The sequence below is a fragment of the Perna viridis genome, chromosome 12, assembly GCF_037379345.1.
Source record: "Perna viridis isolate PV_CMFRI_1.1 ecotype Kerala chromosome 12, ASM3737934v1, whole genome shotgun sequence".
Taxonomy (NCBI): domain Eukaryota; kingdom Metazoa; phylum Mollusca; class Bivalvia; order Mytilida; family Mytilidae; genus Perna; species Perna viridis.
In genome coordinates, this window is record NC_142456.1 from 3,757,179 (window position 1) to 4,045,536 (window position 288,358).

The 288,358-nt window shown below is 33.0% G+C and overlaps 13 protein-coding genes and 2 long non-coding RNA genes across 30 annotated transcripts; 8 read left to right on the plus strand and 7 right to left on the minus strand.

The window, feature by feature from the left end:
• Positions 1 to 13,960: 13,960 nt before the first annotated feature.
• On the minus strand, positions 13,961 to 34,011 carry LOC148600902 (sulfotransferase 1B1-like). Of its 2 annotated transcripts, XM_088554910.1 has the most exons (7): positions 33,837 to 34,011; positions 23,433 to 23,512; positions 18,458 to 18,633; positions 16,414 to 16,740; positions 15,928 to 16,031; positions 15,318 to 15,486; positions 13,961 to 14,166 (listed from the first exon to the last, which is right to left on the minus strand). In XM_088554910.1, exons 1-7 carry the CDS (start codon positions 33,906 to 33,908, stop codon positions 14,057 to 14,059), a joined length of 1,038 nt encoding a protein of 345 aa, XP_088411036.1. In that variant the 5' UTR covers positions 33,909 to 34,011; the 3' UTR covers positions 13,961 to 14,056. The 2 variants fall into 2 exon arrangements, with proteins under 2 accessions (XP_088411036.1, XP_088411038.1); XM_088554912.1 differs by lacking the exons at positions 23,433 to 23,512; positions 33,837 to 34,011 and adding an exon at positions 23,315 to 23,406.
• LOC148600903 (uncharacterized) lies at positions 28,073 to 31,871 on the plus strand. Of its 2 annotated transcripts, none has more exons than XR_015917016.1 (3): positions 28,073 to 28,324; positions 28,728 to 29,438; positions 31,509 to 31,871. It is a non-coding gene; the product is annotated as an uncharacterized LOC148600903 (long non-coding RNA). The 2 variants fall into 2 exon arrangements; XR_015917017.1 differs by having other exon boundaries at positions 28,075 to 28,313.
• Positions 34,012 to 38,245: 4,234 nt separating the features above from the next.
• LOC148600904 (G protein-coupled receptor dmsr-1-like) lies at positions 38,246 to 100,891 on the minus strand. Of its 7 annotated transcripts, none has more exons than XM_088554909.1 (2): positions 100,752 to 100,891; positions 38,246 to 39,483 (listed from the first exon to the last, which is right to left on the minus strand). In XM_088554909.1, the coding sequence occupies exon 2, from the start codon at positions 39,437 to 39,439 to the stop codon at positions 38,363 to 38,365; it is 1,077 nt and encodes a 358-aa protein (XP_088411035.1). In that variant the 5' UTR covers positions 39,440 to 39,483; positions 100,752 to 100,891; the 3' UTR covers positions 38,246 to 38,362. The 7 variants fall into 7 exon arrangements, with proteins under 7 accessions (XP_088411035.1, XP_088411030.1, XP_088411034.1 ...); XM_088554904.1 differs by lacking the exon at positions 100,752 to 100,891 and adding an exon at positions 87,895 to 88,040; XM_088554908.1 differs by lacking the exon at positions 100,752 to 100,891 and adding an exon at positions 72,361 to 72,432.
• LOC148600905 (uncharacterized) lies at positions 66,778 to 68,328 on the plus strand. The gene is made up of 2 exons (XR_015917018.1): positions 66,778 to 66,916; positions 68,156 to 68,328. It is a non-coding gene; the product is annotated as an uncharacterized LOC148600905 (long non-coding RNA).
• Positions 100,892 to 115,365: 14,474 nt separating the features above from the next.
• On the plus strand, positions 115,366 to 125,307 carry LOC148600906 (uncharacterized). Its single transcript, XM_088554686.1, has 12 exons — positions 115,366 to 115,509; positions 116,075 to 116,286; positions 117,844 to 118,051; positions 118,488 to 118,655; positions 119,201 to 119,385; positions 119,786 to 119,945; positions 120,373 to 120,484; positions 122,379 to 122,529; positions 122,811 to 122,967; positions 124,061 to 124,226; positions 124,597 to 124,787; positions 125,170 to 125,307. The coding sequence occupies exons 2-12, from the start codon at positions 116,089 to 116,091 to the stop codon at positions 125,205 to 125,207; spliced, it is 1,734 nt and encodes a 577-aa protein (XP_088410812.1). The 5' UTR covers positions 115,366 to 115,509; positions 116,075 to 116,088; the 3' UTR covers positions 125,208 to 125,307.
• Positions 125,308 to 126,311: 1,004 nt separating this feature from the next.
• On the plus strand, positions 126,312 to 141,422 carry LOC148600907 (uncharacterized). Of its 2 annotated transcripts, none has more exons than XM_088554687.1 (12): positions 126,312 to 126,463; positions 130,556 to 130,755; positions 131,392 to 131,596; positions 133,551 to 133,718; positions 134,449 to 134,633; positions 135,539 to 135,698; positions 137,705 to 137,816; positions 138,337 to 138,487; positions 139,185 to 139,341; positions 139,823 to 139,988; positions 140,513 to 140,703; positions 141,338 to 141,422. In XM_088554687.1, the coding sequence occupies exons 2-12, from the start codon at positions 130,570 to 130,572 to the stop codon at positions 141,376 to 141,378; spliced, it is 1,722 nt and encodes a 573-aa protein (XP_088410813.1). In that variant the 5' UTR covers positions 126,312 to 126,463; positions 130,556 to 130,569; the 3' UTR covers positions 141,379 to 141,422. The 2 variants fall into 2 exon arrangements, with proteins under 2 accessions (XP_088410813.1, XP_088410814.1); XM_088554688.1 differs by having other exon boundaries at positions 126,341 to 126,467.
• A 2,384-nt stretch (positions 141,423 to 143,806) lies between these two features.
• On the minus strand, positions 143,807 to 152,931 carry LOC148600908 (uncharacterized). Its single transcript, XM_088556007.1, has 12 exons — positions 152,820 to 152,931; positions 151,615 to 151,805; positions 150,175 to 150,379; positions 149,553 to 149,723; positions 148,794 to 148,978; positions 147,771 to 147,930; positions 147,150 to 147,261; positions 146,323 to 146,473; positions 145,419 to 145,575; positions 144,894 to 145,059; positions 144,350 to 144,540; positions 143,807 to 143,962 (listed from the first exon to the last, which is right to left on the minus strand). The coding sequence occupies exons 2-12, from the start codon at positions 151,801 to 151,803 to the stop codon at positions 143,922 to 143,924; spliced, it is 1,728 nt and encodes a 575-aa protein (XP_088412133.1). The 5' UTR covers positions 151,804 to 151,805; positions 152,820 to 152,931; the 3' UTR covers positions 143,807 to 143,921.
• A 1,480-nt stretch (positions 152,932 to 154,411) lies between these two features.
• LOC148600909 (uncharacterized) lies at positions 154,412 to 168,805 on the plus strand. 6 transcript variants are annotated; one of them, XM_088555768.1, is made up of 19 exons: positions 154,412 to 154,578; positions 155,026 to 155,102; positions 155,466 to 155,584; positions 156,738 to 156,827; positions 157,395 to 157,535; positions 158,065 to 158,183; positions 158,699 to 158,799; positions 159,578 to 159,642; positions 160,800 to 160,915; positions 161,373 to 161,497; positions 162,335 to 162,427; positions 162,946 to 163,172; positions 163,496 to 163,591; positions 164,235 to 164,363; positions 165,825 to 165,968; positions 166,442 to 166,526; positions 167,383 to 167,486; positions 168,052 to 168,208; positions 168,713 to 168,805. In XM_088555768.1, exons 1-19 carry the CDS (start codon positions 154,448 to 154,450, stop codon positions 168,775 to 168,777), a joined length of 2,184 nt encoding a protein of 727 aa, XP_088411894.1. In that variant the 5' UTR covers positions 154,412 to 154,447; the 3' UTR covers positions 168,778 to 168,805. The 6 variants fall into 6 exon arrangements, 5 of the variants coding, with proteins under 5 accessions (XP_088411894.1, XP_088411895.1, XP_088411897.1 ...); XM_088555769.1 differs by having other exon boundaries at positions 162,946 to 163,118; XR_015917181.1 differs by lacking the exon at positions 167,383 to 167,486.
• A 3,569-nt stretch (positions 168,806 to 172,374) lies between these two features.
• Positions 172,375 to 179,058, plus strand: LOC148600910 (uncharacterized). The gene is made up of 4 exons (XM_088556305.1): positions 172,375 to 172,456; positions 174,151 to 174,260; positions 176,366 to 176,522; positions 178,589 to 179,058. The coding sequence occupies exons 1-4, from the start codon at positions 172,375 to 172,377 to the stop codon at positions 179,023 to 179,025; spliced, it is 786 nt and encodes a 261-aa protein (XP_088412431.1). The 3' UTR covers positions 179,026 to 179,058.
• A 49-nt stretch (positions 179,059 to 179,107) lies between these two features.
• On the minus strand, positions 179,108 to 186,847 carry LOC148600911 (uncharacterized). The gene is made up of 7 exons (XM_088556306.1): positions 186,832 to 186,847; positions 186,106 to 186,162; positions 184,421 to 184,539; positions 182,696 to 182,801; positions 180,548 to 180,651; positions 179,912 to 180,109; positions 179,108 to 179,119 (listed from the first exon to the last, which is right to left on the minus strand). The coding sequence occupies exons 1-7, from the start codon at positions 186,845 to 186,847 to the stop codon at positions 179,108 to 179,110; spliced, it is 612 nt and encodes a 203-aa protein (XP_088412432.1).
• A 1,126-nt stretch (positions 186,848 to 187,973) lies between these two features.
• On the plus strand, positions 187,974 to 191,303 carry LOC148600912 (alpha-galactosidase MYORG-like). Its single transcript, XM_088555995.1, has 2 exons — positions 187,974 to 188,105; positions 188,881 to 191,303. Exon 2 carries the CDS (start codon positions 188,886 to 188,888, stop codon positions 190,902 to 190,904), a length of 2,019 nt encoding a protein of 672 aa, XP_088412121.1. The 5' UTR covers positions 187,974 to 188,105; positions 188,881 to 188,885; the 3' UTR covers positions 190,905 to 191,303.
• A 21,141-nt stretch (positions 191,304 to 212,444) lies between these two features.
• Positions 212,445 to 218,458, minus strand: LOC148600913 (uncharacterized). 2 transcript variants are annotated; one of them, XM_088556422.1, is made up of 2 exons: positions 217,099 to 218,458; positions 212,445 to 212,871 (listed from the first exon to the last, which is right to left on the minus strand). In XM_088556422.1, the coding sequence occupies exons 1-2, from the start codon at positions 218,101 to 218,103 to the stop codon at positions 212,860 to 212,862; spliced, it is 1,017 nt and encodes a 338-aa protein (XP_088412548.1). In that variant the 5' UTR covers positions 218,104 to 218,458; the 3' UTR covers positions 212,445 to 212,859. The 2 variants fall into 2 exon arrangements, with proteins under 2 accessions (XP_088412548.1, XP_088412549.1); XM_088556423.1 differs by having other exon boundaries at positions 212,445 to 212,875; positions 217,103 to 218,454.
• Positions 218,459 to 222,793: 4,335 nt separating this feature from the next.
• LOC148600914 (UPF0488 protein CG14286-like) lies at positions 222,794 to 233,540 on the minus strand. Its single transcript, XM_088554621.1, has 4 exons — positions 233,381 to 233,540; positions 232,031 to 232,127; positions 228,610 to 228,744; positions 222,794 to 223,201 (listed from the first exon to the last, which is right to left on the minus strand). The coding sequence occupies exons 1-4, from the start codon at positions 233,435 to 233,437 to the stop codon at positions 222,810 to 222,812; spliced, it is 681 nt and encodes a 226-aa protein (XP_088410747.1). The 5' UTR covers positions 233,438 to 233,540; the 3' UTR covers positions 222,794 to 222,809.
• Positions 233,541 to 233,705: 165 nt separating this feature from the next.
• LOC148600915 (uncharacterized) lies at positions 233,706 to 256,499 on the plus strand. The gene is made up of 12 exons (XM_088554620.1): positions 233,706 to 233,882; positions 234,854 to 235,346; positions 237,189 to 237,325; positions 237,815 to 237,878; positions 240,128 to 240,366; positions 240,712 to 240,892; positions 241,987 to 242,158; positions 243,168 to 243,268; positions 243,546 to 243,613; positions 244,093 to 244,293; positions 246,700 to 246,799; positions 250,922 to 256,499. Exons 1-12 carry the CDS (start codon positions 233,859 to 233,861, stop codon positions 253,069 to 253,071), a joined length of 3,930 nt encoding a protein of 1,309 aa, XP_088410746.1. The 5' UTR covers positions 233,706 to 233,858; the 3' UTR covers positions 253,072 to 256,499.
• Positions 256,500 to 269,958: 13,459 nt separating this feature from the next.
• On the minus strand, positions 269,959 to 273,315 carry LOC148600916 (uncharacterized). The gene is made up of 4 exons (XM_088555398.1): positions 273,134 to 273,315; positions 272,793 to 272,888; positions 271,808 to 271,895; positions 269,959 to 271,203 (listed from the first exon to the last, which is right to left on the minus strand). Exons 1-4 carry the CDS (start codon positions 273,245 to 273,247, stop codon positions 270,065 to 270,067), a joined length of 1,437 nt encoding a protein of 478 aa, XP_088411524.1. The 5' UTR covers positions 273,248 to 273,315; the 3' UTR covers positions 269,959 to 270,064.
• Positions 273,316 to 288,358: the final 15,043 nt, after the last annotated feature.

A 288,358-nucleotide genomic window follows, 5' to 3' on the forward strand; every position in this document is an offset into this window, starting at 1 on the left:
ATGCGTGTCAAACTGAATATGTAGATAGACAGACAGATAGATAATTCTATTTTTAAGCGCAGCTTTGCATATATAAAAATAATATCGTATTCATACATAGTCATGACACTAAATATATCTGTTTATTTTTACCAAGCAGCCTTTAGAGGCTTATTATGCAGTATCATTTGATTACAGTTGTAACATATAAATTTGAGGTCTTTTCTAACTTTCAATTTTGAGGCTAAAATTATTCATTCTGTCGATACATAAATGTGTTTTGTTCTTAATCGAATATAACTAGGAGTTTTGAAAAGTAGTCAAGATATGTAATGTAGGTTACAGACCACCTATTCAACCAATGAGCATTTGGAACGTAAGCAAAAATAGTCCTACGCAGAAATTACTCCTGTTCCTCATAGTGCTGTGAAAAAAGTTCTCATCTTATTTAAAAAACATTAAACAGTTTCTGAAAGGAAAAACATTTCTGTACATTTTATATGTGGATTTTGCTTCTTGTGATGTGCAGCCTAATCTCCATAATGGTTTCTAAATATACCCCTATCTTGTGACAACATTGCGATTTCCCATGCTATTAAAAGACCCTTCACTTCCGGTGACCAGTACTGCACTGCAAGTCTGCTAACCCCACATGCCATTCTGAGGATTGTGAGCTGACATATGTAGAATCATGCTGATATATAGTCCTCTGCAGGTTAAAGTTAAGGTAAAGTCCAGAGAAGCCATTGAATATTGTGAAATTAGCATAGAAGCCTATGGGAAGTGGAATTAGTGGTTTCTAGCCTTAAGCTGAAGCCATTGCAAAATGAAAAGTTTCTTGGAATAGCTTTAAACTACTTGAGATTTTGTAAACTTTGCCATGAGAGGAATACACTACAAAAATCCTTCAAAATATTCATTTTTTTAAGTTATAGTTCCAAATTATGGAAAATTGGTCTTTTTGGCTGATTTTTATGTCCTATCTTGTAAAAAATGTAGAAAATTTAGTAAAAATATCAAATATTAAACTTTGAGGGCTACATTTACCTCAATATGGTGGTAATCAGCACTTGAAATCAAGTTTCTTGTAGATTTGAGCAAAAATTTGGTTAGAAATGAGAAAAAAACTCACTTTCATTACTGTGGTTAAGGATATATAAGCATTTTCTTATGGCAACATGGAAAATCCATTTTTGAGTACTTTTTTTGCTTTAGGTGCCCTTTACTGGTCATGTTGTAATGTGAAAACACTGTATTTACAAATTTAAAGCCAAATATATCACCTTTTGTGAAAATTTAAAGATTTAGGGTTTTTGACATGTGATCAAGAAAAAGAGGGAGGCATGTCAGACATAAATTTTAAAAAAATAGACCAATTTTTCGGAAAATGATTACTTTTAAAGGCTATCTCTTTATTAATATTGTTAAAAAACAAGTCATGATTGATTTGTTTTATTTGAAAAGTCAGAAAAAGTTCTTTGCAAATATTTAATGCATTTAAGTATGGTAGAATATTATCACTTTTTTGCTTGCGCAACTTGGTTACCCTATATTTAAAAATCAAATATTTAAAAAAGTGCTTGTCACATTTCACTGAAACTTTGCAAATGCATTCAGTATGTGTATAGGAAAATACTTGTATAGTTACTTATTTTTTCTAAGACAGAAAGTGACTCTTTAGGTTACAGACCACCAATTCAACCAATGAGCATTTGGAACGTAAGCAAAAATAGTCCTACGCAGAAATTACTCCTGTTCCTCATAGTGCTGTGAAAAAAGTTCTCATCTTATTTAAAAAAATTAAACAGTTTCTGAAAGGAAAAACATTTCTGTACATTTTATAAGTGCATTTTGCTTCTTGTGATGTGAAGCCTAATCTCCATAACGGTTTCTAAAGATACCCCTATCTTGTGAAAACACTGGGATTTCCCATGCTATTTATAGACCCTTCACTTCCGGTGACCAGTACTGCACTGCAAGTCTGCTAACCCCATATGCCATTCTGAGGATTGTGAGCTGACATTTGTAGAATCATGCTGATATATAGTCCTCTGCAGGTTAAAGTTAAGGTAAAGTCCAGAGAAGCCATTGAATATTGTGAAATTAGCATAGAAGCCTATGGGAAGTGGAATTAGTGGTTTCTAGCCTATATCACCATAAGGAAAAGTTGAAAATAAGAGTTATCTTTCTTTGCCTTAAATAGAAGTTTGACTGTTCGAATAAGATAAAGTGTAAATTAAACTTGAACAAAATTTGAAAAAGAATAAATAATAAATGAGGTTATTCACTTGATTTAGGAATAATATATCAAGGATCTTGATCAAGGATATCATTGATATGCAAGCATGCACTCTATAGATGAACATATAGTACTCATAATTAAAAAAAATATACGCGAGTTTAAAGTTCACCAAATTCTAATGCATGCAAATGTGCGTCAAGTTTGATTACGATAGAAGTGAAATGAAAGAGTATCATGATATTATCTGTAGACAATCATGTTTTTGTTCTATCAAGACTATAGTAGTATTTTGATGAGTTAATTACTCTTAGTACTTTTTCACCAAAAGGAAAAGTTGAAAATCGGAGTTATCTTTCTTGCATTAAATAAGATTTGATTGAGATAATGTAAATAAACTTGAGACAAGTTTGAAGGAATAAATTCAGTAAAAAAAAAAAACTCCCATTGCTTCCAATGCAAACCCATATTTTAAGTGATGCCCCATGTGAATAAACCTTTAGAAATCAAGCAATTTTATGTATCACTCTTTAAGGTTTATAAGCCAAGTTGTCTTTCGCAACTTTCAAAACATAGGGTCATTTCCATGGCTTGTTCATAGAATGTGAAAATGTGCTAAATTTTGACCCTAGCCCCCACCACTGTTTAAGGTGCTGTGAAAATACAATGAACAGCAATATAAGGAACTGACATATTCTGAAGTGGAAAAATGAAATATCTCAAATTATATTAAATTGAAAAAATATTATTAAATCCCATGGACACTGGTCTTCTCTTCACGACAGATTGTCCTAAATAATTACTATATTCACTTAATTTGAGAATAATATTTACACTTGAATGTGTCACTTTATACATTATAATTCAAACAAAAATAAAATTAAGATAAATTAAATTCTGCACCTGGAAATATGGTTTGGAGTAAAATTAAATAATTCTTCAGCTAAGAACACAATGTTTAGTGGAATGGTACAGTGACAAAATGTACAATTACATGTTATGAAACAATAATGTTGTAGATTTATAGATATTAGGACTGTTTATACAAGACTGGATCGTTTGTTAAAAGCTGAGATAAGGTAGTTTGCTACATCACAGGCTACATCTGGCGATGTTAACAGTATTTCAAACAGTTCATCCATGTCACGTTCATCTGAATTAATGTTAAGTATTGATCATTACATGTTTCTCCCTGCGGTAGGTTGACCATAGCAAAAAGAAAGTGCATTTCATCCTCAACTTCTCCATTTGAACAGGTCTTACAGAGTCTTTCTTGTCGGGGTTTACTGCGACATCTTCCTGTCTCTACTTCTATTGGGAAAGTTTCAAGATTTTATTTAGAAAAGCTCAGGCACAGTGTGCAACATGAGCAAACAAACGTTACAACATATCAAACATACAAAGACAAAGACAAAGTGACATATATATATGGAAGAAAAGTATTAAGTTTTGAGATGGTAGAGCGTTGTTTTAATGACATATTTTGCTATATTGTTTTGTTCCTGGGAAAAGTCATCTTTTAGCTTAATGTATATATATCCTAAGTTTTGGCATTGCAGCAACGTCAGTTTTCCATTTCAGTGAAAATATTCTTAGGAGTTTTTCCTTTACAATATTTAGAAAGACTTTTTCACTTATGCCAAGAGTGCTTTCCACATAGTGTTCTGACAAGTCACATTCAAATTCAGTTAAAGTGCCCCAACAGGTACGGAAAAACGGCCAAACATTTTAAACACAGAAAACAATTCAATTTTTTAAAATTTCAGAAACAAAGTTTCAATTGCAAGAAAACGCATTAGATAGCTCTTGATAAGTTGATTTATGTCCTGTACGAAATTTTGAACATGCCCTGTGTATTTTGGTAGTGAATTACGTTACTTCTGGACACCCATGTTGAATAAAAAAAGTTTCATTATACAATTATTCAAAACTGCGCTTCAAATGATATCATTCGATGGATAAATAATAAATTCACAACACGAAACAAGTTCAGAAATTGTTATCTTTTGTTTTTAGATACTATATGTTTTATAACATTTAGTCATAAAATAATAAAACAAAATGAAATTGAAAACAAGTTTCCTTTATTATTCTTTGGAAACATAATTAGCAAATACGAAGGCCAATTTAGCAACCTATTTCCATTAATACATCTTTAAGGTGACACATAGAAAACAATTGTGCATTTAAATCCAATTGGAATGTTTATAATTAGCTTAACGTGAATGACCGACTTTGTAACGTAATTCACTTATAATAGTGTAATATATAATCCATGGCCTTCTCATGCTTTAATAGGAACACATAACACAAAATTGGAAGGTCAAACACGAAAAACAACTACACAATGTTTTGGGTAGTAATATTTAAACAAATCATATCTGTTAAGTTTGTTATTTTTATATACGCCACATGAAGAAATATAGAAGTCTTTCGTGGCATGTAAGGAAATGATAATGGTACAATTGGTTTGATCAATTGTTTAACATATTATAACAAATATTTCTGGTATACTTTCAATGCATAAGATATTTGATCAACGAGTAATCTTCTAGCAGAAATAATTATAATTTCAAAATTAAAATGTAACGTAATTCACAGAAACAACTTTTAGCTGATATTGTAATATTGTAACTAAGATAATACATACAAAGTAACAAAAGTAAATGAGCAACTCGGACTCCAATAAATACTGGGAGCATGGACCATGTGTTCCGGTAGGGTAAGCGGCCTCTTTTATTCTAGAAACATCCGCCGAGCTGCTCATAAAATGTCAATTCCAGGGTAGACGAAAGAGGAAGGGAAAACTATAATACGTTGAACAAATCAGTTTTCATGGTGCAGATGGGTACACTGTAACGATCCATGAGTGCATGATGACGGCTGTAAAACTTCTATAGTGATGACTTCAATTTTGTAGCAACATAACCCTGTTCCAGAAGCCTAACTGTAAGAAGTCAGGTGCGATACAAAGTCTACGTAGTTACGGCAAGCTCTGGCATAACGTATGGATGTGAAAACTCCATACGCAGGTGCTGAAGGGATGTTGCCACAGATGAATGGAAAGTTGACAATTCTGAATGAAAAGTCATCACGTTTGTCGTAAAGTTTGGTCAATAGTTTTCATTTACAATCGATCTCTACGTGTAGGTCAAGATATGAGGCTGACTTTACAGTGTCTGTGGTATCCTTTATCTCAAGTTCTTTGGGGTAGATGTATCAAATCCCCGAAACTAGGATTGTTTAAAGATAATACGTCTTCTATTAAGCTGAGAAATTAAAATTGATCGTTCATATATGCTTAAAGGTGCATTATCAAGTACTTAAATGATGCTTTATTTCAATATATATTCCTTGTTTTCAAGTGATCTAAATAATCAAAAACAAAAAAATAATTTATCTATATGAGTTCAGCTTATATATCGTTTTTGTGCTTACTTAAATTATTGCAATGATTTAATCATTTTTGAATGGCTTTTGCTTTTTGAAAGGTATTTCTATCTTTGTTTAGCATTAATTTAATGTTTCTCACGACAAGTTGTCATGTAAAAACATTTTCTGTAATCAAAATAGAGTTTATGAACAGGTGAATTATGTTACAATGTTGTGAATTACATTACACCGTAATATATACCAATGCTTGGTTTATATATCATACATAGCAATATTCTATTGTCATAACATCTTACCAATAATGTATTCTCCGTTTCTAAGTTAAATTAAACTGAAAATTAATAATATCTAAATAATTCCACTTAACAGAAATTAAGGACACCTACGACTAAAGGGAATGTTTACATCAGGAACGCCTTTACAATTGTTCCCGCGTCACAACTTCCTATCTAAAGATGCCCATATGATAGGCGATGTCACTGATAATGTTTATGGTTAATTTGTTCAGGGAACAGTGTTTTTTATCCGTTTAAAAGAAATTACCGTAGAGTAATTTACTGTAACGTAATTCATGGACTTGTACTTTACCAAGGATTTGAAAAATATGTAGCATCTAAAAAATCTCGTTAAGAGTCATTTATGACTGACATTAGTGTGTGTATAATTAAGAATATGGAAAGTTTGCTACTACCATTAACAGATGCAAGAGACACCGTAACGTAATTCACAATAAATTGCACATTTGGAAAAACAGATAAAAATCATGTATTTTTCAATAAAAGTATTATCCTTTACGTGTGAATCATTCATTTTCTCATTGTTTATTTTATGGTATTTTTTCCTCATATAGTCTTACCTTATGTGTCAGTTACATTTTTATTACAGCTCCGGGAAAATTGTAACGTAATTCACTGTGTTTCATGGGATATCCGTATTTTGTGGAAAAAATTTAAATCGTTTACGATGTAAAAATAACTGTTAAAATTGTGTTTTCTAGCCCCCCTTTTTCCCTATAAAACTTATTGGGCGTTCTTCATTTGGAGTATTTTATATTTTTCTATGTATTTTTTAGGTGAACCTTAATTTGTGACATAGGGTTTTTGTCGATTGAGTCTTAGATATTTGTCGTTTTTTGTTGACTGAACCGGATCAGTGCCCCGTAAAATATGTTTTTACAATCTGGCATAACCCTAATAGTTCTATATCAGGAAAAACTTTTTGTCTTTGTTTTTTTGTGGCGATTCTGTTTGTCCCATGAAAAGATCTTTTTCTGAATTTTACTCTCAGGCATTTTGATAAATCTCAGCCATAATCGTACCGTGTTCAATTGACGTCTGAGTTTCGTATCCAACCAGCCAGTTTCTCCAGAAAGATATGGAAGTGGTGCCCTTTTACCAACTCCTAGAAAAGTTCTTATTGCCCTAAATTGTATTTTGTCGTAAAAACCATAGCTTTTGTACCCCCATACTATGAAGAGATCCTCTTTCGAAGCATTTCTGAAATAGTTTCAATATAAGTTCCTTTATTCTTTCACATTTCAAGATTTCATACAGAAAATTATCTATTGGTGTAGCTTGGTTAGGTATTGTTGATTTAAGAACTCTATTAAGTTCCTCTATACTTATTTATGTGTTAAATACTGAATCAGCTTGATCAACAGTTAGATTTTGTCTCATGTTATCATCAGTCTCTGTTGTCCATTTGATCCTCCCACTTTTAGGAGCTTACGAGTATTTTCCATGAAAGCATCATTAGCTTCGTTTAGTTGTGTTTTGTCTTTGAATAATTCTGAGAAGTCATCTTTCCAGTGGCTCATTATAGTTTCATGTTCATATGAAGTTATTCCGTTCTCCAATTTTACAAAGTCTATTGCTTGCTTTTCAGTTTTTGGGCCCAATTAATCTATTTCCTCCCAGAATTTCTTGGGATTTTCTGTTTTAAGTTGTGTAATGTAGTCTCTATGATCTTTTCTACTTGACGTACCCTTCTATCAAACTGTTTGCTTTTCTCATCGAATCTTTGTTACTGCCCTTTCACTGTAAAAATAGAGATTAATTTTTCTTTACATTTTGCCATAATTCTGTAAGCTCATTGTTCCACCAGTGTTTCTTGTTGCGTCTACTGTTTTTTTCTGATTGATTTGTTGGTTCTTACTTTATATTTACTTCTATAAAGTTTTGAGCAAGAGCAGGGAGTGAAACCCATATTCACACATGAAACTAGAAGGAGTGATTATCTACGCAATTTCTATTTTTGCAAGGCTCGACATTGTGTCCCTCAACATTCTTCTGCCCCGTGCAGGTCCGGGTGTTAAAAGAATAGGTCTGCAGCAGCGCTAAGCTTGTCGTATAAGGCGACTAAATAGTGCTCAGAACCCTAGCCGGGGGCTAGGGCGCTCTGCTCACAGAGCAACTGGGATGTGTGCCCCAGGTGGTGGAATGGGGTTCCCCTGGCTTCTTACATGCTGGGGTTGTCAGGCTATAATACGGAAAACCTGACCGCAAACCATAGTGGTGCACCGTGTTGGGAAAGATGCCACGTTCCTCGCACGTTAAAGAACCCTACTGTGGTATTCTCCCGGAGTAGGAACCATAGAGCTCCGCCACAAGAGGCTAAATTGCCCGACCCTACCCACCTCTCCCTATTTCCAGTGGCAATCAAAATTTGTCGACCCCATTGTCCTTGTGTCCCATTCCTTTTCATTTCATCGTCTGAATATAGCTGAAATATTGCTGCTCGGACGTTAAACCCCAACAAACAAACAAAAAAAATCAACATTCTTCTTAATACTACAATGTACATTCGATGAGCTAAAAGTCTTCAACCAATTCTGATGCATCGATTAACATGAAAAATACGATTTTTTATTGAAAAAAGGTTTGGTAAAGCCTATTTCCTCAAATCAGGATTTAAACTAACATTTTTGTCAAATTTAGAAGAAAGAAAAGATCGTCTCAAAAACCTTGACTTGGGAGGATATAAGCATCTTGACCAGGAGCTTTGAAACACAGCAGTTGTGAAGATGGTTTTGTACAGTTGCCTTGAGTTGCATGGTCTACATATGTATATACACGTATATAAACGATATTCACTGTTTATTAGCACATGCTATACATGTATTGTTGTGTCGTAGATGTTACAAAGAAAATTCCGCATCTGTGTCCCTGCTGATCTTTCTTTTTCACTGGTTTACACATCAATGGTTTTCATTCACAGAACAAAATCTTCAAAATATGATTACAAGGAATAGGGGGAGTATAAAAATGGACAAATTGATACCTATTTTAAAGTAGCATTTGTTTTTGCTAAGTATTCTGTCAGCTTGAAGGAACTATTTTCAAATAACCTTTTCAATTCGATCATCGTGAGAGCAGTGGACATTTTAGCGCCGCCACCATGTAACTTTTTTTAGCGTCTTTCCCGATATTTAGTGCCGTTACCTGTCTGATTTTTACCTTTATACTATTGATCTTGTACCATAGGTCTTATAATCTACCCATACATGTACATGCATGATGAAAAAAGTCATCCGGACGTCTATCTTATCAAAGACAAAATAATACCAGCTACATAAAGCTGAGAATCATCCATCTCCCTGCTCCATAATCGAATAATCAATAATCAAAAATAAACATTTTACATATTATATATGATTGAAAATAAATAATAAAACTTTATATATATATTGTATACTGTATTTACGGGTGCTAAAAAGTTAAATGCATATTTCACATGGTGCTAAAAAGGGTAAACAATCTGGCGCTAAATGTCCACTTCGTCGGCGCTATAATGTTATTACAGTATGGTGATAGGTATAAAAGGAACATTTATTGTTCTCTTATTTATGACAGGAAGTGTATATTAAATTAACATATTAAAATCCTTGTTTATGGGATAATTTGTATATATTTCATTAAGATGTAGAGCAAAGAGGCCATCATTGTTTAACTTAATTGTATGTTAAAGGCAATAACACAATACCGTATCCCAACAAAGTCATTATATTCTTGTCGAGAAGACGTTTACACTCTAAAAGAGAATTTTCAGTAAAAATAACGTGTTGTGACTCGTCTCTTTTGACCTTATTTCAGTGGTCGTGTCGCTATGGTAACATCCAAACGTCAATCAGTTGAACAGAAGTTGAACAACCGTGACATGTTTTATTGCAATGATGGAACCAAAGTTGACCCCAGCGAAACAAGAGAAAAAATGTGAATGTCACGAATGATGACTAAAATATACTCATTAATATATAGCTCACCTAGCCAAAAGCCATGTGAGCTGTTGCCATCATTTGGCGTCCGTCGTCGTTACAAATTTTCAAAACTCTTCACCTTTGACACTACTTGACCAATCGGAACCAAACTACAGTCTGAAATTCAGACAATACACAGAACACTTAATATGTCTATACACCCTGATTCCAGTAAGTTTGAGGGTGTCTGGTATTATGTGTCTGGTGAATGGATTAGTATTGGGGAAGACCACAGCTGGTAAAAGATACTGTTGGACAACATCAAAAAGAGACCCTAAAAATAAACTAGAACTTGAATAGACACTTCATTTCTTGAATGTAAGTGAATGCTATCTTGTATGTTACATGTATCTTCCAAACACTCTCTAAGTGTTGTTTTTTTTTCTTTTCTGTATCTTCCCTTTACATGATTTCCATATTTATTACAACTTTGATAAGACTAGATAGTAAAAAAAGTCTATTGCATTAACATTTAAATGGATTTTTTTGTTTATGAAAAAAATACCATTTTTTATATAAATCTTGTAGTTTTTAAGTAATTGTTTGGTTTTTCTTTCTTTTTCTTTAAATGACGAACTTGTTTCTTCCAAAAGCCCGACTTAACCAAAGGGAAAGAGTAATCAAGGGAACCAAGGTTATAGCCGTCAATTTACCGTTTTATGGTTTCAGATGAACACGAGATTGTTCCAATTTAGTTATTAAGACATCGTTTTGCATAAAAGATTCTTCTGTATTATTATGCAGTAAATGAAATTTTGTACTTAACCAAATTACATACACTTAATTTTTTACATGAATGACATAATACATGTATAGCAAAAATTGTTAAGAATAATATTCAATGTAAGACATATAGTTTAGTAGGTAGATCTTCGGATAATTTTTAACTAAAGTAGTAGAAAATTTACAGGGTGCAAACGCTGACCATTGAAGCAAAGAAGAATATATTTTCATTACGTAAGAAAACAATATTAGACCTGGATATAGAACTGCTAATATATTCAGTTTCAGTTTATCTTTGGCCAAATGTGGCTGTGGTTATTCAACGTTTAATTACAGGCGCGGATCCCAGGACTGGCGTGCCGGGCGTACTCCCCCGCCAAATCGGTAAGGAAAAAAAATTCACCACAAGTTTCACCCCATAATATTTTTGCTTGGCTTTGCATGGTATTTAATTCAATTAACGCCCCCCCCAACTAAACTGAAATCCTGGATCCGCCCCTCAATTAATATTAGATTACGATTCCTTAGTAAAAAATATATACAAGTATACCAGATATCAAAAAGAATACAGAAATTCTGGTGAATATTGTTTTTGTCATGTAATGAGCAAATATTCAATGAATTCCTGAATATGAAAATGAGAACTACTAATATTTCTTTCAGTATTAATACATACGAGACAAAGCAAGAAAAGAGGGATATCATGTGTACTGGTAATGAAATTTTAATTTTAGAAAAAAAATTTCAACTAAACCCAACAGACGAGAGTATGACGAAATTAGAGGAAAAAAGAAACGAGCAGGTAGATTATTGATGACATTGTCTTAGATCTAAATCTCAGAACGTGTAGAAATGCTCGAAGTACTTTTGTACATTAGAAAAAAATTGTTGTCGTAATCAGTCTCTAAGCTCTTTGATGAGCATATTTGTACTGCTTCGGATATATGAAGTGCGCAGACATATACAACAAAGAACATAAAATAACCAAAATAATATGTACAAAGTAACAAAAGTAAATGAACAACTCGGACTTCACTTAAAACTCCTCTGCTTTCTAGAAACACCCGCTGAGTTGCTCATAAAAAGTCGTCTTGAACAAACATTGAACAAATCAGTCTTCATGGTGCATATGGATACACCGTAACAACCCACGAGTTCATAATGACGACCATAAGGGTGCACTATACAGTTACATTACGGCGCACTGTTTCGCACACCAAGTTATCCCGGTCAAATTTTGCAAAACTTAAAATTAAAAGTTGAAATTTGATGGATATATTGTTTAAAAGTAGTTAAGCATTTAAACATAGACAGATGTAATATATGTAATGGTAAACAGGTGTAATTTAAAGAATGGTATCCGGAACGTTTCCGTCCCCTGCCGTATTAGGTTCTCTCTTCAGCATCAGATGGCTGACTTTCAAAATACCTTATCTCGCACGAACCTTTGGAACTAAAATTGTGAGAGAATGAATCGAAAAGGGTTTTATCATTTTTACCCTTTTTCCAACTACTCCATGCATTCTTTCATCTTGGGGTAGTGTCTAAGTGCCTGATATTTTATAGTACATAGTAATTGGCTGTTATTTTTGGAAAGGCACCCCTGATTTGTACTAAAACTCAGTAATATTTTTTTCACTATGTTACCATGGCTACTGGACTTTATAACAATAATCACTAAATTACTTATGACTTGAACCTCCACACACCAAGAATTTCAAAAATATGTACTTTTGTATGACAAAACACTAGAAATTTCTGTGCGGACTGCCTCAAAACAGCTTTATTTCAACAAAATTGATACCAAATATTCAGAAATGACCTAACTGTATTGTACTACCTGAAGATATATACTGTAATATAGAGAGAAAAGTGAGACGCTTATTCCTTCCGGTTTCTTTATGATTGTACTTCTCTATCTTCGTTTTGTTTACTATGTACTTGTTCAGTGACTTTACAAGTCTATGCCTTCTAATCATTTTTCATTTTCATAAACATGAGTAGTTAAATGTCGCTTCAGGATTTTTTGTATGTTGTCTACCAGCATGTGTATGGATGTCTTAACTTAGTACTGATGAACGTGTCCGGCTGAAGCCCATCCGCATGCACATAGTATAATTTATGGTTAGTGCTTTTTCGTTTAAAATAAGTTGTATATTAGTCTCAATCTATCAAGTCTGTTTGGAGTTTAGTACAACCTTTAGGATTTTTTAAAATTTACAAAATTATTGAAAGACAGCAAACTTTGGTATTATTTTGGAAGTGGGATGGGCTTTCGAACTCAAATAACATATAAATCGTCTCAGAATGTGACGACTCTATTCGCTACACTGCTCCATCGGATCAAATTGATACAGGGAAGATATGTAAACGTATAGAAAGGTCTGAAAAATTCCCAACGATGGTAGAACTGTCGAATTTGCTATGCAAATTTTTGGTCGTTCCCTCCGCGGGACTCGAACTTGTACCGCTGTGACATCTATGGCAACACCGCCTGCACAAAGTCCAGCGCCCTAGACCACTCGGCCAGCTAGGCTATAGTGTAGCGAATAGAGTCGTCACATTCTGAGACGTTGTATAATATTGATTTGTTGTGACATGTATCATTAATTTGATCCTCTATCCTACATAATAATATCTAAATGAACTGTCCCGTACTATCATACATCATGTACTAAGTTACAGCCCTAGATTAATTCTACGAGGAGGAATGACCCGGCCAGCGAAAGCTATATTTTATATAGCCTAGCTGGCCGAGTGGTCTAAGGCGCTGGACTTTGTGCAGGCGGTGTTGCCATAGATGTCACAGCGGTACAAGTTCGAGTCCCGCGGAGGGAACGACAAAAAATTTGCATAGCAAATTCGACAGTTCTACCATCGTTGGGAATTTTTCAGACCTTTCTATATATACATGCGGAACGAGTGGCAAGAAAATTATTTCCTCGTAATGAATACTAAAAGTTGGACTGACTTGTAGCATGTATAACCCAGAATCAGATATAATTGTGAAGGAATCCATCCATATGAAACCCCTGTAAGAAAAATCAGCTAAGCACAAAATCCCGAGTTTGACCTTGAAATCAAAGTTCAAAACCAAAGGTCACCAGCCATGTACCACCATGCCTTATACCAAAATGCATATACAAAGACAAAAAAAACTGTCATCCCCTACACGAAACTATAAATTTGAACCTGAGGTCAAAGTTCACCAACAATCCTTTTGCACTGATCTACCGTAAGCTAAATACCATACTCTACATTTTAAGACAAAAAGAATACAGCCTGGACTCGATTTGTAAAGGACAAACAAACTGATCACTATAGGGCGTCCGCCACTTTTTGTTGCGAGACCCTAATAAGAAAATCATCAATTCAGTGTCAATGTGTTTATCCTAAACAGATGGTAAAAAGTTTTTCTCTATCTATTGCATAAGAACGATGAAATCTGGGACTGTTTGTAAGTAGGTCTATTCATATGTCCATGATACATTCACTCCTTGCATTTCTTTCTTGTAGATCTCATCAAACTGTTCATTCTGAGCAACTGTGAACCATGTCTTCCAGTCACCAATCTGGCCTGTAAGATAAACACAGATCGTGAATATTTTGCTTTGTACAATTATGTTAACATTCGATGTTGGCCCGAGTAAGACTAAGTATCAATCCTTCTTCTCATGTTATGAGCTAATTTCATCCACACAAATAATCGCATCCTTCACTACGTCTCTCTACGCTAGCTTACGATCTCAGATACCCAGGCTGTCCAAATTTTCATAAATCACGAGCACTACTCAATACGAATCCCTAAAAGCTCTTTCCAGTAAATTGTACGTAAAATGTACATAAAGGGTGGAGTAAAGTAGGAGTATGGGTGACAAAAAGTGGAGTAATGTAGGAGTACAGGTGAGAAAGTACGGGGTAAAGTAAGAGTATGGGTGCAAAAGGGTGGGGTAAAGCATGAGTATGGGTGAGAAAGGGTGGGGTAAAGTAGAAGTATGGTTGAGAAAGGGTGGGGTAAAGTAGGAGTACGTGTGAGAAACGGTGGGGTGAAGTAGGAGTATGGATGAGAAAAGGTGGGGTAAAGTAGAAGTATGGATGCTTAAAGGGGGAGTAAAGTACGATTATGGGTGAGAAAGGGTGGGGTAAAGTAGAAGTATAGATGAGAAAGGGTGGATAAAGTAGAAGTATGGGTTAGAATTTGTGGGGTTAAGTAGGGGTATAGGTGAGAAAGGGTGGAGTAAAGTAGGAGTATGGGTGAGAAAGGGTGGGGTAAAGTAGAAGTATGGATGCTAAAAGGTGGGGTACAGTATGAGTATGTGTCCAAAAGGGCGGGGTAAAGTAGAAGTACAGGTAATAAAGTGTGGGGTTAAGTAGAAATATGGATGAGATAATATTTCAACACAGGAGATTGGTAATAGGCTTATTTTTACTTTTTTCGTTTCCTTTCGTTACGGGTTTTGTTGTATTATCTTTAGGGCTGATCTCTTAAATCTTCACTTTACTGCCACTGAAATTCATGTGCGAATGACTAAATGTAGCTTGTCATTTTATTTATATTCTATGAAATTTATGCTAAGAAACAACTTACAAATAGTTTCAAAACAACGAAAGGATCATCCTATGAAGTGTAAAATTGAGTACAGATTCTAGAATGAATGTGTCAGAATAGACGGACCACTGAACGGGATTGGAAGGTCCCTTAGGAATCATCTATAACAATAAACTCACCTTTTCTAAATAAGGTGGATTCAAAATTCTTTGCATATTCAGCTGTACCATCTAACTTGTGGGTTTTCAATTTGCTAAAGCTGCATTTGTCAGCTATTTCACTTACAAAGTCGTCATTGTAAGGCACGTCTAGAAACTTGGCTAGTTTTGCAATTTCTTTCTCTGGCGTCTGAAACAAAAAATGAATTAAAGAGATAGTTATTTGCTAAGTACAAGTGTGTGGTTTGCAGTGGAAAAATTTCTTTATTTCATGTACGTGTAAATACATTAGTACATGAAAATGCATTTTATTCAAATAAATACATATACATGTTGCAAACAGGGGAGATAAAGACATTATGAAAAAAGACTGATCAAACAAAAAATGACTCGCGTTTGCAGGAATGGGTTCAAAAGGAATGAACCATCCGTACGTTCATTACAGCTGGAAAAAATACACGAAACTTCATTATTGCTAATTGTACCCCAAAAACAAAGACATGTAATCTAAACAAATTTGCTTACATCTCAATAACCTTTAACCCGTTCTAGGGTTGAGCTAAGTGAATATCATAAGAGAACATTATAAAAAAAAACTGTTGAAAACATTATATGGTTATGTTGTGCTTACAAGTTTCAGATCTTCAAAGAACACCATGGTAACAAAGTCTGGATAGTTTTCTACGGCTGCAATCATTTCTCTTGTCCAGTTAAACCAGCCAGTCATGAATTGATCTGTATTGTAATAAAATCTTATTACATTGATATTAAACATGATACAGAGAATCTACCGACCAACTGAATTTTATTTTATGGATATAGTTATATTCAAACAAAGGGAGGTAACTCGAATTACCTAAAGTTGTTTATTTAAAAGCAATCACATTGTACAACATGTTTTTAAAATACAACGCATTTGAAACAAAATGTTTCGTTATTTTAAAACTAATGTTTTTTCGTAAATCCCTAAACTAGGATAGGGGAAAATAAACTTGTAGAGAACTGTACCCATTTGCGTATTGTTTTGATCAAGCCTTGAAAAGGCTTATGACCTTAAGACCATTCAACCTCTCCAGGAGCTCGAGGTACCTAGTGCTAAAAATTAGATTTTTCATGCCTTTTAGAACCATTTCGTCCCAATACTGTTCCCATGAGTAATTTTCAGGCGTGCCAACCATCTTCTTGAAGAAGTTGTACTGAGATACATGCCGATCCTTTGGATTCCTATTTACAATGATTACTTTAGCCTTCTTCTTCAGGTGAGCTGATGGTAGGAATTGGAATGGTAGATGAGTGTGAAGAATGCGTCTCCTTGTCTCATTCTCTAGGATATTTAAATCGTTCATGGTATCGACGTGGATATCATCTAATGCAAGGTTTCTACTGTTGTATGCTGTAGTTTGGTCCACCAGCATGTTGACAATCTCATGAGCCCAGTGAGTACCTAAAATTACTCTAATGTTATACTAATGTATATAGTCCATAGGTCATCATGCCAGAGGCAGGGACGGATCCAGGATTTTATGATGGGGACGCGTAATTACGAGAATCAATATGACATATTAAATGAATGATAAATGGCCATATTCAATTTAATATTTAGCACATTACGATAGTTCTTTGTTTTTTTAAATGCGGGGGGGGGGGGGTACTGCAATTACGCCCTTACCTGGACCCGCCCTGTGAGGAGCGAGAACTCAAATCCCGAGAAAATTTTCAACAGTTTAGTGTATAAAATATGAAATCTTCAACTGTATTTAAAAGGGAGATCAAATCAAAGTAATGATATTCTCTTTAATGCTTTATGGCACCCAGGACTCATTAGCTTTGTAATACAAATTTATCTAAATTAAAGCTGTCTCAGACTGGTGTAACAAATTCAGTCTACTTAGGTGTTCATTCCATTCAAGTGATGCATGCATTTTTTTTTAATATTGTAGTTTAAATAACACGCGTTGATACGATTTAGTAAGGAAGAAGCGTTTCACAGTTGTGTCGCTCAAATTTTTGTCGGATGTTCTGCTGCGGCAATGATACACGTATACACATACAAGAAAATGTACGAACTTTTACAAAATATTGCCCACTATTTTGTCTTATAACAAGAGGCTTCCACGTTATCCTGTCCCTAGCAGCTACCGACATTAGTCAAAGGCTACCGCTCAAAGCATACCCTGCTTTTATAAAGTGTATACTTCAGAAAAAGTGAACAACTAGACCACGACAAACAGACCTATAATTCTTTCGTTAGTACGGGAAGGCAATCAATTGAATGCTCGATAGAACAAAACTTAGTGTGTTTTCATTACGAACACTTTGCCATCGTGGAAAATTTAGTCACAGGGAGGGTACCTATTCATTTCATTTAAAATCGGATCACTGGACTAATATAATTTATGCAAATTTCCGCAGCTTTTTTGAAAACCAATAACCTTAGCCAATAACTAGCATCATTCAGATTTACCCACACAGTAAATTAAAATTTTGAAAGTCCTTTCAAAATAGTGAACTTATGCCTGTATATAGCGCTCAATTTAATACCTATTAACCCGACATATCATTATCAGGCCACTATCGGTCAAGTACATGATGTTCTATAATCAAGGTACCTGAAAGGTTGAATTATTTACAAGTTAAACGTTCACCTTACTTATCTTACCAGAGTCAAGGACAGTGGTGCACGATGACAGATAATGAATTTATAACATACTGGACGATCCATCAACGAATAGAATGGAAAAGTTCACGTTTTTACGTTTTTCGACAACTCGTTCACAGGGAGAAAGTGGTTATTGTATGCAATGGCGCGTTGCGTTCGCAACACCTTTGATTCAATTCAAAATATTTGTTTTAATCAGATAAATTTCAAGCAATGGTCACAAAAGCTAGTGCCTTGATAAATTTTCTTCTAAGTCCATAGGTCCTTCAATTCCAGCTTATCATCATTTGCCTGGGTCGTCTTCGGACATTGATCACAATTCTGTAAACTCAGTCTTTAATAGTCGTAGACAGACACTGACAGGTACCATGTGGACTTTTAATACTTTACACATATATCTCGTAGTCTTTACATTAAAAAATAGACTATTAAAGAACTTTTTCCACCGATTGCAGTAAAACACATGCAATAATTCGCTACGTATTCCAGTGACTGAAAGTACCTGATTTCTGTACTGTAACAAGGAAAATATCATCTTCTCTTGACTTGAAATCTTTTAATTCATCGAAATATTGCTGCGCATCTTCTCTCCAGCGGGGCCAGGGGAACAGAGTCCATTGTTTAAATGGGATGGGTGGATATGAAGGGACTTGGTTCGCTTTGTCAGGCCATACCCGCCTTTAACAAAAATTAGAATTAGTATGCATGCACCTAAAAGAAAAAAGAAAATGAAAGAAACAGATTAGTCAACATTTAACACACTATTTACAACACAAGCTACATAAGGTTAATATGGTGCTACCATTCGATTTTTATTAGAAAAGAAAGGATCAAACTTGAGTTTTAAGTGACATTGAACATGTTTGCTTTTTCTTTTGTATTTCTTGTTTCTTTTTTTGCCATTACTAATGCAACCTTACTGTTTTTTTTTTCAATTTCTTGCTCTTTCCTGTCGTGCAGCACTAAGAATTAGACATAGTTACACCTATTGTGTCCAGATTTCATTTTCTAAATTTTCTTCTACAGTACACAGGCAAAAATGCCGAACATGCGCACGTGAGTGCATGTGTGGCATTTTTACACTAGTACAGAATCTGTTCCAGTATTTCTAATTCAAATTTGACCCTATCTCCTCATTGGAATCGAATTGCCTTTTCATTACACAATGTATACGATATAGAATAAATACATTTACAAGCATATAATTAAGGAATAAAGTGGGCATTAAAAAGTACTTTTAACCAGTTGCGTAAAATATGCATATATACAATTATCCGTTGAATACGAAACGGAAAGAGCCAAGAAAATCAATAACTGGACAAATACAGGCTAACAGGCTACAGACAGTCAGTCCAAAACAGAACCAACACAAAAAGAATTAAATTTGTCTTGTTAGACCATTCTCGATACGAATTTCTCACTCAGTGATTTCTATTATACATATTTTTGAACAAAACATCTGTAACTTGGAAATTCTAGCAGTATTTGTTCACTGCGATATCAAAGTTTCTATCTTGTACAACTGGCTAAAAATCGTGTCACTTTTTAATATCGGTCCCATATTACGTCTTAGACAAGTCGTATTGGGCCTCGGTATTGTCTCCACACAATACAGCTAGTCCTGACACAAAACGACTGTCTTTGGACATAATAATGGGCCAATATGAAAACAAAAACATTCCATGACTTTATAGTATTATACACAAATAATACATTTCACACTGCGTGAATATGACACACATATAACGAGAATAGATACATGTATGTATATGTCAAAGAGACAACAACCCCATCTTGATGAAAATGTCAGTCCATATGTATATTCCTTTACAAATGTATTATTGTGTAAGAACACTATCGGTATACACGTGAAAAAAAATATAAACGTGTAGGAAAATACATAACTGAATATACAATGTACGCACAATTAACCAACCATACTACAAGGAGTACTCACATTTTATTCAAATATTAAGTATAGAAATTAAAACAAATATTTGTAAGAATGAGACAAAATGGAAAAGAAATGAAACATGCATGTCAAATACCCGAAAATTAATTAAGTTAATCCCACTTCTGACGCTTCGGTATTTTTTGACGATATTATCTGTCCTTAAAATGTTTATTCGCAGTGCAAATTACAATTATATTATAACTTATTTTTTAATGACTTGGAAAACTGTGTCCATATTTCTTGATTTTGATAGTAAAAACAGCCAAATTACACCCAATAAAGCGGTGGAGTATTTTATACTACGTTTCGCCCAATGCCCGATTCTTACAGAGACTGACACATAGAAGCCACGATAAAGCACACAATACACCGTACAACCTTTCCCAAGCGTTAAGGTTCCTCTTAAGTCGTAACTTATAGGACGATTTTGCCGAAATGTTTCCATTCGTAGTTTTTATTTTGCCTGAATTGTAGTTCTGAAACTTTGAGTATCGCATGAGGTGACGGATGAATGACAGCGGTATATGCCATGACACAGGGGTATGAATGTGTGTATTGTAAGTAAAGGTAGAAATTATCATATAGAGGCTAACATGGTTAAAGGTAAACGAAATTACAAGTAGGTATTATTTTACAGTAAAACATATTAAATTTATTAGACAATAATATACATATACCTTTCTTAGGTCAGCGAAAATAAATATATAAAACACAACAACACACGAACTTTGTACCGAATACGATTGTAGATACGCGTGGTTCGACAGTAGCGGATGAAAAATAGTCGGAAAAGTGGGACGGCACCGATTGGCATAAGAGGGGCTGCTCTAGTGGTTTCCAGTTTTTACATTAACCAACTCATATTTTCAAACGCTTTTATGCGAAAAGCTGGCATTTTTACCATTATAAATGCTATAATTATTCAGTTCAGTGGGTCAGACTTTAAATGGAAAATACAGAATAATGAACATCTAGCACTTAGACTTAATGACTTAGTAAGTTGCATTTCCTGAAAGGAGCTTTACAGAGGCATTCAACCTTGAAGAACAAGTCTTACAATTTCTTTGGTGAACATTTTGGTTTAAATCTATTCATACAAAAGCCCTGGTTAAAATTCTTTTCTATAAAAAGTCGGTCATGGTCACGAAATTCAAGAATTACAAGAAATTAAACAATGGATTTTTTCTCATCTAAAATCTATTCCCATATTTCAATTGTTCTGATTGGTTAATATAACAATCAACCCATAACTACTTTATAAACGTCCTGAGTCAACTGTAGAAATCAGGAATTATACAATCAATAATTGCAATAAGTATAAAACCATACAATAATCAGGCATGACTTTCTAATATTTGAAGGGTCAGAGCCTGCACTGGTGTATTCAGGGTAAGGTCTGGGGAATGGAACCTTCCCCTCCCATTTGATTAGAATCTGTTGACAATTTCATACAAAATTCATGCAAACATTAACAAATAACCTCGGACCCCCATTTCAAAATCTCAGGATCCACCCTGGCCTGCATGCAGCTGCTGTACACAAAATTGTCCATAGCGTTTCAGCATTCGTGGTTTCAAAAGGTAGTCACAAGACGATCACAGTTCCTTTAGAGATAATGAATTCGGCGTGCTCAAGTAATGATCATGTACCATATTCGCCCGACCCTTACATCGAGAGATATTTAAATCTACATGTTTCGTCACCAGGGAAACTAAAGTAATGGTGGTGATCATCTTCTTACCGCGTGCTCTAAAAGATAAATGAACTGATCTTTCACATTGTATGAATTTCTTAATCTGTAACAAATATGACAGTATTTAAAATCCAAGCCATGTTAAATTCAGGTGCCGGAAATGAATCGCAGGTTACAACCTATTGGATTCATTAAGAATATATGATGGAAAGGGGACGTGTTAAATTAATATTACAAAAGTCTATAAATATTTAGGTCTATCAATTACAAAGCAGATGTCAAACTGCACGACAGCATTTTTAAATATAAACTTATATTACGTACATTACACAATACATGTAAACTGCAAATCAAACAATCAATTTTAAGTCAAAACCCTACTATAAATGTTTTCACTCCTAAGTTCTAGTCCAAAACCCCACACTCTACAACTCCCTCCATAAAATAAACTATACCAACTACGACGACCTTTTAAACAAAGTAAGACTTTATTTTACAAATAATTATGTAGGTTAATATGAATAGGCCTCGAAAATGACACTTGTTCGAATTCTGGGACGTGTGGAAAATTACATTGCGGAAGTGGATGAAGATAAAATGATATGAATGTGACGAAACAGTTTTAAATGATGGTAATAATACCTCAAGGTAGACAGAAATGACTTTAAAAGAGACAAATTAGAACTACAAATGATACATGTATACTGTCATCGCTATATAAGGGAGACGAGTTATGCGGAAAAGGTATCATTTGCCTGTCCGAAACTTTTTAAATTATTGCATGAAAGTGAAGGACATGCATCTTTAAATTTAAAGAGAATGAAATAATCGTAATAGAACACTACATGTGCTACACATGTATTAGTAAAATTTTCGATTACATTTCTGTGCAGTAGACCTTAGTCAGGATTTCTTGTTTTATTCCCATAGTACAAAATGCATTTTTTTTGTTCTTGAGCAATTAGCGACCTCTACTTGCGAAATATACTTGGTTTGTTTTTATCTTTGTGCATTTATTTATATATTAATATATAGGTTTGTTTGTTGGGGTTTAACGTCCGAGTAGCAATACTTCAGCTATATTCAGACGATGAACATGAAATTGATGATAAAATGAACATGAAATGATAATGAAATGAAAAAGGGATGGGACACAAGGACAATGGGGTCGACAAATTTTGATTGCCACTGGAAATAGGGAGAGGTGGGTAGGGTCGGGCAATTTAGCCTCCTGTGGCGGAGCCGTATGGTTCCTACTCGGAGAGAATACCACAGTAGGGTTCTTTAACGTGCAAGGAACGTTGTATCTTTTCCAACACGGTGCACCACTAAGGTTTGCGGTCGGGTTTTCCGTATTATAGCCAGACAACCCCAGCATGTAACACACCAGGGGTACCCCATTCCACCACCTAGGGCACACATCCCAGTTGCTCTGTGGGCAGAGCGCCCTGGCCCCCGGCTAGGGTTCTGAGCACTATGTAGTCGCTTTTTACGACAAGCTTAGCGCTGCTGCAGACCTATTCTTTTAACACCAGGACCTGCACGGGGATTAAAAACTATATATAGGTAAAACAAACCAAGTATAAATAAAAAGCAAAAATAAAAACTAAATAAATAGAAAAAAAAAGAATAAATGGTTATGACCATCCGTGTTGCGAAACGTAATCGAAAATTTTATCTACAAGGATTACTATATGAGTAAGTTTCCTTACGCTTCCATTGCAACTCTGCTAAGTCTCCCTCGTGTCCAAAGCGACCAACACAATGTAGTCAGACGTCTGTAGTTTCGTATGCGAATGAATAATGATCACCAATTGTTAGAACTCTTACCTGTTAAAATTACTATTTCCATTGGCGCCATTTGTGGCACCGTTTGTCCCGTTCATACCGTTTTTGGAGTCCTCTTGGATCTGCAATGGAAATGAGTTGACAATATCACAACTACCTATTGTAAAATAGCCTCTTGTTTGGCTGAACTCGAACTTTTTTAACCTATGCGACTAGTACATGTTTTGAACGCTTGTCGTTTTGTTTTGATGTTACTTGTCAAAATATAGCAGCTATTGATGTAATATTTTAAACAGTTTGGACAAAAATAAAAAATGGCGGTTAGAGGGGACTAAGTCCTAATAACATTTATCAGTACGAGTTTAACCTTTGATCTTAGTACGGAGAGCTTGTAATCAAAAATAAAACATTCAAATTTGCGATACTGTAGCTGTCACGTAGTCTCAATAATTAGTTTAAACATATTTATTCAAGTAAATAAGCACAAGCAAATAGTGTATACACATTTACATACAAACTCATGGTAGGATTCGGAAAGAAGCTAGTTAGCTTATACAAAGTTACGTGTCCTTTAGAGTAAATTGCAAGAATATTCTTATAAATAAGATGCATGTGGAATCATTTTCATAATCGACTAGTAAATAAGACAAACGAATAGAAAAACAAAAATGGAATTACAAAATTAGTGTAGAGATGCAGTACATGGAAGTCAAGCATTTATAAACCTTTTACTTTTGATAATAAACTTCTGAACTTTAAGAAAAACTTCTACATTTTGTTCAGCATTTAGAATATTTGAGCCATACAATACATTTACAGTAATATGTCCATCAAGTGCCATAGAAAATATGATTTCATTTCGTAATAAAGTATATTTGGCACCAAAGAGCAAAAAATGGGGGAAAAATGGTTACGACTGAACAGATGTTCGTTGAGAGAAGCACTATTCATTCGCAGTCCGGCATGTAATATTTGCCCTAGTCGTGTACCAATAAAGTAAAGATTCGGGCATTTTATCAAATGTTCCTTAATCTTATTTCTAAAAATGTTGGTGGAACTAGAACTCCTGGTATTCTGAGGAAGTTTGTTCCACAGTTTAACTGTTGCTGGCAGAAAGTATTCAAAATAGAAGTAAGTTCTCGTGCAAATTTCTAAATATTTTGTGATTGTCTAGTATAATGTCCATGCAAGGAATCAACCGAGTTTGGATATAATGATTGCAAATACTCTGGATTTTCCTTGTTGATAATCTTATATAATAATACGAGTCTATGTTTTTCCCATCCCGTTTCCTTATAAAATTTATTGATAGATGTTACTTTGGTCCCTCCCGTCACAATTCGTAATAATAATTATTTTTAACACCACATCCGTACGCAGTCGGGAAGATAATGGCCATAAGATTCAGGAGATACTTCTGGGACGTTGCAGGTACTTGATCACAATTAATTCCCCATGACTTTTCGTTGTATATAGTTCTTTTTTTTTTAGTGTGTCTCTTCCTGATACTTTTTCTTTGCTGTCATAAACTTTAATGCTTAGTATTTACTACAGACATGTACAGCATGGATAAAATTTACAAGGGATTTTTTTCATTCGGTAATTTTATGTAGAAGTTGTGATTTGGTCCGATGGAAGAAGGTCAAAATTTAGGACATTTGGCAGTGATCACTTTTCATGTCTATGGGGTCTCCGAAGCAAAGTAGCTAAAAATAAAATATGTTGGTCAATTTTTCTGGCACTCTTGTAGGAATCTGCTTTTATACATGTTTCCAATTTGGTAAAGTTTCACTGAGTTTGAAGCTGTGGACTTTTTTCTATATGTCAAGATAGGTCTGTTGAAATTCACTACGAAATTTATTGTGTCCTCGTACCTTGCAGAGGTAGTAAGACGCAAAATAGCTCCAATAGAAGTTGCTCAAAAACGAGTTTACTTACGGATTCAGCTGCTAATAATTACCACAGAGAGTTATATTTTCACATTTACTGATCCGGTAAGACAATTTCTTTCCTAAATTTGGTATAAATGTCAGAATCTGGGTGAAAAGTTTTTCAAGACAACAAAGGAATCACAAATACAGAGAACAATAGATTGGTATAGTAACGGCATAGTGTCGGCATAGTAAAGGTAAACAATGGCTTCTGAAAACAGCAATACGCAAATAAAAGATGATAAAAATCAACCTAAAGATCTTACATCAAATGAAATGTTCAAGCAAATTATGACAAAACTCTCTTCTCTTGATAACAGATGCAGAAGATCGAAAATGAAGTCAACAAAATAGGAGAAATAAAACAAAAGTATCAGCAGTTATTCAGTGCGCAGATCATACAGAACGTGAAATAACAGATGTCAAAACAAACAATAAAATGCTAGAAAACAATCTGGAAAAACTCGGCGAAGTTTTTGATACGGTAGTGGACCAATGCTCAGCCAATAACGGAAATATACGGCAAATTATCCAGAAAGTTGACAACTTAGAGTCAATGTCCAACAATGTTAAATGCGAGTGTGAGAATAGATTGGTAGAATTACAAGAAAGTATTACCGATTTAAGATGCAGAAGCATGAAGAATAACCTTATTTTCTCTGGTATAAGGTACAACCCAAAATGAGAACTGCGAAGCCCTTCTACACTGATTTCCTTTACAGAGAACTCAATATACCTTACAGAGTATCGCTTGGCCATTGTAATGCAGTTATATGCATATACAAGTAAATTTCTATATATTAGTTGATATTTCTTAAAATTTTAATTATTTCAATTTCCCTTATTTTTTCGTTTTTATTTTTCAATAATTTTCATCTGATTTTTATAAGTTCAGTTTAAGGATAAAATTAGGACAAGAAAAGAAGAATTATTTTGTATAAGGTTACATATTATTATTCAATTCCAATTTAGATTTTAATTTATTTTTCACTTAGGAAAAGACATGTTTGCAAGTGTCCAAACAACGAATATAGATAAAAGTTATACAGTTTGTAAGATTATGTCACACACTTGAAATTATCTTTGAGAAAAAAATGTCTTTCTTTGTTCAAAACATAATCCGGACGGTTTATACCCACTTGTCCTACATTTGTAAAAAACATACATCCCACTTGTCCTGCAAAATTATTGTGACTAATTAGATAATTATGTTCTTATAAAGTGTTGGTAGTGTTATAGTCTTTTCCATTAATTGGCAATAAATCTGTATCTAAAGTACAACAAAAAAGGCAAAATGATATTCAATAATTAAAAAAAAAATGTATTAACCAATGTACAAAAAAAAATAATGTATAATAATTTATCTTTTTTATTTAAAAAACTTACTATATATATCAAAATAAAAAAAAATATTACATAAATAAATGTTATAAGATATTACATATATATGATCAAAAGTTCTAAAAAATATAAATAAATTAAAAGAAAATGTTGCTAACTTATTTACTTAATCATCATAACTTATTGAATCTTATAATCATCATAATTAAGCACATCTTCAAGTAAGTTGTCATTATAATGAGCTTGGTATATCACTTGAGCTTAATTCTCTTAAGTTGGGTAATAGTTGAAAATTATTTTAATATTCTAAATGAGCTTGGCCTTTCTCATTCATATTAGTAAGTAATGTTCAAATGATTATCTTATTAGCATGGCTTTGAATACTGTTCAGTATATGTATATAAGCATAGAGAAAATAGGAAAATTCATCAGTCAAAATGGCTAATGCTCAGTTAAACGTTGTTATATTTATGTACGAAATAAAATATTGAGATATATTTTGCGTAATTTTTTGGAACCTACATGTTTACAAAGAAAAAAAATAGCATTATAATGGGAACTCCATACAAAACGTAAACCAAAATGCAAAATATATAAATGAAAGTTTTTGACTTTTATTTATATATTTTACAGACTTTACCTTTCGAATGTGGCTATCTTTTCATACAATTTAAAACAGACTATAGATAGCTCCCTTTGATCTTTTGTTGTGATAAACAAGCAATTAACAGGTAATTAATAACTACGTACCTCCCACTTGTCCTACAAATTTTCACCTGTATTTTACCTGTAATTAACAAATGCAAGACAAGTGGGATGACACCATCCCGACACTGGTCAGACAATAGACCACTTTAACAATCAAGTTTATCGCTTTCGGCTCATAAGCAGGATTAATGCCTAAAAACATAAATTTAAGTAATTGACAGCGAATTAGGGTGGTACCCGAAAAGGGGGGCCTAAACCTGATTGGTCAACTAATTCAGGAAATCGATCCAGCAGTCACCCCTCCCAAATATCGGAAAAAGAAGTTTGCGTCACTTTGACTGCTGAGTTTGAAGAAGAAACATCATAATACATATTTTAACCTGAATTATATTTTGACCAACAGGATTGTTAAAATGTCTATTTGTTATATTTTATAGTCCTTGAGAATATGCATACATTGTATGCTCGTGATGATAAAGTTCTTCATTCGCATTATTAATATTTTTTTTATATTTTATTTTTGTGTTCAAAATAAGTTTTATCTATTTTGAACTTAGAACGATTTAAATCCACAGACCGATTTAAATCCACATAATGAGAATTTGCGTATGCGTAGAATATTTTTCATTTTAGAAAGCCGATTGATATGGAATATGAAATTAGTGGCAATAAGAACGATTGATAATAAATGAATGAGTTAGAAAAATAAGTGGAATAAATGTCATGATATCAATAGTACATACGTTAATAAAATACCAGGTTAAATATGCTTTAATAATCCGGAAACAATTTATAGTCAAGTCCGTATTTGATCTTGTAATTAAAATGACAATAGAAAACAACAAAAATATGTACACGCAAGTTTTCGCTTTTTTGATCTAGAAAGTTATTTATTTCTTTACAAATGATGCATTTTATAATTGAAGTTGTGCCGCTTGGAAAGGTAAATAATAAGTAAGTTGTTTAAGCTATTTTTATAGGGTGTATAGGTTTTATTTTGGTCAAATCCAAGTTTGTATAAATTCTATTTTTAGCTGACCTGCACCGGTACATGTTCTATCCATGTGATTGAAGATTTGCTATTTTCCCCAGTCAATTATAATAACTTCATTTTATTTCATAGGTAAAGTTCTTTTTAGAAAAGAGGTTTTAATAATGTGAATTATCTCCCTTGTTTGTGGAATAAACTTGAGTGAATTATATAAGTCGATTACTGCCTAGGTTTACTTTTATTTGATATGATTATTATTGAATCGAATATTTGTGTTGTATATTATTTGTGACTTTGACTGCTGGGTTTGAAGAAGAAACATCGTAATAAATATTTTAACCAGAATTATTATATTTTGACCAACAGCCTTACCCTAGATACAGAGTTTATATATTTTCGGAGAGACACATACACTAACGGCATAACACTATATACACAGGTATGGGAAACCAGGATTAAATGGAGCAAGGGCGATTGCCGCTAGGTTTATTTATACGAGAGAACTTGAACATGTGCTGAACAATGCTACAAATCTTAGGGGCAAACCGTACGGAATTAGTGAACAGTTCCCTGTTGAAATAGAACGCAAGAGGAAAGAGTTATATCCCATAATGTAAGCGGCAAATTGAGATGGTAAAACTGCAAAAGTTGTTAGAGATAAGCTATTCATTAATGGACGACTGCGTTCCTCAGATGAGAGAGACGGTGCGAATACACAGTACAGAAATGCGTTCATCAATGAACACGAGATTTCCACCTTCACCACCACAATCTTACAAATGTAATCAAGCCTATTCAAGTGATAGCCAGGGCCAAGCTGAGGAATTGAATTCAACCCAGCATTAGAACGTGTCGAGAATTCACCAAACACGATTAAATGCCAATACCATACCTTTAACTAAATCACTAACGTTTTATGTATAAACTGCTGTGGACTAAAAAGCAAAATTGACACACCTGAATTTATAGAATTGGTTAATGAGAATGATGTATGTCGCTTTGTTGAATCAAAAACTGATGATCTTGAGGAAATATCAATTCTAGGTTACAAATTTGAAATGAAAAATAGAAAAAAAGGTTAGTAAAGTTAGATCAAGGGGCTTATGTATAGCATATCATGAAAATTTAAAAAAATACATTGAAACAATCCACACTGATAGTAAATTTATATTATGGTGTAAAATTTCAAATTTAATCTGCAAAAATGAAGAAATTTTATTAGGAGTTGTTTATATCCCACCGGAATATACATCTTACTCTTCTGCAGACGCAGCAAGTGAGATTGAAAATGAATAATGAATACATGAGGTTAGGCGAAAAATTTGACAAGGTGTTACTTTTGGGGAATTTTAATGCAAGAACTGCAGAAGAAAAGGACTTATATCTTCAACGAAAATGAAAGTACTGAGTTAACAGATTTTATAAACGTAAATGATATTTATTTCTTGGAAATGGCAAATTTTCCACAAAAAAGAAATAACAAAGATAAAATGAAAAACAGATTCGGTAATCAGTTGCTAGACTTCTACAAAGGTAATAATTTATTTATAATAAGCAGCAGATCAAAAAGCGACAAAGAAGGCAAACTAAGTTGTCGCAACGCAAGTGTGGTTGATTATTGTATATGTAACTCAGGATTTCTAAAATACTTATCAGATTTTCGAGTAATGGATTTCTCATGTTTATACTCAGATGTCCATTCCCCTCTAATTGTAACTATTCATGGAGCTGATCCAGCAGCGAACAATACAAATTCAAGTTTTGGGATAACACAGCGTGAGAAAATAAATAAATGGAATAAAGACAAAGCACAAGAGTATAAGACTAATATAGAGTGAATAATTTAATTTCTGAAATAAATAATACTAACCCAGAAAATTTGACACAAAATATCCTAAATTCAATACTCGAAAAGATAGGAAATATCTATCTGAACAGCGCAAAGAAAACTTTCGGAACAAAACTTCCTTGAGAAAATCACAAAAAATCTTCTCGTGCTAATGCTACTAGCAAGACTCATAAACCATGGTACGATATAGAATGTGAAAACAAACAATATATATTTAGAAAACTTATATAATAGGAATAGGAATAGGAATAAATATAAATCTGCTTTTCATAATAATCTTGCAAAAACAGCCGAAAAGGACTATAAAAAGACATTAAAGAAAGCACAAACTAGGTATCAAAGAGAGCTCAAGGAGAAAATGAAAACACTAAGAACGCATGATACTAAAGCATACTGGAAAATACTTAACAAAGGTATGTCTAATAAGCAACCGGAAATAGACTTCCAAACTTTAGTAGATTTCTTTAAAAATCTTAATAACACAGAAAATAACGAAACAGGAAATTTTGATACAGCTAATAATGTAAATCTGGAAGTAAAGGATACATTGAATAGTCCAATTACAGCAGATGAAATCTTAAAATGCACCAGAAATTTAAAGAATGATAAAGCTTGCTCAAATGAGCAAATTATTAATGAATATATCAAATCAACAATAGATAGTTTTATTGTTTTATATGAAAAGCTTTTTAACTTAGATTTAAATCAGGAAAAATTCCTGATACATGGCTGGAAGGAATCATAATACCATTCTACAAGAATAAAAGAGATAAATCTAATCCCAATTAGTTGTCTTGGTAAATTATTCACATCTATCTTAAAGTAGGCTAAATAAGTTCTATGAAGAAACTCAAATGATAAAAGAAAATCAATGCGGCTTCCGCAAAGGATATTCAACTGTTGATTGTACTTTTATAATACATTCTTTTTTTGAAATACTGAAATTTAAGAGAAAGAAATTGTTCGTTGATTTTGAAAAAGCGTTCGACACAGTGCGCTGAAATGTTTGTGGTATAAAATGACACTGAGTAATGTTACTGGTTATATATATAATATAGTATATAATGTGTATCAAAACATTAAAACATGTAAATCATATAATGGAGCTATTTCCGACTTCTTTCCTCGTGAAAATGGAGTCAGACAAGGCGAGAACTTGTTAACCTTTTTATTTTCATTGTTTCTAAATGATTTAGATTTTTTATGTCAAGAAAATATTACTGGTCTTAGTAGTATAAGTGCGGAGTTTGAGAATAGGCTAAATACTTATCTAAACCTTTTTATCATTCTATATGCAGATGACCCAGTCATTATGGCGGAATCAGCCCATGATTTGCAATCAGCGCTGAACAAGTTTTATGACTATTGTAATACATGGCAGCTTAAGGTGAATGTACAGAAAACGAAAATAGTATTTTTTTCTAAGGGAAGATTACAACGTAACATACATTCTTTTTTATATAACAATACAGAGGTTGAAACAGTAAAAGAATTCAATTACTGAGGAACATATCTGTCGAGAACAGGAAGTTTTAGGTCTGGCAAAATGTATATTGTACAAAAATCAACAAATGCCATGTACAACGTCTTGAGAAAAGGAAGGAAACAAAATTTGTCAATTGAATGTCAATTAGATCTTTTCAATAAATTAGTAAAACCAATTTTATTGTACTGATGTGAGGTCTGGGGTTTTGAAAATAATGATTTATTAGAAAGGGTTCAGTTAAAATGTTGTAAATTACTTCTAGGTTTAAAACAAACAACACCTACTTCAGTCATATATAGCGAACTAGGTTTGTATCCATTGAATATAGACATTAAAGTTAGAATGATATCATACTGGGCAAAAATACTTAAGGGAAAACAGAATAAATTATGTTATGATGTATATAAATTATTACTTAATATGAGAGTCGAAAATAAGGAAATATCCCAGTGGATGAATCAATTGTAAAATATTCTCAACGAATGTGGCCTTAAGTACAGTTGGATAAATCAAGTATTCCCTTCCGAAGAATGGATAAAACTGACTGTCAGAACTATATTGCAAGATCAATATAAACAGACTTGGCATTCAAACATTTAAAATTGCCCGAGAACTATAAATTATCGCATCTTTAAAACTAATCACGCCTTTGAAAATTATTTTAATACTCTGTAAGAAAAAGACTTGTTGGTTTTTAGTAAGTTTAGAATGATAAATCATAAGCTCCCAATTGAATGCTGTCGGTGGAAAAATATACCAAGAGAAAGCAGAATTTGTACTTTATGCAATGAAAATGCAATAGGGGATGAGTATCATTATATAATGGAATGTAAATATTTTGCAGCAAAAAGGAGAGAATACATTGACAGAAGATTTTTCAATAACTGTAATACATTGAAGTTTAAAGAATTAATGGATGTGAGAAAAAAATCAAAGTTAAAAAAAACTTTGCTCTTTTATCAGAATTGTCAACAAAAAGGTGAATTCTCTGGACTAACATAGCCATACATATCTTCTCAATGTATTGTCTGGTTACTTAATTGTATAATTGTACTTTTATCTGTTTTCTTTTATTGTTCTTGACTGTTCTTTGTTTATGTGTTGCTTACCTCTGTCATACAATTTTATATGTAATGACTGTATACCATTGTTTCAACAATGGTTTATCAGAATAAAGTATACATAAAAGTCAGAAGGTAAGTAACTGGAGGAGAGGTAACGAAACCTGTTTTTCATATTTTTACAGTTAGATAACAGTTTTGAACCATTTTTTAATTGTTAAGTTTTCATGTTTAACTGTAATTATTTTTTAAGTATTATTAACCTTTTTAGTGGTGTATAAGCAAAGCATGGCATTTACAAAATTGTACGAACATTTGTACCATGTACAGTGTACTTGTGTGTGTCGAGCGTAATCACATAATACAATAGGACTGGACAACCTAACGCCATCAATACAAATACTTTCACCGGATATGTTACATGTATCACACAGCACGAGTTACGAACACATATTTTGTAGCGCAACCATAAAATAGAAGATAAGGTAGCGTAATTATATCAATATATTGCAAATAAGCATCGATATTGATTTTACCATATTGCAGAACGATTTACCACAGGAGCTTGCTCCCAACCCGACAAGTTTCTATATACTAGTCGCTGCATATAGTAGCCCACGTTGATTCTCGGCAACCGTTTCACGTGAGAATTTTCTGGTAATCTAATATTTAATTATCTTATAATCTCTACTTTGTAAATCATTTATATAAGATAATTTAGACAATAATTCACCAGACTTTTCTTAATAATGACAACTAAAAAGGGGTAAGAAATTCTATTTGAAGTGAAGCTTCTATGTGAAACCATTGATATATAATATACATCGATACATCTATGGTGAAATATTTCAAAATAATATGTCCTCTTGAACTTCATTTAATCGTGAAAAATGGAAACAGAAATCAATTACATAATAAAAAAAAACCAACAAACATTTAAACAAGCCAAAAAAATACAACACTGAACAAAAAAAACAAAATTGGGAAAATGGGAAGACAAAAAATATTTTATACGACGAAAGAAAAAAAGAACTAGGTTACAATATACTAAGTTATTAATTTACAATATCATAACATACCTTTTGTTTTTTCTTCTCAATTGTATCATCGGCTCCATTTTGTAATTGACGCTTGGAAGGGCTGGTAGCCATGGTGAGATTTCCTGGATAAATTCTCTTAATGATCAAATCTATTGCACAGATATCGCAAAAAAATGATTAGCTCCTAACAGCGTCTATTATCGATATTAAAAATACACAGACAGCTTATCCACACACTTTTTTCTAAGCTTTGAAAAGCACGTGTGAATACGACTCAGTGGAAATATACTGAACCGGTTACTTGAACTTGTACACAATACTGGACATACTTGTACACAATACTGGACATCGATTGGTCATTAAAAAGCAATAGGAATATCCCGGGGGGATATGTGTGTGTTTCTATACTTAAATATTTAAATGAAACAGCGCATTACCAACCATGTTAGTCCGAAATTGGTTTTGAGGCTATTTTTGGCGAACATGCTTTCTAAGCATTGTAGGTCGTTTTAAAGACTTAAGTAAGCGAAAAAATACTAGTGTATATGTGTGTCATTGCATGTTAACAGTGTGTTTTATTTGTGTAAATTTAATTTTGTTAATATTTTTTGGCTACATATAAATCTGTCTGCCCATCTGTCCGTCTGTCCGTCACGCAAAATGTTCGCGCTTAATTAAGCTGCACGTCAGTATATATGGAATGAAAAGACCATAGTTTACATGTAAAGGTTTCGTTATTGTTTTTTGTTTTTCATATTTCTCACCAGCAAGTGTACCGACTTGGGTATTAGTGCATTTCTTGACTTATTCTAGGTAATTTGGCAGTCAATTTAATATACGGGCAGGAAATTTCATTAATGAGGCTTGTTTTCCAGTAATATAGCCATTAAGTCACTTCTGTGTTCAAGATAGGGCGTCCTAGTTTCACCGACACCGGGTATTCTTAGAGTATATGGCCTAACGACCTAAATAGTTACTTTGACAAAAATATCGTTGCCAGTTCATAGATGTAACTCGAAAGAGCTACAATGTATCTTGTAGGATAGAAAAAATCTTTACATTGATAAAAATATAGCATTTGTTTTTGAGGACACAAACGTGAACCAAAACCCAGTCTTAGAAAAAAAATATTATGCCATGTGTTGTTGTAGCATTTTATGTGTCTTTTCAACTTTGTATTTAGATGATTGACAAAACTGATGCCAAGCGGTTTGTATACGAGTACTTTGCGTTGGAATTTCTTAGAATAGAACGCTGTCACGTTCAAGCACAATAGCTATCATGCAACTACGATATTCCCAGTACCGTGTTTGAATCGAGTCCGAACCTACAGCAGTGTACATCAACACTCTACCAAGAATGAGGTCCACAGATAAAGAAAAGAATCTAGATAACCTACAAACAAAATTATTCTGTACCAAGTTAAGGAGAAGCACACATCTGTGTACATCCATTACGCCCTCCCTTTTAATTGCGCTTGCAATATTTATAGTCATAACAGTAAAGATAGATTGAATTCTCTTTATTATTAAGAATAAAAGAAAAGAGAAAAGGGGGTACTTTGACTTTTTTCGTATAAAAAGTAATGTGTAAGTCCGTTGGGTGCGAATATTTCAATTACGTCATTGGCAGATCCTAGGTTGACATTGCTGCTACCGTAGCGTACTTCTAGAAGTCTGCGGAAAAGAATTCTAAATAAAATAGTGGACTCGAGTAGACGACACACTCAACTAAGGAACAACAGTTTTTTTTCGCAGAAAGTACTTTTTATCGAGAAACAATCGAGTAGCGACAGACAAATATCGATTCTTGTAACTGGAGACAAGTTCTATATATATTTACAAACGAAATGATGAAATCTCTCAAGTTAAAGTTATCTTTCCATATGGCTCACATCCATAAAGTGCTTCAGAGTAACAAAGTCGTTTTTATTAATTTGGAACAAACGATCGTGTTTATTGTGGTATGGAAACCAAGATGTATAATTGACGCTGCCGTCGAGCGGAGATAGTTTAACCATTCTTTCTATTGTCTTAAATGGTGTACATGATGTATAAAGACAAACCAACATGAAGAGCTGATTTGGCGCATTCAATTATTTCTTTATATAAGTAAATTGGTGTTGAAACCCTTTGTTGGCCGAATTGTAGTATCTTACTTTTCATCGGTGAGAAGTTAAATCCCCATAGATGACTGTAATTTTATCATATCTACGTAATGTTACATTAAGAAATAATCTGTCATGTGGTACACACTAAATAACATGCGTAGCAGGTTATTTTCAAGAGTGCAACACAGGCATTGAGGTTATTAAATAGACCAAAAAAAGAGAAAAAAAACAAAAAACAAAGACTAAAAATAAAAAAAAACAAAACAAAACAAAACAAAAACTATAAACACAAAAAAAAACTCAAGTTATTCCTTATAACTTTAATTTTAGTATCAAAATTCAACGACTAAACCATTGAAAAAGGTTGATGACGTCACAGTCATATACACAATTCGGTCTATGAGATTATGTACAATTTTTTTTATTCAATCAGAAAATGTGTTACTTCTGAAAAAATGGTACAATATAAAACACATGGCTTCTGAGGATTTTGTATTGAGGTGGTCTTTTTTATTACAAATATTATTGCTTCGATGTAATATGGATTTTAAATTTTATTCAACTGCCTTTTTGCTATCGAATATATCATCTAAAAAAATAAAATAAAAAAAGCAAATAAATAAATGAATAATAAATAAGTTACATCTATAGCACGATCTAAAAACGAAAAATACAGTTGTCAACATGCGAATATGCTACATGTACAACAATACAGAGATAATAGACCCTTTTGTGCTAACGATAAGGTAGTCAATGAGCATGCGTAGAGCATACTCCATAAACACTTCCGCGAGGAAAATTCTTTTGTTCTACCCAAGCCCTACCGCGCGGAAGTGTATATTGAGCATGCCCACCAACTTACCACTAAAGGGTCTATTGTGACAATCATGTTAAAATTATAAAACATAGCATTTCGAAAAGCCCGATGTTTACAAAGACGAAGGTTAAAGGGTTAAAATTAAAAGTCTTGCCTAATAATTACACAGGTGCGGTATGAAAGGTGAAAAAATGTGGGTGATATTGATCGGATAAAATGACCTTTAACTAGGACATTTTCTTCTCGTGAAGGAAATGTACAAGTCGTATTTAAAATCAGTCCAGGTGAAACACTTACAACAAATGAATGTACCGCTTGAACTGGTTTTCAAAGAAGCAAACGTCATCTATTAAATTATCCCATCGTTGGTACTTTCCGTAAAACATGTTTCTTTTAAGCTCAATCCACATTTAATCAGATTATTTTCATAAAATTATAAGAAAAGTGGTCCGAGTCTTCTTTTTAATTCATTTAAACTAATTTTATCTACATTTAAGAATATAATTAAATGACTTTTGCGTTCGTTTTTTTTTCGTAACTGCAGTTAGTCGGAATGTTGTTAACGACAATTGTATACTAACTCCCGTCACACTCTCAAGCGAGGGAAATAAACGTGAAAAGATACGAGTCAAGTACAACAGTTATAGATAGTAAATGGAGGACGGTGATAATCAAGAACCACTAATTAGTAGCTTTTGTTACTTTTTCAACAAATGCAACTAATTTGCAACCTTTACAAACAAAGCAAAGGTGTCTTCAAAACTATCCCCATTTGCCAATTACAGGATTTCACCAATTGTGATAAACAGTAAGTTAGAAATTGCAAATGGTAACACCTTATTATGTAAGTGAAAACATTTTATCAAGTTTCCTCAAAGGCTCAGACGGATACCTCCTAGATACATTTAATGCACATAGTTGCTCTTTTTCCAAGGTGGCGTATATTGTACCGGAAATTTATTGCACCAGAACTAGGTTAAACCATGATTATTCCCGAATTGCTATCTTTATTTTATGAGTATGTCACCGGGCGGTCTACATGCGTTGTAGTTGGTAGTAGATTTGAATATTAATACATTTTTAGCCGAATCGTATTAGGCTAGCTGATACCAAGCGGTATAGGATGATATCTTTGGTGGCGACGACATTATAATGTTCTTTCGTTAACAACTACATGTAAATAGGCTGGGAAACTAACACAAAACAATATTTTACTAATATAATTGAAGTAAATCATGTTTTTGTTTATAAAAAATGATTTGAAAAACGAAGCATCTTCCTCGACCAGGGGAGCTAGCGTATAAAACAAAAGGTGTCTTGAAAGAATATTGAAATCAAAAGGCGACGAGTACTAAACCTACTGTGAATGTAAGATGTGTAAGTTTCAGATTATAATCCTCCCCGAGCTAATTTCCATCTCATCTCGATTTCGCATACAGATGAAGTACCGCTTAATCATTGTCATGATAAGCAAACATGTACAGTGCGTTGTAAAACAGTTCATGAAACAACAACATTTGATCGTATTCAAAATCTATATTTTATCACTAAAATCAATAAGACTTACAAATGAACATTTAATAACAAATAATGATATTTTCATAGTTTAAATGGGGAAAGGGGAATAACTCTGATATGTTAAACGTTATTAACATCAGTGAACAAAGTCTTGTTGAATGAATGGGTTAAACTTAATTTATCTAATTTCTTGAACTTAGCCTTTTTCCTCAAATACATTTGTAAAAAACGGGAACGAAATTGTTGGCTCATCGAGCAGTACAACACAAAGTTTATGGCATTGTTTACCAATGCTATAAAATCCATTAAGTCACCTAACGGCGTATATACAGTATTATAAAAGTCTTTAACAGTGGCACTTAAGAATATCAAAATTCCCTGCGGGAATTCTGTAAGCAAAAACAAAATTAGCACAACAAGAAGCATACGGGTTGTTTTAGTCTGTCGAATTTCCCGTTTCGTACCTAGCCCATGTGCAGACAATCGGTGGCGCCGATGTTTTCCTTTTATGGCTAAATTGTAAAGAAGAGACCCACCAAATATTACCATTAGCACACAAGGAATTATTTTGGCAACTGTGGAATAAACGAGAACATTTACTAACACTATTGTGTCCGTCTCATTTGTTGCAAGTTTCAGGTCCTTCAAAACATAAAGTGTCTTGTTGTTCGGCATTTCGACCGCCTCTATCTTGTTTGTCAGATAGTTCGGAATCAGAAATACAGCTGACAAAATATAAACAGTAATTATCACAGTTTTAGCCTGTTTCATATTCCGTCGTTTAACAATAGGACCCGAGGCAGTAGTACGAAGTTGTAGAAAGCGGAACACGGCAATAGCAACTCCTAGCCAAATAGATATTGTATGGGTTGTAGCGGCAAGATTGACTAAAATTAACATGTAGGCAGTCCAGCCTTTCGTAAATTTTTCTGGCTCCTGTGACATAGGATCATAAACACAGTAAAAGTGGACTGCAAAAGGTATATACGGCACCATTGTAAGAATATCTGAAACGGCAAGCCAGGTCAGCATCATATTGGTTGGACTGCGCATGTCGTTCCGTGATAAAATAGTTATATTGAATATGTTCGTGCAAACCCCGAACGTACATACAATGAGACTTGCGTATCCATGGATACCAGTAAACCATGTTGCAAACTGGAACAAAATAGAGCTATGGTCGTCTGTCGAATTCATACTTTATTCTTTGTTCTGTTTATCCATGGCAATAAGATAGTGACCTGAAATGAAAATGAAATGAATCTCATAATTATACTAGTATCACGGTACACTTTATACTACACATGTAAAATCAAATGAGAGTTACAATACAAAAATACATCGATCTCACAGGTATTAAAAGATACGAGCACACACACACACACACACACACACATGTGTGTGTTAAAAAAACGTGACATTAAGATGCATATGAACGTTACTTTCGTTTTCCTGTGGATATGAAAAGTGGATTAACTAAATACGAACTGAAAGTTGTTTGACATTACAGTATCTGAATCCTTTACTTAAATGAAACCAGTAATTCGACACACGTTACGTTAATCTCCAAAGGATGGTAGATATAAGAGTTTGTAATTATACCCCTCTAATACAAGACTACTGATGTATTTTGAAAGAGCCAAGTTTACTTATTTGGATATCAGATCCAAATAAAGAAAACGGCACCTTCATTCAAGATACATACAGATGACACTTACATTGAAGATACATTCAGAAAACAAAATATTTTCTAAATCATGATTGAAGTGTTACATCTTGACTGTAAAGTTCAAGAGTAAAATTTGACTAAAGTCTGAATTTCGTAGACGATACTGACAAAACATTGACAATGTATTCATGGAATTTACCTCTAAGGAGAGTACATGTACGTGGATATATTCTTAAAAACAATCTAAACGCCAATTCAGATCTTCGGTCAACGAAGTTAAAAACCAGTCTAGCGGTCAGTCAGTATAGTAGTACACGTGTAACAACACCTCAAAAGAAAGATCTCAGAGTTGGAAAAAATGAAACCTTATTAGAGCAACACGTGTAACTAAACACGTGTGATGGTATGTCTGAGACCCAATTAAATCCTCGAAGCTTGGAAGCAATAGGACTGTGCTTATAAAAAGACATGGAATAGGACCCAATAACAACGGACCTCATGGTATAATATATGATTTCAATTAGCTACGAGACAAAGCAGTAGACATTCCAATATTAAAACAACGTTTGCACTTCTGGGAGAGGTAAAATTCTAATAATAAGTCGCTAAATACGGCGTAGAATGACAATAACATTACACGTTAATTCGTATTATACTGCGTCACACATCAGAGTGAATTTGTGTTTATTGCAAACAATCTGTCGCGATTTATAAAGTACGAAAGCGTTTTTTACTGACATCCTTTTTGTCCATTTATTGGCTTTGTTTTGGAGTTATATTGCGTTTTTGTGTGATTTTTGTCTCGATTAGAAAGACGAATGTATATTTATAAATAATTAATACAGAGCACTTTCCAATGTATACACTTTCAACAACTCTTATTTAATCCTAAACTATATCTAGAAAGCTGTACGTTTTTGTTTTCTTTTCAGGAAACATCAAGTGATAAATTACTGCACGTTGATAGCCATTCTAGCCTTTTAAAATGGCACTTCTTACCTTACACGTGCATACAACATACACTCATAAAACTCGCACCCTCTTTAAATAAAAAAAAGTATAGGATAGAAGGGTCTGATAAAGAGAACCATTAATAAAGTCAAACTCCTAACTACAAAATTACTGAAAATAAGTCTACTGAAAAATACACATGTAACCTGAATTACAAAAATATCTCCCTTCCAAAACTTCCGCATGGACATTGGGAACTTGATACTGCGCGCTCACACACGAGCTGAATGCATATGACAGGATATAGTTAATGTATCTATCTTTACAGTGAAATCGTAATTTTCAAATCTTTAGCCGGTAAAAAATCCCCAATACGCATGTGTGACATGTTTTGATATCGTCTTTGATACATACTGTTATTTTTCTATTACAAAAAATAAGATTACGTATGAAAGAGTAATCAAGGGAACCAAGGTTATAGGAGATGATAAAACTTAAAAATGTCAGACATGCGCAGTAGGGCTGCTCATGTGTTCAATAAAATAATGAAAATCACGAATTTAATGCAAAAAATAGTAAAAAGCTATATATTCTGTCCCTAATGGCCTGTGCTCGCATTTGTTAAAAATTTTGACTAAGTCAGCACGCTTTCAGGGTCGAGTATAATATATTTAATAAATTAGATTATCTTTATCAACATTTGTGAAAATCATGCAATTATTTAAAAATAATAATAAAATGAAATTCATTATCACGCAAAATGATGTTACAGTAGCTAACAGACAAACAAGCATGAGGAATGATGTTCAACGTATATCATTTGCACTTCCGGAAGAAGTAAAAGCACTAATTATCTCCCTTAACAAAAATAAATAAATGTCAATCAGATACCTCATTTTCTTTAGATTATTCAGTGTTATGTGATTTAGTGCAGAATACTTTGTATTGCAGTCGGCACATTTCCCGTCTGGGGCATTCTAAGGAAGTTGGACCATCAATAGCCATATTGTTTCTAAATGGTCATGTACAAGGCCTTTTACGTCTCTTTTTCTATTGCTATATGGATAAGAAGAGTGGGTAGTCGAGACACTTTCACAAGTGGACAGAAATAGAAAATCCGATTAGTCAGCTTTTGTCCATTAATTGTTCTATTCATAATCAGACAGACTAATGTGTCTTTTTGTATTGTATCAATTGTTGGTTAAATAGGTGAAATATATCTTCTAATAAAATGTGAAAATCTAGCTTAAATGATATATTTTTCACATGTTCCGATGAACAATAAAAGGAGTAGACACTGATTTTTTATCAAAAACAAAACAAAACAAAAACAAAACAAAACAAAACAAAACAAAACAAAAAAAAAAACCAAAAAAAAAACAAAAAAAAAAAAAAAAAACAAACAAAATAACAAAAAAAAAAAAAAAAAGGAAAATTTGAGTACAAGTTTTACTCGCTGGTCCGGATTTAGACAGAACTCTGACGACATGGTTCGGTAGTAAAGTATTGCCGCAAGGGTGACACGATGTTCCATCAAGACTGAGATGATTTGAATAAACGACGCTGCAAATGTGACAAAGAGTTCCGTCAAAACTGGGGTGAATAAACGACGCTGGTTCTGTTAAATGAACCTGACTAGATATTCATATTACTTCCTTATATTTCAGTATGATGTCTAATTGTTCACATATTTGCCTATCATAACCTTCAATTCAGAATCACGCATACCATCTGACAAAAAAGATGTCTGATAGTTTATGCATTAAAGATCCGACAAATTACCGTATCCCGGACATGCCATGATTAGCCAAAATAAAACGCGTTGTTGAACACTCTAGATGTTATTATTTAAAAAAAGATTATTCCGGGAAAAAGATATGGTAACACTGACAAATAATTAAAGTTTTGCTTTTTGGAATAATAAAAAGTTAGCAACGTCTGCGCTGCAACTTGAAACAAAGAATATTGAAAACAAACGGTGTTTTCTGATGTACTTCCCGTATCAGCGTGTGTCAGACAACAGAGTTATCAATGTTTGTTTCCTCTTTAATTCCTACTACCAATATATAATTAACTGTCAAGGTCATGATTATTTTGTATTGGCTCCGTGACCGATTCATCATCTTCATACTTCCACTGGGGCTTTTTATTATATTGCAGTTTTTTGCTATCTATAAAATTTTCTATGAATATTTAAGCAACAATTAATATAATAACACAATGATTGATGAGCGAGATTAGCCAACATTACTGCGCAGCAACGGAAGTCGTTCCGTGTAATCTCCAAGCGACATTTACTACATGCGGATTAAGATTTTTGTCTTGATTTCATGTTAAATGAGTTTCAATCAAATTCAAATTTGCCAGAGTTAGATAATGCCTTTGTCATTTATTTTTATTTTCTATGGTACTCAAAGAAACTGCGCGGGGCATGATTATTCATTTAGATTTCATTTTGATACGAGCAGAACGACTAGTAAACACGATATGAAACTAGGAGAATCAATAAAATTCTAATTTAGAGATTGCAAGTTTTATTAAAGTTGAAATTAATTGGGTATGTAGGGATTTTTCATTTACTTTTGTTTCAATTATAGAGTTATAACATGTCATTATGACATAATTACAGTTCTAAAAGCGTGCTAAATGTTTGAACTTAATTTTTATAAAGAGGCGTTCATTCGATGTGGCGATATGTTAAGGCACACATCTTGTATTTGGAACATTGTGGTTCGCAACAGTACGTGGTCTAAACTAACCAAACCGCCCTTCCAATATTTTTTGGTTTAACAAAGAATGAAACCTGTCCATAACGAACTTGAATAATCTGAAAACCTGTCTAATCCAGTTATTTTTTTTATTAAGGTCCCTTTGTATCAAGTTAAATGTATTTCAAATTTTGGTAAAACGAACACCTGTCTAATCCAAACCAGTCTTAAAGTCCTAGTGCTGTTCCAGTTCTACAGGTTTAACTTTATATTGTGTGAGATGTCAGAAGTCAATATCAGAGGTTGCAATATGACTAGTAAAACCAAGATGAAACTTTTTTATGATAGGAGTAAGTTTGTCACATTAGATCATTTTCTGCACGATGCAATAATTTTACATGCTTATTTTAAGGATGGGAGACCTTATGAAATGTAGACAACTGCGCTAAAGCACTTAACTCGCTTTGTATCCCATTATTCTGAAAAAAAAGATTGTAAGATACTAGTAGCAATTAGGAACGAAAGTGAGTGTCACTTCATCAAGCTCAATATTACATGTTACAGTACTGCCTACATCCCCCCTAAAGTAACAAAACATTTTTGAGTTGTAGGAAATTACAACGGACAGGCTGTGTCCTTACCATAATGCAGTCAAAATATAATCCTTTCTTAAATTAGAAAATTTGCAAAATCGGAAGAAAAAACAAAAGAATAATACACAAAAAGGACCATTTGTGTATGCCTTGGGTGTATCGTTATATGTATGTAGGGAATTTTTTTCTAATGCATGCACTTCAGAATTTACAAATGTCGCGTACATATTAACAATGCTTGAAATTGGCAGTATTTCATTACCCTGTGTAAATCTGGATACCTTAAGCTAGCATAGTCTATCTTACGGCGCCGTGACTAGGTAAATGAGCCACAAAATTTTAAATTTAAAGTTGTCGGTTTGTGCCCAGTAGGCATGCCAATGAAGTCTAGTATATCTCCTAACAATTCAGAAACATTTCTGATAGATACCAATGTTGACATTGAAACAATCCTTTATATCAAAAGTAGTACTTCTAATTCCCTTGGGACAAATGGTAAATAAGTCAGCGCTTGCCGATTACATGTTCGTGAAATGTCAATCCTCATACGACAAAACTCAACATGAAGATAGTAAATTAAATAAGTTTAGCCTACACGAAAGCTGAGTAAAGGACAATACATTTGTAACTTTATTTTAATCAAAAGTAACTTTGATTGAAGTCAGGGAGTCTTCAAGATGGAAAATAATCATCAGCTTAAAATAAAAATACAAAGTAAATAATAAAATAATGATTAATATAACAAAACATGTAAGAACCGAAAAATACAGAGATAATGAAATCACAGTGCCTCCCTCAAACTACGACTAAAGTCACGAGTAAGGTACATCAGAAGAGGAACAGTATTACCCGCGTTTTTTTTTCATGTTACTTTGTTTTAATTTTCGATTGACTTCACATACATTTGAAAATAACGTAAATATACCAAACTTTACCTTAGATAACTGAAGATGTTTTTGATCACTGGTTTAAGTGCATTATCCATTTGTGGTCTTGTTAAAATACATCATTAGAAAGATTTTTAGTATACATGTATAAATAAAGCTTATTAACAATGAATATAGGACACTCAACTTTTATTGTCGGTATCTTACTTATAGTTCCCCAAATGGATAAACATTCCTTATTGTGTTTATTATAAACAAAGTCTACAAAATCATCATTACAAACATATTCTTGATTGATGAAAACCATGTTCCAATAATTTATTATTTGATTTTTTGTTATGTGACGACTCGATTCGCTACACTGCTCCATCGGATCAAAGTGATACAGGGAAGATAATGTAAGTATAGAAGGGTCAAACTTGCGAAGCCAATCTGGTCGTTCTTTCAGTGGGACTCGAACTCGTATCGCAGTGACATCTATGTCAACACCGCCTGCACGAAGTTCAAAGCCCTAGACCACTCGGCCGGCTAGGCTATAAAATATAGCTTTCGCTGGAGGGTCATTCCTCCTCGTAGGATTAATCTGGGATTGTAACTTAAAATAACCTCAAAATTTGATGAATTAACACTATGTTAAAGGATAGTAGGCTATCATTTTAGTTTTTGTTTTTAATTTTAAAGATGGGTTGCTTGTAAAATATTTATATATCACATGAAATGTTTAAGTATTGTATCGAACATCAAGTATTTGACTACTTTAATCGATTATTTTATTTAAAATGTATCGTCACTGCATAAAAATTTCTTCATTTTATTGTAGTATCATAAAAGGTTTATTTAAACATTGTATATAAAAACCCTTCACGGAAAACAAACACTCGAAGTATCATTTCAAATCTGTGAGGTAAAATAAATGGTATATTCGTTATATCTTATTATAAAAACCTAAAACAGAATAATGTTTTAACTAATGCAGAATATGATAACATTTGAAACACTTACTGTAATTTACCCCTCTACAGTTACCAAATGATTCTACCGTGAAGTATGCTCAGGTTTTATACCTCCTTTTAAATTTACGACTTGTTTCTTAAAAGGTCTCATGTTTGTACCTTATCCCACTTATAAACTAAATGTGTAAATGTTCCATTGGTAAAGTCACATCAAAATACATGTAGAAAACGTACAGCTTTTCAATAGATATATCGACACCAAACTTATTAAGAGAGTTTAAACAAAGTGATCAATATTTTTTAAACCCCACATACAATGGACACTAGCATTGTAAACTTTGTGAAAAAAAAACCCGTTGTTTTAACACCCGCATACATAGAGAAGATAAAGGTTAAGATAGGAACTGTACGTTTTATTATAGAGACATGGTAGTATACCATTAGTATTTGTCAAAAAAGCAGTTTGAAATGATACTATCAACATATGACACAAGATAACCAACTAACTATTGGACTTCTTGATAAGTGCGAGGTCTCCAGGTTCCTAGGACACTTACCGTGCCGGTGCACCCGGTCCATGCACCCAGTTTTTAGTGGAGTCCGAGTTGCTCATATACTTTTGTTACGTTGAATGTATTAGTTACTTTATATTCTTTGTTGTGTTTGTTTGTTTTCCATGTCTGGTCTTTGTCCCTGGGTTATATTCTTTTGATTTCCACTAGAATCTTGGTTCCCTTGATTACTCTTTCACGTGATATTGTTTATGTTAAACGTTTTGGTTACGTAATTTTCGTTGTATCAAATTAAATATTTCAAGAAAACAACTGACGCTAACACTTTAAAATGTCAGCGTACTATAATTATATGCAACGAGAATGGATATGGTGAATATATCAAAAATACAACACCTCTGGGATGAAAAATGTCAGCTCTAGACTACACATGGGTCTTCAATGACGACAAAGAATCGAAACCCTCACACCACAGGGCAGTCTGCAGCTGGTCTCTAAACAACATTATACACAGGTACAGCGGGCAAATGATATATACAGGCAAAATTATTTCACGTGATTTTCACACGATTTCACCCGAAATGAGCAAATAATCATTGTGACAGAGTTCACTTGAAATTCGTGAGAATCGAGCCTTCATGTGAAATTCACACGACTTGTTCGCATGCAATTCATGTTTTAATCACGTTAATTTCATGTGAAGTTCACATGAATTTGGCGTGAAGCTCGATTAACATGAAATTCACGTGAAAAATATCTGCCTGTGCATATAGTATAATTTCTTCTGAAGTCGTACCTTGATAAACATTTATTCAAAGGATAGCTACACTATTGGTAATGTGTATAGTGATCAAATGAGGACTTCAATTATTTATATAACCTAAATGCATATTCGTTTAAAGCTTCTGAATGAATACATGGATGGAGTAATTACATATAGATGCATTACTGGACGGATTACATAACTCAGAGGTACTTCTTGCGGAAAATATACAGCAGATCAGTGTTATATGTCACACACAGGCGTGGGTTCATAGGAGCATACCTGGCTTACGCACACCCTTTAAATAAAAGAAATGCATGAAATGTTTCATGTTTAATAATCCAACCCCTAAACAGTTTGATTAAATCCCTTTCCTGTAAATCCTTATTCACCATTGACACATATGAATTTTTATAATACGCTTAAAAAATAACGATATTTCAAAAATATTTTGAAAAGTTATTATATTTCGACGTTTCATATTTCTTGAACTAACTTTAGGTATGGATTTTATAACAACGTACACTAAAATAATGGTAATTGTTTGAATGTAAAGATCTAGTGCATTAAAGTTATAACTTGTTAGGCGTTCTTTTTCTTGTTAAACAATATAATTGTATCAATAAATAGAAAATAATCAAGTTCAAAACAAAATGACATGTAAAAAATATTGATTAACAGAAAATTGTTTATTCTTTAACGATGTCGAACGAGAGGCTATTTAGTTAAACAATGAATCAAAAAATAAGAAAGACTGAAGCGATGTCGTAAGAATTAAATTCAATTAGCAAGAAAAGAACAAAGCAGACCGAGAAAGAAAACAACTATCATATACAGAAACTGAAAATTTGAAAAAAAAGAAAAGAAATGAAAACATGGACAACCAGTAGACACGTGCTAGATGCAGCAAAATATATAATGTCTGACACTTGATTGATACCATTGTTTTCGATATTGCTTTCGGACTGTGTTTACAAGGTTTCGGAGCTCCGCGTCAGGTTCCAAAATTATGCTGTACTGCATTATCTTTGAATAATGCCAATACGTTCAAAATTTCAAACGCACACTTTTTTCCAAGTCTTTTGTGAAATTTTAGGTCATGAAATGCTTAAAACTACATATAGTTGATTGTAAAAGTAGCTTTAAAACTAAGAAAGTGGTAGGAAGAAATCTGTCTTTTGAAGTATATTTGCTATCGCGGCAGATAACAACAGATGTTATATAGTTTATCATTTCAAAAAAAAAAAAAAATCGTTAATGTGTTTTTCAATTTCCACAAACTCTCTTATTGCACCTTGACCGAAATTTTAAGACAGAAAAGTGCCAACGACCATAAAATAACATTATAAAAGGTCAGAAAAGTTAGAATAGTCGTTAGTGAATGAGAATGTTCCAATTAACTTTTAAACAAGAAAACGATTCAATTAAAAACTGTTCATTGCTCTCTCGGGCACATGCCTTCTGCTTTTGTATGACTTTCCATTAGATGAATTCGATTAAAATACAATGAGCTGTTTGTTCGAATTGCATTGAATTACATGCGTGTTTTGAAACGGGTTAGTAGAAATGGATCTTTGTTATGTGAGCATTTCCTGGCACATCTATTTTATTGTCATAAAATTCAGACAGGATGTGATTCATGCATGTAAAAAAAAAACTGCCAACTTTGTTCTTATTAGGGAAGAGTAACAAACCACATAACCTTTATTAGTTTGTCAATCGATTGTTTTCATATTGCAATAAACTCATAAAATTAGTTATTTAAGAGTTATCGTTCATACTTAAGTTGATTTTAGTGTAAATCTGTATACAAAAAGAACTGTAGTTATGTAGAACGAGGATAAGTAAAACGAGCCTGCTTGCAAATGAAATAAAGAAGGAAGAGTAATGTGGTATGGATACGATATAAAACACAGATGAAGATTGAGCGCTCTAATAGTCATAAAATTGGTTTTAGGAATTAATGATATGAACGGAGCTTCAGCGACGTCCTACATATATAGAATGTTATAGGACGCTTATCCTACCGGTGCACCTTGTCCATGCTCTCAATTTTTAATGGAGTCTTAGTTGTTCATTTGCTTTTCTTACTTTGTATGTATGATTTTAGTTATTTTATGTTCTTTGTTGTGTATGTCTGTTTTCCATGTCTGGTCTTTGTCCCTTGATTAAATTGTTTTGATTACCGCTATAAAATTGGTTCCCTTGATTACTCTTAGACCAGAACTACGAATGGCTAAAAAACATTCAGACTTAAGTGACAAAATTTGTCGACACGCAAGTAGACAATCGCGCAAGTGTGGATGCGCTGTTTTGTCTTTTAATACTACATTGAGATCCGTCCACCATAGACATGATCTAAAATCATTAATAATATAATAAGAAAAAATGTAGGTTAACGAATGCAGACAACTGTGGAACCTATTGAAATCAATAAGGATCAATGCAAATAAGAGAAGTGTTTCCAATCCTTACAATTTGATGGACGTCAAAGAATGTCTCTGAAATACTTTGATCGACGAATTCATGAAATATATTATAAATTAGGTTGATTGCACTAATTATTGCTAATCATCTCTTTATCAGTGTTAAAACAATAGTTCAAAGAAAAAGTTTTCCGTGATCTCGCTGCTACAGTATATTTTCCATATTTTCAGTAGCTGTTGCCGGTAGAAACAAAATCCATTTGAACAAAATTTACATAAATTTACTCTATGTATTCAAATAGAGAATTATTATGTTACTTTGATAATACAACGCTTCTTTATTCATTTATTCGTTCACATAAGTAATTGTTGCCTGTCTTTTTCATTTTTAGATTTTTTTAACCATTTTAATTTTTTTCTTTAATGTTGTCTTCATTGTCTTGATTGAGACAATGACGTCTACTTTCATGTCTTCTAAACATTCAGTTCTACCTGTCTTTTTAATAAAAAAACAATTAACTCAGGTTTCAGATGTATACATCGATATGATCGAAGCTTGTGTCATTCCGTAATCAAATGAATACATCAAATAATTAAGTAATTACAATAGTTAAGAGAAAAATGTGTTTTCGGCATTGGAAAAAATCTAGGATCTTACATAATTCGGTAAGTTACAATACTGTAGAAGCCTTGAATTACGGCAATTCTTCCCAACAAAAAAAAAAAAAAAAAAAAAAAAAAGATGCACTGAGATGAACTCAGGTTACACATTTATATATTGATAACGGAGAGAGCCTATGTGATTGAAACTTGTGTCATTCCGTACTCAAATGAATATTTCAGCATTGTGAATTTAATCTAATAATAACAATAATTTTGAGAGAAAAGGTGTTTTCAGCATCGTAAATATTATTGATTACTAGGATCTTACGTAACTCGGAAAGCTATGGTGCGAATGTGACTTGTTTTACAGCGATTCTTCCAAATAAGTTCTGAGACATGCATGACCTACAGACATTTCTCGACATTTAAAGTATATGGTATAATACACCATCGAAAATTAACTTACCAAATTAAAAACTAAAATAGCAAACATGTGCTCCAGTCACATGAGAAATAGCATCAAAAGAAGCCGCTGCGAGCTTAACACCTATGGAATGTACAGAATTTTTTACTTAGTTTCTGGTGATATATCCGGTCGGGGCTTGTTTTACCCGGTATCACTTTAAAAATTCCAAAACGTGTCTTGGATTGTATGTTTGTAAAATCTGCCAAATAAACTTGATTTATTTTCAAATGTTTGCCATTAACAGACAAGAAATTTAGAGCTTTGAACTTTTCAAGTAGTTGTTGTTCAATATCTTTAAATGGAGACAGCCAATTCTGTCTGAACTGTTCCTTTTACAAATAGATTCCTTATCAATAAAAAAATGGCGTAATCTGATATTGCTGATACATGTACTTACTTTTTGTTTATTACTTATAGTATTACCATGTATAAAACGTCAATATTTGACCAATTGTCCAAATAATCGTATTTGGTGAGTTGTTTTTTGTAGTTCTTTATGCGTGTTATAACCAGTAATACCTTTGGATTCCATCTTTGATGCTCTGAATGCTTAACGTGACAGATAGTCACCATGTATGATGTTGTGCCTTTTAAAACTTGAAATAGCAAAACGCTCATCGGTCTTATGAAATAAACATTTCGTTCGTTGTCAACTAATATAAAAAAAATTCTTCAGACGTCTTTGATATTTGTATGTTTTTTTTTAAAATATGAAACTTATCTCGCATACCATCTCGACCCGGATAAAATCACCAATAAACAATGATTGATGTCTACGAACAAGAGCGGAATTCATGAATAAACACTCGCATAAATGTATTCATTACCAGGAACTGTCTTTTGCAATTCTATATTCAAACAGAAATTTAAATCTTCTTTGCAAAATAAATGCATCTGACACAAATACATCGAAAGAAATATTGCATATTTCAGGAAGTGTATGGAATGTTCGAAACTACAAAAAAATTATGACATCTTAGTTTTCAATGAATCAGGTTTGACTTTTAACAATACGGACACATACATTACGTTTGTAAAGAAGTTGAAACTTGTTTAAGGATGTTTCATAAAAATCTTGGTAAAACCTGATGTTTCAAAAATACAGTATAAAGATACCGCTTTCATGTCAAATGATATTAATTTATATGAAAAATATTTTATTTCACCATCTAGAATATAATGTATATACACGTGCGTTTTTGGTAACGCCCGTAGTATGTCTTGACCGAGTGTCTTGTTAAAGATACCCAGTACAAAACAACTTAAAGGTACCTTGATAGGATACAAAAATAAATAAATAAATGGAATAATATAAATTAAGACGTTAGAACTTTATTTGGGCGCATGGATTAGAATGAATTATCCTCATTAAGAGTATGTTTTTATGAAAACTGAACAATTTTATACTGAACATTTTCATTGGGGTTTTCGATTGTTGAAGTGGAACGTTCATTGGGGTTACCGACTTCTGCAGTCGAACGTTCATTGTGTTTTTGGATTGATTAAGCTGAACGTTCATTGTAGTTTTCGATCGTTGAAGTGGAACGTTCATTTGGATTTTCGATTTTTGAAGTTGAGCGTTGCAAAGACTGACAGGTTGATTCCGAATGTTAATGTGCTATCGCATAAGTAACTTCCACAAAAAGGCATATCAGTCAAAGAAGACATTTAATTTTGTCTTCTAATCTTATCAGTCATCATATTCTTTTTCCAAGTGTTGTGTTCTTGACGACGTGACGACGAAATATCCACTCATTGGTATGACCCATCCGGGGATGACATGCCACTTTCTTTCGCACTTGATGGAAGCTCTATTCTAATAGACCGTAGATATGCCCTTACAATGTCTTTTTTTAGTTTTAGGTTTGGAACAGTTACATGGTAGCAGGCTATTATTTAGGAAATGATATTTACGTTTTAAATTATCAATGAAAAAAAGAACTTCCGCCGGATATTGTATTGCAGTAGCAGGTGTTTGTAAAATTGAATTAAATGTGCTTATGGCATGTGGCAGTTACATGTTGTATTAAATGTAAATGCTAAGAGTATAGTATTCTTGTGAAAATGGTTTCATATAACGAATAATTGATTATAGAAATTAAACGAAATCCCAGATGCATTGGTAAACTTACCATAATAAATTGATTTCAAACATATAGACAACGCTTTACAACTCTTCTTTATTGCATGAAAATCGAACAAATAATTGATATTTTCAAATGTCATGTATCCTATATATAAAATATGTACCTAATATATGTATAAATTATACAATGATGTTATATTTTAGCCTTTAGATTGATCAATCAGCTACTAGATAGCGCTACCCTGTGTCTGAATATGTCTATTAAAGTGCAGTGTATAGTGATTTTTCTGTTATCCATTTTTGTTTTGTTGTATACTTTAGTAACTTATAAAACTTATAAAACTTATAAAAATATCTATTTCATAACACCAATGCATCCTTTTTGAACGTTAAATGTTAGTTTTTGATTTACTGCAATGGTTAAAGATAAATATATTAAATAGAAAGTATTGAAATTCAATGAGAGAGGGAGAAAACTCTTTCATTTCATGCAGAGTTTTCTCAGGAAAGTGTAAACTCATTTTCTGAGCGATAAGTTATCGATTTTAAAAACCTTTGTACTGTGGGACATTTATATGATATAAACATTATATTGGAACAAAAAAACTGTCGTTGAGTGCGACAAAATTTACTACGTGTCATCCATGTCATATAAACTGCCTGATTTCTAAATTGGCAGTCTCTTAAAGTCTTCACGAAAGTCATTCAAATATGAACAATTACTATAGTACAAATATTCCCAATTCACGAATCGTGCAGCCTATGACACCGAGTAGATTCACAGTTCCCAGCAAGTCCTTATCAGTTCAAAAACAATTGTGTGAGTACAAAGCAGAAATACTCAGATTAAATACAAAAAGAAAATCGTTGAGGTGTTAAAACTGAATTAACACACGACTATTTAAGTACAGAGTCATAAAAAAATTCCTTTTCTGTCTATGTCTAAAGAGATATATGGTAAAAAAACAACACCACCGAGCAAATCCTGTCATTTCATACTACATCTGCTTATGTATTTTTGTGTTACACTATAACGTCCTTTTTCAGATCTATACATCTATAAAATAAAATCGTGAATCAACCAAATGAAGAATGACAACTCTTGCAATGTGCCAATTTCATATACAACTTATAACTTTTATTGTACGATCGAATGACAGACTAAACCTGGCTATGTGATCTGTAACTGTTTCTTATTGAGAAATAAAATTGAACTTGGTAAAATATTGATATAGATGAATGACCTCTTGTCTTATGCTATAACGAATTCTAGTTATGATATTTTCTTCTCTAATACCATACATATTTTAGCTGTGAGTAACAATATAAATGTGTTGAAAGACAACGATAATCTGAGGAACATGGTAGACGGATGTAGCTGTAAAAAGTCTAAATATTTGTGATTTCCTTTACAAAATAAATGAAATAATTTAACCAAATTAATAATGGTAATGGTGTGATCTTAGAACGCAGAAAACAGCATGCAAAAGATTGATTAACGTGTAACTCAACATAATTTTCGTATGCACGATACATTAACTGCAAGTTTTTTTGAGAAGCCAGCAGAATTCGAAAATAAGAAACATGCATATCAAAAATCCAATCTGACAATATAACTTCACTCTATGTAACAAGACCATCGTCTAATATCGATACTACTGGATTTGCTCAGAACAAAATAAAAAAACAATGTTAGAAAAGACCATCGTTTAATATCGATACTACTGGATTTGCTCAGAACAAAACAAAAAACAATGTTAGAAAAATGATTTTTTTGACAGAGTTATCTGCCCTTGAAATGTTCATTTTCTATGCATTTCAAGAAAATTGTATTTCAGTTCATTTCAATGATATGGGAAATATCGTTCTTTTCAATTTTTCTGATGGTGCAAATAGTCAAATTAAAATTTCAAAATGGTGACTTTTTTCATTCCATGTTTCACCCATGCATTGATTCAAAACACATTCTACACGGATGTTAATTATAGTCTAATAAAGCCAAATATAAATGAGTTTAAAATTTTCAGCATGAAATTGATCACTTTTTACTAAAACCATTTATTATCAATGTTCCTATGAATAGTACAAGTTTTATACAGTAAAACGTGTTGATTCTCCCTTTGAAACATTATGAAAACAAAATTGTCTACTAATGCACACATACCTGGAAGAACATTAAAATGATTGTATTCACCTATTCTCTACTATATAAGTGACAAATTAAAAGCATGAAAAAAACTAGTAGTACATTAACCCTTTAGGCATCTAAGGAAAGAGTAATCAAGGGAACCAAGGTTATAGCGGTAATCAAAAGAATGAAATCCAGGGACGAAGGCCAGACATGGAAAACAGACATACACAACAAAGAACATAAAGTAACAAAATCATACATTCAATGTAACAAAAGCAAATGAGGAACTCGGACTCCACTAAAAACAGGAAACATGGACCAGGTGCACCGGTAGGGTAAGCGTCCTCTGCTTTTCTAGAAACACCCGCCGAGTTGCTCATAAAAAGTCAAGTCCGGGGTAGACAAATGAGGAAAGGAAGACTATAACCCGTTGAATAAATAAGTTTCCATGGTGCAGATGGATACACCATAACGATCCACGAGTTCATGATGGCGACCATAAAACTTCTGTAGTGATGACTTCAATTTTGTAGCAACATAACACTGTTCCAGAAGTCTACTTGTTAGAAGTCTAGCGCGATAATAAAAATCTGCGTAGTTTCGGCAAGCTCTGGCATAACGATATGAACACTCCATACGCAGGTGCTGAAGGGATGTTGCCACAGATGAAAGCAAAGTTGACAATTCTGAATGAAAAGTCCTCACGTTTGTCGTAAAGTTTGGTCAATAGTTTTCCCTTACCATCGATTTCTTATAGTAGGTCAAGATATGAGGCTGACCTTACAGTGTCTGTAGTATCCTTTATCTCAAGTTCGTTGGGGTAGATGCGATGTATCAAATCCCCGAACTTAGGATTGTTTACATATAATACGTCATCAATATAGCGGAAACTGAGATTTAAAGATCTAGCTAAACGATATTCTCTCTTTTGGATTAGATTAGCTATAAACTCAGCCACATAAGGAATAGGTCAGCAAGTAGATGAGCACAATTTGTTCCCATTGGAATGCCGACCGTTTGATGAAAAACACGCCCGCCACACTGGGCAAATATGTTGTCGATTAAAAATTCCAGCATTTTGTAAACACCTTCCTCTGTATATTTAGAAGATGATTTGGAATTATTTCTCACAAAGTATGTGGAATCTCTACCAAGAACTATATATTTGTATCTAGGTGTACCATCTTTTTTGGAAAAACAACGATGTATAATGTTTTTAGTTGGGATTTTAACTGAGTATGGGGAATAGAAGTATACAGTGTTGAAAAAACATAGGTCTTAATGCTATTATATTCAGATAATAGTCTTGAAATGATTGTCTCCAAAGACCTTTCAAATTTTTCATGATCCACATTGAATTAATACCACTACGGGAGTAACAAGATTGTGGTAGGACTGCCGGCCCTTTTTGACAGTTGTGAGTATAAAAGTTAAAATGACCCACCGAAGCATGACTGTAAACTGGTAACAAAAATAAGTAAGTGTTAAGCTTTTTACCAACCTTCTACAGTTGTTTCTTTATAATTCATTTCTTGTTTGAAAGATTGATTCAAGTGAAAAAGTGTAATAAAACAATAAACATAAGTGAAAGGAATTATTTAGAATATAAATAAAACTTTTCACAGATATTTCTTTCATTTCATTCAGCTTTACCAAAAGGAACAATCAATAAGTTAAATGATTTTTTTTTCAAAATGGACATTGACTTAAATGAACTATAGGTCCAAAGATACCGTTTTTATAGTCAATTACAAATCAAAATGCTATATTATAGTGTAACTATACTATATTTGTATTCAGATCAGTATTTGGAGAAAACAATACATATATCTTCCACTTCAAAGAACCAAACCAAGAACGACAACTCAGGCGAAGTAAGAAATTAGTATACACTCTATTCATCTTAATCTTTTATCTCAAAAGTGTAATAACCTTATGGCAAACTGAGAGTGGTTATGTGGAAATAAATATAAATTTGGAGTGTTGCATGCAAGAATCACATCCTTTCTTAATTTTATAAAATGTAATCAAGGGATCCAAGACAGGAAAACAGACAAACAGAAGAAAGAACATAAATTAACTAAAATAACACATACAAAGTAACAAAAGTAAATGAGCAACTCGGACTCCACTAAAAACTGGGAGCATGAAACAGGTGCACCAGTACGGTAAGCGTCCTCTGCCTTTTTTAGAAACATCCGCCTAGTTGCTCATAAAAAGTCAAGTCCCGGGTAGACGAAAGAGGAAAGGAACTCTAAGTAAAGTTGTCTACATGTCTACCATTTGATGCTTTGCATCGCCATCAAACATCGTTCACACGATTGTAATAACATAACACAACAGTGCGTAAAATTGCCAGACATTAAATTTAACGAGTAATATGATCCTACGTTAGTTGCTTGTATGAATAAAATAATCTACGAATACAATACAATGAATGAAACAAACGATTTAAAAAAAAATATTTGTAGATTTGATGCGTCACTATGATAATCTGTTTATCATGTTTACCAAGTAAAAGTTAAATCAATACGGTTCTGGGAGAATTAAACAAAAATAAAATGACAGCTTAATGGTTTGAATTCTGTCTTTAAAACGAAATTAATAAATTTATTAAAGGCTATTGATTTTATCAAAATCTTGTCATATTTAATGTAATAATGGTATTCTTTAATGTAACATCTTTAGAACGACTTTTATTGATGTATCATACATATATACGAATATATTAATCCATATATAATAAAGTAGAATGCTTATAGTCATCCATATATATAAACGTCTAAATATGTTTAACATCACCAGAAGATGGTAAAATTTAAATTGAATATTTCGGATAACAGATATCCTTCCTCAGCATAAAACTCATAAAACTATATGAGCATAAAACTCACAAAGTTCAAGATCAAAACAGATTCAGAAGCTGAATAGCGTGCGCTGTGGGTGATTGTACCTTTATCAAAGGCTCAAATAAGCAACTGATGAGGAGCCTGAATGAAAATAACAAAGAGGGTCTTTTTATCAAAGTTACAATTAACTGTGGAAAACAATTTAAAAAAATAAAAAGTCAAAATATAGTAGTACGGCGTATTGATGTATAGCAAGTAGTGCTGTACCAGCCTTAGATCCAAGACCTTAAAACGTATTATTTTTTTATTCTATATTTTTAAGTCTTTCTTCTAAAATCATTTTTTAAATCGTTTTTTTTAATGCAATTTCAAGCACTGGTGTCCAGGCTTTAATATGTACATTGTCCTGGTAATGGAACATAAACTCTATTTTACTGTCTGTTTCGAGTTTAGTTTTTAATCGATTAGCTCAAACCTACCGAACATGATCTTTTTTTTCAAACAGTGACTCAGTAAAATCATTATATAAATATTAACTAATGTAGTAGTCTCTATAAATATAAGGCGGAAAGTGACACTTGCATGTCAAAAACCCACATAATTCAATTTGATTTCTAGTTCAGAAACAGTTACAGATCAAACAACTAGTTCTACTTTGTTAGTTAGATGTTGCACTTTAAAAATAAATAGTTTAGAGATTGTAACAAAATAGGAAGTTTGCAAGACTTTTCATTTCTGATTTGTTGTTGATCTAAGAGTGATATGAATGAAATGGTTACACCACAATACGATATGTATGTAGCAAAGTACTAATTACATGTAAGATATGGCGTACGTAGACCGATTGTCTAAATTGTATAAGGCGTCCCTAATGTCTTATTGATTAGTTTCTTACATAACTGCATACTATGTAATGGTTTGTACGACATAAGAAACATGTTGGTTCATTTATTAATTATAGCACAAAAAATGTTCATTTCTGACCATCGAAATGGTATAATTATTTCTTTGTAATTTTTTATACCGATATGGATGTGAAAAAAGGTATAAAACTGAATTGACAAATGATGTTCAGTTGTTCAAAACGATGAATACTAAATGTCTGAAAGATTGTACAGTTTAACGGAACAATAACCTACAGTTCACTTAATAACCTACTTTATTATTTGTTTTTCTTAATTTTTCAGAACAATAATCAATATATTCCGAAAGACAATTTACAACAACTTTTAAAAACGTATAAACCTGACAAATTTAGAATGATCTTGATAGCAGCAGAATTGCAGAGAAGTCCTACATTTACAACGGTTAAACTGATATGATAAGACATAACTACAAGATGGCGATAAAAATGGAATATTCTGCCAATGCATTGTGACAGCGGAAAAGGTGAGGGGTACAATGAGTTTTTGCCAACATACTCCTCTGATATCATGACTCCACAACAGATTATGTACAAATTGGATGAAGAATCGATCTCCGAGACTACTTGGGAATATAAACATATGTTTCGTCGGGAACGTTCAAGTTTCACCTGTCTAACACGATTGTTTTGAAATTATAACAAAAGCTTCATAGCACTTTGTATTATATAAAAAGATATTTACTTTATACAGCAAATCCTGTCTCAACCGAACATATATCGGATTTTATTCGTTTTAGACATTTGTTTGGTGTACAAAGGTTCAAAATACATTTAAACTGGTTCCAAGAGACTTTAAAAATATCTGGTTTAGGCAGATTTACTGTATTAATGGTTTAATATAAGTTTATATTATACCACCTACTTGATACCCAAATAAATTGAGAATATAACCACACGTGTAAACATAAGTCTAATTTAAATAATATACAGTGCCATACACACATTTAAAATCACGGAAAAGCCGACAACAATATGCTAAAGGATAAATCAGAGGGAAACTTGACAATTAATTTAGGAGGAAATGGAATCAAAGCATGTAAATAAATAGTAAAGACAACTTTCCAGGAAACCGAAAACCAAAACAAATTAAAACTTTACATAATCTGTTTCATTGATGAAGTGAGACAGTCTTATTTGCAAAAAACTTAATTCTAAGGAATTTTTAGCACCTGATATTTAATTCTTCATTATTAAGCCTAGGACAAATTCCTCTAGGTATTTTATTGTAGCAGCAGGTGTTTGTGATATAGAAATAATCATGCTTATGTCTTGTGACTACTAAATTTTGTATTAAGAATTAAAATTCCGACACGGCCTCAAGTAGAGTTTATTCAAGATATAGACAAACTCACCGACCGAAGGATCGTTTTGGTCTACATGAGCTTAATGTTTAAGTTTGAGTAGTCCTTTCTGTATTTAGATCTGTATTTGTTTTTGAGAAAATAATACATTCATCTCCAACTAAAACGAACCAAAGATCAAGAACGATTATTCTTGCAGAGACCAATTCCATACACAATCTATATAATTATTTTTTATCTCAGACTTGAAACAAGCGAAAGACAAATTAGGCCTGATTATGTTGTCAGTTACTGTTTATGATTTCAAAATACAAGTATATTCAGTGGGTTTTCGTTTCGACACGCCCGAATTGCATCCTGTGTGATTTTCATATGGACTATACTCCAAGTCACCTCAGATTGTTTGCGGTTTTTTGCGTTTATTTTTGTAATTACTCGACGGTTCCTTTCAAAAACTTGCCATTTCATTCATGTCGTTCTGTACTACGATTCCCTTACAATTATTTTTCGTTCTTACCTCCGAGATTGAAAAAATTCAAAATTTATTTTTCCTACGAGAATTTTGCATTGAATGTATTGTTTATCCGCCATCTTGTTTCTATGGACATTTTTAAATGTTCCCTATTATCTCACAATTGAAGAGCTGAAATAACATGATTTCCCGCCATATTTCTGGTTCCCTGCTAATGTATTACTTTATGTGGTAAGACTCTTCTTAAGTACCAGTTGTAGCATTTTCATTCGGAACTTATGGTTTTGTCTTTTACTAAAGGTAAAGAGCAGAAATATGGCGGGAAATCATGGTATTTCAGCTCTTCAATTGTGAGATAATAGGGAACATTTAAAAATGTCCATAGAAACAAGATGGCGGATAAACAATACATTCAATGCAAAATTCTCGTAGGAAAAATAAATTTTGAATTTTTTCAATCTCGGAGGTAAGAACGAAAAATAATTGTAAGGGAATCGTAGTACAGAACGACATGAATAAAATGGCAAGTTTTTGAAAGGAACCGTCGAGTAATTACAAAAATAAACGCAAAAAACCGCAAACAATCTGAGGTGACGTGGACTATAGTACTTAAATGAAAATGCTAAAGTATAGTATTCATATAAAAATGGTATCATAAAACGTAAAATTGATTACAGAAATTAAAGGAAATCCATGAAGTATTTCAAAACTTACTAAACTTAATTGATTTCAAACATATACAGAACGTTTTACAACTCTTCTTTCTCGCAAAACATACGAACAATTCATTGATATTTTCAAATGGCATGTCACGTATTTTATATATTAAATGACCTAATACGTGTATATATTGTATACATTATACAATTATATCATACCATTAACCTTAGATGGATCAATCATCACTTTTGTGTTACCTAAAGCTTATATCTGAAAATACCGATTGAAATGCTATACATAGTGATATTTCATAGCTTGGTAATCCCCTTATCGAATCATTAAAAAAGTATTTTGTCTGGTTATATATTTTGATAACTTGAAGTCTAGCGAAAGTCATGCAAATAGTTGGGTACAAATGTTTAAATACAAGCCCACAGCGATCATGAATCGTGCATCTGTCAAACCCAAGTAGCATAAAAGAGTAATCAAGGGAACCAGGGTTATAGCGGTAATCAAAAGAATGTAATCCAGGGACAAAGACCAGACATGGAAAACAGACATACACAACAAAGAATATAAAGTAACTAAAATCATACATACAAAGTAACAAAAGCAAATGAACAACTCGGACCCCACTAAAAACTGGGAGCATGGACAAGGTGCACCGGTAGGGTAAGCGTCTTCTGCTTAGCAAGCCCTTACCACTTCCTGAACTAACATTCTCAACATGTACATAAACCTTACTTCACAAAACAATAATATGAGTACAAATACTCAAATAAAAGAAATGTGCTGTCTCGGTAAAATTGAATAACCAAACGATTTGCTATTTAAGTACCAATTTATGTGAAATTCCAGCACTGTCAATGGCTCATATGATGCATGGAGCAGAAAAAAACACCGAACAAACGATGTTTTTCAGACTTCATTAGCATATTTGTTTTATACGTGAGGTGGTACATTCTGTTTTCAGATCTATATTGTAATCGCGAATCAACCAAATCAAGAAAGATAATTCTTGCAAGGTGCCAATTTCACATACATAATCTATACACCATTAATTACAAAAGTACCACATCCGATCTATAAATAAAGACTGATATTAGGTCTGTACCTGATTCTGAAGGAGCTATAACAGTAAACTTGGTGACATTTCGACATACTTGTCCTGTGTGGTGGACATGGTTTTCAACAAACGATCGGCATTCCAATGGGAACAAATTGTGATCATCTACTTGCTGACCTATTCCGTTCCATTTATGTGGCTGAGTTTATAGCTTATCTAATCCGAAAGACAGAATATCGTTTAGCTAGATCCTTTAAGCTCAGTTTCCGCTATATAGATGACGTATTATCTTTAAACAATCCTAAGTTCGGGGATTTGGTACATAGTATCTACATAGAAGAACTTGATAATAAGGATACTACAGACACTGTAAAGTCAGCCTCATATTTTGACCTACACTAGCTTCTAGAACAGGGTTATGTTGCTACAAGATTGAAGTCATCACTACAGAAGTTTTATGGTCGTCATCATGAACTCGTGTATCGCTATGGTGTATCCATCAGCACCATGAAAACCGATTTATTCAAAGGAACATGGTTTTCCTTTCTTCGTTTGTCTACCCCGGACTTTTTATGAGCAACTCGGTGGGTGTTTCTAGAAAAGCAGAGGACGCTTACCCTACCGGTGCACTTGGTCCATGCTTCCAGTTTTGAGTGGAGTCCGAGTTCCTCATTTGCTTTTGTTACTTTGTATGTATGATTTTAGTTACTTTGTGTTCTTTGTTGTGTATGTCTGTTTTCCATGTCTGGTCTTTGTCCCTGGATTACTTTCTTTTGATTACCGCTATAACCTTGGTTCCCTTGATTACTCTTAGAAATCGATGGTAAGAGAAAACTGTTGAACAAACTTTACGACAAACGTGATGACTTTTCTTTCAGAATTGTCAACTTTCTTTTCATCTGTGGCAACATCCCTTCAGTACCTGCGTATGGAGTATTCATGTCACAACTCAAACGCTATGCCAGAGCTTGCCGAAACTACGCAGACTTTTTGTATCGCGCTAGACTTCTAACAAGTAGGCTTCTGGTGCAGGGTTATGTTGCTACAAAATTGAAGTCATCACTACAGAAGTTTTGAAGCCGCCATCATGAATTCGTGGATCATTATGGTGTATCCATCTGCCATGAAAACTGATTTGTTCAACGCCATGAAAACTGATTTGTCCATCTACGCCATGAAAACTGCTTTGTTCAACGGGTCATAGTTTTCCTTTCCTCTTTCGACTACCGGGACATTACTTTTTATGAACAACTCGGCGGGTGTTTCTAGAAAAGCAGAGGATGCTTACCCTACCGGTGCACCTAGTCTATGCTCCCAGTTTTTATTGGAGTCCGAGTTGCTCAGTTGCTTTTGTTACTTTGTATGTATGTTTTTAGTTACATTATGTTCTTTGTTGTGTATGTCTGTTTTCCAGTTCTGGTCTTTGTCCATGGATTACTTTCTTTTGATTACTGCAGAAACCTTGGTTACCTCGGTTACTCTTTGACATGCATAAATAGCACCATGTCCTTATGTAGAGTGACTGCTACTTCAAATAGTTTAAATCTATTTATATTCTACTATATTCTATGAGGTACAGCATGAATTTTTTTAAAGATAAAAACATTCTTAATAAGATGTTAGACGGATGTAGTTTTAACAAATCTAAATATGTTTTTTCCCTTTTATTCACAATCAACAAAATAAAATAAGTTATTAAACTAAATTAATAAATAAATGTTTGGATCATGCAATATGTTAATGTATATAGTATGCAAAAGATTGATTAAGATTTGTCAGTGCTTTAAATCCTCCTTATTTTTGTCAGGTATGCACGCTACATTGATATCTTAATCACACAAATGTCTTACTAACCACTTTTAATGTTTTCATTACATTTTAAAAACGTAATTGTCACAGTTTCACGGTGAATCCCAGGACATATCCACATTTTACCATTATGCTTACTCACAAAATGGAGGGAAATTACTTACACATGTAAACGATGATTATATACTTTTAAAGAATATTATAGATATGATTTTAAAAGAACACATACATGTACTCATCTTATCTTGACTTCTCTCGATAAACATACACATCGATTATGCACTTACAATGCATAGATCTAGGTCATGTGTGTTTTAGTAATACATAGTCACGTGAACCAGAAGTAGTAAGACCTAAATGGTTTCTCAAAGGGCATGTCAACAATGCAAAAGTTATTTTATACGAATATTGATTTAGTCTAATACAGTCTAACATAAAGGAGTTTAAAATTTTCAGTATTGAGTTGATCACCTTTCACTAAATATATACTTACATGTGCGAAATGTAAAACATAACAATCCTTTTCGTATCAATATTACAAGTTTTTATACTGTAAAACGAGTTGAATTGTCTTTTTATAGACATTTTCTCACAGTTATGAAAAACAACTTGTCTACAAAAGTGATGCACACATACAAGGAAGAAAAATCATTGTATTCATTTATTCACTATTGAAGTATCTAAGTTTTGCATGTAGAGGACGTATTTTAATCTAACTAAGGCTTAGTTAAGATAAAAGTGTAGACTGAAAAGTAAGAAAAAAAAAATAGTTTGGAGACTGGATGTAGTACACCACTACAATTGGAGTACATGTAGTCCGCGGACGAGTAAGAGAAATCAAGGGAATCAAAATTCTAGAGGAAATCAAAGCAGGGACAAAGACCAGACATGAAAAACAGACACACACACAACAACGAACATAAAATAAAAAAAAATATTACATATAACGGAACAAAAGTAAATGAGCAACTCAGACTCCACTAAAAACTGGGAGCGTGGAACAGGTGCACCGATAGGGTAAGCGTCCTCTGCTTTTCTAAATACACCCGCGAGTTGCTCATAAAAAGTCCCGGGTATACGAAAAAGGAAACGATAACTATGACAATTTGATCAAACCAGCTTTCATGGTGCAGATGGATACACGGTAATGATCCAAGAGTTCTTGATGACGGCTATAAAACTTCTGCAGTGATGACTTCATTTTTGTACAAAAATAAACCTGTTTCTGAAGCCTAATTGGAAGATGTCTAACGCGATACAAAAAACGTCTGCGTAGTTACAGCAAGCGGTGGCATAACAAATGAGCTGTGAAATGAAAACTTCATATGCAGGTGCTTAAGGGATGTTACAACAGATAAAAGAAAAGTTGACAATCGGAATGAAAAGTGATCGCGTTGAACGATAATACATCATTTATAGCGGAAACTGAGATTAAAGGATCTAGCTAAACGATGTTCCTTCTTTTGGATCAGATCAACTGTAAAGTCAGCTGCACAAGAGTGAAGGTATAGGTCAACGAGTACAGGAACACAATTTGTTCCCAATGGAATGCCGACCGTTGGTTGAAAAATACAAAACAAAACATTAAAAGTACACTGTTCTGTTTTCATCAAAGAATACGGCACACACTTGACTCCAAAGTTTTGCAAGTAAATCTAGTGCATTTTAAGAGGATCTCCACGAAAAAATCAGGCAGATCCTATGATATGGTTGACACACTGTATATTGTATCCAACTGAATTTTTTGTTTCAATGGAATGTTTATATCATAAGTATGTCAAATAGTAAAAAGATTTTTTTCAAAGCGACAATGGAAGGTTTGATTTTTACGGTCCCTTTCAAAACAAGAACTTTTTGCCCAACAATAAAGAGTTATCTCCCTTTTTCCAATGAATGTCAATTCTTTATCCGTTGGAATTAGAGAAAAACCAACATTCCAGTCTGAAAGGGATACATTTGTGATATGAAATGGATGAAAACTTTAAAAAAAATTGTCATATGTAACTCACTCTCTGGGTTTTTGCATGGACAACCTCTTAAGCATTTAGTTTTATCTAGATCCACTCTTTTTTCTACTTCTGAACCAGAGCACTAAATTAAATGCAAACATATGTAAAATTTCGATAATGTCTGATCTTTATAAAGATTGCTACTAAAGTACAGATATGTCTACCATTTAGTGCTTTGCTTTGTCATGCAACATCGTTCACACGATTATAATTTCATAATTCAAAAGTGCACAAGAATGCCAGACATCAAATCTAACCTAGCTCTATGTTCCTACGTTAGTTGCTTGCATGAATGAAATAATTTACGAGTACAATAGAAGAAAAAAACCAAACGATTATTTTAAAAGTATTTGTAGATTTGCCGCGTCATGTGTGATAATATGTTTACCAAGCTTTTGCATAGAACAAGGTAAATCAATACTATTACTCTTTATCAAAATCTTGTATCCAAAATTCAATGAAATAATTATCTAATTCAATGTACAACTTTACAGGCAGAAACCTACCCGAGTTAAGTTATCTCCCATTTCATTGTGATTTTCGTCTGCCGGGAAGGAAATGGCTCCAATAGGTCGTTGTTGGTTCTGACACGGAAAATGGTCGGATGTAAACGACATTCACTTGTTGATGATATTTATGACTGGCGGAAAGTGTTTTCTAAATGTATGGTGAACAGGAAACGACAAGTGTAGATCGTGCCGTTTGCTTAACAGATTTGTAGAACGATGATGTTTTTGGACGGATATGTTGTGAAAAATTCTTATATTGGTGGTAAACTGTGGTGCCCTGACGATATTTCTTGGATTAAAATTGGATTATGCGTTTTAATTTCATGGTAAGTATTTCTAGTTTCCTAGGAAATAAAAATTATTTTCCTCCGAAGTCGAATAGAAGTAATCCCCTTAAACTTAAAAATTTACCGTTGAAGACACAACACACGTTCATTGTTAAAACTAAGAGGGTCAAAGGTTGTTATGTAGAACGTACATGTACTGTCATGTAGCTTCATTCTCGATTTCAATCATCGTACGGCAATCGTATCGATCTTAAAATCATTCACGATTAGAGTAGAATATAATAATAGCTAATGCACTATTCTTATATACTCATAAGATGACAAGTTACGATTTTACCATTTTTTTGGAATAGGTTCTTTATTATGCTAAGACCAGATCAACTATAAAGTCAGCTGCACAAGAGTGAAGGTATAGGTCAGCGAGTACAGGAACAAAATTTGTTCCCAATGGAATGCCGACCGTTGGTTGAAAAATACAAAACAAAACATCAAAAGTACACTGTTCTGTTTTCATCAAAGAATACGGCACACACTTGTCTCCAAAGTTTTGCAAGTAAATCTAGTGCATTTTATGAGGATCTCCATGAAAGAATCAGGCAGATCCTATGATATGGTCGACACACTGTAAATTTTATCCAACTGAATTTTTTGTTTCAATGGAATGTTTATATCATAAGTATGTCAAATAGTAAAAAGATTTTTTTTTCAAAGTGACAATGGAAGGTTTGATTTTTACGGTCCCTTTCAAAACAAGAACATTTTGCCCAAAAATAAAGAGTTGTCTCCCTTTTTTTAATGAATGTCAATGCTTTCCATGTGTTTTACCGTTGAAGACACAACATACGTTCATTGTTAAAACAAAAAGGGTCAAAGGTTGTTATGTAGAATGTACCTGTACTGTCATGTAGCTTCATTCTTGATTTCAATCATCGTAGGGCAATCATATCGATTTTAAAATCATTCAAGATTAGAGTAGAATATAATAATAGCTAATGCACGATTCTTATATACTCATAAGATGACAAGTTATGATTTTGCCATTTTTGGAATAGGTTCGCTATTATGCTAAGACGCTATTTATATTATGTTTTCCGTAATAGGATTTTTGTATCTGTTTTCTCGGTAGCATTTATATGTAGCTATACTTGTGCATGTTTGTATTTATGACATATATATATCTATAGTAACTGTTAACCATTTTATCTCAATATACATACATGTATATTATTGTTATAAATACAGTCCCTATTGCTATATAATGCAGATGTTATTTTACAGGGAAAGTACTGATAAGTGTGATAGAACAGCTTATGTCGGATTGGATCAACATGTGTTTGTTTATACCTAGATGAACAGCAATAGAAGGAACACATTTATCAAATATGTGAAGAAGTCAAGAACTGTTTGGAACAAAAATGTTTTAAAAACGAAATAAATTCAATATTTATTTATCACACTGTTACTTTTTTTATTCCCGCTATTCCTGGTTTAGTTACTATTAACAAAGCGAAAAGAGTTGTATCAAACTTGAATGTTGTGTAATATGATAATACTTGTCTATATTGTTGAGGGGTCTACCTATACGGTCGTGTCAAACTGCAATCCGGGAAGCCTTACATTCCGTGTTGAATTAGAATTAATTAATATCAGGTTGCATCATATTCTTGCAAAAAGGATGAAACTTAAAGAAATTTTGATTGTGGATAATCGTATTATATTATTTATACATGTACATAGATAGATTCAATAATTTTGATGAGAAAGGGGCGTGAGATGCATGCTTTCAGCTTTACGAAAAGATTCATGTCTACTCTAGATTAGGTTGATATTAATAAAAATTTTAAAACAGGGTAAGAAAAGGTTTGTATTAATTTTAGGTTTTGCCGCGTAGTTCTCTGACCAACCAAAATTATGTTGCCATCTGGATAATTCTCGGTGCCGCATTCTGTACAATTTGTGCACATGTGTAGTGTAATTGCCTTTTCTATTGAAAACAAATCGGCATAGTCTTAAATTTTGTAAACCATAGAATAAGAGACGTGGATACAAAATCTAATCATTAACTCACAGACTAAGTGCTGTTTAACTGACCATTCAACATATTTCAACAGAATCACGATAAAACACACTTTTACTTAGTTTGCATATTTTGACTGAGAGAAAAATCTGCGAACGGAAATGTTTTGAATAAAAGCTATATTCAACACTACTACAGACACCTCAAAAACAAGAACTAATCAAAATTTCAGACCTTCGCGATTTTACTCTTAGTAAATAGAGTGAAAAGCGTACTCAAATAATATTTGAGTAAATGTCACTGAATAGATGTATAATTGTATTGAACCACTTTTGGTACTAAACCATGCCACTTTTCCGATATACGCGTACATGTAACCTTGAACTTAATTGTTGACAAGCTTATTGACGGGGTTTTACAGGTAAATTAAGGTAGACGTATGTCATGTGTACATCGGCAAGCCTTCGATGTCCCGACTTACTTAAACAAATTTCTATGATTATTACAGCTAGAAAAAATCCCAAATTTGGCATGTTGGAAGATACACGTTTGACGTTTTTTCCTGAATTTTTTTTGGTGATCAAATACAAAGCGTGATCCAATTTTGATTACATATACCCCACTCAAAATCATTTCAATTAAAGATCGAGGCTTTATCTTAGTATTATTTGATACAACTTTTGTTGATAATTTAATGTTTAATAATGATATTCATAATCTAAATTGAAAATAATAATTACTTTTTTGTCTTTAAGATAATTAGCAACGGCAATAAACAACATGATTCACTTTACCGCCTAGACTAAACGAGAGCGCGACTTCTATTGTTCTCGTCGCGGTAGGTTTCTACCTGTTTAGAGCATCTCTCACCATTTTAATAGAACACAATGTGACAGACACGGTAGGATAATGATCGTTTATGATACAGTAGAACGCTTACCGTATATTCCGCAGATTCTATATATTTTTACAACAGTTCTAACATCGTTGGGAATTTTCAGACCCTTATATATATAGAAAGGTCTGAAAATTCCCAACGATGTTAGAACTGTCAAATTTGCGAAGCAAATTTTTGGTCGTTCCCTCCGCGGGACTCGAACTCGTACCGCTGTGACATCTATGGCAACACCGCCTGCACTAAGTCCAGTGCCCTAGACCACTCGGCCAGCTAGGCTATATATAAAATATAGCTTTCGCTGGCCGGGTCATTCCTCCTCGTAGGATTAATCTAGGACTGTAACTTAGTACACGATGTATGGTAGTACGGGACAGTTCATCTAGGTGTTATTATGTAGGATAGAGGATCAAATTAATAGTGCAATATATATATTTATTTCAAATCGTGCCTATTGAATACAATTTCTAACATTGGTATCCTACGCTTTGATATGTAGATTATCATGGTCGTGATATTTTACAGTCTGTATCTCCCTTAGTAATAAGAAATGCATTTCAAAAGATCTGATCTGTTCATGAGTTTCTCTGAACTAAAATATCTGGACAATAAAGTTATCACCTTAATGATGAGTTAATTATGAAGTCTTTGCGTAACTTTTTGTAAGAAAAACTCAAAACACTGCATTTGGAATATCATTGGTTGTTTCAACTTATTTTAATTGGTTAACTCTGACTAACTTACCATATTCTTTGTCAAACAGTGAATCGATGATCATCATGAAAACATGAATTTAAGTCCTTATACATAACAGGAGGAAGGTGAAAATTGTATGCCAAAAAACCCATACTATTCACTTTGGTTTCTAGTTCAGAAACAGTAGTCGTTTTTCATTTTTTTTGTTGATTCAGGAGAGATATGTCTGAACGGTGTTCTCATAAAAAATATATATATGTAGAAAAAGACTAAAATTAAAAAAAACCCATCCTCAATATACCATAAAATGAAAGTTTTCCTCATACAAGTCCTGTAACAGCTCTGACATTAACAATGTCAAAATTGTATATGGAGTACCTTCAGTCTTATTGGTAAGTGCTGACTATACATGGTTTGTACGACTTATGATGTCATTTGATCCATTCTTTAATTGATTAAAGCACACAATCTGCACCCGATTACCATCATGAATGTATACTTCATCGTTATTTTTTCTTACTGGTAGCGTTGTGAAAATGTATCAAATGAAAACTACAACTGATGTTCCACTTTATTATCAATCGGATGAAATTGTCTTAAAAGAGAAACATATGCTATTCAATGGAACAATTACTTAAAAGTTTCACCATTAAGCATAAAAAATAAAAAAAAAATAAAAAAAAAAAAAAAAATAAAAAAAATAAAAAAAAAAAAAAAAAAAAAAACATGATACTAATATCTTAGTATATATATCGTAATATTCTAAAGCTTAAACCTGTGTAATCATGTAAAAGTCGGATATAGCTCAGGTTGAGAATAAGCTCGAAAGCTGCTAAATGGTGACGAAGTCCTACGATTCTCCACAATTCCAAAGTAAAATCTGATATAGTAAAACAAAATGTCTACAAGATTGTGATAGGGTGTATCTTGCTACTTTATATCGATTACCGAGGGATACCATGAGATTTTGTCAAACATACTCTATTGATGTCATGACGTCACAACGGAACATGTAAAACGTCGGATAAAGATTAGATTCGACCAAGAATTATATCAAAGGCTTCATACCATTATGTATTACAAAAGTTTTCAATGAGTCTGTCGAAACCTAACCTCTTTCTGATTTGTTAGATTATATTAAAACAGTTGTTCGGTGTATCTTGGTTCAAATACATGTTAACTGAAAGAGCCTTTAAACAAATGGTTTATTTGTATTGACTGGTTGATTGATTGTTGGGATTTAACGCCCGATCAGCAATATTTCAGCTATATTCAGGCGACAGGACTGGTTAAGAGGGGGTTTTACTATATTTATTATAAAAACTACCTAAGACGTATACTCAGACGTGTAAACATTAGCTTTACCTAAGACTACATACAATGCCATACACAGATTTAAAATCACGGAAACGCCAACAGCAATAAGCTAAGGAATACATCAGCGAGAAGCTTGACATTTAATTCAAGAGGAAATGGAAACAAATCATGTGAATAAACAATAAAGACAATTTTCCAGGGAAGAAAAAAAAACATAATGAATTAAAACTTTACATAATCTGTTTCAAAGATGAATTGAGTCAGTCTATTTTTCAAAGCAAACTTACATAAAATTGAGGATTTTTGAGCCCTTGAATTTTAATGCTGTTATTTTTTGTGAACTAATCCTCTTTCTTGTCTAAACAGCCAATAATTCTTCGTATAAAATGATAAAACAATTTTCTTTCTTTCTATCTTAAAAATAACAACAACAATATAAAGGTAAAACTAATAAAACACATTTTAAATACTGTGAAAGATTCTGTACTAATATGAAATAACTGGTAATAGCTATTAAAACTTAAATTAAAACCAAACTATTCAAGATTTAAAACTTACAAATACACAAAGAATGGTAACTCCCTGATAAATTATTTAATATCCTCAATCACTGTGTCCATTGAATACAACGTCAAATCTCTGGTTCTATTTTTGTCCTATCTGAACGGAGAATACATTTAATACGTCAATAGAAAAAGTTTAATCCATCCATAGCGGTGTTCGGTGTCAGCGTTTGTAATCAATTCATTACCTATGACTCGAATAAGAAAAAATCTAATTATTCCAAAAGCCACGTGTAAACCGATAAAATTGGATCATCGACGAACAATTCATCGTTAATTGTCACTTGGCATTTGTGACTTTAGTTTCTAGGTTTTGATGCCTTTAATTAAAGTTACGTGAGGACAGACTGGACTTAAATCATGGGGGACTTACTTTTGTATTCGATATTAGATATTAATGCTGTAAATATCATTTCTCTCAGGCAAATAATATATGATTGCTTGGTGTACTTTATATTTGTTCCAGCTTGTCATAAATAAAGGGTATTAACAAGAAACTGATAGGCAAACTCCTAACAAAAGTCAGAATTAACAGTCAGTCCATATAACAAATTGCGATCTGTAGGCACAGGCAGAAAGTTTGGAAAAAAAACAAGGTCTTGACTTGGTAAAACTTATTTCAGGTTCTGAATTATTTTTTGAGGGAACAGATAAGTAATTGTTAACATTCTGTAATAAAGTTAATATCTACCCACAGACACATTAGACTATTGAACTATTGAACCATACCATTTGTTCGTTCGGTTCGTATAAATGTTGGGGGTTCATGGACATGGCTTTGAATTTAATCATGTAAATTGTAATTTCACTACTTATGTTACGAAAAGCACAAAAACAGGTTTCTGAAGGACTGTTTTACACCCACAGTATTTCAAGCCCTATTTACATATTTAAATTCTATGTATATACTTTATTTAAAAATCAACAAAACTATTCATTAAAATGTAACAGTATGTACAATTCAATTTTAATCGGACTTTTATCTCTGTAATTCAAACCAATCCATCAATTATTAACAAATCTGTTATCTTAAAAGAATGCATCCCTAGAGTCGCATGCAGCTTCATAAAAATCTCATTCCCTGACGTTCGATTTCAAACTTCAGGGATACCATATGAAAATAACAAATCAGCTTAACTTTGAAATGTCGGTTCAAGAGTTTTTTTATAATGTGTATTTCCCAGACCGACTTAAACCATGGGTTTAAGTGAATTACTTCATGTGTTTACTTAATTAAATTACTTGATCTAAATTTAACCATTCATGGCGTCATTGTCATTAAATATGTATGACGTGTTCGATACGTTCCATGATATTTAATGTTACTTTAAACATGTTATAGTACTTTTTTTTATGGTCAACGAGGTTGGTTGCTTAAAAGTGTGTAAAAACTGCGCGGTTATCCTAAATAAACGTCTTAACATGTTAGGTAAACATTCATTGTACGAAGAAAGTTGGATTACAATACGATTAAGTGTCACATACCACATGTCACATGTATTTAAAGCAGGTACCCATCAATTACCAGCAACAGAGTCTTTAGCGTCTGAATTTTTTTCGCGATTATTGACCGTGTCGCGATAAACAACCTTGATGATATTTATCAATAGCAAAAAAAATAAAACATTTTAAGATCCCGGATGGTATTCACTCACCAAGTTTTCAGATTGGTCTTGCTTCGACCTATATCAGTTTTACCTATCCTATTGACCAACATTTGCTGTATTGCTAATTTTTAAATGTCTATAACACTGAGGCTTCATTCCATGTATTGCACATGTTAGAACATCTCGATGATGGCTTTCTATTTTGACAGTGTTGGCTGTGAGTACTTCCTCGTATGTCTACCCCGAACTTGACATTTTATAAGCAACTCGGCGGGTGTTTCCAGAAAAGCAGAGGAGGAAGCTTACCCTACCGGTGCACCTGGTCCATGCTCCCAGTTTTTTATTGGAGTCCGAGTTGATCATTTGCTTTTGTTACATTGTATGGATGATTTTAGTTACTTTATAGTCTTTATTTTGATTACCGCTATAACCTAGGTTCCCTTGATTACTCTTTTATGTTTACTTTCTACAACAAAATAACATCGAAATTAGCAGACATCTCATTTTTGCAAACCCATTGTCATATACGCCAACTATAAAGAGAGTCTGTGGAAGACCAAGGCAGTGGGTAGCACATGTTGATTCCAAAATCATTTGAGATCGCATACTTGTGCTTTCTTAAAAATGAATGTTATTTTATAACTTATTAAAATGGTAAGACTGAAATAAATAACTTAAAAATAACTCTTCATATTGAGTTTAACAACACACTTGAACAGAGAGTTGGTTGAACGAAATTAACCCTGTATTGGCCTTAAAATATGATCTGCCAAGGACGGTTTCTTAATATTTACCATAAATACCAAAGGTAAATTTGGCTACTTTCAATAGGCTCGTTACCACAGAAATCATAAATGCAGACATTTTATTATATTCTTTGAATAGTTTGACATTTTCATGGCAATAATATACAGCCAGTTTTATATTTAGTCACAACTTCATGTTCTAATAAAGGTCTGCAATTTTTTCAAAACAAAACGTCTTTTAATAAATTTACCAAAATGTTCATTCTACAGCCAGTGCAAGTGTACTCAGAAATGACTTCACAACAGACCCTTGAGATAAAAGATAAGCCCAACACCTGATCCAAACATTGTGTATTTATCAATAGAATTGCAAATCGTCTTGTTTGTCTTTTATATAAAAAGATAACGTATGTAAAGAAGGATGAACCGAAAAAATGACACATCATGCCAACTCATAAAATATATAAGAAACGTTGGAATATAGTTCAACTGTAACAATTATCATACAAATCATGTTATTTTTTTATGAGGATTCAGGTGCAGAAACAAAACAAAACAAAAATTCCTTTATGAAATTCAACACCTAGAATCTATTTGAACAGCACACACACACACACACACACACACACACACACACACACACACACACACACACACACACACACACACACACACACACATATTTGAAATGAAGATGCAATGCAACGAAAATAACTGTAATACATTTGTATTAAAAACATTGAAGCATTGGATAAAACGACATCTTCTTGCTGTGAAAACAGCCATTTGAAGATTTATTATCAAATTTGGAATATAGTAAGACTTGCTAATATACTACATGATAATTAATTGAAATCCAGACCCTATAGAAACAGACAAATTTGAACCTTTTTGGGACAAGGAATGCAATTGTTAAATCTATATAGGTACACTTAGTCACTGAAAAGGTGTGCACTGTAAACTAACAAAATCTATGATACATACAAAACACCATGACCAAAGAAGGAAAAATAACACATCATGTAAAAAAGAAAGTAGAAAATGTTGTCTTCAACACCCAATTTAACATGGTTTTGAGAAATTACTTCCGTTTTTTATTAGGTACCCATTCAACCTTTAATTTAAAGTACACCTTTTATGTCATTGATGTAAATGTTCGCCTGACTACACAATGCACTTAGTTACCGTTGGATAAGGAACGCATCACAATAAAGGGAAAAATGCATTCCATGAAGTGTTGCCTGCAAGTATTATTCCGTGTATAATAATTCCAGTATCAATGACAACATATTGATAATTGTGCTGAGACATACGTTTTCTTTTCTGAATTATCTTTAGAACCGTTGGATACTGAACAATGTATTCTAGTATTTTTAAAAAGGTTTAGTTCATCTAAATTCTAAAAAGATAAAAGGAATAATTGTAATATCCTTTCACAGTTGCACCTGGATTCTGTAGAGTATATAGTGATAATAAAAAAAAATGATATTCCCAATTTTTCTTTGACATGTCAACCACAAAAAAGTACCATTCTGTGTAAGAATAAAGCAATGGGTGGCACATCATATTTCTCAATCTGGTCTTTTTTTCCTCAAATATATTCAATACATGTAGAAAACAACTGAAAAAAGTTATTTAAATATATTCTGAAGCATCTGTGACGTAGATATTTTTGACTGATTATATAAGGAAAAAGTGCGGGAAAATTTTTCCGCCATTTTCCATAGCGCATTTCAACTAAATTTGAAATCTTAAAAAGGCTAATTTTTGCAAACACTTAGATGGTTATTTCTGAAGGTTATAGGTTATAAATACTTGGTTAATGCGATAAAATCTCTGCGTTTTTTTTTTCTTCATTCGCTACACTTTAAACACATTTTGCCTGATCTTAGACTGAGAAGAACTTAAGAGTTGAAACAATAAATGTGATGAGTGCCGCTGGTTGGAAAGACATGCTTACCCTACCAGTTGTTGTACATATTGCAAGTGTTATATTTTTTGTGTCTTGATTTCTTTATCTGTAGTTTTTATATATATAATTTATTTGTATTCTCTTTGCTATATCGTGTATGTAGATCATGTATGTGGATAGTGTTTGTTTCCTGATTTCATGTTTAGGCCATGAACCTTGATTGAGAGTTTAGATATTTGACACCTTATACTTTCCCCGATATTTAAATGTTATGTCGTGCGTTCCGAGCATTTTGAATTTAAGCTGCTTTATACATGATTTTTCATCGTGGAAAAAGTCAAATTAATTTCCAATTGAAAATACATTTAATAGTTTCTTTAAACGTGACATATTTACTGATACCTTCATTCGTATTTCTCTTATAGAAACACAATATCACATTTCATTACCACTGTTACGTCATATTAATTAAATACGCATGATGCATTTGATTGAATTCATTAAAGATATTATATCTGGAGGCATGTAACTGCACTTTAATAGTGTAATCGCATACATCAAAACTCTAAATGGAATTCCGTCCCTGAAATACCATTCGTCATTATTAGTGTAGGGGGAATGATGAATAAGGGATATGGTTGTATTCCGAATGTCAATAAAGATACATCCCATTTGAACATCTATCATCTTTTAACCAAAAAATAAGATCATTATTCCTATTTAGTTACAGAAATATGATAAACAAAATAGCTCATTGATGAAAATATGAAAGATCCTTTGAACCTTGAAGTGTTTAAAAACCCACTGAATAGAAAGGGTTACTCTGTAAATGAAAGATAAACCCTAAACAAAGGTGGGTAATTCAATTGAAGAGTGCTCGTTTTTATTTATTATCAAGTATCGAAAATGAAATTACAGTATAAAAGTATCTTATCTGTTAATTTCTTTTATAAAGTCAATGTATATGTAGACATAACTTCATATTGATGTTCTAGTGTACCATTTCTTTCTTCTCAAGCCTCCTCTCTCCCTGAAAGGCAGAAGTTACTTATCCGAATCACTGAGGCTAGATTATGCCTGGATTAAAACCTAGACATTTATCGTCGATCTGTTATTTCATTTCAATGAAAATTAAATGAGTTTCAACCTTCGATCGACGGCCGGCTGTTTACTTTTTAGCCAATTCTAATAGGCCTACATTAGATCTTGTGTGGATGGAAATGCACTAGATAGACAATAATTAAGAGTCGATTTAGATCTACAATATGACTAAGGGGTAATTTCATGTTATTACAAAAAAATATCATACTTTGGTATAAATATGGCAAATCTGCAATAAAAATAATTTCCGGAAAAAAATATAACTTGCTATCATTTCAAATGGCAATGTCAAACACAAGCATGGAGATCACCGGAGTCATTAAAACGTCATAATTTGAAAAATAACGAGACAGTTATTGTATTTCAGTTTAATTTTTCTTTCACAAATAGACGAAGTCGATTAAACCACAAAATACATATTTCCTCTGACCTTATCTTTCTTTTTTTACGTCACTGAAAATAATTTATATTAAAAATACATCAGTTGTCAACAAACCGAAAGCTAGGAAACACTTGCTAACAGCCCTGATAAGTCTCCAGGGAAAGGACGGAATACTGTGACATATTAAGTAGAATAGCAATCATTAATTCTGCAAAACATCACGTTTTTTCCCGTCGATATTACTTGCATGAATGCATGTTTCTAGTTAAGTGCATATGCTACATTTCCTATATTAAAAACTACCTTGCTTTGCTTATGTGTTGGTTTGCATATGACATTTACCCTATATGAACTTTATTTTGTTCTGTTTTTGGGCTTTATGTGAGGTTGATGGTAGTGGTTTATATACGTGGAATTTTACCGTCCTTAAACCCTTATCTGATTGGCTTATCATATAAATAAACTGGTCATACATTTAACTGCTGTTATCTAGTAACCGAAGCCGTAGAAGTGAAGTCGCCTTTAATTTTCTTCATTTTACATGCATTTAAAAAAAATCTATACGTAGACATAAGTGGTTTTACCCCAATGTTCTATTTTAGACATTGCAGTCATTAAAATATCAAATAAAAAACCTTTTGTTCAGGTAACGTCAAGGAACATTCATGCCAACTTTCACTAAAATCTGTCTAGTAGTTTCAGATGAGTTGTAAGAAAAAAAATCTTACTTACGACGACGGACGGCAGTAGCTCACATGGTCCTCTGGTAATCTTCGTACTTGTTATTTAAATTTTGAAGCATGTCTGTCGAATTAAAGTAGTTCAGAACTACGTTTTGCACAAATACATCGTAAAACAGATGAATCGACAAGTATAATTGTAATGACATCGCAAAGTTGAGACAAGTTGAATTATTACATGTAACATATTATATAGCATATTGGGTATGTACACAGACCCAGACCCGTTCCGCGCTTCTATTTGACGGTTTAATGACTGATGACTGAATGATCGCTAGCGGATCGAAGGCCACTGACTAAATGATCACTGGCGAGTCGATAACCGATGACCGGTGACTGATCTGATCGCAGTTTTGTTTTGTAAAATGATGAATGATCTGTTCATGTAAAATTTAAATTTCCATTGAAACGAATCCAATATAATACGATATCAAATAATTTAAGATATTAAATCCTCATATTTTATTTGGTTAAAGAGTAATCAAGGGAACTAGAATTCCAGAGGAAATCAAAAGAATATAACACAGGGACAAAAATCAGACACAGAAAGGAAAACAGACACACATAACAAAGAACATTAAATAACAACATCAACAAAAATGAACAAATACGTACAAAGCAGCAAAAGTAAATGGGCTACTCGGACTCCACTAAATTAGAAGCATGCACTGTAAGGTAAACATCCTCTGCTTTTCTACAAGCACCTGCTGAGCTGCTCATAAAAAAAAGTCAAGTCAAGGGTAGACGAAAGAAAAAGGGATAACTGTGACACGTTGAACAAAACGTTTATTATGGTGCATATGGATACACCGTAACGATTCACGTACCATAAAAACTTCAGTAGTAATGACTTGTAGCAATATAACCCTTTTCCAGAAGCCTAATTGTTATAAGTCTAGCCCGGTACAAAAAGTTTGCGTAGTTACAGCAAGCTCTGGCATACCGTACGAGTTGTGATATGAAAACTCCATACGCAGATGCTGTAAGGATGTTGCTTCAAATGAAAAATAAAAAAAATGAGAGGACGAAATGAAAAAGTCATCGCGGATGTCGTATAGTTTGGTCATGTTTTTTCCTTTACCATTAATCTCTACGTTTAGGTCAAGATATCAGGCTAATCTTACAGTGTCTGTAGTATCCTTTACATTAAGTTCTTTGTATTTTATTAATTAAACATAAAACAAATATAAAGTAATTGATTGATGTTTAAATATATTGCATTTAGTAAATATGTGTCAAAATTGAAAAACAAACAACGAAATCCCTAAAATAGATTTACCGCTTTATGGTCAAATAATGCGATCACCGGTTTAACGGACCAGTTTGACGGATCGATGACTTATCAGAAACTGATCGGTGATAGATGACTGGTCTCATTTATAGTTGTACAGATAAGTTCAGGTACTGAACTGTAATTCAACGGATTACTATATTTGGATTGCACTGACCACTAACTGACGTGGGCATTGTTACTCACAGAACAGTGTCTTGGGAAAGGAAGGAGTCAAATCTAATGCATTAGTAAGTCATTTTCAATTTTCAAAAACTACCAATAAGGTTTCCTAAGTAGCCGATGGCAGATTTTAAAATTAAGAGGCAGCAGGACGTTATGACAATGGGTAGCACTCAAATAATTTAAACATTTACTCCGCAATTCAAGATTAGCCCTACATATCAAGTTTACCTATCTTCACGCATGTACAAAATATTTTAGAAATGAAGAAGCTTTAATAAGAAAATAGTCAATTCTCGAATCTGAAATGACTTCACTAATGATTCAATCTTTTCACGAACTTCTTTTGATAAAACAGTGATATCTAACAGATAAAGTATTGACACTCAGATAGCAATATCATACATTTTGATTCTTTGACGATCAACACTATTATGTTATCTGTCAAAGGAATAAAAACTGAGATAATTGATTAGTGAAGGCATGAACCAATGAATGACGTTTAGTTTTTAGGAGAAACTCGGCATAAAACAGGACATGAACTTTTTTATCTAGTAGTTTTATTGTATTAAAGCAAAAGATAATTTGATAAAAGGTCGTACATTGAGCAAATACAGCATCAGACATAACACTGCATGCCTTAAAACTGATTAATCAGTACGTGTGGAGATAAAATGTGTACGTTATTCGATATAAGACATGTAGTTATAAATACAACTGTGGGTAATACTGTTTGATGTTTTAATGAGTACATATAAATTATACCCCTGTTGAAAACAGTCTATCTAAATATTCTATCAATATTTATGAAAGTAGTTTTTTTTATCAAAGTAGCAACATTGTCTATTTGGCTCTGAATCCTTTATGATAGATAAAGATTATGGATTAAATAAAACTGTGTTTGCAAAAACGATTACTACATCGTTATCATCATAAGCATTATTGAATATTAAAGATAATGTCACAGTGGTTGGCTGTCAATTTCTTATTTCTAAAAAGTTATAAAAAATTGGTTCATATCTAGAGTTACTGTGGTAGTTGACCAGGACAGAAAAAAACAATGCAAAAATGTTTAAAGGGTACATTGAAGAATATAACACCGTATTCTATTTAATAATTAGACACTAATAGATACTTAAAATATCCGCGTTGTAAATAATTGTTCGGAACGAACAAGTCATAACTAAATCTGATTCTGGCCCGTGTAGTATATTGTGTGTTAATACCTTCGAAAAGGACAAATAATGAAGCACGAATATGATGCTTTACATGAAACAGAAAACACTCGAAATTTGCTTGCAATGAAAATTCTTATGGAAGTTATTTTGCAATGAAAATTTGTTTCTTTAATTTGCAAAAGATGATTTTTTTTAATCCTGATAAAAAAGTGTAATAATACTATAACATAATGAGCATGTATAATGTGATATACTTTACAAACACTGATTTATTAAAGCTGTAAAAAACTTTGTAAACTAAAGTGCAACGCTCAATATTCATATTTATCTGTGTTATCAAAACCGCGAATAACAAAAAACAGTCTGATACATCATATACAATGATGAAGAGATATTAGATACCATAACTATACATGTGATAATAAAACATCAGCCGGCAGAAAGGCACTATTCATTATAAACAATTGGAAACAAGAAGCCATGTTAAGATGAACTGTTTTAAAAGTGCACTATTTTACAAGTTGTTTCCTCATGTTCAATTTGTCAATTACTTTATTATCTTGCCTTATTTCGAATCGTAATATTTCAAGATTTAATCAGCTCTTTCAGTTCAAATCCCACATGAAATCATATACAAATCATAACCTTACATGATAATCAATGTACCTAGATAAATAAGGTATGTTAGATTAAATTTGTTTAAAGTGTGTACTGTAGTAGTACAGCTACTGTAGTGTCCAATATCATCGTATTCTAGCAAAAGAATGAGATAAACACAAGTGAAAAAAATATTGAGAAAATGAAATCATTTAATGATAAAAATACAACAGCAACTGTTGTATAGTACTTTTTTGGGTACCAATGTCATTGTATACTTTGACAAGTAATTGAAATATTTTCATTAAAGCACAACAATACACAAAAAGGTTGAAAATTGAAATGATTCGTCCTTATATTTTTTACAGTTTGTACATATTTTAATAAAGCAAGTGTTTGTCAATGACGTCGAAATATAATTACATTTTATACAAGTTTTTGGTTTAAAGTGATATGATCGTTGATCGTTAATATTAATTGGGCATAATCATTTCTGAAATTAGTAAAGAAAATCGAATCAGCTATCGACATATTATGAGAAACAGTATAAAAAATTGTTCAAAAAATCTTTTCAAACAAAGAGAGGAAAATGGACTCGTAGAATTAAAAAAAAACACGTTATATATCGGCGTAAAGACAGAAAATGTCAATGATTTAGATAGTTGAAATCCAAGTACCTGACTTGAACGTGAAAACAGGAAAAAAGACGATCTACATGTACATACACGATATATATAACCCCCCAAAAGAAAAACATAAAAACTGTAGAGAAGTAAAACGAGACGTAACACACAACACTAAAGCACTAGCAGTGTCAGTATTGGAGTTCATGGTTTAAAATACCGTCATTTATTACTATATTCATATCTGATATAGAGAAATTGTTTTAAACATTACTTTGTTGGTTTAGGAATATTTTCAACAGTGTTAAACACACTTATAGATTAAGTTCATACCACAATTCATCAAAAGTGTTATTACTCTAAAAAATCAATGTAATTTTTTCCCCATTTTATCACATATGTATCTATAAACGATCGTCATTTTTCAAAATCTTTTTTTTAAATTATACATAATGGAAAGGACGTAATTTTATTTTGCACTTTTCAATTACATGTTTTCAGATTACATCGCTGAATCAAATATTGCCACATCAATACTGCTTCGTCCTGATAATGCCTTTAATCACTCAAGTGTAATAAATCGAACTTTATAAAAACCGTTAAGATTTACTTTCTCAGCAACATAAAATATTTTACTGTCTTATCAAAACATTTTTTCTTATTAATTTGATTTGTAAGATAACAGAGCAGGTTCTAAATCTTATCGGTATAAATTGCATTGTTCTCAATATATCTTTTCGGTTGCACTTAGTGCATAGAAATGCAGACATTAAACAACGATATATGATAAAAAAACGGAGTTCTTATAAACAAAGCTTTTACGTTAAATGATGAGGAACCGTTTGCTGTTTTCAGAAATAGTAATCAAGGAAATCAGGATACGAGCGGTAATCAAAAAAGTATTTTGTATCAATTAAATTAATGTCGTACCTACAGACAAAACCCAAAGCAACATTGTTTTTGTCTGTTAAACGTGTTACATCAAATGTTTATTATCAGAGGTAGGCATAGAAATTAATAGCAGTAATAAGACCTATATTACTACTAGACTCTCCAATGAAGAAAATAGCGGAAAACCATAAATATCTTCAATACTCTTTTGGTCTCTCTACTAAAGGCGATGATTGTGATCTACCGGCTATGTACTGGATTTCTTAACTTCACAAGAATCCAAAAGAAGAAACATCGTTTAGGTAGATCCTTTGATCTCAGTTTCTGCTATTATCGTTAAACAATCCTAGTTTCGGGAATTTTATACATCACATCTACCCCAAAGAACTTGAAATAATTAATATAACAGACAATGTGAAGTCAGCCTTTCATAACACAACTTACACGTTAATCCAGGGCTTGACCTAAGTACGCAAATTTTTTTTATCGCGCTAGACTTCTTACAATTAGACTTCTAGAACAGGGTTATGTTGCTACAAGATGAAAGTCATCAGTACAGAATGTTTATGGTCGTCATCATGAACTCGTGAATCGTTATGGTGTAATCATCTTCACCATAAAAACTGATTTGTGCAACATGTCATTTTTTTCATTTGCTCTCTAAAAAAAGTAAAAATATCCGTGCATATCTGAAAAAAAACGTCAGTGCATATGTGAATAAAGAATTAAATAAATAAATAACAACGTCAATACGGAGCACAGTATAAACATGAGAAGAAATAGCATCAAATCTTAGCATTGTGTGTATATTTGTCGTTAGTGTTTGGTATACCAGGCCTCAGATTATAATTCTCATACAGGTTTATTAAATCGATTATGTAAGACAATTACATATGCTCAACCTTTAGTTTTGTATTTACCTGTATGTATTGAAAACCACTAGACATGCAAGAGTAATCAAGGGAACCAAGGTTATAGCGGTAATCAAAAGAATGTAATCCAGGGACAAAGACCAGACATGGAAAACAGACATACACAACAAAGAACATGAAGTAACTAAAATCATACATACAAAGTAACAAAAGCAAATGAGCAACTCGGAATCCACTAAAAACTGGGAGCATGGACCAGGTGCACCAGTAGGGTAAGCGTCCTATGCTTTTCTAGAAACACCCGCCGATTTCCTCATAAAAAGTCAAGTCCTGGGTAGACAAACGAGGAAAGGAAAACTATGGCCCGTTGAATAAATCAGTTGTCATGGTGCTGATGGATACACCATAACGATCCACGAGTTCATGATGACGACCATAAAACTTCTGTAGTGATGACTTCAATCTTGTAACAACATAACCCTGTTCCAGAAGCCTATTTGTTAGAGTTCTAGCGCGATACAAAAAGTCTGCGTAGTTACAGCAAGCTCTGGCATAACGTATGAGTTGTGATATGAACACTCCATACACAGGAGCCGAAGTGATCTTGCCACAGATGAAAGGAAAGTTGACAATTCTGAATGAAAAGTCATCACGTTTGTCGTAAAGTTTGGTCAATAGTTTTCCTTTACTATCGATTTATAAGTGTAGGTCAAGATATGAGGCTGACTTCACAGTGTCTGCAGTATCTTTTATCTCAAGTTCTTTTGGGTAGATGCGATGTATCAAATCCCCGAAATTAGGATTGTTTAAAGATATCACGTCATCTATATAACGGAAACTGAGATTGAAGGATCTAGCCAAACAATATTCTTTCTTTCTGATCAGATCAGCTATAAAGTCAGTCTCATAAGAGTGAAGGAATAGGCCAGCTAGTAAAGGAGCACAATTTGTTCCCATTGGAATGCCGACCGTTTGTTGAAAAACACGTCCACCACACTGGACAAATATGTTGTCGATTAAAAATTCCAGCATTTTGTAAACATCTTCCTCTGTATATTTGGAAGATGATTTGAAATTATTTCTTACAAAGTATGAGGAATCTCTACCAAGAACTATATATTTGTATCTAGGTGTACCATCTTTTTTGGAAAAACAATGTTTTTAGTCGGGATTTTAACTGAGTATGGGGAATAGAAGTATACAGTGTAGAAAAATCATAGGTTTTAATGCTATTATATTCAGATAATAGTCTTGAACTGATTGTCTCCAACAGATCTTTTGAATTTTTCATGATCCACATTGAATTAATACCACTACGGGAGTAACACGTGTTGTGGTAGGACTGTAGACCCTCTTTGACAGTTGTGAGTATAGAAGTTAAAAGTTTTGAAAAAGAGGTTTGGTGGCACATTTTGCAGATCCAGCTAAGAAACGTTGTTTGTATGTATTCTTGTGAAGTTTAGGAATCCAGTACATAGACGGTAAATCACAATCATCGTCCTTGGTGGAGAGACCAAAAGAGGATAGCACAGATTTATGGTTTTCCACAATCTCTTCTTTGGAAAGAGTGGTAGCAGTGTATGTCTTATCACTGCTATTATTTTCTACGTCTACCTCTGATAATAAACATTAGATATAAAACGTTTTGCAGACAAAAAAATGTTGTATTGGGCTTTGTCTGCTGGTACGACAACATATTTGTCATGTATAGTAGACAATGTTTTTGCTATATCGGGGTCTTTGAAAACTGATGTAGCCTTGGCACTCATTGACCTACTTAAAACTTTCATTCGTTTCAAAATTAAAGACCTCACGGCCTTCAACCACTCTGACAGAGAATCAATGTCTTCTTGTTCTCGTTTTATCCATTTTCTTCCATAGTCCTCGACGGCATCCATAAGAACTTTAAAGTTATAATTCCAATTTATAAAGCGTGGTTCACGTTACTTGGGACCTTTAGAAAGGATATTACGCAAAGATTCGTTTTCGATAATGGTTAAATCTCCCATAACGACGTGACCAGAAGGACCATATTTGAATGGAGAGGTTTTGCAAGAACAGTCAGGTGGTTTAGCCTTGAAGTCCTCAATCTCGAGGTTCTGCAATAGCCTTTTATAATTGAAAATTTTGGATGCGATGGATGAAGTATAGGAATATGAAATAATTGGTATGGATTTGTCTTTGAAATATGGGGGAATTTTGTTGGTAACGTTTTTGTGATGGAGGATGTTAGCCAAATTAATTGCGTCTATACCTTTGTTGACAAAGGGTAGTGGAAGAAATGATCGTTTTTCTTCATCTTGACTTTTCAAACAAACTGGTTTAAAGAGTCTGTGGAAACCAATATCCAAAATGATGGCAACAAGTCTGTATGATGATGAGGTTGAGTCAGAAACAGGAATGTCAAGACTTGTTTTGTAAAGGGAGTGTAGTAGAGTGAGAGGTATAGAATAAAGTTTGGTTCTAATGTGATGAAGTCCAAAAGGTTTTTGTATGAAAGGAAGGAGACCATCCATGGAGACATCATGTAACTTAGGTGACGTATAGTGGCGATGGCAATGAGTCCTTTCCCGTCTTGGGTTTTTGTCAAATAAATTCATCACATTTATATTATTGATATATTGGCTTGAAAGGTTTCCTTTACTAGGTGAGAAATGTCCAAAATCTAAGTATCAACGAATTGAGACAAAAAAATAAAGTTTCTCGTCCAAGGAGAAAACATGGAAATATGGGGAGAAATGAAGGGTATCTGTGGACTTTATGACGAAAAATGTTATTATATTTAGACCGGCTCAAAGTATTACGTATATGATTTAATACAGTAATGCAAACGTCTTATATTTGTCACTATCGTACTGGACAAAGAAAAAAAAATAGTGTTCAAGAAATAGATTTTTTCAATCTATAGAACTAAATTTATTTTTAAATCACGAAAATTGATACCTGCAACTACATGCATGTTTACTCGACATAATGTGAGAAAATTAGCAACCGTGAATATTGATAACATTACATTACAGTAAAAAAAATCAATTGCTGTTTTATTTGAACATATCGTTTATATGTCTAGAACAAATAACTGATGAAGTAAAAAGTGAATAAAAAGTTAACAAAAAGTTGCTGAGACTTTCACTTTTCGAATAAAGAAATAATTTATATGAAGTGTTTATTTTACATGAGAAACGCAAATGAAAATTTAATATTTGCATATAAAAATGTTAAGAGAAAAAAACATGAATTCCGGCAGCCACTGAATGATTTCCTATGAAGAGATTTTTACCGCAAGTATGGACAGAAAACCATTATAGAACATGTTGTTTAAAATTTTTTGTTTTAAAACAAACAAATAAATCCAAATATGTATTCCAGTGATTCCTTACATACATTTAATATCGCATGATATTTCCAAAATAAGACAATTACTTACCACTATTTGCCGTCGATTTTAACAATCGCTTTACAGAGCCAACGCTTAGTGGAAACAAATATTTGTCAATGTTCAGATGAAATCACTGCTTTGTTTAAACTAATCTGGTATAACGTATATTTTAATTAGTCTAGCAAAAGTCCATGCACTGCAGTGAACAATTTGTCACGAATATTCTCCAGCAACTGAGAACATTTTACGTAATCAGCTCTAAAGCAAGAATTATGGTATATCGAGTCAGGCAGGCCGAATGTCCTGTACACATATGTGGTAGCGACGGCAAAGTGGATAGGTAGTAATGTATCTTTAATCTGTGCACGCCTGGTCTAAATCTTTGATGTCATCGAACTACTGTTAGATCAATATGATACGGTTAGATTCTGGAAATAGATGACATTGTGTAATCTAATTTCATGAGATTGTAAACTTGGTGACAAATGTATAGGTAACGAATGTCGACAATCGGTGTAATCAATTTTGTGACAACTTCATAGGTCTTGAGTAGCAATATTGCAATGTCGAAGATTGGACTTGATTATTCATGTTCGTTAATTAGAAGGAAATGACAGTAATATCTAAATGCTCGAAAGACAATATTGCGAATAGTTCTGATGAATTTAATTTTATGACAAAAATCTGAAGTAAATTCGTTGACGTCAATACTAGAACCAATTTACTGAATTGCATCATTTGTGTTATTATTCAGGTCATCAAGTCATTGGTACCAAAATATGGACCCTGGTCATATAAAAATTCCCCAGCCAGCTCCTTACTTCAATGATTAGGAACATTTGGACATGGATTTTGAAATTCGTGGATCCCCATCTTTTACGTTATCATTACACCTAATCAAAATCTTCACAGTGAAAAGTATATTAATTGATATTAATTTTTGCTGCTGTCATAAGATATTTAGGGAGTAAACAAGGTCACAAAGGTTATAGCGGTAATCAAAAGAATGTAATCCAGGGACAAAGACCAGACATGGAAAACAGACATACACAACAAAAAAACATAAAGTAACTAAAATCATACATACAAAGTAACAAAAGCAAATGAGCAACTCGGAATCCACTAAAAACTGGGAGCATGGACAAGGTGCACAAGTAGGGTATGCGTCCCCTGCTTTTCTAGAAACACCCGCCGAGTTGATCATAAAAAGTCCAAACATGTATTCATACGGTGAGGTATAAACTAAATTGGATAGGATCGTAAACCTTATTACAGGTATTCATGGTTATTATTATTATGCTGAAAACCCTTTCTGGGATTCCTTTTCTATATGTAAAAAACAAAAAAATGAAACTAAAAAAGCCGTTGTCAATGTGAACATCATCTACGTTGTAATATACGTTACAATAATATTATAATTAATTAAAAGAGTAATCAAGGGAAAAAAAGATTGCAGCAAAAATGTTATACAGGGACAAAGACCAAGTGCTGAAGGGATGTTGCCACAGATGAAAGGAAAGTTGACAATTTTGAATGAAAAGTCATTACGTTTGTCGTAATGTTTGGTCAATAGTTTTCCTTTACCATCGATGTATAAGTGTAGGTCAAGATATGAGGCTGACTTCACAGTGTCTGTAGTATCCTTTATCTCAATTTCTTTGTGGTAGATGCGATGTATTAAATCCCCAAAATTAAGATTGTTTAAAGATAATACGTCATCTATATAGCGGAAACTGAGAAAGAAATAGGTCAGCAAGTAGAGGAGCACAATATGTTCACACTGGAATGCCGACCCTTTGTTAAAAAACGCGTCCACCACAATGGACAATATGTTGTCGATTAGAAATTCCAGCATTTTGTAAACATCTACTTCTGTATATTTCGAAGATGATTTGGAATTATTTCTTACAAAGTATGAGGAATCTCTTCCAAGAACTATATATTTGTATCTATGTGTATCATCTTTTTTTGGAAAAAACAACAACATATTTGTCATGTATAGTAGACAATGTTTCTGAAAACTGATGTAGCATTGGCACTCATTGACCTACTTCGTACATCATCTTTTTTGAAGACATTCCTAAATGAAACTTAATACGGAAAAGGAGAGAAGCTAAGTGAAATATTTTATTCATATTCATGTACTTTGCATATTATTCAAAACTACAAGACGATGCCCTGTCCAATATTAAGCGTTAATAAAAAGTGCGGATATACATATACTGACGACAAAAAAATAAAATAAAATAAATAAACAATATTATTTAAACCACCAAACCACAGAAAAAAAAGAAAGACATTTCTGAATCAATTGATTAAAACTATATCCATTTATGATAAATTGATCCAGGCATTCAATAAGATTTTTAGGTTTAAATTTTGTAATGTACTAATCGTTTAAAAAGTCGTTGACTAAGCAAAACAAGTAGATAACCAATCCTCAATTAATTCATTGTTTTTGATCAAAAACTCGTTTTAAAAAAATGTATGTTTGAATGCACACGTAGAACTGTTATATACACGTTCAAAATGTCAAAGATTAGAAATGAAATTGTTTAAACAAACAATCATATAAGTATTGCAAAAATTGGCAAGTTGTAAATACAAAGCCATGTGCTGTACACGTTCATGTGACAAACATAAAATAAACTATATACCCCGACATTTCAAGTGAGGTATGACGATGCAGCAAATTGAAGAACCTTTTTATGCTTTGTCTGTTGTAACTTCAATTTGTTGAAATCAGTGAATGCTTCAAACTGTGTTTTCTGTTTTAATCATGATAGTCCGTACTTTTAAACAATATTCCTTTCTAAGTTAAGAAAATTAGCTCCACGTATCTTGTAAGAAACACTTCAATTCTCAAAGAAGTGCCCACTTTATCTCATTGACAAGATTAAAGATTCAGTTGTGTGAACATAAGTTTTGTATTATAGATATATTATACATTAATATTACAGGAACATTAAAAACGAATTAAAATGACATTTACGTAACAGTATCATAGAAACAGTTGGATCATAAATGTAATTTAATTGTCGTTTAACACAATAAAGTAGAAACATATTTACTTTTAGGAAATGTGCTAGCTTAAGATAATACATTAGAATGAACCTATTGCCAATTTGTCTTTATATAATTAGTCCATTACAAATTTATTTTTAAATGGCAACCTCCATTGAATAATATATTTTCTGATCCTAACCTATTATCTCTGTTGCTAGCGGAAACTTTACATATTAGGAACTTAGAATATTTGATTTAAGTGGATTCTTATATAACTGAATTTAAAAATTATGACATGCAACTATCATGCCCATCATCACCATCTTCAATTGTGTAGTACATATTAAGAAATTGTATAAGGTATGATTTGAATCTCATATCTCTTATCATAAAATGCTTTTTTTTATATCACAAAAATACTTGAAATGCATAAATTGTGTTGGTGTAGTCATTATTGCAGACTTGCAACTGTTAGATATATGTTTTGCTTATTATTTACTTGAGTGTTAATATAAACTATATTTGTAATTATGAAAATACAGACATTGCATCAAAAATGAAATCTAAACATTAAGAACATTATGCGAGGGTTGAAACAATACACTGCTATGAAAACAACTTGAATAAAAATTAAAACAAAATGAAAAGGCAGTAGTAGAAGCAACAAAATGATGGATAAGTCCGTTTATCAAATGGCAATATCAAGGCAAAAACCGCAATGGTCCTTACTTGGTGCAGGTATTTCCAATGGATTAAGCTTCACGCAGCGGGAGACGTTCGTTTTCTCTCATTTTTTCGCTGAAGACAGGCCTTCCGAAATTCTCGGACGTTATTCAAATCACATGCCGTTTAACAATCGGGTAACGTCGCGTAAAATCAATCACTTTTTCCCGACTTTGCAAGATTCATGCATTTTCTGAGAGGGCTGATGGCAGCGTCTAAAGTGAATTTTGAACGTCAGACGCTGTTTCAGAGCTGGCCGACGGATATGTTGGGTGAACCAAGTTTTATTGCGCTTCCCTTATGGTCAATGGCTTGGTAAATTGCAAGGTATAGTAGAGTAGAATAAAACCACTTTCCATCTCAATGTCGTTTTTAAAATTTCTATCAATTTTGAAAACGTGGACAATGGAGAAGTAATAAGGAGACACTACTAAAGAACAACAATCGTTGCACTAAGATTTACATTTAATAAATCAAAATTCCGGACTCTTTCAAAAATCATTGAAGACTAGCATTGTCTTTTGACTATCATAAGATATGTAATAGTCCCAAAACTACCACTAAACTCCTAGTCCATAGGTATAAATGGAATCCAGGACCTGTCTGCACCTTTATATATTATGACCCATCTTTTAGGTTAAAGAGACTTGTATCGAATTGATATGATTTGATGATCGCTCTTTGATGCCCATTGGAATACATTTCAATCATCACAGGACTAAACAATTTTCTAGGTCTAATCGATCATGTTGTTAAAACATGGCAGTACTTAGATTAATCCTTTTGTACAATGATGAACTATTTGTTCGCAAAAAAAAACTGGGTTGTGACGTGGGCGGACATTGAAACTTACTGATCTAGTTAAGGTAGATTACGCACATGTAACATTTAAAGGTGCTTAATTCTCATTAACATGTATTAGTTGAAAGGCTCCATGTCTTTTATCTGGTGTTTATATTTTTTTACACCTTGAAACCTCTATATTGATACATCTGTTCGTCCGAAGTGTGACATCGTGATTTACTGAAGAATTATGGAATCATATCAATTTTGTAAACTAGCAAACACATCTTTTACTTGTAATTACCACTTCGAAAAGACCACTACATGCTAAAAGATTTTATTCCTGTCAATCTTTGATGAAACACACAAACGGTTGAAACAGAAAAATGCAAAGGATTTTAATAATAAATTGGTTACTTATTTCAATATGAACTTTTAACTTTTATTGCATGCGAGTCAAGATATTCATTTTAAACATGACTGTTACAAATTAACAATGACAAAAATGACACTCATGTCACATCTATAGAAGCAATTCGTACATCATTGCTATAAATTATGATTTCAAATCTTTTTTTGAAGACATTCTTAAAAGACATTTGATAATGAATGGCTGTATGATGTCATCCAAACAATTTTCACATTATTATTCAATATTCACACGTTGAGGCCATACGATGGGTGTACAAAAATTGAAAAGAAAAAAAAACTATTGAATTATGAACAGTAACATGTTTAATGAAGTCTTTAAGATGTAGTTCAAATATATACCATTCAATTCTTTGTATTATTTTTAAGCGTTTTATGTGTTCGTGTTTCACTCAATCTGAAGGTAAAAATCGAACTCAACACAAAAAATATCTATTTTGTATTTAATACTGTTATTGATATTATATCATCTATCATTAATGACTAACAGCAAACCTTAATTGGTTTTGACGTCCAATTTACCGTAAATGACAACCTGACGTCATGATTCACGTGCGAGAATGTGATTTATGTTCGACTGCTTTTTAATTTACAAAGTTCACATTAACTTAATCAAAGAAAAGTTTCACGAATTTATGTGATATTATTCATGGCCGAAATATTTTGTCTCAATTTATCTATTTTAGACAGGCAAATATAAGCATGTTTATGTGCTTTAACAATCCAACAACCATATAGTATGACACGAATTTAATTTTTAAATGGAAAATTGTTTTCAGGAACCTTGACCATACTTGGCCGTGAACTTATCGATATGGATATAAATGAATATAGCAAATACTTTACTTTAATACATTTTACATCACATGTATAAAATCATAGACGACAGAAAATATGTCATCCAACTTATGGGTTATCATTTCATTTATTGACAAGCTTATATATGTTTGCTTTTTACTCGCTTTAAATGTCAATAACAATGTTGTCTGCGATCGTTTAATATTGAAACTGACTCATGTTGCTTTTTCGAACGACATGTAATGCTGTCGTTCCATTTGGCTTGTTTTCATATACTTTCACGCGAATCCATTGTTATATCAATCCTTACATTTGAATAGAAGACTGATATAAATCAGAGAATATTTTCTATACCAAGTATGTCTGGACATAAAATGTGAACTGTCCAATGGAAAAACACTATCAAACAATTGGATTTACAGTAAAATCAGCCTAAATTTAATTAAACAATTCAAACAAACCCCCAAAAATCAATAAAAAGAAACCAAAACCAAATAAACACATAAATAAAAGCAAGCAAACTTTCCTCCCAATCTCAATCCTCTATATGAAATTACATCCCAACAACCACACATCCCATCCTAACATATCTTTGTCTACTGTACAAAGTCAAAGCTATTTGATGTCTAATTTTAACAGTTTCTTTAATTTCTCTTCAAATTATGAAATTACAAATCAAATTTCGAGCTTATTAATATTTCTAAATTAAATTCTGACTGATTCTGAAGATGACTGAGAAAAAGTATTCTGAGTAAACTTTTATGAAGGGTAAGGTACGATAAGGCCCATATTTGGGCCCTGCATAACTGGAATTAACACATTTGATATGAAGATTTTATTTGTAATTTAGAATGTTAAATGTATGATTTAGCATATTCAACCACAATTATAAACATCATCTGTTAAGATTGAAAGTATGATATCTTAAAGTTGAACATCTGCATTTTTTTTATCAAATATGCCAAAACTAAGCACTTATTGGAACATTTTGCATTTTTTTTTGCTTCCAACAATTTGATCTAGAATAATTGTTAATGATTAATAAATGAAAATTTGATATGAGTCCAAATCAGTCAAGTTATCCCTTGATACACGTTGGAGGAGATCTTGGAAAATAACAAAATAAGCATTGAAAATTGGCATTATTTGCAATTTTATGGTTTTCGGTAGATTGTAGAATTCCATAAAAACTAACAATTGTTCAAAGGGGCACATTATCATAATACAAAAAGTTAATCAAAAGTGATTTAATGAATCTTCTTTGAAAAACTACAGTTTGATATGACACACTAATAGTATACAATGAAATACCAAACACGGTCGACTGAATGGGAAATACACATTTTCAATGCCATGTCTGGACGATTGCGGTGGTTTTCCAACTTGTTTGTCCTGTTTTTGTCCTGATATTACCATTTGTTATACATACCTTCCTGTTTCTATTCTGTGGCTATTTCTTTTGACTACTGCATATATATGATCAATTTGTTAATGTTGGTATAACCTTTTATTTACATAATTACTTGGTAGTACTGATCTTATGTGAACGAAAAACAGGTCTAAAAGGTAACAAATTTGAATAAACTCAGGATCAAACATATATTAATTTGTCTTACCTTAAACGCTTTTCTGTTGTTATTGAAAAATAGCCACACCAGGAATATAACAAATATTTTATCTCACAATCATTCCGCAAGGAGAAAACAAATAAACGAATATGACAAATGCAAAAATTATCTATTGGCAAATTAAGAGGTTCTTACGCATTCAGATCCACGAATCATTAAAATAACTTGAAATTAATATAGATAACACAGTTCATTTTTTTTGGTCAACAATATTATATTTCCTATGGCACGAAGCGAGGGTTAAACCAGATTTTTCAATTAATCAATTGTCTTTCAGACGTATCTTTCAAGGGGTATTTTTTCAGAAATATTTGCAATTAATTATTTTTGGATCGATGTAGACAGCTTTCAGGCTAAACATCATGCAGGAGGTAAATCACAAATCATCTCTTTGTGCTACAAGATTGAAGTCATCACTACAGAAGTTTTATGATCGTCATCATGAACTCGTGGATCGTTATGGTGTATCCATCAGCACCATGAAAACTGATTTATTCAACGGGTCATAGTTTTCCTTTCCTCGTTTGTCTACCTCGGACTTAACTTTTTATGAGCAACTCGGCGGGTGTTTCTAGAAAAGCAGAGGACGCGTACCCTACCGGTGCACCTGGTCCATGCTCCCAGTTTTTAGTGGAGTCCGAGTTGCTCATTTACTTTTGTTATTTTGTATGTATGATTTTAGTTACTTTATGTTCTTTGTGTATGTCTGTTTTCCATGTCTGGTCTTTGTCCCTGGAATACATTCTTTTCATTACCGCTATAATTTTGGTTCCCTTGATTACCCTTTCTAAATTGAAAAAAAGAAATAACGAAAATTCTCAGAAAAAATACACAAATTTAGCAAAGAGGGCATAAGCAAGAACGTAACTTACCCGAAACGACACAAACGTCACTATTTCACATTGTTTACGTCGAGACATTCTTTGTGACATCATAATAATAACAGCGCTCTTCTTTCATTTAATTGTGTTGACATTACTTTCTTCTAAACATATATTTTCTAGTATCATTTTGAAACGAGGTAAAATCTGAATTTCTTCAGTTAAATCCCTTTAAACCGATTCATGAATAATCCGAGAACTTGTATTTAAAATATGTATTTTCTATAATTATTTAAAGTCCGGTATATCCAGGTTTTTACACTGAAACCTGTCTAAACCTAATCCTAAATAATCCAAAAGCTTATCTAAACCAGACGCCTGTGAAAATTGCTTGAAATCAATTTATTGTATAATGAACCTATTTTTTTAAAACAAATTTTTAAGTAAAAAATGGTGTTCAGACATAATTCACTGTAAAACGACTTTTGATGTTTCAGAAAATAGATGTTCCGTTATTCGAATCGAATAATATTTAAAACAAAAATCAATTAGTGACATTAGTGGTCAAGTACAATCATTCTGATATTTTGTAAAATTTGATTAATTTATTTCAAATATGTGTAAATGATCATTTATTTTCGATTTAATTACAGCGAAGTTTATGTTACTAAAACTTGTTTGGGTGTGGTCTCGGTATAAAAAAGTCTTAGACTCTGGTGCATTTAGTATACAGAACAGAACAGGTAATTGTGAAGTTATGATAGCTATAGATATAATAATACGCCAGTTTTTTATCATGACTAATATATCTTTACTTTGATATCAATCGGATAAATCCTAGACGTTCATGTCTATCGAATGACGATTCGTTTGCTGTTATTAAGCAATTACAAGCCGTCAATCAGTGAGAGATTCATAACATTTTAAGTAATAAAGTTTTCATTAATATTGTTCAACAGTTTATCTTGTCACGATGGAGATAAACTGTTTTCCCGGATGTGAAATTCGTTTTTTTTTTATCTGTAAACGACAACCAACATCGCAAATTAAATCGCTAATTTTAAATTTCATATATCAAGCACAAATGAAATAGAGCTGACATTTGAAAAAAAATATTTCAGGCATCTTATTGGGTATGTTCTAAACCACATGCTGATATGTACAAGTCTACAACTGACGTCACCCCATTCATGTTACATAATGGCAATCAAATTATTATATAGAAAATGTATGAATTTTCCATCAACGCTTTTGATCAATGACATTTTTGATAAAACAAGTGTTTCATATCTATTAATTGTTTTAAATTGTGGTAACAAATCAGCAAATTGTGCGTGTAATAACGAAAACAGAGCAGAATTAAAATAAAAATAGGTTTAGCTAATACCTATCCTGTATAAAATATTAAGTGAATATCCCCAAGAACAAAATAAAATAAATAAACCCTGAATACTTTACATATGTACTTGCATACTGGATTTAAACAATTAATAAAAATCCATTCATTCAATTATTTCCTAAAGCATAAATTGAATATTAAATGCTTAAATACTGCTAACAAATTTACAAAAAATGCCTTGCAGATAAAACTAAGAGTAATCAAAGGGAAAAAAGATTCTTACGGAAATCAAATGAACGCAATCATGTGACAAAGACCAGACAGGAATAACAGACACAACAATACAAACACAAAAAAGCCACAATGCCTACACAAAAAACTGACGTAAATGAGAAAGTAGGACTCCACTAAAAACTGAAAGCGTGGACGAGATGTACCGGTAGGGTAAGCGTCCTCTGCTTTTCCAGAAAAACCGCCAAATTGGTCATTAAAAGTCTTGTCCACGGTAGACGAAAGAGACGAGGAAAGGAAAACCATGACACAATTAACAAGTCAGTTTTCATGGCGCTGATAGATACACGATAACGATCCACGAGTTCATGATGACGGCCATAAAACTTCTGCAATTATGACCCCAGTATTATAGCAACATAACCCTGCTCCTTGTTCCAGACAACGCCTATTGCAAGTAGTCTACTGCGATACAAAAAGTCTGCGTCGTTACGGCAAGCTCTGGCATAACGACTCCATACGCAGGTGCTGAAGGGAAGTTGCCACGGATGAAAGGAAAATTGACAATACGGAATAACCGCGTTAGTCGTAGAGTTTGATCAATAGTTTTCCTTTACCATTGATCGCAAAGTGTAAGTCAATATATGATATCATGCTTTTCTGTAGTTACTGTAAAAACGTACTAATTTTCGCTATTTTCACGAGGACAATAACTGCGAAAAATTGATTTTGACACTATATAAAGCTTATCATTTCTTAAGACCTAAAATGTTGATATCCGGGAATATGTTCACGTGACAGAATCTGCAAAAACAGCAACGGCAAACATTTATACATTTACAAAACGCTTTTTGTATATTTCCAGGAGAAAAAAAACAAAAACAAAACAAACAAACAGAAGACTATGGACATTTAAAATTATTTAATCACTATTTCCCTATGTGCATGGTTCTTTTGTTAGCTTCCTTTCTTCTCATTTTATTGAAAATTTTAAACAGTGTACCACTTAAACATAGTCGACGGTATAAATAGAAATACAAATCTACTTTAATAATTTTGTTACTTTAAAGAACAGAAGACAGTTGCTAATAACACAATAATTACTTATGCAGTAATATAATGAATAATTCAGAAAATTGTAATAACGTCGACACCAGTCAAGCTTTTTTCTTACGTAATAATGCTACTTCACACTTTGTCTGATCTATATGTCTTTACAAAGGAAACCAACAACGAAATAAATTTTATCTTATTTTCGTAAGCAGACAGTTTATAATACAGATGCCATACTTAGCTTTGCTTGCTATATTAATTATGAGTGCAAGGCTATTGTGAACCAAAAAAAAATCATTAATATCTTTCATCGTTAGCAAAACATTCTTTACAACTTTGTCTGTAATGTTTTTGGTCTTGATAAATAGTTTTTTTGTTATCCTTGTGCCGAACAAATTGGTGAACTATTTATTGGTCAACAGATATGTATTATAGGTGAAGAGGGAAAATGAAATTATGAAATTATGGCATTGGCATTTTAACGAAAATCATGAGAAATAAATATAGTCTAAAACAACACGGAAGCTTCTTAACAGAAGAACGATTCAAATACATCTAATTCAAAGTTCATGACCAAAACGGTATAGAAACAGAGACAATCGACATACAGACAGGACAGTGAACATCATTATGAAATACTATCACGTATAAAGATAAAATAGGACGTCACGCGAAAATAGTAAATCACTTGCACTATGAAATCCCTCGAAAAAACCGCGGGTATACACCAGAAAACAACAGGACGGTTAAGCCCGTCCTGCATCGCTAGCCAAAATGATAAAAGTTTATAAAAATGTTGATTGTACTTGAATGTTCAAGTTTTTGTAAAATGCTTTTCTTCATTACGATATGAAGAACATTTTGCTTTGAACATTTTTTGAACTTTACATTGTCTGTTTGATAGTATCTGTTTTATCTGCCGTCTTTGTGTCAAGTTTTATGAATCATTATCACTGGCTTACGTGTATGTAGATTAATTTTCATACGATTATTACCTGAATGTATCTAGTAAATTATGTAATAGACTTAACGAGTATTTTATGCTAGTTGACTTTATATGAATGGAATTTGTTGTTTAAATCATATAAAGGATTGGGATTATATCATGTGAAGTTTGATTCATGCTAAATCAAAATGAATGCTTAGCGTTTTTGCCTATATATGAAAACGTTCAGTTTCCTTTTCAATGTCTTTTCTTCACCTTTCTCATTTGGTAGTGTTTCATTTGTTATCAACTGACAAAAATATAGAAAAGAAAATGGAAAGATAACTAAAGAGGCATATGAAATTTTTTATAACAAAAACAAAATGTAGTATATAAAGAGACAATTTGAAACTCTTACAATCATACAGGTAATATTTTAGTTGCAACGCATCTTTAATATCGACACAATTGCCCGGTTCAATCTCGAACAGTGTGTGCTTGTTCCATTGTAAAAATGATTTTGCATTCAAGTTTAAGTGACAATTACCAAATGGGGCTTACAAATTAATAACAAAAAAAAAAGAAACTTGGGTTTTTCTCTCAATCGTATAAAGCTAAGATGTAACATATGCATAGCACAATACAGACAAACTTCAAAAGAATTTAAAATAAAGGTTTCTTCCAAAATAATAAGTACTGATTGTTTTTTGTAAATTGTTCTTTGTTCTGACTTACCAATTATGACGCAATATCATGCACATATTTTAATCGCCACTGGTATATTCACGCCGCAATGGAAGAGGGCGGTTTAGAAAACCTAGATTTGACCCAGCATTTCTTTAGAAATGCCTGTACTAAGTCAGGACCATTGCAATACCAGCTGTTCTGTTGGTGTGTCATCTATTTTGTCAGATTTATTTTTGACTTGACTTGATTATGGATCGGATTAGTGTTCAGTAATTTTGTTGTTACCCTTATAAACCAGCGCATGAACTGAATCAAAAATAAATGTAAATATATTACTCATTAATTCATTGATTTATCATAGTTGTTATATGGAAATAATATCACAAATACAATTTAAACTAAATCATCTATACAGACAGATTGATGCCCAACACATTTGCTCGCGTATACAGGCATTCGGAAAAGTTACATATATTGCTTACCTTTGCTATTTTGAGACAGTAGTACTTTAACATAGCCAATAATACACTGTGAAAGTCCTTTATACTATAAATCAATGAAAGGTACTAACAAAAAAATATGAATTATAATATTTGTGTGGGAGCTTAATCTAACATGTGTTACCATCTTAAACATAGCGTTAAGTTAAGCAAGAGTTATGACTAAGTATGTCATATGTTGCAATGTATTCTATATATTGTCTTAATTTGAAAAGATACAAAGATTGTACACAGTGTTGTTTATTTGCTTTATAATTAAAATATCCTGCGGTCGTTAAATTCATTTACACGTGTTTCAGATCCTGATGCACGTAACGATAAAAGCTATCTTCAGTCATTAATTATTATCAGAGCAACAAATATATGTTGATTCGAATAAATGTATCTCCCGGCATATAGAATCCAATTTGTTGTTAAACCTTTTTAAACAAACTATTCTGAAGGAAAAGTTCGTTTTTTTTATTACATTAATAGCGAGCAAACACTGATACAATAACAATGTTGAATGTAAATGGTCTTGGTAAAAAAAATTTGAAAGAAGAAAATAAATTGAAAGTTCAAATGCAAGTGAAATCAAATGACCATATTGCACAGATATTAAAAAGGACGGACAAAAGACATGAAAATAGTCATACAACTAAAAACAAAATGAACACACATTTACCCACTAAAACCTACAGCAAAAATCACACTAAAACCCGTGTATATGAAGTTCACTGAAAGATTGAGCTTTAAACAGGGAGCCGGTAAGAACTTTTTTCATTTTTAATCAGAATAACATATAATGTTAGGGATGTATAGAAGACCTTCGAATTATAAATCGCTAAACGTTTTATCTTAATCCAAGTTGTTCCGTAATATTTTAAATAATGATTTTTTAATTGCAAACATAATTAATCAATATGATTATGATATATATATCTTGAGGGGAAAATATGTGACCTTAAGCTTGCACCCCCTCACTTTTTGTTATTCTCTTCATCCACCACTTTCAGTTAAAATAGCGTTGAAACCACTAAAGTACAATCGAAGGTTTGGTTTCAATTTCAATCTTATGAATTATGTTACGATATAAATAGCAAACGGCTAGACATTTTCTCAAAAGAAACATAACATGTCATGTACAATTCTAAGTTACATAAGAAGCCACATGAAAACTGACTTGTTCACTAATTCAAATTTATATAACATACTGTATAACTTCCTTATCTCAGTGTTGGTTACACGATATTTTATGAAATATTTAAAAAGATGATGAGTAATTGCTCCAAAGCAATACCTTTACCCCCACATAGTGACATGTAAAAGAACGGAGGTAGCCGAGACTCATTCGTCAAACTATTAATAGATATACAAAACATGTATAAAGAAATTCATTTTGAAACGAAACAAATAATGTTATGTTTTTGTTTGATTCAGTGACGTCAAAATATGTACATTGAGCCTTAAAACATGTTTAAGAAAATATCAATTTGACAACTTAATTAATTCAAAATAAACTTAACCATGCAGGAAGTGAATACTCTCTTGCCTGTAAAGAAAATTTCCGTAAAATATTTGAACTGATAACCACAAATGCAATAAATAATACAATTTACAAAACTATTACGGTAAATAAAATTTCAATAAATAAAATATTGACACCAACAAATTACCAAAAAAGCAACTATCAAGACGAAAGACTACAAGGCAAGGCATGTAAAAAGGTATTTTTATGTAAATAACGAAGTTATAGAACTTCTAGTCATAAATCTGGAAAGGAAACATCAAATATGACATGACCGGACAAAACTGAGAATAAACCGAAAAAAAATGGAAGTAAGCACTACATTTACTTGGTACAGACATGAAAAATGAAATTATGGATTAACCAGGAAACAAGACGATCTGCATGCACAATGTTGAGAACCGGAAAGAAAAGATTATATTGAAAAACTGAAGATCAGGAGAAAAAGACCTTACACAAAACATAAGGCACTAGTAAAACATTAGTCAACTGTAATCAATGTCTTCCTATGTATTTCATGCTAATGCTGCTGAGACATAGTAATGGGAAAGTTATGTTTGAAATGTCAGAAGACAGGACAGAATATATCCTAAAAAAAAATTCTAAGAAAAAAGATTAAAATCGTATCAAAAAGGTTGCAGACTATTTGAAAAATGAATATCATTTGTAACACTAACATTTGAAATAGAAAACATTGACATTTGTTCATCCATACCTAAAATTATTCAAAAGATTTATGAATAATATAATTTGTTTAACATAATAAAAAAGAACAGTAAATTTCATTATATTATTAACAAGTAATTAACAATAGCCTACAGGAAAGAAACAACTTTTTATCTTTTATGGGGTTAAGGGTCAAATAAATCTTTTTTGACCACTTGCCCTTCCTTGATGTTCATTGCTTTATCTTCTGCTTATACTTTGACCTTAGCTTCCATAATAATTAGTCTGACTTATTTTTTTATTACAACTAATGTGGTGATTTAACACGAGGAAAATTAAATTTCTTGATTCTTAAAGACGGCTTTAGTCCTCTGGTTTTGTTTATAATACTAGTACCTATATATATTCCCTCCGCGGGACTCGAACTCGTACCGCTGTGACATCTATGGCAAACCGCCTGCACTAAGCCAATTTGACAGTTATATATATAGCATAGCTGGCCGAGTGGTCTAGGGCGCTGGACTTAGTGCAGGCGGTGTTGCCATAGATGTCACAGCGGTACGATCTCGAGTCCCGCGGAGGGAACGACCAAAAATTTGCTTCGCAAATTTGACAGTTCTAACATCGTTGGGAATTTTTCAGACCCTTGTAGATGTTGCACAGAAAAACTACAAGGTAGTCAATTCGTAATAACGCTTGTACGAACTCTAAACCCTCAATTTATATGTTTTATCACATTGATGAATGTTAGAATTGGACAATTCTATAGTGAACGTTGAGTTCTGACCTCGATTGCCTTTTTTTACGCTTAAAATAAGAATAATCTTTTCCGCTATACTGCGAGGCAATGTCCCCTGCAGAAAGAAGAACTATAAACAAAAGCTAAAAAATGATCTATCTATATAAAACCACACACCAAATTTAAACTCAATCCATCAATTGGCAGTCGAGATAATTGCGTCGGAATTCGGACCGACAGACGGTGGGACAATGTGATTTCAATATAACTCTCACTCACTGGATGGAGAGTAATTGTTTAAAGTTTACATTAATATAATATAGTAAAAGTTTGCTGTAATTAAAGTTTAATATATTCTTACCCAATGCAACAACTACAACCAAGGCAAGGCTCAGATCGACCATTTTGTTTGAATGAATGTTCTTTAGAGAGTAACAACAAGAGGAGTCACACCCTTGCTTTTATACATGACTTTTCATGACCAAAAGTCTGTTCCATCGGACAGGTTAACTTTCCATTTATACTATTGATTTTTTAAATGTAGTATCTTTGACATTCAGAGCAAACTATTATTGGTAAACACATGGAATAAGATGACATAATGTCAAAAACAAGATGTGTTTTAAATCCCTGTTGATAGAACGTATTTAGAACAATAAACGCTCAATTGCATGACATTGAAAATAAAGCAAATATTCTAATCTTTATTTTCCTCCTGTGACAGACAAAGCATTATTTGACATTTAAATAAAATTTTCAATTTAATATAACATTTTTTCAATTGAGTATTCCTAATGCAAATAATTAATAATTCATTATTCCCTGTGTTTATGTCCTAAATATAATATTTTGAAAATAAAAGACATTTTAATTCGAACAAAAAATAGTCAAATTGCGCGAGACAGGAACGATGAGATATTTTATTCTTTGGTGCAATTATAATAGGTGGAGGAGGAAAAACAAAAGATTTCATACGAATAATTTGAACGTACCAGTTGATGTTCCTAGATTACATTCCTAGAACATTCTCCAAGGATTAAACTGCATTTATAATAGAAGAGATGTTAAAAAGAGAACCATAAAATGGAAAAATGCAAAGATTTTTTTCTCGTGTATGAAGATGCTGACATGCAAAATACTAATAATACTTTCACATTATTTTGCTTTCATAACTTTTACTTAGTAAAGTTTAGATTTGCAACCTACTTACTTAAAATTATTAAATGTATAAAATCGTTCATTGCAAATATCAGTTCAGTATTATAAAAAAAAACTAATTAACAGATACTGACAATATGCTATGCAAAGAAAGACGTAACATCAGCAAGTTGATAGAACATGTTTGAAGAAGAAAGGCAGGGCCGTATCCAGACACTTTGAAAAGGAGGGGTGCCAGCCGAGGTTCCTCAGAAAAAAGGGGATGCTAGGATATTATTTGCCTTTTTGTCAATTTTACACATGAAAATGACAAATTGTTCAATAAAGAGGGTGTGCCAACCTTCTGCATCCCCTCTGGTCCGCAACTAAAAGTTGATCACAAAGACCGTTATAATCCTACCGATTATTTAAAACTTTCGAACAGTACTAACAAACAAACGGATGAACTACTTATAAATACTTTTGGTATTTAGTTGCGATCGATACATGTTATTTTTGGTCTAAACATCTTCATGTATTAAACAGATGGACTGATGCCATTTCGTTTTCACATATTTAGGACTAAAGAAAATTTTTTCCAGATATTTTTTTTTTGCAATAACTAACCGTTTTTAAGAAATAAAATTAAAGAAATGTTTTTTTTATTTATATCACAAAGTATGAATGGTAAGACGATATTTGACGTATTAATGTAACTCCAAGTCTTTATTTTAATATGAACGCGATAGGAATAGATGAATCATAGTGTGAATCCGTTTCTTCAAACAATACATCATTTGATTGAGGCTTTATATAGGTATGACAAATCATGACATTTGATTTCAATTGAGCGACTTCTTATATGACGATTTTTATAAGATATATTATTTTCCTCTGCAACTTCTTTTTATATTTACACTCCTTGTTATTTTGACAGGTTTTGTCATAACTTGGGATTCGCATACAGACACAAGACTATATGGATTCCGAGAATTCTAAGATTTTTTCTATTGTACATTTATATACATATTTTATAACAATCTTCTCAAATGTCAACCTTAACGTAATTGACAATTTGAATATTGCCCTGTCCGACTATTATATACAAGAATTCAAACACAAAACGGATCCAAACAGAGTTGAAGCATACCGGCCATTTATGATCTCATTTAATATCCTTTTTTTTATTTATTTCAATTTCTCTTCGAAATGAGATACAATTTTGGCACAAAAATTGACACGGGTTTAACAATGACTATTGCAACGACATTGAATCATTTCAATAATTATTTCTAATACGAACTATCTTTAAAAATGTTCATCAGGATCAAACACAAGTTAATATAACCAATCTGTATCAGACGCAAAAACATCATATAAAGTGAAAACAACGAATGCACAAAAACTGCTTTAAATTAGTACTAGACTCGTATATAGCAATAAATAATATACTCACTTGTTAGATGTTGACAAAAATCGAACCTTCTAAACACACATGATTTGTGAATAAATTTTAATTTCCTCAATAATTAAGTTTGATTTATAAATGAATTATTTATTTACTTTGATCTTTGTAGCTAATATTTAAGACGGAAGTGTTTGTCTATGTCATAAAGAATTAAAGGATTATTTTTTGTATAATCAGGATGTTGTGAAACCGATGCAGAGTAAATTAATTTACCAACTTAATAAATACTATACTTACGTCAAATTTTAATTCATTGTTTTCATCGTATTGTAGGTTTCTTATAATTGTTTAATGTCAATATTTTTTTCCGTTCAGTTTGTTTTTCACGACTTATTACTGTGTGTCATGAATAAAATGTCATGTTTGAAATATTGTTCTGCTACCGTTAAAAAAGGAAAAGAAATGGTGAAACGCAAAAAGTGCATCACCATATACCCTTTATAAAAAGGTAAATACTTCCAGAGATCAACACAAGTTCGTCCATAAGAGTAAGCACACCTTTAAGTAAGGTCTTAAAACAGCAAGGTAATACAATCCATAGTAACAGAATGATATTATGTTATTATGTACAAATATGAATTATTTGCACTGTATTCTAAGTAAGTATTTACAGACATAACACGTTATCAAATAAAAATAAGAACGTTCTGTGTCTATCGGATAATAAACATATTGGAAAATTATAAGGGTTTGTTTGTCTTCTGGTAGTGACGTAATTTTCAAAAATATAACGTCCTCCGAAACTTTTATTTTTTAACGTTGACAAATAACATTGAAATCATGGTTACAGTTGCATGTAGTCTAGAACAACAATTTCAAATTGAGAAGTCAAGGCTTGTGGACAAACAACATAAGTGAATAAAATTCAACTGCGTCAACAAATTATCACCATAGAGCATGCGTCATTTATCAATAATTAGAAAAAGCCGTTAATATTAAGCGTTATGTCATCAAGGAGAACACCCAGGATTGTTAAAAGTTTTTGGTCGGTACCCAAGTTATTTGCCCTACACATTTGTATTTTAGGTCGGCTGTGGGGTTTGCTCCATGATCATCGTAAACCGTGAATACTTGTACAAGAACGTCACGCTAAAGAAACGTTCTTGTGTCTTTTAATAATGATTTGTATCTGTGCAAAACTTGTTGATACACTGAGTAAAATGGTTTTATCTTGCCCTTTAAAGAAGCTAGATTAAAATGTTTCCATAAGTAGTTCTGGTAAGACGCTTATACAGGATAATGCACTCGAGATATTTTGAGTGATAGAAAGAGTAATCAAGGGAACCAAAGTTATAGCGGTAATCAAAAGAATGTAATCCAGGAACAAAGACCAGACATGGAAAACAGACATTCACAAAAAAAGAACATAAAGTAACTAAAATCATACATACAAAGTAACAAAAGTAAATGAGCAACTCGGACTCCACTAAAAACTGGGAGCATGGACCAGGTGCACCGGTAGGGTAAGCGTCCTCTGCTTTTCTAGAAACACCCGCCGAGTTGCTCATAAAAAGTCAAGTCCGGGGTAGACAAACGAGAAAAGGAAAACTATGACCTGTTGAATAAATCAGTTTTCATGGTGTGGTAAAATGTCATCACTATTTTTTACTAATCTAATAAGTAACAGCGGAGATTGAAGAAAAAATAGAAACTGTCCGTTCACTTTGTCCTCATACGTCTAATGCAATCCGATTACAGCTTATTTAATATTATGATATACTAAGTAATCATATCATTGAATAAAGTGTATCAGAAGTAGGTTAGTGTGATGCACTTTTCCCACCTAATAGTCTCAATTAACCAACAGTAATGATACGTTTTAGAAATTGTTTTCCGTTTCATTTTTTTAACTACTTTCTGAAATCAAAGCACAACTTGTATCTTTTTTTTAATCTTTTTCTATCTTTTAGGCATGTTTCGACATCTTTCATTTCTATTGCGTGCATGTAATTAATACTTGTGTATAATTATAATCACCGATACCCTTAGATATTTGCCAGTGAGCTCACAAATATCAGATTAAAAAGAAGCATGTGATCTGACTTGCCAATAGAAAGCTTGGAAATTATTGTTGTTCCAATTGGTGAAATATTATTACTTTAACTTCATACATTTGCATAAGTGTGACAGGGAAATCAATGAGAACAGGGTAAGAACGGTCATCGAAAGAACATAATCCTAGTATAACGACTAGACAGGGAAGTAGACATACAAACATAAGAAAAGAACATGCAATAACCAAAATAAAAAGTCAAGAGGAAAAGAAGCAAATGAGCAACCCATACTCCACTACAGCATAGACCAGGTGCACCGGTAGGGAAAACTTCTTCCAGAACAAATCCTGCCCTATCATTAAAGATTTTTATAAAGACTTTATATTTGAACATTTTCACTCTATGCTAATTCCTAATTTACATTTTTGCAGAGTTCAGCCTCATGAGACTTAACAGTAGTTCTTATTATGAATAGTTTCTTTGCAAGAGACAATCAGTCCGCCCCATATAATATTTCATTTCAAATGAATGGGATAAATCAAATTCATTTAAATATCTTTTGTTTAACTCTTTTTTTCGGAGGAGATAGATTCATTAAAACGATTAATTTTTCTTCCATTTTGAACAATATTTTACAACGGGTGGATACTAATAATGTATAATTTAGTTTAGTTTACCAATGATTGAATCCTCGACAAATTTCAATTAAAACAGATTTTAGTTTGTCGACAGATCAGCATCGCATGCCATTTACCAACTGAAAAAAAGTCACTTATGTCTATTTTGTTCAGTCAGAGCTCTGTATAATAGAAGCTTTAATAGTGATACGAATGTTATCAATGGCGGCTAAATCGCCCAGCAAAGTTTCAAGTACAAGGTTTATTCAACGGGCTTTGACAAACCAAAAATGTTAACTTGATATGAAAATCTTTTGGGCGAATAAATCCAATAAGTCTCGTGTCAAGAGTGATTGGTAAGAAAATTAGAAATATTTCCAGATCGGTCATCTTGACCTTGATTGTCTGAACAAATCTAATTATCTCCCTTACCTACGATTTGTGGGCATGTTAATGAGTTATTTTAGGATATTTGCAAGGCGGGATAATTTGTTTGTCGTCTCCTTCGTCAATTAGGTACATTATATGAAAAATATGATGAAACAGGTGCGTGGTAGAATCTGAAAGTTATGATATTAGTTTGGTTTGGAGAAATCAAATAAAAAAGAACTGTCTACTTGGAAAAGGAACTCAATACCTGGAATAAGCGAAACGCAGATTTGATTCTTTTTTTGTTTGCACACTTTATAACTTTTACTTTACTATGGAAAACAAAGAGTTTTAGTGGCTATATAAAAAAAATTCTAAATTGAAACTTTTTAATCCAGAACAGTTTTAGCAAATAGTAATCTTATCCCTCTCACCATAGTAAGTATTTGTATCAAGGATAAATAAAACAAGAACATGTGCTGTTTTAAATATCAAATTGGAATTTTGTGAATAAACAAAAGTCATTATGTGACGCATAAAAGATAGACCAGCAAATTTAAAGAACGTCAAAGATATTTAAAGGTTTGATGAAAATCTGATTATTTAAGAATTTTTAATTATTCTACTAGAGGCTGTTGTTGTCCGAGCAGCAATATTTCAGCTATATTCAGACAATGAACATGAAATGGATGATAAAATGAAAATGAAATGAAAAAAAAAGGATGGGTCACAAGGATAATAGGATCGACAAATTTTGATTGCCACTGGAAAAAGGGGGAATGGGTAAGGTAGGGCAATTTAGCCTCCTGTGGCGGAGCGCAAAGGTTCCTACTCCGGGAGAATACCACAGCAGGGTTCTTGAACGTGCGAGGAACGTGGCATCTTTCCCAACACGGTGCACCACTATGGTTTGCGGTCAGGTTTTCCGTATTATAGCCTGACAACCCCAGCATGTAACACGCCAGAGGTACCCCATTCCACCACCTGGGGCACACATCACAGTTGCTCTGTGGGCAGAGCGCCTAGCCCCCGGCTAGGTTTCTGAGCACTATTTAGTCACCTTATACGACAAGCTTAGCGCTGCTGCAGGCCTATTCTTTTAACACCCGGACCTGAACGGGGCTCTACTAGAGGCAAAACTAGGGTAGAACAAATATCCATATTTAATGTGGAATTGCTACAATATGGCTTTTGTATTATTTTGATTGATTTGACTTTTTTGCTGAATCTGGTCATAGATAACCAATTCAGTTTCATGCCTATTACACGACGCATATACCAACGAATCTGTATAGATATAAATTCTGTTTTGTACAAAGAGTAATCAAGAAAACCAAGATTCTAGGTGAACTCAAAAGAATGCAATCCAGGGGCAAAGACCAGACATGAAAAACAGACATACACAACAAAGAACACAAAATAACCAAAATAATACATACAAAGCAAGTAAAGTAAATGAGAAATTCGGACTCAACAAAAACCTGGGAGCATGGTCCAGGTGCACCGGTAGAGTGAGCGTCCTCTGCTTTTCTAGAAACATCCGCGGAGTTGCTTATAAAGAGTCAAGTCCAGGGTAGACGAAAAAGGAAAGGAAAACTATGACAAGTTTTACCTATACGTTTTCATGATGCAGATGGATACATCATGACGATCCATGAATTCATAATGATGACCATAAAACTTTTGTAATGATGACTTCGAACGTGCAGTAACATAACCCTGTTCCAAAGCGCGAAGTCTAGTGCGATAAAAAAATCTAGCGTAGTTACAGCAAGCTCTGGAATAACGTATGAGTTGTAATATGGAAACTCCATATACGCAGGTGCCACCACATTGAACAAATATGTTGTCGATCAAAAATTCAAGCTTTTCTAAAGCATCTTCTTTGTTATATTTGGAAGATAATTTGGTGTATATTTTTGTTCAAAGTATGGGGAATCTCTACCTAGAACTACATGTTTGTATCTAGGTGTACCGCCTTTATGGAGTAACAACAATGTATAATGTTTTTGAATCAGGATTTTAACTGAGTATTAGGAATAGAAGTATAAAGAGTTAAAAATCATTTGCTTTAATGTCATAGTGTTCTGATAATAGTCTTGAATTGTGGGTTAAAGAATATGTTTCGGATTTGTCAGGATCCACATTGATTTGATAGCATTACGGGAGTAACAAGTGTCATGGTATAACTGGAGATCCTCTTTGACAGCTGTGAGTATAGAAATTCAAAGTTTTGAAAGAGATTTGATGGTACATTTTGTAGATCCAGCTATGTAGCGTTGTTTGTATGGATTCATCTGGAGTTTTGAAATCCAGTACATAAATGGTAGAACACAATCATCTTTTTTGGAAGAGACCAAAAGAGGATAGCACAGACTTTTGGTTTTCCACTGTCTCTTCTTTGGAAACTGCTGTGGCAGTATAGGTCTTATTACTACCACTATTGTCTACGTCTACATCTGATAATAGGTATTGGATGTAATACGCTTTTCAGACAAAAACAATGTTATTTTGGGCTTTGTCTGCTGGCACAACAAGAAATGTATAGGAGACAATGTTTTGCTATATTGGAGTCTACAAAGTTTTATAAAATGTTTGACACAAAATGGGAACCCTCGGCGATTGAATTATTGAATAGAACAGGGAAAAATCTTATATATGTACCTTGCAGTATTATGATAAATAGCAAAAAAATGATTATATGAAAGCCCCCAAATAAACATTTAGTATTTTTTTTCTCAGTATCAATTTGAATGTTATAACGCGTTTTGTGGAAAAGGTATACTGTAATATTTATACCAAGCATGGTTGTATAAATCTATGTTAAGGGTGTTCGCTGCTATTTAAGAATAGCAAGGTTTTCTAAGGGTTTTTAGATCTGTAAAGACATTTCAGACACGGGGAAAGTGATTCCTTTAGACTTTCCATAGGTTTTGTCATAGTATGTTGTATTTATCAATAACACTGAAGAAATAATAAGGATTTCATTTTAAAAACATTCAAATAACATTTTTACTTGCGTTTAAAGAAATTATGAAAAGTAAAGGTAGGGTCAAAATGTAAATAATATAAATGCTAGAAATTGATAAAACCAGATTAGTCCGAAAATCTCACAAAAATGCCTGAAAATGACCAGCAATTATCCTTAAGGATCGAGTCATTTGCACCGATTCATTTATGAAATTGAGAATTAACTACAAAACAAAACATTAACATAGTACTAATGATCTATTTACGACTTCCGAACTATCAAAAATAGATATTTCTTTAAGGTGGGAAATCGTGTAAATGATACTTCCTACTGCGAACCAAGATTCCTTTGGATAAAATATTAAAATTGAAATATAAAGTAATCATAGTCATGAGTACGGCTAACCAATAGCCTTGCCGGGTTTATAACTCCTAAATCTTTCAGAGTTAAAAATATATATTTTTTCTATAATTCCTTCAAGCTTTCTGCTTCCTTTTTGTTGCTATGTTCAGCAAAATGACTATATCCAGCATTGAACTACGTTTAGCATATAAGTTTGTCCTTTCGTGCAGAAGTATGAATATCAGTATGGCATTAATTTGCAACAGTAGTTGACTCAAGCTGTGCCCGGCAATGCTCTGTCATCAACATAAGTCATCAGAAATTGATACTTGGTAACCTTATTGAATATCTACATGATTTTTGCCATAATGATTAATTTTCAAAAACAATATTTCAATGCCTTACCCTATTATCATTAAAACATTAATATACGACACGGTGAACTTTTCTGAAAAATGTTCATTGATTTGCATATGAATAGTCCATATAATATCAGTTTTGTACCGAAATTGAATCATATTTTTTTTAAATAGAGGTTCTTATTTAAGCAAACAGCTGAACATTACCCTCTTATTTGTTATTTTGTAAATTAAAGCCTAGTATCCCTTCTACAAGTTGGATAGAATAAAATTCAATATTAGAGAATTTGACTTAATATTCAGTTATTCATTTACATATATTGTCAAAATGACCTTAAAATACCGGATATAGCTCAGTTAGGCCAATGATTCAGATTTCTAAAAAATAGCAATTTTTAGTCTTCATTTTTCAAAATTCTGCAAGGTGAATTTTCTTAAAAAATTGCCAAATGATGCGCCACATTTGTGTAATGTCATGTACAAATTTAAAGAAAATTGAATCATGGAAAAATTTTGGGGTACCCCAGGTCTACTACCTTAGATAATGAAATAGTCAGGCAATTATACATATACATAGCGCAAAATGATGGTGTCTGATAGTTTGTACAAACGCTAAATGACAAACAAATAAAAAGACAACAGAACTAGTGGACAAGTAAATGCTTATTCTCAATTCTTGATTATAGTATTTAAGTAGCTGTCTTTGTAGGAATCATGCAAAATCTGAAAAATGTGATACACCCCAAAGAAGGCTACATATTTTCATTTTGTAATTAAGTTGTTTTATGGGTCTATATTATGAAATTTGTAATTATTCATTCAAATCTGCCTGCTCATTGGAGATAAATGACAAACAAATAAAAAGACAACAGAACTAGTGGACAAGTAAATGCTTATTCTCAATTCTTGATTATAGTATTTAAGTAGCTGTCTTTGTAGGAATCATGCAAAATCTGAAAAATGTGATACACCCCAAAGAAGGCTACATATTTTCATTTTGTAATTAAGTTGTTTTATGGGTCTATATTATGAAATTTGTAATTATTCATTCAAATCTGCCTGCTCATTGGAGATAATTGACATTGAAAGTCCAATAGATTCTATTGTATTCGAGTGTCATTTACAGAGTTATCTCCCTTACCTTTGAATTCTACAGTGCATTCTATACAATATTTATCTCGTATGAGCACGGGTAATATGAAAAACCAGATGTTAATTTCTGTTTACTAAAGTATTTTAAACAAGATATCAAAAATAAAAATATGTAGGCTTTCCAACCATGTATCACATTTTGCATGATTCTTAGCTGGAATGCTACTTAATATTTTTCAATCCAACATTTTGAGAACGCTAATCAAGTTTATAGCTTGAAACGTCTTATAGAATTGATTGTTGATATTGATATACATGTTAAATTTAAAATGAAAAGTTTAAGAATAATTGGTACTTTTGGCAATCGATAATTTATTTTGTACATAAAATTCTGCAACAAAACATAAATACATTGCGTTTACTTTTTAAAATAACGATGTTCTGATTGTTGCATATACAGGAAAAACAACAAAGCGAAAATAAAAGGATACCAAAAACATATGCCAATAACATAGATAAAGTCCACACCAATATAAGTATATAAATGAATACTCCTATTTTTAACTAACATTTAAACCAAGACGAGTAAAACTAATAAAATTGTAAATATTTAATATACAAAAAAACTTATATGCAAAATGCAAATAATCGTGTTAAATAGGACAAATAATTTGTGTCCATTAGAAAGTTTTATGAAATAAATTAATTTTGAAATATAGTTTTATAACATAAAAGATATGTTTTACACAACTTCTATAATGTACTAGCATGCAACGATGGTATTTGGAATCAAGGACAACTATACATTCTAGTTTTAACTTTTAGTCATCGCAAAATATCATGTTATATGACGGAACATACATATGCATTTAAAAGTATTAAGAGTTAAACAGATAATTAATTTTAATTGACAGCAGATATGACTACTGTGATTATGACGTTTATGAGTTTGTACAAATACTTAAATATGTCAATGGGTTTCACAAACTTGCCCCCACCCCCCAAAAAATAATTGAAATGTATTTGACCAAGATATACTGATGAATTTATATGAAATAAAAAAAAATGTATACTTGCTAGAAACAAGAAAGTTAACTTTTACAAAGTGGCAAATGACAAACTAAGTTCGGTAATGTGGTTTGTAGCTGTTTCTGAAAGAGAAACCAAGAGTGAATTTGGTGGTTATTTAACATGCATGTTTCACCCCTGTCTGATTTTTATGAGGACTTGCTATTTTAACTGTGCAAACTTTGGTGCTCGCAATGTAAATAATGTTTCAGACAATTTTCTATTAGGAGGTTTTTCTTTCCAATATTGCAACAGGTTATTACAGCATAATATATGTTGTCCTTGGTCATTGTTAGACAGCATAGTGATAAGACACACGTACAGAGGCTCGTACACAGACAGATTGTAATTACGGATTTCATGTATATAGGACGATTTTACCTTGGATTTTCTTATTGGATGTAATTGAATGTATGTTATTTTTATCATTATTTGTTGTATTTTTAAATTTGAGCGCACATCAAATAGTTTGCATAGCTGCTCTAGTTTGTTACATTAGGAGTGTACTGACTTTAATGCAATAACACTCAAAGTGTCGAATATGCTCAAATCATCACGTGTTAAAAATATGAATAGTTTTGTCTGCATGATTAGTTTTAAAGTAGCATGAAATGATAGAAGAATATAGCACTAAATTATTAAATTCATTTTTATGACCGTTTGAATTAGATTTCCTCAGTCCCCAGAGTAAGTACCATACGTAGGTCCCAACTTAAATGCCGAGAAAAGTAATAAACAACCGAGGTACGGTAGACACTCATAATATATACACACAGAGGTTCAAACCCCAAGTTTTGTCGTAAGCAGTGATACCAAAATCAGCACTAATCTATTAAGCCTTTAAGTTTGTGTTTGTCTTTTGACACATAACATGTGTCAAAAGTTTTGACATTACCAAATTTTACTTAAGGGAATGGTTTGATCATGCATATCTTTTGACTTGCGAACCATCTACAGATCTAATCTTTTCTTTCAGATCTTTACGGCACTATGTTTATCTTGAGATTTTTTCTGATCACTGTTCATGTATCGGCAGTCACTATGGCAAACCAATGGACTACTACAATGACAGAGGTAGTAGACATCGGCACAAAAAGGTTCTCAGGTCATTTCAAATTTAACTTGGTGGAGGATTTGAATGGATGGGAGCTTGATATTCACTTCTCTGATGGAGTATTGGAAATATCGGTAACGTACAAGATGAATTTTAGTATTACAAAACCTTAATTCTGCTCATGTAAGATCTTGCACACATTTTAATATTATTTCGCCGCAGTCGGTATAGTTTTGCTTTTTACCCTTTGACCTTAAGGACGCTCTTCCATGGAAACGCAAGTCACCTGATCGCAATTCTGTTCCCGATTGGCTAAATAATGATAACTTAGTGGCGTTCGGAAAAATTGTATCGAAAATTTGAAATGACGTGCCGTGTTATTTTCTTGACAGAAATGTAGAAACTTTGAAGTAAAAGGAACAAAGTTTTACTGCGTCGGCTATCTTTTTTTAAAGATAGTACTTGTTTTTTTTTATAATATCGTGTGATGTATAATGTTTTACTTTGAATAGTAGTTTTAGGATTAAGTGACTTCATAAAACAAAGAATTTTAACTGCAATTCACTTATCATCGTTACATCTTCAGATCTTCGTTGACAATATTAATAAAAATATATTTTAAGCTTAAGTTTTCACGACAAAGCAAAAAATCAATCAGACTGTTTGTTTGTTTGTTTGGTTGTTGGGCTTTAACGTCCGAGCAGCAATATTTCAGCTATATTCAGACAATGAACATGAAATGGATGATAAAATGAACATGAAATGATAAAAAAAGGATGGGTCACAAGGACAACAGGGTCGACAAATTTTGATTGCCACTAGAAAAAGGGGGATGGGTAAGGTCGGGCAATTTAGCCTCCTGAGGCGGAGCGCAAAGGTTCCTACTCCTATCGAATACCACAGCAGGGTTCTTTAACGTGCGAGGAACGTGGCATCTTTCCCAACACGGTGCACCACTATGGTTTGCGGTCAGGTTTTCCGTATTATAGCCTGACAACCCCAGCATGTAACATGCCAGGGGTACCCCATTCCACCACCTGGGGCACACATCCCAGTTGCTCTGTGGGCAGAGCGCCTAACCCCCGGCTAGGTTTCTGAGCACTATTTAGTCGCCTTTTACGACAAGCTTAGCGCTGCTGCAGGCCTATTCTTTTAACACCCGGACCTGCACGGGGCTCAATCAGACTGAGGTTGACTAATGGTAATCAAGTTTTTGTCTATAATGTCATTGATATTTTCATTGACAATGACACGTTCATTCATATTTTCTTAAAGTTATTTCAGTGCTGACGTCACAGCAAAGAGAAAAGAAACTTTTAATATATCGTTGATGAAATTAGCTGTTACATGAACGAGTTTCAAACTCTAATGTGGAAAATTTATTGAATCCGAAATTACCTTGTTTTCAATTCCTGATCAGTGTTAACACTTTGTTTTTCTACTCGTGTCTTTGTCAAATGGTCATTGAATGACATGTAGGTCAATACAATGATTTTAACAAAACTACGAAGAATGAGAAAAAAATCAACATAATATATATTTGAGTCTAGTGCGATAACTAACAGTAGAACGATATGGATTGCTACAATACAGGTAAACTCAGCAGCTCAAAACGTATTTCGCTTAGAATTATATCCGTAGAAGTTTATTTATTTTCAATTCGATTGTAACTAGAATCATTTTTTGCAAAGAGCTGGATGGCGGACCTAGTTATCGAACGGCATGGAGCATTACCGATGTTCTACCGACTAATAAATAAGAACTACAATGGCATTTTACGTGCTGGAGCTACTCTGGATATTCCGATCCAAGGAACCGCAATCATGAACATTCCAACTGCAAATGGTACTTTAAAGAACATGAGGATCGATGGCTTTACAGTCAAACCTGTTGCTAACAGTGAGTAGTTTAAATTAAAGAAAATGGAGACATTTAAAAGGCACTGGATGTTTGCTAATAATTGAGTCTATTACTAAACGGTTATGATTTAATGTATATATTTTTACAATTTGCCTTTGGCCCGTGCACTACATGAAACAAAACTGAACTCATAGACTATCATAATAACTTAATCGAAACATAGATGTTTGGACAAACCAGTCCAGAAATTGAATATGATTATAGTGAAACCTTCCTAAACAAAAATTTTTTGAACTTAAATATATAATCAAGAGATCCAAAATTCCACTGGATCTAAGGATCGTTAGAAGTGCTTATTAAAAACATGTTTTCGGAATTTTCAGGGTTCGGTTTCAGACAGGTTTTACTGTATTACGCTTCACTGATACTGTATACCTTGATTTTTTTTTATAAACACATTTTATCGCTCTTTTAGATGATGGCACTAAATATAATTACAACGAAGTTTTACAAAAGTCCATCTTATTCTACGCTGCTCAGAGATCGGGAAGTTTACCCGATAACAGGATTCCGTGGAGGGGTAGCTCCGCCCTTCGTGATCATGGTGACAGTTCGGAAGATCTTACAGGCGGGTGGTACGATGGTAAGTATTGTTGTCAGTACAAAAATATGTTCCACCATTGTTAGAACGGATATTCTGATTCATACAAGACTTGGCACTTTTTATCTCGAGCTTTAGCTGGGGAGCAAGTATCAGTCACATAACTAAAGTGGATGGAGAAAAACATGATTCATAATAGAAAGCAAACACTATTTGGTAAACACTTTTAATCAGGTAATCAACTAAATCAAATGTATATGAAAGACGTCGTCAAACTTCCATTGGATTAATCTCAAATGGTAGATGTTTATAAATCAAGAACATGCCAGTTTGAATAGAAGAGCACGTTGCGTCTACGAACGCTAAAAGTCTTCAGCCGCCGACATTGAAATCAACAACCTTAGGCGCTCTCAGTCTATGTTTTCTGTTTTAATATAAACTAGCCGAATAAGACAACTGCAATTAGCCCAACTAATGTTGTGTTAAAATATGTTGCAAGAGAAAACTATTGCCACAAACGTGTTTAAGGAAGCATGGTATTTGTCTTTATTCTGAACAAATGTGTCTAGAATAGAATATTTTTACAGGTAGTAACAATGTAAAATTTGGATTTCCTATGGCGGCCTCCACCACCTTACTTGGCTGGAGTCTGTTTCAGTATAAAGATGCATACCAAGCCAGTGGACAATTAGAAGCTATGTATGACTGTATTCGATGGCCCCTAGAATGGCTTGTCAAATGTCATACTGGACAAAACGAACTTTACGTTCAGGTTTGTTCTTTGAGAAAAGATAATGTTTTTTTTTTCTATTCAAGTCTAGTTTTCCCCACCTTTGGCTTTTAATTTGTACTTTTACGTTAATAAAGTTAATATTCAATACCAAACTCCTTTGTAGACCAATGAATTTAGTTTTACCACGTAGCTTACAGGCTCTGCTGCACAAGATGTGAATTTGAGAAAAACAATCACAAGGCATGACCACTACTAAATCCTCAAAGATTTTTCCATTGAACTTAATTACTTTGCATAAGGAGGCATGGTTAAATATTTTGTGTGTCGTGGGATTTAAGCTTAAAAAACGAATAAATTAACCTCTAAAAAGGATATTAAGTCAGTGTTTTAAAGGTTTTGGTTCAAATTTTGATCCCATTGATGTAGTTACATTTTGTAGGTAGGAGTAAGTATTGAAGATTATATATCATGGGTTAGACCAGAAGACATGCCGGTCGATCGTCCAGCCTTTAAAATAACAGCAAGTAAACCCGGAAGTGACATCGCAGCCGAATATGCAGCCGCGATGGCAGTCGGGTCGATTGTGTTTAAAAGAAAAGGTTATCATTGTTATTATAGTAAATCTATTCTTTATTTTACATTCTCACCTTTGGTTCCCTGAAACAAAATCATCTCATTTTCACAGAAAAATTGACAAATGATTTTGTAGACTGAACATATTAAAACCATTTTTTATTACCATACTTAATACAAAAAAAAGCATTCCTATGAATATTGAAATTTTCAGTATGGTGTTTTCAAAGGATAACTTCTAATCTGGAGCGCTACAACAAAATACTAAGGACGTTCTAGATCCAAAAATAAATTAAAAATATCGAAGTAAGATTTTTGGTAATATTCCTACATTTGGTAGGTAGTTATTCTGCTAACAACATGAATTTCTATTGCCGATGTTACATTTATGTCACAAACAACATTACTGAATTTTGTCATCTGATCCCAATAACACAATATATGTTTATTTAGATCCTGCCTTCTCTACAAAACTACTCAGCCATGCTAAAGAATTATATAGATTTGCCAAAAGCCATAGAGGAATATACAGTGATAGTGTGCCACAAGCAAATGCTTACTATAGGTTAGTTTAATTATCCATAAACAACAACAGCTTCTATGTTGTGCCATAGATATTAGGTTAGGGTCATTTTATTTTGAAAACCAAATCCCAACAAGTTTACAGTGGTGATTGTGGACTCAAGATTGTTCTAATTTTAAAGACCTTACATTTAATTTGACGACAGAAGTCATCCCAATACATACATGTAAATATATGACAAACGAGACGATTTTGATTTTAAAATAATCAATTTACCTTTCTTAAGCAGTCATATACCAGCTTCCCATGTACATATAGTGTTTATCTTGCTCTGTTCTTAAGAAGTTATAGAACTAGTAGCAACTATTCTGACTTCTAAATACACCAAGATTGGCCGATAGACTGGCTTTCGTTCCATGATTTTAAGAAAGTTTATCTCATGAACTCCTTTAAAAGTCTTACTTCTAATATGTCTAGATCTCACTGAAAGATATTCTGTTTTTGACAATCATATCATAGTTAATTGATTCTCATACTGGCAACAAAGTGATGTTTCTGTACATTATCGCCCCGTGCAGGTCCGGGTGTGAAAAGAATAGGCCTGCAGCAGCGCTGAGCTTGTCGTATAAGGCGACTAAATAGTACTCAGAAACCTAGCCGGGAGCTAGGCGCTCTGCCCACAGAGCAACTGGGATGTGTGCCCCAGGTGGTGGAATGGGGTACCCCTGGCGTGTTACATGCTGGGGTTGTCAGGCTATAATACGGAAAACCTGACCGCAAACCATAGTGGTGCACCGTGTTGGGAAAGATGCCACGTTCCTCGCACGTTAAAGAACCCTGCTGTGGTATTCGATAGGAGTAGGAACCTTTGCGCTCCGCCACAGGAGGCTAAATTGCCCGACCTTACCCACCCACCCCCTTTTTCCAGTGGCAATCAAAATTTGTCGACCCTATTGTCCTTGTGTCCCATACTTTTTTTTTCATTTCATGTTCTTTTTATCATCCATTTCATGTTCATCGTCTGAATATAGCTGAAATATTGCTGCTCGGACGTTAAACCCCAACAAACAAACAAACAAACTGAACATTATCATTTTTATCTTGACGTGTCCCCAAAAACAAAACTTATTCCGGAGCATGGGTTTTGAATTAACTAAATTTCGATTGTACCAAATTCTTTTTCACTTATTCATTTTTCACAACTTTTGTACTGTACTAATTTAGCCGATTTTTACTGGTGGCAATTTTTATACAACCTTTTCGTGTTTAAATATACCAGAAATAGGTTATTTAAGCTCCCTATAAAATCTTCTTTAAATTAGAAATGCCTGTTCTAAGTCAGGATCATTGCAGTGGTTTTATGCTTCCCACTTTGAGTCTGAAATTGCACCTTGTTATTCAGATTTTCCCTTGACTATTCCTGACTATTGGCTAGATTTTATCAGTTCGGTATTTGTAATCACCCTTCATGTATATGCACATAACAGAAATCTTAGTAAAAGCATTAAAGAGTAATGAAGGGAACCAAGGTTATAGCGGTAATCCAAAGAATTTAATCCATGGACAAAGAACAGACATTGAAAACAGACATACAGAACAAAGACCATAAAGTAACTAAAATTATACAACACTTTTATGTATATATGCAGTTTTATGAGCAACTCGGAGGGTGTTTCTAGTAGAGCATTGGAGACTAACACTACCGGGGCACTTTTTAGATTTTAGAGGAATCAGGATCATCAATTTACTTTTATTGTTTGGTAGATTTTGGTTATTTAATGTTTTCTTTTGTGTGTGTCTAATTTCCCTGTCTAGTCTTTATCCTTGGAATTTTGATTAACGCTCGAATTGAGGTTCAAGAGCAAAACATTAAACAATAATATGTATTATTGTATTTGTTTTTTGTTTTTGTTTTATAAATTTGATGAATATATAGTTCTAGCAATTATGAAGATGAGCTTTGTTGGGGGGCGGCTTGGTTATACTTAGCTACAAGCGATTCCCAGTACCTAAATGATGCTGAGAACTTCTATATCAGTGGCGAAGCTTGGGGACAATCATGGAATGACAAAAACACAGGCAACATGGTAAGAATAATTGGTCATGATTTAGACAATATGACACAATGATTCTTCATTCGATGTTTTTACTTCCATGTCTTTGTTTCTTTTGCGTTTATTTATTTCATATAGCTCAAAAATAATCTTAAAATAATTAAAAATAGATTCAGTTCATCTATCAATAATATTGTTTTCCTGGTCTGAAACGTTTATGTTACTCTCTTTATTAATATAATAAAATATTATATTCAATATCCCAATATAACTCACAATTTATATGTATCTCTCAATACTTAATCTTTATTCAGATTCTACTTTACAAAATAACCCATAAAGATAAATACAAAAATGACACAGAAGCAACTTTTGCTGACTGGCTTCCCGGAAGTACAGCACAAAAACGTGTTCCATATACTCCTAAAGGACTTGCATTCCGAAATCCCTGGGGATCTCTAAGATATGCTTGTGAGTAGAACTTCATACTTTTGTTTCTCTCCTTCACTTAGATCTAGTTCGTAAAGACGCCGACCATAAAGAGTTTATTTCCAAACAATTTGAACGCGTGGGTTAACCTCACATTCTAATATATCAATTGAAATATGGATTCCAGACATTGATTCCCACTCAGGAAATGTATTCATTTCGATTTTCATTGTACAGACTGTATAAGTCAAATACTGGCCTTATTAAAAAGTCCGTCCTCTTGCCAAAATAAATTACCAGTTCACACTTCGTTTTTGTTTCTGTTCAGAACAATCATCTTCGATTATGTTTTTTTTTTATTTTAAAAATCTAAAAGAAAAAAACTCTTACCAGTCAACAAGTAAACCTCTGGAAAAAGTATTCATGTTTTGTTGCTTCTCAAAACTTAGAATCATGCAAAATGTGATTCATGGGTAAAAAGCCTACATATTATTATTTTTGATATTTTGTCTGAAATGTCATAGTAAACAGAAATAAACATGTGGTTTTTCATATGACCCGTGCTTTTAGGAGATAAAAATTATATAGAATGCACTGTAAATTTCAAAATTAAGGGAGATAACTCTGTAAATGGCGCTCAAATACAATAGAATCTACTGTATTTTTAATGTCAATTATCTCCGAAGAGCAGGCAGATTTGAATGAATAATTACAAATTTCATAATATCGACCCATAAAACAATTTAAGTATAAACCCATAAAATAACTTAATTACAAAAATTAAAATGTGTAGCCTTTTTTTGGGTGTGTCACATTTTTCAGATTTTGCATGATTCTTACAAAGACGGCTACTTAATCCCTTTAGATGTTGAATTATTCACTTAACTAATGACACATTCAGAAAGATGGCTTTTTTGAAAATTGAGACACATCATTATATTTGTCCGAAGATAATGGAGGACATTTCGGTCATTGAACTGTTCGCTCTCATTAAAGAATGTCGATATCATATTATTACGGCAAAAGAGTAAGCCAGACAAAAAGACCGACAGAACAATTAGATAACGTGTAACTTGTCGTAACAATTAAAAGATTAGTTCAACTTATCTCAAGTAGAAACAATATTTTTTTTCAGCTAATATGGCTTTTATGGCACTGCTTGCTGCTGAAGACGGCATACGAACTAACGAATATCGTACATGGGCTAAAGGTCAAATAGGATTTGCCCTTGGTGATACCGGTAGAAGTTTTGTTGTTGGATTTGGAGTTAATCCACCTACTCAGCCATACCATAGGGCAAGGTTATAATGAATTATTCATTTTTTTTCAGTCCATTTTAATCATGTTTATTCCAGCGACTTCGATGATACATGATAAATCAGATTAAATCCTTTCTCTTTTTATTTTTTTATACATGGTGTAATGTCATTATACATCCAAGATTCAGCGATTTCCCCACTGCGCCGATTTTCGTATTGATTCTTTCCTATTTGTGTAGTGTATATGCCGTTGTGATCATCATTTACATTTGTTTCATATGTTTTTTTTCCAACATAGCCTAAAACATATACCAAAATCAACGATGTTATGTCTCTGTCCCATGACTTTCAAATTTTGAGTTGAATACTTTCCACCACAGTTCTCTAATTTTTTTTTCTACATTATGTATAGTTCATGTCCAATGATGCCAGCTAGATGCTCAATGGCGGATAAGGATCTTAATGCACCAAACCCACATATATTGTATGGTGCGCTTGTAGGAGGACCAGATGGCAACGACAGGTACACGGACAGACGGACAAATGTCATGAACAATGGGGTAAAATGTGATTACAACGCAGGGTTCCAAGGCGCTGTTGCAGGTAATCTCGCTTTTCTAAGGTCGAAGAACTAAAGCAAACCAATGAGGTTGCCTTTATATCATAATATCTAAATGTTGGTTTATGCACCAAAGTTATTTTTGGGATTTTAACACGAGTTTAAGGAGATCGCATGAAATGTTGTGAGCACAAAATGGCTGTTGTGTATCATTACTACTGTTGACTACAATTTGTTCTGTATTCACAGATGCGTGTATTATAAATAATACCTATTTTCTAAAAAAATCATAGCTATAATGACTTTAAATATCTCCGCCAGTTAATTTCACTCGGACACACATTCTAATATTAATACTTTTTATTACCACCTGTAATTGCTCTCGTTCTCATATTTCATACTTCTCTATTTCGCTTGTTTTTGCAGGGCTGAAATCCCTTCATTTGCGACACATTTTAGACTGACCAGTTTTCCAGGCACTGCAGCTTTTATACAAATACATATTACTCTCAGAAAAATGCGTTTTGTAACAAGTTTACTCCAATAAAAAACTATTTTCCACAATATGTTTGTCAACTTCTATTGAGTCACCAAAGTGAAGTTTTTACAGCTTATTTTGGTTGCCAGCACGTGCTTATATTTCTGTTTCATTATTGAATTATTCGAGGGTTTGATATGAGACGATTGTAGTTAGCTAAGTAAATTCGGACAGACGGTTGAGCATTGAGCGTTCTACAACTCGGGAGATACGTGCTGTTCCCATATAAATAATCACAGTTTTATTTAGCAGAAGAATGCTCTATCCTTGCTACCAATGTGGTGGAAATCTTTCTAATTGGTAGTATGTCAAAATATTGAGATCACAATGGTATAATGATAAAATCAAAGAAAGAAGCCAAAATGTGGCTGAGAGCGACATATGATTTTTTTTTTCACGATTGCAAGTTTAGTATTACTGACTTACATAAAATATTGTTATCACATCGTAATACATTAGTTCTAAATTACGAGTTTTTTTATATCGGTACTTTTCGAAGGGATTTGTAATTAGATGTATCAAAATTAAACCCTAATATTATAGGTAATTTTACATGTGTCCTAAAATTGCGAGAAATTCGAAAAAAGGCATAGTATCCATAAAGAAATTGTTATGTGATGAAAAAGAAGTTGTCTGAAGCTTGTGGGTTTGAATATGAACTATGTAAGTGGCCTTTGTGAAACAATGCAAAAAAAAAAAAAAAAAAAAAAACGGAAACAAGCAAACTGTATGATGCCAGCGGTCGTATTTCCTAGTATTTAGATCCTACATTTTCTGATAACCTTATTATTATTTTACATGTACTAAATTGAAATATTATACATTTTAATGTGAGGGTGTCTTGGATCTCTAACTGGACGTTTAAGTAGCAAAAGGTAATAATTTATGACATTGCAAATTCTCGAAAACCTAGGTTAAAATAAAAGGCAGAAATATATAGATTTTGTGGTTTTGTGATTCGAGCTTGTGTGTCTTTAACATTCATTTGAAGTAAAGATTATGGTTTTTCCGTGTGCCGATTTTACAAATCTTGTAAGTCAGTGACTGGGGTCTTTATTAGGTACCAAATTGATAAGAACTATGTACAAGATATTGTGCATAGACAGATAAAAGTTACACATACATGTAGAAGGGACATATAGACATACAGAGCAGTTGGTGCTATTCGGATTGGTTCTAAAGGTAGGTACGTTCATGTCAATTGTTTTCAGTACATTGTTTACGAATTCCGTAGTTGATAATAATTCTGTGATATTTGGTTATGTTCAAATTCTAACCTCATTTTGATTTCTGTAATAATTCTTTTAAACTCGCAACCAACACAGTGAGCGCTGTTGTGTAATTATACTTCTAGTTTTAATGTTGTTATCATTCGCATACTAAATGTAATAAGCATTATCGTATTTCATAAATTGTGAGCATACTTTTCTTTCATCTTTGGCAGCACCCCTTCAGCACCCGTATAGATTGATCATATCATAACTTATACGTTATGCCAGAGATTGCCGTAACTACGCACATCGTTTTGCACTGCGGTAGACTTCTTATAATTGGCCTCCTGGAACAGGGTTATGTTGCTACAAGATTGAAATCCTCACAACAGAAATTTTATGGTCGTCATTATAATCATTACGGTGCAGTCATCTCCACCACGAAAACCCATTTTTTTTAATGTGTCATAGTTTTCCTTTCCTCTTTCGTCTACCTGTACTTCACTTTTAATTAGCAACTAGGTAGGTGTTTCAAGGAAAGCAGAGAGGCTTACTGCACCGGTGCACCTTGTACATGCTTCCACCTTTTAGTGGAGTCCAAGATGATTATTTACTTTTGAAAATCTAGTTTTCACAAATACAACAATTTTGCCCCTAATTGCAACCCTAGGTGAAATTAAGTCATTTTTAAGTACTGCACTATATCTTATCTTACCTGTTTAGTACTTGAGGTTACTACTCCAAATCGAGTCTATTGGACTTGTAGTGACCGACTGATTCTAATTCTGATCATTTTGATGCTATTGTCATTCGTTAATATGTCCCGAGCTAGCTTTCGGTTACGGTTATTTGTTGCTTCAGTTCATATTTGACCATACATTAAAAGGGGATAGTAAAGGCCTTAAAACTAGTTTAACCCAACTGCAGACATGCGCTTGTCCTCAGTCAGGAGATGCTAGTCATTATGAGACATCAGTCTTCTGTTTTTTTGTTTGTTGGGGTTTAACGTCCGAGCAGCAATATTTCAGCTATATTCAGACGATGAACATGAAATGGGTGATAAAATGAACATGAAATGAAAAAAAAAAGAATGGGTCACAAGGATAATAGGGTCGACAAATTTTGATTGCCACTGGAAAAAGGGGGGTGGGTAAGGTTGGGCAATTTAGCCTCCTGTGGCGGAGCGCAAAGGTTCCTACTCCTAACGAATACCACAGCAGGGTTCTTTAACGTGCAAGGAACGTGGCATCTTTCCCAACACGGTGCACCACTATGGTTTGCGGTCAGGTTTTCCGTATTATAGCCTGACAACCCCAGCATGCAACACGCCTGGGGTACCCCATTCCACCACCTGGGGCACACATCCCAGTTGCTCTGTGGGCAGAGCGCCTAGCCCCCGGCTAGGTTTCTGAGCACTATTTAGTCGCCTTATACGACAAGCTTAGCGCTGCTGCAGGCCTATTCTTTTAACACCCGGACCTGCACGGGGCGACATCACTCTTCGTGTCGTTTTTTGACGTCTTAGTATACTTCACTATACATCTGTTCCTTTTTGATCCGAATTGTCTAGCCACTGAACATAACAGCTTCCAGCCACAATAAAGTGACTCCTTTGACACTAGTCAAAGTGGCTAAGTCATATGATACACTACGGTTCTGTATTAAAATTTGTAATCACTTCGCTATCTTGAGAGTAAATTTATTTACTTTAAAATAGATGTCCATTTCTGGAGAGATTTAATTTATCCTATACCGGAAGTGGATGTGTTCGATACATGATTTTAGCACAAGTTCAATTTATTATTGATTTTGCTCGAATTCAAACTTATCAACTGATTGATAGATAAATTTGTCTTTCATGCCAAAGTAGCAATATTTCAGTTATTTCTTGTCAAAGAGTAACCAAGGGAACCAAGGCTTTAGCTGAAATCAAAAGAACGTAATTCAGGGACAAAGACCAGACATGGAAAACAGAAAAGCATAACAAAGAACATAAAACAACTTAAATAATACATACAAATCAACAAAAGTAAATAAGCAATTCGGACTCCGGTAGGGTAAGCGTCCTCTGCTTTTCTAGAAACACCCGCCGAGTTGCTCATAAAAATGTATGTAGACTAAAGAGGAAAGGAAAACTATGACACGTTGAACAAATAATCAGTTTTCATGATGCAAATGGATAACGTAACGATGCACGAGTTCATGATGACGACAATAAAACTGCGGTAGTGATGACATCAATCTTGTAGCTACGTAACCCTGTTTCAGAGGCCTAATAATAAGAAGTCTAGTAAGATACAAAAATTATGCGTAGTTACTGCAATCTCTGGAATTACGTATGAGTTGTGATATGAAAACTCAATACGCAGGTGCTGAATGGATGTTGCCACAGATGAAAGGAAAGTTGACAATTCTAAATGAAAAGTCATGATCACGTTTGTCGTAAAATTTGGTCAATTGTTTCCCTAACCATCGATCTCTAAGTGTAGGTCAAGATATGAGGCTGACTTCACATTGTCTGCAGTCTTCTTTAATTCAAGTTAAGACATGAAATGAATGATAAAATGAACATGAAATTATGATCAAAAATGGGTTGGGAGAACACGGAAAACAGAACCTACTAGACTTGATTGTCAATATAAATAAGAAGAGGTGGGTAGGGTCGAGTAATTTAACCTCCTGTAGCGAAGCCAAGGCTCCTTCCGTCGAATACCTAGGCAGGGTTCTTTATGCGAGGAATGTGACATTTTTCTAACACGGTGCACCACTATTTTTTAGGTCTGGGTTCTGTATCATGGCCTGACGACCCCAGCATGTAGCATACCAGGGGTATCCAATTCCACCACCTTGGGCATACAACCTAGTGTCTCTATTGGAAGAGGGCCCTATACGACAACCTAAGTGATGCATCTGGGTTATTCTTTTGACACCCGGACCTGCACAGGCCAAATCTTTTCAATATATTATTGATAAATGACGCATGTTTTACATGTATGGTAATTTTTCGTTGCATTACTCTAATTTTGTCGATTTCCGATGTTTGTCCACTATTTCCAAGTTGTCCGCTGCGCTTGCAGCACAATACTTGGTTGGAAATGAATAATTACGCCTTAATGTCAATCGTGTTTGATAATGTTGGTCATTAATGTGTTTTCGTGTAGTTATTTGACTTTTTGTTTATTTTGAAGAAGTATCATCGTTCTGTTTTTCTGTTCTGGATTTTATTCCTTTTTAGTCGGTACCTTTCAGAGCTGACTTGGTTGTGTGTTTGCACTTATTGACGATCTTTGTTTGTTCTTTATAAGTATTCATTATTTGTATAATGGCTATATGATGGTGCATTTGTTGCGTTTTACCATATCTCTTCCCTATTCTTTGGTTGGTTTGTACGTACTATTTTGGGTACGTTTTATGTCATTTGCTCTGTGTGTCTATTTTCCATGTCTGGTCTTTGTCCGTAAATTACATTCTTTTGATTTCTGCTAGAATCTTCAGTCTCTTGATTACGTTGAAATGTGTAATTCAAATAACCTTTCTATACAGTCCCATCAAAACTTACTCAAAGGTGACTAAATAGTGCAACTGGGTTGTGTGCTTCAGGTGGTGAAATGGGGTACCCCTGGTGTGTTACATGCTGGGGTTGTCAGGCTATAATACGGAAAACCTGACCGCAATCCATAGTAGTGCACCGTGTTGGGAAAGATGCCACGCACGTTAAAGAACCTTACTGTGGTATTCTCCCTGAGTAGGAATCGTAGGGCTCCGTCACAGGAGGCTAAATTGCCCGACCCTACCCACCTCTCACTATTTCCAGAGGCAATCAAAATTTGTCGACCCCATTATCATTGTGTCCCATCCCATTTTTCATTTCATCATCATTTCATGTTCATTTTATCACCCACTTTCATGATCATCGTCTGAATATAGCTGAAATATTGCTGCTCGGGCGTTAAACCCCAACAAACAAAACAAACAATCAAAACTTACTCTAAAACCAACGGTTCATTATCTTTATCAAATGGTTAAGTATTGCACTAAAAACGTTTATTATACTTTATTTCAGAAATTAGTGTCATAATGTTTGTTTTCGCGCTGGTTGTTCTATTAGCCGTTGCCATGGCGACTGATTTATCAACTTCAATGTCACCAGTTAATGATCTCGGTGTAGGAAACTTTGAAGGTCATTTCAAATTTCTACTGACTGAGGAAGTGATTGGATGGGAGTTCATTGTAACGTTTTCATCTCCTGTTACAGCCATCACGGTAATACAAGACAATTCAACATTGTTAAATATTTTCTTTATCCAACACTACTATGCGGGCATAATGTTTTAACCACCCGCTCGTCTTTGCGTCGGTTTGTCCATCATAACATATTTTTGTCGTCTTAATAACTCCATCAATTTTTACAGACTTTATTGATAAATGGTTAGCAAAATAAAAAAAATGTGATTTGATTGATTTTCTGAAGAATGCAAATATGGGCGTGTGGGTATAATAAGCATGCTAACTATGGTTCTCTAATTCCATTATGAATAGTATTAACAATTCATTTTTTTTAGCAAAATGTTAACATTTCATTTGTATTGTCTTCAAACGGATGCTGTAGATTACAACAAACGACACGCAGGATGAAATCTTTTAAGTCCCAAGAATCTTATTAGTTGCTTTTCATGACACGTTCTACTGTCTTTGTTCTGTATTTTTTATACGACGACGACGATATAATAAATCTTAATTTCGAATCAGTTAAAAGGAATCCTTAATTATGCCTTTCCTTGTCTTTATACAATTTAGAACTCATCTGTAAAAGTGAATAATACTTATCAAAAGTACTCATCTTTAGCGCTAAATAACACCGATCAAAAGTGCATCTTCAGCCTTTTGTCTTTTATAAAGCAATGGATGGGTGACGAGATTAGCCATTCTGCAGACAGAACAACCTATACTATTGTCAACAAGAACTACAATGGTATCCAGCATTCCGGGAGTACTCTTGACATAACTATTCAAGGAACTGCATCTGGAGGAACAGTTCCTACAGCAACAGCTATTTTAAAGAACATGAAAAACGATGGCTTTACTGTACCCCCTGTTGCTAATAGTGAGTACCATACCCATATTACACCTGATGTCACTTCCGGATTTTAGTGAGAGTTCATATTGCTAGTGTTTTGTTCTTTTCCTCTCCTTAAAGTTTTACAAGTGATATAGCATTCGATTGGCTATCTCGATCGTCTTTGTTTGCTATTTTAATTTTCCAGGCCATGAACGTGCATCAATTTTGATGTATTACAAATTGTTCCATTGTTGACTCTTCGGTATCATTTTGCCGATATTTATCTTACCAATGATTCATTGTTACTAAACATAGTATATACTGTCCTAAAGTACTGAATTATACTTCGACATTAGTTATGTTTCCATTCCCACGTAAATGGTACCACGAAGAAACAGGAGGTTTATACCATTTTAAAAAACACCGATATCAGAAGCGATTCCTAAACGATTCGAATAGTTATACACTCAGTATATCACTCTGTCAATATGTCTTATTGATGCATAGACAGATCAATTAAAGGTTTAATTTTGCAATTGTATCTATGTTAAATTGTTAAGAGAAATATAAATATCGGGAATATTTGGTCAATTATAAACGTTCAAATACAAAATACATGTAGCATGAACATAAAGTCTGTCACTAATATTTTTCTGTCATCCTTTTTTCAATCTTTTTGACTACTTCGGCGTCCGACATGAAGATTTATAATGAAAAACAAATATATGTCAGGACAAATGTTTGTCGGATATTTCATAAACAAGTACTTTCTTTAAAAAAAGATAACAGACGCAGTAAAATTTTGTACTTCTTACTTATAGTTTTTACATTTCATTCTGGAAATAACACATGGCACACAATTTCCGATACAGTTTCTTCGAACCCCACTAAGTTATCATTTTTTGGCCAATCGGGAAACAGAATTTCGATCTGGTGACTTGTTGCTTCCATGGAAGTGCGTCTTTAAGGTCAAAGGGTATATTACCCTTCTGTAGATTATCATTAACTAGTGAGTCATTCACACCATCTGCCATAAGAGAATGGAACCATTTAAGACGTGCGAAATGTGAATTCAATATCAAGATTCAAACGTGCAATCCGAAGCAAAAACACCTTGCATAAACTAGACATTCCCCAATATTTTAATTACGAACGTCGTAAATTAAATGTTTGTTTGACCCAGCTACGACGTTCTGCGTCTTTCCTTAACTACGATTTACACAGAGTTTATATTGTATCTAATCCTGCGTGTAGTTGCGGTGCTCCCATTGAAAGTGTCTACCATTTTTTTGGAATGCAAAAAATATACAGAAAACCTTATTACACTATTCGAGAGTTTACTCTTAATTCCTCAAAGAATCATTTTTATGGATATTTCACTGCTTACCAGGGGCAGTACTGAACTAACGTACGAAGAAAATATACTTATTTTTTATAGTGTTTTCATATTTATTAAAAGGTCAAAAAGATTTCTAACCTAATATTATTATGAAGGTAATATCAGTGTCACACATGAACAGCGCATCCACCCGTCCACTTAATGTTTCTCTTCAGTTTTGTACATATATTCTGAAACTTTGGTTTTTTTTTCATTGTACTGGTGTTGTTTTTTTTTATTTTTATTTTTCGTTGTACTGTTGTTTCCTTTTTTCTCTCTCGTACTAATGTTTTTCCTTTCTTTTTTTCTTCTTCATTGTCTTGTAAAATCTAATTCAAAATTGTCTTTTTTAATATTCATAATGATTTTATGCATGCTCTCAATGTTCTAATGTTCTTATACATGCATTGTGTATTATTCTTGGTAGAAGAACTTCATGAGTTGGTAAAACTTGTGTTCTATCCCTTTTGTAGAGTTAACAAATAAAATTGATGTAAACTAAACTAAACTAAGGTCAAAGGGTCAAAAGCAAAACTACATTGACTGTTCGAGAAAAAAACAAATAATGACAGCTTTCGTAGAAATTTAATGCCAAAATAAAAATGCTATTGCAATTTAAAGCTGACGGTACAAAATACAACTATAACGAAGTATTACAAAAGTCTATCCTGTTTTACGCCGCCCAAAGATCAGGAAAGTTACCGGATAATACAATCCCATGGAGAAGGGACTCAGCTCTTGGTGATCATGGGGACAACGGAGAAGATCTCACGGGAGGGTGGTATGATGGTAAGATTTGCTAAACATTTGTACAATGCAGTCCCTTTTCCATTTGTGGTATGAAACATTTTAAACATTGCACGAGTCAGGAGTAACATTACCAAACATACACTTTTTTATTTGCGATTAAATATTCAATATGTCAATTCAATGATTTATTAGTTCGATTATTGTTCAATGGACACGTAAAATACAGTTTTGTTCTGTGCTAACTTTGAAGTGATCCATTTGGTATTTTGAATTTCTTTTAATTGCTCCAAAATTTATAAAGTATGCTAAGATTCAGAAGTTACTAAAATGTGTTCGTTGTTGATCATGTAAAAAAATAACGTGGATCGTTATGGTGTATCCATCAGCACCATGAAAACTGATTTATTCAATAGGTCATAGTTTTCCTTCCCTCGTTTGTCTACCCCGGACTTAACTTTCTATGAGCAACTCGGCGGGTATTTCTAGAAAAGCAGAGGACGCTTTCCCTACCGGTGCACCTGGTCCATGCTCCCAGTTTTTAGTGGAGTCCGAGTTGTTCATTTACTTTTGTTACTTTGTATGTATGATTTTAGTTACTTTATGTTCTTTGTTGTGTATGTCTGTTTTCCATGTCTGGTCTTTGTCCCAGGATTACATTCTTTTGATTACCGCTATAACCTTGGTTCCCTTGATTACTCTTTAAACGTAAAAGACAATGGTTTTACTATTTTTGCAATATTACCCTGTCTTTGTATATTGTATTTCTCAGCCGGCGACAATGTGAAATTTGGTTTTCCTATGGCGGCATCCACAACCTTACTTGGATGGAGTCTGTATCAGTATAAAAACGCATACCAAGCCAGTGGACAACTGGAAGCTATGTATAACTGTATTAGATGGCCTCTAGAATGGTTTATCAAATGTCATACTGGACAAAACGAACTTTACGTTCAGGTTTGCTAATACGTTCAGAGCTCTGCACCGATAAATCATGCAGAAGTAAATAATAGATAATACATGCATATCGTTTACACAGCACGTTTTGTTTACTAGACACCCTTCAGAGTTCAGAGTTCAAGTTTGATTTTTAACACTGAAAATGTCAGTTAAGGTTTGATTTAGTAAATATTGGGAGCAAAATATTAGTTGAATGAAATGTTAAAGGAGAAGTTCCTGCAATATATTGTACTGAATTTTCACTATAACAATTCAGATTTTTACCTAATAATTCTCCTTGAGTTATTTTGTAGAACTTGCTTTGGTACAATTACGTCAACAAGTTCGTAAAATTTGGATTATAATCGTTTAGAAATTAAAATATCATTTTTTTCGAATTTTTTAAACAGGTTAATATTCGAAAAAACATGGTTCGGGAGAGTCTAATAATAATCTGCCGCAAATTATATGTATTTCGAATAATCTGTTAAAAAATCGAAACATTCCTAAGTAAAATTAAATTCCATTTTTGAATGAATGAGACAACGGGTGGCATTTCAGCTTATCATTTTTTCTCGATTTGGTCGTTACCAATAAAACAACAGAAAAGCTATCTAATTTTATCAGCCGGTCACAAAGGTCACTTGTTACTGAAGTGTCAAGTCAATGCAAGAACATCAAATCGAAGTCTTTATCAAAACGAAGGACAGGATATTTATAAATCGGGTACAACGACTAATCCATGAAAACAGACAAGACACCACAAAATCACAAGCCAGCTAACACAACACACATAGAAACTAGATAAAAATAGAAAGAATCAATCTACAAAAAACTGGTAGAATAGGCCAAGTGTCCCAGTAGGGTGAGTGTCCTCTACTTTTCTTGCGTTAAATATATAAATGTTTTTTTTTATATTTCAGGTAGGCGAAGGAAGCAAGGATCATGCCGTCTGGGGAAGACCTGAAGACATGACGATGGATCGTCCAGCATATAAAATAACGGCAAGTAAACCCGGCAGTGACGTTGCTGCTGAATACGCTGCCGCAATGGCAGTGGGATCAATTGTGTTTAAAACAAAAGGTATTAAGTCTATTACTTTTTTTTGCATCTATTAATTAAACTGATCTCTAGAGAAAGTTATTGAATCACATAATATCTCATAATGAACTTTATTTGAATTTTGTTCTAATATCTACTTATCAAACGACCGAAGGTCTTACGTTGGAAGATCAGAGATATTTCAATGCTGAAAATGAGTGCTCAAAGGCGTCTAGTCTTAGCAACCTCTAGTACAAAAACTAACAAAATGGCGGTTGCCCAAACGCCTAGCGACCCAGTTCAGTATCTGCTTTCGAATTTACTGACGGTTGTGCTGGGCGTACATTCCCCTAAAGTTGAGCAATAATTCTATTTACACCCCCTAATCTGAAATCCTAGATCTGCCCCTGTTAATGATTTATCAGCAAGAGGAAAACTTCTGTTGATATTTCTAATGAACCATGACAAAATACGTGAATAAAATAAGACAGTAAAACAGTCTTACATGTCATGCCTACTAACCTTTGCGGTATGTTGTCTTCATGTATTACAAAAACTGTATTTTATCATCGGATATCATTGACCGGATTAACAAAATATGTTATTTTACTTCGTGTCAAGTTGCTGAATTTTGATTGGTTCAATAAGAGGGTAATAATCTGCTCTATCGAATGGCTCAGAGAGTGATAGTTTTTTTGTCTATTACCCTTTTATGAAAAGCTAAACTGGTTCCGGTAAAAATTTAGTACGAGTTTAATCTTAGTCAGTTTTGCGTTTGAAGGAAAATTCCATATCAATAACTGATATAATATCGATTAATAGATGTATTTATGTTTTTTACTTACATGTAATACGAATCTGTACCCAAATATTTCTAATTGTATTGTCAAATTAAAAAGTGACTGAGGTTAGAACTGGAAAAGAAAGTGTTCAAATGATAATGTATGTTATTGTTAAATATTCATTCACTATATTCTTGACCTTTTGACCTTTTTGTTGTTGTTAATGCCGTCTCATAAAGACTTATGGTAACAGTTTTATTAAATAACTATATACAAGAAAACTTAAAACAGAATAACGAAACAAAGAATCATAAAACAAAACAAAAAAAAACACGTCTTACAGACATTTGTGTTTGAGAGCAGGGAAAAGCACAGGCACTTAGGACCAGAATTTTTTTTTAAATTTTCCTCAGAAATATCATTAAATCATTTTGTTTCCATATTTGAGTTATTATGCGTGTTCTCTGACATGTGCGTTTGCTATTTATTGCTGTTTATACTATGCCTAGTTTTCATCTATGTACTTCTCTAACAAGGCTATAGAAACTGTATAAATTCTAAAAATAGAACATTTTTTATTCAACGGTAACTCCGCTTCGTTTTTATTTTAGAATTTTTTTTTCCAGTCGGTATCGACAAATTGTTCGTTTTTTATCGTATTTTCCTTCTTGCACAATACTTATTTCCTGCACGACAGTGTCTTCATAGTCAGAAAATAAACTTTTAGCAAGATTTAGCAAATTTTAGCAAATATTTAGCAAAATTTATAAAATTAGCAAATTTTAGCTTTGGGTGATAGATAGTTAGTTACCCCTTGAAAATACATTGACACCCTCGGCTTCGCCGTGGCGTGACAACGATTTTCTCAGGGTAACAAACTGCTCTATCACCCTCTTAGCTACATTGTCGTGTATGCACTCTTGTCAAAAACTGAGCACAATTATCAAAACCTACTTTTCGGAATATATAAGTTGGCATAAAAATTCAGAATATGCTTTGTTCCTAAATGGTATAAACAAACTTTATGAATACATGCTAATTACATGTCAAAACTAAGTCATAACCTACTTGTTTTAATCCACCTTTCACTTTAAAATGCCTGTACCAGGCCAGGGCCATAGCGGTGGTTTTCCAACTTTGCAGTTTTTGCCACGATTTTGCCATTTGTTGAACGAACATTCCTTTTGACTTCTCTCTAGATTTGATAAGTTCGGTACTTTTGATATAGCCACTAATTTGTGATCACCTAAACATGTTCTGTTTCAGATCCTGCATTTTCTACTAAACTACTTACCCACGCGAAGGAATTATATAGATTTGCTAAAACCCACAAAGGGAAGTACAGTGTCAGTGTTCCTGATGCAAATGCTTACTACAGGTGAGTATTCAGTGAATGCATTTAACAGAGGTTGATCCAGTATTTCATATTACAATCTGTAAAAGTTCAGATATTTCATATGGTGAGTTGTGCAAACTGCATCGGGGTATCAGACCCCCCTCCCCTTCAAGTCTAATGTGCACTCCATATTTTGGGTGAAGTCCCAAGTACAATTTTACTTTTTGGTAAAGTCCAAATTCCAGGAAATTAAAAGCACAAATTACAGCTGTTTTGAAATGTTAAGTCCATGGATTTGTACGTGTGTCTAAGTCGATTGGGTAGTTTGATTGATATTCGTTGCACTATTACGCATATCTGTTGTATTTGAACTGTGCAGAATATTGATATAAACTCAAAAAGCAGGGTCTGTTCAATTGGTCAATTGTTCTCGTTCTGAAATGCTAAAATATCTTCGATAGGACACTGAACAATCAAACAATTCGAATTTGACATCACATTCATATTTTTGTTCATAACCTTGATCAGTAAGTTGCGTGTACATGTACACTTGTATATGCAGTTCTAGCAGCTATGAAGATGAACTTTCATGGGGCGGTGCTTGGTTGTACCTTGCTACACACGATTCCCAGTACCTGAATGATGCTGAAACTTTTTATATTAGTGGAGAAGCTTGGGGACAATCTTGGGATGATAAGAATGCTGGTAACATGGTAGGTAATATATAATATTTGTAACATAAACAAATTTCTCCTATGGATGGATTTAGCGGCAGATTGTCAAAGTTCAAAAACTGATTGCAAAAAACCGCAAACAACAAAATACAATTACATTAAAAAGCAAGTCGTAAAACCAAAAAAAAAAGCTTGTCATAAAAGGCGACTAAAAAGCTCTCTGTACCCTGGCCGGGATCTGGGTGCTCTCCCCACAGAGCAACTAAGTTGTGTGCCCCAGGTGGTTGAATGGGTTACCCCTGGCATCATATATGCAGGTACCGTCAAACCTTAATACGGGAAACCTGACTGCAAGCCATAATGATGCACTTTATTGGGAAACATATCACTCTCTTGGTACTTTTGTTAGGTAAGTGCAACACTTTTCCCGTAAAATTTGAGTTTTTACGGCAAAGTGTAACATTTACCTCATGGAAGTACCAAATGTAGCTTCTCTGAAAATAAACACAAAAGAATTTTACACGTGTTTCTATGTCTATCACATGACGTATATCATCTGTCACGTGTTAGGAAAGATTCCGGACTGCTATGGATGCCATATATTCTTTATCAAATTATTATGCACTATGTGTGTTCTTTTGAAAGATATATTTTCATATCAAATGATAAAATATGCTTCTATTTTCTCTTTTTTTATTTTAATAAACTTATGCAGTGATCTGTTTTTTTTCTCAAGATTTTGTTGTACAAGATAACACACAAAGATAAATACAAACAAGATATCGAAGCAACTTTTGCTGACTGGCTTCCCGGAAGTACTGCACAAAAACGTGTTCCATATACACCTAAAGGACTTGTATTCCGATCAGTATGGGGATCCCTTAGATACGCTTGTAAGTTCTATCCGCCAGGTTGTATTTTATATTTAAAAGGCTGAACTATTGGTAAAAAAGTAAAGCTCTCACTTTGTAAATTATATATTTGGAAATTTAATTTTTGTTTCCAATACACAGGATAGTAGACATGTACAACTATGCCAATGTGTAGTTAGTACAGTGCGTGTTGATAAATGACATTTTTATTTGTTGCAGTTTGCACATGTGTATTATGACTTCGAATTTCAAAATTAAATCACATCATCCTTAAACAAGTGACAAGAAGTTTAACAGCTCGAAAGATGTTTCTAGAAAAGCAGAGAACGCTTTCCCTACCAGTATTTTTCACTCACTGGTCGTATTTTTGAGCTTATGTATGCATTATTGTAATTGATTTGTTGGTATTTGCGGCATTCGGTCTAACAGATATCATGTTCCTTCTAATAATTTCCATCTCTTTAATTTTTTATTTTTTATGAATAGTCTCACTTGTTTGCAGCTAATATGGCTTTTATGGCTCTTTTGGCGGCAGAAGAAGGTTTACATGCAAATGAATATCGTACATGGGCGAAAGGTCAAATTGGATACGCTCTCGGAGACACTGGCAGAAGTTTTGTTGTAGGATTTGGGGTTAATCCTCCGACACAGCCACACCATAGAGGCAGGTAAGCTCAATTAAGATTAAACTTGTGATTTTCTTTAACAATTGAAGCTAGTCTTAACAAAGGCAATCATAAATGTACTTTTCTTTAAATCCTAAAAAAATGCACTAAGAAACTCAGGTGAGATGCGGTGTATCGAATAATCGTAACACAAAAAGTAATTGTCACCAGTTAGGATAAATACTTATATGAATGAAATTTCCTGGATTTAAACAGATTACATATATATTCCTTTCACGTTGTATTTACGGGTTTCTGTTTGTTTATTCATAAGACGTTTGTTCTACATACAAATGTACAACTGCATAGCTTTTTGTCTGCTTATAATAGTAAAAAAATCTCCGATCACCATGTCATTATTGGAAATGAGGCAAACTAGTATTTACAGACTCAAAATGAAAAATACACATATAGTAGACTCCCTTAAAAAACAGACTGCCTACAAAAACGCGGCGTGCAGAAAAGGCATAATGAAAAACCAACTTTGGCATAAAACATATAAACTATTTTGTCAACTTCTGCATCAGTTCATGTCCTATGCTGCCAGCCGAGTGTTCCTGGGCCAACAATGAAGTTAAGGCACCTAACCCACACACTTTGTACGGAGCCCTGGTAGGAGGACCGGACGGTAATGACGTTTACACAGACAGTCGGAACAATTTTATCAATAATGAGGTGGCATGTGATTATAATGCAGGTTTCCAAGGGGCCGTCGCAGGTACATTAAAAAAAAGCAACTCTTAAAAGTAACAATAAGTAAAATTTTCATGCAGGCAGAATGTGTCCTGAAATAAAAAAAAAACACAGCACAACTTCGCGTCAGTGTTTAAATATACCAAAGACTAGAAAAAAAAAGAGAAAAATCATCTAGGAAAAAAGAACAGTTAGAACTAGTGTAATATTGAATTCCACATTATGGTTGTCAATGAAATACTCATTGAAAATAATAAAAATAACAGAAAATTTGTAATACATGTAAACCGAATAAGAAAAACTTCAGTAAAGTGTCGAGCAGTCTAGTCCGCAGAAAATCAATGGTAGATTAAGTGGTGTCCTGGGCTCAAATGCTCTAAAAATTAATCAAGGTTATTAATTGGATTAATATTTATCCACCCTATAATATTTTGAACAACCGGCCGTGGAAGTTTACAGACCTAAAGTCATGCCAGCATACAAATTGAAAAAATACATAAACTTAGGTTTTACATAGCATTCCTGCTTTACTGAGAAAAAATGTTTCACATGACAATATTGTTTTGACTTCTTTTATCGCCAAATGAACTTTGCATGTGAGTTTGTATTTCGTCTTGTAAATGCTATCCCAAACTTTTATCAATTTTGTCTATTTTCAGGATTAAAATCACTCCATTTGCGACACATACTAGACAGATGAGTTTAAACATGGTTTTATTTTTAAAGATAAATATTTCATTGGGATGTTGAACTTGTCTTTTTGAAATGACGTCATGTTACATGTACAACATGTAATTAAATATATATTGTAACAGTATGGTCTCGCTGAGGTATGCACTAGTTGTCTGTTGGTAGATCATAAATGTAACTGCACAGATAGGAACTTAGTAATAATACGCCATGGTTTAACACATTTGAAAATTCACAACAGACAAGACTCATTTCATTCACAAAAAAAAACAAAAAAACAAAAAACAAAACAAAAAAAAGCAGCGATTATGTAGTTCCTTTGAGATATTTTGCTAGAACCTATTGGTGTTGGATTTGTTTTGCTAGAACATGTCGGTGCTAGATTTAGCTTCTTATTTTTTCGATATTTGTGATTTTGAGTACTTGTTGACATATGTCGATTCTGGAAATTTCAATCTCAAGATTATTATCAGAGTAAAATATCATTAAAACCATAAAACTTGTGTAGTGATGACTTCAATCTTTTAGCCTTGTAGCAACAATAATCCTGTTCCAGACGCCTAATTTTAAGAAGTCTAGCGATGCAAAAAGTCTGCGTTAGTTTGGCAAGCTCTGACATAAAATATGGGTTGTTATATGAAAACTCCATATGCGCAGGTGCTGAAGGGTTGTTGCCACAGATGAAAGGAAATTGACAATACGGAATGAAAAGTCATCGCGTTTGTCGTATAGTTTGGTCTAGTTTTCCTTTAACAACGATCTCTGAATGTAGGTCAAGATATGAGACTGACCTCTCAGTGTCTGTAGCATTCTTTATCTCAAGTTCTTATGGTGTAGATGCAATGTATCAAATCCCTAAAACTAGGATTGTTTAACGATAATACGTCATCTGCATGTATATACGTGAAGCTGAGATTAAAGGATTTAGCTAAACGATCTTCCTTTTTTGGGATCAGATCAGCTATAAAATTAGTCTCATAAGAGTGAAGGAATAGGTCAGCAAGTAGAGAATCATGATTTGTTCCCATTGGCATGCCGACCGTTTGTTGAAAAACGCGTCCACCACACTGGACAAATATGTTGTCGATAAAAAATCCGAGCATTTTGAGAACATTTTTTTTTTCGGTCTATTTGGAAGATGATTTGGAATTTGAGGAATCACTACCAGGAACTACATATGTATCTAGAAGTACGTCTTTTTTGAAGTAACAACGATGTATAATGTTTTTGAGTCGGGATTTTAACCGAGTATGGGAAATAGAAGTATATGTATAAAGTGGAAAAATCATAGGTTTTAATGTTATTGTGTCCTGATTACAATCTTGAATTGAGGGTTTCCAGAAGATCTTGTGAATTCTTTCAGGAAATCGTGGATCGTTACGGTGCATCCATCTGCAACATAAAAACCGATTTGTTCAACGTGTCAATGTTTTCTTTTCCTCCTGACTTTTAATGAACAGCTCTAATGAGCAGGTGTTTCTAGACAAACAGACGATGCTTACCCTATCAGTGTACCTGGTCCATGCTCCCAGATTTTAGTGGAGTCCGAGTTGCTCATTTACCTTTGTTTTTGTTATTTATGTTAATTGTTGTGTGTTTTCTATGTCTGGTCTTTGTCCCTGGATTACATTGTATTGATTTCCTTTAGAATCTTGGTCCCTTTAATTACTCTTTCATGGTTCTTATGCAGCTGAATAGAATTACTCCTAGGAGCAACTGTACAGCATACCAAAATATTAAGTAGTACTCCAGCTAAGGATCATGCAAAATGTGATTCATGGGTACAAAGCCTACATATTTTTATTTTTGATATTTTGTTTGAAATGTCATAGTAAACTTAAAGTTACATGTGGTTTTTAATATAACCCATGTTCATAGGAGATAAAATTATATAGAATGCACTGAAGATTTCAAAATTAAGGGAGATAATTCTGTAAATGACACTCAAATACAATAGAATCTATTGGATTTTCAATGTTGATTATCTCCTAAGAACAGGCAGATTTGAATGAATAATCACACATTTCTTAGTACAGACCCATAAAACAACTTAATTACAAAAATAAAAATTTTTAGCCTTTTTTTTTTTTTTTGGGGGGGGGGTATCAGATTTTGCATGATTCTTACAAAGACAGCTTCTTAATACAAATGGTATTCTATTTAGCCAAGAAAAAAAAACATTTGTCACAAATACAATAAACTGATATTCAGCATTTAATTATCATAAAAGGCTACTCTATGTGACTGCATGAAACATCACTTAATACAGGTTTGAATGTAAAGACATTTTATGAAAATTAAATGTCCCTTACTGCAAATCTTCGACATTTAGGAGATGAAAAATATAAATTATTTCCTCCAGGAAGCTCTCATTTTTTAATAAAAGTTTGACACTGTCATTACAAAATCATATATATTACAAATTTTGATACGCTGTACACCTTTTTCTAGGAGTGACCCATCATCAGCAGCATCAATGCAACTCAAATGAAGATCGTGGAAGCACAAACAAGGAAAAATACTTTTTTTTTAGTTTTAATTTCTATCACCAATCTATCTATCCATGATGTTGCGAAGGTGAAGTGACTTCAAGCCTAGAATGAAACGAAACATCAATGCATTAGAAACGTTGGAACCGTAAAAGGCGTATCAGGGTTGGATCTAGGGATTTTGAGAAAGGGAATTACATGCTTTTATTTGCTAAGTCTTACCTAATATCAGCACAAACTTTTTCCAGTGTTATTTGGGCCAATGCGATATAAACTTACCACCATAATTATGCTAGGGCTGCAAGGTCCTACAGATCCATTTGTTGGAACAACATGCAATTTTCATTTATTCTACATTTTAGTAGTACATTTTTATGCATATAAAATTGTGTGGAAAAAGTGGGCCGAATTCCTAAGAAAACAAGCATTTTTTATATCAAGAAAAGCATGTAAACTCCCTGTTATCTAACAACTCTAGTGAGTTACATATACCTGCAACAGCGCCTTGAAATCCAGCATTATAATCACATGCCACCTCATTGCTAACGTAGTCAGTTCTGAGATCCGTGTACTGGTCATTCTTGTTGGGTCCACCCACAAGGGCTCCATACAACGTATGAGGGTTTGGTCCTTTATTTTGTTGTTGATCCCAGGAACATGGAGCTGGTATCATCGGACACGAACTATAAATATTTATGTTCAAATACAATGTGAATAACAAAATGTGTACAAAAAACCAGCTATGGCCATAGGTGCATTCAAACAGACAAATTCACAGAAATTAAGGCAAAACTATGTCACTTTTCACATAAATTTCAGTGATTTTCATCAAAATTTAGCCCCCAAGAAAGTAAAAGACTTCCAGTAAAATCATACATGGAGCTTTCATGTAAATTCCGCGCGAAGTTTTCACATAAATTTCATCTCAGTGAAGTTAACATGTTACTCAATGCACATGAATCTCACGTGTATAATATTTGCCTGTGAACGTCGAGAACAAAACATAAATACAATGGTACTTATAATATAGTTTAACCTTGCTCTGTGGTGAGGCTGAGTTGGAGGATTGATCCCAAATCCAACAACGAAACTCCTACCAGTATCACCAAGAGCATATCCGATCTGACTTTTAGCCCATGTTCGATATTCCTGAGGATGAAGGTTGAGTTCTGCAGCAAGTAGTGCCATAAATGCCATGTTAGCTGAAAATTGTGTACCGAAAAGTTATCGACATAATATTGTTTAACAGCTTTGACAAAGGTCAAGGTTAAATTATCATTTTTAATCAAGTGTAAAAAGATGGTACAAAAGTACATATGAAAAGTAAAAGATTTCATATGTATATCTGCATGTTCTTTAAAATAGGTGAATTTCGGTGCATCCATTAAAACATTTTCTGATTCCAATAGAATCAAAATTAATGGAATCAAATTATTCAAGATAATTCGTTAAAAATATTACATAGGTTACATTATAAATCCCATATAAATACATTTTGATTTAAACTTGAAGTATGTGTTGCAATATCATTTCTTGAGAATATATTAATACAAAAACACACAAGCATATCTCAGAGAACCCCATTGTAAACGAAATGCCAGACCTTTTGGTGAGTAAGGCACGGCATCAGATCCGGAACCTCCTGGCATCCAGTTTGTAAATGTTGCTTCTATATCTTGCCTATATACATCCTTCTTTGTCATGTTGTAAAGAAGTATCTGCCGAATAGAAAAGTTCATTTTATACCATTAGAAAATGACTGGTTATTGGAGAGAAAAATAAAGCGCTAAACTTTTTTTGTGTGTGTTGGCATTGTACAAGTAAGTTGTAATACTACATTCTTTTGATTATCGTTTGAATATTTGTTCTCTTGAATACTCTTTAAAACTGAATCTTTTTTCGTGAATAATTTTTAGATAAACCATTGTTATAAAACCTAACGTATGTTTCTGGCATTTCAATACACATTCTATTATGAATGGTGTATCTTCGGTATTATCATGTGCCTATCAAAACAGTGAAGCATTGAATTAATGAGGACTAGAAAATATCCCTATTTTAAATGTGTTTACATCTTGTTATTTTTTTCTTCTTGCAGTACCTTTAACGTTCTTCCATCATGCACATCTCATTTGGTTAAAACCTGTTAAGTAGAATTTCAATAGAATACACTGGCGGTTATGGATGAGTTGGTTATAAGTTCTTCGAGACGGATTTTTACCTTTTGCAGGGTTCGAGTATTAATGCTCCTTCATACATCACATCGTATCTGCATTTGATGAACATAAAACTTTCATAAACATTTTAGGCGGTACAGTGGACAAGACATGTGGCATGCCAAAGGACGATAAGACAGACAGACAGAGTGATTCCTATAAATTCCCAAAATGTAGTTGACAATCGGACGAACGGAAGGACAGACTGACAAGCAACTTTACGGGAGGGGATAAAGTAAACAATCTCACCATGTTTCCAGTATTTTTCTCGTCCCATGACTGACCCCATGCAGCCCCAGCTTCATAATATTTTTCAGCATCTGTTAGGTATTGTTGATCTCCGGTTGCTCTGTATAACCACGCTCCACCCCAAGTCAGTTCGTCTACATATTTATCTGATCTTAGAAATAAAGGAAAAGCAAGGTTTAAGTTTGGAACGTTTGAAAATTTTTGAAATCGCCACAGAACATGTACATGTATAACACTTAGCTTGTTTGTATAGAAAATAGAGAAAGCATAAACCAAACATAGTAGCCGATGTTATAAATACAAATGTACGAAACAAATAATATAAAAAAAATAGTTTATTTTAATTTTTAAATTTTTTAACACAACCCTGCCCTATTGAAACGAATTATTCGTTTTTTGTTATCATTGGTTTTAGTCAAACGGAGTGCTTATTTCTAATACGCAAAATCCAAATAACTGTAAGTACGCAATGAAAAATCGTACGAAATCATACAAAATAATACAAAATAAAATATAAAGAACATTTATTTGTATCAAAAACCATGTTTGTCTATCCTCATATAATTAAGTCTTCCAATTCAATAAATGAAGTGTTCTATAATTTAAATAACACTGAGAATAAATTGTGTTTAAGAGTAAACAACCCTACGTGTACTTAAGCAAAACTTCCAATTTATATTAGATTTGCAATTATAGTATGACTATAAAACCCAAACTGTTATAATATCCCTTTTTAGTGTATCCCATGTAAAATAAGCTTTTTTATGTGAACATGATTTTGTTTTCCATAAGAGAGTCACTTAAGACAGGTTTGACTATAGTTTCACCTGTAATATGCGGCTGCTGCGTTGACCCTGTCACTATATTTCCCTTTGTAAGTCTTGGCAAACTCGTACAACTGTTTTGCATGTGTGAGAAGTTTATTGGCAAATGTGGAATCTAAATTCAAACAAAAAAAGTCAATTGTTTGGGTGTTGTGTTTTATATTGTTTTGTTTCGTTTTGTTTTTTGTTTGTTTTTTGTTTGTTTTTGTTTTTTGTTTTTTTTTTGGTTTTGTTTTGTTTTTAAGCAAGTAGACTAGAGTGTAAAGAGGGATAACTGTAGTAGCGCTTTTTGTTGATTTTGTAGTTTTCTACTATGCAGTTTAATTTTCTTTTGTTAATTATTTTTATTACTCTCGTTTGAAATTACATCATTGTCCGATGGAAAGTGTTTTTTGTTGAATTAAAATCTCAAATATAAGTAACTAAATCTGTAACCTATTGCAAGAGGTGTCGGCAAACTACAATGCAGGGTGTGTTCTATTGGTAAATCGCTTTTACTCTGACATGTGTTCTTAATCTTAACTAAATACGTCTTTCTAAACAAGGGTAATTTGACTAAAGATTTTAAATTAAATCTATAATTCAAAGGATTTTATAATAAAGTCTAGTCAAACAGTCTTTTACCTTTGTCTTTGAAAGCCAAATACCCAGAGGCCATAGCTGCAGCATACTCAGCAGCTACATCACTTCCGGGATTATGTGCAGTTACTTTAAATGAAGGTCTTTCGGGGTCCATATCCTCAGGTCTGGTCCATGAACCATGGTCCTTTCCTCCATCTCCAACCTAAAGTTTTAAAACAAAAATATGTACCTGTTGTTTATTTTGGTTTTTAAACAAAATATCACTTTAACGTGTCGTTTTCAATTGTTCCTAGTACTAAGCATTTAAATAACTGTTACTTATAATGTTCATACCAAGACATTTGACTTCAGTAAGTACAAAGTATATTCGAAATTTACTAAATGAAGGGAGAATGAACGAAACGCAAAACTTTGTCTGACCAAATATTTACTTCGAATATTGATATTGACAACAATGTCACTTTCTCGGTTTAATGCCATGTCAATGCGATGTCAATTTCGGGTGTCAATTTTATTGAATGAGAGTCTTCAGGAAAAAAAGATAAACATATTTCATATCGTATGAAGGTTAAACACTGTTTTTCTATTATTTATAGATTTGTAAAATCAGACCATTCACCTATAAACCTGACATTCGGACTTATATTTGATTTGAGAGTGGATGGTCCGATTTCATACATCGATATAATCTGGTAAAACAGTCTTTAATCCTATATTAGATATTTTAAACGAAACAAAGAACATGACTTCCGGGACTTAACAGAATTATGCATTATACAAACATGTTTGATCACAAGTCCTACGCATGCTCTGGAGCATGCCTCCAGCATTGACTCGAATATTCTTTACATACAGACAAACACGGAGTAAAGGGTTCGATTTAAAGGAAATTGCCTGAGTTATGTTGGTTTGTATTAAAGGTGCTAGAAATATGTTAAAGGTTTTGCATGTCAATAATGTCTACACGTCCCTGGAAGTTTCAAATCTTGTTCAAGGAACAATCTCGGTTATTACGATACACGTACGACTTACAGGAAAACGATATACGGTAATACTATTGCTTACCTGTACATAAAGCTCATCTTGACCAGTATGACACTTAAGCAACCATTCTAGAGGCCATCTTATACAGTCATGCATCTCTCCAAGCTCTCCACTGGCCAGGTAAGCATCCCTGTATTCCAGCAAGCCCCAGGCGAGCAGAGTTGTTGATGCAGCCATAGGGAAACCAAATTTCACATTATCTCCCGCTGCATTGTTATGAAATATTCATATTTATTTTAAGTAAAAATAAAACAATAATGATTAAAAAAAGATCAAACAGCCACGAAAAGAGTGCAATAAATGTTATCCAAAATAATAAATAATAATAAATAATAAATGTAATTGCCATGACAGTCAAAACTGTTCCTTATTTGACTTTAACACCAAAAAGAACAACAAATATTTAGGCCATTAAACAACTAACAGGCATCTAAATGACCCGACCATAATGATCTGAATTAAATAATATACGAACATGCTACTTAAACCGACATTATCATACCGGTTGGGTTGTCTATATGACGTATTCAGTATATCTCGTTATAACCTTCACTGGAATATGTCGAACATTAAATAATGTACATGACTTGTATTTGCATAAGTTTGCAAAAAATGATTAGATATTACCGTGGCTGGTGTGATCGGAGACAATATTCAAGTGAAAATAAATTTTAACAAATGGCCTCAACCACTCAGTATTTCATTTAGCCCAATATTCCCTGTACATTACAATAACATTTAAACAAACACAAGTATCCCCATAGTTTAATGTACACGTACCGTCATACCACCCACCAGTCAAATCTTCACCATTTTGTCCGTGATCCTGTAATCCAGAATCTGCTCTCCATGGAATGGGATTATCTGGTGGTAGTTTGCCAGATCTTTGCGCAGCATAGAACAATATTGACTTCTCCAAGACTTCGTCATAGTTGTATTTAGTATGGTCCGCTACAATTGAAGAGACGCGACTTACTATAAATCATTTTCCTTTTTTATACCAGCTACTTACCAAAAATGCAATATTTTTTTTATTGCATTCACTGGTACTGTATCAACTTATAATATATTGTCATTACAGAACTGTTAATTCACATTTGTCAGTACAATAATTGAAATAAGTGCATTTTTAGATTTTAGCCGATGATTTTATTTAATAATTGTAGTAATGAGAAAAGTAATACATCCATACTTTTAAGAATTACAATGTGCATGATGCAATTTTTGCGAATCTAATTATGTTACATTTTGCAGTAAAAAAAAACAACTAAATCCGGGCTAAAGTACGTTTCCTTGCCTCTTAAGCTTTTGTACCTGTAGTCAACTTAAACATGCAGATACGATTTTTAATGTAAACTAGAAAACTTCACATGTTGGGAAATTCAATGTCATTACAACATACTGTTTGGAACTGGGGGAACCGTAAATCCATCATCACCAAAATTCTTCAGAACAGCAGTTGCCGTTGGAGGACTACCTCCCGTAAATTTACCACCAATTTTGAAATCGAGTACACCTCCTGGATGCGCTATTGCAGTGTGCGGTTTGTTGACAAATGTCCATACCTTGTTGTCAGCGGAGTGGCTCACCTCATTTGCCATGTATTGCTGAATAGGAGACATGTATTTTGTTTGGTAATTAATTATACATAGTGCAACATCAGCTACATGTACCTGCATATGTGCTCAGTATTAGCTTCATGAAATTACTAATTAAGTAGGACTCCACCTAAGGATCATGCAAAATGTGATTCATGGGTAAAAAGGCTACATATTTTTATTTTTGATATTTTTGTATGAAATGTCATAGTAAACAGAAATTAACATGTGGTTTTTCATATAACCTGTGCTCTTAGGAGATAAAAATTATATAGAATGCACTGAAGATTTCACAATTAAGGGAGATAACTCTGTAAATGGCACTCAAATACAATAGAATGTACTGGATTTTCAATGTGGATTATCTCCTCAGAGCAGGCAGATTTGAATGACTAATCACACATTTCTTAGTACAGACCCATACAACAACCTAATTACAAAAATAAAAAATATGTAGCCTTTTTTGGGTGTATCACATTTTTCAGATTTTGCATGATTCTTACAAAGACAGCTACTTAAAACGCTATTTTTATTGTATTTTATGACGATACTGTACACGTACTTCCGAACTAAAAGTCTTAGAACGCATGAACCTTGACGAATCACTTGAAGAATGACTTGTAAAATTAAAATACCTTAAAACTGACATTTTTAATCCTGATATTTCTTTTATAAACTTTTCTTTTGTTTTTATACCCCCACTGAAGGATAGGGTGGTTCATGTATATTGAAATTGCATTGGCCGTCCGGCTGAATTTCGTCGCAATTATGTCGGCCTCCTAACGGAAGGATTGATTTCATATTTGATTACAAGGCTTTATATGTATTGAGCCGGGTGAACACGTTGTGATCGATTTTGGATGCTGTCTAATTCCAACTTTCCATTTCTTAGGACTTTTCAATTTTTACACCATACAGAATGATAGAGAAAACTTTTGTCACAAAATTAAATTTCGGCTCCAAATAAACGGATTGATTTCAAAATTGGTGTGTGGCTTAATAGTTGATAGCGCGTACGTTGTGAGTGATTTATTTGGTTGCGCTCCTATATTAACTTCCTGTACGAGTGGGGATGGGCCTGACATGAAAATGGAAGCTACTATATTTGTGTATATCTTGTTTCTTTGTAATTTGTTTTTTTTTATTTATTTCCTGAACATACGTATACAATTGAGACTCTTAAAATAGCATTTCATCAATCTGCACCCCCTCCCCCCAGTATGAGCAAAAGTAAACCAGCTTACAGTTATTCTTGGAATAGGTTGATCAAAGGTAATGATGGCCTCCCATCCATTCACCTCCTCCTGGAGGTTCCAGATGAGATGTGCCTCAAAGTTATCATCCCAGTCGTGCATCTTCGTAAGGGTTGTTGTCATGATTGAACCCATTGCAACCAATGGGAAGGCGAGTATGCCAATTATTTGTAGTATCATGGCTTGCAAAATTAAAATGCACAATATTGATAATAACACACAGTGTGCAGTATTTTTTGACATTATACCAACATAAAGAGTTGGGCTGAAATGTAGAAATGCAAGCCGAATTTGTATACTAGTACATGATTTGTATTAAAGTCACAGACAATGATTAAGTTGCAAAATGCTCACATTGTAATAAGTTATAACTGACTACTAGTCAAAGTGGTTAAGTCATTGATTTCAATTTGGCTCTCTCTTACAAGTTTTAATCACATCACTATCCTGGGAGTGCGTTTACATTACTTATTTTTTTTATTAAAGTTTGGATGCCCATGTCTGGAGCGGTAAGGTTTGTTTTATCCTCAACCGGAAGTTGATTTTTTTTCTAATAATAGCACACTTCAATAAGTTAATGATTTTGCTCAAGTATCTATCGTGGATTGTCATGACTTTTAAAAAAATATATTTTGAGTTAAATTTAATACATAATTAGATAAAATGCTCTTAAATATGTCCTTATTGTATATTCGAGTGTCCTTACGCAGGTCAGGCTAAAACAAATGTTAATATTTTCGATTATTATTATCGTTCTGATACCGTTGATTATAATAATTTTGTTATCGGAGCCTTTCAGCGCTTACTTGAATGTGTGTTTACACTTGTTGAACTCTGTAAGTATGTACTATTTTGGTAAAGGTTGTACGATGGTGCATTTGTTGCGGTTCACCATAATTATCCGTTCCCTTTTCTATAACTATTTATCAATTAAATGAGTATATAAATCCACGTTGATTTCAGAAAGACTATAGCAACTTCATTATTACACGACCTTTTCCTGGCTATTTCAAAATAAACAAAATGTTCTTATCGGGTATAAATAACCTTACAATGTTCCAGTATATAAAATGGGAAACAGATCCTAAGATTCGTGTATAAGAAGAATGTGTTAAATAATACGTCTTCAGAAAATATAAAAGATGGATATCAAAATTAAATCTAAAATGAAGTATATATAATTTAAAAATCTGTACCTAAACAAATATTCTGCTCAGGTCATAGGAATCCCGGGTCGTCTTTGATTTTGAACTTTGTACAACTTCATGTAAGGGGCCTTGGGTTCTTCTTATACAAGTTGACCCCAAGATAAGAAAGTAAGACATTTTGTTTTGGAAACAGTACATCTGATCTCCGGTTACTTAATTGGGAAATCTCCGCTTTCCAATATCAATATTCATTCGGAATAGCAATTACATTGACGAGACTTACTCGTAATAGAAGGACATAGGCGGATCCCGGGGGTGGGGTTGGGTGCTTACTGCTCCCCCTGCTAAAAATTTTGGTATATTTTATATCACAGGAAATCATCCTTTTTTTACTCAACAATAGAAAATCATATAGATAATGATTTAATGTACATGTATATGTTTTCCAGGTTACTTAACAAGAAAGATTTAAAAACTAACATATTGATTTCGGTTGCTGCTGAACTAATAAAAAAAGGGCTTCCCTGAAAACAAAATTCTTACCCAACATCAAATCCCAGGTACCCTTCAGGATAAAAATGGCCGGTGCCTTTCTTGTCATGTCATAATTTTTAAACAAATGATGAACGATTTAAATATGACAGAATAAATAAACCATTTGCAAGCCCCTTTTGGATTATATTTGGATAAGACTGGTTTTTCAGTTTTACCAGTGTTCAAAATACATGTACACTGTTATTAAGGAACTTTAAAAATGTCTGGTTCTGACAGGTTTTCGGATTATTAAGGTTTTGGTTTAGATAGGTTTTACTCTATCAAGAATACATCGTTCACTTCTGTTGCTTACTGCTATAAAATAGGAAGTGACTCGATATTGTGACTTTTATTTCCGGTTAAATAAGTGGTCGTTTCTGAAGTCATGCTCCAGATGTTGTTACCTCTTATTTCTAGATTCATAATTTAGACTTTTAGTGACCAAAGCCATGGCCTTCATTATAAATCTAACGTTACGATTAAGAAAATAATTCATCACTTAATGTTTTAAGACATTCAAGTGTTAAGCCGTGTTAATTTAGTATTTCTATTGCAAAAATGTTTCCAGTAAAAGTATATTTTGTCTGTAGTCTTGTTCTGGCACGCATTCTTTTTTCGGATAATGATCTTTAACTGCAGGTCTGCGTTGTCTGACTGATTTTTTTGTCGGTTGAATTCATGTCTTATCTTGGTGAAACTATTTTATTTTGAATCGAATCTAAAACATGGACAGTTACATATAGGAACGGACAAAATGAAACGAAACCTTTTAAAATTGCATGTACACGTAAGTGTGAGATCCTCTGGATTCAACGTCAAATCTGAAATACAAGTTGATTAAACACTTTTTCTCATTTTGGTTACAGTTTACGACCTTTATTATAGAAACAAAAAATAAGTTTTATTGATGTCATGTATAATTTTGTCTTCTGTCACATGTTAGTACTGTTTGGTTTATGTGTGGGATAGAAAAAACAAACCTTTAATTTCAATAACAAGTAGCATCGAATTACTGGATACTATCAAATATCTTAATTTAGTACACATTCTTGCAGTCCGTTCCATCCCATTTGAAAGTAAATACCAAATATGTATGCAATATTTGAAATGCCTTGACACAAAAGTTATTTCCTCTACATTACATGTGTACTATGATACTTGTACACGCAGCTTACTTTCTAGTTTTGTTCCATTTGAGCAATCACTTTCTGATCCCCGAGCTCCAAAATGTGCATATCTATGTTAGTCCGTCCGGATCTGATAGCTTTACCGGGTAAGGAAATTATAATGAAGTTTATTAAAAACAAGATTATTCTTCATGATTTTGCTGATATATTATTTTTTTTTTTACAATGTTTCGACTGCATATTTACAGTTGGTTCTATTTTCTTTTATAATTGGCATCAAATAGCAAAAATAGAAATAAAAAAAACTAGAAAAAATTGTGAATAATCCTTACTGAGGGATATGTCCCGCTCTTTACCCCAGTCCCAAGGACCCTTACCCCAGTCCCAGGTAATATAAACTCAAACTGTATGTTTATGTCGCTTCAAATCGAAATAGAATCTTTGGTATTAAGTAATATAAAGCTTCTATTTAATTATCAAGTGGTTGTTATAAGTAGTTGCACATAAAACTTTAACGAAAACGATTTGGACGGACAAACGGGTGGAGAGAGGGATATAATTCAAGTAATTCAATGAAAATATCTTACTTGCAGCACAAATATACATCAACCTTTGAAAACCTTGCACAAAGCCATTCAGAGGGTGTCTGATGCTGATATTCAAAATAAAAGTAAGTCAAGATTAATGACATCAAAATTAATTAAGTTAATTATGTTAAGCTGCTTAACAAGTGCTACATGAGCTTGAAGAAAGTTTTTTTTTCTATAAACGATTCATACAGTCAGTAAAATACGTTTTGTTTGAGTTCACTTTAAAAAGATTCTCTTGTTGAATGAAGCACACAATTTTAATAAAGTCCTGATACAAATTGAAGATTATGCATCTTACCATACTAAAAAACAAAAACAAATAAAAATGAACAAACACCAAAAGACTAAGACATTTGACAACGAAAACTACGGAATTCTGCGAATTATCACGGTAATGAAAACTATTCATTGGATACATGAAAGTTGTTTTTGTTTAAATAAAGACGTATGGATTGAACTGATGGAAGGCTACCATGACCTTGGTTCGACTTTGGTTATTAATCACAGAAATGACTACAGACGTATCACTATCAGATCGTATCAAAACCAGAAAGTCCATGTTGTAAGTATTATCAAGGTTATAGACATCCCGAAAGGCGATATGTATTGTTTTTTTATACTGTACTTAACCTTTTAACGACTTCTTGCACTCGTAATTTCTGTACTTAATATTCGCCTATGATTTGCATAAATATGTAGTTATACGCCACGTAATGCTGCAGATCATCGCCGTGTTTCCCGCCATAGCGTCATAGTTCTAACTTCATACGAGATAAAAATGTACTTCTTAAGTATCATACACGTGTGTTCTGCGTGTGATTCTTGCTTTCAGGTACTGGGAGTCGTTAAAAACTACCTACATGTATATAGATCATTTACATTAGCACGGCCCCGATATTTACGAATATTCATTGCTGGTTGCTTAATATGGTTCCTAAACTGGTTCACTGATCAATATCATAAGCGACCCCAAAGATCGCTACAACGTACCTCTTTTAAAACATATCACACACAATTGTGTCTATGCTTTTTTTTTGTTTTTTTTTGTTTTTATTTTTTTGTTTGTTTTTTTGTTGTTGTTGTATTAGAACGTGAAGTTTACATCAAAAGATAAAATGATCGGTTAGCATTGGATTTATGTAATATTAACCAGTTTCCGATTCAGACACAGGATTTCGTTACAATTAACTATAAAGGTCATATATATTATCAGGACCTCGATATCTATATATAGCTATTTTCAGCTGTTTAATCTTGTTCCGGATGATTGAAAACATTCGGTTCATCACGTTACGAAAGAGTACGCAATCATATCAAGGGAAACAAGATTTTAGCAGAAGTTACCCGATTTTAGAGCGTATCGCATTTGTACCATTTCGGATGTTGAAAGCTAAACCAAAATCAGTGACAGTGAATATTTGGCAAATAGCGACTTTGAAGACTTCAGTCTTTGATTTATCTTTGGTAATGAGAACAAACGTAGAAAACTTTGATATCTAAGTTTGATACATTTAAAAAAAAAAATTTCTACGGCCACGCCGCAAATAAAATATGGATTCTCATTAAGAATATTAAAAATATTTCTAAACTTTTCTATAACAAGTCAATATCCTTTTATTGTCAATACAATTAAACTACGTGTCGTCATGAAACGATATTCCTACACAAAATATTGTACGCGGATGTGAATCGTGTAATTCTTGATTATGTTGCAGACTGGAGGAAGGCGAATTCCATCAAACCTGTTTCGACGAGTTTCTGATCAAGCTATACTCAACAAACTTTCGAGTTTAGGAAGAAATCATGTATGTTTTTTGTAATTATACTTGTTTAAACAATTTTAAGGGATTGTCGTTCGAAACGAAAATTGACATATGATAAGTCAATGTGGCAATTGTTAAAATTAAACAGGAGATGATTCATGCATGTCAAAAACACACCAAACAATTCTATTTCGGAAACGTTACAGACCACGTGCATTGTAATCACTCTTAGTTTGTATTGAGATAAAAAGATATATAGAGTGTGTGTGTGCAAGACTTAATGTTCTTGATTTGTATTTTATATTGTTTGATACTTTAATTTAATACATATCGTTTGAAATGTTTAAAACATTGAAGTTTTTTAATCATTTAGTACATTTAATAACACAACCAATAAAAAATGAGAAAATTCGAAGATGGGTTAAATGGCCACAGCGCCGAAATATAAATGTTTGCGTGGACAGAATATGGCAAGATGATTTTGCAAACCATCGAACAAGTATATGACAAGTCCGTGCTATCTAGATCCTGACATTTCGATTTTAATGTATCTAACAAAGTCTGAGTAAATGTACAAATATTAATTGGTAAAATGCGTTTTTCTTGTAGATCTTGCAAGTAAACTTAACAGAGGCTGGAATAACAGATCTTGGTAAACTGGTACCATATGGGAAGTACATCTTACGACAGGCTCCACTGGAAATATTTGAAAATGGATTTCCCTTGACACTATCACGATGGCCAAATTATGTCAGTTTATATTAGTATACTGTAAAATTAGAAAACAGGGTTTAAATAAAGCGAATCCTTAGATATCATGCCATGTTTACTGTACAAGTTTAAAGTATTGCTTTGAAGAAAACAACAATCACACACACACACACACACACACACACACACCAATGCAAGACTATGTACGTAATTTTATACGATTATACCTGCTTTCATTATCTGTGGTGGTACAACTTTTACGTCAAGAATGTATCACCGCTTTTCAGATAGTCAGCATCATACTTGTAAGGCAAGTCATAAGCATGGTTCAATCTGCTGTAATTCAAAGTAAATCGTCCAGTTTTGTACGTATCATATTCAATTCTTTCAATGCATCCCTTTACAACACATTGGTAGGTCCAGTGATTTGCTCCGGGGATCAGGCCCCTATTGTTGAAAATCTTTTTTTTTTATTTTCGAGCAATTGTGGTAATATTTTGTCATTGGTTAGAACACGCCTTTTTTCTGGTACCTAAATCTTTTGCTCATCAATATCTCATTATTTCAGGGCTTCATCAACATAACCAATGTTCCATCAGGGGAAAGATATAGTACGGTGTTCCAATATAACAGTGATAGACCAAATAGATGGTCTAATCAATCAGATATATGGGTGTACGGTTACTGGTATGGACATAAGTGTAGTTTGTAAACATTATAGAAATATTAGATACATGCTGTAATTTTGCTATTCAGTGACTTTGTTTATACTGTCTTAAGGCATAGCATACTGTATCCCAAATAACAATTGCAAAATGTACTTCTGTTTTACTGTATGATATTTCTCTCTTCCGTTTGGATCAGGAGCAAAGGGTAGCTGGTCTATTGTACATCAATATATTTGGATAAGTTTTACAAATACCAGATAAAAAAGTTTTATTTTAGGAGGCAATTAAATTTTAACGTTCTCTATATTGATAATTATATGTGCTACGCCTGGTAGTCGATTCGTCAACAGACATTTTCGGTAATATCATGATGTCACAGTAGTTAAGAAAGAGCTTTGAAATAATATGTGCGTTACACAGTGAATGCATAAGCAGATGATTAGATTTAAGTCTGACTTATATCCATGAATAGTTTATTGTCGTGATGAAACGATTTTTTTTTCAGTTGTATTAAATTCTCAATTATTTTACTAGGTATCAAAGCTGGGCGGATAAGGCTGTTCCAGTAAAATCATTAGACCCACAGACGAAAACAATATCTCTTGCACAACCTACTCATTTTGGACTACGTGCTGGTATGTTTACACCTAATGTGCGGTTAAATAGCAATCCACTTTAGACTTATGCAGAATGTGATTCATGAATGGAATGCACTCATTTTACTCTTAATTTGTAAATACATCTTATTCACTTTTAATATCTTTTTAACTGGACGATTTCTTATGCAAAACAAATGCTTAATGCATAAATGCAATATTATATGCCTCAAATTACATGTGTACGTCGAAAACAATATGTGATATTTTTAAGAACGAATTAAATAAATTTAAGAAATTTGAAATAAGAATGATTTTTGATATTGTCAGCATCAAAATCGAAAGTAATTATTATTCTGTTAATCGATTTCTCATACAAGTCGTATTTCTAACCAGAGAATGATCAAAATCACTCAGAGAAGCATATATTTAGATTTGTATTAAAATCGGTATCATTCTATTTCAAATTGCTATAATTCTAATTTTTCATGATATTTAGGCGGATAGGTACACATGTTCTTTACCATTTATTCAATTACACGGGACCGATGGTGGTTGGAAATTTAATATACCTCTCCGATGTCTAGATCAATACCATTGTCTTTGACGACTTTTCAAACAAAATTTCGCTTCTTCATCCGTTATCTCAAAACAATAATTTAAGTAAAATATTTGTGATATACATGTGCATTACATCTCGATGATGCATGGACAGTTTTAACGGTTAAAATCTATACAGATTCGCAAAGATACAAGGTCTTTTATTCATTAGAGAACTAAATATTCCGCTTTTACAAATTCTTTATATTTTCTTTAGGACAAACCCATCCAGGCGGGGGATATTTCAGATTCATTAATGTCTTAGATGAAATAGACGAACCAGTAAGGACAGTGCTTGTTACTATTATTAGCTCACCTGACCTAATGTGCCATATGAGCTATTGCCATCACTTGGCGTCCGTCGTCGTAAACAATTTTTCAAATATCTTCTTCACAACTTAACCAATTAGAACCAAACGTAGTATGAATGTTCCTTAAGGTTTGGGAATTTTGATCCGTTGAAGAACATGGCTGCCATTACAGAAAAAAAACGAACATAGGGGTCAGACATAAGTTAAACACATACTTGTATATCTCCAAAACCGTTAGGTGTAGTCAAATTCAGGCACATGTAAAAATATACTGCATGATGAAATCTATCTGTGGTCAAATTTTTGTGTTAATCTGTAAAGCCATGTTGGATTTCATGCCCTTTTTCAACATTTTTCGCTATTTTTGGTGTTTCTTTCAAAAATCTTTTCTAATAAGAACCAAACTTGGTGTGAATTTTCCTGGAGTGTTATGCATAGAAATGATGTAGGATTTCGGATCCGTTACTAAAAATACAAGATAGGGGTCAGACAGACGTTTCTCACATATATTTCAAAAACCTTAGCCAAATTCTGACAGAGTAAAATGTACAACACGGTGAGATCTATCAGTCATCTAATCGTCATGTAAATCCGTTAAACCATGTAAAAATTGGAGTTATTGCCCTTTTTCGCATTTTTTCGCTGTTTTTAATGTTATTTCATTTTAAAATCCTCTCCTCTGATACATGTACCAGACCAGTTAGAACCAGATTTGGTATTAATTTTCCTTAGGGCATTCTTCATAGAACTAAGGTGCCGATTTTTTTATATCTTATCTCATGATTGTCGTTGTTAAAAATAAAACATGGGGACATACACAAGTTTTTTTGCGCATATATCTCCAAATTTTGTCTTCGGAAGGAGGCTGTTCTTGTTCATTATTTCCTTTACACACACTGATTACAAATGCTATGAATTCAGTTAAATCCAAATCATCGGTTTTTAAAGAAGACAACACTAAGCACAGAATAAATCAATGCATTCAATGTTAAACATAATATGAAAAGAGATATGGTTTAATGACATTCACCCATCCTTTGTCTACTGGCAGTCATAGTTTGTTCAAATGCAATGCTGTGTATTTTAGAAGAGAATATTTTGGTCTATTTCATTTTTACTGATTTACAGGGGGAATATTTTATCGACAGACAGACAAGTATACTTTACCTTTGGCCAGCTTTCTCTAAAGGATTCTTCTCCAGCAATGATTATATCTATGGTTCAGTGATTGATACCTGTATACAGTAAGTATATGTATACGTAAACCTCTACTCGGGGAGCGTATTTCACCGACAGACGGACAGACATGAAACCTCGCCCAAATGATTGATACCTATGCATATACACAGTAGATAATTGCAATGTATGTTTACGTTAAACTGGGCTGATTCAGATTGCAGTACAAATTTTAACTGCGAATATTATTCAGACTGTGGAGATAACTGATAAAAACATTGAAAATATAACCCGATGAAATAATCATTGAATACATGAATCATGATATACAAAACAATATCTACTTAATGAAAGCATATACTTGTAAAGCGCAATATACTGTGACAATGAAAGTTTTGTTGTAATAAGAGGTCACTAGTCATACCTGGATAGAATACAATTATATCCATAAGTGCGATGTGTTATCATGTTCTTGCTAAATGTATATTTTTGTGTTTTCATGTCCATATTACGTATTTTGTCCAGGCTTACGAGATGTACATGCAATGTTGTGTTCGAAAATTTTATTTTGGAGGCCTGCAGACATTTTGGTATTCAAGCTCAAGATGCCGTTAACATTACTATTAATAGTATGGAAATTCGTAATACAGGTACATGTAGATTCTGGAATATAGTTTTTTAGACTACCGCCTTAATATAGGATGCATCTATTACTTTAGATTCTCTTTCAATATTTTAGACCCATTTTTCTTATATTGTTTGTTTGTTTGTTGGGGCTTAACGTCCGAGCAGCAATATTTCAACTATATTCAGACGATGAACATGAAATTGATGATAAAATGAACATGAAATGATGATGAAATGAAAAAGGGATGGGACACAAGGACAATGGGGTCGACAAATTTTGATTGCCACTGGCAATAGCGAGAGGTGGGTAGGGTCGGGCAATTTAGCCTCCTGTGGCGGAGCCCTATGGTTCCTACTCCGGGAGAATACCACAGTAGGGTTCTTTAACGTGCACGGAACGTGGCATCTTTCCCAACACGGTGCACCACTATGGTTTGCGGTCAGGTTTTCCGTATTATAGCCAGACAACCTCAGCATGTAACACGCCAGGGGTACCCCATTCCACCACCTGGGGCACACCTCCCAGTTGCTCTGTGGTCGAATTGATAATACAATTTTGCAATTATACTACTAAAGTAGGAAACTTAGTTAACAAATTATTAGAAGACATTCCACGTTGGTTTGATAGAATTTATTTTGATTTCGATCTCCCTGTGTATTTGGTTTCAATCCTGCAATTTAGAGGTTACTCCTATGAAACACGTGTACCGGAATTTTGTAATTTTTCTCTGGGTGGTACTTTGTATTTTGATCTGCAACGTTGATTTTATTTAGGATGCCTTAAAATATGCGCTGAAAATTCGAAATCTAACGAATTTGTACATGGATCAAAAATGTATTTTCAATCGTTTTCTTTCCAGGGTCATACAATATCTATTGTAGAAAAGACTGTAGAAACTTTGCTGTAACCAAGAGTTATCTTCATGATGGCGACGGTGGTATAACTCTTCAAGGTAAACATTATAACTACATAAAACGGATGCTCTGACTTGCTGTTCGTTCGTCCGTCCCCAGCTCTTATTCATAACTCCTCTGAACAGCAAAATTGAATTTGATGAAAGAGCAATCAAGGGAACTAAGGTTCTAGTGGAAATCAAAAGAATGTAACCCAGGAACAAAGACCAAACATGGAAAACAGACATACAAAACAAAGAACATTTAGTAATGAAACTTTCGTATATTGTGTACTTTCTATTTATTTCCACCTGAATGATTTTAAGAGATTTTCTATATGGCTTCTGGAGAAGAGTAAGGAGAGTATCACGTACATGTAATGGTCTTTGCTCACATTTTTTTCAGTCTTTCTAAAATCATGATAAATTTTTTTTGTAACCAATACATTTTGGAAAGCCCGTGAGACACCTCTCAAGTGTAATCATTTTTTTTACATTTCCTTCTTCATAAATGACAAATCTGATATATACAATTCACTAGTTATTTCATTTGAATGGGAGTGATATACTATTTGCAGGAGGTGATCGACCGACTCTTATGTCATCCCATAATGTCATATTTGACAACGAAATTTCCTTCTTTAGTCGTGTGACGTCATCAGATGCTAACGCTATCACATTAGACGGTGTTGGTGGGCAGATTCAGCACAATATTATATATAGAGGACAATATACTGCTATACGGTGGACAGTAAGGAAACTAAACCCTTTTTGGGGCTTTAAAAACAGGATTTCAGTTCACAAGGTTCAAAGTATATTTAAACTGGAGTAAGAAAATTTTTTAATTGTCCGTTTCAGATAGTTTCTGCGATTCTTCCGGATTCGGTTTAGACATTTTTCAGTGAAAAATAAATATTGTAATGTGCAATACAAAATGAAAACATATATTTTGAAATTATGATATGCTGCTTGTTTCAATAAAATTAGGAGGGGAGGATTGTCATGCAGTACCCATAATGCATATGAAATGAAACAAAACATGATAAAATCAATCACTTATGAGATTAGTCTGTCAAATATTTGAGGAACTAAATGTTATAATACTAATATCATTTGGTATCCTTGCAGGGAAACAACCACAAGATACAGTACAATAATGTGTTTGAGATATGTATGAACTCCAGTGACTGTGGTGCCATACATTCTGGGAGAGACTGGACTGCAGTAAGTTTCTAACATTTTATATTCATAGTATGTATAGTTCACCAAAGTAAAATGAAAGAAAAATGTAATTTAATTATCAGTCCAATTTCGCTTATGTCTAATACAAAATTTAACTAAATTAGTTTAGTATTTCTCTATGGTGATCTTGCGTGCTCTTTTCGATTTCGGCTGGTTGATTGCTATATTCTCTCAAGAATTGTGCCTATTGAGAAGGTTCGGCTGGTTGATTGCTATATTCTCTCATGAATTGTTCCTATTGAGAAGGTTCGGCTTGTTGATTGCTATATTCTCTCATGAATTGTTCCTATTGAGAAGGTTCGGCTTGTTGATTGCTATATTCTCTCATGAATTGTTCCTATTGAGAAGGTTCGGCTTGTTGATTGCTATATTCTCTCATGAGTTGTTCCTATTGAGAAGGTTTTAAACTTCCAGCAATTGCACTTTATTCATACATGTCATGATTAGAGACAAAAAATTACGTCATGACTCCTTTATCAGATGGCCGGTTTAGGAGTTAATTACATCGTTGAGTTTAATTGAAATTTTGCTGATTGTATACGTCGCACTAGAAACAAATTTTGATAAAATATTTTGTTCTTTTGTTTGAAGGTTAAGTATGTTAACTTTTGTATTTCTTACTAAGAGAGGAACGGTAATTCGTTACAACCATATCCATCATAATCTCCAGTATTACTACGGGGCAGATGTCCGAGGGGTGATGTTAGATGACCAATATTCTAGTGTGTTAGTGGAGAAAAACGTCTTCTATGACGTAAGTTTGTTAAATATGATTATTGCTATTTTGTTTAAAATCCCTTTGATCTTGCTATACGATACTTTTCCAGCTCATGCCAGTCGAGTGAGAATGAAAGTTATTGCTAGTTTCTATGACCTCGCATGACATACAAGCAACAGCGTAGAAATATTTGACGACCCAAAATGACCGTCTCTTTGTTTACTGCGTATGAAATAATGGCTAAGTTTTGGCAATATTGTTTATTCTACAATGGAAAATGATTAAATACAGTAACTTACTCGATTACAATGAATATATCTCAAAATTATTCCACAAACTTTAAACGCGACCTTCATAGTTAACCGATTTGTTTTTTTTCAAATGTGTATCACAGCTGCACAACAAACGTGACATCACGTAGCACGTCGCCGAGAAATAGTATCGAAAGGAAATTTTGCAGCCTTATAAAACTTACATATTTTGGTCAGGACTATTGAAAATAAAAGAAAACAGCGATAAACAGATTATAAAATATTTTTTCAACTCGCGGCAAAGTCGCTCGACGAGATGAGCATGAGATATTCCCTCTCGTTGAAAAAATATTAAATAATCTAATATTATCACATTATAAGTAACCATGTCTATACAGCAAATTTGAAATAAAAAACACAACACAACAAGTAATTATCAGTTGCTTTTGGATTTTGAACTAGCTTTAAGAAAAAAACGAGTACTCTTTCGAGACAAATTTAAAGCTTGTTGTCTTTTATTCTATTTGCGCTTGTATTCAGTATCAATCTCAAGAGTTCAATCCGAACTCAACCGATCTTTATAGTAAGTTTTATTGTTGTATTTTCTCATTACTGTCCCAAGTTTAAGGGGGTTGAGCATTCACAAATATGTTTAACCGCGCCGCATACGTTGTGTTCCTGTGCTAAGCCAGGGAACTCTATAATCCATTGGTTGTTTTTTTATGTTCATTGTTGTTCGTTTATATTTACGTTTTTTTTCTGTAAATTAGTTTGAGTTTCGTTTTTTATTGATATTTTTACTTCATTTATTTTGAGGTCTTTTACATCTTGCTTTATGGTATGGGTTTTGCCCATCATTGAAGACCGTGTGGTGACCTGTAGAAGTTTAATTGTTTGGTTTTGGAAGTTGATTGTCTCATTGACAATTATACCACATCTTCTATTTTTATAAGGTTAACAATGTCATCACTGTATCAATTTGAAAAAAAAATCCATGTTGCAGTTTGTTATACTTTCGTTTTGTTTTCATATGTTTAGTTGTTAATAATTTCTTCTTGGCATTGTCTTTCTTTTTTCTTAATTATAAATTGCTTGTTTTAGCCCTTTAAATGTATTAATAGTCCTTCATAAATAGCTGTACAATACAGCAGTACGACAGTCCAGTTATTAGAACGTGCATTATATGGTTCAATATCAAATAAATCGTGTTTGTGCATGACAACCATAAAGCCTATATTTATTTCAGAATGCTGGACATCTGAACATTGGTGGAGGGAGAGACAACATAGTACGAAACAATGTCTTCTTCAATTCAACAAAATTTTCCATCCAAGTGGATGCCAGAGGCTCAGCTCATAGAAACGATCGATCATTAATGAACATTTTAAATGTAAGACCAAAATATGTATAATGATTAAATCAGTTTAAATTGTTTCCTGAGAAGATCTGTTACATATACAATGTACATTTGTTTTACGTGTACAAAAACTACAGTTTTTAGTAGGAATTTCCTATCGGGCTTATAAGTTGGAATTGAGTTTGCAGGCGTCATTTACAGAAACAGTAAGAACGGGTTAAATATGATATTAATTTGTTCTCACATGTTGCAACGGGAATAAAATGCATTTACTTGGTGGATATTTTTTTGCAATTGTGTGGTAGACTTATTGCATATTCTAGATAGAGTGAAAAAAGTAAAATAGTCGAGCTGCCATATTGTTCGAGGATTATAAATTAACCAAATGGTTTAAAACAAATGTTGGACCTGTTTGTGATAATTGAACCAAAGCTTGACCATAATTAAAATAATAGTAAATAAGCCTATTATGTTGATTTGTTTTAATGTACCTTCATATTTTACAGCGTTTACCGTACAAAAATAAACTCTGGGCTTCAAAATTTCCTAAACTTGTGAATATCTTAAATGAACACCCAGAAGAACCAAAAGGTATGTACATATCATTGTGTTATATTTACAAAAGACACAATCATTCCTAACAAGAATTCAAGACAAACAAGATGATTGTTAATTACACTAACAAGGTCATGAAAAATACTTAAAAAGTCTTCTTTTGCCTTTGTTTTATTTTAAAAAGAAGTCAGGAAATTTATTTTATTTTTTTCACTTAAAAATTGTGACTTTCGTATTGCTGTATTTTCATAGCATTAGTTGAGCATGTGTTTTTTTATAAACTTCAAATCACCCCAATTAAAGCAAAGTTTTATAAACTATTTCAAACGTCTACAGCAACAATTTGCACTTGATTTTAGATACTCATTAAAGAAAAAGGTGCTTTAAGGGCTCTATAATCGACCTAAAATGAACTGAAAATAAACTGTGAAAAGTGTTAATTACGAATTTGGAGACTTGAACCCATAACAACCAAGAGACTTCCTAAAATTTTCGTAATAATAGACCTGTTTGATGTTCACGACAATTCAGATATTCAGTTCACTTGGCACTTTTTTCTCTTTCTTGTAATATTCCTGGCAATGAACTTGTGTCCTCAACCTAAGGAACAACTTCATATTTAGTGGAAACTTTCATAATTTCATGGTTTCATATGTAAAAATATACAAACGTTTCTTGAGTGTGGACTCAGTTTTCTTCACGTAAATTATTCCCAGTGACAGTAAGTGCTTAAGCCGCAAAACATTTGTTTTCCGAATATTTATTTATTATACTGTCTTTTAAATCATTTCATTTTATTACAACAAAGCTTGTATTTTCGGTCCATATTCACATCCTAATGCCCCTACACCTTTGTTAGATTAACAGGCTATTTTTTTCAATATCAATACAGGGAACCAAATTTACAACAACATATTCTACAACTCTGGTTCTCAGTATGTTGTCAAATGGGATCCACATAAACCAGAATGGTTCGACGTGCATACAAACATTATTGTATGTATAATTCTTATTTCCCAATACAACTTGACCGTAGGAGGACAACTAGCTCGTCCATCTGTATCATTGAAACGATTTTTTTTTCGTTCAAACTTGAATGACAATAATCGTGTAGGTAGCCATGCCTTGATTTGCTGTTCATTTCCATTAAATTTCTCCCCAACTGTATCCAATTACTACACATATCATTCAATATTATACTTTTTTGTACGTGATGCTACATTGTATGTCTAAACGGTAGTCAGTCATTTGTATTGCACAATATAATTTTTCTGTTTTACTTAAGTGACGAATTAACCAGATATGCAACTGGAGGGAACCCATTGTTTGGTCATAATGCAAATATTTTTGTTATTTTTATATGATCTGACATGAGTTAAAATTCTGATGTCAGACCATTTAAACCAGTTAAATTACCTATGCTCTTACACAGTAAACTTTACCTTACCTCCTCAACAAAACACAGTCCCGAACAGAATGTTGACCTTAGGTGAAGTGTTAACCAAGTATTTATTGCATTATGAAAACGGAATTACTGAATTATGTAAGTTCTGTTTTGAAGGCAAATACGACAAAAGATTTTTTCTACCCGAAACTTCCTTTTGCCGACTTCAGACCAAGATGTCACTTGTCATCATTTGTCAAAAGTAATAACTTTAATGTACCGATTCTACCGAGTCAAATTGGGCCACGATATCATGTTGGACCTCTATTTGTAAGTAAGTATTTTCAGAATATACAGTCACGTGTCTCGTGGTATTCAATTGATGCAGCATTGGTTTACAGTTGTTATAGCAACAGAAAAAAAACTCGCTCAGCTATAAAGTGTAGTTTTCAAAGGAGTAAAATCTACTTTTTATATTTAATAATTAGTTTGGATATTATTAAGGTCCTAAATTATCGCACGTCATATTTCAATCTAAGAATTTAAGAGGAATTAAATTGTACCTTGTCATTTTTATGTTTCCTAAAGCCAAGTTATGTAGTTTGAGGCAGAACATTTAAAATTTTGATATCGAAAAGGGTATTATACATTGGCGTAGTGTACAATACAGAACCGAATAACTTACATTTCAAGCATTGGTGCTTGTTTTAATTGTAAACACTTCTCATATATTTCCATTTATGATTAAAAACTAATTTTCTGATTTGCAAAAGTAACATGAAAACAAAACAAATATGAAAAATAAACAAATATGCAGTAAATTTATTTACTTTTATAGCTCCAAAACCATCGTGGCTTATTGGTGGGAATAATGAAAAGCAGCCAGCTCCAGACATTTGCTAATAAACAATTTTCAAGTATATTTAATCAATATTAGCTTAATATTATTTTACGTGTAAAAAAGCATTCAATTTGAAAGGACAAAAATGAAAAAAAAAAACATACCTTAATACCTTAAAGAAAGAAAAAAACGCTCTGAATAAGTAATTGAAGTTGAATTAGAACAATGACTCAGGAGTCCTTCCGTAATTACATAAAAGCACCAGGATATATAATTGTATTCCATAACAAATATTCAACTTGTTGGGGCGTTATCACATATCAATGCTACTCAACAGTGATAGTTGAAGGTTTCAAGTATTGGCAAAACAGATGAACACGAAGCAATGCAAGACAAAAAAAAAAACGAACAAACAAAACAAAACAAAACATTACCATAATCAACATATCAATGACCTTCAAATTTGCTAAAATAATGACAGTATCGCTCAATAGACGTCATTAAACAACTGTAAACGTTTCAGATTTTGTATCCCTGGTGGTAATTAAGAAACAATGTTAATCTGTGGGAGTTTTAACTCCCCATCACAACTTGACGGAATAAAACTGTAACGTCTTTATCTAACAGTCGTCCGTCTTAGTAACTGTGGCCACAAGTTTAAAACCGCTTCCCGTAATAATTTGCGTTGACAGGACTTATTGATATATATCAATATACATATTGCTTCGCCATTATTACCCGACAAACTTTGAGGACGTTATTGGACTTTTTTTTCACATGTATAAATCAGAATTGACGTACTTGGCGCATATGTTTAAAACTGTTTTTCTTATTCCTTTATAACTAGTAGGATATATTGAAATAAATTATAAAGTTGCATACCTTACTTTCTGCATTCTGACATCTCCGAGACGTGCGAACTGTCAATTCCTCTTCAATGGCAATAGACTATATACCTCTTCATTATTTACTAGTAAGACCTTTAATCCTATACAATGTGAATTGAGAAGTAAAACAAAGAAGACTTCCAACTAAAATTAATAAATTTAAATGAATATAAACGTACCAATATTGCCTGGAAACAAAGACCATACATAGAAAACAGACACACACAACAAAGAACATAAAATAACCAAAATAATACAAAGTAACAGAAGTAAATGAGCAACTCTGACTCTACTAATAACTGAGAGCATGGACCTGGTGCAATGGTAGGACAACCAGAACCCTGACATATTTATTTGTATGTGTAGATACACAGAGGTATTTTTAAACACCAGAAAATTTGATTTAATTGGATTTGGCATAGAAGAAAACGATTACAAAACAAATAAAACAACAACAACACAGCAACGACAGTGATTCCATGCTAATATCACCCTTTAAACGCCATTAAACAACTTAGAACGATGCACATGTTTGTTTGTTTTGTAATATTTAATTGCATTGTTATTTGAAAATTTTTAATTCCCCATCGAAATGCGACTATGTGAAATATCAATTGTCTATATCCGTCCATCTGTCACAGTAGCTCTAGTGTCGCAACTCTATTACAGCGTGTTCGACTACTTCCATATTTGGTAGTACTTATTGATACAAGTGTTCACATTGTTACGCCATTTCGATTCGACAAATTTTTAAGCAGTTCTTGGATTTTTCAATATTTCTAAATCGAAGAGGACCCTTTCTACGCACATCATTTGAATATTTGTCGTATTCCTTCAATATGTAGTAGAATTTAAGATGGTAGTTTGCAAATAAAGTCGCTAATTAAATTCAATTTTTATTTGTCAGACTTCTCTCATTTTTCATCATGATTAACATTGGGGATTCTTCTCCTCTGATTTATTCTTCTATTTTCAATGTAGTAGGATGTATTGTATTATTTAGTGTAAATTTGTGTACTGTGACAATGTTTTACACAGTTAAAAGAAATGTTTAGGTATCTCAATAAAAGAACACTTGGGTGCATATCCTCTACAACCGTATCCTGTATAATAATATGCATTCATATATGAAGACATGCAAAATCTGCCGCCATTTGGGTCATTAGATTTTGTTAGTCATGTGATATTGGCGCATTCTAATGTTTTTACATTTTTACTTTCTTTCTTTCGGAACTGCGTTACAATTTACTTCTTTAGGATTTATTCATATACATATACATACTTTTTTTTGTCATTGTGTATTTATAAATTCATCACTTAATAGAACACGGAGGACATCTTGGAGGATTGATTGATAGATTGTGGTTTAAAGTCCCAGATATTTCATGCGTTTTAGATCGAGAACGTTTGTATCGAACAGATCATGCTTTGTTATAGTTCGATACAGTAAAGTGCATCTTATTGTACCAGCTCACAGAAGCAACCCTCCGCAGTTAAGCATGTCACCCACCTCTAAAATATTAGTCTTATCAGTGCTTGGTGGAGAAACATTACTACGAGATCGATATTAAAGTCTTATTATAAGCGTTATTATTATTGCATCTGTATGGTAGTTAACGATTGTAAGGTTGAATATCGAAAATCGAACATTTACCCCTATACTTATTAACAACTCTTTAAGTTTTTGATCTGGTATACAATCAGTAACTTTTGAAACAAAATACCAGTGTAACAAACAATTTTGTGATATTCTTCACCTTGGCTTCAAGAAAACAAAGGTAACGGTCAGTGAAAGCTGAAAAACGGTAACTAGGTGCGATCGTAACGTCAAAATGGCGCGATATTGATCATTATCGTTGCTGCAGTGGTCGTCATGAGCTTCATAGATGTTATAATCCAACGAGAACCAATTTATTTCTTTTCAATCACATTTGTTTTTCGTAATGTAGTTATGTTACGTTGGTATAGTGTTTCGACATTAAATATTTTTTTCAAGAAAAGTTATTATTGACGGAGAATCGTCGATTGATTGATTGATTGATTGATTGTTGGGTTTTAACGCCCGAGCAGCAATATTTCAGCTATATTCAGGCGGTGAACATGAAATGGATGATAAAATGAACATGAAATGATGATGATGATGAAATGGAAAAAAAGGATGGGACACAAGGATAATAGGGTTGACAAATTATGATTGCCACTAGAAAAAGGGACGGATGGGTAGGGTCGGGCAATGTAGCCTCCTGTGGTGGAACGAAAAGCTTCCTACTATCGAATACCACAGCAGAGTTCTTTAACGTGCGAGGAACGTGGCATCTTTCCCAACACGGTGCACCACTATGGTTTGCGGTTAGGTTTTCCATATTATAGCCTGACAACCCCAGCATGTAGCACGCATGTCGACATACATGTATTGTGATATCACGAGTAAGCGTATTAGTCTGTCCAATATGAACTTTATAAATAGTAATTTAATAATGTGATACTGAGAACTACTGAATCACATGGCAAGGGGTTCTAGTCTTTGCGATTTTCTGAATAAACAAAATAGACTATAGAAGTAGTTTCCTATGTGTTGTTATTTGTTCTACTTCATATATTATTACTATCCTACAAGCCGATGTTGTTACAGGCAATGTGTATATTAATGTACTGTGATAAATTAACTTCTTGTCTGCAACAGAATACGCATTCAAAACTTTGAACTATTCGTATTGACCTTATAAATTATCTTATCTTCATTACAAATACTTATGTATTCGTGATTTCAAAATGGCTTGGCGAGTTTTGTTAGTATTTGGTTTTACATTTCTAGTTTCTGCAGAAACACAGCAGGATGTATTTCGTAGACTAGGTAACAGTATCTTTCAATACAAAAATATCAGCGAAATGGTTTCAATGTTTAACAAAGCGATAAAACAACCATAGCATAAAAGAAGAAGGAAAATTCAGAGGCATTAAGTAGCACTCCAGCTAAGAATCATGCAAAATGTGATTCATGGGTAAAAAGCCTACATATATTTATGTTTGATATTTTGTTTGAATTGCCATAGTAAACAACAATTTTCATTCAGTTTTTCATATAACTCGTGTTCTTAGGAGATAAAAATTATATAGAATGCACTGTAGATTTTAAAATTAAGGGAGATCAATCTGTAAATTACACTACAATAGAATATATTGGATTTTCAATGTTGATTATCTCCTAAGAGCAGGCAGATTTGAATGAATTATTACACATATCATAGTATAGACCCATAAAACAACTTAATTACAAAAATAAAAATATATAGCCTTTTTTGGGGTGTATCACATTTTTCAGAATTGGCATGATTTTTACAGAGACAGCTACTTAAAAGACAAGTGTATGGCCAAAATGTGAAAACAGGAAACACGTGTTTATATGTTAATAGCAGGCACAGTTATGATAATCTGAATAGGTTGTTTCAGTTATGAAAATCGATAGGTTTTTACATAGTATTTCCATATCGCCCTTGATATGGTCATGTCTGTATCATCACTATAAGTTATACCCAGACAAAACTTAAATGTTTCACAGTTTTAAGAATTCATTACTTCCCGTGTCAAAATATAACAAGAATAGGTATGGTGAATCTGTCAAAGAGACAACAACCCCATCTAGATGAAAACGTCAGCCCAAGGCCGGCAACCATTGGTCTTCAATGAACGACAAGGAAACCTTCACACCAGATAGTATACAGCAACAGGACCCAAAACATCATAATATACAGGAACAGCGAATGATTTGCCCCTGTATACTTAAGTAACATAAAAATAAACTAAAGGGGAATGCTCACAATTTGAAAAATAAACAATATAACAGTAAATATTTATTTTTTATTCTTATTTTTGAAATTTTCACATAATATTAGAATTATTGCATTTAGCAAAATGTACACAGGGTAACAATATGTCAAACTGCCGAAATTTTGTGGTTGTTTAACTTGTTTTGAGAAGCCGAGGAAAATAATGTACTTTCAGTCATCAAAAATGGTAAGAATTCCGGAAAAACCCTGTATCTTACCAATCTTACAGCTAATTGGATTAGTTTTCTATTTTTTTTATTTAAGGTTTTTTAAACAGCTTTATACAAATAATTCAAATACATCAATTATATAGCTTTTCATCGAATTTGGTCATTTCCCAAGAAAAAAATAAGTCTAAGCAGTCCGATTACTGAACCTCATTTTGGTTCAGTTTGTATTACTGATTAATTTTTTTTTTTCATAAGCTTTTTTAATACGTGAAATAAAAATATTTCTGGAGATGGGGAGACAGGGGGACCCAACTTTTATCCGTTACTCCTCATACACAAATTAATGGAATTCAATGAAACTTTCAAAAATCATGATACTATGCTCCTGTTGTGCATCTTTTCTATATTGATTAGGATCAAAATCTCATATTTTAGTATGCCTGACCAGTTGAAATTGAAGCATTCAAATTATTGGCTAAAGTAAAATAAGAAAGAATAAACCCACTTCAACTTTTATCAGCATGTAACTTTTGAATTTCGTATTGATTTAGATCAAAATCTCAAAAAAGGTGAACAATGGGAACATGTAATAAAGATTTTGAGGAAGTTTCGTTCAATTCCATACAGTGGTGTAGGAGGTTCAACGGGGAAAGAGAAAGGAGTATTTATGGCGTTCAAGGAAATTAGAGTAGTTAGTACTTGCTCTACGGAAGCGAATCAATTGTGAAATATATACACCATATGCAGGAGATGAAGGTATATTGTTGCACAGATAAGGAAAAAATATGATATTAAAATTAAAATGAGATTTCACTAGAAGTTACAACTACTCGTCGAATGACACAAATCTCATTTGTGACCATTTTAAAATGACAGAAATTTCAAATTATCATATACTGAACACTGCTGATCAGAATTTTATGAACCTCGATATATATTCAACACAAATATCAAATGAACGTACCTAAAATTCACGTATCTCTGCTGTCGTTTTTACAATTAGCAGCCAACATGGTCGACAACTCACAACATATTCATATGTAGGTACTTTAAACCGTATGGATCAATAATACGCTTACAAGTTGACGATTTGAACTTTTTTGTCTCTCATTTTCAAAATAGTCAGCTCTGCTGTATAGAAATCAGCACTGACTAGTTCAGTTAAAATATATCAGTATTTTTTGGTTTCTTGGTCAAAATTATGTAGTTTAATTGACAATATATATATTTCAATTAATAACGTATGCGAATGGGAGGCGACTTCTACACATTTCAGAAACATAGATTGTAATAAAAGGATTTGCTTTTATGAAGTTTTATACCTTACACAGATACAAAATACATAAAAATATTAAAAGATTAATATTATAACGAGAATAGTTATGGTGTATATTTCAAAAAGATAACAACCCCACCGGGGGCTGAAAATTTCAACCCAAAGCCACCCATTGGTCGTGGAAATCTTTATATCACAGGGCAATTGGCCTCAAAATATTATACACAGGTACAGCGAAAGATTTCCCAATGTATAATCAAGTAACATAAAAGAATTAAGAACGGGTCAAAACGAAACAAGATATCCATAGGCCAGAAATTCCTGAACTGGGACAGGCGCGAAAAATGCGTGATCACAATCCTCCCCCTTTAAAATCTGGCCACTGTGGAAAACGTATTCCACAATTAAACACACCTAAAAACCAGTTCAAAAAGGTCTGAGTCCCTTGTTACAACGGAAATATAGAAACTGAATATAAATTACACAAATGTACAAACTTAGGTCTACCATCAGTTAACTGATATGCCAGCTCCAAGCCAGTTCAAACCTATAAAAAATTATGTCCCCATCGTATATAAAATCAATGCAAATTATTACTCCTTCCCATGCAGGTTTGCGAATCGCGGTACATCAAAGGTCATGCAATAAGGACACAACCCATATCATACCGAAATCTGCTTTTAAAATCTACTGAACCACCTCTATCTGTAATAGATAGTCTTCCCTTTTTCACCGAATGGCTCACTGTTCTGGATTTTCATCCGGTGTGCTTGGGTTTTTTTGTATGTAACATTTCATTTCTATTGTGTTTTACGATTTGTCAATTTAAAACGTCTAGCTCGTATAGTACGTTACAATTAAGACAGTTCAAAGTATCTTTAATGGGTATATCACCATCGATATAGCCAAGTATGCAATATTACAGTGTTGTAAATGACATCCATTATTATAGTTACGATAACGTAACCCTGTGTCCTATACTCTCCCAACATCGGCACGATTCTATCTCATTGCTCATAATGGCGCAACATTGCTTCCGAATGCGAACAAATAGGTGACGTAAACTACTATAAACATTTAGTACAACGTATATTAACCATAAATATATTATATTTTCTTGCACCAGTTGTTTCTATTCAAGTTCCAACTGCATTTTGTTCTCTTTGCGTTCATTTAAACCTTTACTTCATGCAGAATAATTTTACTTCAGAATAATAATATTGGACAATATCTTAATATTGTTGCTAGCCAAATATAAATCAACATGATTTTAAAGTTCAGTCCGAGGTTATACATTTCAGACAACATATAAATAGAAAAAATGAAACATCCTGTCTTTTTTGCTTATTTTACAGATTTTATTCAATTTTGATTGATTATTTGTGTGATGTTATTTTGTTCAGTGTTAAAAGAAATATAATTATTATATGACCTACGTTTAAAATTGTACTTCTTTTAAAACAAATGATCATTACTTGTAGCGCAATTAGAAAATAAAAGTGGACTCGATTGAGGCTAAAAACTCACATCTTACATCAACGGTCGAAAGTCTTCAAAATACAATTGCTGACCTTAAAGAAATTTTAGCAGAAACTACTAATGGAAATAAGAAAACAGCTGGTAACATAAAGCGACTACTAACAAATGGTAAACTTAAAAATAAATGAAATACTGTCTATTTTTTTTTCATTACATTTATCATAACATTGCACTTTGAAATTGTATATAGTAAATATTTTTTTAAGTCCATGTAAGAAGCAAAATAAATTATAATTCGCAGTTTTTAGTGGAGTCCGTTTGTTTGTTTGTTTGTTGGTGTTTAACGTCCGAGCAGCAGTATTTCAGCTATAGTCAGACGATGAATATGAATTTGATGATAAAATGAACATGAAATGATGAAATGAAAAAGGGATGGGACACAAGGACAATGGGGTCGAAAAATTTTGATTGCCACTGGAAATAGGGAGAGGTGGGTAGGGTCGGGCAATTTAGCCTCCTGTGGCGGAGCCCTATGGTTCCTACTCCGGGAGAATACCAAAGCAGGGTTCTTTAACGTGCGAGGAACGTGGAATCTTTCCCAACACGGTGCACCACTATGGTTTGCGGTCAGGTTTTCCGTATTATAGCCTGACAACCCCAGCATGTAACACGCCAGGGGTACCCCATTCCACCACCTGGGGCACACATCCCAGTTGCTCTGTGAGCAGAGCGCCCTAGCCCCCGGCTAGGGTTCTGAGCTCTATTTAGTCGCCTTTTACGACAAGCTTAGCGCTGCTGCAGGCCTATTCTTTTAACACCCGGACCTGCACGGGGATATTGGAGTCTGAGTTGCTCATTTACTTTTGTTACTTTGTATGTATGATTTTAGTTACTTATGTTCTTTGTTGTGTATGTCTGTTTTCCATGTCTGGTCTTTGTCCCTGGATTACATTATAACCTTGGTTCCCTTGATCACTCTTTCGAAATAAGCATGTCAAAAACCTACCAATCGGACAATACGCTTTAACTGAAGGAAATCTTATTTATTTGAAATGACCATTTCATTTGACCTCTGCCTGACTTGGAAGTGTTGGAAATTTTTCATTAGAAAGTAAAAACAAATAGTGGTTTGAGAGAGTTATATGTCCCCAAAATTATCATTTGCAGTGCATTTAAGCTCATTAGACGAAATGGAAAACATGATCTCTATTCCTTTTTTTTTCGGTGGTATAAATAGTCAGGTCAAAGTGGTAGATTAATTCATATCATTTCTTGGTCACTTCATGATTCTTACACCTTATCCGTAGGTTTCTCTAAATGATTAGAGCAACACACAAAAAGTTAGAAAACATGGTACTATAAATTCTGAAAATGACACGAGGTTGCCTACCTACGGAATATGCTATTTCATATCGCATTGACAACTCTGCTTCCAAAACATCCAGCGACCTACATGCAGCACTCATCCTTAAAGAGAATTGCTCTTAAAGCACGATATAAAGGTCAATGCAACTTCTTACGGAATGGCCCCGTGCAGGTCCGGGTGTCAAAAGAATAGGCCAGCAGTAGCGCTAAGCTTGTCGTAAAAGGCGACTAAATAGTGCTCAGAAACCTAGCCGGGGGCTAGGCGCTCTGCTCACAGAGCAACTGGGATGTGTGCCCCAGGTGGTGGAATGGGGTACCCCTGGCATGTTACATGCTGGGGTTGTCAGGCTATAATACGGAAAACCTGACCGCAAACCATAGTGGTGCACCGTGTTGGGAAAGATGCCACGTTCCTCGCACGTTAAAGAACCCTGCTGTGGTATTCGGTAGGAGTAGGAACCACTGCGCTCCGCCACAGGAGGCTAAATTGCCCGACCCTACCCACCTCTCCCTATTTCCAGTGGCAATCAAAATTTTTCGACCCCATTGTCCTTGTGTCCCATCCCTTTTTCATTTCATCATCATTTCATGTTCATTGTATCATCCAATTCATGCTCATCGTCTGAATGTAGCTGAAATATTGCTGCTCGGACGTTAAACCCCAACAATCAATCAATCAATCAATCAATCTTACGGAATGATTCATTCAATCGGAAGTTTATAACAATACACAAAGACATCCAAGTTCGAATATGTATCTCGTATTAATTATGCAGATCTTTTAGTCTTTGCACGAATATTTTACCGCATCCTTCACTAAATTGTAATACTCGACATTAATTATTTGCAAATATATTTTTCTTCGATAGGGAACTTTAGTTCACAGACGACTTCGGTAGCATTTGCAGCATGTCTGACGCATACCATAGACTCTCTTGGGTCTCATCAACTTATTGAATATGATAACGTTATCACAAATGTAGGGAATGCGTATGACGTGAGACATGGACATTTCGTATCGCCATTAAAAGGAATATATCTAATAACTGTGACGGCTTATGGTTGGAGTACTGCGTCTTATACTCTTGCATTAGACTTAGTCCTGAACGGTGAAGGGAAGGCAACACTTTTCGCTGATGGCAGACAACACGAAGAGGACATAACAACTATATCATGGCCTTTTGTATTAGAAGCAGGAGATATGATGTGGGTAAGGAACCATGCCGGCTACGAAGGAAAACACATGATGGGATCTCCTATTTGGAACATGAATTCGTTTTCAGGTGTTCTTATTCAAGCATTGTAAAATGAAGCTTCGATTCCATAAATTTGACAGCGACGTGGTAGTTTCCGTTTATTAATTAAAAAATGTCGGCGAAACGCAAATGCTAAATTCTGATCTTTAAGATCAAGAACAAGTTTAATGGACTACTAAATTTTTCGTTTGTCTACCGCGGACTTAACTTTTTATGAGCAACTCAGCGGGTGTTTCTAGAAAAGCAGAGGACGCTTACCCTACCGGTGCACCTGGTCCATGCTCCCAGTTTTTAGTGGAGTCAGAGTTGCTCATTTGCTTTTGTTACTTTGTTTGTATGATTTTAGTTACTTTATGTTCTTTGTTGTGTATGTCTGTTTTCCATGTCTTGTCTTTGTCCCTGGATTACATTCTTTTGATTACCGCTATAACCTTGTTCCCTTGATTACTCTTTGAAAAGTATTAATTTCCAAGACAGATAGTAATACCATGCCGACACCTAACTAATGTTGAAGTGATTTTTATAGAAAAAGACCATGGAAGGCAAATATCCAACATCTATATTGAATATAAAAAAAATACTTTCGTGCCATACATGATATATTATGACATACCTCACATTATTGTAGTTGTTGAATATGCTGTTGTTATACTTTTCATGAAAACTGACGGTTTCGTTTGAATTAACTATTAACGGGTCTTTCGGACACAACCGAGATACAACCCAAATCAATGTTCTTTACAAAATTTCTAAAAAACATGACTTATCAAAGGCAAATATGTTTAAAAAGATTTATTTTTCTACTTTTTTTCAATAAGTCAACATTAACAATGTATAATCTACCTTTGAATTGCACTATATATAGACTACATATTTCTGAAAAGTGGCATATATAAAACACAACATATATACAATGAAATTGTTCGTATCAACTACGACACCACTTTTGGAGCCATCGCTGTCATCTCCGCCGGAAATGTCACATGATTTTACAGTCTTCCAATCGCATATGCCGTCTTCATCACGTGAACAATAGCCTCGCTCCAATAAACATGTGGCATTACTAGATAACTCACACAAATTTATTGTTTCGGTTCCATTAGTGTCCTCTTCAGTTAGTTGGAAATCTACAACCTGTACCAATAAAATGAAAACATTACAAATTAAAAATCCTCGACCATCGGATACAATAATATATTGCGCAAACTTTTACCAAAGCTATGGTGAAGACAACATCGTTGGGTATATGTGCTTGTTTTGACTATCTTTTTTTCCCTTTTGTTTAAGCTTTAAAATGATTAAATGAAGACATGTTACGCTAACGAAAATGAAACTACATTTTTCACTTAAAAAGGAAAAAAGGACTATTTAAATCTCCTTTATTGAATAAAGTATTACTTTTAGAAGGACACATGCAAAAATTAAGAAAGTATCTGAACATTGTATGAATTATTAAAAACAAAGAAACACAATGAAGTCACACAATGCACGTATACAATATTCATTGACATACATCCACACAATTCTCTGACACGCGGTTACCTTTAACGTTGCACAGGGAGTATATCTTACCTGACAGCTACAGTTATAGTAGTGCGTTATGTGTTCAACATCTCCCTGCAGGGGAACTTCATAATTCACAAGCACTGGTAGGTATGTTCCATTCTGTTTGTTGGCTATTTTGTCATTTGAAAACAAAAATAGTCACAGTATATGCATTGTTATTTTAAAACATGTACATGTATTATAAGATTACACGTACTCTAAACTATCGTACAAGTATTAGCTTTGAAAATTCTAAAAAGGATATCGAGAGCTTCGCTGTGTCATATATATTTAGTTGGTACAATAGTGTCGTTCGGAAATCTTTCATTATTTTCCGCGAATGTTTAGTTTCTAACTACTCATTTATTAAAAAAAAACCAATTTCTTATGACAATTCTATGTACAGACTTCTTTAAAAGACTATAAAAACGATATACAAAAGTTCAACATTTCTATTTAGATAATAAATACTGCCGTTGGCTAAAAGCATCTTTTTTTCAAACACTTGCTATGTATAGGTCACACAGTGTCCACGTCAATTAACCGAGACAAGACAAACTGTGTGTTTGTTTGTTTGTTTGTTGGGGTTTAACGTCCAAGCAGCAATATTTCAGCTATATTCAGACGATGAACATGAAATGGATGATAAAATGAACATGAAATGAAAAAAAAAAGGATAGGACACAAGGACAATAGGGTCGACAAATTTTGATTGCCACTGGAAAAAGGGGGGATGGGTAAGGTCGGGCAATTTAGCCTCCTGTGGCGGAGCGCAAAGGTTCCTACTCCTATCGAACACCACAGCAGGGTTCTTTAACGTGCGAGGAACGTGGCATCTTTCCCAACACGGTGCACCACTATGGTTTGCGGTCAGGTTTTCCGTATTATAGCCTGACAACCCCAGCATGTAACACGCCAGGGGTACCCCATTCCACCACCTGGGGCACACATCCCAGTTGCTCTGTGGGCAGAGCGCCTAGCCCCCGGCTAGTTTCTGAGCACTATTTACTCGCCTTATACGACAAGCTTAACGCTGCTGCAGGCCTATTCTTTTAACACCCGGACCTGCACGGGGCACAAACTGTGTGTATTTCTATTTTAAGATCGTGCGTCGTATTATTTAAGAATTAATTTTGCACTACGAACTTTTTTAACATGAATGCATTTCAAGGAGTCCAGTCATGATCATTTATTCAACTGAAAAGTTTTCTCAGCTACCTGATTAATGTTATTTTACACCATATGAAATCGTCTGCTTAAGAATATTTAATCTATCAAATGTGAAATTTTTGTAACAGTCTGGGAAGTTGGCTTTTTTTTTAAATTTACACATTCTATCCTTTTTCACAAGGGACTGACATACACATTTTGAGTTTGTCTTTTTTTTTTTTTTAGAATCGGACCTGAATTGTTGAATCGTTTCTGTCCCGACATTTGGTATTCGGCAATTGACCAATTAAATGCCATGTTATGAATCACTATAAAAGGAGTCGCAGCTTCTGATAGAAAGAGAGTAATCAAGGGAACCAAGTTTATAGTGGTAATCAAAAGAATGTAATCCAGGGACAAAGACCTGACAAGGAAAACAGACATACACAACAAAGAACATAAAGTAACTAAAATTGTACATACGAAGTAACAAAAGCAAAAGAGCAACTCGGATTCCACAAAAAAAAAAAAAACTGGCAAGTTCGTAATTTCATTTATTCAAAATGGCGTGTATATCACAAGGCATTAAATGTTTCGCTTTTGGAAGCGAAGCAAAAGGTACGAAAACACTTCAAATAAATACAGTACATACGGAAATTTTTGTGGCGTTTTTCGCTGAGATGTGTAAACGCAAATACAATGTTATCGAGAATATTTTCTATAGAATAGACAACAAGATAACTGATTAACCATTGTGAATGGGGAATTGCCACGAAAATACATTGATAGGATAATCTCCAAAGAAAATGACAATGCAAAACTTCTTAGTTTATAGTGAACGAACAAACAAGTAAACGATCAAAGGAATGAACGAATCTTGACAACTTCGATTGTATAAATTTCGCTAAACATCTGAGGAATATGCAGCGAGCAGTTATTTAATAGATTGAGTGATCAACATAACAACTCAGTGCAATTTAGCATTCTTAAATATGATACAAATGAATATTCATAAATATAACCTACCAAATATAAGATACTTCTTGTTAAGCAATATCCTCTGGCTGGTATTCTCACAATGGGATGGTACAATGATTTGACCAGTAAAAGTCCTGAAAAACTCTCTTCCATTCTGCAAAGGATATGTATTTCAATTATTGAATTGATCATTATAATTTTCAAATGTAATTTAGTCTAACTTGAACTGATTTTTCTAATTAAATCAGAGATGACGACATTCTGTGAAAAAAATGTATTTCGTCAGATCCATTTTTTCTGGTTTTCCTATAAGGATAAATCCACGACTTTGAGTTATCCACAAAATACAAACTACCCGCTGAACAATTAGGGGCTACAGAAACACAAATCCACGTATTACAATACCGTGATACCCAATTTCCGGTTTTTGCCTTATTATCGCCATTTGTTATCTATTGATTTGTTTGGCTATTAGTTGGGTAGTTTTTTTTTTTTTTTTTGCTTTTAATTATCTTGAGTATCTTAGCATGTGTTTACATTTATAAGTACTAAACAAAACGAATTGTAAATTCGTTTAAGTAACTCTGCCATGTTTATATTTGAGCATTTTTTCCCTTTTAAATTTTGATTTCATACAAATTTAGTCTAAATAACGTCGTTGGAATAGGTATTTATCTATAATGGACTTTAAACGGAGTCAATACGTTATTTAAGGACCCATCGTTATATTCAAACGGGTCCATATATAACGTATTGACTGAGAACAAATCTGATTTTTTTATATTCAGATCTAAAAAGTGCATTTTGGAAATGATACTGCATTTTGTGTATTCGAAATTACATGGGATTCGGCATGTTATTCAAGTTTCATTCAAATCGGTGCACTTTGGAATGTTGGCGTGAAAATCGGTCACCATGGCAACGGCAACTTTCGCATCGTCCAGAAATCTAAAAGTTTGCACTCGGCTTGTCAAATTCATCCTAAAACCCAAGTTCCATCCGAAACGGAACATTTTGAAATTAGGTGGGTAAATCGGTTGGCATTGCAACGGGCAAAAATCCTTTTCTGTTAAAAGAAATATTGTTAAGCATGTTAAACTCTATACCACTGTACTAAATTTCAAGCTCCTAGTCACCTCGGTTGTCGAGATATTGGAAAGGTTTGCTTCCAAGTCTATTTTTTTTAAATATAGCGTCAATAAAAATAACAATAGCGTTTATTTAAGGAATGACTGTCATATTTTTTTGGTCTATAAAAAATAACACCAATAACGTAGTGTACACGAAATAACCTTCAAATAGACCGAAAAATCCTTATAATTTTATTTTAGTATCAAATCATTCTAAAAGTATTTTATCCATGCAATCAGAAAGCGTGTTACTTATGAAAATTAAATTGTAAGTATAAATAAAACATGGCTTATCCTTTGAATCACGTGGCCCTGATAACCAATGAAAATAGAAGAATGCCACACGTGTAATATTAAGTTATATAGACCATCGTGACCATTGCGTCTTGGTTGATCTGAAGGTAATGCTTGTGTACGAGTACAGTACATCTCACGCCCCTTGTTTTAGACAGATCCTTGCCCCCTAAAGGCGAGACTGTCTGAAACGGGGCCCTGTGGTACATTTATATCTACATTACTTCATCTTGAATGTAAAAAAGTTTAAAATGACAAAAATATTAAATTTCTGGGTTAAATGCTAGCTTATGAATATGGACCGGTTGGTCGCCCCAAAGAAGTTTATATTTAGTATATATACATGTACCTTGAAAGTATGTATAATATCAACGTTGTATGTTCTATCACTTTTGTTGTTATTTTGGTCATCTGTTATATTTTCCGGTGGACTCTTGTAGAACCAACTCTTTACAACGGCTTCGAATACTGAAATATAAGGAATATTTGCAATAAATAGTAGAAAATTGACAAGTGTCGCTATGAGAGTTTAGTATTTTCTTTCTTGCATGACAGCATGCTCGCCTCGAGTGCGGAAGGTCATGTGTTGATCCTCAACGATTTTATAATTAGCAGTCACTGCTTTCCCGCCAAGCAAGCGGATTGAGTGCTACGATTTGTTGGTTCAGAATCAGAATAAAGTGTCAGAATGGGGTGGCATGTCCTCTGCATTGTATGAGCTAGCATTATAAACATCCGGCTCAGCCTGTCGGACTAGTATAAAACAGGGTCTATTCGATTGATCAATGATTCTCTTCCTGAAATGCTTGAAGTATCTACCGTATGACGTAAAACAAAAACCAATCAATAAATCATAAGTCGTGTACTTTTTAATGCCGTCTTTAGCTTTCTTCTTTTTAAACATTTTTAAGAAAAATTTTCTGTCTCCCTTTCGAGATCATACAATGTCATTTTTCATCGTATGTATTATGGGGGATTGTTAACAAGTTCTGTTCATATATCTTAAAATAAAGGTAGTCGACACAGTAAAAGTTGTTCTTTTTACTTATAATTCTCTACATTGCATTCAGGAAATAACATATGGCACGCAATTTCAATTTTTGATAGTTTTTTTTCATTTTTTAACGGCACTAAGTTATCAGAATTTGGCCTATCGTGAAACAGAATTGCGATCAGGTGATTTGTGTTTTCATGGAAAAGCGTCGTTAAGGTCAAAGGGTAAAAAGCGGAAATAAACCAACTGTGTCGGAATAAATTAATTGAATTTCGGTCTCATACAGCTATAGAATACAATATAATATGTATTAATCGAAGGTCCTATAGCATATATAACATTTATATACATTTATAATAATCCGACAGTTATAAGGGAGTAATCAAGGGAACCAAGGTTATAGCGGTAATCAAAAGAATGTAAACCAGGGACAAAGACCAGACATGGAAAACAGACATACACAACAAAGAACATAAAGTAACTAAAAACATACATACAAAGTAACAAAAATAAATGAGCAACTCGGACTCCACTAAAAACTGGGAGCATGGACCAGGTGCACCGATAGGGTAAGCGTCCTCTGCTTTTCTAGAAACACCCGCCGATTTCCTCATAAAAAGTCCTGGGTAGACAAACGAGGAAAGGAAAACTATGACCCGTTGAATAAATCAGTTTTCATGGTGCTGATGGATACACCATAATAAATTAAACATAACAGAGACAAGAGCATAATATATATGTATAATGGCAAAGTACTACTTGATGAACTTCAATACAGTATAAAAGTATATACTGAAAAACTGGATTTTTTTTTAATTTCATCAACTTTCGGTAATTGTCCTACTAAATATAGTCTCGTGTCAAAAATATTTGACAAAATACAAGAATAGCAATAAATCTTAAATGAAACAAATTAAAATTTATTGTTAAATTGTTAATGATTATGTGGATTTGCTAATCTTTCGTGTGTAAACCATACTACAAAAAAGTTGTATTAATACATGCATATACGTAAACGCCACATTCAATTTATTGCTTACCATAATCGGAATTACAAAAGAAATTCTGACGATGAATATAATTGGTTGAACATCCAACTACAAACACAAATGTACTTTCCAAACATAACAAAAACAAGAAAGAAATAATGGCGTATTTCATTTTCACAATATACAAATTCCGATCTTATAAACTCATTTTGTACTTAAGGTGTATTACGGTACATGTTAAGGTGTACAATTTGCCCGGAAATAATTTAAGCATCGTCGGTCATTTATTTTCTACGTCTTAATAGTAAACCTATCCTAGTCCCCGGGATACGACATTTCACCAATGCGTCACCTGCACTCCTACATCATGTACATTTCAATCTGATGGCAAATAAATGTATATGAATCGGAGGGGGTTAGTAAAATGACGCCTTTGTTTAGAGAATACAGAAACTTCGTGCACTGAGCTTGAAATAAGGTTGAATTATCTTTCTTATGATATTTTGCTGGTAATTGGCGATGGACAGATAGGATACCTACTCCAGAAGTGCTGGAGGTTGTCTGGCAAGTTATTTTCTGACTTGGTGCCATCCTAAGGTGCCATCCTAACCTCTAGCATCTGACAGGTTGAAACCTATCGCAAATATAATAATAAGCAAACATGTGTTTTAAAACATTTTAAGTCTTTTATTTACGTTTAACCCATCGGAAGTCAAGCGATAAAAATCTCAAGTTTTTGTTAAATACCTAGAAAACATTTGTAATAAAGACAGTTACCAAAGTGTCCAGCCATTTAGAATTACGTTACTATTTTACGAAATACAATATACTTTTGACAAAACGAACTTAAAGTTAGTAATGGCAATTCGTTGGTTATTTTAATATTTTCGTTTCAGTAATTTTGTTAACCGGGTGCACCCACTAAAAATGCTGAAAACCACATGTAAAGTTCTTGTTTATAAACTGCACATTTTTGTACAGTACATTTATCGTTTATTGCAGAACCCAAATTGAAAGACCGTTTGATATTAAAAGGGCGGGGTGCTTGAAATATTTGATCGGATCAAACTATTTACTTTTACCACGTTACATGTAAAAATATCAGTTTTGCGAATATATCGAATCAAATTATTTTTTTCATATATGTAGAAGTATAATGTTCGGATCAGAATGGTTTCAAAGGATCAAAATATCCTTATCTGCAACCTTCATGATCATATTTAAAACTTTTCCACTCCCCTTATAAAATTATATGGTCTTCCCCTTACTATCCGTTTCGTTGAACTTAATTTTTTTTAATATCAACTTTTCATATAACCTTTTTCATGTAGAATTACTCGCTTTTTGATATGCATTTTGTACATGTGTTCTCCTATACACCCATGGGCATATTTCCACAAGTGCATTAACATGTATATCATATGTGCTAAACCAAAAATTATTTTCTGGTGAGTTATGCAGTTTAGAGTTGAATCTTACCCTTTATCTATGGTGTAGTATGCTTATAATATAATATGTCTTTTTCACCACTACACATAGTTATCATTTTTTTATTACTAAATGCACATCAGGCTTATGGTTTTGTTCTGTTTCCTTGTCCCCCAAAATAAAAAAAAAACAAAAGGATGTACATTTAGATATTATTATTTAAATGTACCGCGCCTTGTTTAAATATGACCAGAATAGGTATGGTGTCTATGTCAAAGAGATAACAACACCACCGGGATGAAAATGTCAGCCTAAGGCCACCCATTGGTCTTCAATGAACGACGAAGAAATCCTCATACAACAGGGTAGGCTGTAGCTGGTCCAAAAACATCACTATAAAGCCTATCACAATTTATCAACATCTTTATCGTTGAGTTGTTTTGTTATCTCACCGTCAAAATAGATCTTTTTTCGTTTTCGATAACGCTCGTTAAGTTTGTTGACCAACTTAGATTTATACGTGTAAGATTTTCAATATAAAGTTAAGCTACAATAAATCATTGAAAACCCACATACTTGTATTTCTTTACCGGTATTTGAACGGGAATATAAAGAGATATAAGGTAAGCGAATATTCACCCTGACCTGCAACTAAATATGTAAAAAAAAAATGAAGATTTTGAACGAATTCCTTTTATATGGTGTAGAACGTGAATTTTTACATTGGCATTAGATGGAAACAAAACATCAAATAACATAACAAAGGAATTAGGACTTGAAAATGTGGACTTAAGGTGTCTTCAATTTTAATGTTGCGTTTGCATATTATGATTATACAAGTTTCATTCACATGGGTCAGATTTATTTTCAGTACTTACCTTTTAGAGCCTATCAAATATGTATCATATGTACACTTCTTGTACACGTCTGATACATTTTAACCTGCCCGCTTTTCTATTGGTCATTACATATATATATACTTACCACTATCAGATGGACTTTCTCGATCTACATGCAATCACCCAGTACATGTATAGATGGCTGCGTACTGACCTAACGATAGTGGTAGCAAAAGGAAAAAACTAATATGGTGAAATTTAACATGTGTGTTTTCCTTCCATGTTTGATCTTTGTCACTGGATTGCTTTCTTTTTATTTCCGCTAGAACCTTGGTTCCCTTGATTACTCTTAAACAAATGCACAAGCATATAAACTAAAAACAAAATAGTAGGTACTCTATTAGTTCTTTTAGTAATCTCCACATGACAATATCAGAACAAACGTAATATAACGACATAGAGACACATAAATGACCAACAGTGGACAATCAGTATGCTGTTTCGCAGAATCTTAAAATTAAAAAAGCTACACGATGTACATGTACATTGAACATTACAGGTACAATGTCTGATTCAAAGATGAATGGCCGAATAAAAGTGACATTTACCGTAATTCTTTTATTACTGTTCAGTGGAATGCTAGGAATTATTGCATGGCAGGTAGAAGAACATCGCAGTAGTAAGACACAGCCGAACAACTACCAATCTAGTGCCGAGCTCACACTAGGGGCAATGAAACTTAACAAAGACAATATGTCTGTCAGAATCGTTGATTCGAAATCAACGTCAAACCGACTAACAGGGAAGCTGTTTGTTAACCGAAGTGTCAACACTACGGGAACAGACTGTGGTAGCGATTCGACCAAAATTTGCATGAACTGGGCTAATGATCGCAATGTTCAAATCACATACAAGGCGTTCGGAACTGTCGATTGCTATTTCTTCGAGTGGATAACGCTTCGTTGTGAGAGTCAGGTTCTGATGGATTGCTTCGATTTAGCAGGAGCACACTGGTATGGCGGCTATGAAGACTGGAATCAGTATTGGCCCTTGGAGCAAACCTCGATGAATACAAATGCATTTTTGGCCAATGATTCATATCAGAAATTGTTAGGTGGTGTTCAAGAGCGGTATTTTATTAATACCCAAGGGATAGGGTTCAATGTAAGTGACGATGTTCCTCTTTTTCTAAGCATCAACAAAAGTTCAGATGGCAAAATGTGCTTCACGGCAAAGTACGATAAATATCCGTATACCAATACGCACAGGTCTCCTCCTAAACTAATGTACAAGATATGTACGGCAGATAACGTACGGCAAATACATGACTTTATGTCAGCATCTCTCCCGAACCCCTCCGATATTCCCGACAAAGATCTCTTCCGGTACCCTATCTGGTCAACTTGGGCACAGTATCATAAAGATATAAATCAATCAACTGTATTGGAATTTGCGTACAATATCTTGAAGTATAAATTCGGACATTCGCAGTTGGAGATTGATGACGACTGGACTCCTAAGTATGGAGACATGGACTTTACAGCAAAGAAGTTCGAAAATGCTAGTGACATGATAAAACAACTGAATAAAATGGGTTTCCGAGTAACCATTTGGGTGCACCCTTTCTTCAACATAGATTCGCAAGCTTTCCTAGAGGCTGGTGTATTGGGTTTCTTGGTCCGACAGTATGATTCCTTGCTTCCTGCTTTGGTTTCATGGTGGGATGGCAATGCAGCTGGAATTCTAGACGTTTCGAATGAAAATGCAACAACATGGTATTTGAATAAGTTGCGGAATCTACGCACTACTTACAATATAAGTTCTTTTAAATTTGATGCTGGTGAATGCAATTGGCTTCCAAACATCTTTGCAAATCCGTTTGACTCTCCAAACTTTTATCCAACAAAATGGGCAGAATTAGCTTACAATGCTGACAAAAACGTACGACATCAAGAAGTGCGAGTAGGCGTGAACACGCAGAATCTTCCGATATTTGTGCGCATGCTTGATAAGGACTCAAATTGGGATTACCGGAATGGACTTAAAACGCTGATTAACACGGCTCTTACATTCGGAATTCTTGGGTATCCGTTTATCTTACCGGATATGATAGGTGGAAATGCGTACGAAGGACATATCCCGGAACGAGAATTATTCATTCGGTGGTTAGAAGCGACGGCTCTACTTCCGTCGATGCAGTTTTCCATCGTCCCTTGGCAGTATGACGAAGAGGTTATAAACATATCAATAAAATTTACCAAGATGCACGAGAAGTATAGTGATTTAATAATTGAACTTGCACAAGAGTCGGTCCGTACAGGAGCACCCATAATTCGTCCGATTTGGTGGGTAGCCCCGGATGATGAAGAGGCGCAAGTGATAGATTCCGAATTCTTATTGGGAAACAACATTTTAGTTGCTCCAGTATTACAGAAGAATGCCCGATCTAGAAATATCTATTTACCTGCAGGGCGATGGAATAGTACGACGAATGGAACCATTTTCGATGGACCAATATTGGTTCAAAATTTTCCTGCAGCTTTGGACGAACTACCTGTCTTTGAACGTGTGACGGCAAATTGATTTTAAAAAATCTGTTAATATAACTTGAACATGTTCGCTATTAACTTTTTAATTTTTTAAATCTTAAAGTTTCTGAACTTTAACGTGTTGTATCTTATATCCACATTTTCTTCTTACATGAATATTTAAGTTATTTGATAAGTCTTTTTCGTTGCTTTGTGACATCATATCTGTTTAAACGAAAAATGGGTTTAGTGAGTATTTTAAGTTATTTTATTAAATCTGCAGACCAAAAATACCGTGCAAAGCCACGAAAACTTACAAATGTTTTATTTAAAGAGTTAAAAATGTTTAACATGCAGCATTTCTAAGGAAAAGAGCCACGTGAGCTATTCCAAATATGCGTCTGTCCTAATACACCATTTTATGAAACCATTAACTATTAAAGGCTTAAAAATATTGCCGTTTTTGCTATCTTAAAAATGTCAATACTTACATCAGCATTCCACGTTAGCCTTTCAAACAAATGTTTTCCTTCTGGAACCACCTTGTAGTTCACAAAGTTTGATCATCTGCATTATTTGGGTGTATACTCTTAATATGCTGATCCGGTATAACAAAAATGGCTGCCATGTTTATTTGTAGATCATAAAGGGTTTGAATCGATAATATCAAGGTATATAGAGAAAATATGGACTTCCTATCATTTGAAGAGCTTTCCATAGAGTCACGGCTATGTATAATAGAATTATACCTTATTAATCTTTATTATCAAAACTATTATCATTACTTTGCAGTTTCTTTAAAAGAGGGATCAAGGGAACCAAGATTCTAAAGAATGTAATCCAGGGACAAAGACCAGACATGGAAAACAGATATACACAACAAAGAACATAAAGTAACTAAAATTATACATACAAAGTAACAAAAGCAAATAAGAAACTCGGACTCCACTAAAAACTGGGAGCATATAAAAACATTATTATTGGAAATACAGTTACGAAATTATCCTATAATAGATAAGGCATACAAAAGTCCCTATGTGCCGAGGATGTAGGATCACTTCTTTTCAGTTAGGTCCCTTGATGGACGAAAAATTGTGTTTTACAGTATATTAGCCAATTATATCTTGATAAAAATAAATGACAGGAATATATACCATAGAACTGTAGCAAATAGGGAAAAGTTACGATGGCTGAAATAGTTTATTTTTTCCCGGAGGCTAAAGAAATGAGTTCCATGTGAGGGTTGTAGGCCTTCTAATTGCCCTTGTTAACATGACTTCGTCACATTAACCTATTTGTAACAGATTCTTGTTGTAGTTATTGACAGTTTTATATTGCTTGTTTTTCCTAAACCTTAAAAAATAGGAAAGTTAACTCTTATGTGACCTACATTATATGAAAACTCCGAAAAGGTTTTTTTTTCTCGTTTAATACCTATTTGACCAAATACTTCTGGGTGTTAAATATCTATCCAAAGTGGGTTTTTTTAAATCGTAAAATGGCAATTTGACTTCCTACTTCTGGTGTATTTTTTAAGACGTCTTCATCAAGGGGATATGTGAATGGAAAACATTTTCTTTTACTTTTTCGACTTTTGAATAGGAAAATTAAGATATATCTATTTCATTCCTTTTACTTTTATTTTGAAATGATTAGTATATCTACAGAAACTCATATAAAAATGGATCAAACTTAACGATAAACATGTGAAGTCCTTAATCTGAGACAAGTGTCAAACTCAACTACTGTACACCTCCTTCCAGTTACGCATGAATAGTCAATAATTCGTGTACATGCACGTCTTTCAGGGGAACCTTAAAAAACTATAATAAACTTCATTTTCAAATTTCAAAGATAGAAAAAAAGTCGATGAAAGATGTTTCTCTCAATGTTTTGTAAGGCGAATAAACCACAAAGGGTGGTCCCTGGTTGATTTCTTTTAGATGTTTCATTAGATGTTTGTACACTTCCAAATGTTTGTAATCATTTGTAAATGTTTAAAAGCAACAGTTATCAAATACAATCATATAATATTTCCACAGATAACGAAATAAAAGGTCCCAACAGAAAACAAATACGGAATCCATTAGCGTCATTTCTGTGTGTTACAGGTACACACATGATTAAGAGTCAGGCAAAAAATCCGTAATGTACTTCCATTGTGCCTTTCCTTGGTCAATCCGCCATGTTAGGATATGAAAGTACTGGTATTTACTTGTAATACATGCAACTATGACTTACAGATTGTGTATTACAATGATTATTGTCTACATGTAATAAATTGGGTATTCAAACAAAATTCAACCCTCAAAACTTTAGAATGTAAACAATGCACGGTATTAAAAAAATGTAAGCAAAAAAGCTTTGAAGAAAGGTGTTAAATCAAACTTCAGTTACATAAACTTTCTAAGTCAATATGATTTAAATTTGAAAGCTCGTTAAAACTGTGTCCGTTGCGGACCTACAGCCTCAGTAGATAATGTTAACAACAAAACACTAATCCAATGCATGACCCAGTCAGGTCCAAAATAAATCTGGCAAAATAAATATTACACCATCGGAGCTGCTGGTACCGCAATGGTCCTGTCTTGGTACAGGCATTTCGAACTAAATGGTAGGTTAAATCTAGGTTTTACAGCGCGCTAAACCTTCCTCTTCCATTGCCGCGTGAATATACCAGTGGTGATTAAAAACATCTGCATGCTATTGTTAAAATCGGCAAATCAGCGGTCACAAAGAGCAACTTACAAAAAACCAAACAAACAAACAAACAAAACAAGAAGAAACTGAGACCAAGGACTTATATCTAAAAATGAATTTTGTAAGAAACCTGTTAAGACACATTTCCTCATACCCCTGATTAAGGAGTCTTTTACGCAGATATTTATGGCGTTCAAGGAAATCAGAATTGTTAGTACTTGCTGTAGAGTAGGGAATCAATTGTGAAATATAAACAACATATGCAGGAGATGAAGCAATATTGCTGCACAGGTAAGTGAAATTTTTCGTAATAGAATTAAAGTTATACACTTCCACTTTGTTAATATGTATTAAATTGTCTAGTCATTGTAATGTCTCTGTTTCATGTAAAATATTGATATCTGTATGTACCCAATCATTTAAATCATCTGTGTTTTATATATAATATATGAGTCTACAGATGTAATTAGTTTATTAATAATTGAATATCTCGCATCTTGTACATGTCTCTTGTATCTAACAATGATCTTGAACCGAAATACAAAAAAAGAGCATCAAGTAAAAATATAGTTATGCATTCCTTCCTACCTTATAATTACAAGGCATAGTACTAAAGAAACGTGAATCGATCTTTTTTAACAGGTAACGACCGATGTCAAAAACATGCCAGTTGTTTTGAAACAAGCATGGCCGGCGATGCTACAGCGCTAATTAGTCTAAATGAGCGTGGAACATGGTATATGTTACAACAGGCTACTGATTAATGACCACTATATATTAGTGATGACTTGTCTAAATGCATGTATTGTACATCAGATTTGTTTCTTGTTATTCAATTTACAATGTAATAATTTGTGATTAGGAAATTGATAATCACCATTACATGTACGTACACATGCTTTCATTTTGGGGACTTTTTTTGGTGGTCGGATTTGAAGCTTTATCTAATATTGAATGACATTAAGTGTTGAAATACATGTAAGGACGTAAATGTATACAGAAACGTATTTATATAAGCGTCACTAACAATTTTGTATTTTTGTATTTGTTTGTTTGCGTTACTACGCAATGTTTTGCGTAATAATGCATATAAATTAGAAGTTAAGAAAGTTAGAGGCTAATATGCTTCCGTAAAAGGCTGCTTTTTTTAAAACTCAGGCTTCAGTAACAGATCTAGCGGAGTGGTCCATAGGCTGGATCCCCTTTTTGTTGACGATTTTGTGTATTTCATGGATAGTTGGAATTAATAATAGTAGCCTAATACCCCCTTTTTAAATTTCTAGATCGACACCCCGCTTTTAAAAAAAAATAGTTGATTCGCCCTGATTTTCTTTCAACGTCGATTGGTAGAATTTTGAACAATAATAGACTGAAAATTCCATAGCCTAAACCTTTTTATCTTCAATATATGCCGCGTATATGAGGTACAGGCAACATATGCCAATTTTAAAATCTGTTATATGACTTGGTATGGTTTCGATCTCCTTGTTCTCGAAGCAAGCAACCACTATTACCACATGTTAAAGAGGTTCAGTGCAAAGAAAAGTGCGAAAGTCGCTCTACCTCCTTTGTCCCTTTAAGTTATTATCCGAGAGAGATGTAAAGTTATGAAAATAACCTCGCCATCCCTGTTGGGAAATGAGGCCTCGGGAAAGTACAAAATCTAGACGGTAAAACTAGAACAAATCGTACTGGCGACACTGAGAAAAAGATCGAAGTGTGTGATCTGGGACCCGTGTAAAACAAAACTCATGTGAACTTATTATTTTCAGCGATTGATACTTAAAACCTCATTTCATGGGTTCCAAATTCTTAGCTTTATTTCCCTGTGTGTTTTCCTATGGTGATTAACCATGAAACGGTATAAGAGGCAACATTTTAATTCTATTGGTTTTAGTAGTGAACCTTCACTAACGTAAGAAAAAGAATTCTGTTTATTTTACGTGATTCTCTACAAACATCATGTACATTATTCCCTTGTATTCCGTCGATCTGTTAAGCTATTCAAATTTATGTTATTCTACATCTGACTATTAGAGGAAATGAGGCGAAAAATTTAGCGGAGACAAAAATGCTGTAGCGTGTAATTGAATAAGACATGTAAGCACGGAAGTTTTGGTATCAACAGCGATAGTTTAAGAACATTTATTTAATTGGTATCTCGCTATATGAACACCAGTTAAACAAAATTTATGGTTATTGCATTAATCCATGCATTGTTTGTAGTATATGTTGTTATATTGAATTCATAATTTAAAAAAACTTTTTTGTCGCGGTCCGTCCGGCCTTTAATTCTATTTACGCCTCTCCCCAACCCCAAATCCTGGATCCGCCATCAAACATTTTACAAATACAAATGCATAACTATTAATTGAAATAAATATACAATGTACAGTTTGTTTTCGCGTCATCCGGCTTGTTTGTGATTTTGGCTTGCGAAATTTCCAAGTGCACTTCCTAGCACTCAAACCGCTGTCATGGGAAGATGCTGTGTTCATCTTTCCGGTTTCTTTGACTCATTTCACTTACATGTATATAAAGCCTCTTTAAAAAATGGAATATATGTTTGAGTAAAGAAAACTAATGGGATTGATAAAAATACATTTGTGACAGTAATCAAAGCAATTAAAATGATTTTAAAAAGCGTCAGACTCTTTTTTTCTTCATTCAGATTGTTTCTTACTATAAAATGATTGTAAACGGGATTGCCGATTTGGCTAAATGGGAAAATCATAGCCGGATAAGAAAAGACAAAAGCGGGAAACTCATAACCAAATAAAAAAGGCACAAAGCGGAGACGCAGAATAACAGTTTTATGTTCATCAAATCTGTATTTACTGATTGGGATTTTTCTTTAATCCCTTGCATCATGCTGGTATGTTTTATTTTGTATAACTTAATTCGAAAGCACCTAAAAGTTTGCCAAACAAACTTCCAGCATTATCCGAAATATATTTGATATAACTCAATGTTATTTTGACTTTAGTGTGCAAACACATGCATCAGTTATAATAACAAACTCGTGAGCTATGCGACTGCCGTGCGGTCAAATTCCCTTTCTGTTGCAAAATTTTAGATAAGAAGAAAGCTTTTCTGAAGTATCCACTAATCCTTCGAATCTTTATTAATCTCTTATATACAACCGTCCTAATCGTTTCAAGAAGAAGTGAATTATGCAAAAACAATTTAAGTAACTAAATGACAAGTTTGAGGAATCGCGTAACGTTATGGCGATATTTGAGATTTTTTGTTGCGGAAGTAAGGATTCAAAAATCGCTCTACTTCTGTTATAGTATTTACCGACCATATGCTTTCCTTAACAAGATGATAAAACACGTGTTCATAGATATCCGACTGTCTGTACGCGAATGACTAATTACTTCTTTTTTTTTCAAATTTAGATGCCACCATTTTTATGTTAAGTGTCATTCTCATTAAAATCAATAACAGATAAAACACTGACAGGATCGAAACGTTTGATTGTATGATGAAGCTGTATACGATTTGATTTTATGGGGAAACTTGGGAGCTAGGAATAAAGTTGAAAAAGGCAGGAGAAGAAGTTTTTGTTGAAAATGTAAGATGAACATCATAGCAAAAAAGACAGGATTGAAATGTATTAACCCATTCATAGATTGAAATGCTATTTTACAAAGGACATCTATGGAAGACTGTAATATAATTGAAATTGAATATACTGAAAAGCCTAAGATCGTTTATCCAAGTCAATCGTAAATTAAAAGTCTAAAAATCATTCTTACAAAAATATAAGTAGAACGTTTAAGAAGATTGGTCGAGGTTTGATACAGCATGTGTCGAGGTTTGATACAGCAGGTGCTACAGATTTTAACATGTCGTGTTCATTATACATGTATCATTTATATCAACCATATTTCAAGTATACATGCAGTCTGTGAAGGGGTGCGATTTAAGGTATGCAATATAGGTCTAGGTGTGTGATATAGGGTATGTGATATACGTCTAGAAGTGTAATATACGGTATGCGATATAGGGTAGATGATATAGGGTTTAAACAGCACTTGTAATGCAATTAAAGGACAGACACACAAAAGTAGCTTTAGAAGAGAAATCAAATACAAAGTAATCTACCCCTGAAAACATTTCCACACAAACGACATAAGAAATGAACCATTCAAATCACCGACTAGAAGCACATAAGAATAGTATGATAGAATACTAGGACCATTATAAAGCAAATTCAACTTTGCAATGACTTCATTAAAAGATTTCGGTAGACCGTTTAATCCAGTAAGTTCGTATTCGAATTGCTTCAGTTGATATTTCATATATATCTGAAATGTGGCCTGTTTACGTGTCATCAAAATTCAAAATGTTAAAAAGAATCTAAATATGAGGGAACTATTTCTCTCCAAACTGAGCCATACTTATCGTGTACTTTTGTGTTACGTAATTTAAATTCAATTCCGTTACTGTACTTTTAAATTTAGAACAATGGTTAAGTGGAATGAAAACATTTGAACCATTGGTTGTCAAAACATTTCATATTTGTCCAGATGAAATATCGCGATGACTACTTAACTTGTCATTCCACAGTTATAAAAGTACAGGTATGCATAAATTGATTCATCGACCAGGTTCTTTTTAAAGCAGTGTATGATGTGGCTTGGCAAAGTAATACACTGTTGAACGTTTGGAGATTTTTGTCTTTTGAGAATTATTCCCGTAATACCTCAAAGAGGTTATCCCTATACATCAGTGGTACCGGTGTGTGTGTGTGTGTGTGAGAGAGAGAGAGAGACGTTGCATCAACAAAATTATTGTTTATTAATATATATCAAGAGACAATAGAAATCAGGATTTTAATTCATACCACAGACAAAATGAATATACTCTTAAGTTAAATTGTTCGTAGTTTACCATTTGGTGGATGACTATTTCATTGGCTATCATACCACATCTCCTACTCTAATATTAGTAAAACAATCACATTCATTATTTATAAAACAGTCACATGGTAAATGATGTCAAATTAAGAATGGTATATTCATAACTAAAAGATACAACACGCATCATATGAATCATCATGTGCTGATTATGAATAGTTCTAATATCGTAAAATAATTGTCATTAAAATATAACGAACATCACAAAACACAAATAAAACATGTATACTAAAGTACAGCTCCATTCAAAGGTGTTATAAGCTATACAGTTTAAACTGTATAGCTTATAACACCTTTGAATGATCCAAGCAAACTTAATTATTCGTTCATTAGATAAACAATTCAGAGGAGAATGTTTTATGTCTTCTGAAAGACATGATAGGCTCATGTTTATGTCAATATGCAATGACTCATTGGAGAGTTTACATTGGAGAGTTTACATAGGCTCAAATTAAAAACGATCAAATATTGTCATGAAATGGACACAATTAACTGTCTGAATTCATTATACTGTATTATTTCCGATTAAGAGTACGATTTTCTTGCTTAATGATGCCATGATTTCTTTATCAGTTCTTCTTGCTTTCGCGCATGGATTTATGGGTAGGGCGCTCTATTTAGTTATAGAACAGTATCAAATACCTCCCAGCTAAAACCCCATCAAATGTTCGTATTTGGTTCTGTATCTAATTTATCAGTGTTATCTCATATGTATCATTTGCAGAGAATATTTTTGTCAACCAAATTAATTTCAAATTGAAATATTTTTTTATATATATTTTGTTTGGAAAACCATTAAAAGTAAACCACTTTCCAAGACATGTTCCCTCATTTTTTGTACTTTTTGTAAACAAAGCAAAAAAATGTTATGTAGAGTATATGGCTTGTCCGTTGCTATACACGTGAAATAATCATAAATGATTGTATACGAAAAAAGCATAATGAGCATTTTATAATTATATCGATGAAAAAAATAAAAAAATAAATAAATTTTAATACCAGTATTTGATATCCCATTCAGAATACGTGTGGCCAAAACAATTTACAAAGAGCGCTGTTAACTGTTTATAATTATGTTCATACTAAATATTATTTCCGCAATTTATAATATTTTCATTACAAAGTCAAACACTTGTGCTAAAACACTAATAACACAATTCCGTTGATCGACAACAGTAAATAAATAACTGTATGTCAAACCTCTTAAAACACTGTTTTCAGAATTAAACTTTTAACCAATTTTCTGCCAAAATACAAAAAGGCTAAATTAGAAAGAAAAACACATTTTCAAATCTTAACTTCCGTCAGAAATTCATATCGTTCGGAACACCGTGGTTCATTGTTTTTATATTTCTGCAAATTATATACAAATATACTACCAAAGAAAACACAGAAAAGATGAAGATGATGTGTTTTGCTGTTCGTGCCCCCTCGGTAGTAATTTTGACACGCGGTGTGCTAATGAAATCAAGTCAAGTTTACTTTTCTGGTGAACGTGTCGGCTAGCAATAACCATGAAATTGAAAACAAACTCCACTCAAATAGCACACAATCTTGGCATAAATGATCTTAAGTGTTGATTTGACAGAAATATTAGACTGATTTCATTAGCATATTCCATGTTGTTAGAGTTGGTTAGAGCTAAAGTATAATTAGGAATCGGATCATAACTCGACGCAACCTTGTAAATGATGACACGTTTTCCAGAAACTGTCACAAGACGATGCAATCCCTGAGAAAACTAGCGGTTCGATATGCCCAGTTTGGTGAGAATAAAGTTCTAATCAAATTTGTTCTAATGTATAATAGTGTGGTGTCAATGTAACCTTTCACCAAAAATCCATTATTTATTTTGAACATTTTTATTACAAACACACATACATGTAGAAGTAAAGGAAAAGACAGTCAATCGTACTAATTAAAGTTTTTGTACAAAGAAAAAGTGTTCGAGCAATTACTAAAACATCTCATTGTTTATGATGTAGACTGAGATAATGAAGCAGAGAAAGCTGCGAACAAGTATCACCTGATAACACTATATAGTAATATGATTGTTACGAGCGAGAAGGTCTGAATGTTTGATGTCTAATTTAAAAAAAAAATATTGGCTTTATTCTTTGAATTACTCTTTTTATTTCAGAATAACCTAACACACACTTAAACGAGCCATAGTAAAATTAATATCCATTTTACAACAAAGGTGATACATGATCTTAAGGTGTAGATTTCTAATTTTATCAGATTGTTTCAGAAAAAAAAGGAGTCCAAATGAAGGAGTTGTACAGTCATATGTTTTGCTTTAATGTCTTCTACAAAGAATAAAAAAAAATAAAGTACCATTCTGTGTAATAATCACATCATATTTCTCAATTTGGTCTTTTTTGCCTCAAATACATTCAACACATCTAGAAAACAACTGAACAGCTATTTAAATTTATCCTGAAGCATTGGTGATGTAGATATTTTTTGACTGCTTATATAAGGAAAAAGTTCGGAAAATTTTCCCGCCATTTTTTCACAGTGCATTTCAACTAAATTTGACCTATCAATATCTTAAAAAGACAAACTTTTCAAACACTTTGACAGGAATTTCTTGTGGTTATAAGGTATAAATACTTGGATTATGCAATAAAATGTCTGTGTATTTTTTCTTTATGTGCCACACCATATACACATTTTGCCTGATTCTTAGACGGAGAAGTACTTAAATAAATCTGAAATTGTGCCTGTTTAGACATTATTTACATACAAAACATACAAAGTAACAAAGGCAAATGAGCAACTCGGACTCTACTAAAAACCTGGGAGCATGGACCAGGTGCACCGGTAGGGTAAGCGTGAAAACATGTTCTATTTATAACATATACCTACACTTTTACAATTGATAAGGAATATGTCCATGGATGGTGTCACATGACGGTGATAATATTATCTTGTTTTGAAAAATGAAATTTATACAGATTGCCGGCTTGAATTAAAATGACAAATAGAAAATGCGGAAAGGTAACATAATTATTTAAATACATTGTACTATGTAATTATATTTCTGTTTATCATGCACATTTTAAAAGAACATTATATAATGAGGAGTTCCGTATCATTTCTATTATATGCAATTTTTCATATATCCTTGACAAGGATTTCGTTTGAAGCAAAAGTATTATGTGTATTGCACATCATTAAGATGATATTAGTCAATTGTAGTTTCAAACAAAAATTCATTTAAAATATCTAAAGAGAAAATATATTGTATTATTATTTATTATTTGTAGAATTGTAAACACTAAAGAAAAAAATTATGTTGTTATTTTAGATGACTTTCGTTTACTCTCATTTCATTCAATTCGTCGTTTTTTCCATACAAAAAGGGTTAACGCACATCTTAATCACCAGTCTGTGTTCTCACCTTCATTGGGCGGGAAAATGTCTTCTAAAAATTTGGTAAGTATCTAAATATTCTATAGAAATGGTCAGCTACAATATATATTATATACTTATTGACTGGGTATGGGGAACAATAAACTTGCTATTTCAGTCATACCCAGTCTATAAGTATTTTATTATACCGAAAACATTACACATGTAATACATTTACTCCATATCCCTCCATTGGTCATAGTTGAATGATCATCTCAAAATGATAACCCAGAAGAACGTTTTGTTTTGTTTTTATTTTAATATTTTCAATTTAAATGTCACTGATATTTTCCCCTCATCATCTCAAAATGTTCAAAACCCAGAAAACCATGCATCTTTTGGCAATATTTTAATCTGACCTTTACACCAGTAATTAATAGGAGTTTGAATTTACAGAAAGTAGCCTTCAACATCAATTACATGGTGTCTTTAAGATAAAGAGCAGCAACAATGTACACATGTGAATATTGTCTCGCAAACATTCAATTTCATCTGTGTTAAAGTTAAATTTCGGGGTTTTCAATAATAGAGAGGGTGAAGTCCGAGCGTTCCGAATAAATATAAAACTTTTGTCCAATCCGGTGACGGAACTCAAAATCCGCGAAAGCAGTTGACATTGCCGGTCAATAGTCTGAAAAATATGGACTGCTCAAACACTGAAAAAGGAGAAAAATAGCAATTTTACTGTAGAAAATTTTGTATTGACATTTATATACTGAGGTATAATAGAAAGTACTATTTTTTATGATTGTTTAGTGAATGTAAGTATCATGCCATATATACAAACTCTTATTTTAAGTTCAAGTCCCGATTGAGTGTCAAAAATGTGCTATGTTTTCCATGCCTCCAAAACATATATACACCATGCAATTAGATTATATATACAGAGTGAAATCTATTCAACCGAACCCTGAACAATCCGAAAACCTGTCTAGACCATTTATCATTTAAGTGTCAGTCTTTGTAAGAATCAGGCAATGAATGAAACATGGTATGAAAAAAAAACCATCATTTGATAGTGTAATTTAACTATTTGCACAATCAGAATCCAGGAAAAAAAACAGGATTTGCAATATCATGTTGGTGCACTGAGATATACTTTCATTGAAAGCACTGTAAATGAACATTTAAATGGCAGGTAACTCTGCCAAAAACCTATTTTTTCTGACATTCGATTGAAAAATGTACGAGCAAAACCTATGATGCAGAGTTCAAACAAAGAAAGCATCGTTTAGTGAAGTTATATTTTCAGATCGCTGGGGTTTTGATATGTGTGTTTCTGATTTTTCTCATTTCGCCTCGTTCGTACAAAAACACTGAAAGTCTACATATTTTTAGCTAGAGTAAACCGAACATTTGTCGATCCAATATTAAAATTCCAAAGGGGTATGGTTTAGAAGGTTTCACTGTATATGTTTTAATGTGTGATTAAATATTAATCATGACAACCCTTCACGACCGTTTAAAAGAAGACACTTTGTAAAACATGTTTAAAGGTATACTAAGTTTTTGTATCTATGCGAAAATTCATGACTGACAAAACACTGCATGTTTTACGTAAATATTGAGCATGCTCATAACCAATACAAAAGTCATAAGTTCCACACCATTTCCGTTATATGCAATTATTCAAAATCTTCTGACAAGGTTTTCGTTTGAACCAGAATTATTATGTTTATTGCACATCATAAACCAAATATTTGTCAATTGCATTGTGTAATATATAGGTATTACTATAACCTTCGGTGCAAAGGAAAAAGAAATAAAAATGACAATTTATGCATTATTAGCATCGTTACACATTTGTTATAACTGAGAAATTGTTGTGTTCTTTCATCTATAATTGAATAAAATATTAAGTTTCTCGTTCTTTTTCATGTAAAGACGGATTATTATCAAATGTTCCTGTTTTAAATGAACGCAATTCAGGTTCGTTTTTTTTCCAAAACTTTTTTTTTCTTTTTGTTGCTAGTTTCCTTTTAAATGAATCTATTAAATGTATAGATACGAAATATGTATTACTCAAATGTCTGTTCGTTTGCTCCTAGATTGACTTGAGCTGAAAAGTGTCTTTTCTATTAGATACAGGGAGAGTACCTGTTGACAAGAAAAAACAGTCACAGACAGAACCAAAGACTAATTATAAATTACTAAAACTATATTAGACCTACATAGGTTTAAATGTTATATTCAGTATAAAAAAAAGTCGAATTTGAAAACATTTGATTGGATATTTATTTTTTTAAATAGTGCCAAGCAGTCTATTGTAAATGTTTTTTTTTATTAACTGTTCTGTTTTTCTTCATTTTATACACATCAAAATGTGTGTTAATTAAGATAGATATGTGGCATTTTACACATAGGACCAACAAATGACTCCGATACATGTAATGTTGAAATATCTAGTGCAATTAGGGGATCAAACATAATACACTATTGTGACCAACAAAGGTACTTTTTTACAATAGGTACTTTAAGTAAACGTAAGCAAAGAACAGTTACCTTACCGGTGTACCTGATCTATTACCTTTGTTTTATTATTAATGATCAATATGTTATTTTGTGTTTTGTCCACATAAGATCCAGACACTGCCTATGGTTAATGTGGTTCGTGGTGTAGAAAGAAAAGTGCTTTTTTTCAGTCTACATATACTGTACTTTATGTAACGATAGCCCTGTCTGTATTCAGATCTGTATAATTGAAAAAAAAAACCTACATTCATCTCCCTCTAAATTTAACCAATTCAACTATATTCACTAGTGATGAATAACTGATGCAATGTGCAAGTTTCATACACAATCTATATAATATTTATCTCAATATGTAACAAGCGAATGTGTATTGTGACTGTTTCTGAACTAGACTTAAAAGTGAATTTGGTGGGTTGTTGACATGGATAAATTACCTCCTGTCGTTTTATGCCTGTCCTTGTTACCTTGTTACTGCTTTTTAAAAAACATTTCCGATGAAATACTCTTAACCAACTTTTCATGCCAGAAGTAAAATTTCAAAAATAAATGGCCGAAAGAAATAAAGTACTTATATACAATATTAATGTAACAGAAAACATAATTGAGAGAGTGTTTACTTACTGATTCGCAATTAAAATGCAACTGCGAAAATAAGTTTTAAAAAACAGAGAAAATGAATTGATTAACGTTGCAACTTTGAATGTTTTTTTTTTAACTGAAACCTGTCTAAACCGAACATCTTTGATCTTTAAAATTGGTTTATTCCAGTTAAATACATATAAATTATACATTATAAATATACATGTAAAGATACTTTAAAAAATGTTTGTTTAGACAGGTTTAAGGATAATCTAGGGTTCAGTTTAGACAGCATTAACTGTACATCAGTGACAGGTAACAGCTGTCCAAATTTTGTGAAAAAAAAAAAAAAAAAATAGGTGCAAACTTAACTCATATAATTTCACATGTTGTGCAACTGAATCGACAAAGTGAATTTTGAGATAGACTCCACATAAATTAATTGGAATTGATTTTTCACATGTACTTCTTGTGATTTGTTTACACGTCAATCGCATGTATTTGAAGTTGAAGGCATATTAATTTTACGTGGATATTATTTTTTCGTTGTAAATTAGTAGAAATTTCTCAATAATCTACAGCGCAATATTGACATAAGGACATAACTAGTATAGTAACAGTGGTCAGCCTAATTAACATCAGAACAATCAGGTTCATTACATGCCGCATTTCAATAATGATCATCCATAGCATTTGAGAACTCGGCCGACTTCACCAAAAACATTTAAAATATAACATACTGATGCTAGATTTAGTTTTATCGTTTTTGCGCATGAACGGTTTGTAAAGTTACTTAATTTATACAAAATAAGCTGATTGAGGAAAAAATGTTATCTTCCGCGGAAACAAGTGCTGTAGGAAATATTTAATACAGTGTTCCGGATAAGTACGTTTACCCTAAACTGTACGTTATTTTATTAACTGCTTGGGGAGAATTTTCAATGTTTATTTCTACATGTCTTTCTTAGTTGATACATTATCACGAATAAACTACACCTAATACTTTGTACACATTTCTGCTTTATCACACATATTTGGGAAAATGTTTTGTATAATGTAAGACCAAATAACGTGTCGCTTTGTAATTCAAATCAGGTCCTAGAATGGTTTATATCTGTAACGTTTCTAGATAAAATTAGAAAATTGAGGTACTTAGGAAAGATAAAGATTTTTAAAAATTAACAAAATGCTAACAAGTATCATAACATCTTTTAGATGGTGTGAAGTTTATTCACTTCCTTTTTTAGCATTGGGTTAAGAACTAAAGGTAGCATTTAAAGTTAGTCATGTTTTTTTTATTATTATTATTATTATTTTTTTTTTACTTTTTCATGGTGAGAATAAAACCATTAGAACGCGACGCTTGAAGAGTGTAGGTTATATTGTGTATTGGTAAGTTCGTATATCGCACGCATGTTAGACTCTCGAAACAACTCAGAGAACTTTGAAAGGTGTGATAATTTTACCATATATTTGTATAGCAACTACGTATCCACTTAGTTTACAACTATCATGAAAGGTTTTCAGTAAAGATCAAACACAGCCATGGTTCTTGATTTCAAATGTTATACTAAGATTGGTCCTAATACATATTTAATACGGTCTTGTGATACATTACAGAATATATTTCAATAGCGTCATAGGCGGTGTTAGTCATCCTGAACAAATAATGTTAATTTGTAACCATTCTCCTTTTGTTAATTGCTGTGCCGGCCTTACGACGCATTCGACAAATTCATCCTAAAACATGCCTAAAGAAGTAATACCTGTATTAGGATAGCTTAGATAACACGGTCTCGTGTAGCTCTTTATTTTTACCAAGTATGTATTTTGTCTTTGTAATGTACATTGTAGCTTTCAACAGATTGCAGATGGACTACCAAACTTCAATAAGTACACCACTGATGAATAACACTTTAGTCGACACCAAACGAAAGTCATTTTCGATTGAAATAGCAATAATTATGTTCTTCATAGGTTCTCTTGGAAATATCATAGCATTTCTTTTCCTAATTTGTACACGGAAGAGACATAAATGGAGACAATTTTATTGTTTAGTTCTGATACTTGTCATATCAGACCTTGACGGAAGTGTATGTGTATTTCCAGTCATCATTCACAGTGCAACTTCTCACAATACGTTTTGTGTTTCTTGCTGGACTTTGTGAATACACGCCATTTGTTTTGGCGTTTTCATGTTTGTCGTCTGCACTGAGCATATGCTCAATGTCGGTAGATAGATTTCTTGCCATCGTTTTTCCTATCTTTTATAAAAAAGCTCGAAGCAAGGAAGGGTCACTTTAATGATGGTAATTTTGTGTTAGCGACATTGGTATCGTTTCTGCATGTTGTTACATTAGGATCAGCAAAAAAACTTTCAAGATCATTGTTCTTCATTCACTGTACTTGCAAGGATACACTCAATCGATTGAATACTCTTATTTATTCCACCATTGGATTGGTGGTAATTTTAACGGCTGTGTCACTGAACATGGTGGTTTTAGTGAAAATTTGCAAAAGCCGAAATTGTTTAAAGGAAGAAAGGAATGTCCTTATAGTTGTGTTTTTGATTTGTCTAGTTATATTTCTAAGCGTTACATGGGCGCCGTTAATGGTAAGAAACATTATGTAAACGTATTAATTTTCGCGGATTCTGTCAAGTGAACATATTCGCGGGTATCAATTTTCATGATTTCTAATTTTCGTGGATTCTGTCAAGTGATCACATTCGCAGTATCAATTTTCGCGGTTTAAAAAAATGTTGAGCGTTAAAATCAATTTCGCGGGTATTATTTTTCGCGATTTTCTGTCCATCGCAAAAATAGCAAAAATTAGAACACCACGAAAATTAGTACGTTTATAGGAATTTTATTTACACTGCAAGATATTTCTGAACCAAACTGATACTTCCATCATTATTTTGCGACATTGCCACTTACCCAATATTTAAATTTCGGTTGTGTTTGGACATATTTTATACATGTATATGTATTTTCAGTATGTAATATTGAAGAGTGCAGCTTTCTGTTCTACAATAGATGAATCAAACGTGTTATTTGCTATTCGAATGGTCCTTACAAATGGCATCATCGACCCGTAGTTGTATGTAATCTTGCGGAGAGAGACATTGACCATGATTTCAAGCCTTTTCAGAGATATTCACAGCCAAGTGAAAATGTAATATTCATTGCATTACAAACAACAGTTATGATTTAATTCTGTAAACACTGCAAACTTTTTAAGTCTACCTGAGATCAAAGGAAGCCATTACTATAAACGTAGTAATTTTCGTGGTGTACTAATTTTGGAGTTTTCGCGATGGATTGATTAAGAAAAAAAGTATCAATGAAATTGATTTTTAACATTGTCATGCGCCAATTATTGTTTTAAAACAGCGAAAATCGATACCTGCGATAAATTGTTCGTTTGTTTCAAAATCTGCAAAAATTCGCACCTGCATAAATTAATACATTTACGGCTGTTTTTGTTTTTTGTCTTCATTTTTGTTTGTTTTTGTTTTCGAACCGCGGAACAATTTCCTTTGTAATAAGATTGTTCTGTTTCATTACTAATATATACAGATTTGGACATGCCATGTTCATTATATCATATACTTCAACCATACTTCAAGTATAAGGTCCCTGAAGGAGTGGATATAGGGTGTGCGATATAGGTCTAGAGGTATGATATAGGGTGTGCGATATAGGTCTAGAGGTATGATATAGGGTGTGCGATATAGGATCTAAACAAACACTTGTAATGCATATACAAAACGGTATATTATAATCTTAATATATAATATACTTTTTAAGATGATATATTTGGTCTGAATTTTTTATGTGTGAATACCATTTTAGTTTTGACCCGCAGCCTGGAATTCGGACACTCAGCATGCAAACCATGTACACGTATATAGAATAGGGTGCATTGCAAGTTTTACTGTTTAATGGTAGGAAAATCATACAATAAGTTTTGTTGACAGATTCGAAAACTTAGGTCCCTGAAAGTATTCAACAACTCAGTAGTCAGGGCTTGTCTGTCCCGAACTATGTACCATGTTTAATTTACAGAGATTTTCCATGGCAAAAACACTGATGCTTTATTCCGTGTATAAAACACGGGAAACAATGATATAGCTCTACATCAGTGTTGTATTTAACTTGCAATTTCGGTACTTTAGTTGCTGTTGTATATAACCTACAGTTGCGGTCACTTCTAACCTCTCTTAAATTCTGTCAGAATCTATCAGGATTTCTGTTCTACGACAGCAGATAGAACAGAAATCCTGACAGATACTGACAAGGTCTGACAGAGGCTGTCCTGGGTCAGGACACATTTTGCCCTATTCCCTGACATATCCTGACAGAAACTGTCCTGGGTCGTGAAAAATACGAAAAGCTGTTCTAAACTGTCATACCCCTGGACAGTTCCTGACACTAAATCTTTCTATTCTGCGTGACGTAATTTAGAACAGGAAGTCCGCGATTAATAAATGAAACTGAGTGACTAATGTAAATTAGCTAACCCGATTAGGAAACAAATCTTGATTTCAAAATTTACATTGAATTTCCAGTTATATATATACAGCGCATCGTGATCATCATCCCATAATCACTCGATCGTTGTTCATGTTCCAATTTCCGTCGATCACAGTCCGATCTATCATCGTTCAAAAATTATCATTGTTTACATGCTTTTAGATGTTTGGTAATTCTCACGAAGTTCAACAATGACAAAGTACTTTTTGAGTAAAAACTTTTAATAACTTAAGGGTCACAAATCATTCTAAAAAATGTTAAAATTTAATTTTTTTTACATTAAATGGGTTACTTATACCTAAATATTTCGGTCGCAATTCTTCAAAATGCCACTTTTAGCAAACGAATATGAGTGTGAACACTTCCAATTTCCATACATGATCTTTTATGTAGAAAATGTAGAAACTAAAATTGTTAGTTTCATATTGGTGATTGTGACACCTTTATTTCAGTAAAACTTCTGCAAAATGTATGAGTGCAAGCAGTTTTATTTTTAATAAGGATCTAAAACTATTGACTAAAATGATTAGTTGTTTTCAATACAACTATCATGTGGGTGACTCTGACACATATATTTCTGTCAAAATTCTTCAAAAATGTCATATTCCAAAACATGTATGAGTGTCCACACTTGCAATTTATATGAGGGTCTAAAATTAATGACTGAATTGATATTTTTTTTTCAATATAACTATCATATAATGACTGTGACACATTAATTTTGAGTCAACATTCTTTTGAAAATGTCATATTCTTGCAAAATGTATGAGTACATGCACTTTTTATTTCCATGAGGGTCTATAATTAATGACTAAAATGCTAAATTTTTAAATATAAATATCATTTGGTGGCTGAGATGCATTTTTATAAGTCAAAATTAATCAAGTTTAAACATAGCAAGGCTTCCTTCCCGTCGTACGAATGTGGATTCGGGTGCTACGCCCTTTTTTCGTAATCACGTACTTGTACTATTTGTAATTCAGTCAGAGAAGTATTCTCGAGCTAATGACTGTCAGAATCTGTCAGGAACTCTTCTAATCCAAGTATCTGTTCTACCTAAAACAGTTCCTGACAGGAGGGTGTCAGGACCCACGACAGATCTTGTCCAAAGTCCTGACAGACCCTGACAAGGTGTGTCGCGGGTCAGAACAGTTTCTGACAGTCTATGACTGCGAATCCTGACAGGATTGAAGAGAGGTTAGATGTGATCGCAACTGTATCTTTAAATTTTGAACTTTCTGAGAATCTGCTTCAAATATTGCTGATTAGAAGTTACTCGCCAAAACACGTGTACAGCATATCAAAATTTCTATATGATTATTTGCATTTATTTCCATCTACAATGGGTATCATATCATCATGTATTGTAATGATGTCGTCAAACACTGTAGGGCCTTATCTAGAGGAAGAAATGAGCAAAACCTTCTCCTTGTTTCTGCTCACTTCTCCCATTTGTCTTTGACAGGATTGTTATTTTTCAAACATAATTTACTAAAACTTCTCCTTCTCATCAATGTTTAGATTGCTTCTGCTTGCTAATAAAAACCTAATGTTTGATCAACCAACCATATAAACATTTGACAAGGAAATCAAGAAAACCAGTGTTCGGACGGTAATCGAAGGATAACGACCAGACAGGGAAAATAGATATACACAACAAAGAACATGAAATAACCTAAATAACATACACATAAAAACAAAAGTAAATGAGCAACCCGGTCTCTACTAAAAATGGACGCGTAATCGAGAGAACCATTGTTAAAGCGGTAATTAAAAGAATGCAACCAAGGGACAGACCAGACATGGAAAACAGACATACACAACAAAGAATATAGAGTAACTAAAATCATACTTACAAAGTAACAAAAGCAAACGAGCAACTCGGACTCCACTAAAAACTGGGAGCATGGATCAGGTGCACCGGTAGGGTAAGCGTCCTCTGCTTTTCTAGAAAGTATTGACAAAGTGCACTGGTAAGCTCATAATCTCAGCTTTAGTGGAGTCAATCTGAGTTGCTTATTGACCTTTGTTTCTATGTTCGTGTTAATTACATTATTTCATGAGTTTTGTTGTGTTTTTCTATGTTTTTTTATTCGCTAACCCAGGGCTGTGTTCTATTTTTATTACCGTTCGAATCCTAGTTTCCTTGATTTCTCATGAACACTCAAACGTTCAAAAGTTTTCATCTGTCGGTATTATAATGATAAACCATCTTTATTTGCAATGTATGTCATATGTTCACAGTGAAGAAAGCGAGAACAAATTATTAGCTGGTATTATCAACAAGTTATGTGATATAAGTTGGGTTATCTATGTATCTGTTTAGCTGATCTGTAAACTTATCAATTCGTTGAATGAATGGCATCACCTAAAGCTGATTCTGTGAGGAAAGTTAAAATGGTTTTAAGATTAGAACGATATTTGAGAGTACCGTTAAACGCCTTAATGTGATAATTACTTAAGTCGAGATAAATATTGCGAAAATATTCAACCAAAATGAATCATCTACTCTGTCGTTTAATATTGAGCATTGCACGACCCACTTGGTGGGTGTCTCCTAAAGAGCAGAAATTACTCACATTAGTGTATAAGTTCCAGATGGAAGTGTAAGAAGCGGATTTAGTTATATATTTTTGTATGGTTAAAATTGTTGAAGTTGATTGCATAGAACATACTTTGTACACAATTACTTTAATCATTATTTTAATCATTTAAAGTATTTTTATTGCAGTCTGCCACATTTCATTCCTTGCCTGTGTTTTTATCTGTAATCACGTGATGTTTTCATCCATTTTGTTCATTAATAGACGTTTAGTGCGAGTCTTACACAAGTCCCGTATCTAGAAGTTGGCAAATTAAAAAGGCGAATCTTTTTTTTTCATCCAGAAAAGTGAGAAAAAAACAGGAACAATACAAACGCTATTTAATGAATTTGCATGATTATTTATTGAAATATATTCCTATTTGAGCTTGTTCATGACTGAGCATAAAAATGTCAATTTCATAAGGATCTCGGCACCAGGGTCCACTCAGATTCGACAATGTTTTATATTGTGATCAAACTTGTTTTGTTTGTGGTCGATTCCTCGTATATCTATTTTACTACTGTAAACCTACACGTTGTTTGCGTTCATATATTCAGAAACTAAAAGTTTGGACGTCAGGCATTTGTAAGTTATACATCAATAAATAGTGAACAAAGTTTTATGTTTGTAAAGTAATATAATTATGAATTATAAATATAATTTTGTAAGTAATTCTTCAATAAATAAATTCATGTTTTACATGATTTAGAAATAAATGTAATTGCACATGTGTGTCGTTTGTTATGCCTCCTTGAGCGAAAAAAAAATACATGTATAACACAGTTCTCCCACCGCTACCAACATGGCTATCTGAAAAAGAAAAGGGGGACTTTTATTGAAAATATTTGGTACATGTAACAACGTATACAGTGGTGGATCCAGGAGATCGGGTTCCCTCTTTTGTTTGAAAATTGTCTTAATTTCTTACAAAATTAGTATAAAAATAAACAAATAATAACCTGGAACCACTCTGATTTCCCTTTTCGAGATTTCTGGGTCCACCCTTGTTATAATGTTGTTAAATTTCTACACGTTTTTTGGAAGATACATCGAAATATAAATCTATAGATGTAAGGTAACAAATGAAAGAACTATATGGAAATATAAATATAATACATGTAATATAACTTCAAATTGGAAAAGCAATATTTATATACACTTGTAATTTTCGCACCTAAACAATTTAGTATTAAATGTTAAACAAATTAGTAGAATATGATATTTAATAATGAGGCACATCACAATATGACTCCGCTGTTTCCTTCACATTATTTGACATCGTCCTTTTGTGTCAATTGGATAAAAGCAGTTTTAATTAATTGCGCCAAAATTAATTTTCCCTGTAGTTTAATTGCGTTAAAAAAAATTACCAATCGCGCCAGATCTTTAGAGGTAGTGGTAAAAATGTTTTACAAAAAGTCTGAAAATAAAATATAAGTTAAGAATAAATTTTAAAATGTTTTAAAGATATAGTCCTCACTTGACAAGAAAAAAATTAGGTCAATCCAGCAAGTAAGTATTACATGTAGTTCGACTCCATTGCACTGACCAATGAACGTGTATGATTGAATGTAACTTAAGTACAATAAATTAAGAACAAAATATGGAGTGGATCTTGTACCAAATAATCGTTATAAAAATATTATTAGATGCAGGTAACTGTAAATTTACATACAGTTTGACGCAAAAGGTTTTTTTGTGTGGCGCAATTCAACTACGAAATTCGAAAAAAATAAACTGGCGGAAATGAGTTGTAGTGCAAAAGAGTCCCTTTTTTTGCCCAAAAGGAGATCGCCTACATTCTTTTAAGCTGTTTAATTTTTTGTTCTTAATTAAAGTGAAATATTTGATTACATGTTTACTATAAAGACACCCTGTATATTCTGATTACATTCTAACATAAAGACACTTTGTATAATTTGATTACATTTTTAATATAGACACCCTGTATAATTTGATTACATTTTTACTAGAAAGACAACCTGTATAATTTGATTACAGTTTTACTGGAAAGACAACCTGTATAATTTGATTACATTTTTACTATAAAGACACCCTGTATATTTTAATTACATTTTTACTATAAAGACATCCTGTATAATTTGATTACATTTTTAATATAAAGACACCCTGTATATTCGGTTTGTAGCTTTTGTTTATTTTGTATGTTTCGTAAATGAAATAAAGTAGAAAATGTCATAAGAATTAGCATGGGAACAGAAAATACTGTAAAAACAAAAAGTTAATCAGAAGGATAAAAAACACTGTTGGTAACATACTAATTTAACACAAGGAATGGTAGTTATACTACAAACATGTCGAGGGTTTATTTTTCCTCGCTCTGAACATCGGCGTTCGTTTATATTTCTAAGACTTGCGAACAAAGAATTACATGAAATATTTACAAAATTAGGCAAAATATTGTTGCATACTTCAATGAACGTCTGTAGAATCTTAACGATTGTTTAACATGCACGTGCAAAATAAACAATTATCCAACTTAAGTAAATAATGCGAGTGTGTCTACATTACATTACCCTCTTCGCAAGATGAATTTCGTCCCCAGAGAGAAAATAACATGTTTTGATTTCACTAACTAGATGAAATAATTAGATATGATTTACTGTATGGAAATAATTAAGATCTTATCAAATGGATTATAGGTATTATTATAGGAATAATTAGCATCTTATTGAGGGTTATTTCATATGGTTACGAAATATTATTTTAATGCGTAAAAAATGTTTTAGAATTTTTCAGATGTTGACAGAGAGTGCATTTTAATATGGCATGTTAGTAACTTGAAAATATGTTAATATAATCATCTAGATGAAATTGAGTTTCTATATTTTGTACAATCAATAATTATACATGACTTTATTGTATCTTTCTTTTTACTTGCTTTAAGTATAATAATTAAATAATTAATTCCGAAGAGAAATGTCTTTGTTGTTTAAAGACACAGTTTTATTACTATCAAATTGAAAGCTTTACATGGATGTGTATTGGGTACGCTTTTTTTCATCAGTACACAAGTTTTCACTTCTTAATCAGAATTGAATAATTGAGCTGATACTTTTCATCCCCGTGGGTTATTCTTCTTTGACATACAGTATTCTCCATAAGCATTATCGTCATAATATTTGACGTGGTACAGTCCTGCTTTACTTTCTAACCCCTTGATCACAAAACAAGTCATGTATATAGATGTATGTCCATTTTACAACCTCAGAATTATTTTTGTAGTATATTTTTACACTAAAAACTATACAGTTGTGCCATTGTCGGATCCAACCCTCTGACACTGTTATTAATCTCGTGCATACTCAAATAAATACAAATGAGAAAATATTTGCTTGGAACCCTCCCCTGTTTCATAAGTATGAAGATCCGCCCCTGATGTGGGTAAAAAAGCTGATACTGACAGAATTTGTCTTCAGTCCTTGGCTTACATGATCCCCCCCTAAATAATAATAATATTTCAATCTAAACTTCATTCTAATCTATTTTAATTGCTAAAATTATTATATCTATTTTTATTGTCGTTAGTATCCACAAAAGTTTGGGGCTCATAAAGTGCATTATTGAGATCCAAATTATTTCGTATGACATGCAAAATATTTTGTACCCCCCAAACCCCTCTCCCCAAGATTCCAGTTCAGATATATCCACTGTACTAATATTTTCAATCTTAGATATATTGACATAAAACAAAGTTTGGATAAATGATTTGCATTTTTTTTATATATTAGGGAGGCTTGTATCTATTGTAATGTTTACTGTTATACACATAAAAGTTTCATTATTAGTTTTAGTTTTATCGGCTTCTTCACAAAAGTTTGTATATGACTTTTATAAATTTATGGCTAAATTCTTCGAATTAATCCTGTGTATGAAGGTTATGAATGAATGAATGAATGAATGAATGAATGTTATAATTTACACCGAAATACTTTCTAAGAATATGCTCTCCTTTGGTCTCAAATGCAAATTTTTATTTAAAACTTATTTTTTGTTTTGTTTTCGAATATATTAAGTTTCCATCTCTTATAAAATTATAAAATCTTAGAAAGGTAATCAGCGCGAATGTTATACTGAATATTAGGAAACTATATAGATATATATCAAAATGCAGAAAATAAAGCATTGTTCGATATAGTTACCCCTAAATGATATTTATACTTGTACATGTAACGAATAACAGATATACGTATGTTTCTGATTCATGTACAAATATGGCTAGACATTGTGTTCAAATGAAAAATAATTAAAAAGAGACAAAATAAGCTTCAATAAATATTGTAATTTTCGATATACTGTACATATGTTTCTAAGCGTTTTTAATGGTGAAAACACTGGAAGTTATTCTTTCATAACTTTCGTAAGTGTTAGTTTGCCCCTTTCACCTTTAATACAAAAAATAAATGTCTTCCGCGAGAAAGAAAAAAAAATTCAATACTCAACACCAGTTGTGTTAATTTTTTCTTTATCAAGAAGTGTCGTCACCATTTAGCACATGCATTTCAGTACAACAGATTAACAGGTGGGAATGCGAAAGAATATTTTAAATAACTTTTGAATACTTGAAATCTTTGCACGATGGAGATTTTTAAAGTGCTATGAATTCAATTATAAAAGGTCACAATTTTACACAGCGAATTAGTCTATAATTATGAAATATTTATTCCTTTTTAATAAAGCATAGCTAAAGCATTTATCTTAAATCATTTTTAGATAATATGACACAAATTTCTGAATAATTTGAATTATCCTTTACTTTTAATGTGTGCGAATTTACTCTTTATCATGAACTCGGATTTTCTGTGTAATCCTTGTCATTCTAAAACTCGTAGCTTCATTAAAGTGTCTAAATTTCACGTATAGATCTGACTACATGTAGGTGTTGCTATTTTTTTAATGTAATTTAACATGATTTTGTATCATGCATTTATGTTTGATTTTATGTTTTCTTCTAAACAATCTTACGAGTCTGAAATGCCATACTTGCACACTGCTAATTTCAAAAGACATACATACCTCTCGCTCCAGTAGGTGTAGTGTACAGCCTCGCCTTGTTGTCGGTATGGAAATGGGAACGAACTGGATCCCATCGATCCGTAGTCATTGAATTGAGGGAACGTAGAAGTAGGATTGTTCATCTGCATTGCAGACTGCATAGCACTATAACTGCAGGCCGCAAGTCCGGGGCCCGGGGGAGGCACTCGGGACTGGTTACAACTGTTATAGGTGTTTATCTGTGACATCGGTGATCCTGAATTTGGTGTAAAAGACCATGGTGAATACTGAGAGTATTGTGAGTAAGAGGGTGGTGAAAAATAAGGTTTTGTCAACGAAAATTGGTTATATGGCGAACAATGTCCATCAACAAAAAGAGGCTTTGGTAGTGATATAGATGCTCTGTAAGGTCGGCGCATTCGCCGTCTCCGTCTATAGTTCCCCTTCTCAAACATGTCTTCAAAAGCAGGGTCTAAAGTCCAATAGTTACCCTTCCTTTCGCCACCTCCTTCCCGAGGCACTTTGACGAAACATTCATTCAAACTAAGATTATGTCTAATGCTGTTTTGCCATCCTTTCTTATTCTTTTCGTAATACGGAAACTTCTTCATGATAAATTGATATATTCCACTTAAAGTAAGTCTCTTGTCTTCGCACTCTTTGATGGCCATTGCTATTAAAGCAACGTACGAATAAGGGGGTTTAACATCAGGGTCCGAAAATTCTTCAGGTTTTTTCTGAGACTTGTTTGTGGACTCTTTCGTTTCTTCTTTTTGGGTACTAAGTTTCTTCTCTTCAGAATTAGATTTATTGTCCATTTTTGTATTGTTTTCCATTCTAGCTGCTATGCCACATTTTCCATTGAATTTCACATGTTCTTGGATAGAGGGTTTCCACATTTTCGAATCCATGAAATTATCAGTAATTTGTGCTTTCGCAGTCCTGTACAGTCTTAATTTAAAATCAAGATCGGGGTCTGTAATACTATCATCCAAATTTTGTTTTATTTTCATATTTTCCATATTGCTTCCGACACAAAACCCAGTGATCTTGATAAATAATTTCGGCAATTAAGTAAATATACATTTGTATATACTAGAGTTCGAACACGTGCAGAAGAAGCATGTCAGTTTTTGACGTGGCACCGCCCAGATGATGCACTTTCGTACCAATCAGACGGGTTCCGAAAGGCACCATCACCGCCTTAATGAGAGAAACAGTAAGTCAAAAATGTCAGAATTTGTACCAAAATCTCATATTTCATGTGAAATAGAATTCTAACGAGTTCTCCTGGTGACAGATATATAAATTGTTTTTATTTGTTTTTATTTTTTGAAATAATATCGACAAACATAAACATTGGTATGAAATATTGCCTCAACGATATGTATCTCAATGATGTTTCTAAATTATTATAAAATTCTCAAACGGAATTTTTAACATTTAGAAGATTTATTTACCTCCTGTTTAAATTATAGGGGTTGGGCTTTTAATAGAGAAAGATTTTAAATATATAAGCATGAGCTTCCTAATATATGCGACCACTTTAAAGTTAGGGAACGACCATTTGATAATGAGAGGATGGGGCTGGAACAGTGGGGTGGCAGTTTTGTGAATAAATATCTTGGAAAATTTTGAAAATGAATGAAGGGTATGAACAAAATTACCGAACCGATTAACCGAGTAGTCCATAGGAAAGTCCGTGTAACAAATGGCAATATAGAGTAAAAACCGCAATGGTCCTAATTTGGTACAGGCATTTCTAAAATGAAAGATGGTTAAACCAGGTTTTGTAACGCGCTTTTAACCTCTCGCTTCCATTATAGATAGTTATTTCGGGTATATGTCGACACAAATGAGCAGCGTAAAAATAACAGTCAAAACGGGTATAACTCAGTAGTCAAAACAGTATAGAAGTTATGCACAATAAATAAGTGAAAATAAAAAGAACTAAATACAATTAAAATTAAGGAAATCCAAGACACCAGCTTCAAAATAAGTCTTGAACTTTGTAGGAAAAGTGCGTCAAGTACAAGATGAAATAATAATATAAAAGTAAGAACTACAGAAAATTGATTTGTAAACATTATGAAAATCCATCATTTATAGCAGGGCTGGATCCAGACACTTTGAAAATGGGGTGGGTGCCGGCTGAAGTTCCTCAGAAAAAGGGGGTGCTACGATATTATTTGCGATCTTTTGTCAATTATACACATAAAAATGACAAATTTTACAATAAAACGGGGTGCCAACCCACTGCACCCCTCTGGATCCGCCACTTCTATAAACCGTTTGTCAGTAACAGAATACTTTTCAATCAGATGTAGATATTCTACAGTATAAATAATCTAGCCTTATAGCATTTGAAAATATTTTTTTTTATTCGCAAAATATTGAAAGCGACCGAAACTGCCCGCTCCTCATTAGAATCAAATGGTCGTCCCCTTACTATTTGAAAAGATACGTCGAATTTAGTTTTTGTAGTTTTTTCTGGACGATATAATAATTATACTCATGCCATTAATTGCTTCAAGTGGTATTTTTCTTATCAGCTGGAAATATTTTACCACGTTCCAATATTGTTTTGGGCATTTTTATCGCTTCTCTCATTACAAGATGTACATGTCGGAAGTTTTGCACCAATTTGTATTTTTAGTTAAAAGGTTTAATGATCAGAATTAAAATTTATTAACTATCATTTTTTAGGTGACTCAACATTTTTTATTTTACCATTTTTTTTCGTTTTTGCTTGTGAAGCATAAATATGTAAAAGTAAAGAAAAAAAGAATTATTTTCACTTTTTTTTTTAAAAACGTTTGCAATTATTACATACTAAAATATTTATATGCAATTAATCAAGGAACTTAATTTAGCTTTGTGTGTGTGTGTGTGTGTGTTTTGTTATTTTTGTTTGTTCAATGGACACAGATACACTCAATTACAGTGTATTTTTGAATAAAAATTATTCTCATTCAAATTTTAATACCTCAATCATGATATTGTATTAAATATCTTACATTTAGCATTACCTTGTTATTTAATGTTAATTTTATCGATTTTCCCTTCTAAATTAAACGACGTTTTTGCTACCTCTTAATTGTGCTATCAGACCGGACAGATTGGCCTATACTTTCTATTTTGTAGTTGAAACTAATTCGAAACCATTATTCTGCAAAACATGTAGAAACGTTAAATTTGGTTTACGTTCAGTTGCTAAAGGAAAGTATTGATAAACAAATAAAAACAATGGTTGAGGATATACAGAAACAAAGGGATGTGCATACAAGGTGTGACTAATAAGGTCAGGGTAATGGCTAAAAAGCTTAATGAGAGAAATAATTTTCCAATTGATAATTCTGATACGTTGACATGCCTTTAAAAACTGAAAATCAACATAAACGTGTGTTAAACTGAAAACAAGTTTGGAAAACTGTAAAAAATCGCATTCCATTGTGGATTCCGCGGTTTGCTTGCTAAGGCCAAATTATTTTGGTACACATTGGTTTACCAAAGCAGACTGTGTCAAAACCTTAACCTATTCGAAATAGTCAAATTCGTCCGACAATAAAATTCACGTAATCAAATATCATAATGTTAGTGTACATGTATTTCATATAAAATGAATTGTTTCGAAATGGTATACATACACAACTCGCATACAGACTGAACACATTCATTGGAGCGGACCAGGCGTACGTCCCGCTAAAATTAGGAAAACATTTTGTTGCATAAAATTTTGATCTATACCCCTTAACGTCCTATTTTCTGAAATTCCTTATCCACCCTTGGCCTACATGTCCTTGTAAGTTTCTTGCTCATATATACTATCACTCTTCATGCAACATAGACTTTATATTGTAGTCTATCATATCAGAAGTCAGTGAGGCGTCCTCACATCATTCGAATTCAAGGAGCGGATCCAGAGGTTGTGAGTGGTGTTCCAGAAAAAAAGAGGTCATTTTCCCCATATTTTTCACGTAATTAACAAAAAATTCAAACAAAAGTGGTGTCCGAACTCCGGAACCTTTGGATAGATCCGCCACCTGGACAGGCAAGATTGATTGATTGACCTTTTAATGGTTTTTTTTTACTCTAGCGAGGATCCAAGAACGAGTGTGCCGGGCGTACGTACCCATCCCGCCACTAAAATCGGGGCAAAACATGTTATGCATTAAATCTTGATTCCCCCACTCCGATATTACTTGCCTCGCTCCGTTCGGCCATTTACTCTTTTTAAGACCTCAAACCTGAAATACTGGACCCCAGTATATAGGTCGAAATTCACCACTGTGATAATATATAATACAATTTATTGCATGATTTGGTACATGTAATAGGTATACAATGTATACATATTCGTACGAGATAAATTAATTAGTCTTTGGCCAATAAAAGTTTTGAGTATAATTGTAGATATCCCAAATAAGCAAACCTTGCTATGTGTGTTCTATGGACTTGTTTCAAAAGTCGAGCTACTTTTTAATTGGACAATCATCTAATTGTAATGCATCCAAAATCGGCAACAACAGACTGAGCGCTAGTTACTGAAAATGATCTATGCTCAGTCCCGCATTGTGGTGGTCCATGCTGTCAGAGTGATCGAGGTTACCTATTTACTTTTTATAATTTGTTGCGTATTATATGGATTATTGTACACTGCTCCTTGTTTCTGACTTTAAATTTACTTTGTCCCTTCACTTCGGATGTCGCTAAACCGTACGGTGCTTCACTTTACATACCAGTATGTATAACTCACTTACATGCATGCATTATTTCCTCCGCAGACCTACTACCGCTTCCTGGTTTACTTAGTATCACTCCGCCTTCAAAGCGTGTATACCCTTAATGCAGGCAATACAAAGTAACCATGCATTTTTGTACCAAGTGAGTCTTCTTGTTTGTAATAATTTGGATATACTGAAAGTACTACCATTCATTATAGGAGAAATAAAGAGCTTTGCCGAGTGCAGCATGATAAGACGGCAGTGGTCAAACCCTGAACAGTTTGGGCATGTGTGGACACACATAAGTATGGGGACCGACATGTGGCCCCTTATAACTAGAAAACCGAAAGAGATATCTGAAATCTGATTGAAAAATGCAGGCAGGAAATGTCATGTGGGATCCAATAAAAAAATTAATCTCAAAGTCGGAACAAAAATAAACAAGTTATTGTCTTGACATTAGGAAAATGCATGTTTCTGGCCCGCCTTTTTGGCCCCTAATTTCTGAAAAGGAAAAAGTCTTTACCACCAAAAGCAATCCAAGTTTGACCATTGAAGTATAGAATATTGTGAAACAATTTAATTGACATTCCTATGCTTTTACTGGAGTTATATACATTTGTAGTTGAATTCTATGAAATGCTTGTTTTGGGTACCTTTTTGGTTCTTAATTCAAAAGCAGTTTCTGCTATAACCTTGAAAAAAAAAATCGATATTCCACTTTAAACTAAAATTGCATGAATTTTAGTTGAATTCAGGACAACTTTTGTTCAAATCTTGGTTTCATTTCACAATAATATCCTAAAATCAGGAATAATTTCAATACATGTACATCTTATATAACTGAAATTTACTCTATGCCTGCATGTCACAAAAATTTAACAGGAGGCTCCCAGGAGCTGAATTTTTTGCCCTCAAGGACATTAACTCTAAAAAGGAGTTGTCTGACAACTTTGACCATTAAGGCCTCATAAAAAAACTTCTTCAATTATCAGCAATATTTATTAAGTAGGAGTTTCAAAATTAAATCTAAAACTGTTATTTGTCTTTGGCATGACGAATTGAGAACCAGATTGAGACTGCTTGCCACATGACTGGTCAGGTGATACACATGTGACTTCATTGTTTATATCATTATCACAACACTGCATTTGACTGTTCGTTTCACAGTTATTTACTGATGAGTTAATTTCGGGATCTGGAAATCCAAATTTGAAGGATGATGATACTTGTGTCTTCATATTTGTAGGGTCCTGTGACACAGAAGTATCATCACTGACATTCACAGCTGCCATTTGTGCAACATAGTCATGGTCTGCTGATTTTAGAGATTTCTTGTAAAACACAGATTTCTTAGTTTCTGAAATTCCTTGTGTCATTTTTGGCTTTTTTAGTTCTAAAAAAGAAAACATACAAATATATGTGGCCTCATAAAGTAAATTACTGGGTTATTGGGTCCTCTCTTATCTTTTATTTAATACCAATTTCTTCTCAAATTTGCCATACCGTTATAAAGGTGAGGGACACTTTTTTTAGGTAATGGCAGTCAATATGTATTTAACTTTTAACCTCAGAGGCTAAGAGAGTCCCATATCAGTCTGACAGGAAGTTAACCTGTAATATTGAGTAAGGATCTAGCTTAACTAGTTTTGTATCTTTAACAAAAACAAAATGTTTATCTGTTTATAGCTCACATATTAAAGTTTTGTTGAATTATGAAGAAACATTAGTCCTAGATGATGTTACAGTGTAAACGGCATAAGAATTTCTAAAAGTACCAATATATTCAACTTAACCACTAACAGGTTACACTTGACACATATTAAAAAGGTCAAATGACATGTCTTCCTCTCTCATTGATTTTCTTCAAAAAATTCCTCAAGAAACAAGATATTATCTGTGAATTTTCTTAACAGTGAATATCTTTATTCTAAACATTTATGTTACTAAATACATAAACATCTAGTGCATATATATCCTGACATAAGGGAGATAATTCAATTATATTTACCAAGACTCAATTCTATTGAGGTCTCAGTATCGTATTAATTTTCCCATAGACTTCTATAGTGAAGTGCATATTTTTAGGATTTTTTAAAAAATATGTAAATTGATTCAATAAAACTTTCACTTATGTAGCATTTCTAAGGACATGTGAAAAAATAATTTCCCGCAAAGAAAATAGGGTGAGTCCACGAAGATTGGACAGAAAAGTAGTCTTGAACTATAAATAGCCATTTTCCCTACTTTCACTTTCGTTTTGCACTCACCAAACCAACCTTTTCAGTGGAACATTTTTATGATATTATGTTAGATTTTCTTTTAAAAAAGTTCTTCATCTTACAGTGTGATGTTTGCTCTATTTTTTAAGTCATTGTTCATGTCTTTTGACAAAACATTAGTTTGTAGAGAGGCAAAAAGAAAATGCGCTATATTTTTATGGCATCCATGTTTTGACGTACACCCGCTCAGGGATATGCAATACGATACTGGTACCTATTACTAATAAACATTTCAATATAATCCTAAAAGTTGTTGTTTTTCTGCTAGAGTATTCATTTCCATACTGAAAATTCAGAATATCATTGCCCTGCTACAAACATGAGTTTTCTATTAAAATTCTTATATAGGTACCCTATTCCAGGCATAAGACTAATATCTCAATGTTAGCCAGAAAATATTACTTTTGATAAAAAGCTGCTGTATTAATCAAACTAAGCAACTTTGTGGTTTATTCTGACATGGTAGATACATGAGCTGTACTATGAGTTCCAAATCATTATTTAATCCCCACTTGTGAGTTCCATATATGGAAATATTAATATCCGAACCTCCTTTTTTGACTTTAACTCAAGGGAGCCTCTTGTTTAAAGTAAAGTATAATGACCGGTACAACCAACTGTTTTTAACTATAGATATGGTCATTTCAATTATAATAAATCCAGAAAAAATTATACCAATATCATAGTTTTAAAAAAAATATAGCTTTTCATATGCAGAAAATACAGATTTTAAGCCATTTTGGTACCCCAGGCAGATACAAATGGACCTCAATGTGACAGGAAAAGGACTTTTTCTTTAAAACAGATAGCTATGATGCAAGAAATATAGTTTACTGGTATAAATATTATAATAACAATTGTCTGCTTTAGATACTTTTTGAAAAAATTCAGTTTTTATATGAAAAAACACCATTATTTTTCTTGCCGCATTAGAATCTGTCCATTTGAACCACTAAAAAAAGTCCACTAAAAAATTGGCTGATGACTTTTGTGACATTTCTGTGTTTAAATCAACCACACAGTTATATGGCAACTCATTTTAGCTATTTATTTGAAAGAAAAACAAAAAATAAAAAAAATATTCATTTTTTCATATATAAGAGGCAATGTATGGAAAATGACTATTTTCAAGTCCTAACCACATACTTAAAATGTGTTGTAACTTGAAAACTATCCTTTATGCAGGAGTATTACTTGCTTTAGGTTACCTGAATATAGATATGCTCATCATAAATAGTCAAGATAATAATTTTATTGAACTGATATCCTACAAATTCATGAAAACAAAATGCATTTCCAAATTTGGTAAAAATTAACTATAAATGCAAAAAACCAGAGCTACCATAAAAAATCAGGTTCAAAAGTTGGCTAATTCATCTTAAAAGTGTTACCTGTATTGGGGTACTACTTTTTCAGCTGGTAAAGACCACTTGCTGAATATCCAACTTTACTTGAAAAACTGGCTTACTAGGTCTCAGTATCGTATTAATTTTCCCATAGACTTCTATAGTGAAGTGCATATTTTTAGGATTTTTTAAAAAATATGTAAATTGATTCAATAAAACTTTCACTTATGTAGCATTTCTAAGGACATGTGAAAAAATAATTTCCCGCAAAGAAAATAGGGTGAGTCCACGAAGATTGGACAGAAAAGTAGTCTTGAACTATAGATAGCCATTTTCCCTACTTTCACTTTCGTTTTGCACTCACCAAACCAACCTTTTCAGTGGAACATTTTTATGATATTATGTTAGATTTTCTTTTAAAAAAGTTCTTCATCTTACAGTGTGATGTTTGCTCTATTTTGTAAGTCATTGTTCATGTCTTTTGACAAAACATTAGTTTGTAGAGAGGCAAAAAGAAAATGCACTATATTTTTATGGCATCCATGTTTTGACGTACACCCGCTCAGGGATATGCAATACGATACTGGTACCTATTACTAATAAACATTTCAATATAATCCTAAAAGTTGTTGTTTTTCTGCTAGAGTATTCATTTCCATACTGAAAATTCAGAATATCATTGCCCTGCTACAAACATGAGTTTTCTATTAAAATTCTTATATAGGTACCCTATTCCAGGCATAAGACTAATATCTCAATGTTAGCCAGAAAATATTACTTTTGATAAAAAGCTGCTGTATTAATCAAACTAAGCAACTTTGTGGTTTATTCTGACATGGTAGATACATGAGCTGTACTATGAGTTCCAAATCATTATTTAATCCCCACTTGTGAGTTCCATATATGGAAATATTAATATCCGAACCTCCTTTTTTGTCTTTAACTCAAGGGAGCCTCTTGTTTAAAGTAAAGTATAATGACCGGTACAACCAACTGTTTTTAACTATAGATATGGTCATTTCAATTATAATAAATCCAGAAAAAATTATACCAATATCATAGTTTTAAAAAAAATATAGCTTTTCATATGCAGAAAATACAGATTTTAAGCCATTTTGGTACCCCAGGCAGATACAAATGGACCTCAATGTGACAGGAAAAGGACTTTTTCTTTAAAACAGATAGCTATGATGCAAGAAATATAGTTTACTGGTATAAATATTATAATAACAATTGTCTGCTTTAGATACTTTTTGAAAAAATTCAGTTTTTATATGAAAAAACACCATTATTTTTCTTGCCGCATTAGAATCTGTCCATTTGAACCACTAAAAAAAGTCCACTAAAAAATTGGCTGATGACTTTTGTGACATTTCTGTGTTTAAATCAACCACACAGTTATATGGCAACTCATTTTAGCTATTTATTTGAAAGAAAAACAAAAAATAAAAAAAATATTCATTTTTTCATATATAAGAGGCAATGTATGGAAAATGACTATTTTCAAGTCCTAACCACATACTTAAAATGTGTTGTAACTTGAAAACTATCCTTTATGCAGGAGTATTACTTGCTTTAGGTTACCTGAATATAGATATGCTCATCATAAATAGTCAAGATAATAATTTTATTGAACTGATATCCTACAAATTCATGAAAACAAAATGCATTTCCAAATTTGGTAAAAATTAACTATAAATGCAAAAAACCAGAGCTACCATAAAAAATCAGGTTCAAAAGTTGGCTAATTCATCTTAAAAGTGTTACCTGTATTGGGGTACTACTTTTTCAGCTGGTAAAGACCACTTGCTGAATATCCAACTTTACTTGAAAAACTGGCTTACTAGGTCTCAGTATCGTATTAATTTTCCCATAGACTTCTATAGTGAAGTGCATATTTTTAGGATTTTTTAAAAAATATGTAAATTGATTCAATAAAACTTTCACTTATGTAGCATTTCTAAGGACATGTGAAAAAATAATTTCCCGCAAAGAAAATAGGGTGAGTCCACGAAGATTGGACAGAAAAGTAGTCTTGAACTATAAATAGCCATTTTCCCTACTTTCACTTTCGTTTTGCACCCACCAAACCAACCTTTTCAGTGGAACATTTTTATGATATTATGTTAGATTTTCTTTTAAAAAAGTTCTTCATCTTACAGTGTGATGTTTGCTCTATTTTTTAAGTCATTGTTCATGTCTTTTGACAAAACATTAGTTTGTAGAGAGGCAAAAAGAAAATGCACTATATTTTTATGGCATCCATGTTTTGACGTACACCCGCTCAGGGATATGCAATACGATACTGGTACCTTGAGTTAATAGACAATTCAATTAACTTTTAGCAAGGATTTTTACCCTTAAAGCATTGGAAAGTCAGCTTTTTCCAAAATTTCTTTAAACATCTTTTTGTCCTTGTGAGACCTGTTGTAACTGAAATTAATCATATCTCAACACAATCCTTTATTCAATAAAATTTTACTCTTTCTTTTTAACTGTTCAAATTGAATTTTGCAACATATTCTATATACAAATTCAAACATACATGTACATGTATGTGCTTATTTCTGTTAGGGGTCATGTAAAAGTCATATCAAATAGATGCTAGCAATAAGGTTCTAGATTTAGAGGCTGGATATTTTGGTGGTCTCTTCAATGATTTTTTTACCCAGAACTTGGTTTACTATGCCAACAATTAGACATTAGCAAAATGGGTAAATATGCAGTAAAACAGAATCATAACAGTTAAAGTATTTTTCCAGTGTCATCTAAATTATCTGATTAATTAAAGGGGCAGATCCAAGGAAAGGCATACCCCATCCATTAAAATCTTGATTTTTCACAAATTCATATCTACTTCCAAAAATGTCCCCCCATGAAATCTTGCATCTGCCCTAGAAATTTTAGACTTCCCAATATTAGGCCATCAGTGGTACAGAAAAGCAACAAATGCATCCTTTACAATTAAACTTGGAGATCTATAAATGGGCACAAATTGAACAAATATGCACAGCAGAAATTGTAACTAAATTCTAGACTAAAATGTTCACTGTATTTATTACAAGTCAAATAACTAGTATTGTCTATTAAGTCAGTTGTCTTGGTTATAATGTCACCGACATCCCAACCCCCATTGAAATAAATATTAAAGACTATTATAAAGACAAACAACTTACTGTTAACAGTCCTTTTCTCTTCTTCTTTAATCTTCTGTCGGTAGTCACCAAAGGTATTCCTCATAGCTTGTCTTTTCTTGATCATTGGTGCTTTGTCACTTTTCAAAATTTTGAGTACTTTTAGAGCCTCATTGGCTGCAAAAAGAAACAGATTTGTTTATATAAGTCTTGGTCACTGCTACTATCATTAAAAGTACTAAATACATGTAACAGATAAAAAGCAATAACAGCTATATATATAGTGTATATACATGTATATGTATGTTTCCAATACATAACGGAAATACATACATAAACTTGAAAATATATTTCAAGTCATTATGACTATAACCTTTGACATCAATGTCTATAGTCATCTTACCTGTCACCAAACAAACTGCTTTATTTTTTAAAAAAATATCTTATGCACCCACAACTTGTTGTTAAACTGCACAACTTTTTTTGATAGGCAAATTTAAAATAAATTATTTGTCATGGGCAGAAATCAATAAAGACAAATCTGCATATCCTTACAATACCAGGACTCACAAGACACAAATGAACACTTAAACCCTGTCATTGTGAAAATGCAATATCTTTGAACTTTGAAAGAAAGGCAAATGACAACTGAAAACATGTCTTTAAGGGGGGTCAAAGGGAGACAATTCATATATGTTTTTATCAAGTTAGCTACATGATAGATTGATGAACTATTAGTTAGATTGGGAGACATTGATCCCAAAACCACAAACATTGTAACAATTGACAATATAGTTGAAAATTGTAATTGTATTATTAAGAATGCTGCTGAAGGTGCAGAAATGTTTGTTAAAACTTCTAACAATGTCAAGAAAATTGTAACAAAAAATATAGTCATTGTAAAAAAGTATTTTAACAGTGAATGTTACACAAAATGTAAAGCTAAAATTATATAGTACATTCTGTTGTTAATCATGGTATGTAAAAGCAAAGAATATAAAAATATACTGCACAAACAATTTTGTGAATATCAAAAGGCAGTTATAGATAAACAAAGAGGTCTGTGTACCTCAGATCCTAAATCATACTGGTCATTACTGAATGAAGGTTGTGAAAAGGATAAATCGACCTAACAAAATGTAGTAGTAAATGTATTCTTTGATCATTTTAAGAATTTAAATAATGTTGTAAATGATGTTGATATTGTTTTACCAGATAACGTTACTGAATATAACACTATAATCAATGAGCCTATTGGTGAAAAAGAGGTTGTAGATGCTATAAAATCATTAAAGAATGATAAAGCTTGTAGAAAAGATATGATACTGAACAAATTTTTAAAACATAGAGTTGACAAACTTTTGCCTGCTTATGTAAAAATTTGTAATATTGTTGAAAGTGGTATTGTACCAGATTCTGGTCACAAGGTTCTATATGTCCTATATACAAAAACAAAGGTAATCCCGCAAATGCAGACAATTATAGAGGTATTACTATACTTAGCTGTTATGGCAAACTTTTTACATGTATTTTAAACAATAGATTATTTAATTACCTTGAATATATAGGATTGTTATGTGAAGAGCAAGCTAGTTTTCGAAAAGGTTATGGTACTGTTGGCCACATTTTTAACTTGAAATGTCTCATTGATTTGTATTTATTTAGACGAAAAAAAATGTACTGTACTTTTGTGGATTATCGCAAAGCGTTTGATTCTGTGAATAGGGTATTATTATGGCAAAAGCTGTTGCGTAATGGTATAGACGGTAAAATTCTCAATATTGTACAAAATTTATATCAGAATGCTAAGTCTTTTGTTAGATCTGGTAACAACTTCTCAGAATATTTTGCTACTAATGTAGGAGTCAGACAAGGTGAGAATTTATCACCTTTATTATTTTCAATTTTCCTTAATGATTTGACAGAATTTTTATCACATGCTTATGGTGGTCTCAATGATGTATGTAATATTCCTCATTTGTTATTTGATGATGAAGATATTGAAGTTTTCTTTAAATTGTATTTGTTATTATGTGCTGATGTCATATTTGCTGAATCTGTTATTGAATTACAATCTGCCTTAAATGCTATGTATTTGTACTGTGAAACATGGAAATGTTAATGTAGCAAAGAGTACTATTGTGATTTTTTAAAAAAATAGACAGTGTGAGAATACTCAACTTTTCTATACTCATGAACAAATACAGGTATTAGATGATTTCAGTACTTGGGTACAGTGTTCTCAAGAAAATGTACTTTTCATAAAAATGAGACTAGACGTGCAATAAGCTAGAAAAGCAATGTTCTATGTTTTATGTAAAGATAGAAAACAGTTTACCATTAGATATATTGTTACAGTAATTTGATGAAATGGTCGCACCCATTTTGTTATATGGTGCAGTAGTATGGGGTTATGAAAATAATTATATTATTGTATTGTTGCATTTAGAATTTTGCAAGTATATACTTAAGATTAAAAAAATGTACGCCAATCTGTATTGTGTATGGTGAACTTGGTAGAACTCCAATGTCTATTTGTATTAAAGCAAGAATGATTGGTTTTCAGCAATGAATTATAAATGGGAAAAAAAGAAAAAAATATCTCACACATTGTATAATATGTTATATAGATATCTTACTGTGCTGCCGTCAGATTTGATGTACAATCTTATTAAGTTCAGAAGTAGTAGTCATAAATTGCCTATTGAGGCTGGTAGATTTTTCAGTATCAGTAGAGCTGAAAGAATTTGTGATCTGTGTAATAAACACGAACTGGGTGATGAGTTCCAATATATCTTTAACTGTAACTTTTATAGTCAAGAAAAGCACAAATTTACACCCGTTCATATCTATAATAACTGAAATATTGTTAGTTTGTCAGATTTAATGAATAGTCACGATAAATATGTACTTGTCGGGTTGGCGAAATTTTGCAAAATTGTAATGTCTGTATTTAAATGATATATTACATATATATTGCTTGTTCATCTGCATACAACTACTTAATGTGTATATATGTTAGTTCATGCATTATTATTGTTTGTTAAATTTATTGTACTATTATACCTCATGTGAGGCCTTTATTGAAATAAAAATTTTCAGATAACCAACAATTTATTTCTAATGTACTTTGGAAATTTTAATGCTTTGTGAGAGATGAAGTGAATCTTTCTAAAAGAAGTCATATCAGAGTTGGATGGAATTTAGCTTTTAATTTTTGATAAGACATTTCTTTGTTAATGTATTAAATGTACACTGTATTTGTTAGGACTGACATCAAAGAAAAAAAATCTGAATGTCAGTAAGCCATTTCAGACTTAATGACAAAGGAACAAATAACCAAAATTTGTATACCTAAATTTTCATGTTAATCTTTTTTGTCTGAACACATTCTGCTTGAAAACTCCCTGTTCGACTGTAAAACAAAACCAAAATCACCAGCTTCTATTTGTTTTCTTAATACCTTGTCTAGAATCTGGTTTCTGGTTACAAAGGCCTAGTTCTAACTGCTTTACACACCATGCCAATTCTATCTCAAACTGATTTGCAATATCTGCCTCCTAAAAAAGAAGCTGCTATAAATCAAACTGATTGGTTGCTTTTATTTTTTAACATCCTTGTATGATGAAATTATTTGATCAAAAAAGAATATCTTGCTAAGTGTTTAGTTTAAAAATGTCTGTTGTAAGTATTAGTACATGTATCACAATAAATTTAATTTTATTTAACTGTCTGACTGTAAATTCTATACCTAAATAATGTAAGCATACAACTTTTTGTAAAATGGACAACTGCAAGCAGGGTAGGAAACTCACTCAAGTACCTAATCCGAATTTCCTCTGACCACTTGTAACGACTTTCAAGTTGAAATTGTGCATGTCACACCTACCTAGTTCGATTCCAGAATCATTTTCCTGTATGCTGATACCAAATTTGCTACAAAAATTACATTTATTATTGAAGTTTCGATAATTTTCCATGAGAGACCCTGTTTTGTTGACATTTTGAACCATAATAGAGAGTAGGCGGAGCTTGTTACTTTTGGAACGGAAAGTTGTTAGATTCTGGTTAAAAAAATTGTTTCTGCTCCGTTCCGTTCCAAAGTTAACAAAATTTCAACAAAAGGGTGTCTCTCATGGAAAATTATCAAAACTTCAATAATAAATGTAATTTTTGTAGCAAATTTGGTATCAGCAAACAGAAAAATGATTCCGGAATCAAACTAGGTAGGTGTGACATGCACAATTTCAACTTGAAAGTCGTTACAAGCGGTTGAAAGGCGATACTCCGCGGTACCGCTAAATCTCCAACTTTTTGTATGGCACATCGTTCTGACCCCAACCCGACATATCAATATCCAAATAAAAAAGAGGAGGGTTGCAGGGTCAGAGGTAATCGGACTATCAAATACCAACCAGTCCTGAATACAATTTGCCAATATATTTACTATATGGCTATATAAATGTTTGCTAAAATTAGCCATAGGATGATTTTCTATCTAACCAAAGTCTATACATGTACATAATTGTAATTAATTATATAGTCCCTGGTGTCAAGGATTTTTACTCCTTGCTGATGTGCTAATCCCTTCAGAGTTCTGGAGCTGGAGATATTTTTTGTTTTGACCACTGGTGGCGGTCAGAACAAAGAAAATATCTCCAGCGCCGAATCCCAAACGGGATGAGCTGGTGTGCATCTGCATAACATAAGTAACTTTAAAAAAAAAAAACAGTAGATGTAAGGTGACAGGGAGTTTGTAATGCTCAATATATACATGTACGTATTATATCGAAATAAAAGGTATTAAAATTACATTGCTGGATTGTGTTAGTTCACTGTTAGAATTTCCTCCTTTCTTTCTTGGTGGCATCTCTTCTAACCTAAAAAAAAATTGAAGGCGTCCACTAATACCGAAGTCGAAGGTCGGATAAGGCTATTTCGTGACGCTTTGAACCCCATGATGAATTTGAGCTTATAAAATACAATGAGACAAATTTTTGTAAAGAAGAGAAAAATTTATGTTGATAAAATGATAAGAAAAGATATAACAAAATGTTACTATTAAAGAAAACTTCAGAGCCGGAAAAGTTTTTTTTTAATTTAAACCGTGATCCCCACCCGAACCGGAAATAGTCACAACTGTGTATTTTCAATGACGCCATGTTTTGCAAGGCTGTTTTCTGAAGAATACTATAATGAAGTGTATCATCGACAAATACATCTCACCGAAGTCTAAAACTGCGATTCGTTGATATTTTACGACAGCGTCAATGTTTTATTGAGTAGCAGAAATGCTAGCCAACTTTATACTCAAGGTAGAAAAAACAGATGTCACGCCATGAACAGAAGCATATCGCGCCAAAAACTTTCAAATGACCTGTGATAATTTCGTACCCTAAAACAATTTGTCCCCAAAATACAACTCGTTCGTTTCTGTTTACATTTCAAAGAACTGTATACAGCGAGCAAATTTTATTCATTTCCACTATGTCTATGGAAGCAACTGACTGTCACCTACACATGTACAATGCACAATATACAAATGTACATGTATTCACTAATTCCTTTTCATGGCTTTTGGGTTTCGCTGCTGGAGATACTGATTATTGTCAAAACAAAAAAATGTCTTCAGTGCCAAATCCCAATAGAGGTTAATTAAATTTTATTTCTCAATTAAAGATAAGCGTGTAAATCATACCAAGGATTTATATAATACTCTTTTATAAATATCTTTATTGTCAGTACATGTAAATCCTGTCATGTACAAGAAAAAATTATTGTTCACTTTTCAATTACAATGTAGGTTTTTTTAACATACATGTATGTGTAAAATGTTTCTATATGCAACAAAAAAATCATTCCAACAAAATAAAAGATAACACAGTTGTAGGAGAGACACCCTAGGTTCTACCAAATCCTCTTAAATGCCCTATACTTTTGTACATGGACATTCTGGATATTTTCTATTTGTCTGTAGACCAACAATCAGAAAAATACGAAATGTATGTCTGTCCAATGGGTCGCCAGTTAGTCTGTCAAGTAATGCATTTTAAAATTTCCAAAAACTTGTACAACCTGAAGTGGTAAACTGGTTTACCCTGTACACTTATTTCACAAAAAAAAAAAACTACATGTATTTTCTCCGTTTTTTTTTCTCTTATAACATGAGTAAAAATAAACTGCGCATGGAAATACATGTACATATATATGGTTTATGTTATGTAGATTTGTGTATTTTCAGCAGATTAACATTTCTAAACTACAGTAGTCTTTTCTGTGCTTGTAGAATGCAGTAGAGACAAATGATGAAGATAAATGGGATGATGAAAGTATTGAATCTCCTCAGCGTGCCAGAAAACGTATGGTATCTCTCTTAGAAACAAAAGCAAATGCACAAAGGCAGGAATATGAGGATGAAAGTTCCTTTGAGGATGGTGAACAAAAAAGTTCATTTATTAAAGGCTTGAACCTTACTCAAACACCAACAAGTACTCCAGAAAAAGAGAAGAAAATCCTACCCCCAAGCAAGAAAAAAAGAGGAAGACCAAAAAAAATTCCATCGCCAGTTGATCTAGATGATGTTGACCTTTCTGCACAAATCGATTCTATTATATCTGTTAATGACCCTATAAATTTGACAGTTTGTACTGACAAAGAATGTGGATGCAAGGCTGTCCATTGCCCTTTCTGTGATGTCACTCAGATTAAGCCTTCTACCTATGCTAGAATGAGAGATCATCTAGAAATGAAACATTTCAATCATGGAATTCAATTTGAAGGTAATTTTTATACACTGATTGTTTATTGTTTTCTAGGATCATTGGATTATATGAAGTAAAAGTGTAATTTAAATGAAAGCGTGCACTGCCTCTGTGATTCTGGTAACCCGACTGACCCTAATTTAATTGTGGTGTCAAAAAAGCAAAAAAAATATGGAATTTTGGCGTTTCCATCATCGATTTTTAACTAGATTCGCCTTGCTTTCCTATGTGGAGGTTCAAAATGCATAAAAAAAATTAAACAACATGGCTTTGGCTAGGACAAGTTCAGTATTCAGTGGTTCTATAAAAGAGGCAACAAAACTGGAAGGATTAGATGTCCTGCAAATCTATAAATTAAAAAAAAAAAAAACCTGCCTTAGACAGGGTAAAGACAAGGAAATACAAGCTGGTAGCCCAGACCATATTTTTGTTTAATATTTTCTTTATATTCAACTACATTTGACCCAAAAGTTTAGTAGCCCAGCTCAAAATCTAGTAGCCATGGGCTACTGGGCGAGTGCTCATTTTCATCCCTGATCTACCTGTACCAACCCTTATTTTGAAGGAGATGTTACCAGAGACAGAATTTTTTTAATGCCTTAATGGAAATAAGTCGTCTTTGTGCAATGTACAATTGTACTTTTAAGACAGTATGTATTATGGTATACCAGAGTTTACCCGTCCATTTGTCGGTCCATTATTCACAGTTACATATCTACAGCACAATGACACAGAAATGCTACTACCAAGTTTTGTGAAACTTTGGTGAATTGTTTTGTGTTTTTTTATTGATGTGAACCTTTATTCAATTTTCATTCATTTCCAATTTTTTTTTTTAATTATGAGACTTCATTCATACAAATATGGAGTAATTTTCTATTCTGACGTTAATCATAATTCAATGAAACTTGCGTGAATTTTTTGTTTGTATTGATAATTTTTTAAAATTTGATTTTATGATTTGAAATTATGGAACTTTATTCATTAAAAGGGGCTGTTTTTAGAGTGTACAGGTAACTCAATAGTGGCTGCGCCTATTTTCATGAAAGTTTGGTACATTTTTTTCTTCTGATTGACGAGAGCTCCCCTTTAATTTTCATAAATTTCTGATTTTTTCATTTTTGAGGTATGCGACTTTATTCATAAAAAAAATGGGGATTTCCCGTATATTTGCAATTTCCTGAAAATGTGGTAAGGGATTTTCTTGAAACTTTATTGTATAGTTTATTCTTCCAAATATACTGAAGAAGATGTTTTCAAAATGCTGAAATTTTTTTTCGACATTATATTTTGCCAGTGTAGTATACACATTTTTCAACAAATGGTCGACTTTCCAATAGGAACATATTGTGCACCTCTACTTGCTGACCTATTCCTTCACCCTTATACAGCTGACTTGATAGCTGATCTGACCCAAAAGAAGGAACGTTTAGCTAGATCCTTTGATCTCAATTTCTGCTATATAGGTGATGTATTAACATTCAACAAACGTAGTTTTGGGAATTTGATACATCACATCTACTGTGAAGTCAGTCTCAATCTTACACCATCAATGATCAGTGGTAAAGGAAAACTACTGACCAAACTATACGACAAATGCGATGACTTTTCATTCCATATTGCAGTGTTTGACACTACTTCATTTGCTCTGTAAAACATTTTATTTCAATTTGCAATATGCCTAGACATGTGAAAGAAGAACATCCTTAAACTATCAATGCCCTTCTTTAACCATGTATATTTTTGGCCTTTTCAGTGGCCAAAATAACAATACAGTAATCATGAATGGTGAACAGTATACTTGCTTCCCTATGATTTTATATTAGATTGATATTTCTAATGATTAGACCTGTTTTGCAGATCTGCTGATAATGAAGTGTGCCAAGACATGTGGAGGGAAAACAGTGCTACATTATCATTGCCCTTTCTGTAAAGGTGCCACTTTCATGAAGAGGACTGCTACTTTTCGTCACCTTCTGACACATGCTCAGAAAATGGTATGTTATTGTTGGAGAAACTTTGTGTCTACTTTATAATCTCTATTAGATAATTAGATTTTTACACACGTTTTGTAGGATTGTCTTGTCAGGTGGATATTGAATGTACATGTTAAATACAACTTTTCAAGAAACTTTGGACAAGTCGTAGATTTTCAAACGATAATTTTAAAAATCAAGTTCTTATTTGATGAAATTGTACCTACATGTACATAATGTAATAACCTGTTCCTATCCCTCTGCATATTTTATTTTATCTGTATACAAAAAAAAAAAAAAATGAAAACAACCCGATTTTTTTCTTTATTGTGGCCTTCACCTGGCTGAATTAAAACAAATTAAAGAGTAAAAGAAATTCTGTAAGTACTACAACTGCATGTAGTTTTAATTGGAATTTTCCCATCTGAGCATGGATTATTGTTTAAAGTGGTAAAGATGAACTATTAAACAGTGAATTTTGAAAACACGATATAATTTTGTTCTCTACAGGGAAAAGGAGCTTCAGTGATCAAATTGCCTGATTTAAAGTTACCATTATCTGTCTTTATAAATGGTAAGAGTAGATTGTTATCTCCAGGAGAATATAGCATTACTCTGTAGAAAACTCAAAATGATCTGATTTCTACAAGTATATTCTAAGGTCACTATAGCAGTAGAAACTGTAGTATAATTTATGGTTGAAGTTCAGAATATATCTTTAATTTTCTAAGTATTAAAAGTTAAGCTTGTATACAGTCGCCAATCCAGGTGATGAATACATGTAATTGCAGTTTCTTGAATGTACTACAGGTACATGTACATGTATTTTCATGGTGATCAAATACAGGGAAAAAACCATACCTTGAGATAATGAAAAACGATAGCATGTTTATTATTTTCAGTGTACACTGCAACTTAAAGTGTTTCTGATTCAATACAGACTTTGGGCTGGTAGTACTTATTTTTGGTAATATTTTTAAATAGAGGTTAAATATAAAGGATGGTTACCTCAGCCAGCATGGTCCAGGAGTCAGTACTCATTTCTGATCCTTTTTTTAGGGGGGATATGCATCTTTTTTTTTATTTGAAATTGAGAAATTTTAATATGCAAAGCCATGAATTTGTAGTTGAAATGATTAGTTTTATAGAGGGTTTCAAGAAAAAGATATGTCATCAACAATTAAGGTAGATGATAACTAATATTTCTAGTAGATAAATTTTCCTATTTTTTTTCTTGCAGTATTAAAAACTGTAACTCCCTTCACATTTCAAAAGAACATTTTCCCGCCAATTATCTCCCCCTTGAAAGAATTTTCCTGCCAATTATCTTTCCACGGGCTGACCATTTATGCCAATATTTTACCTGTCGCTATCGCTCAGGGTAAAATTATGTGGCATAAACAGTCACCTCGTTGTAAAACAACGATGAAATGGAGTTTCCGCGATTTATTTCTTAATTAATCAGTGTAAATTTGAACAAAAAGACCTTTGACTATTAATTGGGAAACTGTCCTCAGGGAAAACAGCCTGATTTCAGAGGTTAGTTAAGGCAAACAACATCACTGGTAATGAATATTCAAACCTTAGGCAAATACTGTATTAAAGGTTATATGTTTAGTAGAGGACAAAGCTATTAGCTGAAGGAGACTTATTATTAGATACTGTGTATGCCACCTACTTTAAGCTTGGTGTTTTCTTAGGTCATAGTATTCCTGGAATGACTTGCCTGTGGACTGAGTTGACTCATGTTTTTGCACAATTAGAACTACTTGGTCATGTTGGCATCATTTAAATGTACTAAGAAAGGCTTAGTAGCCAAATTTTTTAATCAGACACTCAGAGGTTTATACATATAGGTAACTTTTTTGTGGTTGGTTACATTCACAGATTCTGTCAAGTGAATATATTTGCAGGTATTAACTTTCGCTGTTTCAAAAAAATTAGAAGGGTTTTATTGCGTAAAGTAGCACTCCACACAAGAATCACGCAAAATGGGATTCATGGTTGGAAAGCCTACATATTTTTATTTTTGATATTTTGTTTACAATGTCATAGTAAACAGAAAGTAACATCATGTTTTTCATATAACCCTTGTTCATAGGAGGAAAAATTATATAGAATGTACTATAGAATTCAAAATTAAGGGAGATAACTCTGTAAATGATACTAAACTACAAATAAAAAAACCTATTGGGTATTCCGTGTGGATTAACTCCTAAGAGCAGATAGATTAGAATGAATAATTATACATTTTGATCATATAGACCTATAAAGCAGCTTAATAACAAAAATAAAAATATGTAGCCGTTTTTTTAGTTGTATCACTTTTTTTTAGAAATTGAATGATTCTTAAAAAGACTGCTACTTAAAATTCGATTTGACGGGTACATGTACTATTTTTCACGGTTGTCTCTCGACTACAAAAATAGTCAAAGTTAGTACCAATACATTTACAGTAAATATGTTTTGTTTACTTTTATGAGGACTTGATTTTTTAGAAATATCTTCTATGCAGTGTTCTCTAAGGATTAAGGTACATTGTTTAAGGTCAAATACTCATAAGCCAAAACAAGTTGTACTATTGTGAAAGTACTATTATTCTTAGGGTACCAATTTTCTTGGTTTTCGTGGGCAGACCAAACCACAAAATTTTGTTACCAACAAAAAGGAGAATCCCATTGATGTGTATACTGAAAACCTCAAAGCAACAACTTCAAATATCCATGAAATTGTGTTTCTGCCCTAATCCACGAAAATTGGTATCCACGAATTAAACTACTTTCACAGTATGTACGGTTATTTATACTGCACTTTACATTTCAGGTCAAGAAGTGAAGCTGTGTAAGAAGATATGTGGTGATGTAAAGGACCCCCACTACCATTGTCCAAAATGTCATCGTCAGCAGGAGGATCGGAAGTCAATTATCTGCCATATGTGGAGGTGTCAGACGGACAGTGTGAAAAATGACAGTCCTTACACATCTACCTATAGACCAGTTAATATTGAATTTCTGAAGAAAGCTTATCAGCCGAATCCTTCAGTAAAAACTAAAATACCAAAGGTTAGAAATGTTACTTCTGATAGTGTTCAGATTATATAAGCAACCTTTTATGGGCATGATTAGAAATTTAGAGCTGAAGTATGATACATTATACTGTTTTTATGTGTTTTTCATCTTTATCAGTTGTCATCTTAATTTTTTAACTTTTTGGTAGTTGAGGTCCCCATCAGTCTTTTTTTAGACTTTCAATTTTGATAATGGCCCAGCAAACTTATCATGATATATATCCAGTCGTTCTTCGGTTAAAAGTCATAGAAATCTGTATAATGCTCTGTTATCACAAAAGAATAAATCTGCCAAAAATTGAAGTTTAGATAGATCTGTTTACACTATATATTATTGTAGCCACATGTATCGATCGTCAGAAGCCTATCAGATCTCCCACATGATAAATGTCAGGAAGATAAATGTTGTGGGAAGAAGATACACTGTGCTCTATGCTACAAAGACAGATTTAGTCCATGCTTTCCCCAGAAGTTAAAGAGGCATTACTACTGCCATTGGAGAAGAAGAATTCCATTTAAAGGTACAATTACAGAGAACATTCAATTTTCATCTATATGCATCTGTTCATCATAATTTTTTTCTTTCATATTATATATTCGGCTCTATTAACTGAACATACATTTACTTATGAGTGGTATATTGTAATCACCTTGCTTATCCATCACACATTTCACCTGTCTGTTCAAACCTTTTCATAATCATCTCAGCTTCCAGCTTCCAGTCATTGGATTGATTTCAAATTTGGTGTGTGGCTTTATATAAATGAAATATAGACTGTAGGTGATTTTGGGTGCTGCCTAATATCAGATTCCTGTATCAACTTCATGTTGTTTTTTTTTTTGTTACAGTCCTAGGAAGGATGAAATATTTCATTTTATCAGCAACTTTATTGTTTTTTTCCATTGTTGAAAATAACAGCAATTTTCGATGAAAAAGTTACAATGTTCCTTAAATCAATTGTGTGGTCACATGTCTGCATGAATAAAGTCAGTTTTAAATTTCTAAAAACTACAACACCTCACCACATTGGGTTCACTGCAATATTGTCTGTCTAGATGTCAAAACTGCTGGCATTTTATATGCTATGTGACATGAATGTTGATTTTTAGAAGAAGTTTTTGTGATATACTTATGAGGGTGTAGGGACTCCAACATGTGTCATACCTGGACAATTGCATACACCTGTAGTCTACTTAATGCTAAAAGCCTATTTATTGTACAACTGTTTCAAATGTAATTGCTTTGATATGATACCATCAGATATAGAAAGACCATTATGAGCATAGGCTTTAAATCAATTATTTTCTCTTCTAAAGATGTACCCCATGCAGCGAAGTTGGGGAGGGTATAAATTTGACATATCCTTTCTGCCAGTCTGTCCATTAGTCTTCTATTTGTCACTATAACTCTCTCAAATGAACAGAATTTCACAAAACTCATTATGTACTAAGAAGATATGTTGTTTTGCATATAACAAGGTAATTTTGATCCCTCAAAAAAATTGTTGTCCCTTTGACTTCGGTTTCAGAACTACAATGTACATAAATGCTTAACTTCTCTCAATCTACTGAACTTCCTTTGTAGTAAGGACACAATATGTATTTTTTTCTTCAGGGTATTGGGTTCTACCTTGTTACCTGGATTGTCAGGTGAAAGAGAAGGATAGTAACATGTCACAGATTATTTGTCACTTTCATTGTCCTATCTGTGGGAGTACCAGAAGGAGGAGAGAGTATTTCTATAATCATTTAGAAATCTGTCAAGGTGGTAACAAACCTTATCCAAGGTACATAGCAACGGGGAAAAATTATCATTGACTCCTGTCTGAACTGATCCAATTTTGGAATAAAGAATTCGTTTGGTTTTACAAATGATGTATGATTGGACTTTTTTGCATTATTCCTCTGTAACTAAGAAATTGCAAAAAATAAAATTGTAAAATATAAAAAATATCAGTTTATGTTTAATAAGTAGCTGGATGTTTAATGATGAGTTTCCCAATATGTGCTACAGAACCTATGAATTACATGACGATTGACAAAATAAAATTGACAATTTGGACATCAAATCAGATTTTGTTCTGAAAAAATTACCAATTGTACAGTAGGTGATTAGATTGCACTGATTCAAAATGCATCAAAAGTAACATTAAGGTTTAAAATTTATACTGGTTTGAGTTTAGACATGATTCATTGTACATGTACATGTATATTAACATGTAAGTGATACCAAAGGCAGCATGCACTAAACTCTATCATGGTCAAGTAACTTTAACATTGCCTACTACATACATGTAATACTTGAGATTAAATGCCTTTGAATTGCCTATGAGTCAGGGTTTATTCTTACAGGATAGTTATTTCCCTTTTTATGACATTTCAGAACTATTTTGATTAGGTATTGTTATTAAGAGTACTGTACAATGATACATGATGAGCCACATGTTTCTTAAAACCTATCTGAAACATTTAAATATGTTTGTGTATCTGTATTTTGGCTGATTGAGAATTTGTTTCTCCAATGAACTTTGTAGAAAATTACAAAAATATAAAAATGGTGGCAGAGAATTGATTAAAGAAATTTAATCACTACTTGGTGGTTCAAAAGTCACATGCTTATAGATATTTATCTTGCTGAAAATGAGGGAATAAAGGATTGTTGGTACAATATTTTATTCACACCTTAAAAAAGACGGTCTGTATAATATTTTTTTTGTTATATATTTGATAGTTTTTAACTATGTCACCAAATGTTTTTCAATAAAAAATTATAAAAATTTTTGTGTTATTTTCCAGACCTATTGGTGCATCTAGCTTAGATTTTAAATTTGAAGAAGTTGATCCTTTGATGGATGAAGAACTCAATGATACACTTCTGGAAAACAGTGAAGATTTTGGTTGGTATTCTATCAATTAAAGCAATGCTGTTTTAAGTTTTCTTACTTCATGAAATGAAAACTTAACATACTTTAAAGAGATTGTTGTCTTGACATATTCACCACATCCATTTTTGTACTATTTTTAATGTATTTTTTTGGTCAGGAAAATAAATTTTAACTAATCTGCTGGTTTATAATGTTTCTGAGCCATTGTGTCATTTCATGTGCTTTGGTAATTATGTAAGTGATTGTGTCTTCAGATATGTCTGTACCATATTTACTATGTATTTTTCAGGAAATGAATTTGAACAAAGTATGGAGCAGTCTGATGTTGAAGAAGAAGTTGACATGGAAAATATGGCAGTATGCATAATTAAAGCTCAAAATATTGTTTTACTATTAAATTCCTTAGTGAACTTATTTTTTTTTCAGTTGTTAAAGGATTACAGCTTTATTTGATTTTCAATGCTCTCTGATTTTTATATCCCCACTCAATGAGTGGTTAGTATATTGAAATTTCCTTGTCCATCCATCCGAATTTCATTGCAATTTAATGTATTTCCACTCCCAATGGAGGATTGCTTGAAAAGAATTAATTTTTGATTTACATGACAAACCATACCTGTCAACATTGTTCATTATACCATGCATGTCAAGCAGTCTACAGAGCAATGATTCAGTAACCCCTTATATGATTCAGGGAGGATTTTTCCTGCTTTTTCAAATCTGGATTTTACCATTACAATTTTTTCTTACTGTATGTTTACTTCTGATTTTGCCAATTTCTGCTTAGTTTGAAGACCTTGTAAAATTACCGCTGATGATTTTTTTGGCTTTTTCAGATCTTTGGAAATGTCACTGCACAAATTACTCGACAGCTGTTGTCACTCACAAAATCTGTTGGTGTATTTGACATAATATTCCATGAGGTAGCTGAGAACACTGGGACTAAATATTTAGTATCCCCGGGAACTATCTGTCAAGTCCACTGCCTGCAAGGAACCATGCAAAATGTCAACAAAGCAATGGAGATGATACAAATGGTATACTTTTAATCTATAGAAGACAACAAGATCAATATGTTAATTATACAGAGTTACAATGTATCTCTTTATAATTTGATATGACCATTTTTACGGTTAGAAAAGATGCAGTTGCTTTTATTTTATCTTGGATACAATATTGTCCTATCTCCTGACCAATAAACAAAGTCATGAACTTTGAACCACACCCCTGTTAACCAGACTACTTTACCAATAGTCCTGTGTGTATTGGAATAAATTAATATGAATTTATCGTAGTTTTTGCCAAAATATAAATTTATAAGGAATGTAACTATACTCTGCGTCACACAAATAACATACTGTTAAAATTTGAATAAAAATATTTTCTACGACTTTATTGACACCTACCGTTGTTTAAATTGTCTTAAATGACTTGCTCATTTGTTTAGCCAAACGGCTTCTCCCTAAACAAGTCGCTTATTAGCTTAAATCATGCGTAACAAATCCTTACGGAAAAATCCCATACTAATATCCGCTATGTTGGTTTCTATGGGACGATTTGTTTACAAACGAAGTTCATAAGTTCCCGTCGAACTCCGGTGACAATCGTCTGCTTGATCAACTTCTCAGTATAGTACGTTGTTCATGTAAAATAAATCTGAGATATCCGAAATAATGCCGAAATGCATTCTGGGTTCTTCGGTTTTCGGACAAACCATTTAAACGTAAACAACATCTCCTAGCAACCCGATCACTGTAAACATGGCCGACTTTTTACAATGTAAATATTGGCACTGAGAATTAAAATCTGACCGGAATTTAACGATTCAATGTTTAGGGAGAAGCCGTTTGGCTAAACGAATGAGCAAGTCATTTAAGACAATTTAAACGACGGTAGGTGTCAATAAAGTCGTAGAAAATATTTTTATTCAAATTTTAACAGTATGTTATTTATGTGACGCCGAGTATAATATCTGTATTATCTTGTATAAAGAACTTTGTGTCAAATTTTGCATAACATAAACCACTTCACAGTTTATTTTGCATAAATTGAACAAAAGTTCTTTATACAAGAAGATATATTCAGATATTAGTTACATTCCTTAAATATCTTGATAAATGCTGAAATTTTACATTGATCATATAAAGCAAAACTCATGTTCAAAAATCTTGAGAGAAGAAGCTTAGGGCCATCTTTGCTAAAATGTCAAAACACCAACATTTGCTCTCGAAGCCAAGCAACATGGTCTAAGGGAGATAAGTCAGAAAACATTTGATTGATTAAGGCATTTTAATTTTTAAAATTAAATTGTCTTACTTAATGAGAAAAAGTCCAATCTAAACAAAATTTTTTGAAAGCAACAATTCACGAAACCACCACATTTCTTGTACATTGACAAAATTTTCGGCATGTAGTAGAGATTTTAAGTTTGTTTTACCAGAAAGCAGTAATTTAAGAAATTATTGTAATATTTTTTTCTGTGAAGAATCGAACTCAGTTTTATGCATGTGATGCAGGTGTGGACCACATACATTGAAGGGATTTAAAAAAGATTGAAGAAAATATTGCAATCATTCCTTATAGGTTCATTTTCCTTTCAAAATTAAACATGTAAACCAACAAACATTACATGACAATCACTTGGTAAACAATGGCTGTCTATGAGATGATGAAAGTTGAAGTCTCCTTTAAAAGTGTACTTGTTGTAATTTACTTTACAATGATTGTTAGGTGAAAAAAAAGTTGATAGGTAAAACATATACCATAAAGCAAGTTGTAAAAGTTGATAGGTAAAACATATACCATGAAGCAAGTTGTAAAAGTTGATAGGTAAAACATATACCATGAAGCAAGTTGTAAAAGTTGATAGGTAAAACATATACCATAAAGCAAGTTGATAGGTAAAACATATACCATAAAGCAAGTTGTAAAAGTTGATAGGTAAAACATATACCATAAAGCAAGTTGTAAAAGTTGATAGGTAAAACATATACCATAAAGCAAGTTGTAAAAGTTGATAGGTAAAACATATACCATAAAGCAAGTTGTAAAAGTTGATAGGTAAAACATATACCATAAAGCAAGTTGTAAAAGGTACCAAAATAATTGAAATGAAGGTATCCATAAAGGATGAAAATTGACCTAAATCATAGAAAAAAACTCAAAACAAATAACAATGAACTTAAAAAAATGACAACCACAGGACTACAGATTCTTATCTTGGAACAGTGACATCAAATTTATGGCAGGGTTAAACACAAACTAGTGTTCAGTCCTCTCTGTCACTTGTGGTAGTGGTGAGTAAATAGAACAATAAAACAAACTATACTGTAATGTCTCTTTTTATGTATATTCAGCAAAAGTATAATGTTAAGCTTACATGTATATGTAGTATGCAGGGAATTTATTCTGAATGATAGATCATCCATTCTTTCTATTTTTAGCGCTTGTCTATTGGTAAAGGTAAAAATAATAGTTCGTCGGAAATAGAAACAGACCAAGAAGCATCCAAGAAAAAAGCAGTTGAAATCTCTACTCAAGAAGGTACAATAAGTTTCTCCACTCAAGAAGTTACAATAAGTTTCCCTGCCAAAGAAGTTACAATAAGTTTCTCCACCCAGAAGGTACAATAAGTTTCTCTACCCAAGAAGGTACAATAAGTTTCTCTACCCAGAAGTTACAATAAATAAGTTTCTCTACCCAAGAAGGTACAATAAGTTTCTCCACCCAGAAGGTACAATAAGTTTCTCCACCCAGAAGGTACAATAAGTTTCTCTGCCAAAGAAGGTACAATAAGTTTCTCCACTCAAGGAGGTACAATAAGTTTCTCCACTCAAGGAGGTACAATAAGTTTCTCCACCCAGAAGGTACAATAAGTTTCTCTGCCAAAGAAGGTACAATAAGTTTCTCCACTCAAGGAGGTACAATAAGTTTCTCCACCCAGAAGGTACAATAAGTTTCTCCACCCAGAAGGTACAATAAGTTTCTCTGCCAAAGAAGGTACAATAAGTTTCTCCACTCAAGGAGGTACAATAAGTTTCTCCACTCAAGGAGGTACAATAAGTTTCTCTACCCAAGAAGGTACAATAAGTTTCTCTGCCAAAGAAGTTACAATAAGTTTCTCCACTCAAGGAGGTACAATAAGTTTCTCCACTCAAGGAGGTACAATAAGTTTCTCCACTCAAGGAGGTACAATAAGTTTCTCCACTCAAGGAGGTACAATAAGTTTCTCTACCCAAGAAGGTACAATAAGTTTCTCCACCCAGAAGGTACAATAAGTTTCTCTGCCAAAGAAGGTACAATAAGTTTCTCCACTCAAGGAGGTACAATAAGTTTCTCCACCCAGAAGGTACAATAAGTTTCTCCACCCAGAAGGTACAATAAGTTTCTCTGCCAAAGAAGGTACAATAAGTTTCTCCACTCAAGGAGGTACAATAAGTTTCTCCACTCAAGGAGGTACAATAAGTTTCTCTACCCAAGAAGGTACAATAAGTTTCTCCACCCAGAAGGTACAATAAGTTTCTCTGCCAAAGAAGTTACAATAAGTTTCTCCACTCAAGGAGGTACAATAAGTTTCTCCACTCAAGGAGGTACAATAAGTTTCTCCACTCAAGGAGGTACAATAAGTTTCTCTACTCAAGAAGGTACAATAAGTTTCTCCACTCAAGGAGGTACAATAAGTTTCTTTACTCGAGGAGGTACAATAAGTTTCTCCACCCAGAAGGTACAATAAGTTTCTCTGCCAAAGAAGGTACAATAAGTTTCTCCACCCAGAAGGTACAATAAGTTTCTCCACTCAAGGAGGTACAATAAGTTTCTCTACCCAAGAAGTTACAATAAGTTTCTCCACTCAAGGAGGTACAATAAGTTTCTCCACTCAAGGAGGTACAATAAGTTTCTCCACTCAAGGAAGTTACAATAAGTTTCTTTACTCAAGAAGGTACAATAAGTTTCTCCACCCAGAAGGTACAATAAGTTTTTCTGCCAAAGAAGTTACAATAAGTTTCTCCACTCAAGGAGGTACAATAAGTTTCTCTACTCAAGGAGGTACAATAAGTTTCCCCACTCAAGGAGGTACAATAAGTTTCCCCACTCAAGGAAGTTACAATAAGTTTCCCCACTCAAGAAGGTACAATAAGTTTCTCCACCCAGAAGGTACAATAAGTTTCTCTGCCAAAGAAGGTACAATAAGTTTCTCCACTCAAGGAGGTACAATAAGTTTCTCCACCCAGAAGGTACAATAAGTTTCTCCACCCAGAAGGTACAATAAGTTTCTCTGCCAAAGAAGGTACAATAAGTTTCTCCACTCAAGGAGGTACAATAAGTTTCTCCACCCAGAAGGTACAATAAGTTTCTCCACCCAGAAGGTACAATAAGTTTCTCTGCCAAAGAAGGTACAATAAGTTTCTCCACTCAAGGAAGTTACAATAAGTTTCTTTACTCAAGAAGGTACAATAAGTTTCTCCACCCAGAAGGTACAATAAGTTTCTCTGCCAAAGAAGTTACAATAAGTTTCTCCACTCAAGGAGGTAAAATAAGTTTCTCCACTCAAGGAGGTACAATAAGTTTCTCCACTCAAGGAGGTACAATAAGTTTCTCCACTCAAGGAGGTACAATAAGTTTCTCTACTCAAGAAGGTACAATAAGTTTCCCCACTCAAGGAGGTACAATAAGTTTCTTTACTCGAGGAGGTACAATAAGTTTCTCCACCCAGAAGGTACAATAAGTTTCTCTGCCAAAGAAGTTACAATAAGTTTCTCCACTCAAGGAGGTAAAATAAGTTTCTCTACTCAAGAAGGTACAATAAGTTTCTTTACTCGAGGAGGTACAATAAGTTTCTCCACCCAGAAGGTACAATAAGTTTCTCTGCCAAAGAAGGTACAATAAGTTTCTCCACTCAAGGAGGTACAATAAGTTTCTCCACTCAAGGAGGTAAAATAAGTTTCTCTACTCAAGAAGGTACAATAAGTTTCTCCACCCAGAAGGTACAATAAGTTTCTCCACTCAAGGAGGTACAATAAGTTTCTCTACCCAAGAAGTTACAATAAGTTTCTCCACTCAAGGAGGTACAATAAGTTTCTCCACTCAAGGAGGTACAATAAGTTTCTCCACTCAAGGAAGTTACAATAAGTTTCTTTACTCAAGAAGGTACAATAAGTTTCTCCACCCAGAAGGTACAATAAGTTTCTCTGCCAAAGAAGTTACAATAAGTTTCTCCACTCAAGGAGGTACAATAAGTTTCTCTACTCAAGGAGGTACAATAAGTTTCCCCACTCAAGGAGGTACAATAAGTTTCCCCACTCAAGGAAGTTACAATAAGTTTCCCCACTCAAGAAGGTACAATAAGTTTCTCCACCCAGAAGGTACAATAAGTTTCTCTACCCAAGAAGGTACAATAAGTTTCTCCACCCAGAAGGTACAATACGTTTCTCCACCCAGAAGGTACAATAAGTTTCTCTGCCAAAGAAGGTACAATAAGTTTCTCCACTCAAGGAGGTACAATAAGTTTCTCTACTCAAGAAGGTACAATAAGTTTCTCCACCCAGAAGGTACAATAAGTTTCTCCACTCAAGGAGGTACAATAAGTTTCTTTCCTCAAGGAGGTACAATAAGTTTCCCCACTCAAGGAGGTACAATAAGTTTCCCCACTCAAGAAGTTACAATAAGTTTCTCCACTCAAGGAGGTACAATAAGTTTATGTTGTAAGTTTGTTTTCTAGGCTTATCTTATATAAAGTGTTAAAATCCAAAAAAAAGATTCTATACAGGAAACAGAGATGCTACAAGAACACAATTCAAACAACCAAAATTTCTCCTTTATAATTAAAGGAAAAAAGCCTGTGTTTCTCGAACTATGATTTCTCAAACATTGGAACTGACTAGTTAGTTAGCCTTGTAATAAATCTTAGAGAATAACCCTCACCGACCTGAACTGGTCAGTCATTTTGTAAGCTCGGATAATAATAGGTGTGAAAAACTGAAACTTTATCATTAATCAAAGTGTCATTTTAGGTAATTACAGGTAAAATTTATGTCATTATTCATTAAGTAGTTTTAAATTAATATATAGTACTGATTGAAGTGGTCATGATGAAAGTTAAGTGAAAACAAATTTTTGACCCACGAAATCTAAAGGTTTTTAAAAGCAAACCCAGTATTTTCAATGTCTACAAATTACCATATCCTTCTGAAAGTGAATGGAAATGATCTGAAAACTTACAAAACTCTGTGAAGTAAACAACAATTAACTCAAACTCAACAAAATAATTCCAGAAATAACTCCAAAAACTCAAACACATTTCAATAGTCCCATGTTCAAGCTACCTACGTTTGACTAAATACATAAAAATTAGCTTACTTTGGTTCCAATAGGTGCAACTTCTTATATTGAGATATGGGCAATTGAAATTTTAGCGGGAAAAGGATTTTTGGTTTAGTAGTTCTGTCAAACTATAAATTTTAATGACCAAATTACTTAGTATACAAAGCCAAAAATAGATATCCAAAAATAAAATGTACCAACATATATATGTAATATGTCACACATGTTTAAGTGATTTTATCTGACATTGCCATAATAAAAAAAAACAGTGCATTTCAAAGTTCCTGTGTTCTAGTTTTAACCTTTTATTCTTTAAATAATTTCAGTTTTAATTTTTCCTTTCAGGTATACCAGAGGAAACAAACCTTGATAAAACAAGTAAACAGAGTGAACAGGCAACCAGATCAAGTACTCGCAAAAGACCTGGTTCAAAGGTGACGCCAGTGCCTGCTAAAAAAATAAAAGAAGAACCAAAAGATGTTGAAGAGACTCCAGTTCGGAAGTACTCAACACGAGGCATAAAAATGAACTTTGCCAGTCTATCGACAGGAGGAGGAAAAACAAAATCTGATGTCCCTGCCAAAAGTGATGCAAAAACACCAGGGAAAGATAATTTGGATAAGAGCACCACCAAGGGGAAAGGAAAAGGGAAGAAGGATTCCAATGTCGAGGAAGAAATAATGATCATCACTGATAAGAATGAAAAGTTTAAGCTTAAATTGCCGTCAGATATGGTGGCAACTATAAAAGAGAAACTTGAATCTAATCAAGGTGAAAAAATCAGCAATATGGTTGACGTCGATGATCAGGAAGATGATATTGGTGAGGAGAATTTTGACGAAGACAACAGAAGTTTTGATGGTGCTTTCCATGACTCCAAAGGTCAGCCTATAACATCTGGTAGTATTGAGTATTACGTGAGGAAGTATAAAATGAGTACCAGTGCCATTATACCGGAAGTAACCATGAATTATGGGAATTCAACTAAAAAGAGAAAAAACAGCAATGGTGCACCTAGAAGAGTATGTCGAGTACAGAACAAGTATCGTTGCTCAAAATGTGACTTTGTCTGCTCTGATTTCAATGAATGCACCAAGCATTTGAAAGAGGTTCATGAAGCAGTTCAAAAATACAGATGTGATGTTTGCGAAAGACATTTTGAGAAGGAGTCCTACTTACGGATGCATCTAGATGCAAAGCATGGTCCACATTTAGAGATGAAGGAATATAAATGTGATCTTTGTGACAGAGTCTATACTTCTCACTACAACTATCAAAAACACACTGATCGGCACACTGACAGGAAATTTAGAAGATATGCTTGTCGCAATTGTGATTTTGTTGGTGAAGATAGGATTGACTTGGAGTCTCACGTCAAAGAGAAGCATTTTATTGATGAAGCAATTTGCTCTGAGTGTGGAAAGTTTTTCAAGAGTATTGTCTCACTAACACAACACATGGACAATGTTCATAGGAGAAAGAATGAAGTAGCCTGTCCTCATTGTCCAAAAATATTTGCGAATCCCCGGTATTTACGACTGCACATGGATGTTCATACAGGTGAGAAAAAACATGAATGCCCAATTTGTGGCCAGAAGTTCAGGAAGAAGGGAAATATGGTTGCTCATGAACAAACCCATTTAGATAAAGAGGAAAGAAGCTACCGCTATATTTGCAGCGTGTGTGGTCTTAAATGCCTCAACAAGGGTGTACTCCTACAGCATATGAATAAACACACTGGTGAGCGACCCTATTCATGTGACATTTGTAAAAAGACCTTTTCGTTCATTTCGGCAATGAAAAAGCACAAGGTTTTTTGTCATTCTACTGAAAATCCATTTGAATGTCAGATCTGCGACAAGAGGTTTAAAGCTCAACGACTTTTGGATGAGCACATGATTGTTCATACTGGTATAAGTGATCATCAGTGTGATGTCTGCAAGAAGGTTTTTACGACAGCAGGCAGCTTAAAAAACCACAAAAAAATTTGTAAAGGCCTTGTGTCGTTGACACCAACACCCACCAAAATTATTGTCTATAACCCACCAAATATCAGCACTAATACAACATCTTTACTAGCTTCTGGCCAAGATCAGCAGAACATTGAAAATGTCATCAAGTTCCACCTACAAAATCAAGGTTCTGAGAATTTGGCTGAAAATGAGACAGTTATTATTGAATCAGGTTACACAGCTCAGCAGGTAGGAGAGACGTTCCAAGTTACCCAAAGCCAACAGGAAGTTGCTGTCGATAGCATCCAGCAGACCCAAACAGAGACGGAGGAAACAGCAGCAGCCAGCGATGTCCAGGTGTACATGTGTAGTGAGTGTAATATGGCTTTTAATGATTACACAGTGGCAGAACAGCATGTGTTACAGGGTCATGAAACAACCACAACTGTTGACCAAACAGATGGCATAGCAGAACAGAAAGAGGAGACTATGATGATTGTAGATTCTGCTGAAGAGTCTGTGAACCTGTTATTGAATCAATAAGTGTCCATTGTACAATTATACATGTGAGGAGACTTTATCTGTTACAGAATCTGTGAACAAAAAATCTTCATTGATAAGGGTCAATTTTACAAGTGAAGAGACTGTTCAACTGTTATTGAATCAGTAGGATGACAAGTTTTGTTTTATTGAGTGTACATATACAATGTATATAGATGTACATGTATAAAATGCCCGTAAATCGGTAATTGAGATAAATTTTACCCAAATTTACAGACTTCAGAACAGAATTTTACTCCAAAACAGTCACCATTTTGTGCAATACATAGACTGCATCAATTAAAAAGTATGAAGAAACTAGTCCTATTAGAAATCCTTTTTATCATTGATTTACCGCAGGCTAGCCATTAATGTACATTAATTTACCTCAAACAGTAACTAAATTGAGATGCTGCATAATGGACATACTGTTAAACTGCAAAGCGTCTACTAATTTGTAACTTAATCAGTTAGTTGACAAATTTTTGGCAATTGTACATACATGTACATGCATAAACATTAACCTCCATGTTTTGGTAGAATATTATTGATGTAAATATTTTTTTGGTCTTTTCTTTATTGTGTACATGAACTGATAAAGAAAATTATTATTGTGTTGTAGTACATATAGGTAGAGAAATTAATTTAATTTTCTTTTGTACAAACTTGCTTCATTTAAAATTGAAAAAGTTACTGCAGTTTCTGTAATCACTAAAACAATTACTGCAGTTTCTGTAATCACCAAAAGTAAAACCACTGGAAATGTTGAAGAAATATACAAATTATCATCATGGAATTTTGTCTTTGAACAAAGATGGGAAGAATACAGATTTCTGTCTGTCTGTTGGATTGTTACATGTTGGGTTAACTTTTGTGTAGCATTATTTTTTAAGTTTAAACAATATTTTATTCAGTATAAGGCTGAATAGGACCAGGTAGCAGGCAATGCTTATATGAGACCTCTCCAAATATATGAGGTACAATATTTACATTCAATAAGCATTATAGTATAAACTGTAATGTACGTGGTATGTAAATGTATATAACTATCATGGCTACTGTTGAAAAATATGTAAGACACATTGGTTGACATATTTTTTGAGTTTTGACATGTATTTATATTCATATATCAAGAGAGGATTAATAGATATATGACTGTATGTTATAATTTAACCACAGAATAACACTAGTTTACAAATTATTACAGTCCATAATTATGTTTCATTGTTTAATGATTTTATTCCAATACAATATTAGTCTTAAATTTATTTTTAAAAAAGGATTTTTTTTACAGATATTAAATAGTCACAGCAATAATGAGAATACCTGTAAGTGTTTGTACTGTAAGTTGATAAATTATTGGTTGCAGTTATTATTATCATTGTCATCTCAGTCTAAAATGTACTTTTAAAACTTTTCATGACTTCAGGCAAAGTTCTGTTGTGTTAAACAATTCAGTAATGTGATATTTTATTACTGCAACTTTAAGTCACCCAAATTTTTCTCAATATTAAAAACATTCTGACCTTACAGCATTTGATTTGCTTGTTATATTTTATATTTGTTGTTTTGTTGTCTTTATAGTTTCAATTGTTACTAATTTATGATAATTATGATGCATACAACACCAGTTCTGTAAAAGTATAACAATGTATGAATTTTTATGGTTGCTTATTATACCCCTACTCCAAAAGTGAGGGGATATATTGTTTTATTTTTTTCTGTCATGGTTTTTTTTTTCAGCAACTTGAAATTTTTACACATTTTTCTTGTAGATATACTATTTGGTAGGGTCCATTTTTGAAAATTCTTGCCAACAACTTCCTGTTAACCAAGGACTTTGTTTATTTTCCTTATATTGTGATTGAAAGTAGGGATATCACTAGTGAGACAATGCTCAGATTTGTTGTGTTCACTTTATTTTGCGAAATGAGAGTCTTTTCTTGTACGTTATTTTCTTCCAAAGTTTAAGAAAGAATAAACATTTTATTGTTTACATTTTAAATAAATTATTGAATTTTTGTGGGGGGATGGGGGGACTATGGATTCCAAATTTCCAAATTTTCCAAGTTTCCAAATTTTCGAGAGAAAAATAATTTGTCACCAGCAGTGTGAAAAATAAATGTGTGATTTACTATCAGCTTTTTGTAGTTTTGACTATATATTTATAGAAAATAGATTGGTTATCATATAAAGCAAGACAAAAATTTGAAAAAAATGAAAATGATATTGTTGCTTCCTAAAGTAAGTAGATTTGCATTTGTTTTTTTCGTTGATATTAAAGATCAGCCTTTTATAATCATTCAGGTTGTAAGTATTTTTTTACTTTAGTAAGGTATATTTTAAAATGGTAATAAACAAGCTGCATGACTAATTTTGCATGTGGTCATTATTTTGGATAAGACTTGTACTTCATTGTGCTGACTGTTCTCAGTCTAGGTCAGAGCCTACTATTTATATTATGTGGGTTCTTACCCTTCTCAGTTACTATGATTTGTGATGATAGAGCACTCAGGCAAATGTGCCACACGTGATAGTCATGTGATTATATTATTCTCATGTCTTAATTTTGGCTTGAAATCATATGATAATCATGTGAGAATTATATGTAAACTGAAACTTATAAACGGAGGAGTTATTGCCCTTGCTCTTCACTCAAATGTGGAATGGTAAAAAATTCCTGAGAAACTCCAAAAAATATTAAAAAAAATATTTGGATGAAATTTTATTGTACATAATTTGTTTTAATTGTAAGTTGTGTTGAGTTATGAAATTAGTTATTGTTGTACATTTATATTTGTTTTAAAATCATGAACATTTTTGATAAAAACAACAAAACATGAGAGTAATTAACCTTTCTGATAAGAGTAATACCAGTTGTCATCAGAAACTTGATTAGATAAAAGTTAGTGTAATGTTTGCTTTAGTGTTACATTTTGAGTGTAACCAGTTACCCTACCCAGTACCAGTTAGTGTAATATTTGTTTTAGTGTTACATTTTGAGTGTAACCAGTTACCCTACCCAGTACCAGTTAGTGTAATATTTGTTTTAGTGTTACATTTTGAGTGTAACCAGTTACCCTACCCAGTATCTGAATCTTTTCCTGTTAGTGGCACATCACAGAAAACAAGTTAATTTGATGGAATATTATGTAGTGTTCAAAACAGTTTAGTTGAAAGTGCAGTACATTTCCTAAAATCTACTAAATTCTTAACTATTAAATTTGATTTAAATAAATCATCAAGTTTTCTCTTTGCTAAGCTATTGTAGTATTGAGACAATACACTAAAAAGAATGCTGACCAAATTTAAAATTCATTGTGTTTTTAGATATCATCTTTGTTATTGTTCAATTTTTTTTTGGAAAAGATGAATATGTACAGTATGTATATGACATGCTAATGCTATAATAAACACTATGGTTATGCGTCTTTCCTTGGTTCTATAATTTATTAACGGTTTTGATACTTTGATTACCTCCCTTTGTTCACTCTACATGCGAAGCTTGCAAACGGAAGGTTATTCTTTTCAAATCAAAGGTCTTACAAAGAGAATTTTTAGTCGAACCTTCAATAAGACTAACATGTACTAGATTCCAGTCATTTGTTCAACAAAGGAAGCCCCGAGTCACCGTTCGAATGAAAATTTGAGTCATTATCTCACTTTTTTTGTTAACAACCTATGTTCATTTTTCGATACAAAATATAATTAATATATATAAAATATATATATACAATAATTTTTCTATAAAATATTTAACACCCAATGAATTTGATACAACATTTCAGTGGCTTACCAAACTTAAAAAAGGGCATCGGGCGTTTGAACATCTGCATTTGAAGCAACTCAAATCTTTTGTTTTAGTGCAAAACTTTGGCAAAAATAAACATGAGCGTATTTTTCTCGAGACCGATCCTTAAGTTATTCTTGACTAAACTGAATGAAAAAAATCAGAATCCCGTATGAATTGTCTGACAACTGGTTTTACCGAATTGACACTTAATCATTGTCTCCCAAAAAGCTTGTCCAACGTAAATATTTGGTTCAAAGGTCGTTTTAGATATGATTATCACTTTCTGTCGGACAGTTGACTAGACGTGCTTACCACTTTAGGACAATCAGTTGGATTAGACAGGATTCAAATTGGCGAGATCGATCAGTTGATTGTACTAAAAAGGGAGTGTATATTCCCTGTTGTCAAGATTACCACTTTCTATTGATCAGTGGATTTAACAGGGTTACCTTTTTGGTCTATCAGTTGGATTAAATAGGTCAACCACTCTCAGACAATCAGATTACTTCGTACAGTCAATCAGACAGCATTAATTCTTACGAACGACCAGTTTTACCACTTTCAATCGATCAGTAGTACCACTTTCCATGGATTTATTCGCTACATAGACTTATCCTAGCATATAGATGTTTTCTTCACTGCCGAGCAAAAAAGGGTATATATACATGTACAAAGTTACATTTACAGTGTATGTACCTGTATGTCGTTTACCGCGATCTATCTCCATTAAATAAAAAAGAAATCTCACCTCACACGGCTCTCATGCATAGATAAATAACCCATTTACATTTCACACTGTATTTAAATTTAAAGTGTCAAACCATCATCAAATCGTTTAACCTCAAATAGCAGGATATACGCGTTGGTCATTCTGTTTTAAATTACGAACCGTAAGTAAACCGTAAAATAACTCCAAATATCCATTTCATATTCCAATTTATAAATACAATACGATATTTTCATGGGTCATTTACGGAAAGTCACCCACAGCGTTGGTCACAACTGCTTGTAAATTGATCGCTCCATGGAAGAAAAATTAATATGCTTTAGCATGGTCGATTAAGAAAATGCGGACAATAGAGACATAAACCGGTTATTAGGTGCGATCATAACATCACAAACCGACTGTAACTTAAACGTTACATGACGATTTTAACTTTATTTCAAGGTACTTTTCAACATTATCCAACAACGACAAATGTCAAAATTGTTCTTATCGGTTGTCTTTCTGTGATTACTGATCGCACTGCACACTGGTCCTCAATAATATACCCTTGAACCATTGACCGCAACCGTCTTGGGTAATTTATATACATCAAACTTTGTAGTTGTATTTGCAAACAAAAATTGAAACATGCATTATCTTTGAAAAAAAAACGTTGAAGAGGATGTAAAATGCTCTTTTTACTATTTTTTACATTTCATGATAAAATAATAACACATGAGACGCAAGTTCAATTTTGGATGAAGTCTTTCGAACGGCACTAAGTTATCGGTGTTTGTCCATTCTGGAAATAGAATTACGATATGGGGACTTCTAAGAGTTTCTATAGAAGAATATCTCAAAGGTAAGAGGGTATATAACAAAACTATACCGACAGCGCGGGAAAAATTCAGACATTAATTACTGTTATACGTGATGCTTGAACATAAACTTTGTGGGATACGGATAGGAGAGATGGTTATTGTTTGTTTATACGACAGTTAAATGGTAGGAAAGTTTTGCAATAAATTTCAGCCAATTATTATCTGCACTATTAAGAATAATATGCTATATGAATTTACATGCATCGAATGTAAAATCAACAAGGAAACGTTCCTTATTGTTTTCGACGTGACATTTTTACCTCCGATCCTGCCTGATTCATATATTGATCTGTAATTAAAAAAATAATATAAAGACATAATAATTGCGTGTGAAGCATTTCTTCAGACATTCATCAGATCACAGCCTCACGTGTTAAATACCCATTAAAGCTTAAAGATGAGACTTCATGATGCTCAATACTGTAATTACATGCATCTCCTATACACAGTGCTCGTATAAACTTCATGATGATGAAAGTGATACGACTCATCGCTGTGAATGCGACCAATGACGTGTAATTAAAATGATACCTGTATTTATTCACTTCCATCGCACACTTTCTATTGTTTAAGTTTTTTATTGCATTCTTCTCCACCAAAATCGTACAACAGATATCTATTTCTAGTATCAACTATACAAGTGCCCTTCCCAAAATAATTTTTAACAATCTCCCAAAAAATTTACGATCGAGACAGTCGCATAAACCTTAAGAAACCTCATGAAAACCGATTGAGCACACCATACATACTATAGGACAACTAATGAAAACTGATCGAGAGAATTTTTCTGACAAAAAAGCTCGTGAAAATTGATGAAGCATATTTTATTCTGATCTTCTTTCTAATATTCTTATAATCTTCATCCAAAAACGGATATTCAATTAAAACTTGACCCAGTACAAAAACTGGTTTTGCGTGCAGGTACATGTATGCTTTTTTAATATTGAAATGACCCATTTTGACGTTTATGAGTAAAACAAGAATGTGCTACTTCTTAGTCAAACGATCATCCGGGTACTTATCATCTGCCGGTCACATGGTTTCGGAACTAACTAATCGAAGATTTATGTTCGTTGAGGCTACTCTCTTAGCCCCGTGCAGGTTCGGGTGTTAAAAGAATAGGCCTGTAACAGCGCTAAGCTTGTCGTAAAAGGCGACTAAATAGTGCTCAGAAACCTAGCCGGGAGCTAGGCGCTCTGCCAACAGAGCAACTGGGATGTGTGCCCCAGGTGGTGGAATGGGGTACCCCTGGTATGTTACATGCTGGGGTTGTCAGGCTATAATACGGAAAACCTGACCGCAAACCATAGTGGTGCACCGTGTTGGGAAAGATGTCACGTTCCTCGCATGTTAAAGAACCCTGCTGTGGAATTCGATAGGAGTAGGAACCTTTGCGCTCCGCCTCAGGAGGCTAAAATGCCCGACCTTACCCATCCCCCCTTTTTCTAGTGGCAATCAAAATTTGTCGACCCCATTATCCTTGTGACCCATCCTTTTTTTCATTTCATGTTCATTTTATCATCCATTTCATGTTCATCGTCTGAATATAGCTGTAGTATTGCTGCTCGGACGTTAAACTCAAACAAACAAACAAAAAACTTAATCTGTCTATTTCCTCTCGAAAATGCGGTAGCAATCACATTGACTCATGTATTCGATTAGGGAATATTTCAGATCGAGAATTCGAAATGTAATTAAATGCCAAAGGGAGCAATAAGCAAAATTAAATTGTATAATTGCATGGGATAGATTTCAAACATATTGTGATAAGTTCGCCAATAAAGTATTTAAGTGTTCACACTCGGGTAAAAACACTTTCTGTAGTAGAGAAATCAGAGAAACCTAATAGATAATTCTGATTTTTTTTCGTGTATCAACAATTAATTAATTATTTGCGTCTCTACTTAATTTAGGAGAATCGGGTGACACTTTGAAAGCAGTGATTCCGATAGGAGTCGCGAGGATATAGTCCAAACATTACTGTTATTCTCTGTCAATGCTTCTTTAAAATAATAATAATAAAGTAGCTGATTAAGTAAATATATATATATATATTTATATATGGAAGGGTCTGAAAAATTCCCAACGATGTTAGATTTGTCAAATTTGCGAAGCAAATTTTTGTCGTTCCCTCTGCAGGACTCGAACTCGTACCGCTGTGACATCATCGCCTGCACTAAGTCCAGCGCCATAGACCACTCGGCCAGCTAGGCTATATAAAAATATAGCTTTCGCTGGCCGGGTCATTCCTGCTCGTAGGATTAATCTAGGGGTGTGACTTAGTACACGATGTATGTTAGTACAGGACAGTTCATCTAGGTGTTATTATGTAGGATAGAGGATCAAATTAATGATGCATGTCACAACAAATCAATATTATACAACGTCTCAGTGCAGGCGGTGTTGCCATAGATGTCACAGCGGTACGAGTTCGAGTCCCGCGGAGGGAATGACAAAAATTTGCTTCGCAAATTTGACAGTTCTAACATCGTTGGGAATTTTTCAGACCCTTCTATATGTTTACGTTATCTTCCCTGTATCAATTTGATCGGATGGAGCAGTGTAGAGAATAGAGTCGTCACATTCTCAGACGTTATATATATATATATATATATATATATATATACATTGTAGAAGAAATTTCCATGATCTAGGATGATATAAAACTTCATGTCATGTCATATAGATTGTTTGTGTTGTACTCTTTTCAGTGGCAGAGGTCATTGGCCTTAAATTGCGTGGTATCTTGCTCAAAAGGGTACAATTCGAACTATATAAAAACCATTCACATATTTGTTCTTTTCTCTGCGTACTTTTATTTATTTTTTGGGGGGTGGGGGTGGCAGGGCTCTAAGTTTTTTCTGTTGTCCTGATTGTGTTTCAGGTATTGCTCCCCTATAATTGTCCTTTGGTCTTGTTATTTCCCAGGCGATAACTCCTCTATAAAAGTATATTTAAAGTACAAGGTTATAATTTTGATCCTTTTCTTTTTGATACCCTAAAATTTTGTGACAATGCGTAATAATTAAATAAAAGTCCACTTTCAATTTCAATCTTCTCAAGTGCTTTAATCACGATACCACTTAAAAACGTTAAAACTATTACATTGGTTACTGGTATTTACCATATAATTATTAGGTAGTTGGATATATTTTGATCTTTATCATACAACCATGAGGTTTCAGGCAAGTTCTGTCATTTTCAGCTTTTGTACCTTATCATTATTTTACTAAAATTCCCTAATTATATGGCTAGCTAGCGGTTAAATATTCAGGAGCTATCAAATTAACAATGGATATGCGTTTCCTACTGGTTTCGAATAGCTACAATATATTTTATTTGTATGGGTGTTTTAAAGTTGAGGTTTCATTTCTTTATAATTATATTGTATCAAAACATATTTGATGTATTACTTGGCTGGAGAAAAATGACCAAGCAAAATTGTTTTTCGACACACTTAGCAACCCTAAATCAGAGAAATCAGTGAAGACGTTTTTCTCCAGTGCCAATACTCATTAATTATGTAATTTACCACTTTTGATACTAAAATGAATGACTTATATTTATCCTTTCTATTTGAAATAATCTCAATGCCCGTGATACACACTCGAAAATAATCTGCTACGGAGAAAACGTTGTTATTCACACACACACACACACACACACACACACACACAGAGAGTTATAAGAAACTACTATCAAGGTATGCCTCTCATTTTTGCCATAAATAATGTTTTATGTTTTCTATGCAGTGCTTTCTCAGATTGTTTTCTGTCAACTACATCTTGTTATTTATTCAAGTAACAAATTAACAAAGAGTGAACGTAGATTAGAGGAGGGCCATGAAGTCAGAAGGTAAGTTTAAGCTCATTATATTTCACTTTTGCTATTCTATTTCACTTTTCACATTATCTTGAAAAATCACTTTGAATGAAAAAACTGAAACATTATCTGAATAATTAAATTAAAATCAGACAACTGAAGCGCAGTCTTTTCAAAGTATCAAATTGACCATGCCTTGAAAAAGACATGTACTTAAAAATGTTTATTATAATTGGTAGCCCTTTAGACGATAAAGTCGAGTAAATCATATCCTTAGACCTACTAACTACAACTGGTGTGTGACCTGAAACGACCTGAAGTTCGGTCATTTATAATCAATTTCTAGTTCAAAACAATTATATAGCTTAACCTAATGTAGAAGAAGTAGAGTTAGTGACAGACTAAGGTCCTTTCCTGCGTCAATAAATAAAGTTCTTGAGGCTGTCCATGTAAAAATCCGGCAAGTCCAATGATATGGATGGCACATAATACTTTACTCACCGATTTTTTGTTACGATATATTGTTTGTTAAATAGTATAATGATTTTTTATTCGATATAGATGGCACAGAAAAGGATTTCTAAGTTCCCTAACAAAGCAACCAAATTTTGCACAAAATAAAGAATTATTTCCCTTTTTCAACGAATTTCAGTGCTTTATTTGTAATTTATTTCTTTATATACGTTGCGGTTAATCATAAACCGACAATAAACTTTGAGAAAAGATGGATTTGTAATATGAAATGAAATGAAAATATTTTGAAAAAAAATTGTCATGTGCCACCCACTGCCTGGTTTTTGCAGTGACATTGAATTTTTCATAAGTATACAAATGTATCCCTGAGTAGTTTTGCCCTTGGAAGATAGTTCCTATAAAAAGGAAAAGTCCCAGTTCCTATATCAAGACAGCCATAGTGCAGCTCTTAGAGTTAATTAAGGAAATAAAGTTGTCCTGTTGGAAGCTGAAAATCCACAGCCATCTATTTGATAGGGGATACAGTGGAAGTTAAATTCACAGCTGACCGAGTCATGGGTACTAGTCAAGCCCAAAGTCCGTTTGTTGTTACATTCACTGCATGACATTTGAATGTCTGTTAAGCCAATTTCACATTGTTTTGAACACATTATTTAAGTCAGCCTCATATCTTGATCTACACTTAGAAAGGAAAACTATTGACCAAACTTTACGAAAAACGTGATGATTTTTCATTCAAAATTGTCAACTTTCCTTTCATCTGTGGCAACATCCCTTCAGCACCTGCGTATGGAGTGTTCATATCACAAATCATACGTTATGCCAGAGATTGCCGACACTACGAACACAAGACAATTTAAATTTGCAAAACACTGAATTGCAAATCTTGCGCCGCTTTTTCTTCAACCTACCATGTCATGTGAGTAACCATTGGATGCAGATTCGCATGGGATTTAATGAAATGCATTTTATTTTACAATTTTTGATAAAATAAACTTACAATTTCAATTTAAAAATCATGGGATTTTTTTATCCCATAGGATTTTTTTTCTCCCATGGGATTTTTTTCTCCCATGGGATTTTTTTCCCATGGGATTATTTTTGTCCCATGGGATTTTTTTTGTCCCATGGGATTTTTTGTTTGTAAATCTATACAGTTAGAAACATATAAAAATGGGTACATGTGTATGAAGAGGTATTATGAAAAGATACCAGAAAGAACAAATGTGTGTGTAGATTGAATAAAGCTGTAGAATTTAAATAATTTTACATCTCTATTATTTATAAGCAAGTAATAACCAATGCATTCTAGGTACAAAAGATACGTGGATTAGAAGATTCTGACAGTCATTAGCTCGAGAATACTTCTTTGACTGAATTACATACAGTACATGTACGTGATTACGAAAAAAAAGGCTTAGCACCCGATTCGTACGACGGGAAAGAAGCCTTGCTATGTTTAAACTTGACTTTTTTTTCAATTTTTTACCCGACTTTTATGTATGGCATGCAGTACCAAAAAAAATTATTGCCTGCCGTACGTGCTACGCCCCTGACAATTTTAAACAATTTATACAGAAATTTTAGACCTCTATGGAACTTTAAAGTGCTCACACTCATACATTTTGCAAGAATAAGATATTTTTTAAAAGAATTTTTACTCCAGCAAATGTGTCACAGCCACCCACGTGATAGTTATATTGAAAATTAATCATTTTAGTCATTAATTTTAGACCCTAAAGCAAATTAAAAGTGTGCTCACTCAAACATTTTGCAAGAATATGACATTTTAAAAGAATTTAGACTCAAACAAATGTGTCACATCCACCACATTATATTTATATTGAAAAAAATAGCATTTTAGTCAATGATTTTATACCTTTAAATTATATAATATAAAGTATTATCACTCATATATTTTGGAAGAGTAACATATTTTTAAAGAATTTTGACTCAAAATAATACGTCGCAGCCACTACATGATAGTTATATTGAAAAATTTAGCATTTTAATCATTAATTTTAGATCCTCAAGCAAATTAAAAGTGCGGGCACTCACACATATGCTTGAAAATGACATTTATGAAGATTTTGACAGAGATATATGTGTCACAGTCACCCACATGATAATTATATTGAACATATAAGCATTTTAGACAATAGTTTTAGACACTTATGAAAAATAAAACTGCTTGCACTCATACATTTTGCAGAAATTTTACTGACATAAAGGTATCACAGTCACTAATATGAAACTAACAATTTTAATTTCTACATTTTCTACATGTAAGATCTAGACCATGTAGGGAAACCGGAAGTGTTCAAACTAATATTCCTTGCAAAAGGTGGCATTTTGAAGAACTTTGACCGAAATATTTAGGTATCAGTCACCATTTAATGCTAAAATTGTCAATTTTAACAGAATTCAAGAGAGGTTAGAAGTGATCGAAGTCATCACTACAAAAGTTTTATGGTCGTGGATCGTTACGGTGTATCCATCTGAGCCATGAAAACTGATTTGTTTAACGTGTCATAGTTTTCCTTTCCTCTTTCGTCTACCCCGGACTTGACTTTTTATGTGCAACGGGTGTTTCTAGAAAAGCAGATGACGCTTACCCTACCGGTGCACCTGGTCTATGCTTAAAGTTTTTAGTGGAGTCCGAGTTGCTCATTTGCTTTTTTTACTTGGTATGTATGATTTTAATTACTTTATGTTCTTTGTTGTGTATGTCTGTTTTCCATGTCTGGTCTTCGTCCCTGAATTACTTTCTTTTGATTACCGCTATAAACTTGTTCCCTTGATTAGTCTTTAAATGAAACCTCAAAATGTTTGAAAAGAAAATACAATGTGTTAAGTGTTAAACGTTATTCATCAATTCCACGACATAAACAGTTACTATGCCCTTTTTAATTCGAATGAAAAAGACAACAATTATAATTTGGACCATACAATAATGTCAAATTTGATTATAACGAAAATGTGTTCTTTTTTCTCCCTTTAGGAGATATAACCCCCTTTCTAAAAATTTAGAAAGCGCGAAGTCTGTGATTACCATATGTTAACTTTCCCTGGTACATTGTAATATGTAGACTGATTATAATCTAATTTTTTCGAAGCGGGGCGGACGATCAAAAAACCGTTACGGACGATCGAAAATCATTACGGACGCAAAATCAATTTGCCTAAAATTGTGTTGGCGCAGTTGGACGGTCTTCTCTATTATGTAACTTAACAATATTTACTTCCTCAAAAAAGCTCTGTTTATCTAATCTTTTATTTCCGATGCGACAGTTGTTTTCTGTTCATGCGCTGAACTCTTAATATCGAATTTAATGAGTGCGGCAAGAATTTTTTCATAAAGAACGAATTGTGATTATATAGAAAGGAAATTTATGATAGAGTATGCTTCACCTCTTACATTTTGTAATACGTCAAGACCCGTAGGACGTACGACCGGGTAAGACCTTATTTGACCCGTCACTGGTAGACCTTTAATTATATGGTATGACTATAATAAGGCTATTTGTCTTTTTTGACATTGAAGAACGACACATTTTTACAAAATATATCTTTGTATTCTGAAGAATTTTTGCAAATGCGAGTTTTATTTTTTTTAAAGAAAAAAATGTGTTATTACTGAGACGCGTACGATCTTCCAGTAGGCTTACACAGCTGTGCTAATACCGAAGCAATATACTTTGTGGGAAATACGTTATTTTTTTGAAACAAAATTCTACTTAAGTCGTACTTGTATAAGCTACATGTATTAAAATGGACCCCTGGCTTATTGACACACTGAATAGTTGTTTTCCTCTTCTTTTCGCAGGGAAGTATATGGTAAATTTAGAACTAATTACATGTATACATGGCACAAATCAGAAGCAAAAAAAATCCTAGAATTTAAGATAAGTAAGAACGGAAAACATATATTTGAACACAGAAAAAATAAAAGCATAAAAATACTTTTTGATCATGTTGATCATATATTACATATTCTAGGTGAAAATGTACGATCTCCAACATAAGTTAGTTAACTGTATCGCTTGTTCACGGAGAAAAAATGTATACTGCCTCTACCATGATCGCGTCAACAATATATATGTATGGTTTTTCTCATTCCACGATAGACAATCCATCACCATGAGCTTGTTTACTATGTCGCTGGTCTCACTCCGTAGGGACAAATTATATGGCTTTCACCCTGAGTTTTTCGGCAACACGTATGGCTTGTCGCATCCAAAATCTTTACGGGCTTGATTGACTGAACATTCTTGCCCTCAATTGCATGTAATACCTGCGACAGCTCGTTAAATTACAATCAATCTATAAATTTATCATAAATTGGTTGCCTATGATATTTTACAAGACAAGACTAAATGTCAACTATTCAAATTACTTGAATAATTCAAGCAGTAATATTTTTCCGAACATCAGAAGTACATTGTCTTAAGGAGCAATCAAGGAATCCATGAGTAATGATCGATTTTTCACAACTCATCGTAAAGTACCTTTAAAAAAAGGTAAAAAAAATCTAGAAAAGCAGCCTACCGGTGAACCTTGTCCAAGCTCCCAGTTTTGAGTGAAGTTCGAGTTGCTCATTTGCTTTTGTTACTTTATATGTATGATTTTAGTTACTTTATGTTCTTTGTTGTGTATGTCTGTTTTCCATGTCTGGTCTTCGTCCCTGCATTACATTCGTTTGATTACCGCTATAACCTTGGTTCACTTGATTACTCTTTAATCTGTTAAGATGTCGTTCAAAATGTGTTTTAGATTCAATAGTACTAGAGAATACTAAGCAATTTGAATTACAATCCAACAGACTTGCATCTAATCATTGGTCTTCTTGGTGGTTCAAAACTCCTTTAGTTTGAAACCAAGTTTATGGTCGACGGATCTATACTAGTTACCTTTGAGAGAAACTAAAGGTTTCTGGTATTGCAATTTGGTCGTCGGAAGATGTAAAGAATTGTAAACAATAATTTTGTTACCCTTTTTAAAACAATTTCAGAAAAAAATATAAATCAATGACGTCTGTCTTGTTATAACCATTTGCAAATGATATGAAGCAATGCATCATTAATTTGAGAAAAATATCTATCTGTTCATAAAAAAATGAATAAACCACCCTTCGCTCCGTATAATTAAACATGTTAGTAACACGTTATACCACGTGTTCGGTTTTTCCTATTCTTTTTTTGTTAATTAAGATTTGTTGATATCAAATATTAGTGTATTGTTCTAACATAAAATTGATATAATGTGTGTATGAATACATTGCAGGCTTTACAATTGGTAAGCATTTTGAAACATATTCTTGATTTGTTTGTAAAAGTTACAGTCGTGCTGAAATTTTGTGAAAAGAAAAAAAATGTTCACGATTGTCATCATGCTACTTCACAATCATGACATTCATTATCGATCTGTTCACGATCGATATATAGCGTGAACGATATTATGCTTGTATACTTGACAATTAGTCAAAAGACACACAATACACAATGAAAGTAACGATAGTTTTTTACTATTCTGTTGTATTTTGTAAAATATTATAAAAACTCAATATTAACAAACTCACCTGCTTTTAAAATATTATTTTGGAATCTATTTTCAGGAGGAGATTTCAAAGATACACCTGTATGTTATTGTGCCTGTGTTTGGTCCATTTTATGTAGTACCAATACAGTATATTTGTATGTTTAAACTAATCAGAGAACCACACACGCTAATATGTTCATACATTAATGACATGGACTATATGATACAGGTTAAATTTTATTATGGTAAACATTGCATATGTTGTGTGACTGTTTTCCACTAAGACCATGTAGAATGCGTGAGTATCTATGGTTACTAGATCAGCTTCCTTCACTTTCATTTTACGTTATCAAATTATGTAATTAAGTATTGAAGACAAAACCAAACCAACATTCAAGAAGTAGAATGTCAAAACAAATAATACAAATATATATATCGACAAATAGACTACGTACAATTATTATAATCTGTAAAACATAGATTTAAACGACCATTCTGTATGAAATGTCTGTACCAAGTCAGGACCATTACGGTACCAGATGTTTCGGTGGTGAAATATCTATTTTATCAGATTTATTTCGGACTTGACTTGATTATGGACCAGATAAGTGTTTGTTAATTTTATTGTTACCATTATTTTGAAATGGGTAACGACAAAAACATTTTTGACTGTAAAAGGAAATAAAGAATGCACACAGAATCTGAAAACCAGGAGTATACTTATGAGAACCCAGAATCTAAAACGAGAATGAAAATGATGAAAAAGACAACAACCTAACCGGGATGGAAAATGTCAGCTCATGGTTACCCATGGGTCTTCAATGAATTAGGCGCGGATACCTCCCCACCGCAGGCTGCAGCTGTCCCAAAAACAACTGCATATATGAAAAATATGCTTTCAATCAGTAGTCTTGAAAATCGGCTACAGAATCAGTCATGAAGCAAAGTGTTTTTTGTTGGTGGTGTTTTTCTGCCAATGTATTTACTACTACTGCTGATGTTGGATTGTTACACGTGTACAGTATACAGGGATAAAGTGGTTTCCTTATTCTTTCAACAACATGAAAACCGAATATTAACTGAGTGGTACTTAAATTATTGAAGAGCGCAGTAGCAAAACCTATCACACAAAGTACAAATTAGGGCAGGACTCAACATGTCAAGATATAGCCTGAAATCAGCTGAGTTGAATATAGAACAAACCTTTAATTGGAAAATACTGAAACAATTGATTAAACACTGGATCAGTATGGTCGACAACTGAATCAATGAGTTAAAGACTGAATCAGTACAGTAACAGATAGAGTGAGTGCGTCTAAATCTAAACCAATAGAGTTAAAATCTAGAGCAATGTGTTAAAGACTGGAGTATTAGAGTTGTTATGCCTAGCACAAAACTTGATTCGATGAAACAACAGACAAAATATTTGTACTACAAATACAATATAAAATCAAACCGACAGCGACAAAACTGAAAAATTCAAAGAAGCAGCGATTTCCAACCGAGAGCAAGGAACAGCAGTACTGGATTGGCATGTTTGGTAAATAACATTTGTTCTATAAATAAATAGTCATGTGACAGGAAAAAAACCTGTTTTTGAGTAAAATTTGAGTAAGTCAGTATCATGTTAACTTTAAGATAGCACATTAATCTAAAGTATTCAAAAAAACATTAAGTCCATGTATATAATAAATTTAATCACTTTGATATAGTAGAGATTTAAGACTTGACTACCAATCTCAAGACCTGACTATCAAGGTCTCAAAGGGTATCCACTCTTAACTACCAAGGTCTCCAGACTTCATCAGAATCGTCACCTCGTTGAGGTAGGATGTTGTTTACATTGTTACTAACTGAGTCCAGTGAGCGAGGAATGATGATTGGCGCAACAACAGACCTAGATTCTAATGGAGACATAACAGTTAAATTAACTGTGTCTTGTAAGCAAGAAATAATAGGCAACCTGGCAGTGTCTGATGAAGATGAACGAGAAATAATAGGAACCCTAGTACTACGGTCTAGTGACTCTGAAATCAAGGGAACGGGTTTATCGGGACGTTGTGATTCAAGTAAACCATGAGGTTGGTCACAATTCTGCCCCTCAGTCCGAACAGTTCGTGGGTCGTAATGACAATCGTTACTACTTAAACTTTGTAAACCTTTTTGTTCTGCATTCGAAGAAGAAAGTGACTTAGGCGAAGGATTTATCGCTGTTTGTGATAGAGAGTTCGGAGACACCAATGAAAGAACACAGCTTGGAATAACGGCACTACTGAGTATGTTAGTTGGTATTGCATAAGCTATATCTCCGTTTTGAAACTGAATCGGAACAAGTTGTAATCCGTTTATGACATTTCCAACCGATATTGCAGGAGACTGATTCATTGTTAGTGGAATCGAAGGCATTGACTGATTTGCACGACGAACATCACTTTTTGTATTATCAGTATTCACATTGTCAACTAACTGTATAGGCATAGCTTGAGTTTTGCACATTTCAGAAGCTAATACATATTTCTGATTGTTGCTTTCGTATGAACTAGGACGAGCGTGAAGGTCCCTATATGGTATATCCCGATTTCGCTGCAAAAACGTTTCTTGCCGCACTATTGATCGTTCAGAACGACCGGCGACACTACAGACAGTTGAAACTGGAGTATTTAATGACTGGTGTCCACTTCCCTGCATAGAATACGTCATCGATTTAGTAGATGTAGATTGGGCACTAGCATTTAATGTATATCCAGTGTCCTTTGACACTGTAATGCAACGTGACAGATGGTCTAATAATTTGGCATGAACATCCGGTTCCAAGTTAGGTAATCCTGTGAGAAATTTACTCACTTCTGAGGCACACTCACTAAACCCAAGATGAAATGTATTACCGCCAGGCTCCTCTGATTGTATTTGCGCTGATGGAACTACAATGATACAAGGCATAATAGAGGAATATGCTTACTGTATTTCAGAAAAAAAAATTGCGATGTTTTTATCATTGCAAAACAATTGGCTGACTTACTTTCGAAATACTAGTAAACAAGCAGCATCAATATGATCACTTTCTACATTTAAAGAGTAACAATTGGATGAATACATTCTACAGGAATAAAAAATATGGATGGGAAAGAATGGAAGCGACATATGTGTAAAATCATACTTTCTATCCTTTATATCATTATACCTTCTTATCATTAATTGAATGTGTTGGTGACGAAAGTAGAATCTATCTTGAAAGCTTTTACACCTTTATCTAAATAGACTGACCATATAGGAAGAGTTGTCGTTAACTGTAGGACGAATAATCCTTTATCTATGAAAGAAAAACATCATAGCATCAGCGGTGGATCTAGGACGTTCTGGGAATTGATTTCACCCATTTTGTTCGACAATTGTGTATTTTATGTGCAAAATCTTAAGACAAAAAAAAAAAAACAAAAACAAAAAAAAAACCCGAAACCCGTTTTATCCTGACACACTTTCAAAACCTTTGGATCCGACTTGTTTCATAATTTTTGAACTGAATACCTGAATGTTGTTGCCTTTGAAGATGTCGTAAATGTTTCACTGTCAGCTCTAAAATGTCTGCCTTTTCCATTTTGTTTTGTCGGAAGCCCTTTAAATCAAATAGAGATAAGTTTTAATATGAAAATACAACTATTGAAGGATCGAAGATGGGCAAAAAAAACACCCCCCCCCAAAAAAAAAAAAAAAAAAAAACAAACAAAACAAAAACAAAAAACAAAAGAAAAAAACAACACAAAAGAAAAAATCAAAACAAAACAAAACAAAACAAAACAAAAACAAAAACATAAAAAAACTCAAAGAAACCAAAAAAAACCAGGGACACAAATGAACATGATCTCAGGAAATATATCTGTTATGAGAGCATCTTGAACCATCGATGCATCACAAGATAAACAACTAACCGTGGGAAAGTTATAATACAATCCTTTTTTTCTTAAATTGTGATATAATTACACCCTATGAATTGCTGAAGTGTCCTTTTTAATCCAATGATAGGCACAATTGTGCAAATCCTTCTATTCATATCCTATAAACTTGAACTTTAAAGTGGTCAAATATGTCTGCTTTTTGACGTGCGATTGTACAGATTCATTGTGAATCCTTAATTCAATATGTTTTTATTTTAAAAAATATTCTTTTGTTTGTTTGTTTTTCATTTTCCATGATTTAGATATATTAAGTGTATTGTCAAAATTATCAAACAGATAAATACTCATGCCAATAATAATCAGACGGAATAATCAAGAGGGATTATTTATATAGCAACTAGCAACATCAAGGCAAAAACCGGAACGTTTGTAACAACGGCAATGGTCCTGGCATTTCTGCTGGAAATGGTTGATTGGACTATTATATGTTTGCATGTTCTGCGATTTAAAAATTAATAGACTTTTTACAATCCAGTATTTAGATATATGGCTTTTACATTTAAATACAGAACTAAAAAAGAAAAAAAAAACATCACCTATGATATTGGATAACTCACCTCTTTTTTAATTATATCTAGTAAAAACGTTTTTAATTCCGATAGACTAGCATTAATTCTTGCACGTCTTCTCTTTTCCATTACCGGCTTGGAAATCTGCAACAGATTAGATAGCAGATGTTTAATGATCATTAGCAAATTAGAAAAAAAAACAGCGTAGTTTCGCCTGGTAACATAAAGGCAAACGAAGCAATTTTACCATAAAATAAACTGAAATCAAATACATTAATTCATTTTCACGAACACCATATTGTATTAAAATAAAGATCATAAAATGTTTCCGTTTTTATAGACTATTTTGTAGCCTTTTGATATTATATAAACATTTAAAGCAAACTCACTTTTCTTCTTTCCATTGCAGATGATGTGACCTTATCCGATTTAGTGCTAGAAACATCATCAACCATTTTGCTACCTTTGTCGGTTGTATGGTCATTTAGTTCCTCATTGCTCATAGCTAAAACTACACGGTGGTTTAAGATTAAATTTTCATGTTCTGGCTTTTAACAATACTTTTTTTCATATATTCGAAAGAGCAGGCTTTTTCATTTGTCAATCAAAGTAAAAATTCCTTAAGAGTGAAAATGATTCTTTTATCTTATTGGACGACGTGAAGGAAGGTCCTTTTTATTTACTTATTTGCGCAGTTAATGTAGGTATGGCACGCGACAATCTGTTTTTAGAGTGTGGGAAAAACACGCCCCCTTTTAGATGAAATGAACACCTGTAATTGACTGTCTTACCTGAACTACAATGATTTATTGTACAAAGTGAATCCGCAATAATAAGATATATGTCTTCGTTTACACGCTGTTCAGCCCTATCGCCAACGGTGTCCTTCTAATACAGGGAGTCTTTATGTGAATCTATATTCATCTATATGCCTGTGATTTAGCGACCCGACCTATACCAATTATGTTTTAGGAAAAAAAATAAAAGTTATGTAAACTTTAAAGTACACCAGATATTTAGCAGATATTTAAAAACGTCATTATTTAAAATTTTGTTAAAGTATTTTTTTCTATGCGTAAACATCGATTTGTTAGTAATTAAACTTGTATGTTAGTTAAATTACTCATTGAAATGCAATATGGAGAGCAATGGTCTAATTCACTTGTAACCAGAAACCTTATATGCAAAGGTACTTGGAAGAAAATTAATATGATTGATATTTCTACCGAGCAGATAAGTCTTCAAAAGACAGGAATGGCTTAATATACAGTTTTAACTGCTTTTTAAATGAAAGTTTTCCGCAGGAGGATGCTTAAATTTGAAAATTTCTAATGATCAGTCAATACCAGAAATGTCCATCAACGAAAGAGGTTTTCTGTAAGCTACATATATGATACAAACATATATAAGGTCTCTTTAAATTGTCAGTATAACAGTTCGTGAAATGTTCACCTAGCAAAATTTTGGAAAGTGCTTTCTGAACCAAGATTCTCTCTTAAAACAATTTTTGACAATTCTACTAGATAACTCTGCCCTGTAAAATTTTACAGTGGAATATTTGCTAACAATTCTACTTAAAAACATGATGCTAGATATTTAGAACGCAGTACTTGAGCGTTCTGTTGTACCTTAGAATAATTCCTTGCAATTAGATATTGGGGGTTTAACGATAAAAGTGTAATCAAGGAACTCACGATTCTAGCGAAAATCAAAGTAATGTAATCAAGCGACAAACACCAGACGGGAAAAACAGACACACATAACAAAGAACACAAAATAACCAAAATAATACGTACAAAGCAACAAAAAACAAATGAGCAACTCGAACTAACCTAAAAAAGCTAGGAGAATGGACCAGGTGCACCGGTTAGGTAAGCGTCTTATGTTTTTTTTTATAAACACCAGCCGAGTTGATCAAACAATTTTTTTTAACCCACGATGTTCACTCACAGCTCTCAAACAAATGTGTCATGCAAATTAATTAATGGTGCAATCTCGGAACATGAACGAATACAATTCCAACATTGTATGTGGCAAGTTTAGGTTATTGACTTAGTTTGGCTTTATTGTTAAAAGGTTAAATTAATCCATTTTAAAACGAATTATTTTTTATTGCCATTTGTGCCCTGTCAAACGGCCCATGCAGATATGATATGTATAGCATAGTTTTTTTTAAATAACCTTTATATATATCTTCATAAATAATAAAATAAATTCAAGTAAAAAACTATATATGTCAGGAAAAGTTTGCTAGGCTTGAAATAATTTGCATACAAGAATTACGACCGTTTATACACCTTTAACTGTTTTATTATAAGTGCACTTTTATTTTTCTCTCGGTAATAAAGATGTCAGTTAAGTTAACATTTGAAATGTCTTTAACAACGCGAACATGTGAATTCACTTTTTAAATCTCCTTCTTGAGGTCGAATACATCATACATGTTAAGTAAGAAAAGAATATTAAAAGTAGTAAAATGACATATTAAGTCTAACGCGTTCCTTTCCCACGATCCGAAGTCACACCTGATATATTTATTTATGCAAAAGGAAGATAATGTTTTTTTCTATATTTTAAATATCTAGTTGTCATTCGTACACAATTACATTTTTGACCATAGTTTATAGCCTTTTATGACATATTAACTTTAGTTTTGAAAAATGTATACCAGTAAAACTATCTCATTAAAACATCAAACAAATGTGAGAAAATTCCAGTTTTGAAATAAAATGCACTTTATGCTGTATAGGCTTTCCATTTATTGTAATTTAAATTCAAGGAAAATAGGACACAACATTGTTGATTTTTACCAGCAATTGAGTACTCATTTTCTTACAAGAAGTAAAACAGCTGTTCGAATATTAATAAAAAAAACCTTTCAAAGCACCTGATTTAAACCATGTATTTAATGTAATCATCTGTTTGTTTACTTTTAGGTGTCTGAAGTTTTCAGCTTGTTTTTTACTGTTGTCCTTTTGTGATTTTTTTTTTGATCCTGGAATTATTTTTTTAGCATAGACGTCCAATCGTTTGAAAATTTAATACTGGTGCTTTTTCGCAAGGAAGCAAACTATAAAATAAAACGTTGACATGTTTATAATGAGATATTGATATGCATGTTATTTAAAAGAAGATAATTAAATATTATCTAAATTTTATACCAAGAGTAAAAATGCAAACAGCAAACAAAATAAATTAGCTCAAGACAAACACAAACAATCAGTAAAAAATCCTGTATATTGCTATTCCATTTGTTTTTCCATAACTTGAGAACACATAAAAACTTTCTGTAAATATATTTATTATTAGTTCTTTTTATATTTGGAAACTAAAACACAATCAAGAATCAGAAATATTCAAAAAATTAATTTGTCTTCGACTAATCTATTACGAGAATATGTATGGTAAATATGTAAAAATGACAACAATCCCACCGGGGAATAAATGTCAACCCAAGGCTACCTACTGGTCTTCATTGAACAAAGATGAAACCCTCACACCATAGGGCAGCACTACTATACACAGGAACAGCAAAAGAGTTGCTCCTATATACTAAATAAAATAAAAATAAACTAAAGCTGAAAATGAAACAATACATACAGAGACCAGAAATTTCTGTCCTGGTACAAGCGCAAAATTGCGACTGGTTAAAACACTTTGGCGTGATCACAACACTTCCCCTTTAAAATCTTGCCACAGTGGAAAAAAATATTACACAAGTAAACAAATCTAAAAATTAATTAAAAATGTCTGAATCCCTTCATACAACGGAAATGTTGAAACTGAATACAAATTACACAAATGTGCAAACTAATGACAACTAGTATTTGACTGACATGCCAGCTCCAGACCAGTTTAATCCTACAAAAAGTTATGTCCCCAACGTATGTAAAATCAATCCAAGTACTTCCCATGCGGAGGTGAAAACCAGGGTACACCATAAGTAATACAATAAGGACTCAACCCATATTATGCCAAAATCTGCTTTTAAATATAGTGTTTTAGTGTGTTTTAATTGTTATGTAAAGACCCTATGAGCGAATCATTTTCATTATCAAAAAAAAAAAAAAAAAAAATAAATAAATAAATAAATAAAAAAAAAATAATAATAAAATAATAAAATAAAATAAAATAAAATAAAATTAACCAAAATAAAAAAAATCAAAAGAAGTAACTAAAAATGATCTAGAAGAATTCGACCAAATACTTTCACATCCCGATTTATTAAATGACCATTTGATAAGTTACATTGATTTTTGTTTTATGAGATAGCAAATTTATTAATCATGATCTTTTAACATCTATACTCAAAGCTGTCAAAGAGGGTCTCCAGTCCTACCACAACATTTGTTACTCCCGTAATGGTATTAATTCAATATGAGTCCTGATTAAATTTGAACGATCTTTTGGAGACCCTCAAGTCAAGGTTATTATCAGACTATAATAGCATTAAAACCTATGGCTTTCCAAAACTGTTTACTTCTATTCCCCATACTCAGTTAAAATCCCGACTTGAAAACATTATATATCTTGTTTCTGAACAAAGGCACGCCTAGATACAAATATATAGTTCTTGGTAGAGATTCCTCATACTTTGTATATACTACAGAAGTTTTATGGTCGTCATCATGAACTCGTGGATCGTTACTCTGTATCCATCTGCACCATTAAAAAAATTAGTTTGTTTAAGGTGTCATAGTTTTATTTCCTCCTATGTCTACCCAGGACTTGTCTTTTTGTGAGCAACTCGACGGGTGCTTCTAGAAAAGCAGAGGACGCTTATTCTACCCGTGCACCTGGTCTATGCTTCCAGCCTAATTTTAAGTGGAGTCTGGGTTGCTTTTATTTTTGTTTAGTTTACGTTAGGTTCTTTGTTGTGATTGTCTTTTTTCTAGCCTGGTCTTTGTCCCTGGATTACATTCTTTTGATTTCCGCTACAATCTTGGTTCCCTTGATTACTCTTCTTCTGCTACATCCAGCGTACTCGGCTATCGTCGTCATGTTTTTTTTTTAAATGTGTACCAGTTAAGTGTCAGTCCCTATAAGAATCAGGCAGAGGGGGAAACAAAGTATTTTGAAAGTGTAATTTTTTATTATTTGCATTGGACATACATACAAATACGTGTGATTATCTTTTATGTACATGCACATCATTACAAATTAATTAAAACCTGGAATATCTTAGTCTGACATTGTAAATAACAGTCATATTATAATTACGAATAACATACATTTGTAAAACAAGAGCAGTTTATTTCGTATGTTGAGAAACTACAAATTCCGTATCATACTTCCTTAAGTGTTGCTTGGCAGTCTAGTGAGCAATAAGTGTCTCGAGGGTCGTGGGAAAAGATACACGTTAAAACATGATATAATGTTGAAAGCTTTTTGATATTCTTGACTAAACAAATGATCATTTCATTCTGACCTCCAATAAAACATTTAAATGCTTGGGTTCACCTGTATTACTGTATAACGACACAGTACAAATAAGCGTTAGGGCTGTTGACTTCTGTACAGAAAGTTTGGTCCGTATCAAATTGATTTTTTACGATTTTATAATTGAAATGGGATAATTTCTATCATACTGAAGATCAGAAAGCTTGTAAAAGTGAAAAAAAAATGAATTGTGTTTGGTGATCTGGATCGTCGTCTTACTGACATTGACTGAAGATGTTAAGAATTAGAAACAGAGGACACTGAACCCGTTTTTCAATCAAAATATTTTTCACGTACAATCCTAAATCGAATGATTTATTCGTAAATTTGCAAACTGTTAGTAATTGTGAACTAAAAATGCATTTTGATAAGTATTTTGAACGACTTTCTACATGCACATCTACTAAAGATATTTAAGTAAATAATCAGGTTCATAATATATACCCATCAATGAACTCAGTGCTATCATCGACCAAAGTTTCAGACACTGTTGGTTTTGTTGAAACAGATGAATATAATATGAACAGACTCATAGCTAAAAGGGTTGAACAGCAACAAATGTGTATTCTTTCCATTATCACTGGTAAAATATGAGGGTAACCATTGCAAGATTGTGTTTATATATATTAATTATACACTGAAACATGTCAAAATGTAACCATTTTAGTGTGTAAGATTTGCTTCGTTTAGGAAGGTGTTTTGTTATTTCAGATTATTTCTGCATTTAAGTAGCAGGCTTTCTAAAAATCAGGCAGAAGGTGGTTCATGCATGTCAAAAACACACTGAATAGTTTTATTTCTTGTTCAGAAACAGTTGCTGATCACACAACCAGTCTTGGTTTTTCAAATTTTTGTTGCGCTTTTTGGGTGTCAGTACAAAGGTCCGGTTACAGGGCGTGTTAGCAAAGTGATCCTGTTATAAAGGTGTCAGTGTAGTGATTCTGTTATTGGAGGTGTCGGCGAAATAATCCTTTATAGGAGTTGTCAGTGTAGTGTTCCTGTTATAGAAGATGTCAGTGAATTGATACTCTTATAGGAGGTGTCAGTATAGTGACCCTGTTATGAGGGATGTCAGTGGAGTGGACATGTTATAGGGGTGTCAATGTAGTGATCATGTTATAGGGGTATCAGTGAAGTGACCCTTAGTATTAATAAAACCTAAATAAATCCTAGCTGATCTGATCGGAAAGAAAGAATATCGTTTGGCTAGATCCTTCAATCTCAGTTTCCGCTATATAGATGACGTATTATTTTTAAACAATCGTAATTTCGGGGATTTGATACATTGCATCTACCCAAAAAAAAAAACACACCTACATTTGTATTTTACCCCAAAGAACTTGAGCTAAAGGATGCTACAGACACTGTGAAGTCAGCCTCATATCTTGACCTACACTTAGAAATCGATGGTAAAGGAAAACTATTGATCAAACTTTACGACAAACGTGATGACTTTTCATTCAGAATTGTCAACTTTACTTTCATCTGTGGCAACTTCCCTTTGGCTCCTGCATATGGAGTGTTCATATCACAACTCATAGGTTATGCCAGAGCTTGCCGAAACTACGCAGACTTTTTATATCGCGCTAGAACTCTAACAAATAGGCTTCTGGAACAGGGTTATGTTGCTACAAGTTTGAAATCATCACTACAGAAGTTTTATGGTCGTCATCATGAACTCGTGGATCGTTATGGTGTATCCATCAGCACCATGAAAACTGATTTATTCAACGGGTCATAGTTTTCCTTTCCTCGTTTGTCTACCCCGGACTTGACTTTTTTATGAACAACTCGGCGGGTGTTTCTAAAAAAGCAGAGGACGCTTACCCTACCGGTGCACCTGGTCCATGCTCCCAGTTTTTAGTGGAGTCCGAGTTGCTCATTTACTTTTGTTACTTAATGTTCTTTGTTGTGTATGTCTGTTTTCCATGTCTGGTCTTTGTCCCTGGATTACATTCTTTTGATTACCGCTATAACCTTGGTTCCCTTGATTACTCTTTCGCAGATACACTTTTTCGCACTTTTCTGTCCACCGCCAAAGTTAGTACACCTATCAACTAATACGTTTACACAAGTAGCAGCCTTTTGCATAATTTGTAAGGCATTAGAGGAATATTATTATATTAATTTGAATTTATCTTTTGATCTTTTTTTTTAGCTGTAAAGTTCACTCTGTAATACATAATACATATTCAACAGATGAAAACAATCGAGATAAAACATTATATATCTTTTCATAATAAAAATGTTGACAGACATAGTAACGGTCTGTTAAGATTAAAAAAATATTTTGGTCATTCGCCTCCCTTTCAATATGATTTACGTTGATTAGACACTAAACGTCATTATAAATCCTTTAAACCTATCACGCGTGGTCATTTGAATACATGTTTTTAATTAACGATGCTGACATATATTTTTCGTCCTTACAGAGTTAATCAAGAAAATGTGCTATTTATTACTTTTTATAAAGAAACGAGAAATTCTTGTGTATTATTAGAAGAGAAAACCGAGCAAGCGGTCGCATCATAATTACACGTACTTGTATTTTATTAACTTATTTACATTAATTTATGGTAAGAACTGATGCTTTCTGAATTGTTTATCAATAAAATCGCAAAGTAGTGAATACGCATGTATATTAATATGAACATTTACAACGATAATCCATTAACAATTATGAATAATTAATTAGGGATATCAATGATGATTTTCCTTTCCTCTTTCGTCTGCCCCGGACTTGACTTTTTATGAGGAACTCTGCGGATGTTTCTAGAAAAAAAACAGAGGACACTTACCCTACCGGTGCACCTGGTCCATACTCTCAGTTTTTTTAGTGGAGTCCGAGTTGATTATTTACTTTTTTAACTTTGTATTATTATTTTAGTTACTTTATGTCCTTTGTTGTGTGTGTCAGTTTTCCATGTCTGGTCTTTGTCCCTGGATTCCATCCTTTTGATTTCCGCTACAATTTTGTTTCCCTTGATTACTTTTATATGAATATTTTCCTACACTTTTTCCCCTATATAAACTGTGAAAATATTTCAAAATAAGTCAAAGATGCTTCAGATAAATTTGAATGGCTTGTTTTTATACATGTATTGAGTATATTTGAGGCACTTAATACATTAAAAAGTGAGTTGCCGCCCATTGCCTGATTATTAAAAAGAAGTGTACTTAAATCGCTTTTCTAATTTTTATACTGCAGTTTTTGCAAAAGTTGAAATTGATTTGTCGAATTTTTAGCGTATACTGTTCTAATGCACGAATGTCAATAAATTTGTTTTTATTGTACTTAATATGATATATATTATACCTTTTTTTTATAAATGTGTTACATTTAATTTTTGGTGTTTATATATTCCTCGCCATATTTTACACACCTGCATGAAAGATAGCAATGAAATGCAAATAAATAAAGTAAAAGGGAATGTATTTATTAAAAATGGCTTGTTACCTAAACTTGGAAAAATTAAGCCGTGTCGAATTGAGTTCCTGCTATTGCAATTTAAATTTTACGAGGCATACTATTCCTAAATATTCCCGTAATTGCACTTTTTGTTGAAATTGAACTATTATTTTTGCATATTTGAATATTTTATATCTCAAGTCCATTAAATTATTTCATACTTGCATTTATTAATTTATGCCGATTTTCAATGTTGCTTGTTATAGGATTCTCTGCGAAAATATTTTTTGTTCCATACAGTTTATGACATGAATGTTTAAGGAGCCCAATGCTCAATATTCTGCAAAGTCTTTCAAAATAATTAACCTTTTAAGTATGTTATTGCTCTGTACATATTTAATCTGTTTGCTTGGAACCCATATTTGAACCTGAAAAAAAAACACACAAACAAACAAACAAACACCCGTCCAAAAACAAAGCAACAACAACAAATGACATATAGAGTTATTAGGTTTATAATTATATAAACAGCATTCATCTAAATCCGTAAACGATACAGATAAATGTACTTTATGTCTAGGCATTTTTATATTGCGTTGCTAGCTAATGATACTTGGAACCTTCACTTTAAGAAACAAAACGATTGTAATCAGCAATGATCTTAAGAAAAGAAGATATCGCCTACCCTACGGGGCACCTGGTCCATGCTATGAATACTGTATAAACTGTAGTTTATTCAAGTGTATTTCTAAGAGAAAATTTTATTTGTGGTGCATTTACTTATTCTACTTTGTTCAAACTATTAACTGATGGATTCAAAATTACCTTTCCAAGATAGACAATCCACACAGAAAAAAAGACACATTCTAATTATGATTTACGTTGCATATTAATATAACTTAAAAAACCTCCACATACGTCTCTAGTTTCGTTCCGTAAAAAAAGTAGTAAACTTTAAATACTTATGTATCATGTTATGTATTAACCATTCTAGTCTCTGAATGATATTATGATAATTTAGTATAAAGTCTATTACATTTCATTGAAAGCAAAAGGTTTTTTTAAAAAAGTCTTTAAAGAATTTGACCGTTTCTGAAGATTACTTTTGATTATTACAGGGGTATTTGATTTCATTTAGTGATATCATTGTCATATTAGATACATTAATTTTGTTTTCACATACTATAGAAATATAAACGTCACATCTAGCAAACGTTTCGTCTTTCACAAGATAAATAGAGGTCTTATATGTGATTAAGTAAGAAAAGTACCCTTAATTATTCTTAATCTTACAAAAATGAATTGCAAATGAAGTTTATGAGATCATCTTTGGCGACTTAACAGATAATATCTTTCCATGAACAAAAGTGTTATAAATGAGAAAGTATCTATTTATAGATTAGGCAGCAGATAAAAAATATAAATATTTCGTTTTAGAAGGATCGTAATACAAGGAGAGCAAATTAAATTAAGGACACATTCACTCGTATAAAGTAAATGTAAATATATAGTTTTGTTCCGAAACTGTGGAGACATAGCTTACATTTTTATCTCGGGACAGTATGTTTTACAAGTGGTCACACTAATCTGGTTCCCTGGTCAATATCATAAGCGCAAAAATATAGACGCCGGTCAACAGCGACTGATATGCACAATATATGAGTAAATTGCCGCTTATTAAATTAAATAAAAACACAGATAAGATAATCTAAATTAACTTTATAATTGTGCATTTATATCGAAGGATGTTATAAGTAATTTGTAAAATACTTAATCGTATTTTTCTTTGAATTTGAATATTCGAACGTATAAAAGTAAATAAAAGAATGTCATATTCGCTCAGCCAATCAAAAGACAGAAGACGTCACTGGTGACCTGGGGTTATATTTGAGACACAGTTGTGGAATGAAAATATTACCCGGGCTTCCAGATTAATGGTCACATCATCTGATCTGTTCGGAGTACAATACATCACTTATTGATATCACCGACAGCTTTATAATGCGCGTCCTGAAACTGTTATAGTAAAGATTGATTTGTCCTGCATATAAATAATTATGACATGAATGTAGAACCTAATACGATTTTTTTTCTTTTTTGATGTACCTACTTTAAGGTATGAAAATATATTGTTACAGTTAGTCCGATTTCATGGTTATTTTAGTACTAAGATAGCATAATGTTGACTGTAGTAATGCATATCAGTTCAAAAAGTATACAGAAATTTAATTTTTAATTGAACATTTGGTATTTCAAATTACATTTGAAACATGTTATCATTGACATGTACATTTTACTTCTTTAAACCCTTTCGTGTTAACTGCAAGGTAATCAATAAACATTTACGCAAGGACAATTCTTTTTTTCTTCCAAAATCTACCTCAAAGATGTACGTGCGTTAACTGACCCGCAATTGACACAAAAGGGTCTATGGGTGTAAGATAATGATAATGTCTGATAATGATAAACTTTAATTACTGATGGTTAAACACCATCCATTTTTTTTTTATCATGAAGCGACCTGGGATTTGATTCAGATTAGAAACTTTGTATTTTGTGCAAGCACGTATATTATATTTATATTTCAGCAGCAACCGAAACCAATATTTTTATTTGAAAATTTGGTAATGGCGAAAATATATAATCGTTTACTATAATTATAATGCTATTATCATTTCGTTCAATGAATGAGTAAAATATTTCATCTCCAAAATATGAGACATTTTTTTTTGTTCAGAAAAAGTCAGGACCCTCTCGATAAATTGACGGTACCGTGGCAACCGTCTCATATAGAATTCAGAAAATGCCAATAGTTGAGGTGATAAAAGGTGCAGAAAAAAACACCGAATAAACGATGCTTTCGGTATTCATACACCATATTGTTTACATTACTTCAGTCCCTTCTGCATATAGACCAGTAAAGAGAGATAACCATCATCAATCCAAGTCTTAAATCAGCAAGTGCAAGAACGATAACTCTTGAAAATGCCAATTTACATAATTCTATTTCAACAGTGCGACAGCCGAATGACAAAGTAAGACTGTCTATGTGGTGATTGTAACTGTTTCTGAGTTAGAAACAAAAGTAATTTTGTGGCTTTTGATATGCATGTTTCACTTCTTGTCTGATTGCATAAAGACTGCTACCTAAAGAAAAACAGTGATCATGTTGTGGGAAAGTGGTTAAGCTATCACGCTCAGATTGGCAAATGAAAGCATCGTTTTATGAATCATTTAGTCCTTTCATACTTAATATATCGACTGAAAGGGGAACAAATAGTTGTCAAAAAGTTCTCAGATATAAATATTCAAAGAGCGACATGACGTCGCCTTTTTGCTTACAACGAAAAGCTTTATTCTATATTTGAAAAAAATCTATTTTGTTTTTAATCGTGAGAAAGTGAACTAACAAACTACCTATGAAACGAATATGTATACGATGTTATGTTAAAAGCAAATTCCGTTGAACAAAAGTATAATTTCTTATTACAACAGTGTAATGTAAATGATAAGGAACCTTGATGGCATGCAGTTACTTTACAATGAAACCTGCCAGAAAAAAAAAACGGTAAATTATCCCCAAATCTGGCGTCGACTTCACAAAAAGTAGTAAGCGTAAGGTAAAATTGATCGTAAATTATGACGTCACAATGCTATTTTACATAGGTTTGAATTATTTTACGCCGTGTAAACCAAACAAATATATACAAGGAACCAGTTTAAACTGAAAGCGGGATCGGCATGGACAGGTTTCACTGTGTTTATCATTTAAGTTATGTTAAATAAATTCATTATTGCATTAAATGGAACTTTTGAATATGTATTCAATACTATTATATTCCTTTTTGCCAAAGATGGGTTCCTAATACCTAATATCCAACATTTCTTTAAGTTTATTTGTTCAGTGTATTACTATCGAAATTGACCACCACAACAGTCTTTGAAAGAGCAATTATGCCAAATTTTATACGTTAATTCGTGGATACCAATTTTCGTGGATTAGAGAAGAAATACGTGTTCGTGGTTTCTTGAATTCGTGGTTTCGGGGTTTTCAGTAAACACATAAATGGAAATCTCCTTTTCGTTGGGAACCAAATTTCGTGATTTAGCCTAGATCAGAAAGCCACAAAAATTGATACCTAACGAACAATAGTACTTCCACAGTGGCAAAGAGGTAAAGTGAAACCTATCTACAGCGAACACTGAATAACCTGTAAACAAGTCTATAAACCAAATAGTTTTTAGTCACTTATAATCAATTTAAATGTATTTTAACCCTTGGTAAACCACATATATGTCTATACAGTTAAAAGGTGGTTCGGATTAGACAGATTTCATCGTACTATCTTTTGATTCAAAAGTTAAAACAAGGCAAATCACCTTAAAGTGACAGTCAAAACTCGGCATACAAAACCGACTCAAAACATTGAAAATTATATATAAACCAAATGGCAAACACATCCCACAAAAATGGAAAATAAATAACTGCAATCTGTACAATAAAATTGCTTATGAGTTTTCCATACTTTAGCGTTCAATTGTTAGAAATGAACTTTTTAAAGATCTTAATAGATGTGTTTTACTGTCAAAGATTTGAAAATTCAGTGATATAATATTCACTAAACAAGCTATTTTGTATTCACCTTTCACATGTAAAACAAACTAACATGGTAAGGTGCGAGACTTTAAGTCGTGGGAATTACAATTTTATATGCTAATATGAAAATAAACTTGAAAAGACAAACTGAAATGATAATAATGTTATCATATTTGAGAAGGTTCTTGCTGGTGTAGGCGTTTCTGCATAATAGTTCGTTAAAGAAGTGTTTGTATAAGGAAATTTATTTTAAATTTTAATATTCAGTTTATTTAAAAGTAATATTTTACGGATGGATGTTCCAAATGTATTGCAATGATAGTAGAGAGATAACGTACATGTTATAATATTTAGTGTATTTGTTCGATATATATATTTGAAAAAAATATTGCAGGCAATCTATTAAAAAAATCGGTTCAGATCCAACAATACATCAACACATGTGCATTTGAAATATGTATAACATTTAAAAATGATTTAAATTAAAAATATACCAATAAAACTCCATAATGATTTGACCTAATGAAACTAGTAATAGATTTTTAACATTAACGCGACCGGCGGAAATCGTAAAACATAAATCATTTTACCTCCCCGATATACACCGTAGTATAAAACACACAACACACGTCATAAAAGTGAACAGGCAAAATGACAAGGTATTTCCGGATGTCAATATGTTCTCCGAAATTGAGCAAGTTTTGTTTTTTCTTAATCCTGAACTCTTGGTCAACCGAAAATAATAATGATGAACATAAAATAATACGTAAAAGAATTAGATAATATAATGCCCGATTCATGTCATACATTAAAACATTACACAAGAAATTACATAATTATACAGTGGAGTGCGTTTGTTTAAAAAGTTTGAATGCTAAACATGCGCAAACGAGTACCTTAAAAGTCTCTATTTCAAATAATTTCATTCTGCTACAGTAGTTTGCAGGTATATCAATTTATTACAGATGTTTACTTCAACTAAGATATGGGCGTGGTTTTCCCACAATAAGAAATGAGATTGTCGCGTGCCATATTTGAATTAGACGCACCTGTACCGAGGTCCTCAGACATTCCGTTAAACTCGTGACTCACACTTCTCAAAATGACATCAGATTTGGGCATAATAGTCTGCATTTTACCATTATAACAAACAGAAACAAAGCGCAATTGTAAAAAAGGAGATACAAACAGTTTAATGAAAGATCATAGTTGAAAAGAAAACTATTTCTGAAACAGCCACATATTGTTTGCTGAAAACTGATACTTCAATGTTGGTATAATATAAAATAATCTCAGTCATTTTTGTCCACAATAGGTTGGAGTGTTATAAAATCTGATAAAGATAGTAGAGATTTGAAAAGTAAAAGAATTACCCGGAAGTCTTAGTAAAGCAATGATACAAAAATCATAAGTAATTGCAGGCTTCCTTGTGTTTATTAAAAAAACTTCGATAACGTTGTACATGCATTCATATAATTCCTACGAAAACTCTCTCTTTATCTTGCAAAATTGAACATCTCTTTCATGATAAAATGTGAAAAAAACAATGCACATATTATTTACGTGATATCTAATATTTAGTACACTCTTAACCAGAAATTAAATATAGTTTCTGTAAAACTCACTGAAAGTGAGGTATCCCAGACAGACACTTTGCTATTTAATCCAAAAATCAAGATAATACTAGAGGAACAATGTAAATACCAACAAGTACTATCTTTCAAAAAAAAAAGATAGCCGACGCAGTAAAATTTTGTTCCTTTTTATGTTTCTATACTTCTTTCATGAAAATAACACATGGCACACAATTTCAAATTTTCGATTGTTTTTTTTTCGAACGCAATTTCAGAATTTCGATACATTTTTTTCGAACGCAATTTCAGAATTTCGATACAGTTTTTTTCGAACACCACTAAGTTAGCAGTATTTGGCCAATAGGGAAACATAATTGCGATCACGTAAATTGCGTTTCCGTAGAAGAGCGTCCTTAAGGTCAAATGGTAAAAAGCGAAAGTATACCGACTGCGTCCGAAAAAAGTAAATATATACACATTTGTATTACGTCGTCTGGTGAATATAAATTATCAAAATTAAGAATAAAAAGAACAAAATGAAAAACGTAGGAGTCGGGAGTAGAGAATATGAACGGAAAATTATGATTCGTAAAAA

What these genes read in the sequence shown, in the direction of transcription:
- LOC148600902 (XM_088554910.1), bottom strand. Translation starts at nt 33,908, where the DNA reads ATGGCTACCAGCCCTTCCAAGCGTCAATTACAAAATGGAGCCGATGAT. An exon ending in TGTTACAGTACAGAAATCAG is followed by an intron (nt 16,741 to 18,457) that starts GTACTTTCAGTC and finishes GAGTAATTTTAG; the next exon opens with GTACTCACTGGGCTCATGAG. An exon ending in GGACGAAATGGTTCTAAAAG is followed by an intron (nt 16,032 to 16,413) that starts GCATGAAAAATC and finishes ATTACAATACAG; the next exon opens with ATCAATTCATGACTGGCTGG.
- LOC148600904 (XM_088554909.1), bottom strand. Translation starts at nt 39,439, where the DNA reads ATGAATTCGACAGACGACCATAGCTCTATTTTGTTCCAGTTTGCAACA.
- LOC148600906 (XM_088554686.1), top strand. Translation starts at nt 116,089, where the DNA reads ATGTTTATCTTGAGATTTTTTCTGATCACTGTTCATGTATCGGCAGTC. An exon ending in AGTCAAACCTGTTGCTAACA is followed by an intron (nt 118,052 to 118,487) that starts GTGAGTAGTTTA and finishes TCGCTCTTTTAG; the next exon opens with ATGATGGCACTAAATATAAT. An exon ending in ACAAAAACACAGGCAACATG is followed by an intron (nt 122,530 to 122,810) that starts GTAAGAATAATT and finishes ATCTTTATTCAG; the next exon opens with ATTCTACTTTACAAAATAAC.
- LOC148600907 (XM_088554687.1), top strand. Translation starts at nt 130,570, where the DNA reads ATGTTTGTTTTCGCGCTGGTTGTTCTATTAGCCGTTGCCATGGCGACT. An exon ending in CACGGGAGGGTGGTATGATG is followed by an intron (nt 133,719 to 134,448) that starts GTAAGATTTGCT and finishes TGTATTTCTCAG; the next exon opens with CCGGCGACAATGTGAAATTT. An exon ending in ATAAGAATGCTGGTAACATG is followed by an intron (nt 138,488 to 139,184) that starts GTAGGTAATATA and finishes TTTTTTCTCAAG; the next exon opens with ATTTTGTTGTACAAGATAAC.
- LOC148600908 (XM_088556007.1), bottom strand. Translation starts at nt 151,803, where the DNA reads ATGATACTACAAATAATTGGCATACTCGCCTTCCCATTGGTTGCAATG. An exon ending in AACCTATTCCAAGAATAACT is followed by an intron (nt 150,380 to 151,614) that starts GTAAGCTGGTTT and finishes TCTCCTATTCAG; the next exon opens with CAATACATGGCAAATGAGGT. An exon ending in TTTGGCTTTCAAAGACAAAG is followed by an intron (nt 147,262 to 147,770) that starts GTAAAAGACTGT and finishes GTTTGAATTTAG; the next exon opens with ATTCCACATTTGCCAATAAA.
- LOC148600909 (XM_088555768.1), top strand. Translation starts at nt 154,448, where the DNA reads ATGTGTACTATGATACTTGTACACGCAGCTTACTTTCTAGTTTTGTTC. An exon ending in TATGGAAATTCGTAATACAG is followed by an intron (nt 161,498 to 162,334) that starts GTACATGTAGAT and finishes TTTTCTTTCCAG; the next exon opens with GGTCATACAATATCTATTGT. An exon ending in ACGTGCATACAAACATTATT is followed by an intron (nt 167,487 to 168,051) that starts GTATGTATAATT and finishes TCTGTTTTGAAG; the next exon opens with GCAAATACGACAAAAGATTT.
- LOC148600910 (XM_088556305.1), top strand. Translation starts at nt 172,375, where the DNA reads ATGGCTTGGCGAGTTTTGTTAGTATTTGGTTTTACATTTCTAGTTTCT. An exon ending in GGATGTATTTCGTAGACTAG is followed by an intron (nt 172,457 to 174,150) that starts GTAACAGTATCT and finishes GTATTGATTTAG; the next exon opens with ATCAAAATCTCAAAAAAGGT. An exon ending in CAACGGGGAAAGAGAAAGGA is followed by an intron (nt 174,261 to 176,365) that starts GTATTTATGGCG and finishes TAGCGCAATTAG; the next exon opens with AAAATAAAAGTGGACTCGAT.
- LOC148600911 (XM_088556306.1), bottom strand. An exon ending in CTTTTGTAATTCCGATTATG is followed by an intron (nt 184,540 to 186,105) that starts GTAAGCAATAAA and finishes CTTATATTTCAG; the next exon opens with TATTCGAAGCCGTTGTAAAG. An exon ending in CAAGAAGTATCTTATATTTG is followed by an intron (nt 180,652 to 182,695) that starts GTAGGTTATATT and finishes ATGACAAAATAG; the next exon opens with CCAACAAACAGAATGGAACA.
- LOC148600912 (XM_088555995.1), top strand. Translation starts at nt 188,886, where the DNA reads ATGTCTGATTCAAAGATGAATGGCCGAATAAAAGTGACATTTACCGTA.
- LOC148600913 (XM_088556422.1), bottom strand. Translation starts at nt 218,103, where the DNA reads ATGGAAAATATGAAAATAAAACAAAATTTGGATGATAGTATTACAGAC.
- LOC148600914 (XM_088554621.1), bottom strand. Translation starts at nt 233,437, where the DNA reads ATGCCACCAAGAAAGAAAGGAGGAAATTCTAACAGTGAACTAACACAA. An exon ending in AACTAACACAATCCAGCAAT is followed by an intron (nt 232,128 to 233,380) that starts GTAATTTTAATA and finishes CTTCTTTTTTAG; the next exon opens with GAGGCAGATATTGCAAATCA. An exon ending in GAAACCAGATTCTAGACAAG is followed by an intron (nt 228,745 to 232,030) that starts GTATTAAGAAAA and finishes TTCTTTTTGCAG; the next exon opens with CCAATGAGGCTCTAAAAGTA.
- LOC148600915 (XM_088554620.1), top strand. Translation starts at nt 233,859, where the DNA reads ATGCTAGCCAACTTTATACTCAAG. An exon ending in TGACACATGCTCAGAAAATG is followed by an intron (nt 237,326 to 237,814) that starts GTATGTTATTGT and finishes TGTTCTCTACAG; the next exon opens with GGAAAAGGAGCTTCAGTGAT. An exon ending in AAGAAGAATTCCATTTAAAG is followed by an intron (nt 240,893 to 241,986) that starts GTACAATTACAG and finishes TTTTTTCTTCAG; the next exon opens with GGTATTGGGTTCTACCTTGT.
- LOC148600916 (XM_088555398.1), bottom strand. Translation starts at nt 273,247, where the DNA reads ATGAGCAATGAGGAACTAAATGACCATACAACCGACAAAGGTAGCAAA. An exon ending in TAGATATAATTAAAAAAGAG is followed by an intron (nt 271,896 to 272,792) that starts GTGAGTTATCCA and finishes TTTGATTTAAAG; the next exon opens with GGCTTCCGACAAAACAAAAT. An exon ending in TCAAAGGCAACAACATTCAG is followed by an intron (nt 271,204 to 271,807) that starts GTATTCAGTTCA and finishes GTATCATTGTAG; the next exon opens with TTCCATCAGCGCAAATACAA.